Raw genomic sequence first — 288,358 nt, forward strand, 5'->3', positions numbered from 1 at the left:
TTACTTGCTACCTTTGTGGTTGATAAGAAGTGTAGAAATCTAAAAATTACTCAGACACAGCATTCTTAGGAGGGTGGACATATTCGGGTTACAATGGCAAATTCTTATTCTGGGGGCTTCTGCAACAGCTGTGGCAGCACCAGCCAACCCCAGTAAGAAAAAAAGAATTCTATGCCGTATCAGGGAAAAACAGTCCAAATCCTCTCCTTTTCACAGTACAATTCGGGTGATGGCCAAAGCTCAGGGTGTACATGTACATAAGGGTTTTGCACAATAATCCGGGATGCTTCTCTGCTGCTTTTTATTGGAAGACCTCAAAATGCACTTGCTGCTTTATTCTATATAGCTGCCTTTCCCCCCATAGGCTGTCAAAATGGAGGATGTATTGTGATTTTTTTTTTTTTTTAAGAGATTGCATTTCTTCCCTGGCTTTGTTCTGTCTCAGCTGCTTGTCATTCAGGGATATGCTATGCTCTTGATGCAAGGCTATACTACTGTGCTTTCTTCTTCCCTGAGTGACATATACTGAAGGGTCACTGCCTGGAACCGTGGAGCAAAGCCTGGTGTGTGTCGATCCATGAAGATCTCTTGTTGTTTACTCTACTCTGGTTTCCATCTGGCAGCATTAGAACCAATATTTATTTAAAAAAACAAAACAACCAACAGAAAACAATGCAAAAAAAAAAAAAAAAAAAAACCAAGACAAAGTCTTTCTTTAAATTAATAGCTGTTATTGATTGCTTACTGTATGCCAGGTATGCTTTAAACACTTGACCTATATCATATCATTTTATCCTGACATCAACATCATGATGTAGGTTCTATTATTATCCCCACTTTACAGATGAGAAAGCTGAGTAAAGGCAGGGTTAAGTACATTTCTTAATGCCACATAGGTGATAAATAGCTGAGCAAAGCTCTGAGCCCAGGCAGTCTGACATCAGAGATCATGCTCTCTCAACCCTACATTCAGGTTCTAAAGGATAGACTCTCCAATTGGATACTCTAGGAAAGGGTGTCTTCTTTGTTAATGTAGCTATATTTCCTTTGATACATGATTGGACAGATGCTCCAAATTCACTTTTTCCCCATTGTGGAGGACTAAGTGCATTCTGGTATACCCATTTCCCATTGGTGAGGCAATCAAGAGGAGGGAAACCTCCTTCTTAATTGTGATTGGCATTGTGTAGTGTGTCTATACAAACCTAATTAAGTTTAGGAAATGAGCAATTGCGAGGATGATCCTTGTTTGTTTCTTGCTGACTCACTTCTGAATGACCTGAGTGGAGGCAGAAGACAGGGACCAATATACTTAAAACTCTAACAGATGGATTTGGGAGCTCTTCCTCATAAGCCATACACTACCTTCTTTAGGCCAACAGAAGTCTAGAGAAAAGACACATCCACTCAGCCTGGAGGTGTGTGATAGTGTAATTTATGTCAATTTGGGCATGAAGAGAGCAGACGGTAGTATTCTGAATTAGTTACTTCCATGGGTATATAATAGTTTTGTGAATAGAAGGAAGACACTCATATAATCATTAGGGCTTTGAAGTCTTTTCAGTTGACATATGAAGAAAGTGTAGTCACTACAAAGAGAAAAGGAACACAAACCTTGCCATTGAAGAATGATGACCTCAATAGAAGAATCCGTGTCAGCATCGCTGTGCAGACATCCGTGAGAGCTGACGAAGAGAGACTCCGTATTCCAAGGCTTTCATGACTCCATAGGCAAAGCTTGAGGCTTAGAAATAAGCTCACATCACAGTGTGGGTCAAACTTAATGGGATAAGGATAATATGGTGCACGTGTAGAACAACATACTAAGGCTTTTAGAAGTTATTGTCCTCAGCCACACTGGTTGAGGGGCAACACAAATTCTTTAGCGAGGAAGGACTATAGAAAACTCAAAGCTGACTAGTGCTTATGTATACATTGTAGTTTGATAATTCTCAACAAATTTATTTGCATCAGTATAATCCTCTAGTTAAAGAATTGCTCTAGGTTTCATTTTCTGTGAAACCATGAGAAATTGCACCATGAGTTATGCTGTTTCAGATTCACAATCATTTGCCTCCTAACATCTCCTGATGATCTTATTAGGCAGCTCAAATTAAATGTTATCAAAACTGAACTTACCATCTTTCCCCTAAATCTTGTATTCCTCCGTAAATCATATTTGAGAGAATGACAAAACCAGCTGCCTAGTTGCAACCAAACCTGAAGTATGGATCATACCATTTGACACTATTCTCTTTCCACCTCCCATCCAATCAATCTACAAGACCCTTAGTTCCTGTCTCTGAATACTTCTTGAATCTATCTTTCTTTCTCCTTTCAAAGTGTTTGTAAGTTCAAGATCTTGTCACTTCTCATCTCTATAATGGCTTTTTGTCCCCATTTTGACCACACTCCTGTGTGTCCTCTTTGGTTTAGTGATTTTCCTAAAACTAAAGGAAATTTAGTGATTGGTCACTAATAATTGTTAAGGTTCCAAAGACTGAGTGATTTTCTGTTTTACAAATTAGGCTGAATTCACAGTGATTCCTGTGATGTGCTATTAGTGCTATTTACTTTCTGTAGTGGGAGAAATGGTATTGCTACAGACATTTGTTCTGGGTTTTCTTTTAATATATACATATCTGATCATGTTACTTTTCTTATGCTTAAACTCCTTCAGGAGTTCCATAGAGCTTTCAGGATAAAGAAAACTCCGCCTCAGTACATGAGACCCTTGGGGATTTGAACCACGGCTCTCTCTCTACTTTTATACCCCCCTCACCCATGGTGTACAGTTCCTTAGATGGATTGCTAAGTCACATCGTTCTATCTTCATACATGCTGTTTTTTGTAATGACTTCTACTTGTCCCTCAAAACTCAGCTCATGACACCTTCTCCAGAAAGCCTTCCAGTGAAACTCCTTAACTGTATAGTTAAGATTTCAATTTTTCTTTATTTCTCATTTTTGCAATTCCCTTCTTTACCATTTTCTTTTTGGTGTTAGGCTTTTCTTCTTCTATCAGTTGTTTATTAACATGTCAATTTTCTTTCTTCTGTTCTTTTACTCTCTCTCTTCCTTATCTTTAGGCATGTCCATTGACACCACATTTTGGCTTACTCTTTCCTATGCTTCTACTTTATTTCTCTATGTATAATGTTTTATAGAAGAGGAAATATTTCATTAAGGAATTTTTAGTCTCGCTTTGTTAATGACACCAACCTAAGGAAAAACCAGGAACACATGCATTGACTTTTTCTAACTAATTCCTTTAACTTAGCCTTCTTACTGTAATAATACTATTCTCAGCAGTTAAAGGTTCGGCGGTATCAAAGATAAATATAGTTTATTGGCGCATAATCTTCAAAGAGAGTCTTAAGGTCTCTGAACCAGAGAGCCAGCATAGAAATGGGTCAGAAGTCCAGGGTGTGCTCATGTGTATGACTTATGGTAAGGTAAAGGTTTCTATTTGTCAGTGATAAGACAGGTAGGTCAAGAGCAGCCCCATTCATAAATCTGGTCTGGGTCAGATCCAATTCATAGATATTCAACCAATAGAAGTGTGAATTGCAATTGTTAGTGGCCTTGAACTGCCCCACCTTGAATCCTGGGAAATCAATGTGGCTTTGTTCAGCAGTGTCTGCCTGAAGGGACCATAAATCAGGAGCTTCCATACAAACCTTTTATTGTCAAGGCAGTGGCAAAGAAAAATGATAGCAGTTATTCCATTTACACAGTTTAGTCTTTTTTCTTTCTCATTGATGTTTCTTCCAATTTTCTTTCCTTTTTTTTTTTTTTTGGACCTCACTAATAAGAGAATATAACTTTTGAGTTGTTCTTTTTTATAGAGAAATATGTGGTACAAAACAGCATATAGTTCTTAGATAAAAATGTTTTAATAATTTTATTTGCAAAAACTCATTCTGGCTATCCTGTATTTTGAACTGGTCAACCAAATGAGAGTTTTGGATTTTGATCACTGGAAACCACCTTTTATAATTTCATATCATGATTATATCTCAGACCTGCGACATTATACATGCTGCCCATGTTACTGGGCTTGTTCATTTGCCCCTATAAAAAGTGATTAGTGATTGGTAACCTCAGATGTTTATGCTATGACAGTTTAATTGCCATTGATGTGACTCTGTGAACTCAGGATGCCCTGACACTTTGATTTGTTGTGATCTGTTGTGGCTTACAAGTGATTGGTCACTAATAATTGTGAAGGTCCCAAAGACTGAGTGATTTTCTGTTTTACAAATTAGGCTGAATTCACAGTGCTTCCTGTGATGTGCTATTAGTGCTATTTACTTTCTGTAGCGGGAGAAATGGTATTGCTACAGACATTTGTCCTGGGTTTTCTTTTAATATATACATTTTAATTGATTTCAGGGAGGAAGGGAGAGGAATGGAGAGATAGAAACATCAATGATGAGAGAGAATCATTGGTTGGCTGCCTCCTGCACACCCCACACTGGGGATGGAGCCTGCAACCCGGTCATGTGCCCTGACCGGGAATTGAACCATGACCTCCTGGTTCATGGGCCCACGTTCAACCACTGAGCCACCGCAGCCGGGCTGTCCTGGGTTTTTATGCTAAATGTTAATTAATTACCCATTTTTCTTCCTTTTTCTTAGTAAAAGAAACCATAATTTTTAGCTTGGTACATGTGTAGTTAGAATAAAGACACTATTTCTGAGCTGCTCTTATAGATAGGTGTGGCCATTGACTTAAGTTCTGGCCACTGGTATGAAGGAGGAAGTGATACCTATAATTTATAGGAAGTATTTCTAAAGAGAGAGGATGTACTTTTTTACTTCTTTCTCCTCTGTTGATTGGATTGGGATATGATGGTTTAAGCTCCAGCCACTCTCTTGCACTATGAGATACTCTGGCTAAGGAAGCCACATAAAAGGAGGTGGATCCCTTATTCTGTGGAGCCTCCTACCAAACTAACTTCTTGACTTAATGGCTGGGAAAGAGAACCATGTTTGTGTCTTGTTTAAACTTCAGCTATTTTCCCCCCGAATTTAATTCTCTTATTGTAATACCCAAATAAAAAAAGTTGTGAACTGAAAGTAATTATTCCATTATTTCAAAATTCTATACCAAAATTTCTGGTTTCTGAACTTTTCCAGGTGGATGACCCATGGGCGCTTCAACTCTAACTTTTGCCCAATTTAACTCATAGTTTTCCCTACAAATTTTCTCCTATTTCTTTCCTTTCTTACTGTTTATGAGCGAATTCACCAGAGTCAAGATTTTCTCCCTGAAGTGGTCTTCAAAATCAGAATACATTCTTTATTGAGTTTCTTGAGCAGTTTCTGTAGAAAATTCAATGTATTAATCAAGTTGTGTCAAGTTGTTTCTTGTGCTTTATATATCTGTCCCAATTTTTTGCACCATTAATTATTAATTCTGCCTCATCAGGCAGAGTTGCTATTCAATACTTTAATTCAATTTCTGGAAACCTGATTGCATTTTGTCCAAGGTGTGACCACTGCTTTTGAAATTACAGATAAATTATGGGGAAAGCCCTAAAAAATGTAAATGGTACATGAACTAAGTTATTCCTAATATATTTTATATTATGTCATATCTAAATTTAAATCATTGAAGTCTGCAAAATTTTCTTTTGTATAAAGTGATGTTTGAGTAAATGTTAGTAGTTTTGTTTGGGTCTAATTATGAATAATCATTTTAGTGGACATTCATCATTATTTGTAATGGCCCAATATCTTCTAAATGACCTTTCTGTCTACGGAAAAACGAATACATCATAAGTATTTCCTGCTTTTCATGGATTTTGAACTCAAATTTTCAGCCTTGTTTGCAGCTAGATACAGTATATATCTAGATACAAGTTCTTTATCAATAATATTATTTGTAAATATTTTCTTCCAGTTTTTGTTCTATCTTTTCCCTTTTTGTAATCATTACCTGAGAATATACTTATTAATTTTAGAGAGAGGGGAAGGGAAAGATAGATAGATAGATAGAAAAACACTCATGTGAGAAAGGATATTGATCAGTTGCTTTCTGTAAGTGCCCTGACCAGGATCAAACCCAAAACTTGGGTATGTGCCTTGGCTTGGAATAAAACCCACAACCTTTGTGTACCAGACATTGCTCCAATCAACTGAGCCACACCAACCGGGGCTATCTTTTCACTTTCTTAATGGTGCCTCTTCAGTATAAATACTTTTAATTTTTATTAAGTCCAACTTATTTAAAAATTTCATGGATGATGTTTTGGTGTAGCCATGACTGTTATCATTTTAAGAAATTATTTTTTCTACTTAAACTAGCCAGAGTAGATTTGTTGTTTATAAGTAGGAGATTTGATGGCTGTGATAATTAAGGAAGGAGATCAAAAGCATTATATTTCCATTCCAGACATTTTGAATCCAAAATGGAGGCAAGCTACTCTGGAATCACAAAGCTTTATTTTGGACAATTATAATTTTTGTTGCTTGCCTTTGCTGCCGTCAACCAGAGGGTGCTATTGGCTCAGTTAACAAGGGACTTCCTTATCTGATGCTTGAAGCTGTTTTGATCAAAACACTCCAGACATTTTAAGTTGCAAACCCATGATTTTGGTCTCTATGGTTCTTATGAGAAGTTAGTGCTCTGTTTCATTGGACATCATTTGGACTGAGAAAAACAATTCTGAGAGATCGAAGCGAATAATTAAATCCCATGAAAAATTAAGGTATTTAAATCACTATTTCTTATGTAAACAACTTAAAGCCACCATGGAATCTCAACATCTGAGCAAACTATGGTGATATACGAAGAGAACTGAATTAGGAGATGGGGGACCCAGGTTCAAGTCCTTGTCCTAGGAATAACTAGCTCTGAGATATTGAGCAGCTCACTCTTCTTATCTGAGCCTTTGATTGTCATCTGTAAATTAAGCATGGAATAGATATTGCAGAGTTCCTTAGGCCTTCCTTAGATCTGTCAGTATAGATAACCGTCTGGAAATATTTTTTTTTTCCTACCTCAAATCATCCCTCTTTATTTTAGGATAGAATGAGCTGGATTCTCTCCACTTTAAGGACCAGAGGAGAAGAAAGTTTCTAAAAACCTGAGCTGACTGGAGTTCTATTTTTAATTTGACCCAGTGATCCCACGTCTAGGAATATATCCCAAGAAACATCAATAAGAAAGAATATGTGCACCCCTCTGATCATAGCAGCGCTATTGACAATAGTTAAGAGATAGAAACAGCCCAAGTGTCCATCAGTAGATGAGTGGATAAAAAACCAAAACTGTGGTATATTTACACCATGTAATACTATGCAGCTATAATAAAATAAGGATCTCTTACCCTTTGAGACAGCATGGAAGGGCCTGGAGAGCATTATGCTAAGTGAAATAAGCCAGTCTGAGAAAGACAAGCATCACATGATCTCACTTATATGTGAAATCTACTGAATAAACTGAGGAACAAAATAGATCCAGAGACATGAAAGCATGGGACAGACTGACAGCTCTCAGAGGGAAGGGCGGGAAGGGGACTGCGAAGAGATTAACCAAAGAACTTATATGCATATATGCATAACCCATGGACACAGACAACAGTGTGGTGAAGGCCTGGGGAGGGAAGTGGGGTGGAGAGGTGCCATGGGGGTAAAAAAGGGACATCTGAAATACTTTCAACAATAAAGAAATATATATATGCCTGAGCTGACTATTGTGTCTGCACATGTTTAAGGAAAGAATGCTCATGTAGGCACATATGAAGTGCGTGGCATTATTTCCTGCCATGGGTTTGCTTGATTGTGGAGCACAGATGGGCAAAGATTGTTGTTCCTTTGACCACTGATGTTGACCCTTTGCTCTTTATCAGAGCCAAGGGCCTCATTGTGAAAAACAAATGTGTGCTCAGTGGAGGGTACCTCAGGCCAAGAGCAAGCCGTACACACAACTATGAAGTAAATGAAGCTGAATTCTGCAGTAGTCATTACTTTTTGTGAATTCTCTGAAGTTTTGGTACACCGTATTTGGTGAGACATTATAAGCAAAAGTGCCTATCACAGCAACTGTCAGAAAGTAGGCACTTCCCCAGCTACCCTATGCCTTGCCCCCTAATGCACTATGGTATTTACCTTTCATAAGCCTTTGGAACCTCCATTTGGTTCTCTGTTCACCCAGGGTTCTCATTAAAGTTTGCCTAAGGCTTTGATTCTTTTTACACACTTTTGCTTTGACTCAAAATTTACCTACTCTGTGTATTTTTTCTTCTTGGACCCACTAGATAACTAACTAGTAGAACCAAAGGGCAATTTATTTAGAGACAAGGTATTAAATTAATTTAACTCATTTTTTTATTGAATGCTTTCTATCTGATAGGTAATACTCTAGTGATGAGGATACCTTAGGGAAAATACAAACGTTTCTGTCTCCAAGGAGCTTACATGCTAAACAGTGAAAAGTAGGGATATGAATCGGTAATGGATATGTTGTTTTTGCTGTCCCCAAATCCATTTAACTATTTCCTTATTTCCTGGTAACTGTGCCCCAATATTTCTATGGGAAACTTGTTATCCTCCTTTGATTGGAGTCCTGGTGAAACTGTCCCTCAAATATTTCCAATTTTCCTTAGCCAATTGGTGGGCTCATGACCATGCTGGACCAATCAGATGCTTTGTTAGATTGAGTAACAGAAGGAGTGAACATTATTGGAATGTATTCAGTACAAAGATGGCACTCTGGCAAAGGCCATGGATTCCTGTAAACCTCGAGCTTCACTAAGGAGTGAACCTCAGAATTTCACTAATGCTGATTGGTTCCTAAGGCCTTATTCTTTGACTGTTCCCTCTGTGCAAAATCTCCTTCAAAGCTTCTTAAGTTATTGAGTTTTGTGTTACTTGGAACCCAGAAATCCTAACTATATTAAATTGGTTAAGTAGGATGCATCACATTTGTAAAAATCTATATTTGGTAGCTTAAATTCAACTCTAAATCTCATCCACTGGGTTGGCAGAAAATTTAATATAATTTTATTGGGGTTCTCCTTTTCTGAAGTGATAAAACTAAGGAAACACCTGTTGTCATTAGTCACTTGTCCACATGGGTCATTGTTGAAATAGCCACTATCCCTCATTTATACTATACCAGGGACAAGGGAATCTTTGATATGGCCCCTGAGTTAGGTTTCAGTTTCTATAGGTGCACCTGTAAAACTTTGTTCATTTAAGTATATATCATTTCTCTGAAACGTTGTACTCTCCAACTAATTATTCTGATGCAAAACCTCCCTCAGACAGGTAATTTATCTCAGAGTTTTTGCTATCTTCTAAGAACCTAGGGCAAACTATCATGTTCATTCTGCTTTGTTCATTCACCTGTCTTCTCTAAATGGCCCTGATTTGTGTACTGAACTCTAGGGAATAATTCATTTATTTATTCATTCATTTAGAATGTATTTATTAAGTTATGCCCAGTCCGAGGTCCTATGTCCTGTATAAGGCGATGGAATTACAAAGAAGAACTTATTACAGTTTCTATATAACAATGACTCATAGTCAGGGTGAGAAAGGTGGATTAGTGAGGTGGTGGCTAAATAATCAAATAATTATGGCAGTGATAAGTGCCACAGGAGAGGTGTAAAAATAAGCACAATGAGAGCACAGAGGAAGCTCTTGAGTGTTTAAAGATGTCATGTCATGGGTGGTTTGCAGAAGGAAAGGATAACTGAGTTAAGTCTGGAGCAAATAGCCATTTGCTTAATGTACATACTAAACAAAGTAAAATGGAGAGGGGGAGGGAGGGAGATTGAGATGATTGAGAGAGAAACAGAGAGAGAGAGGGAGGTAGGAAACAAAGAAGAAGGAGGTGGTGGAGAAGAAGGAGGAGGAGGAGAAAGAAAAAGTGAATGGCTGAGAGAAAGAGTGACTTGTGCTAAAATATTAAAGTAGTTTGATATGATGGATGTGACTGGAGTGAAGAGTTCATTGGGGCCTGATGGGAAATGAGCAGGGAGAGGTAGGCAGAGGACAAAGCATAGTGGGCAGAGGACGAGTTTTATAATTGGGCTGTTCTATGTGAAAACTCAAGTTCTGCCCGTTTGGTGCTGTCAACTCGAGGAAGTTACTTAACCTAGTGCTTTTATCTGTAAAAGGGAAAGGTAGCCATCCCTTCATTTGAACCTTATTATAAGGGTTTAATGGATTCATGAATGTAACATACAGCAGGTCCTCAAATAATGTTTGTTTCATTCAACGCTGCTGGAGTTTGCACATTCTACCCATGTCTGCATGGGTTGTCTCAGCGTACTTCAGTTTCCTCCCACATCTCAAAGATGTGCACCGAGGTGACTGGCATGTTTAAGTCATCCCGTTGTGAGTGTGGGTAGGTGTGAGTGTCCCCTGCGATAGAAGGGTGTCCTGTCCAGGGTGGGTTCTTTCCTTGTGCCCCGAGCTGCTAGGAGAGGCTCAGGCTACCTGTGACCCTGAACTGGAATAAGCAAGTTGGAAAATAATAATCTTACTTGTTTTTGTTAATTTCCCTAAATATATGTATAGCTCACATTTATTTCAATGTTCAATGTTAAAAAAGATTACAAGTATTTTGAGTATTTATTTAGAAGTTTGGTGATGTTTTTGTGACCAGAAATATGCGATAGGCACTTAACTCTTGTTTTTTATCAAGTAGCCTATGGTGAAATTGGTTTAGTTATACATAGTTTCGCTTAAAGGAACAATTTCCAAGAACCTGTCGGTGACGTTGAGTTAGGACTTACCGTACCTAGCACCGGTGTCTGCCAGACAGCAGAATTCAAGAAATTTCTCTCTCTACCCTTACCCCACACACCCTGACATTTATCACAAAAGCCATAAAGCTGAAGGTTACTGATAAAAAGTGCTTGGTGAATGCACGTGGGAAGGAGTGGGAAATTGATTGAAGGCAGAGGATGAAGCTGGATTAAAGAGAGCCTTTGAAGCTGGGGAGAAGCTTTTGTGAGTTAATATCACAAGCTTACTCAATTGTTACTCAATTACAAGCATAGTATTAAAATGAAAATAGAAACCTATGATACAAATGGCTATAATCCTGTCAGCTAACCAACCAATACTGTGATTTATCTCTGACACTTTTGTTTGGTAAAGAGCAAAATCTCTATCATTTTCAATTTTTACAGATTTGCAGGAGTAGTACAGATGGGATATTTATATTTTAATTTTTACTTAAAATTAAGCCATGGTATTTTCTTTTAGTTATTTGACAGCCCTTTTTAGTTCTTTATTTCTTATCTTCTTTCTTCCTCTTAGGAAATCATTGATAATAACTGGATGTATTTCCCTCCACACCTTTCCTTATGCCCATAAAAGTATATACAAACAAAAACACGTATACTAAGTATTGTCCATTTTCCTAAAAATGAAATAACTTACTTTCTTACATAAAAATGTGTCAGGAAAACCCAGCTAATTGCAGGACTCCCATAAATATGGAACACTATGCACATACTGAAAAATAATCATATCATTGTGAGATCTATGAGGGACTTTTGAGATCACCTACACTAGTGATCCCAAAAGTAGGTTTCCCCAGTGTACTTATATTCCTAGTGGGCAGAGATTTTGAACAAAGGAGAAGTGTTGAAAACTCTTTTAAAGATTAGTCTAGCAGTAGTGGGATAAAAGGTTTCGAGGGAGGTCTCTGGGCCATCTTCCAGGTCTCAATTTTAATGTTAGCTCCTTGGGGAAATGTTCTCTGATAATCCTGACTAGGATGTCACCCTCTTATATGTTCTAATAGAATTTTCTATTTGTTTTTTTCTTACATTCACTGGCATAATGTTTATAAAGTATTATTTATTAATAAACTATTATTCCTATTTTGTGCTCCTTATGTCTTCATTACCTAATGTAGTGCTTGATAGATATAAAAAGACTAAAAAAATGAATGAATGAGCAGGGGATTGTGGGGATTGGAGTGCAGGGCAATTATACAGGTATTGAAATTTGATGCAGTGGAGTGGGAGTGAGGATGCCAGTCAGTGCAAGGAGGTTGCATTGAGGGCTCAGAGACTGATTCTTTCCTTGTGAATTCATGGTAGTTAAGGTCATATTCCTTAACACGTTAGGACCACAAATTGGCCTTCATTGGCCCTTTTGGGAATAATCCAACTCTTGGTAACAGACTCATGGTAACCAAATGTGTAATTTATTAGAAATATGCCAACATAGCTCAGAGAAGAAAAGGATGAGGCAAACAGTAGTGCCTCATGAACTTAAGTGGTGGACCTTCCGAGGCCATTTCAGCTGTGTCTACTACATTCGTCTTCCTTTAGTTCCACGTACATGGGGGTGAGAGAGGCAGATCTCTGTCATCCTATTTACTGCTGACTATAATAGGTCAAGGGAATCTAAAATAAGGGGGTTTGTAGTAGCAATTGAGGGGAAAATGTTATGGGGCAAAATCCATAGAAAAATTGGACAGAATATAGTGACTAAATAAATATGGAAAAGGAGTGCCCTGGCCGGTATGGTTTAGTTGATTGTGTATCATCCCATGCACCAAGAGGCCACTGGTTCAATTCCCAGTCAGAGCACATGCCCAGGTTGTGGGTTTGATCCCCAGTAAGGGGTGTGCAGGAGGCAGCCAACTGGTGTTTTTTTTCTCTTTCTCCCCTGTCTCCCTTCCCCTCTCTCTGAAATCAATAAAAAAATATTTTAAATAAATAAATATGGGACAGGAGAAAAAAGGATTAATGAAAGAAAATATTAACTTTTACAGCCTGGGATGATTGAGAAAATAATAATACTAAGAGAAATTTTGAAATGATAATGATTTTTTTTGTGGGGGGGTGAAAGAGAAGGAATTATTATTTGCTTAGCTTTATGCATATTTGAGTTTATTGTGATGGTGAGAAGTCCAAGTTAATAATTTTAAAGGGAGAGTGAATATAGTAGGGGACATATAAAGTCAGGTGTTGGCAGAATAACTCGCCTTGCTTAATTCTGTGTATCTCTAACCTTTTAATTTCCTTTGAACATTGGAACCATGCCTTAATCATCTCTCATTTTCCCAAATCTTGCTTAGCACTCAGTAGGTGCAAAAGAAGCCACTATGACATTCAATTGAAATCTAGAGAGAAAAGAGCAAAGTACTAAGAAATTTCCACTTTCTCCTAGAAAAAGTTCAAAATTTTACCTTCTTTTTTTTAAGGCTCTGCTAGAATTGACCTATTTTAGAGACTACCTCTTTTCCTAACCAGAGAGTCCATCTGCATCATTTATTTCCTTCAGTCAAATTTATGACTAGGAGATGATTCTTTACTTTCATTCATCCTCTCTTGGATGTTGGGTTTATTGCATTACAGATGTTTATGCCTTAAACATTAGCTTCTTCAGAGAAAACAATGAGACAATTTAGACTTGGTTTTTCTTTGATTCTGACAACAAAGAAAAAAATCTGGAAAAAATAGCATTCCAGAATATTTTTGCTTACTCTTCACTACTCAATCAATACTTCCACCAGTCGCAAGGGACAGAATGTCTTCATTCACTTGGAAGTAGAAACTAGGTTAGACACCCAGATAATAGGTGACAGACGGTATTGTAGAGACAGATGGAGATGGATAAAATACAGATCTTATTTGATTTCATCTTAACTGCATTTATTCTATTCCCATTTTATTGCCCATTCATTGTTCTATGTCAGTTCAATTCTATTCTATTTCAACTTGAGATATACACACAATATAATGCTAGACATGTTCACTCAAAAGCATTTTTAGATCTTGTCACCAGCTAAATCTTCTCTTTTTATGGATTTCAAGTTTCCTATAATGAATTTTAGTGACTTTAAGTTTCTAACTTTTAAAAACTTGTAGACTGTAAACTTTTTATTAAAATAGTAATTCTATTATATTTTGATAAGGGCTACCACTTTATAATAATTTCCATGATAAAAAGGTTGATACTTAAAGCAGGTTAGCGACTTGCATAAAGGCATAAAGTCACTTACCTAAAAATTGGGCAAAATTTTTAAGTTCCTGTACAAAATAGATTGTTATTAAGTAAAATGCAATTTTTGACAGGTGAAGTTATTAACTCTCTAAATGAGTTAGTCTCTTCTGATTTGGAATTATGTCTGTGGCAAATACCAAAAATTTGCTCTTCTAAATTTCATTGATAGTAATTTACATATTGTTTCTATCCTCAACTATAAAGTAAAATTATCCACTCTTCTCCATCAGATCCTCTTTCATATTTTTCAATAATATCAAAATGATTGAGCAATGGCTACAACTCTGCTAACCATTTTGCCTGAGATAGGTACTCATGCTGATTTTACAGAGGAGGAAACCAAGGGGCATAAATGTTAGTTTATTTGCTCTAATAAGTGGTGGAATTAAGATTTAAATTCAAATGATTTAACTTCAGATTCTGCATGTATTGACCACTACTGCCACCCATTTCAGACATAGTTGTCTTTGGTACACACATGAAATATATAAGGATAAATATGACAGTTCCTGAAGCAAATATTTTTTGTTCTGGCCTGCTTTGAGATGTGTTCAACCACAGGGCAGTTTATTTGTGGTAGCTATCTTTTATTGAGTGATTTTGGTAATGTAAACCCAAATTTATAATAACAGTGCTGGGAGGTAGGTACTATATTAGCATTTTCATTCTTCCCATGAGGAAATCGCGGCTGAGGAAGATGATATAGCTTAACCTAAGGTAGTGGTTGTGAATGTTAATGGCAAAGTCAGCAGTTAGATCAAGTTCCAGAATCATCCTGCACTATCACAAATACTGCCTACTTGTTTTTACCCCAATCTCCACTAATAATCTAGTTCTGGTGAGTATGTGGCTTGACAGCTACTTCAGAATCAGCTGAGGTGCTTATTAAAAAAGGTAGCTCCCTCCCTCCCCCCCTCCTCATTCCAAGTGTAATAATTCAGATTCAGTAGAACATGGCCCAAGAATCTGCATTTTAACAATAATTCCTTGCACAATAAGCTTGGAGCACAACTGTTTTGGTTACTAACAAGAAACTGTTTCTGAGCGAGATAATGATTTTCTAATCTTTAGTTTTAAGTCTTACATATGTGTTTTGAAAAATAACTTAATATTGTCCTAAAAACTCTTGCCATGTCACCAGTTGAGTAAAACTACAAGACTTGAAAACTCTTTAGGACATGACTTAAAGTTTCTGGTTTCTAATACAGGAAAAATAATGACAGAAGGAGCAACTTCCATGCAAGTTGGAAGACCATGGCCTTGGGCTGAAAGCCCTAGGCAATTAATTTTAGCCACAGTGGGCAAAGACGGGAAAAAAGTTGGAGCTCTGCAGAAAAGATAATTCTATGTTCGGTTTGTAATTTTGGACAGAATTCTTGGGCCAGCCGTTAGCTCCAGTGGTTTCTATTTAGCATTGTGTAACGGTCTCTCAATTGTCTAGTGATTTACCAGTTATTTTAGGCTTTCTATTTCTTTGCTACTTATCATTCCATGACTACTGAAAAAGTGAACAATAAAAGTAATCAACTGGGAACATTTTAATGAGGCAATCCAATCCGAAGCTTTGCATTTAAATATTTGTTCAAATTTGAGGAGATTATGCTTCCAAAGTCTGTTTTACTTGGTCTAATGCATGAGAAAAGACAAAAAAGATTAGAGAATTTCTGGTAACTTTGAGCTACAGAAAAAAAAAGAAAAAGGTTGTTTATGGGGAAGAGTTTATAGTAGAATGCTCTTTGAACAGATGGTTTGCTTAAATTGTTTACACTCCACTACCAAAAAGATTTGAGAGCAAGATTCTAATTTGGCCTTGATACGAGGTGAAACTCTAGCCATGTTGTACTATGTCCTAAATGTTAAAATTTAAGCACAAATGAATCGTTATAACCCAATTTTTGTTCCTCTTTAAATCAGTGAGGAGAATGAAGATTTCTAACTGGTTCACTTGATGTTCCCTTCCAAAGATACAAGGGTTTGTTAATTTTGAAAATCCACATTTTCTTGGTAATCTTATTTAGTGAGGTCTCTGATTAGCACTATATTTCCACATCACAGTTTTCATTTAGGGTTTCTTAGGTGAAAGTTTAAGCATTTCATTAGTCTCAACTAGATCACAAAGAACTAGGAGGCATTCTGGAGAATGTGTAATTAATTTTGGAGGGTTATAAGACTGCTCCAAACTTTAAAATAAGGCATCAAGGTCTGTATCATTGCCAGATTTAAAGAGAAAAAGGTTAATTAGTGTTTAACCTTAGAGTTATTTGAGAGGGGAATATGTTACTTGGAAAGTGTTAGATGAAAAATTATTCCAAAGAATGTAGAGAGAACCTGGTTAAAAGAACCCCAAATGAATGGCTATCCACTTAGCAGCCCTAAATTCTGAATTACTCTCTTGTTTTGAAATAGTCTAATATAAGACTGAAGTAGATGCAGGTTTTTCTGTCTTTCCACTGTTTCCTATTAGTAATAGGATGTTATTAGAAAGGGTGACTTGTGCAGGATCAATAGCTAATAGTTATGTCTGGCTTTTTAAATTGACATTTGCCAGGTCAAAAAAGATAAACAGATGCTTTAGGTTTTTATGTAGTGGTATATATTCTGATGCTCAGAATTCTGAATTATTCTATTAAATTAAATTAAGTTTAGTTTGAAGTTATTTATTTAGAACTTTTTGTTTAAGAGATAGCTATCTATAATAATAAAAGGGTAATATGCTAATTAGACTGGACGTCCTTCTGGAAATCATTCCAGATGAAGCCAGGCCGGAGCAAAGCTGCCTGGGTCCTGGGTGCTGGAGGGAAACTGGTGCCCATAGCTGGGGGAAGGAAGGCCTACTCTTGCATGAATTTTCGTGCATGGGGCCTCTAGTTTCTTAATAAAAATCTGTGTTTACCAGTGAGCTTAGTACTAATTAACCAGTTCCTATACATGGTGCCTTATACCTGGTAAGCAGTTCTACCAACTTGACTATAGGTCTGACTCACAGTCCAAATGGGATTTTTTTTTTTATAGAATATAGTACTGAGCAATAAAGATCACACTCTTTGGTTGACTGAGTTTTCCAGATTAATAAGGTCTTCAAGAAGATGATCTTGCAAAAACTGACCTGTTATTATCAATGACCAATGAAGTTAAGAAAGGTCGGGAAGAGCAGTGCTGAGGAGGGAAGAAAGGAACTTTCAGGTGTGGGATTTTACTGGAGAGTGGCATGACCCTGAGGGACAGGGAACCGGCAGCATCGCCCTGCACTATCTCAAATCATTGGAGTCTTATGGACTTAGAGAATACCCTAAGGATTAAAAGGATTTCTGGTTTCCAAAGGCTTAAATTTAGGTCGGAGGATTGGAAAACTGAAAACTTCTTATGGTCAGAGTGTCTTGAGACTGCAAAAATAACAACAATGGTAACTAGTGGTTAACACTTCTGTGGCACTTATTATAGGCTAGATATTGTAGACACTGTCTAAAAATCGATCATTTAATTCTCACTACATCCCTGTGAGATAGGCAATACCATTATCCCAGTTATACAGATGGGAAACAAAGGCACAGGGGAAGTAAGTAGGCAATTTTCCCAAATGCACAGATTTAGTAAGTAGTGGAACCAGGTTCTGAACCAGGCAGTCAAGCTCCCGGGTCTGTGTTCTCACTTACAACCTGTACAAAGAATGAGATTCCTAAGGCATATACCCATCAATGGAAGCTGTGCATGCCTAGATTCATGGAAACAGTGGTAACAGCTATATATCTGGCTTTCCAAAACAATGCAAATTAATCTATTTTCTGGAAAGGAATCACTTTGTATACTTCCTAGATTTGCAAATTAGGGGCTCCTTGGATGCTCTCCCTGTTTCTGGAAGGCACCTGACAGTGGCCTAGCAAGGGAGGTCAATCAAATGATCATTGATAACCCCCATGGGAGCAAGTTCATTTCAGAGTAGTCAAAAATGATCTTTTGTTCCTCTTCCTCTTCAAAGGAAAGCCGTTGGGGAGCAAGGAAACCAACTGCCACAACCCCCACTGCCTGGCTGGATCAGATGGTGATCTGTTGAATCAAGCCAGTGTCCTCAGCTGTCCTTTGTTGGCTGCCCTTTGATGAGTCCAAGTGTAGTGTGACCGATAAAGCCATGTTGGATGTTCATGTTCTGATGACTTAGCACTTGGCTGCTGCTATCACACAGCTTCTTAAAAGAAGCCTTAGAACACCCTGTGGGGAAATGAGCAATGTTTCAATGGCAAAAATGCTGCTTGTGGAGGAGCTGCCTGCAGAGGCGCACGCTGCTTAGGTGACCAGCCAGCCCTGCAGTGACTGATGGATACCCCATTCATTTCAGGTGTTTGCTTTCACTTGTGCTATGAAAGGGATGAAGGGCACCTTTGAAGGAGGAGGGACCTTGCATAATCACTCCATCTTTCTTCTGCTTAATGCAAACTCATTCTGGAAGATAAATGACTGTTCACACTTGCATCAGCTACCAAACCCCATTAATATCTGTTGCTCTGGGTTGGATTTGTACATTTCTAGGATTGTTCCACTGTGGCGGTTATTGACCTCTGTACATAGCATTAAGTGCATGCTTTTGTTAACTTGAAAGTATCTTAGAAAAAAATTGGCAATAAGTTTCCAAGAAGTTTTATCAGTGGATCTACTTTAAATGGAAGTATATCATTGATAAGACAATATAATGGGTTTAAAACTTTATAACTCAGGTGTACAGAAATGATTGTTTATTTTTTTATTACTGAACCCAACTCAGCTCAAGCTCCTATTTGCTCAGTTGGCTCAGAAGTGTTACTCTTGCCACTTCAACTTAGTTTAGTTACTTGCTATTTATTCAGTGAAATTATGAGATTATCTTTCTGGCCCCTTCTTTGATTCTCTCTAGAGATGATGTAAGTTCTTGTGTGACTTAGACTTTTCCCTGGCACTGGGAGAGGAACGTCTTGTGTCTTGGGTCTTCTCTGGTTCTTGCTGGCTTCCAGTGAGGTCTAGCAGGGAGGCCTAGTTCTTGGACCTCATGTGCAGCATCTGGGGTTGATATAGTTGAACCTGGCTAAGCCTCTGGTCTAGAGGTTCAGACTCTATACCCCATGTTTTCATTCTGCTGCTCTTCAGGTCACAGCCCTCTAAGCACTTCTTTGGTTTTCCTTAGAAGATGCTCAAGAACATCATGGCTGTTTTCTGTGTAGAAAGTGGACTCTGGGGCACTCTAGGAAGCTTCCCATGGCTCATCTGTCTAGATTCCTTCCCCAGCCATGGTGGTAGCTCATGTGCCATGTTGCTTTGATGCCACACCGAATAAGGAATTTCCTAAGAGTTTGTGGGGCTCCCTGGCTATGCTTTGAGAAACAAAGCATTTGCATTCTGCTCTGGGTGTGTTAATTGCTTTTCTATTCTGGGGTTTTAATCACAGTGTGGTGGGTGGGTAGGTAGAGAGCAGGTTAGGCATCCACCCATGTCAGCATGCTACACAACATGCTCAGCCTCTTAAGACTCTCACCTGGCTCATCTCCTTTTCCCTCCCTTTCATCATCTCCCACCTCCCATTAAAGGCTCTATCAACCTTTTACTGTTGGGAAAACCTTATGTTTTATCTCTGCTCTGAGTTTTATGCTAAACATATAGTGCTGAGTCATTTAAACTCTGGCTCATTGAAACCTACTAGTCAGTTTCCTCACAATCATACCTGAAAGTCTTGCTTTCCAGAATGTTGTCTCTGGAAACACTACTGGCTTTAAAAAAGTCAGATTCAAATATCAAAGCTGAAGGAAGGCATTTTGATTCTCTGCTGTATTTATCCTCTTCTGGAAGTGAGGGATGCAGTTGTTTGATCCAGTGGAAGAATGGGAAATATAGACTCTTGGGGAAGAAAATGCATCAGTTAATAATTCAAAAATATTATCCCAGCCACAACACTTTTCTCTTTTAACTGCATGTCCTTGTAAAAAAGTTCAGGTTCTCCTCCCTTTTTCCTTTTCCATAGCATTGAAAGTTTCTCATTATTGGATAAGGTTCTATGTAACTGAGCTTAACCCTTGCGCCCCTAAATAAAATTGTTGCCCATCTATGGACCATCTAAAGTGGGTGACTATGAGGGAGGAACTATTGTGATCTTCACTTTTGAGATGAGAAGACTGAATTAAGGAGACTATGACTAGGTTCACTCACATAGAAAGTGACAATGCTGGGATTCAAACCCAGTTCTGTAACTTCTTATCTAAAATTTCTGAAGTTGACATTACACTGCCAATTCCAATGTGAGTTTACTTCAGACTTCTCACACACACATGAAGCTAAATAATCCTGAAAACCTTACATAAAAATTAAGTTTCTACAAAAGGATTTTATGTGAATACAATTACAAGTAATTATATATAATTTTTAAATTTGAAAGAAAATCAGTTCACAATTTCTAATAATCTCAAAGTTCTTTTTTTTCTGAGTAGTTTAAAAAAATACATTCTAACTAAATAGTGCTTATATATATAGTAGTAGTTTTTTAAATATAAGCCCAGTGGGTTGGTAATACAAAATGATTCAGTAAGTCTTCACTGGAACCCTAAATACCAACTGCAATATCTATTGTCATAATGCCTTTGTGGGGAATAATTTAGTTTTCCTGATAGATCTCATATCTACTCAGCCATTAGAAAAGATGAAATATTGCAATATTGCAACAACAAGAATGGATCTTGAGAATATCATGCTAAGCGAAATAAGTCAGGCAGAAAAAGTCAAGAGCTATATGATTTCACTCATTTGTGGGATATAAAACTGAAAGTAACAAATGAACAAACAAGACAAACAAACTAAGACTCACAGACACAGACAACAGTATGGTGGTTACCAGAGGGAAACAGGGTGGGAAGTGTAGTAGAGGGTAAAGGGGGCCAAATATATGGTGAGGCAAGAAGATTTGAATTTGGGTGGTGGGCACATAATGCAATATACAGAAGATGTACCATAGAATTATACACTTGAAACTTATATAACTAACCAATGTCCACCCCTATAAATATAATTTTAAAACTGAGAGAGAAATGAAATTAAGGCAGAAAAACATAAGAATGAATAGTTGAATAGAAACCATGAATAATTTTTTTATTACTTCTTAAATTAAAGTTAAATATTACAAGAAAAATAAACATGAAGAGCAAAAAGCTCATGTATTATTAATGGGTGGTTTCAGTGTGTGTTTCAAGTGGTAGAAATGTCAGCAGTTGAAAGTCTGTGATAAATTTATGACATATTCATGAACACACCAGAAACCCAGAAAGATATGAAGCTCACCATTCCCTTCCTTAATGATACTAGATGCATTTTAATAGGAATTTCTTAAACTTGTGTACTTTGAAATGCTGATAAGCTCCGGCGGTTTATCATATGTTATCTGATGATGAATTATCGGTTTTGGATTTCTGTTTCCTCAAAGCACCACCAGGTTCAGTTTCAGTGTATTATTACTAAGGGGTTAATTTTCAAGCCAATGAGTGGTGAGAATGGCCAGTGATAAGGGAAGGGGGAAAAAGCAAATATAGTTGATATAATTTTTTCCATGTGAGTACTTTTTTCTGTTTTCTTTTTTTCTTTCTTTCTTGCATTTGCTGTGTATTGTGGAAGGAATGACAATTGCCTAATTTAGTCTGGTCAGAGAAATAGGCATGGGGTTAGTAAAGACTTTATGTGCAGTATGGGGAGCTCACACTAGCATGGAACTGTCATCCGCCTCCAGTGGTGGGCCTGCCACACATAAATAACATAAACAACACCTGCCAAAACAGCCCTCTGAAGTATTCAGTAGTGACATGCCTGAGTGTTGAGTAGGTGTTCCGCGGTTACATTCAACTGCTGTTCAATTATAGTCTTAATCAAATATGATACCCTGATTCCAAGGTGGATATTTTATACCATCAATTTGTAGCAAACCTCCAAATTTCCCTGAAGAGTGTGTCACTTTATATGAAAATTATAAGACAGCAGTGATTCTTTTAGGATCAGTGGTAATATGATTCATCGGGTACTGTTGACAGGTGATGTGCTGTGCTTAGTCTGACCTCGCACCGAGGCTGACACAGTCTGCTATCTTACAAAACGTGACATTTCCTCTTTCATGCCATCCCCAGTACCACTAATCTTTTCAGGCTGAAATAGCAGTACTGTGTTAGCGCTATAGACAATGATTTTTACACACACACACACACACACACACACACACACACACACACACACACACACGTTCTCTGCTCTACAGACAAGTACAAGATTAAAACTTAAGTGTTTAACTCTTAAGGGTATTTCTCTGGTAATGAGCAGTGAGTTCTCTTCCCATAGACTATGACTTTCTTTAATCCTCCTGCCCTTGGGACAACAGCATTAGTATTATCTTTTCTGCAGTAGCCATTTTTGTTTGTTTGTGGCAGGATTTGAAATAAGAGTAGAGATTGTATAATTATATAATGAAATTATCTTCCAAATTTACAAAGTGCCATTTTCAGAATTCCTATCTTGTCCCAATATGCTATCCAAGTTTTTAAAAAAATGTGTTTTTGTTGATTTTAAAGAGAGGAGGAGGGAGAGGGATAAAGAGATAGAAACATCAATGAAAGAGAAACATCATTCGGCTGCCTCCTTCATGCCCCTTACTAGGGATCAAGCCCATAATCCATGCATGTGCCCTGACCAGGAATTGAACTGGTGACCTCTTGGTTCATGGGTCAACCACTGAGCCACCCTGGCTGGGCAGTGCTATTCAAGTTTTAAAAGTCTTTATAAACTTTATAGGGGGCCTACATTTCCTATTATAATAAAGCCTATATCCTTATTTTTCCATATTTATGTATATACATATATAATGAGGCTATATTTGAAATGTTCTACTTCTGTATATTATAGATTATATAATATAGCCCAGACTCGGGGTTCAAGTTATCTTTGAAAAAAATCAGGAAAAATTAATTTTGTAGTGGCTAAACTTATTCTATATATTGAAATGAGTCATCCTTATACATTTAAGTAAAGCTAGGTATTTTAACTATTTTTGTTTATGTTGATGTTCTTGAGAGAATGCCATTGATCCTTATTTAATTACTATTGCATGAATAAAAATCAGCCCATTGACATCCAGTGCGGTTGGTAGGATGAACAATGTGAATTTATTAACTTTCAACATTGTCATATATATATATATATATATATATATATATATATATATATATATGCTGGCATTTTCTTATAATTTATTGTAATATAATCATATTGCAGATAAAGTAGACAATAAAAAAAAACCAACCCATTACTTATCATCCTCCTCTGAAACTACTCTTTTTAGTATCATACTTATTATCTACGTTTAGCAACATGAGTAGCACATTGCTGTATTGTCCATGTGAAACAAACCATTATGGATAAGGTTAAAATGTTCTTTGACAACACTCCTCCCTATGGAAACCTTCCTGCTATCAGGGGAGAATATTATTACCAATTTGATAATATCCTTTCAGATTTTTTCCAGTCACTCACAGATAAACATTTTATGATGTTGGTTTTGTATATGTGACTTTTATTAATGTTGTACCATATGTATAGTTCTATAAATTGCCTTTCTCAGCAGTATGCCTTAGAGATCTTTCTTAGCTAGGCTTCACCACTATTGAGTAGGGGAATCTTGAGAAGACAACTTAACTTTTGTGCCTCAGTTTCCTCATGTGTAAAATGAGAACACCAATTGAACCTGCTCATAGGGTTGTCGGGAGATTCATTAAGTGAAAATATGTGCAATGCAGAGCCAGTACCAGAGGGAACTCCGTGTCAGTTGCTTGTTACTCTTTGTATGTAGATATGTAGTTTAATCCGCTGCAAAATGTTCCACAGAATTGGCAGACCATGTTCTATTTAGTCATAGCCATTGATTCTTTCGAAGCAAGGTTTGGAATAACCCTCAGAAAGCTCAGATGTGCAAAGAAAATGTAGCTTACTAATTGTTTTAAATAACTGATCTGATCTATTTCACCTGCTAAAAAAAGTAAACTTTAGTTCAATCTGGTAAACTTGGCCTTGAGTCCAATGCTGCAATCCAAATACTCTCTTTAAGACCTCTGTCCTTGCTTGGTTGACTGAGAGAAATGCTCAATTTTTTCAAAACTCCATTTATTCAACCTATTCCTCAGCAAGATGGCATGTGGCTGTTTGGCTTCCTGATTTGGTGGTGGAGAGGGAAAGGGTGCCGGATTGATGTGGTGTCCTCTGGGCCCTCAGTGATGTCTGCAAGGGCCTGAGCTGGTTTGCTCTCTCTCCTGGTCCCTGCTGTGGTGTTATGTTCCATCTGTTCTTTGGGGTGATACTGGGTAAGCTACTTGTTCCTCGTCTGAAATGATCTGCTTGCAATAGTCCTTTTATCTCCATCCCAGGCCTCATAACCCCTCTGGTACTCTCAGAACCTCTGTGTTGCCACCATGAGGACTTGGTCGGTTCTGGGTCTCCAGTTTCTAGACCTGGAATGCCATGATCTCTGTCTCAGGGTCATGTACCTGCTGGCCTGCTAGCTGTCATTTCTGCTCCATGATTTCTTTACTTCCTTGAAGAGTTGTCCTGGATGAGGGCCCAAGGGTGGGAGTGGGAAAAGGAGATCCGTATTGGTCCCCCGGGTTCCTTTCTTCTCCCCTCCCTCGCAGCCTAGACGTGGTGGGCTTCAGGCTATCCACGTCCTCTATGCCATTCCCTCCTGCTGCCTTCTACCTCAGTGCCCAGTGATCATAATAGAAAGGGTTGGCCTCTTTGTAATATGAAATAATGCTATCTAATCTGAGTCCTCTAGGCTAGGATTGATAAATTAATAAGAGCTTACAGGTTTTAAAGTATCTTTTTTTTCCTTCGACAAATCTTATTTTATAGTACTATTGTCTTTGCAAAATACAATTAGAATACCATAAAAGAAATATTAACTTTTTTCTTTTTCTTTGTACTGCTGCTGGAATAATCTTAAACTACCCCAAAGCAAATGGGATGCGTATGTGGTGAAGGTCAGTAAAAAATTTTCTAAAGAGAAAAGAACATTAATACGTTTCAATATTATTCCCACTGGTTCATTTCTGCTGCAATGAATTATCTATCTATGTATCTATTCCATTTTGTGCCTGTTTTAGTATTTCTCTAAGTTACATACAGAGAAATGTAATTGCCATAGGGTGTGCACATTTTACATTCTGTATTTCACTATATAATGACAAATTGTGCTACAAAGTGACGAGACTGATTTGCACTTACACTGTGAGTGACTGAGAGTAACCTTACTCACCAGTGCGAGGCATTTTACATAACTTATCCCACTGAAATTCTCTCAAGGATCCTCCACAACAGGGAATCTCGTTCTCATTTTATATAGGAAGGGATGGAGGTTCAAAGAGTTAAAGCAACTAGCTCAAGGCCGCACAGATAATAAGTGGCTATTTGGGAACCTTTCAAGCGAAGCACAAGACACCTATTATTTTATCCCTTGATTCCCGAAATCTGTCTCTATTTTGGGTTAATCTTTATAATCTGGCTACTGTTGTTTTCCTCCTCTCCTAGTAAGTAATCTAGGAAAAAAAAAAAAGAAAACGACATCACAACTAATGGACAAATGATGTTATTTCATTAGTTAACTCAGTTTAAACACCTATTAACTGGTCAAGGGCAAATAGTTGACCTTCCATCTTTTTGACTCACAGGCATTAGTTACACAGGCAGAGAACAGAACTCAGTTGGATGAAGGGCTGCATCTCCAGGGAGCTTTAGCACTGGGGATCCTGAGGCCCGAGGCACAGCCCCAAGACTCTAATCATCGGGGAGAGCACTGTGTCCAGAGGGACACACACCTTCTGAGTCTGAATCCCCTACTATTAAAAGCATTTTTATTGAGACTGACAGAAGTGAATTCCTCAGGTCAGAAAACAGAACTCTTTCAGCTGAGTCGTGATATTTAAAACTCTCTCTTTTCGAGTCTCTTGCCTGGCCAATCAAACTGTCTTTGCAGAACAAATTGTTGGATAATGAAACGCATATACTTAGCTGGAGAGTGCTGTCCTATTTACAGCACCCGCTTCAGCCCGAGGCACATCTCTGGCTGTTCCACTTCTATCTATAAGTTAAAGCAATGGCCTCGGCAAAGCAGTACACTCTGTACAGCAGCTGCAACTCGTTATCGGCTTTGTCCAGAATTACAAATAGAACAAACACATTTTGCAAGGGCTTTTTCCCCTTTTATGTAGAAAAGGAGGAATTAAGCAATCAGTGAAATGCTGATTGATCAGTTATGCTGACTTAGCGAAGTCCAAGGCCACATTAGTACTATTAACCCCTGGAAAACAACAGCAAAAAGTTCTTGGAACTTTATTTAAAGCAATATTTCTGAGAGGTGAAGTTGTAGATTCTCCCACAGGGAAAAACGGGAAAATATCTTTGTTTCACTTAGTACAATTTACTCATCCAGATTGCTCTGTAATGTAATGATGGTTAATTACTTTTGTAAAGAGAATTCATGTCATTTGGCAGATGTTGGTTGACCCCAGAGTACCGCAGTTATGTTAAACCGAATGATATGACGCAAATCAATTTTAGTGAATCATCCCACTCCTGTGCCTTGACTTTGACTTCACCTACCAATCCTGGAGTGACATTTAGGCCTCTCTTTACCAGGAATTGTGCCACTTCCAAAATTCAAATATCCTTCTTCCCATGTACCCCTTTCCTTATTCTTTGACCTTATATACTCAAGTAGTCCCACTGTTAACAGTTTTTGAGAATCCTCTCCTATCCAGCTTAGAGTCTAGTGTCTACAATGATAACCATTTCTTTGTGGATACCCTCAACTTCCACACCCCTGTTTCTTTCTAACTCGTCGGGCAAAACTTAAATCTTTGGTAAATAATTCTCCATCTCTATGCCTGCAGCCATGTAGTGAAATGGCGGGAGAAAACCACATACAGGAACATTCTGGTGTCGCTCTTCATGATCAGTTTCCAATGGGAATTTGATACTACTGGATCACCTGCTATGGTTCTCTAATGAGAACATGTCTTGCTCTTCACAGAAATTATTTTAAACTTCCCTATCCTCAGTCAAAAACTATATGTCCTACTCCCTTATAGAGTAGATGCCATGCTCTCATCTTCACCATTACCAAATAAACCAACCTTCAGCTCGAGAAGGGATATTTCATGCATCTACACCTACTTCCCTCCTGTTACAATGATGGAAATGTCCCTCCTCCTACCATAAGCCAATCCTTCTCCATGTTCTCTAGACTCCATCTTGACCCTCTTTCTCAAAGTCTTCACTTTTTGGCTATACTCTTTGTATTATGTATTACTCCTCTCTTTCAGATAAAATAGTCTCATTGACTGCAAATACTGCCTTGGTCACCACCTGTTTTAAAACAAACAAACAAACAAACAAACAAACAGCAAATAAAACCCTTCCTTGCTTCACACTCTCATCCAGCTTCTATTATTGTACTTACCTGCTTTTCTTCCCATGTTGCCTCCACTTTTTTATACCCCATTCACTCTTTCTCCACTCCAATCTGACTTGTCCCTCCACCACTTAAATAACATTAAATATGTCATCTTCTGTAAATTCTAGTCTTGGCCTGATCCATAAGAAACGACTTGGGAGCACAAATCATGCGGCAGATTCTTGAAGAAAAGGAGTTTGGTCTTTCATGACCTATGATGGAGCAAGACAGCACGTGTCAACCAGTTTTTGGAAAAGGTGTCAGATGTGATTGATTAGCAGCCAACAGTGGATGGGAGATGGATATGCTGGCCCAGTGAAGGGGATCTGGGCAGGGTACCCCAAAAGGTGTAACAGTTAGCTTTTACATGAATTCACCTCACATGCAATGCATTTTCTCTACAACAATCAGATTGGGTTTTTATAACATAAGTAAACTAATTTCATTTTCTATGTGCTGTAGACTGAATGTTTATGCCACCCACAAGCATGAATTCATCTCTTGAAACTCTAATCTTCAACATGATGGTATTTGGAGAAGGGTTCCTAGGGAGCTAATTAGTTCATGAGGGTGAAACTCTCACGAGAGGATTAGTGCCCTTCTAAGAAGATGCAGGACAGGAGAGAACTTGCTTATTCTCTTTACAATATGAGGAAACTGGGAAGAGGGCTCTCACCGGAACCCAAGCATGCTGGCACTCTGATCTCAGAATTTCCATCCTCCAGAATGTGAGAAATAAACGTTTGTTGTTTAAGCCACCCAGTTCACAGTATTTATTTTAGCAGCCTGAGGAGACTGACATCAGGTTAAAATTCTTTGGTGGCTTCCTATTGTACGATGAATGACAATCTATATATGCCTTAACAACCCCTATAGGTTCTGGAATCTGACTCTCTCACATCTCTCCTGGTCATAATCCTCCCTTGTTCACCATCCTCTTAATGCACCCATCAGTCCCCAGAGAGTATCATTAATTCCCAAATCAAGACCTTCATGAATGGTGTTTTCTCTGGCTAGCATGCTCTTTCTCCACATTACCTATTTAATTAATATGTATTATTCATATTTCACCTTAAATATCACTTCTCAGAGAGACAGTGCTTAGTCATTCAATATAAAGTTTATTCCTTGTTATTTTCTAGTTAAATACCCTGCCTTTTTCTTCAGAGTTGTAATTATTCATGTAATATAATTTGTAATCATAAATGGTATAATCATGTAAGCTATCTTAATACACCAAAAGCCCTGATTCATTTATATTTGTTAAACATCTCCTATGAGGTATCATGAGATTTGGGACATGCCTGTTAGTTTCACCATTGCCTGATGGAATACCTGATGTCTAACAGAAGATATTCAACTTGTTGAATGAATGAATAAATGAATAGATATATGATGAAGAAATTAGAGATACAAATTCAGGTGATCAGGAAACACTTTCCCCCCCAGTTATCCTTTAATTCTACTAAGGTTATCAATATAGGACTATTCGATGTTTAATCAAATCGGTGTTCTTTGGTGCTGTCTTCTGAGATCATAGCACTTGATAGATATTATCTCAACTCTTACACATCCTGTCATTTATGTGGCAATGACTTGCCCAGTGTTTAGAGAGGTTATGATATAGAAAGGGTAATTGGCTTGGCTAAGGGATAGAACATGTTTATGACAGAGCCAGGGATAGAATTTACCTCTACTTCTTGACTATTTTAGTATGCTGCACACTTGTTAATAAATAAAATACATTGGGAATAAATCCACATCAGTAGGTTTGTAAAGCTGGAAACTTCCTTCTGAAATTTATTACTGTAAATATTTATCCCTTGCACATAGCACATTTGATGAGATACACCTTTAGGCCAAGTACTCTTTTTTTCATGATCATTAACCTTTCTCAATTTCCTTATGAGAAAATGATGCAGACAAAGGTGAAACATCTCAGCCACTGTGATAGAATGAATTAATGTCAAAGCTCTGTTTTGGGGTTTTGAGTTGACTTCTATAAACACAGTTATGTTTTTCATCCTCATTTGAAGAATAGCTTATACCTTTAATATTAAAAATCCTAACTCTTCTGATTGTTGAGACTTAAACATACGAAAGGAAGATTAATAGGAACCAGGATGCATTGAGTTCTAGAGAAATGTTTTGTAAAATATGTTACTTAACTCTTTATCATTCATACATATTAATATATAAAATATTTTAAAGCCGTAAATTATTTTCAACTGGCTTCAATTAGAGTTTTTCTCATGCTAGTCTGCGTGTATAAATATTCCTTGAAGTAAAAAATTACACCAGGCTTGAAATATAATTGTAATTCAAATTTGGAGCTTATTTCTGCTGGTTTGTTTGAAGTGTGGTGTGCCACTTTGAAGTGTGATACCTACGTGTGTAAGAGAATGGTTGTCACATTTCACCTTGAAATTTATTAAGATATTTAGGACATGTGTTTAGTGAGAAAATATTTTAACTTAGAGATTTTTTTAATCGAATTGAAGTGTCTAGTATATTTCCCCCCACACACTAAGACAGGTGACCTGACGAGGCCTGTAAGCCTATCAGCATTAGACTGTTACCTGTCTCCTGGACTTTGGAGCCATGCATTTTCTTGGCAAGAGATAAGGAAAAGTGCCTCACCTTAGGTCTGGAGAAACACGGAGCCCAGTATCAAGGTAGTGGAGTAGTTATTTTCCCAGACTTAGCGCAGGGTTTTCAAGCCTGAAGAAAAAGATTAACCTCCTTAAAAAAGGACTTTGCTAACTGGGGCCTGGACATGGCAATCCTGTTTCCAGCCATCCTCCGTATAAGCTTTAAAAATCAAAAGTTTGTTTTCTTTGAGTTTGATGTGGCTCATCTTTCCTTAGCTTCTCGTATTCAAGATTTGGAAAAGAAGGAACAGTGGTGAGCTGAGTAATTCACTGGATTCTGATGAGAAATTCTTAAGAAATTTTATTATTCCTGAGTTTGAAGCCCTCATAACTTTAATATAACTTTGGTATGAGCCTTTACTTTTCTCTCTGTGGCTTAGTAATTGTATTTGGGTATTCCTATTGGGTATGATAGTAGATATAGATTTATAAATTCATGGATGTTTAAGGTTTTATTTATGATAAAGCTTGTTTTTTTTAATATATGCCTATGTGTTTATAGCATTCAATATTAATTTAAATTCATTTAAAAATACATTTTAGCATGAATTTTTTTTCTGATTTGTATGTGTTTTTCAGAAAATATTTGTTTTTTTAAAAATAAATTAATGTGAGATTTCATGGTTTATACATTGTCTTTATGGTAACGCATGCAGTAGATAATTACAATTTTACTCTAGCTAATTTGACCAGTGTTGATCTTGAGACCCACTGGCCAAAATTGGCTGGTGAAAAAGTGTGCTTATTTCTGTAGGCTTGAGAAGTTGTTGGATCTGAAGTGGCTCCTAGGGTGAGGATCAACTTCTTTGGGAGATGAGAGATGACATGAGGGTAATTTACTTTGCATTAACAGGTGGTCACATTTCATCCTGTGAAAGCTGCTGCAAAGGAATATTGACTTGGCCTGTTATGCGTGGATCTTATGAATCTTGAGTTTCTTAGACCTTCAGCTCTTTATGTTATTATTGAATGGTGAGGGTAGAAAATTTATGTCATGTTTCTTTTTAAGACTAACTTTGAAAGGTTTTTCAAAAGTGAAATTTTGGGGGGCAAGTTTGCGTTTGAGTCTTGTTTCTATTATAGAATTTAGCACCATGTTGGCATACAAAAGGCCTTCAATAAATACTGAACGAAGGAATTGGACAATTAATTATCACTTATGGTCTATGGGAGGTCACAGTCGCTACTATTTCCAACCTATTGGTAGAAAATAGAGACAAAGAAGAAACTAATTTAGGATCACACAACATGAATGAGACATAAAAGAGTAGTTGTGCAAAAGTGTATATATTATATTTTTAACTTTGCACTGTAGTCCATATGCAGTATGGAGCTATTTAATGATTTTATTCAGTGTATGAAATAAGAATATGTGATTCAACTTAACTGTATGGTGCAAATAAGATGTTCAAAAAGTTCATAAAGAAAGTATGATTTCACATAGATGGCTGTGAAGAATTAACAGGCTATAGAAATGAGAAATTAACAAAAAGTATGATTTCACATAGATGGCTGTGAAGAATTAACAGGCTATAGAAATGAGAAATTAACAAAATGACATTGAGAAAATTAACAAATGTTCGGCCTCAAGTTTCTTCATAAGGTAAAATAGTGCAGCATTGTACATCAATTATTTCTCATAGTTTATTTTATCAACTCCATTTTATAAAGACAAAGCTTCAGTAGACAGAAGTTGTGTGGCCTTTGACCCTGTTGGCAATGTGTCAAGTCATGTGAGATTCATTTGTATGTTTTAAATGTATTGTTTTATAGTTGCACATTACTCATTTGACTTCTTTCTTTTTTTGTTCTTTGTATCTTACCCTAAGTATTTTCTCTGATGAAATAGTGTGGCAGGGTGAGGAAGAGAAGAGAAAAAAAAGTAGTCAGAATGGAGAGTACTGATATTTGATTTTAGATAGAGAAAGCTGAAGGGTAGTAGAAGAACATCCCAGGAGAGCTAGACTCCAGTCTCTGCTAGGAGTCTGGCTTGACCTTCAGTGTTAATTGTTTTTAGATTTTATAGGTCTGTGCCTTGATTTATTATTGTATCATTGTGAAATAACTGTATGTCTTCCCTTCAGGCTTTATGGACTATCTTGACCTATTACATTCCCTGCCCCATATCCTACATGCTGAACCGAAGATTACTTATAAACCCCTAAAAGTGAAAATAATAGTTAAAAAAAATGATGGTGCTCAATGGGCGGATTTGCTGATTTTTTTTTTCAGTTACATTTTATTTAAATGTAAACATTTTTTTTTAAAAAGCATTCCCTTTTTGAAAGGGTGATGTTCACTGAAATTTATTCTGGACTCTAAACAGAGTTAGCTGGAAAGACAGTTTACAAAAAGTGCATACGATGCAGGGACTTTAATTTGAGGTTATTAAAAATTTTTATTCTCAGAATTGAGTTCTGTTTTCTCAGATATTTCAATTTACTTTTCAGTATTATCAGGATAAGTATTGTGATACCTTTACAATAAGGAAATTCCTTCTTTTTCTTACCCCGTGTATTAAAAATAAAAGTAAAATGAGAGCTATATAGTCTAGTGGCTAGCAGTTCATTTTGTATACTGTTCACAGAATGATCATTAATTACCTCTTATTTGCATGTGAATGGGGAAATTAAACTATATGCCTGAAAGGCCTTCAGTTGAAGGTTTCAGTAACTTTCATTAGGTTTTAAGTCTTCAGAACTTATATAAATAGAAAAATAAGAAAAAAATGTTCTACTAAAAGATCTGTGTTTTATTTAAAGGTTTATCACATAATTTATCTAGAGGACATACAATTCTATTTATGAATATGGAGAAGTGGATATATTTTTAAGAAAAATCCTTGGTTTGGATTGAGAGAAGCAATATTTTATAACTAACCAGTGTCCCTGAAAACCCTGTATCTATCTTTGTATTGTTATAATAGGGAAATGTTGATTAATTAATCAAGTACTAATTCACCTTGTTAATTAATGGTAGAAAAATGACATTTATGGATGACATTTTGAGTCACGGTCTTTAATAACTTGAGGAATGCTGTTACCATTTTTAGTACAACTATTATTCTAACCTGATAAGCTTTCCGTTTTCCAAGTTACACATTGGTGTACCATTCTGAGTAACATCATACTAATAATTCTCCCATTACACAACTTTATTTATTTCATTTGTATTACTTTTTACAATATGTCTGATCATTCTTTTTATAGGAGCTTTATTATTACTGTTTGACTTCAACTACTAATCCCAGTCAATTAACTTTTAAAAGCAAATTTTCAAAACCTTGACACAGTTCTCAACTTTCTAGTACTTAATTCTTTGCTTTTTCAGTCCACAGAGTTTTCAAGAATATTTTCTGAAAATAATCAACTCCCTAATCCAAGTTGAATTAGCAAAGAATATTACATATTTTCCTCTTCTTATGAGCTGAGGATGATCTTGATGAGGTCAAGTATAGGCTAAAAATAGATGTCATGAAATAAACACTACCAGAATAAAACATGGAATTCTTTGACACCAAGGGAGTGTCAGGAGTTGAAATCCAAGTTGGCATTTTTGACTGTTTATTACAAGTTTGTAGAATTCAAGAACCAGGATTTTTTTCCCCCCCCTCTTTTTCTTTCTCCCCACCTTGGTCTCCTTTTTGTTTTTCTTTTTTTCTCTCTAGAACATTACTTTGTTTCAAAAATTTTAACCTCAGTAAAATTTAAAAAGGCACCATGCCTTTCAATAACTCAACTCAGAACTCCCCAAATCTGGACAAAGAAATAGCAGTATGGGTCATTCATAGAAACTTGCAATAATGTTTTAGTAAGGATGAAACTTAACTGTTTGTGAGGGTAGTGGTCTGATTGCTAGGAGGACGGAATACAACTTCCTGGACCATGTTCCTCTGAAAAGAGGCGGCCATGGAAGAAATCAAATGTAATATAACAAATGTAATATAAAAAGGGGTGGAGTAGGAATGTGCGTGGGTGACTTGTTTTTAATTTAAAAAAAAGTCTACGTCATTTGAATGTAACCTGCTGTCCCTTACTTCATGAAGTCGGTAACTTTAAAACACATTGCACAAGTTGCTTCTCTGTGATCATCAAATATGTTTAATTTAATGAGGGTCCAATACTCTTCTACCACATGACCTAGATTATAATAGATAAACCCTCCTCGTGGCCAGAGTTGCTCTTTAGAATCTTGCAAAATCATCTGTGTTATCTCTTTGCAAAAGTTAAAAAAAACAAGCCCTTCAGAGCTGCCTGTTCTGTTGAGCACATTAGAAGATGGTTTTGTTGCAGTGATAATCATTGAGCAAAAAGGCTGATGAGTTAAATTCTTAAAGCTTTTTCTTAGAAGTATTTTACTACTTAGAGTGACAAGGGCCTAATGATTTAGTCATTTCATTTATGAAGCTTATGTTTTGAGTATGGTAAGCCAAAGTTTAAGAAGATTTTTAGGTCAACACTAAGTGTAGAGTTAGATTTATGTAATTGGTAGTTCTTTCACCAATTGTTCCATCATTTAAAATGTATTTTTATTTGAAATGTAATTATTCAGAACTTACATTCCTATAGCTATTTCTACTAAAGGCTTTAGATCTAGTATTAAATTATTCAAGAACAATGAGATGGCTTTGCCTCATTTAGATGTTTCTTATATCTATAAAACAAAGGAATTAGGAAAGATCATTTTAAAGATTCCTTTCAGCTAACTACATTTTTTATATTCTCTGTTTGTCTGATGAGAATTTAAGCAGTAATTAAAAGTTTTCCAATTTTCTATGAAGCATCTTTTCAGCAGAAAACAATTCTGTTTCCTGATTTACAGAGACTGATACACAGAAAGTACTCAAAATTAATACTTCCTTAAATAGTTATTATTATTATTGTTATTTTTAGTAATTATATACTTTATATATGACCAACCATGAACATTCCATGGCACTTAATTATTCAGATTCTGGAATAAGTAACTTTAAGCAATATTATATAAGATAGAAAAATATAAAATATCCTTTGCTATTTTGAATAAATCCAGCTAAATCAGTTAGCCAGCTGGAAGTATGGCTCCCAGGCCAATCAGTTCTACCAGGTAGATTAGTAAAAATAATTTATAGTTTTACTTCTATATTATTCTTCATTTCTTATGTTATCTTAATTTAAACATAATAAATCAGAGAAGTTATCGATTCTTCTCTTATTTGATTTTACTGGTTAAATTTTTCTTTTTGCCAGGCAATATAATATTTTTTAGTTTTACTACCTCTAGAGTCACATATTCTTCCTATCAAATTTGATCTTAACCAGCCTTTGACATGCTGGAAAGAACATAGATGTTGGCTAAGAGTTGAGTTCTGATCTTGGCTTTGTAAATTATTAGTTGTGTGGTCTTGATTTGGAACTCACCATCGTTATTTGTGCGATAGGGATAGTATTAGTTAAATTCAGTTGAGGGATTCCTTTTAAGATTAGCAAATGAATCATGCCAAGTGCCTAAATCAGTAGGTAACACTCTGTGGGTGAGCAACATATGTCAAGTACCCCAACTTTCAGGAGGAATCATATTTATCATCATTGGAGCCATTAAAATTTGTTTATTTAAATACCTATTTGCACTAACTGGCATAATAGCAAGTGGTGTATTTATTTCTCCACATAGATATATGTTAATATATTGTGGTTTATAAATTTAAATACTTTAGCTTCTATTGTAGGGTTTTTCTTAGTTATTACACAAGGATTTCCTCTTTTTTCCAATCCTTTCAGGAAGATTGAAAGATTTGATTAGTAGTCCTAAATGACATGATTTTAAATTTTAGTCATCTCAGGGTCAAAATTCCATTTTTAGTATTTTAAGTTATCTAATATTTAAAATTCTAGTAAACCTTGTGTTTTTCTTAATTTTCACTCTTAATTTTGCTTTTTTATGTATGGCTTTAATGATTATAACTTACTCTGAGTAACTTTGGGCAGCTTGCTACACTGTATGACTACCTATGGGTTTTGGCCTATTTCCACATAATCCTCCACAACTTGCATTTGAAGCTTGTTTTTTTGTCCTTTTTGGGCTAACTTCCACGTGACCTCACTTTGCTTGCACTTTGTGTTTGACTACGACTTCAGTTTGCCAAGGTCACTGAATTCTGAACCAACTCTTTAAGGCATTGTCCACTCTGATCTCATCCTACACAACAAGCTTGTTTTACTCACCGGCTAATATGTCCTCTTGCATTTATATGTTCTTTAGCAAAGATGTATGCACCTAATCATGATCTAGAAAATATATTCAATGCTTTTGAATAAAGGTCAATTGCATCTAACATTTCCACTTAGTCTAGTAATTGCCTCTTTTTTAAGGAAGAAATTAGTACAAGATTTATTCTTTATAAACACATGTCTCTCTTTAAGGTTTTCAAGTGGGGGTCGTATACGTTATAGCTTTTTTTAATTATCCTAGTATATAAATTACATGTGCTTTGGATTTTTATGTTTGAAACCATTTTTACTAGGTCTCTTCAGCTTTATTTTTCAACTACCTTTGTTTCACTTCAACCACTCTGTATGTTATCAAATGTTAGATTGACAAGCACATTCATGAAAATTGGTTCCTCAATTTCTATCCCTCAAAATACCAATTGGATCTTAATGAATATGTCTCACTTGATTGGATTTCCAAAGACTTCAGATTATTTAAAAACCACATCATCTAACAGCTTGACATCTATCTATTATCATTATTGATGAATCTTCTCCTTGGTCAAACTTTATATGAGGAAATCTTCTACCAGATTCTGCTAGTTTTTGTGGTGGGGGAAAATATATGCCATTTATGTGCATACAAATCTACACCCTTTTCCCTTAAAGAGTAGCCCTTTTTTGTCCATATCCTCATTTAAGACAGTGCTCCTTGTTATATTAAGCTAATATAACTCAGAATTAACCACAATAATCACTTCTACCTTTTATATTCCATTTTCATGCATCTATGCTCAAACACAAAAATAGCTTTCTTTTTTTGAAGGGTTGCTTCACCTTCTTTTACTCTGAATTTATTTGCTTTCCAGATATACCTTGCTTCTTGCTTTAAATTTACCTCTTTAATACTTACCTGGCAGGGGAGATAAAGTGATAACGAAGGTAGTTTTTTTCGGGGCGAGGCTTATCCATTGCACTCCGAATGTACTGACCCCTGCGATTTCCCCAAATGTGGGAAACTCGACTGCATAATTTGTGGTAGTGGGGGGGGGGTATTTTTTACCTCTTTAAAATAGCCTTTCATAGAATTATTAATTGACTCTTCTCTTTTCCTATTCCTAAGTATCTTTATTTCATCTTATATTCACCTGGAAGAGTTTTATTTCCTTCACTTAAATAAACATCATTGATCAGGCAGAAACTTCATATAGAGGAATTCATCCATCCCTTCCATCATTTCCTCAGAAGCATCTCTTGAATGTTTTCTGTATTGAAGACTTTTTGATAGATGCATCACTAAGAATTGTCTCTGATTCATTACCTCGCAAGACACACTTCGAGAGGGCAGTTGGCAGTTTCTGTACCTTTCAAGAAGGAATAGCTAACACCATTATTTTCACTTTATTCCAAAACATGAGGCTTTTATTCTCCAGGATGAGCAATTTTCCCCAATTGGTAGCAGGCTTCTCCTTGCTCATGTCAATGGATTGTCCAAATGAAGAGGAGACAAATACAGGCTGTCAATCAGGTTGCTTTATGTTTCCTTTTTAGAGGATTATTAACATAAATAGATTAATAGGAACAAAAATATGGAAAAAAAGAAGAAATAGTGCTAATTAAAAGCATATGAAAGTATGTGACTTCAATAACAATTTAAATGAAAACTAATTATCGTGTTTTTTTGTGTGTTCAAAGAAGCAAATAAAAGATAACTAATGTTGGTGAGAATGTATCAAAAGGGACACTCATATATTATGATTGATATCTACATGGGCACACTTTCTTTGGAAATAAATTTGGTAATATTTATCAAATATTGATATTGATATGCATTGTACAATAGAAACAATGAAAATGGAATATGTTGCAGCCATTTCAATTAAAGTTTTAAAAGAACATGTAATGCCAGGCCAGCATGGCTCAGTGGTTGAGCATTGATCTATGAACCTAGAGGTCACAGTTTGATTCCCAGTCAGGGTATATGCCCAGGTTGCAGGCTCCATCCCAAGTGTGGGGCATGCAGGAGGCAGCCAATCAATGGTTCTGTCTCATCATTGATGTTTCTATCTCTCTCTCCCTCTCCCTTTATCTCTGAAATAAATGAAAATATATTTAAAAAATAAAAGAACATGTAATAACATTGAACATACTTATAATAGTATCTCATGAAAACATAATGAAAGTTAATCACACTTTTCAAAATTATGACCTGTGCATACAAATAAATGCTAAAGAAAAACACACTAACTTATTAGCAAAGGTTATGTTTGAAGGGTGGGCTATTATCTATTTTTCTGTATTTTCCAAATTTCTTTAATATCAAATGAAAACAAACACTACTTTGTACTTGATATAGTACCATTTTGAATACTAGATATCCCAATAATAAAGTAATTAAATTAATTGCTCTTAGGGATTTGGAAGGCTGAATGCTTTCATTCCTCTAAAGAAATGATAAATTATGATGTTAGTTAAGGATACTTCTCTCTCTGCCCCTCCTCTCTTTATATATGCATACATATACATATGTATGTATAATCTATGATATACACATAAATACATATATTCATCTCTTTATATATTCAAGGAATTTTCCAATTTATGAAAGAAATAGAATATTTTTTAGCATTAAATTAAAAACTACCAGAATGTTATTTACCCCATCAAAATCGAGAAAAACAACGTTTAGCTTTAATTTTAGTTTTCTTTAGTTTAGTTTTAGTTTTCTACATAGGATTGTGCAGAGAAAAGTAACCCAATCCTGCAACTATGATAAATGTTAATAGAAAAGAGGGGCTAAATTTATATGTAATATGTTGCTTTTTTGAGTGAGTGACTTATAAGATTAGAGAACCTTTAATGGCCTGGCTCTTACAAAACGCATTTCAAATGCACTGATTTCCTCAGCCCCTGTGTGTGTGTGGGTGTATAGGCATCACCCTGCCTAATTGTGTGCAGCTTATGTGAAGAGAGGACCACGTAAATACAATCAGAGGAAATAAAACCAATTCAAATTAAAAATACTTTTAAAAAATGCTTTGAAAAAGTGTCTTTAATCAAAGTGAAATTTTTTCACTAAATTTTTCATGTCAGACTTAAATGTCACTACTAATTAAGTCCTATCACCTCATCCTTTTGGTCTATCCTAATGTAAACTTCCTCACTAATATAATAATTTGTTTTCCAGTTTGGTTGTAGATTTCAGTCTGTTCCCAACTGTCATATTTAATAAAAGCACAGACAATAAAGGGAGGAAATATACTACAATGTTCATTGCATGAGTACTTCTGGGTTATGGGACCATGATTTAAATTTATTTTGCATTAGAATTTTTTAAAAATAATAAGTAGATGCCATTTTTCTAATTTGGGAAAGGCAAGTCTCAATATATATATGATGAGACCAAGGCTTAACCTAGAATTGCACTGAGCCAGTAAATACTGTTTCTAAGTCTTTAATTGTCTAAATTGGGAGTTTTCTTTCTGACAGTTTTTCCCCTCCAATTCATTTTTTATCATCTTTTATATAAATTTCACCTTTGTTCAAAGCACTTCTGTAAGTACCACAAACATTATTTATGGATTAAGGGCAACCATTTTAAGGCATGCAGTCTTCCATGTTATGATTTCTATTCACTTCCCTACCCTATACCATGCATTTAGGCTTTATTGGACTGTTTCAGAGCTTTTTAAAACATATGCCATAGGATTTCATGTGTTTATGCTGTTGCTCATGCCATCCCTTCTGTTATTCTTCCCTCTGTCTACTTGGTATACTCGTACGCATCCTTCAGGATAGCATGGTTCAACACAACCCCACACTTAAATTTTACTGCACATGAACAAGGGAGTTTATTTATTTTTTTCATTGTATTTGGACACCCTACCATAACATTACCTATTTTATTCATTACTTATATACATTAGAGTAGACTGTTTTTTCAGTTTTCTATCACCAGGAGCTGTGATAGAAAGTGGTTTGGATTTGGAGAGTATTTATACATGAATACAACAAGTAAGACAGATGATTGAACTTCAACTTAGTTCTTTTTTTAAAAACCCATCCTCATCCTCTACCCCCTAGTTCTAGCACTCATCCTATGTCAGTAAAAGTTACAATCTCTATGTCATTTTATGTCAACTTTTCCGTGTTGGGAGGCCCTAGGAGGGAGCCTTTATTTCTTGGCCTCCTTTGCAAAGTATCAAAGGAAAATGCTGCAGTATTTCCTGATCTACATAGACACATGACAAGTGAGAGCTTCCCCCCAGCCAATGAGAACCTTTGCCTGCCGGATCAACCATGGGATTGAAGGGCTAAATTATGAATTTCAACTCAGCTGAAACACGAATGCTCAAGTTTTAAGAAATTTATATGTAACATTTTAATAATTAAAAATCCTTTTTAAAAATTAAAATCAATGTTTGCCATTGTTTCCTACACTTACATATCTGACACTTGAGAGGGATTTAAATAGGCTGCTTTGCTCCAGTTGTGTTTTACTTACTATTACCGATTGCTTTAAAATTTGGAACACAGAACTTTATGAACCCAAAAGATCAAAATGAAAACGAAAACAATATTTTTACTCTCTATTTGTGGAGAAAAGTCTCTTCTGACGTCCTTCTTGGCTTTATGTGATTCCACTGTCTTTTTCCAAGCAGAAAATGGCAAGTCTTCAGGTTTCTTTAGAAGTCCAACATTTTTTTTTGAGGCAAATTAGGCATCACATCGAATACAAGTACAAAGCCTTTGATCCTTGGCGTTATGAGAAAGTTGCTACTCTTTAGGGTGAGATGTCTAAGGTTGTCTAGGTCATTTATTCAGCTGCATAAGCAATTCCTTTGATGGATGACTGGTTTTCTACAACACTAGCATTATTTCAGCAGGAGAAGGTAGTGTTTGATGTTTTGCAATTCGTATTACATGTCCATAGAACATCTCTGGGCATTACCTTGGGAGGAGGGGTTAAGAGAAGGAGGAGCTGTGGCTGAAGACATTTAATAACAGAATGAATGGAAATTCAAAGATCCCTGTGCAGTCAGCCCTCAGCACCTGACTGTACTCCCCTCTCCCCAGCTTTCTTTCGCATTAATTAAAAATATTACAACAAAATTCTCATAACATATATGTAATTTCATTTAATTTTAGTCACAAATCAACATCTTCAAAATGACGAGGATTTTGACAGCTTGCAAAGTAGTGAAGACCCTGAAGACTGGTTTTGGCTTTACCAATGTGACCGCACAACATCAATGGAAATTTTCAAGACCTGGCGTTAGGCTCCTTTCTGTCAAGGTAATATTCTCATATTCATTGCTTCTGATAAAATTGTATGGCATGTAGCTTAGTGTGAAGCAAATATTTGAATGTAGTTCTGAAATGTTAACTTATTAATATTTACTTTACCATAGAACCTACTGATTTACCTGATGCTTATTTTTATCTGCTCTGAGTAAAAATACAGCAATATTCACACACTACAAAAAGGAGGGTCACAATTCCTGTTAACATGTAAACTGTAAGTGTTCTGTTTAGAAGGCAAATAGTTTAAAAGCTTTTAGGGCTCTGTGTGTGCCCAGACACTACTGCTCACAGTTTGGGTTCAAACATGGGGTTGCTTTTATCCATGAGCCACATGATGGTGTGTTAAGCCCCTGTTCTATATTGTCTCACTGTAAACTTTTTATCTTTTCAAATCTCTTCTTTTCTCAGAAAATGTTTGAAAGGAAAATATCTGATACTTGCAGATCTTCTTGTAGACAATGATTTTTCCTTTTTCCTCTTAGTCCTTCTTTAGAAGGCCAAGTTTATGAGTTTTAGTTTGCAGAGTAAGACAGAGACAGTTAGCAGCTGATAATTCTGTTCCTCTGAGTGTATATATAACTGAAGAGCAGGTCCAGGAAGGGGACATTAAGTGCTCTTCCTTGCCCTGACCCCTGAATTATGAGAGTTCACCACGCTTCTGTTCCTTTCTGTACCTTTGTGAAGACATTTATTACCAGAGAAGTCTGAAACTACTCCATGGGAACTTTGACAATGCAAATCACCTGTTGTGAATATAAAGCTGGAGTAATCTCAGTAGTTCCTTAGTAGTAAGAGCTATGAAAAGTGAAGTAGAAAAAAACCCCAGATAATTTCTCTCAGTGGATATAAAATTAGGTTGTAATATTTTTAAGTATTCTTCTTATACTTTATATGTCCACTGGGTTGACTAAAAGTCCTTCAAATGGTTCAACAGATTCTACTGCTTAGGTTGCTCCAGTCAGGGTTCAATATGGTTGTAACTGAGTGACATCTGTAGTGTTTAGCAATGCCCATAGATTCTTATGGCCTCCACTGACAGGAATGGGGAAGGGACAGGAGTAAAAGGAAAGGAAAAGAGAGAGACAGACAGAAAGAGACAGGAGGTAAGGAGTGAGAGGTGGGAGGTGAGGGTGGGAGAGGGCAGAGACACGCGCGCGCACAAACACAGAGAGAAAAGTAAGTCAAGATCTCAGTATAAAGTATTAAAAAATCTACCATTTTAAATTAAGAAACCCAGGAACAACTATTTTTTTTTAAATTCAGGTTAGTTGTAATAAGAGAGCAGAAAGGAGAAATGTTCTAAAACATCACCAAAGACACAGTGAGGAGCTATAAGCTATGAGAGTATCTGGTTTCAGTTCAGTGTGAGTGATATGTCAAAGATACTCATATATAACTTCAAAGAGAATAAATAGTAATGAGAACAATATTGCCTAGAGTTAGATTGTGGAAGGTATGCTGCTCTCAGGTCAATAAACACTGGCCTCTACTGGTTGCCTTTCAATGTCTTTGGAGGTCACTCTCCCCTTGGCGACAGAGAGGGTGGGTTTGATAATAGCAGTGACACATGTGTACTTTTATGTGGCCCTCCCTTGCATAATTGTTTGTGGCTAATATTTATATAGACAGCTATATTTCACTTATCAGAAGAGCAACAAATTTCAAGGTGCCCAAATTTAAAAACAATTTGATATGGCCCTGGCCAATGTTGCTCAATGATTACAGCATTGGCCTGCTCACTGAATGGCTGTGGGTTTGATTCTAGTCAAGGGCATGTACCTGGGTTGCAAATTTGATCCCCGGCCCCAGATAGGGCATGTGCAGGAGGCAACCAATTGAAGTGTCTCTTTCACATCAATGTTTCTCTCTCTCCTCTCCCTCTCTCCCTGCCTTCCACTCTAAAAATCAATGGGAAAAAATATCCTTAGGTGAGATTAACAAAACAAACAAACAAATAAAAAAGAATTTGATATTAAAGATATACATGATCAACCACTGTAAAATATTAAAATATGAAGGTTTTAGAAACCATAATCTCTTTCTGTTAGTAGTGTAAGATGTTCAGTGCTCATTATTACATTCAGCCAATTGTAGTTGATTTGGATTCTAATCCCTTCTCTGCATTTATCAATGCTCTAAACTTGGTTAAGTCATATATTCTCTTCAAACCTAAATTTTATCATCAGTGTGTGGAAATGATTCTTTATTCAAAAGATTGTGTGACCTTCACACATGATCAGTACTTAAAAATCTATAAAATACTTTAAAAGCAAAACTGGATAATTGAAAAAATAAATTCTGTTCTATGCCTTTCAGTAGGATTTAGTAGAGAGTTAAATCAGAGTTTTTTCATGTTATTCGTGGGCTACACATCCACAAATGACAAGATATATGATACAATTTCTCAAATACTTATAGTGGTGATTTTTTTCACCTTTGCTTTATATAAAACCTATCTTTAGGAAGATATCCTCCTATCTAATAAAAGAGTAATATGCAAATTGACCATCACTCCAACACACAAGATGGCTGCCCCCAAGTGGTCAAAGATGGCTGCCCCCATGTGGTCAAAGATGGCTGCCCCCATGTGGACACAAGATAGCCGCCACAAGATGGCCAGCAGGGGAGGGCAGTTGGGAGGGATCAGGCCAGCAGGGGAGGGCAGTTGGGAGGGACCAGGCCTGCAAGGGAGGGCAGTTGGGGGCGATCAAGCCTGCAGGGGAGGGCAGTTAGGAGTGACCAGGCTGGCAGAGGAGGGAAGTTGGGAGTGACCGGGCCTGCAGGGAAGGGCAGTTGGGGGGGACCCAGGCCTGCAGGGGAGAGCAGTTGGGGGGGACCAGGCCTGCAGGGGAAGGCAGTTAGGGGTGACCAGGCCTGCAGGGGAGGGCAGCTAGGGGCAAGCAGGCTGGCAGGGGAGCAGTTAGGCATCAATCAGGCTGGCAGGGGAGTGGTTAGGGGGTGATCAGGCTGGCATGCAGAAGCAGTTAGGGGCAATCAGGAAGGCAGGGAGGCGTGCAGTTGGGAGCCAATAGTCCTGGATTGTGAGTAAATGATGTCTGACTTCGTTTAGGCCTGATCCTACTGGGATCAGGTCGAAATGGGCAGTCGGACATCCCTCGAGGGGTCCCAGATTGGAGAGGGTGCAGGCTGGGCTGAGGGACAACCCCCCCCCCCCCCCCCCACCATGCACAAATTTTGTGCACCGGGCCTCTAGTTGCTTATAATGAATTAGACTCAAAGATTATGAAGCAAATATTTTTTCCACAATGGTGAATTCATTTCCAAAAGGTAGGAGGTACAACCTAATATCCTATTTTATTCACTCATTAATTAATTATTTGACAAGTAAACATGAAACTTTTATCCTGATAGTATACAGATGGAAAAATAAGTGGAAATAAATAGTTAATGTAGATAGTCTCTGATTTCAAGAAACTTACAAATTTAAAACTCTGAGTTCACAAGTCTTGGAAAGTAGCCAAGAATAAACGGTTTTGTTTTTACTTGCAAATGACTTTGGAAATTGAAGTTATTAAATTAGAAAGGTTAAGCTCCCTATGAATAGAAAAGGGTCCAATAAATACTGCTTCTAACATTAATCCACTTATTTTTAAAAATTGTGACTTGTGTTACAATTAAGGCAGGAACCTAACTGTCTAAATATCCTTGTCTCTGGCACTTCAGATACAAATCAGTCACAGAAATCATTATTATCTTTGAAAGGTTTTCATTTTGTAAGATATTATATTCTGATTCTATCATAGAAGTATCTATTTAGCTCAGTCTTGAGGAGCTATTGTGATTTGATTAGAATTGGCAACTACAAAAACTCCTATAATTAGAACCATTTAGTTATATTGTAGTAGCTTCAAAGACATTCACAGAAAATAGATTTTATTGTTATATTGGAGCCTCTGTACATTGTAGGGGTGGGATACGGGTATGATTATCACACACTTTAAAAAATAACTGTATTATACTTTTACTAAAGATAGGTTTTAGGACTGGATTTCATCCATGATAACCCAAATTATTGAAATAATAAATTAATGTTCAAATCCCAAGTGAGCTGTTGCAGAATTAGTTGGAATAGATGAGCAACTTTACATATTTTTGTTGGACAATATTTCTTTAAATTGGAGATGGCCTCTTTTTTGAACATTTTCATTTATGTACTCCACTTTTCATAGCCCTCTTTCTAAAGTATAGACTCATTTGTTTGTCATCAACAGATATTTTGAACTTCTTGCCATGAAATCTTTGAAAAAGCAATAGCTGAACAGAGCTTAGACTAGGGTGGAGGAGTGAGATAGCTAAGTGCAATATGGAAGGAGGCTCTCGCTACCAGGACCAAGGATGCCTTTCTTCCATGTTGCATCTGAGGCACCTCACTTGCCTCACCCTAGTCCCAGCCCTGGGTCAGAAACTAAGGACTCAGGTGAGGGCAATGCCCAAAGAACTGGCACTAGTCTTGGCCTCATGCTTCCCTCTCTTGCTGATGATGCCTGGAGTTTCTATGTAACCATGCTTAGCCAGACTTACTGCTGTTTTAAAGGCTAATTTAGAACCCACTTTTGTGGAAATAGAGAACATTCCTCTGCCCTCACATCCTCTTTAGAAATTCTTAATAGTTCTGATTTGTGCTAAAGGTGGGAGTGTAGTAAAGTGTTTCCAATATCTCTTAAGCAGTGATCATACCAGAGGTCACTTCAAGGTTGCAGGAGTTTTCTATGTAAGACTGAGCATGCTCCATGTGACCAGTATTCCTCAGGGTTTCTACAATGACAGAGGATTGAAGACTGCTACATGGACCAGGGTCACACTTGGTGTTGGACTCTTCAGCCCTGGTGACCGCAAGTTTACACTTGATTTTCTTCATCTGGCCTAAGGAGTTCAACTCATGAAAGTATTTTCAACTCCCCTCTATTCTTTTTCTTTTATTCCCAATTTAATAAATGCTACATAATGGTCTTTAAAATTCCATAGAGAGCTTATTGGTTAATGTGAAGCTCTTACAAATGAATCAGTAGGGTTGCTGTATCACTAAGAATTTTATTGAACAAGTTTTTTCTATGATGTAGAATTAAATAGAAGATCATTTTACTTTATTATTATAAAGTAAAAATTACCAGATAGCATTGGAGATACCTCTCAGATTCAGAACATTGTACCACATAGCAGATATTAATAAATCTACAGTTTTAAAATATATTTTGTAATGAAATTTTTCTAAGTGCCATATTTTATTTATAATGAGAAGCATAATTGGAATAAAAATCACTTATAAATCCGACTCATTTGTTTATAAATGCCCAGAACATAGAAGTATTCAAGGAAATCAACCTCGTGTTTTTTTTCCCCCCCAACACTGGCTGAAGTTTAACCAAAGGCAGATGACTGAATATTAACTTGGGATGTTGTAAGGCTTAATTGATTACTGCTGTTACAGTATTTTGAAATCCTGAAATGTTGACATTATAACTACAGCCAAGTCTCATTAAATATTCTGGAGAGCAAATTGTGCTGTAATTCTGAATTGTGAGGATCCATATTTTGAAAGTGTAACTTAAAGAATAAAAAATAAGCTTTCATGTATCAATCCAGAACATTCCAAGATTTTAGCTTTTTACCATATTACCTATGGAATAAGAAACTGAAATAAATTCTGGCTTTAAGCTTCCTTCTTGCAAATCTTGGCTCAGATTTATTTGATTCTTAAGAGGATGAGTACTGACATGAACTACTAGCTCAGAATCATGAGATAAGCCAGAAATCAAACATGTTATATAGCTTTAGGCCTTGGTGAAAATGAAATAAACACATGGGGCTTCTACTTTTTCTGATATGCAAATAATTTACATATGCAAATAATTTACATGACAATCTTACAGGAATAGAGTCAGATTCCCAGAGTAGATCATTTTTATTTTCACTACTAACTTAAGAGGTTTACTGTAGCTATAATGTTTTATATTCAGATCTTTTATGAAACTTACTGCTAAATTAGCCTGAGGCTTAGTCAGAGAAAGACAAGTGCTGTATGATTTCACTCACATGTGGAATCTAATGAAGAAAATGAACTAACAAGCAAAATAGAGACAGACTCAGATAGAAAGCAGGCCGACAGCTGTGGTTAGGTGGGGTGGGTTGAAAGGAAGGTAGAGGGATTGAGCAAAAAATAAAAAAAAAAGAAAAAGAAAACACCTCATGGACACTGCAGTGTGGTGATTGCAGGGGCGTAGGGGGTGAGAAGGTGAGGAGAGGGGGCAGTAGAGGAGGGTAAAAGGGGTATAAATGGTGACAGACCATAGACTTGACTTGGGTGGTGAACACACAGTATAATGCACAGAAGCTGTGCTGTGGAATTGTGCAACTGAAACCTGTATAATTTTGTTAACCAGTGTCACCCCAATAAATTCAATAAAAACAAAAAAATAAATAAATTAGCTCGAGAGGCTTTACATCCAGAACATTTTACTGGTGAATTCTCACACCCGGGGGAAGAAACAATGCTGTACTTCCCATTTCAGAGATGTGTAAGCACTGCAGTCAGCACAAGGACACAGGAAAGTCTGTTTTGTACAACTATGCATGTAGCAAATCTGGTTAGAATTATAATTGGGCCTCAAGCATCACATGGATCATTTTAATTTGGCATTTTTGTTACTGTGCTTATAAATCTGAAGCCATAGTTGTTTAACCTGGCTTCAGACTGCTCTAAATCATTTCTCCTGTTGTAATTTTACTGCTTACTCAAAAGCCCGTTTATATACTGCACTTTATCTTAATACAAAATAAATTATATTTTTCCTTTCGTTTTATTGGCTGCATTTTGAGAACACATTGTTTAAATCAAAGAATCAGTAAGGATTCTTGTTTTATATGGCCATTAGTAATGCTTTAGGTAGGATATTTTAGGGCAATGCTGTTTAGAGTTGACACATTTCTTCCACTTGAACCAAAATATTGTCATGTGTTTGGAACAGAATATGCTGTTTTTCAATTTGTTTCTTTCTCATATATTCCTGCAAGTTCCACGTATGCAAAAGTCTAACGTGATAGGTGTTCACCATAAGCAATCTTAGACTGCAAGGAAATATATTTTTGATTTGTCTCCAGTGTTTTGAACTAAAAGATCCAAAGAAAACTGATTCAAAGTGAAGAATCAATATTCTTGAAGCTAGCTCAGAATGATGCCGGGATGTGGAATGATAAATGAACAAGTGGATGATTTTTAATAACAATACCGAATGCAAAGGACAAGCCTAAAACAATAATAAACACAGGCTGTTTCAAAAACATTTATAGGTTAAATTATAAATTGTGTTTTAATGTTGACTATTACTTCCTAAGACTAAGCCCTCTAAATCAGCTAAGCACAGCACCATGGGCACATTTTCAAAGCTTTTAGAAAGGGAATTTGGTTGTGTGACTCCCATCAATAGTTGTTGCATTTTCCTTATTCTGGAAAATGCTTTGAAACATCTACACTTGTAAACTTGATCTCAAACAGAGCCTCTATAGAATAAAAGCCTAAGCGACCATTAAGGCTGAACGACCAGAACAACGGGTTGCTATGATGTGCACTGACCACCAGGGGGCAGGTGCTCAACGCAGGAGCTACCCCTTGGTGATCAGTGCGCTCCCACAGGGGGAGCGCTGCTCAACCAGAAGCTGGGCTTTCAGATCCACAATATCTGTATGCTTTGGTCTAAAAGAAATCAAACTACAAGTACAAACTAGTTTTAATGCATTTTCCTTGCTATCCATGTTGGTTATAAATCCCTGGGCTATATTTTGTGGGGTGTGGGTTTGGCAAGGGCTTGTTTGTATGTTTTTCAATTTAATTATATGGATGGGAAAAATTGTAATTCTGAAAAGTTGTAGGTGTTAATTGCAGATACAATTTAAACATTGGTTCAAGGTCAATCAAGAGATTTTTAGAAGGCATAGAGAAATACGTGTGTGTGTGTGTGTGTGTGTGTGTGTGTGTGTGTGTGTGAATTACATTTGAGATACTTGCAAACTGACTTTGTGCTTCTTAGGCTCCCAAAAGTGAATGTCCACTCTTGAACATTGGCCAACTTGGGGGCACCTAAGGACCTTGGGCTTTGACTGATGTTTAGGGGCTGTGTCAAAGTCACCCGAAGTCTGGGATAATTCTTTTCTTTAAATATGTTTTTATTGATTTCAGAGAGGAAGGGAGAGGGAGAGAGAGAGAGAATCATTGATTGGTTGCCTCTTGCACGCTCTTCCCCCCTGCCCCACCCCGCCACACACACACACACTAGGGACCAAACTCACAACCCAGGCATGTGTCCTTGACTGGAATGGAACTTGGGACCTTTCAGTCTGCATGCCAAAGCTCTATCCACGGATCCCAATCAGCTAGGGCTGGGATAATGATCATGTTTTGGGGCTATACGAGGAAAGAAAGCACTCAGGTGAGACTTAAAAGTTGTTATTTCCAAGAGATACGAGGAAAAGTTGAGAGAGAAAGAGAGAGAGAGAGAGAGAGAGAGAGAGAGAGAGAGAGAGAGAGAGAGTCCAATATCTTCATAGTAGACTTAATATCTTTGGACTTGAAAGATTTGTAAGACTCACCATTCCTAGAAAAAATATTGAATAAGAAATCTATGTTTCAGAATATAGTTCAACCAAAAAATAAGACAAGTGAATTAAGAATTTAAAATGTGATTAAAAGTAAACATTTTTATCAAATATAAAATGAAAAATAAATATTTAATAGCATCAGTATTAAAATAAATAATGGGGAAGGTGGGTATGGAAGAGAGTGTGCTTATCTTTCTTTTATAAATTTCCTTTTTCACTGAATTCATTATTTAATCATTTAGAAATATTCTGCTAAATAGTTAGTAGATTATCTGACTAAAGTAATTTTACTAAAGTGCAAATAAAGCTTAATTATGATATAATGGCTTTATAAGAAGAAATTGCTGTATCCACTTACATCTCTACTTGGTGGAATATGGAAGAGAAAATACTGTTGGAACAGGTGTTCTTTATTCCTTTAACTAGTCTCCAGGAAATAGATCATGTGGAATTAAATACAGCTATAAATTGCCCATCACTTCTCATCTTTGTGAGCAGAGCCTAGGAGGGATAGTCTAAATATGACTGAGAGCAAAGCAGGAGTGTTATTTGCAAGCCAGTCTGTATCTCCCAGAGAAACAAAAGTAGAATTATGCACCATCTTTGCCACCTGATAGCCATTCATTCATTCATTCATTTAGTATTATTCATTTAATTAGTATTTGCTAGGTATTTAATACTAGTAGGATTTTAGGGGTGATAATTACACCTTCCCCTCAACCTCTAAGTTTAGAATCTATTGAGAAATAAGACATAACATTCAAACAGACAGGAATCAGATCATCAGATTTATTATTGTTTAAGTTGTTTGGAAAACAGGGCTTTTAAATATGGAATATTGAAAACAACAACAAAGAAAAAACCCAGAGCAGCCAGGTGGAAAGAATGGTTCTATAAGTATTCATATTTTGAAAGGAGGAAAGCTGTTCTCCATATTTAGTGAGAGCAAACCAAAGTAAAATCCTTCTCAATTCTACCAAGATTTAACTCCCCTTAGAATTTGTTGCTTGCTTGTATTGCTCGGTAATGATTGGTTCACAGAAGCAAGCTATACTCAAATTTCTTAATGAGCAAGGTAAATAATACATGTTTATTGAATTAATTTTGGTGATTAAAAAGTTAATAGTTTTTAGTGTTCAAAATAACTTTTGATCCCTTTTGAATTAGATTTAGACTTTTCATGTCAATCTGTTATGGCAAATACATATGAGAATAATATGAGAAATGTAAAATAATTTTTCTGCAAGATTCATTTGTATAAATTATTCTAAAACTAAATTGAATAATAAAAGATTTTCTTCCTTTACTCCTATATTTTAGAATGAAACAGTTGGTTATGTATTTCAGACACCGCCTAACTCTTTCATGTGGAATAACTAGTAAAATGATATAAATAATCCTTTTGTTTTGAATCACCATGATTATTTGTCTTAACTCTGCCCAATATGTATCTGAACACTAATATGTTTGTTTGATTGAACACTATTATGTTTAATATGCATATCCTGGTATAACCATCCACTGACCTTTGCCTTCTCACTCCTTTATCCCTCAATGTCACATCTCTTTTTCACCATTAAATGAGACTACATTGAAGATATTATAGAAAATCACTGTTAGTTAAACATAATGAAAAGACAACTCAAAACAGCTACTTGCTTGTTTTTGAATTCATATCTCAAACAAACTAAAAAAAATGGATGTATAAAAATACATTTTAAAATGTTATTATCTTCAGATTGATACTCAATGATTCTTTATCTAACAAAAATTAAAAGATTGTCTACCCTGTGCCAAGCACTGATGTAGGGATAGGAGGCACACCAGTGGACTTCAAATTCAAAATTTGATGTGAGTTTTTTTCTTAAAAATTTTATTACTTAAATCATGGATGGAAAAGAAAGTGTGATTTTTTTAAAAAAATTAGAGAGTCATCTCCTGGGTGAGTGATGAAACTTTTTGTTTCTTTGTACATCCAGGTGCTTCAGTGTTGTTCTTGAGGTTTCCTCTCTTTTATCACTCATGTGCATATCTAGCCCTTTTACTACATGGGTGGACTGGGGACATTTATCAATGTATTTCCACCATGTAAGCTCTGGAAATGTTGTGACTTGAATGTCTAAACTGTCTTGTTGGAATATTCATTTAATTAAGCACTCATAATAGAGGTTCTTTATTTTGTAGAACTCATATTTATATAACTTTTTGGTTATTTTTCCTGACATTCTACACATGTACATATTTCTCTTTATCAGAGTTTCATTTGCATTTTCAACATTTACAGTACCACAGTGCTTTAGCAGTAGGCACTTAAATTATAACTTAATATTATAGTCTAATTCCTAGGTTCCGGGCCTTTTCTTTACTAGAACTGAGGCTACTAAAATACCTTGAGATAATAACAAGGTGATTTCTTTTGGATTTGTTGGAATGAAATAGCATTTGGGGAACTCTTAGCCAACAGAGGGGATTCTAAATAATAGCTCTTTGTTCAGAGTTCCTCATAGATAAGTCAGTTGGCACTCATCATTTTAAACTCATTGGAGGACAATGGAGTTAAGTGGAATATAAAGGGTACTGTGGGCAATACACAGAAGCCTTGTAACAATATAGTGTGTAGTTGGAAAGGGGATTGGAAGGTCTATAAAAGCTGCCAGAAAGAACAAAAAATATAATTAAAGGAGCAAAAAGACCTATTGAGCACAATCTCAGGGACTATTCCAGGCAACAGTAAATGTCTCCTCAAATATATCTTTAAAAGGTGGAAAGCCAAATGGAAAACTAGTCCCATGGAGAAAGGAAGGAAAATACCAAATTAAATTGTAGGAACAGGTAACAGGAGTTGGATTTGCTTATGTTAATTTTCATCTTTCTTTAAAACAATTAGGTGGTGGCTAACACATAGATCAGATAATTTGAAATTATTAGATGAGAAGAGGATGAAGTAGAAGAAAAATATTAAGAGGTAATATTTTTAGGCAGATATGGCTCAGAATAGGATGGATAAACTGGTATATAGAAAACAGCTGGAATTTACACGTTTTGTGAACTGAGAACAGTTATTTTAGGTTCTATCAAAGTTGTTATTTAAGAAAAGGTTTTTCTTTTCCCTTCCATTTTATAAAAGCATGTAGGATATACATGACTTCCCTGGGAAGAGAAGATAATACTTTCAGTAGGAAATATTTTTTGACAGTGAATTTTCATCACCTGGACCAAAGGGTTTCACCTGGTGAAACTGTTAGAGTTATTTTGGGAATTTTCCCATTAAACATACCCTATTGAGAGCCATCATCATAGACATTTGAAGAGCTTATAATAGTCTTTGGAAATATACTAAGCATTACACTCTTACTTTCTAAAATTATCAACCTCTGTCTTGAATTATAAATAAAAAAATAATAGTTGAAACATTAAAATTCTATATAATAAAAGGCGAATATGCAAATCGGCCGAACTGCAGAACGACGGGTTGCTATGATATGTACTGACCACCAGGGGGCAGACATTCAATGAAGGAGCTGCCTCCTGGTGGTCAGTGCGCTCCCCCTGTGGACGTGCCACTCAGCCAGAAGCCGGGTTCATGGCTGGCGAGCACAGCAGCGGTGGTGGGAGCCTCTCCTGCTTCTGTGGCAGCACTCAGGACCCCTCGGAGTCCCGGACTGCGAGAAGGCGCAGTTCAGGCTGAGGGACCCCCCCTCAGTGCACGAATGTCATGCACCGGGCCTCTGGTATGAAATAAGAATATTAGATTAGTAGAAGTGATGTGCAAAGGTGATTTCTTGGATTTGGGAGCAGAGTTCAGAACTCGTTCATTAAGCTGATCTCTGCCAGCCAAGTCTTATCGTCACTTATATTACATTAATTATCATGGTTTCCTTTGTGCTAATTCCAAAAGCTTTTTTAGTTTAGTGGCTGAGAGGAAAAACCACAACTATTGAAAAATAAAGTGTCAAGCTTGAAATGTCAAACACTGGCTTCCAGGCTATAGATAAAACAAAACTCAACTTCAAAGGTAATTTGATATGCTAAGAAAAGGGGAAAATTTTTTTGAAGAATTCTATCCATGTACATACATCCACACACTCACACACACAAACACGTGTAAAATGTGCAGCATAGCACTTTTTCAATCTCTCTCAGAAATATAAACTTGAAATTCATGCATTGTATTTCAGACTAAATATATAGACTGACATGTTGAAAGAAGTATCTTATACATATCAACTGTAATAAAAACTACTAAAATAGTCTTGTATGTATATAAGTTAACTAGAGGCCTGATGCAGGAAATTCGTGCAAGGGGCTTGGCCCTCGCAGCCGCGGTGGCCTGCCTCAGCCCTTGCAGCTGCGGCTTTGTCCAGAAGGACATTCGGAAGGTCGTTTGGCTATCCGGTCTAATTAGCATATTATGCTTTTATTATTATAGATGTGTATGCACACACACACACATAAACAATATTTAGGCCCTTGATGTATTGGTTTAAAGATGCACGCTACTTTACATTGAGGAGCAATCATTCCAATGTTGAAACTTGTGTACTTTGCACATAAAAAAGGCATTGTATTTCTACAGAGAAAGTCACTATAGAAAAATAATGTTATTTTTCTTTTTAACACTTGAAAAGCTGAGTGCATGTTATAAAGCTAGAAGATCTTAGAAACAGAAATCTAGAAATAATTTATTTATTTCCTGCTGCATACCATGATGTGTGTGTGTGTGTGTGTGTGTGTGTGTGTGTGTGTGTGTGAGTGGAGGTTGGTAGCAGGATACAAAAGGATTTGATACTGTGGGTCCAGTCCTAAGAATGTGAGGGAAGAAAAGCAGAGGATGTTTTTATCTTTAATGATCACATTTAATCGTTGCAGAGAGAACAACAGTACAATAATCTCCCTTACTTCACCTATCTCAACTCATGGCCAGACTTCTTGCATCTACAGCCCTGCTTATTCTCCCAATCCCTTTATATTATTTTGTCCTTAATCATTTCAGTACTTCAATGTGTATCTGTAGAACAACAAGGACTCTTAAAAATAACCATAATATCATCTTCAATCTTAAAAAATATACTAAATATTATTATGTAAATCTTCTCGATTATTAGAGTTTTTTTAAAATAGTTTATTTCTTTAACCATGTTCCAATTATTGTGTGCCAAGGAGGTTTTTACAGAGTCTAGATTTTGCACCCCAACGTGTGGTTAACACATTTGTCTTTCTCCTGAACTTTATGGACATTGAGAGTTAGGTTTAAATTGTTTCAACAATAGAATTTAAAGTATGTATGAGGAGTGGATAAAGCCTGCTTTTTAGATAAGTTCCTCTAATGGTCCCTCTTGTAAGCCAAGAATTTTATAGAAGCTGTTTCAAAGATTAGTATGGTGAAGTAATCAAATTCAGAATGCCTTGTAACTTAAAGAGAGAATCAGACATGGATATAATTAACTCTACTAAAAAGCAAAAGACATATAATTTTAGATGTTCCATAGTGCTTGCTTTTGTATCAGTATTAACAGAGCATAAAGTTTCAGCTTCTTTATGACCATAAAGCTGGTGGAGGAGGCAGCCCTTGGGACAACTCCATCAAATGCAAGAGCTCCTTGGAACACAATTTGGTAGATAACCTTAAAGATTCCTTCCAGCTCTAAACCTCAGAATGATGATGAGCTGTATGGTACAATTTACAATGTTGATGCGAACCCGTGAACTTTCCTTCAAGCAATACTTGAGCAAAGCTAGGGAATATTAAGGGGGAAAGGAAAGACACATAGCATTTCAGCTCCGTGGAAGTATTTCTGGATTGACAAGAACTTCTACAAGTAGACTTAGAACAGACAATGTATTGACACGCTTCAGTTCCTCTTTGAAGCAAAACAAAATAAAACAGCTGCCAGTTGACAAGGGCCATGTCTTTGAAGAAAAGTGACAAGTAACAGTAGAGTGACTCTGAATCTAGGTAGTACGTTTTCATCAAATATACTGTGCATTTATTTAATCAGTTTGTGTATTGTACCTTTGGGATTTTTTTTCAACTAGCTGTGCTTTACCTTGCGTGGTCTGCTAAGAATCATGAATCTGTTTCTGTAGGCACAGACAGCGCACATTGTCCTGGAAGATGGAACTAAGATGAAGGGTTATTCCTTTGGCCATCCGTCCTCTGTTGCTGGTGAAGTGGTCTTTAATACGGGCCTGGGAGGGTGAGTAATGCTTCCACTCCAAGGCTTTATTCTTTCTCTGTATGGAGGAATAACGGGATGATCTTACTCCTGGTGGGAAGTCGAAACCACTGCATCATAGAAAGACTTCATATGGCCCTGATGTTGCGCTGTGCCTGTGCGCAGCCTACTTGCCGCCATCCCTGAAAAGAGGCAGCGGCACACAAACTCCTCTCCGCTGCTGTAAATGAGACAGAACGTGGGCACTGGTGTTTCCCCAGGGTAGAAAACAGAACAAAATTATTTCCAGAAACATAGGGTGCAAGGACACAGTTTATGTGAGATTCCTCATGGCTTCTGCCATGCGAGGTGTGAAAATTGGAGCAGGGCAAAGGATGGGAAGCACACTCTAGTGCCATTCCATTAGCGAAGTTGAGAATCAACCTCGCACATCTCATGTGAACTACCCTAAGGAGCTAAGAGAGTCCTTGGGTTTGTATACAGTTTTGCACTCTCATAAGAAAGGCAACATAACAGATACGTTTATAGTTTTGAAGTATTCAATGGGAGAGCAGAGGCATAGAGCTGATATTTTCAAAATTTATCCACTGAGACCCAACTTAGCTGTTAAGATCTGCTGAGAGATGTACTGTGAGTTGCTACAGAAATCCTAGAGCTGTTCTTACCTAGCCAGCACATGCTTGTTCATCTGAGAGCCACGAGACTGAAGTTCTGGTCTCAGTCCTAATGATAACTGATTATGTGATATTGAGAAAATCACTTAACCTTCCTGAATCCTAGTTTCCATATATAAACAGAGAGGGGGCTGTATTATACATTCATTTACAGCTGGGAATTTAAAAAAGTATGAGTCTTTAAAAATGACTAGATGGTTTCAGGAGGTTTTCCTTAGAGATTCAAAAGACCAATCTATAAAACATTTGATGAATTCTTTAGTAAAATTCAAGTTAGCCTTATAAAGACAAGGAGACACTGGGTTAACTGATACTGAAGATATTGATTGGCCAAACCTCCATGATATTATTAATGTACATTTTCTCTAACCTCTTGGCTCTCTGTTTGAAATGAGGAATATTAGATGGTTTTTTAAATAGTTCCACTGGTGAGAACATTAAATTACAGTGTATAAAACCTGCTCGAAAAGTTTTCCTTCACCAGGCAATTATTTAAGCTTTTCGACAGCACTAATTACTAGCCGTGTTAATATACCTGCCAACAAACAACTGTTTAATATAGATCAGAATGATGGAGGGCACTGGAGTTTTCTTCTGTGTGATAGATTATGGGTAATAAATCTTGTCACATCACAGAAGTCAAACAGGACCTGATGGATTAATTTGCTTCCAACACTGCAGTTCGCTAGGACAAGCTGTATTTAATTCATTTACTGTAAAGTATTGTAAGCACATGCTTAAAGAAAACGGACAGTTCTTTTATGGAAAAAAAAAGAAAGGGAAGTAAAATTTAATTAAGGATTTTTTAAAATGGAGAATAAGGCATTCGTTAATAAGCTTAGTCCACAAACCCTATTTGTCATTGAGAAATGCTACTTTCATTCATTGTGTGGCTCACTTGGTGAGGTGGTTGATGATTAAGGGAGTTATTTTGTTTTTCATCTTCAAGAGATGCATTTATGTTGTGTGTAAGCCTTGGCTAAAAAGTGATCAAGTGAGAGGCATCTGAGAAATTAGCTGATGGAGGTGTGGATAAGGATCGCAGCCAGCACTTCAGTCACGTTAGGGGATGCTGAGGGGGAAGACTAAGCATTCTGTCCACAGAGGTAGTTCTGGGAGGAGTTCGTCTGGATGGGGGTTGAAGAATTCATGTTGACTACTGCCCGAGCTGAACTTTATTGGTTTCAAGGTTGTCGATTCAGTCCCCCTCAGATCCTAAATTCACTTTCAGTAGTAATCTACAAGAAAGACTTGGTTTAACTCTTTCTGCAGAAAGTGAAATGTAAGAGGGGACAAAAAAGTTATTGCAACGCATCCCAATGCGTGGAGTAGCTACTATAGATAGCTGCTGACCTTTGTGGGGGTGAGATTTCTCAAATATTCTTATATTTCCCTTCCCAGAACTAAAAAAAAAAAGCCCTTTTGCATTCCTCCCTAATTCCACAGTAGTATTTTAAAATAGTTATTTGGGTATTTTAATTCAGAAGTCAGAAATGCTTCGGGTCAATTTTTGTGGGATTGATTTTTTATTCTAAGTTAACAATAATTCTCAAACATATACCTTTTTCTTAAACTAAGCTATTTTGAAAATCAACTATGTTAAATCTATATTTCATAGAAATTAACTCTGTGTTTTAAATGTCCAATAAATGTTCATAAACATATGCACCCATGCAACCACCACTGACATACTCAGTGTACTCTTCAGTATCCTACAAAGTATTAAAAAAAATCTTTTACTTTTTCACAGTTAATATTTTGATGCAACTGGTAGCCTTCAATAGCAAATATCATTTTGGGCTCACTATGTCTGGCAGAATAAAGAAATTTTCAGGATATCTGCAAACTTTAAAGCAGTATGTTTTAAAGTTAAAATTAAGACCCTGTAGAACTTTAAAAAATTAAGAAATTGAGGGAATGGAAATTATAAGAGAATATGCCTGAGGACTTAAGAGTCACTTTTTATTTTCCTTTCAGTCATATCATGAAATACATTTCCATATTCTGTCATATCATTTCCTTAGGTTTGCTAAAATCTAGAGATAGGTTTGTAGGATTTTGAGTTCATGTTCTGTAATTTTGAAGGCTTCGGTAATTAAGGCATTGTGATTCTATACATTTTTTTTTGTTGGTAATTTTTTGGCATCTTTACCCAGGTACCCGGAAGCTATTACTGACCCTGCCTACAAGGGACAGATTCTGACCATGGTCAATCCTATTATTGGGAATGGCGGAGCCCCTGACACTACTGCATTGGATGAAATGGGACTTAGCAAATATCTGGAGTCTGATGGAATTAAGGTAATACCAGTGATGACTATTAAAAAAGTCACAACGTTAGGTTACTTTAAGACACTAGGGTAAAGTTTCTTCCTCAATACCGTAGTATAGACTGTTAAATTTATGTTCTCACCCTCATCCTAGATACATGAGAATAATCTTTAACTTATTACTTTGAGTTTTATTTCCCAGGGCACTTCAGATTTGTTCTTTAATGCCTTGCATACAACTTGACTTCATTTGGGAAAATATTGTTATAAGTCCAAATAATAGTAATGCTACAAGAATTGGTGATGAATCACCTTTTAATTGATAAGTCTGTACTAATTATTTGCCTCTTTATCTTATTCTCTTTAGGAGATGAATAAAGGAGAGCTTATATGCTAGTCTGAAAGTAAACACATTAAAATTTTCTATTAATGGTAAATTTTGATCATATCTTACGAATGTGGACTATACAAACAACTCAAAAATTTACTTTCGCTCTATTTCTCACAATTTTATCCAAAATTCTCATTCACCTTTAAATATAGACTTTAAAATATTTTATCTTTCATGTCCATTAAATAAGTAATTACTTATTAGATTATTATAAATGCGATGGAGGAAAAATATAAGGTGCCAAGAAGGGAGATCTAGCTTAGTCTCAGGATTTGGCAAAAACAGGTAAAACTGTTCCCTCAAATGATGGATAATTAAGGTAACAATTATATATTTTAAGAGCAAAGTGTTGATCATCTTTTTTTTCTTCATCTCTAAAAATTTAAGCCTGATATCAATGGATGTAATAAAGCTTAAAAAAATAGCAAACTGACTCTTAAGACATGTCACAAGAGTTGGATAATATTTTTGTGATTATCCAATATTTTTGTGATTATCCAATATTTTGTGATCACCCCTTTTAAATGACCGCTTGTCTTTCTAGGTTTCAGGTTTGCTGGTGCTGAATTACAGCAATGACTACAACCACTGGCTGGCTACCAAGAGTCTAGGGCAATGGCTACAGGAAGAAAAGGTGAGAAATATGATAGGGCATCCAACATCACCTAAGGATGATTGGTGGGGTCTGTGGTAAGTTGGGACAGTGTATCTAATTTAAAAGGCACAAACAGATGAGGCAGATCATGCAGTTTGGAATCTTTTTATTTTTATTTTATTTCAGAAGCAATTTCTTTCACTTACTACACAGGCTGAGCTGTCTGAACTAATTTTCTTCTAAACATGTAGGACCACATATTTTTATCTTATCCACTAGGTGGCAGGCATACATGCTTGGTTGAATTTCTAATCCTGAAAAGGGGTTAGAGAAAATTCTAAAATTTTCTGTTCTCTCAAGCAACCTCTCCCTTCCCTTTTATTCAAGACTCAGATATGCAACTTTTGTCTTGGGTGATAGTACCAGCTCTATCATTAACTAGCTGTGTGGCTTTGTACAGGTTATATTATCACACCATACTATTTTTATTTTTAATTCTTAATGAATATAAACAAATTATCATTGATTCTCTTTGGGCTTACACATTATGTATAATCTCATTTGAAGTTATAAATAAAAATTATATAAACCGTAATTTATATTTTCTTATTTTATTTATTTTCTTCTAATCAACTAAGAGGATTGTCCTGATTTGAATGTCAGACAAAGTTAATGGGCCTGCTATATATTTAGCTTCATAGTCAATGTTGCTGTAGCTGCTTTTTGTTGACTTGCTGCTGGCCCTGTGATTGACAGAATATTATTCTAGTAAGCTCCACCTCTCCAATAAGCATCTGCCTATTGGAGCTAAATGTTGCCTCTGTTCGACAAATACAAAAATCTCCATCCTGGCTTCCTTGTTCTCATTCTTTCTAAATATTAGAAGAGATAAGAAGGTGATATTATCTCCCAGGTCATTACTATATTCTTTTCAACCATCTGAATTCACTTCCAGAGCTCATCTTTGTAATGGTCATTCAGGAGACCCCCACCTCAACCTCCACCCAACCTTTAATGTTTCCTTTGTGCTATTTAAGGCACCTGGTATTATAGCTGCTCTGTGTCAGAACTTCTAATTGAAATATAAGCTTTCATCCATGGCTTGTTAGTTTGTTGTATAAATGTGCTTTGACTCTTTTTCCATGATCACAGACATGTAGAATAACGGAAGTATAAGATAAAAACCAATTTATCTCTTTGAGGTACAGGTGAGAAAATCAAACATCACGAAGATAATTGGTGGGAAAGAACGACATTACAACTGGTTTTCCTGATTCCTGACTCATTGCTCCTTCATTATACCACATCTGTCTCTATCCAGAGTAGTCAAAGAAAATAAAACAAATGGTGGTGTTGCCTGATGTATTAAATAAACGGGCAAATTTTACTTGACAAGAACCTTCAGAAAAATGTGTGGAGTGCCCACTATGTGCCAGGGACATTAGACTCAAAACATGGATTTGCATATTATTTACAAATTACTGCTTATGAAATTCACAAATGCCATTACCTCAATGTGTGTGTGTGTGTGTGTGTGTGTGTGTGTGTAATATTATTTAACATTCTGTGCTAAGAGCAACAAAACTGTAGCAGAAGATTGATGTTCAGAATTTCTCATTTTTTATTCTGAGGACATGCCAGGGTATTAAGAATACTGTGCCCAACTGGAACAGCAATTTACCGTGTTCTGACAACACAGTCACCTGGGTCAGAAAAAAGAAGGAGTAAGGAAATTATTTACTGCTCAAGAAGATAGATGATGCTAAGTTTGTAACTTGAAAACAATATGCTGGATCTAATTCCCTCCAATTCCATTGTCACTACAATTTCTTTTATAGATCCCTGCAATCTATGGAGTGGATACAAGAATGCTGACTAAAATAATTCGGGATAAGGTATGATCATCAACTTTAGCCAAATTTCTGTTATATATATATATATATATATATATATATATATATATATATATATTATTTTTCTCAGTGCCTGAGGAATCCATCAGTATGTAAAAGAACAAATCTGGCCAATTTCTGCCATTTGGGTTTCTGTCCTTTTGTTTCCCTACCTCTGATGTAGTTTTTGAGACTGAATACTTGATTGGGAAATTTGTTACTGAAGAGCTATGAGATTAATTCACTCAACAGCATTTTATTGAGTGCCCACTCTGTGTTTATGACCCCGACAAGTCATGGCCTTTATAATTCATCTCAGGACCAGAAAAACAAGTGGAGAAGGTTACGAGGTGCACAACTGTCTACCTAAATTAAACACCTCCATGCTGCAAATGCAAACCCAAATTTGTATGGCATTGGTGTTATTTGTTTAGTCCTCTTGGAGAAGTTGTCTGTGAAATCAGTGATTTATATTTCATGAGTGTGTCAGATGAGCCCTGCCTGTGTTAACTTGATTCCATAGTCTTTCTAGAGACTGTACCAATGCCTTAGGTGATAACACGTAGGTGTATCTTTTGCTTTTATGTCTCATTGCTGAAACATCTGACCCCTCCTCTTAGAATATCTCCTCACCATCAGCTTGCTTCTTCTTGTTATAAAATGGACACTTCTTTTCTCCCCTGCATGAAACTTTCATATCCCAAATCAGAAAGAAACTTTACCTAAAGTTAACTGCATCCCCCAAATGCCACTAAAGTGGTCCCATTGAATTGTGTTACATAAAAAATAAGAAAAATAAAATTTACAATTTCGAAGTGAAAGATTCTTCAAGAAAATCTGTTGCAGATTTCTTGTTAGGTAATATTGACACAGGATCTCTGTAAACAGAAAGAACAGCTTTAAAAATAAGAACATGGCTACATACCCAGGACCAGACAGACGACAGTGGAATTTAGGTGACCCTTCTACTCCACCTTTGATTTTTTTTACCTCCACCTTGATTTTCCTGAGAATAGATGTTAGTGTGGTTAAATATATCAGTAGATTCTTGTGTGTTTTTTTTTTTTAACCCAGCGATGTTTTGGGAGCAGTAAACAATGATGAGACTACCAGAACGAAAAGGGAAATAAAATTGGGAAATTCAATTTGGGCTATAGAATTTCTATGTTGAATAAAATATAGTGAGCCTTATTAATTTGGAAAACAATTCAAAAGACCATACTGTGTTTAGGATGAACCCTTCTTTTATCAGAGGCAGTTAGGTTTTCAAAATTTGCCTGAAAAGGCTAGCTCAAACAAAACTGTAGTATTGCCTCCTATATTTAATTTTGAGTCGTGCTGGCACATATTAAAAATGTATACTGTAGCTTTTAGTCTATTACTCTTAGGCTGGAAAGTAAGATTGAATTTCATTCAGCATGTTTTAAGAAGGAAGTGAGAACTGAAAACCAAATTTCAAAATTAAAGTTCCATAAATATGGTCAAGAGATTCTGTGATTTGGATTCTAAAAGTAAATAAAGTCCATTATGAAAATTAATAACACAGTGTAGAAGTGAAAGGTTATTTTTAGTTATTTCCCCCCAGAATTTGAGGTAGCACTCTGATTTTAGTAATTACACAAATAACTGTCATGTCTGAATGGTGTGCTGGTACTTTCTACCCTCACTCACTCCCCAGTGACTTCTTCCTTTAAGGAATAAATTTCGAGGGGAAAATAAAGACTTTCCTTTATTTTTTTCAATGCAATAATTTCTTGGAGAAAGGCAAATCAATGAATTGTTTTGACATCCCTCCCAATAAAGTCTTACTAAACATAATATGCCATTTTTCTTAATAGGTCAAATTAGACTTACCAACAAATAAATAAATCTCATGACATAATATTAATGAGAAGAAAACATTTTCCATGTTCAAGCTAGCAAGGCTAATTCATGAAAGCTTCACAGAAGGCTAAACATTTTTTTTAAAAAAGTTCAAGCTCTTTGGAACACCTAGACATTAGCATGTCTAAAGTAGTGACAATTTTTAATGCCACTTCTCAAAGTTTATGACTTATATAGCATTTCACATTTTTGTGAATTAATTTTACCTCACAATGTAAGAAATTCCCAATCGTGTCAATTTTCTAAAAATTTTTAGGTTTCTTACTTTTTTTTGCTCAGTAGATTGTTTTGTCCACGTCTTCCATGAAATATCGTTAAGTTAGATGCACTAAGGAACAGGTGCCCTAAATACTGGAAGCTGGAGACCCAAATTCTGATGCCTTTGACTTTGTTTACCCCGGATCATTGCCTCAGCCTAAAATAACTGATTGTACTTCTCAGAGTGGTTTCCAAATGTACTGTGAAAATTGCTTCCTCTTTCCTTGTTGAGTTGAAGGTCTCCTGCTTTTGGTTGGGCGTAGTTATAAAGGCATCAAACTCTCAGAGCAGCTGTTTAAGTCCCCGTGAATTGATCCTGTCAGCACCTTCATCACTGCTCCCTTCTAACTGTCTAACTTTTTAATTTGATAGGGCACAACGCTTGGGAAGATTGAATTTGAAGGTCAGTCTGTGAATTTTTCGGACCCAAATAAGCAGAATTTGATTGCTGAGGTTTCAACCAAGGTGAGCAATTTTCTTTCAGATTTTGTAGTTTCATTTTATTTCCTTTAGGTCTTCCTTTCTTATAATATCAAAAATCTTCATTTAGGTCAAAGTCATCTTTTAGAAGCACCAGAGTTGAGGGAGAAATGGGTCTTACAGCAACTAAAATATATATATATTCTAAAACAGTGTGTTTAACGTTAGAAATTGTTTACTATTATTTTTAACTTCTTTTTTTTTCTAGTTCCCCAGTTCAAAACTTTAACAATGTCAAATAAAGGAACTGTTGACTTGCCAGAGACAGGCATAGTGCCAATCAGGAGTCAGAGTAATATCCTCACAGAGAGTTGAGAGCACTTTAAAGAAACCAGATGCAATCAACAGAGTCTGGGGTCACTTTGGGTAGGGGAAAGTATTCCTTGAGACACTGAAAATTTATTGTATTATAGCTCAATTCAAAAATTAGTGTTCATAGTAATCACTGTGCCACTCTAAAGTCAGATATGTTTAGTGTATATTTATAAGAGGGTATAGAATACATTTTAGAAAGATGTCTGTTGGATGTGATTGAAGGTATAAGTCTCTTGGGCTATAGTGTCTGTCCTTGGGACAGAGCTAGTGGGACAGGCAAATGAGTAATCACCAGGGACAAAACTCTGTGGTAAATGCTGTCCTTAGAATGTACAGTTTGCCACAGGAGCAAGGGCATGCATGGGGCAACGTTGAACTAGATAGCTGGATCAGGGAAGGTTCTGCAGAGGGATTGGGTTTGTTCTGAGACATAAAGAGCAGGGAGTTAAATGGATGAACTAGGAGAACTGAGTTTCAGGCACAGAAAATGGCATGTATTTGAGAAGAATAGAGGTAAGCAACAACATGGTACTTTTGAAGAGTTATGTGTTTTTTGGTAGGGTTGAACCAAAGGTTCACATATTTGGTTAAAGATGAGTGGAGATGCACTACGACTAGGTCTAGAGGGTTCCTTGTCATTGGTTTAGTCAACAAAACTGGAAACAATTGAGAACTCATTCAGCATCATTTTGGAGAAAAGTAGACTGGATAAAAGAGCAATTAATAAGTTTATTGTAGCTAACCAGGACAAAACCCACAAGAGCCTGGACTGAGCAGAAAAAGAGACATTGAGGTGAATTAGACAAATGGGAGAAGGAGGCACTGGGTGTGACCAGATAAAAGATCAGCCTATTTTATCAGCAATTTCAACTAGTTTGAGTGAGCACAGTGATGCTTTCAGTAGGAGTCTGAGATATCTGTGGGATTTGCTATGGAAAAAAAATTTTTTTAATGTACTTAAAATTTAAAGGGTTGATTGCTACTTTCTGTTTTTATTACATAAAATAGGAGACAAGGCAGAGTTTTCTTTCCTAGGAGTATGAATTTGGTTACTATTGAACTTTAAATGTGGAGAATTCGGGCCAGTTGAAACCCTTTTGAAGTCATTACTATTGGCTGGCTCTACATTGGGAATTATATTCACTATAGGAGAGATGGCTCTAAATGTCTCTTCCTTCATCACTGGGGCAGCAAAGTGTCTCTCTTTTAAATTTTATTTAAAATGGAATTATTCACCACAACATTTTATTCCTCTATACATCAAACATACAGTTTCTTGCATAAGATAGCTCCTGGTTATCGTGGTCCATTTAAAAAGGCATTTTTTTGTCTTAGAAAAAATACAACCAACATTTTTTGAATACTCAGTTAATTCTTATTAAACAACAACAAGAACAAAACACAACTCTGTCCGGCCAGTGTTGCTCAGTGGTTGAGCATTGACCTATGAACCAGGAGGTCATGATTCCATTCTCAGTCAGGTTACATGCCTGGGTTGCTGGTTCCATCCCCATCATTGATGTTTTTCTCTCTCTCTCCTTCTCCATTCCTCTCTGAAATCAATAAAAATATATTAAAAAAACCCGCCCAACTCTATTTCATGGCTGAGGAAACTGAGGCTTATCAAGTAAATCTATTTAAAATCAAATGAAATTTGCCAAGGTCTTTTTAGAGCTGGCCTAACTTGAACTCCAGTGACTCCTCATGCTAACCTCATGCTATTTCTGCTCTCATGTTGGTATGGTTTGACTGAGACGTTTCCAGAAAGTGCCATTTCTAGGATCCTGTTACACGAATTTAAGAAGCTCTCTCAAGGCTCTTGGTGACTTTTGGTTCTTCTTGACCCATATCTGGCAGGGTCAGGATATGTTTGCATATTCTGCTCTTCTGCCTGGGATCTCCCTCTCTCTCTCTCCTCTCTGCTTGCCTTCAAGAAGTCAGTTCCTCTGTGAAGCCTCCCCTGACCTACTCCACCTTTGTATTCCATGTCATTTTATATATAGCTTTATTTAAACACACACACACACACACACACACACACACACACACACACACACACACACAACAAAAAAAAAACCCACATCGTATTTAGACCCTCGCAAGAATTGTCTCTTTCACTTTTCTATGCTTAGCTGTGGGTTTTTAAATTAGATATATACTTGTTTATATATCTGGTATGTGATCATGCCAGATGAGATATTCACTTGTTTTAGTTCTAAAATTTGTCCATTCCAATGGCATGAGGCTATATTCCTTGTATTTGTTTCTATGCATTTCCATGTGAGTTGATTTAGTTTGAGGTACAGCATGAGAAAGGGCTATTTTTCCTTTTAGAATTGAGAACTATGTTGGACATGTAGTCTAGCATTTTTTAAATGCGAGGGATATTGGGCCTGGAGACATTCACCTTAAAGAATTTCTATGGTCAAAGAAGGTTGAAAAACACTGCATAATATATTCCTCCTGGAGCATCCTAATGCAAATCCATATAGTCACATGTGTGTGAGGTCCTGGGTAACTTCTATCATTCTGTAGGGAGAGTATGTAATGTGTTTGTGTAGAGATCAGTTAAAAGGAGCCTATCTGTATCTTCATATTAAATCAAGGGAGAGAGTGCAATGGTGAAAGCTGGCTCTGTTTCTTAATGCCAGAACAATTAAATAATTTCATTTTACCTGTGGTAAATGTATATTTGTATCAAATCATATTTATTCTGTGAATTTTGCTTTGGTGTGGTTGATAACTTAATTCATTGTCTTGTAATTGCAATTTGATGTAGCTACAACTAGACGTTAATGTTGCTTTGCTTTTTAGCAGAAGCCTAAGGTTAAAAATAAATCTATACTTTTCAAATTATCTGATGAGAGAGATTGTCTGAACATTTATGGAGCAGTTCAGCAACAATTCCTCCAGTTCATAGATGGACTGGGGTATTTTCTTCTCTAGAATAGTCAACAAGCCAAAAAATATAAACTTTTTCTCAAATATAGTCTAAGGATTATGATTTCACATTCTATAGACTTCGTGGAGAGAGAGACATTTCAGTGAAAGTAAAATGCTTTTTCAAATATCCAGATTGCGATTTAATCTAAGACCTTTTGCAAACTTTGAATTATCCTAAATTCAGAATGTGCCAGCGAACTCTCAAAGCTGGTATCACTGTGGGCACCCCACCCTCTAGGCTTCTCTCCCTACATTTCTATTATTTTTCCTTTTATGACTTTGGGGCACTACTTCTCGTTTAAAAGCCTGTGAAAATGGATCTGACTCCACGCAGTGCTTAAGACATAGGCAATGATTATGTTATGCTTGGATCCTTTTATGAAGTCTACCATTTACATGCAAACGATTGCACAGTAACCTAGAGGGACCAGTGGTCTACACTAGCCTAGCAATTCTTCAGACTCTCATACTGATTTTATCCATTGGCCCCACTGCGTAAGCCTAGTGTGCTGTACCCTATCCCCACTTTACTGCAAGTTGAGGAGCAAGTCGTATTTAAAGCATGATATACCTATTACCACATCTGTCTAGTGCTGAATTGGGCAATAATACCTGAAAATTCCATTGCTTCTGTTTGTTAGTGAGGTAAAGCATGGGAAAGATGGTTGTTAACTATGGAAGCAACCAATTTCTTAGGGGTCATTGTTATTACTGTAATCAAAATTTTATATAAAATAGCAAAGTACTTTTTTATCATAAAAAGGATACAGACTGTAGCACTTGCTGTGTCTTTCTTACACATTGATTAATTGCCAGTCATTCCCAAATACTTAGCAATCAATCTGCCGCCAATCTAAGTGTGAAGCATCCTCAGATACGCTTACGATATTGATGTGTTGCTCATCTCTGGAACTTCCTCTCACTCTTTGGTTTTTAAAATGGCAGGATGTCAAGGTGTATGGCAAAGGAAACCCCACGAAAGTGGTAGCTGTAGACTGTGGGATAAAGAACAATGTAATCCGCCTACTTGTAAAGGTAAGTAAATCATTTCATCTCAAGGGTAAGGATTTATAATATTGATCCTTTAGTGTTAAGCTGATTTCCTCTATCTGTCTCAGAGAAAGCTTGTACATTCTTCTAGAATGCCAGGGAAACTGCTCTCTTCTTGTTGCCTTTGATCTACAAAATGATACACTTATCCCTGTTAAAATGAGAGAAGTGGAACATGTTTAAAAAAAAAAAAGATCTCGAAGGACACAAAAACAGAGAAGAAAATGATGACTGTTCTTATCGCTTATTAGCTGACATTCCGAGACATACCATGTTCACATTCTTGGGGTTTAGAGATAAAAAAACAACAACAAAAAACTAGACTCAGTTGGAGAACTTCTCTATTGGGCTGTATTTATTATGCACCACATGTTGGCAGAGGTCATGCCCTGATACAGTGCAAACTTTCATGCTGTGTTACATCAACTCTTGGACAACCATTAATATTGAACCTTAAAAATCCCTTAGGAGACTTTAACTCTTATTACAGTGCTTCTTACAGACTTGTTTTTGTTGGGATTTCTCCTTCTCCACCTTCTTTTCCTAATCTCTGTTTCTGCCTCTCTGGGTTAGTCTCCGTCTCTGATGCGCACACACACATACACACAAACACACACACACAGATATATTTGCATAATATCAAATTAGCTTTTGTATAGTAGAATTCTTCAATTCTTTGTTAGAGAATATCAGAAGTGTCCAAATCATGATTTCAAATTCTGGTCAAGTTTAGTAACAAAAATGTGCATGGACTCTTCAGCAGCAGATGCTGTGGATGGTCTGTCCATATCTCCCTCTTCGTTCAACATTTTGCCTGACTTCCAATTGCAAGTGTCTGCATTTCATTGACTGAGGGCTCTCTTTGGTTGGATGGAGACTGCTGGCATGCCGAGTGCCATAGAATTAATGATCTTGCTGCAGCCCCAACCAATGACTAGAGAGGGTCATTGTGTAAATATCCCAGCTCCTTTGCTCCATAGCTGGGCTGTCTTCAAGATGGATATTCTACACTGGCACCCAGAGTTCCTTGGTGGGCTGAAGCTCTGGTTGTCCATATGGTAACTGCTTGAGAATGCATACTTGATTGGAATGCCTCCCGGTGTCATTTTCTGTTGGTATTTCTTGGAAACATTTCAAAATAAACTTCTTCTTCTTTTTTTTTTTTTTCAAATCCTTGTCTCAGGAAATGTGTCTACGAAACCTTCAAAGATATCTTCTTATTTATACTTATGTAGAAAAGTTCTAACTGTTCAATCAGAATATAAATATAGGTAATATGACAAAACCCATGAAAGAAGGCTGATTAAAATTTGATCAGACAAAAAAAGGCAAAATTGAAAAAGGTGGAAGGTGAGCCATCTTAAGTTTTGCAGAAAATCAATTTACCATTTATTGCACCTCTTTCTCCCATAATTCTAGGTAAGATAACCTGTATCCCTGGGTGCCCAAGCATGAAGCTTTTAGGTTCTATTTTTTCAGGATCACATTTTTAATAGTGTTTTTTTTTTCTCCACTTTTTATTGACCATTGGCTCCATTTACATCACACAAAAACAGTGATGTTTTTGTCCGTCTCTATTAAGCTTTATTTATTTGAATCACATGCTATTTTTTTCTTTCCTTGTAAGGAATGGTTAGTCAAGAGAAGGTCTAGTGAAATTACACTTTGGCAAAAAAAAACAAAACAAACACCCACGTTATTAAATTCTGATCATTCTTGTTTTTCCTTTCTAGCGAGGAGCTGAAGTGCATTTAGTTCCCTGGAATCATGATTTCACCAAGATGGAGTATGATGGGCTTTTAATTGCCGGAGGACCTGGGAACCCAGCTCTTGCACAACCACTAATTCAGAATGTGAAAAAGGTGCAGTAAACCTGGGGGTAGTGTGTATCTGTGTGCAAAGTGGAGGGAAGTCTGGTCTATTACGGCTCTCAGCTGCAATATATTTTATTTATTCAGAAATTTTTTATTACTCCTACTTGTGACCTCAGAGGTAATGTCAGCACAGATCTGTATTAGGGCGAACCAATGAGGAAAAAGAGCCTTTTTTAAGATAAAGAAATTGGGATTGTGTCCTTGAGTTCAGAGAACAGGAGCCTAATCTCCAAATGTGTCATTCCTTACAATCATGAAATGACAATTTATGTTCCTCACCATGACCTTGGGACCTATCACACACTCAAGTTTCTAAAGAAATACTAAATTAGATTTATTTTAATCTGTATGTTAAGTACATTTTATTGAGTTCTAATGCTATAAATTTGTCAATCATGTTCTGATTTATAATCTAACTTTTTATTCAATGGTCATTCTCTTTACCTTGTTAATTAAGGGGAAAAAAAGGATGCTTCCTTTTTATTCCTTGAGAGTCACTTTTTTGGGACTGTACTTCTGGGTTAATAAAAATTCTTCCTGATTTAGATTTTGGAGAGTGACCGCAAGGAGCCATTGTTTGGAATCAGTACAGGAAATTTAATCATAGGATTAGCTGCTGGTGCCAAATCCTACAAGATGCCCATGGCTAACAGGTAAGGCAGTTGCACTTTGTTTACAGTTAGACTAGCTGTGAATACTATTAGTAACTAAATCCAAAAGACTTAGAGACCTTCCATGCCACTTTCTTCAGAATAAATAGATAACCATATATGGTTCACAGTTGTCCGACTACCTGATACCACTTTCATTGCATTTGTGAAAGGCAGCCTTCTCTAACAATAACTTTGCTTAGTTTAAAGTTATTTTCCTTCCCTCGGCATAAATTGAGGTCATAATACTCAATCAAATGGCATTCAAAGGGAAACTGTTCTGATTTTAAACTTGATTTCAGAGCACTGATAACGTTGTAAGGCTGGGTGACTTAAGAACCAAGAAATCTTCAAATCCTCTAGGTTTTACTTTCTTACCCCAACGATGTTAACCTATTGAACATGGAGCTTTCCCTCACGGACCACCTTCCACAGGAAATATAATTCAGATTGATTCCAGACGGAGTAGTTTCTCTTTATTATCTCCTGTGAACTCTCATCTGTCTTTACAATTACTGTGGCTCCTTAAAATAAGTTGCTTACATTTGTCAGTCTCTGTTAAACTGGTAGGCAACTCTTAACTTCTTCGTATGAATGCAATTCTCCCTTTCCCCAAACTGATTACAGAAGTTTAATAGATATGATATTTAACACACAACGAAGCTTCCCGAATTTATTTTTGTTGCTAAAATTATTGGGATTAACAATCTGTGATTTTTCTTACTAAGCAATTGAATCTTTTGAATTGTAATAGTCTTTTCTTGTTTGCTACTTTACAATGAATGTGTTTATACTATCTTCCTCACTTTTCCTTCTCCTTCTTCCTTTTTTCTCCAGAGGGCAGAATCAGCCTGTTTTGAACGTGACAAACAGACAGGCTTTCATTACCGCTCAGAATCATGGCTATGCCCTGGAAAACACCCTTCCTGCTGGCTGGAAGCCACTTTTTACAAATGTCAACGATCAAACCAATGAGGTAAGTTGGGGATGAGACATGCAGGGCTTTTAATACTCTGCTATACAGATACCTTTCTCTTGTTTATGTGAGCTATTTGTGGGGTGTGGGGGGGTGTGAGGAAGAACTCTACTTATAGGAATTCATAGCCCTCTGCTTTTCCAAAAGTAATTTCTCTGTCTTATTTTCTCATCAGTTGACTCATTAAGATCCATTCTTTGGGTGGTTAATCAATGACTGTCTTGCACATTCATTGTTAATGGGGCATTGGTAGAGATCTGTTGAAACTACGCTTGTGAGTCTCTGGGACTAAGCACATGAAGTAGCCTTTGAGAAGACCCCTGGAGAAGCATTTAGGAGCTGAAGATGAGAAGAGGATTTGGGAGTATTCTGAACAGAGCTTTCAGGGGTTCCAAAGGCTATAAACCAAATCAGTTGTTTTTATTAAGGGAACCACATTTGGTTGAATCTTTGTTGGATTATTTTTATTAGCACTTTTAGTTTTTCTAATGTTCTTAAGCATTTACCTCAGTTTTTTGATTTGAATAATACATAGCCTTGTTGGCATCCATTGTTTCAGAAGACATTTCTCCCATTTCTCATTCCTTAGGGGATTATGCATGAAAGCAAACCCTTTTTCGGTGTGCAGTTCCACCCCGAGGTCAGCCCAGGGCCAACGGACACTGAGGTATGTTAGAAAGATGAGGCCTGTTGTAGAATTAAGTCTTAAACTTAGAAATGCATTTATGTGAAAAATCAAGAAACCAAAATAATCACCTTAGATGATGTTGTTATAGAACATTCTCAAGAAGGGTGTTGTGATAATACGCTCATTGTATCAAAATTTCCCCATAAATATCATGGAGGAAGTGCCTGTCTTTTTTTTTTTTAAATTTAAAGTGGGGAATCCCTTAAGAAACCTGATGCAATGCTATTTTTATTTAAATTATTATCATTCTGATATATTTAGTTCTAAAATTTACAATTGTTATCCTATGCAAATGAATTTCCCCTTGCTCTCTTATTCTCATAACTGAAATGAAATTTTAATCTCCCATCTGTGACTTCACAAAATCTCTATGGCAACTGGTTGTGTAGCCATATAGGGAGAATAACCAGCAGCAGGAGAAGGAAGGAGGGCAGCAGTGTTAGGGAGGGGAGAGGGCATCTACCAATATGCATATGAGTTGGATGGCTTAAGAAAAGAACCATGAAGAATTCTTAGAGATGTTTTGTTTGTAATTTAAATATCTCTACTTTTATTGTGTGAGCTTTTGGTTCAATGTTCAAGGACATCTTTGCAAAACAAGATCTTGCAGTGATGCTCAGAAAAGTCTGGGAAGTGTGGGGTGACTGCGTCTCTAACACCCCAGGGCCTCCAATAGTAATGCTGACAATTCTTCCCTGTTAGCAGATACTCTCAGAAAAGACATCTAGGCAAAATGAGGGAGAAAATAAAAGTTTTCTGTCTGTAAACTCTGCTACCTTATCTAGTCTACTACTAATTGTGTTTTCAGATTTGTGGGTTTTTTTCCTTGTTTTATTATAGTTAATAAATAATGGCTCTTGATAGCCAAAGTCAATATAGCATTACTTACCCACAATAAAACTCGTAAGTTAAAGTGACATATGCACACATATTGTCTAATGCATGATACTTCTTTAAGCATTTGAAATATAAATATTGCCTATGCTAGTACTTCAAATTAGGAACATTGAAATCAAGATATGTAATATCCAGTGTCACTTAATCCTTATTTTTATCCTGCCAAATAGTTGCAAAATGAATATTTTTGTTGAAATTTCTTATGTCTGTTGCAAAAATAAAAGCCAATTTATTGGTAAAGTTTAAGAATAATCTTTAGAGATATTTTTAGAGCTAATAGAAATTTTAAAAATCCAGTTATTTCCAACTTTAGGGAGCATAAGAAATATAGCATAAGTAATTATAGCCAGAATTTTACTTAGAAGAAGAAAATGATTCATCATTAGGAGGCTGCAAACTTGATATTCTCCGAAGGCATTATCTGAATTGTTCATTGTCTGCTGAAAATTTTTTAAATGGGACGTCACATGAGCAGCTAGAAGTGTTTATTTGACCTAATTTCTATAATAAATATATAGTTTTGCCAGAATTGGCAAACAAACAAACAAAAACAAATATTGCATAGAAATACTTATCCTAAAAATTGTTTATCTAAAGTTCAAATTTAAGTAAGAATACTGTTTTTTATCTGGCAACCCTGCGAGTTTTGAAGCTTCTAACTGGTTGGTTACATTTTTTTTCTAGTATCTGTTTGATTCATTTTTCTCACTGATAAAGAAGGGGAAAGGAACCACTGTTACATCGGTTCTACCAAAGCCAGCCCTAGTTGCATCTCGGATTGAGGTCAGTATGTGTGGGCTTATTTTTGGTTTATGTATTTTGGATTTTCTCTACCATGTAATGATATATTTAGGTTAATATGTAAACTTTTCCAATGTTTATGAAAGATGATTGGTATTATTGTAATCTCCCATCATTTTAGCATCTAACTATTTGGTCTGTTCTTGATTATGTTCTTGGGCATTTTCATGTTTAGAATTAAAGTCACATCTTTTAAAGTTTAATTCTTCTAGGATGTTTGTAATAAAATAACGTAGTAAACAAAAGGGGTTAATTTAGCTTAGAATTGGATACATTTTTCATTACTCAATAAACCATAGCTTTACATATGCTTGTGATACATAGTTCAGACTACAGAATTGTTATAGGTGATATACTTTTTTTTTGTTTTTAAAAGGTTTATTACTCAATATCATGACTTGAATATTATTTACCTTTAGAAAGCAAATAGATAAGAATTAATATATTATAAGACTTGAACTCTTATCTGTTTGAAAATGTACATTAATATAAGATCTCTACCCATTTCTTTCATAGTTAAACCACATACCCACACATTATTATGCAAAATTTAGAGATATATATATGTATTTAGATTACAAACAAAAATAATTGATTTATATGTTTACATGAAATAATTTAAGTTAGATAGTTTAATGATTTCCATGACAACCCTTTATTTTTTTTTTTTTGAGATGAAAGGATTGGCCGTAATCTAGCCTCTCAATATGGAGTCAAAGTGTGGGTTCTTGGTAGTGAAAGAAGCCACATAATGTATAGCATTTTCTCAGACTATCAACTTATGGTCTTCAGATGCTTTTCTTTTCTTTTTTTAAATGGTGAAGGAAATGTATAATTTGGTATTTCAGTGACTTGCATATAGTAGGTGCCCAATAAATATTTTGTTGAAGCAAATCAAGTTTCCAGCCATTGCCTCTTGCAGTGACCAAGAACATCTTTCTCCTCTGAAGGGCTTGGCAGTTTAGGAAGACCCAGAGGCTTGTTTGTTTTTGTGCCAATCCTTTGTTCAGAACAAACCTATGAAATATTGAATGTAATACACAATTAAATTTTGGGAGATTTTTATCTAAAAATATACATATATGTACACACATGAGTGCCTATTTCCTCATCTTAATAATAAAATCAATGTTTTTTTAAAAATTGCTTGCAGGTTTCCAAAGTCCTTATCCTGGGATCGGGAGGTCTGTCCATTGGTCAGGCAGGTGAATTTGATTACTCAGGATCGCAAGCTGTAAAAGCCATGAAGGTGAGAGAATATGATCTTTGCTAGAATTTATATACACCCTTTAATGAGTCTAATTAGTATTGCATAATTTAGATTTATGACACTACCTCTTTTCAAAGTCACTATAATTAATTTCCTTACCTAACCCTTACACATCTTTTATTAAAGGAAGTTTGATCACAGACAAGATATTTACTTTCTCCAATGTGCACACCTATACATTAATTTAGATTGATCTTCAAAATTATCTACATTATCTCCTATTTATAATGAAAACATAGAAAGCCACACTTATAGATGTTTCTCATTTCTTTTGAGGTAGTGAGCTTTTTGTCTTTTGTGTGAATTTAGGCATCCTTGGTGCTCTAAAAGTACTTTGGATGTTCTTTGGATGCTTCAGGCATTTCTGTGGTTGAAATGGGAAGATCCAGTTGGAGAAGCAGTGCCTTTTGTTCAAGCTCTAGAAGTTATTATCTGTCATTAGAGAACCCAGTTGTCCCACCTGTGACTTGGAATGGATGACCTACCAGGATGGTGTGGTTGCATTTTCAAGTGGAAAAGAGGATTTGATACCCAAGTTGGGAAGAACATTCTCCCTATTTCCTCAAAGTCTCTTGAGATCTTCCCAATTCTTACCTAGTAAATAAAACTAGAAAAATTACACTGTACATGAAAGGTATTTCTATTAAAGAGCTAACTAAGCTTCTTTTTGGTGTCCTTATTTCCCTGGATAGTCCCCATTTGGGTGCTCATCAGGCCATCCGGAGGCACTGTGAGCTCTCTGTGACCTTGCCTTAGGCTTTGCAGTGTGAAGCCATTTACCAGAGTCCTGGCTAGGAGAGAAGGACATAGGGAAGGCAGCAGGAGACTCAGACAACAAACATGGGGAATAGTTGGCTTTTTAAAAATTTACTTTTTATTTTATTTAATATTCTGTATACAGAGATTTTCACTTGACAGATGCCTGATAAAAATGTAGAACATAGCCCCCAATTACCTTAATCTTCTTCCCATTTGTTTTCAATACTCTCCTCCATACACATATGGATGTTCATACATATGCACACATGTTTTCCATGTATATTTTAAAAGGATACTTTATTGTATTATGATTCAATTAATCTTTAGATAGATAGTGGATGTCCAATGGTTTAGATTGATTAGAACACAATCCAAGTGTGTTCTGGATTTAGAACACATTTTACTAGAAAACTTTTTTTAAGCCTATTTGGTAGTTTTATGAATAACTAATATTTTCATGGCTTGTATTTTTTATGTGCTTTAACATCCATAATGTGAAGTTATTTAAATAATAAAAATTATTATATATTGTATTATGATTAATTAGGAAGTTAATAGAGATAAATTTATGAACCAAATATTTTAAAAGAATTAATTTGTGCATGTATTATAGCCAGAACTATATTAGAAAATGATGTAAAATTTATTAAAATTGTTTGAAATTATTCTTAAGTTTTAAAATGAATGCCCATCACATGCACATATGGGACTTTTACTATATAATTTTATTTATAAAAATACCTATATTCATCATATAGTCCATTCAGGAAAATACAAATATATTTAGGCCTGTTGGTATTTTTCTAAAGTAGCAAGACCTTGTACAACTTCTGTCAATGATCTAATCTCAGTTTAGATCCAATTACTTATACTCTAACCCATATTTTTAAATGAAATTGCTTATCTGTATGTATCTATTTAATATTTTGCTAATACACCTGATAATCTTTTTAAAATAATTCCTTAAAATCTTGAGAGATGACTGGTATTGCGGAAGAGCATAGGACTTGAATCATGAGTTGAATCAAGTTTTAATTCTGGATCTTTCCAGCTATATGATCTTTGGCAAGTTATTTAACTATTGAATCTCATTGTTTTTATCTGTAAGGTGGAAATTTCTCTTGTAGTCTTGGTATAAAAATCAAGTAAATTAGTAAAAAGTACAACTTTTAAGGCACTATTTGAATTTAAAATAGCATGAGGTATATTTAATTTTTTATTGAGATTCCCCCCCTAGGATGTGTAGGTCTTTCAAAGATGATTTCTATACTTTTCAGCTGAATATTTTGTTGACTTTTTAGAAGAGTTCAAAATTGATATGCTAATAGGTAAAATAATAAGAACCATCTGGCCATATTTTATAATCGTTATTTTTGCTAAGTTTCACGCTCATCCTGGTTTGTAAAGTTATTATTCTTAGTAGCCTACATGAACAATTATTTTGGTGGTCTCTCCAGATGTCAAGAATGAGATAGGCTATGAATACCTTCAGACACACACATACATTTTTATTTTATTTTGCCATATGGTCATTTTCTTTTTATATAATATGTATAAACAGTTGTATAATGCTCTTTGTTAAAGCACTACAGCAAGCATGAAAATATAAGGAAAATAGAAGCCAGCAGAAGGCTCTCAGTGCTTCTAGCAAGAAGGAAACACATTACCGTGCATTTTAAATGTGCACCAATGTTCTCCGACAAACATTAGAAAGGGAAGCAGCTTTGATGTTGCCTCCAGTTCCATTTTATAGTTTACTCATTAAAATTTTTTGGAATATTGTGTTCTTTTAAGGTCGATTGAACTGTAAAGTTCAGTAGTACTCAATGTCGATGATAGGGTCTTGGAAGCTGTGGCTTTAAGCAAAACAATGTATAACGAAACCAATTTTACCATAAGCTAAATGATATAAACAAGAGTTAAGTTCCTATGGAATTTTTCTGGCCACCAAAATTATCACCAAACTTATAAATAAAGATCCTGAATACTTCTAATATTAAACATTGAAATAAATGTGAGTTATACAGACATTTAAGAAAGATGAATGAAAACAAGTAAGAGGATTATTTTCCAATCCTCTGTCCACTTCAGAGTCTTGGGTGGCTAGAGCCTCTCTCAGCAGCTCAGGGTACAGACAGGACCCACCCTGGATAGGAGGACCTTCCATTGAAGGGTGAAATCACATCCACACACACTCAAACTGGAATCATTTAGACCCGCCAGTTCATCTCACTGTACATCTTTGGGATGTAGAAGGAATCTGGAGCACCTGGAGAAAACCCATGCAGACATGGAAAAACCTGCAAAATCCACACAGACAGTGGCCCCATCCAGGAATTGACCCCCCCATTAATGTTATAACAAAATGACTTGAACAAAACCACATTATTTGGGGACCTGCTGTATTTGTGGATGTCTGGTCAAACTCTATAGAAATAATTTTCAGCTTTGCTTGTAGCTTCAGTGGCAAGAAATTCAGAATGATCTTTATGAGGAGGCAATTCTTTTTGGATAGTTTTATTTTCACTCAATTTCTTCCTTCCTTTCACCAAATGTTTGTTTCTCTCTAACTTCCATTCACTCACTCATTCATTCATTCATTCATTCATTACCTAACCCACTACCTAATCTATTCATTACCTAATAATGCCCTTAATTGAAATATGGCCATTCTCTTCTTTAGACCATGTATTCAGATTCTGGATCCTTTTGTTTCAGGAAGAAAATGTCAGAACTGTCCTGATGAACCCAAACATTGCATCCGTACAGACCAACGAAGTGGGCTTAAAACAAGCAGATAGTGTCTACTTTCTCCCCATCACCCCCCAGTTTGTCACAGAGGTCATCAAGGCGGAACGGCCAGATGGGTTAATTCTGGGCATGGGTGGCCAGACAGCTCTGAACTGTGGTGAGTTCTTTTAAGTTTAATTGTAGAATTTGGGTACACGCACTTATGTGTAATATTTTTTTGCTTGATTTGACTTAACAATTTATAAAGATTTCCTCTAATGTGTGACGAAGCAGCAAATAGCCACCTGAAAATGTCATATAATGAATAGGACATCAGAGGAACAAAAAGAAACCTTTTGCTTTAATGCTCCAGAGTGTCCAAGTAGGTTTCTTGGGTCTCCATCCTCTATCCCAGGATATTGCTGCTCTCTGATACCAGTGATATCCCGAGAACTATTATGAATGAAAAATGAGAATTAACATTGATAAGTGCCTTGCACCCTATGTCTCAGCTATTTCACGTATATCTTCATGATAATCTAGATCCGTCTCTCCACCATCCCTTCATTTATCTGCTGAGTCCAATGCTCTGTCCTCTTTAAAATGCTCCAAACCATTGGAACTAGATTGTGAATGAGGATATCATTAGCTAGTTGGGGTAAGGAGTTGGTGATGTAATTTGTATGACAAATATAAAACACTTAGCTAAAGTTAGCTAGTGAGTTAGTGAAAACAAACAATTTTGATAATTTTTAATCCATATCTCTGGGCTTATTTAAATCTCATAAGAATGGACCTTAGACTGGAAGGAACTATACTAAAATCTCAAGGCTCACTATAATTCTATGATTTTTATTAGTGACAATAATAAAAATCATTTGAAGAAAGTGGTAATATAAGGAACAGTTACATCAGCAGAATATTTTGTTAGAATGTCTTCAGAATTATTAATTCAAATTATTTTTTACCTTAAGTACAATTCTATTTTGTATTGTGGTGGCTTCTTGAAGTTAATTTCAAGATTTAAAAAATGATATTAAAGAAGACATAAGAGTTTAAGATGAAAAAAATAACCGATTGTATTTTATTCTACAGGAGTGGAACTATTTAAGAGAGGTGTGCTCAAGGAGTATGGTGTGAAAGTCCTGGGGACCTCAGTTGAATCCATTATGGCCACAGAAGACAGGCAGCTGTTCTCAGATAAACTAAATGAGATTAATGAAAAGATTGCTCCGAGCTTTGCCGTGGAATCGGTAAGAAACCTTTGTTCTGGAGGGACAAGGCCATTATCTGTTTTGGTTGTAGGGAGAATGTTTATTATGCCTAGAAAGAAAAGTTACAATTATTATACTTGCATATATGTTCTTCCAGAAATGTGTTGGTACCTCAGAAATATTGTTTAGTTAAAAATATATTTTTTAATTGATTTTAGAAAGACAAAGAGAGGGAGAGAGAGATAGAAACATCAATGATGAAAGAGAATCATTGATTGGCTGCCTCCTGCATGCCCACCACTGGGGATCGAGCCTGCGACTCAGGCATGTGCCCTGATGGGAATCGAACCGAGAACTTCTGGGTCACAGGTCAATGCTCAACCACTGAGCCATGCAGGTCCAGCAAGATATTGTGTATTAATTGCAGTATTCAGAGCTCAAATTTTACAGTTAGGTATTACTATTTTATTTTATGAAAAGAGAAGCATGAATCAAGAAAAGTGATTTTATCAATGCCGCTAAATCTCAAATCTCCTGAATTAAAACTAAGCACCATACTAACTTGCAATGCCAAAGTAATTTTTACCTTCTTCCCACAATCAGTGACACATCTTGTATGTGCAGATGACCTGCAAATGGAAAATCATTAAATTTAAATTTTCTTATTAAAATGGAATAAACATTTTAAAATGAGATTATTAAGATAAAAGAGCCATTGGATCTAATTAGTAAGATTTATGACTGAGAAATCCATGGCTTAGATGTTGAAAGAGGACAGATTATATTGCATTTCTATTAACCATTTTCCATCATATCCTGTGTGTATTTTTGGGCCCGGAGAAAAAGTCAGCTTTCTATACATCTGTTTTTGCCCCTGACTTTAGCCTTGATTTCCACATATAGTCAGTGGAGTGGTGGTGCTGAATGTAGTTTTTGATGCAACTTCCCCATTGAAGAAATAGGCAAAGCCTTAGGGATAAGGGGAGTACAGCTGGACTGACTAAATATGGGTCATGCATGTTTCAGAAAAGAATGCTGTCAAGTACGTGCTATGTTACAAAGCTGTCAATCAGGAATAATCCCAGGACAGCTCTGCTGAACATTTGGAAAGCTCCTGCCATCCATTCATTCTTTCATTGCCAGATTTAATTATGTCCTTGCTTCCTCAGGATGAGAAACAGGCATATGGGAAAGGTGTAATTACATTCCCATTGGTAGTGTAATAATATTCCATGACAGAAAAATATAGCCATCATGTGTTGTATTTTGTAAGTTATAAAAAAGAATTCCAAGCTTTTGGGACTGCTCTCTGACTGAACTTGAAAAATGAAAAATTTCTCTATATAATATTCCTAATGGCATATTGCAGTAATACCAAGTTAGTTTCAGCAACAGAAAACCTTGTTTCATTAAAAGATGAAGACTTTTAAGCTGAATCAAAAATTCAATATGGTTTTCATTCTCAAATTAATGCTGGATATTTTAGTTTGGGCCATTGCTTTATGTTTTTTTTTTCTTTTTACTTAACATGCAAAAATAAAATTCACCACAAAGAAATTAAAAAGGGTCTTCACTGTATACTGAAATAATCCTAGAATTTTACCTAAAAATTGTAAAACAACACTTGCTTTTCAGAAGGAGATGAGAGAATAATAGAACATTTCCATGGTCATTCCCTTCAAATAAACTGATCTACTTGAATCGCCAGACTCTCTTGGAATGATTGTTTCTGCTAGTCTGGTCAGTTTTTAAACTCTGAGTTCTTGTTCTTGTTGACAGATTGAGGATGCGTTGAAGGCAGCAGACTCCATTGGCTACCCAGTGATGATCCGCTCTGCCTATGCCCTGGGTGGGTTAGGCTCAGGCATCTGTCCTAATAAGGAGACCTTAGTGGACCTCAGCACAAAGGTATGTATCTTCAAAGACCATCTTAACAATCAAGACACTGATGTGACATGCCCTTTCCATTAGAGAAAGTTATGTAGACAAAAATAACCTTTTTTCTATTTATTAAATCACTGTCGTGTCCTCTAAAAGTGTTGTCCAAAATACAACTCCCTTGAAAAGGAAATGCAGTATAATTATTTATATTGGAACACAGTGTTAAGCCAGATAGTCTTAGGTAAACTGGTGGTGACTCTACATAAAGGTCAATCTTTATTTTCCTGTCTATTGATTTCAGTGTTATTAAGTCAATCCAATTCTACCTTCCTCTGCCTCATAGTCTGTTCCAAAACATCCATAATGCTAAAATATATTTTAGTAGTTAAAAAAACTAGAATATAATGTTCTATTATTTTTTTGAAATATCACATGAATGACATCCACTAAGGGAAACAACACACATTGACTAGTTTAACTTTACCTCAAACTCAGCTGTTTAATGTATATATAGTATAAACACCTCTTAATAACATAATCAAGTTAGCTCTCTGCCAACTAACATACACATACGGGTATAAGCAAAAGTGAAATTTATAACTATCAAAATGACTTTAACATCTTATTGAATACTTATTTTCTTAAGTATTAGAAGGCAAATCTGGAGAAAATTAAGATGTGTCCAAAAGTAAAGTAGAGATGAACACAGAAAACATGCTTTATGAAAGCAGAGTTTTGCCCATACTCAATCCCTCAGAGTACAGCAGAGCCTGGCAGTCCCGGGAGCTTGTTGAATGCATGCATGTGCAGCCAAAGGGCCATGTAACTTACATGACAGTCATGCAAGAGAGTCTTTGTGAAGGCAGTTTTGGGGAGAGCTGAGTAAAGAGCCCAAGCACAGCTTTTAGCTTTATCGTTACTTACTTTTAGAGTGAAACAAAATAAGGCCCTTCAATTGTTGATGATGGGCTTTGAGAAAAAAATAAGTAAAATTAAATATACTCAAATAACTATAATGACAAACTTACATGTCAACAACTTGGATTTATATTTTCTAAAGTTGCCAAATGAACCAAAAGAAGGGAAACATATCTAATATAAATATTTCTTGTTTCCATTCTGGACTTCTGAATCATGTATTTAAAGAAAAAACATGCTTATGGACATATACCATATTTTCCCCTCTAGCATATTAGATATTCTCAATGTTCTTAATGTTAGAAATCTTATTATTAATGCCAATAGTGACAATATTTATTTATGCTCTATTAAAAATATATACTTTTTACAGTATAGAAACCTCTTGAATACTAAATTGTCTAATAATGTTTACTAATGAAGACAATTTTGGACTGGGATACTTTTTATTCATATTCATATTACTCCAAAATAATTAGTAGGCCATTGAATGATTTTCTTTGATGAAAAACCTTGCTTTTCTCTTGAGAATAACTACTGTTATCATTATATCTTAAAGTACCCCTATTCTCTTGAGGTTATAATTAGCACCATAAGAAACTGCATTAACTCATCTGAGTCCCTAAGTCAATGTTTTGTATAAAATCTGAGATTTGAAAGGAAAAAAAAAGAAGTCAAGCCAACAGGTGAATATGATGTAAATTGTCCCTGTGCCCAAATATTTAGTCTACTTCATTAGCATGCAAAAAGCTTTCCCAATTTCACATGCTTTCCTTCCCAGATTTCTTCTTTTAGCAGGCAATTCTAACAACAAATTAATCATTATTAAATTGTTAACGCTGGCTACAGAATTTCCTAACCACTTTGAAAACCTCATCATGGGCAGCTGTGGGGACAGGGTGTTCCAGTTTCAATTGCACATTCTGGAGCCAATGGTGTTGGCTGAGGTCAAAATAATAGTGTTGAGACCCATTATGGACAAACTTACATTGAGTTATTTCATTTTACTGCCTGCTAATAACTTGAAAACAATTTACTTTCCCCAGTTGCTTTCTCTTCTTTTCATTGCCATCACAAATCAACTGTATTAAGAGACAAAGGACATTTCTGTCTTGGATTTCAGCCACTAAATGTCCTGAGGTCAGAGACTGCCTCTTTTATATTTTGAGTTCAGTTCTACCTACCGCTGGGTACTCAGTAAATATGAAATGATGATTATACTAATTCATATCTGTTTAATCAGGCATACATGATATATGACTCAGAGTACTTAAGCACTTAGGCAGTGATTAACCATAATAAGAGTTGCATATGATTCTTCTAATTCCCAAGTTTCATATGCCATCTTGGCTCACTGTTTACAACCATCATCATCGCCTTTCTTCTCCTCATCAACATCAACTAACTTTTATTGTGTATGTCGCTGTACGCAGCACCCTGAGCTATTTTGGAGAAAGCCAGAGTCTTTAGATTTATGTTTCTATATTTATTCACACTTATCACATTTTCTGGTTTCACAGAAGCCTAGCTGCCGAAATAATTTCATTTCCCTCTGCCTGATTGCTCAATTATTTTCCCAAATTAGTTTGATTTAATGTCATATCAGCACTTTGAATGGCAAGCCTCAATAATGTAAATCAAGCATATTCACTGCAGGATGCTATTCCTAGTACCTCACTGATTTTTTGACACATTGTGCCTTCTGGAGAGCAGAGGAGGATGGAGGCTGGGCTTGAGACTTCAGTGCTGACCAGCATTTAGTCCAGGACGTTGAAAATATTCAATATTCATGTTTAAACCAGTGCCTTTTCTTACTCTTTGATACCTTTTGTTACCCATTTTTAGGCCTTTGCTATGACCAACCAGATCCTGGTGGAGAGGTCAGTGACGGGGTGGAAAGAAATTGAATATGAAGTAGTCCGAGATGCTGATGACAATTGTGTCACTGTGTGTAACATGGAAAATGTTGATGCCATGGGCGTTCATACAGGTAGGCAAAGAATCTTTAAGAATTATAGTAATGCCTTCAGCTCATGTGTTCGATAGCCCATAGCAGTCTTTATTAACTTTTTTCCTTTAAGTTACCATTCTTAGCTGACAGTCTAGTGATAAACATTTTTATACATATAGTAAAATTGAAAATACTCTCACATTTTATTTGATCATCACAAAAATCCTATGAAGTAAGGCAGGAATTATTATCCTGATTTCAATCGATGAAGGCATCAAATCTAAGCAATATAATGTGAAGGTGGAATCTATAAGACTTGATGTTGAGAAGTGAATTATTATCCTGATTTCAATTGATGAAGGCATCAAATCTAAGCAATATAATGTGAAGGTGGAATCTATAAGACTTGATGTTGAGAAGTAAGTAGTGATGTTAAGAAGACTTAAAACAGACTGAGGTGTTTGTCCCTAGTGAATGAGAAAATAGCCACAAGTAATAGAAATAGGTTTCTCAGGAAGTAAACTAGTTAGACTAGGGGGCACAGATATTGACTTAGGATTTAGAAATGCTAAATTTAATGTATGGGTGAAACTCACAAGAAGAGGGTTAAGAGTATAGGATTAGCATTCAAGAATGTGATAGAAATAGAGAATTTGATATCAAGTCATTGAAAGTCATTGGTATAAAGGTAATAATTGAAGCTGGAAGCATTTACTAAGCATTCAAGGGTAGAGGTATAGAAAAGAGAATAGGGTCAAGGATGTAACATTTAGATATTATAGGGCAGAAGAAAGAAGAAGGGTTAGTGTGGAACAAAAAGAATAGAGTGATAGGAAGAAAAGCAGGGGAGTACAGTATCAAGTAAGCCAACCTAAGAAAATATTTCATAAATGAGCTTTGGTTTGGGCTGTATAAAATGTTATGAAATGTTAAAAATGAGTTTTTAATATGGCTTTGGATGTTCAAGAGGATAGTTTCAATACAAAATTGGTTATGTGAGCCATATTGAATGGAGTTCTATTGCAATGAATGATAAGCAGAATTGGTAAACTTTCAAGAAGTTTAGTTATGTAAAGAATGAGAGATGGTTCTTGTGGTTATCTAGCAATGTTGAGGGAGGGGCTTCTTGAGCTCCTGGAGATCTGACATGTTTGCAGGCAGAAGGGATGGTGACTACAGATTAAGAGATTAAAGATACAAAGGACTCTGATTGAAGAGGAGTGAGAAAATGGAAAGGAATGAGATATACAAACAGGTGGAGAGCCAGTCTGAGTGAAGGGGAGATGGTATTTTATGGAAGGAAGAACTTGAGAGAGAGATAATTTGAATTAAGTAGATGACTGTAAGACTTGACAGCTAGGTGAGTTTGGGAAAAGTTAGGAGGGTTTCTATAAATGTCAGAATAAACAAGAATCAGAGAAAATAATACCTGATGTGCCTTATATATAAGATAACTCTTTTCCCAACAAACCCTTAGACTGTTCTGTGTCTTGTATCACACACACAAATTAATGAGTGCTGCTTGGATGTGCAGGTGATTCAGTTGTTGTGGCCCCTGCCCAGACACTCTCGAATGCGGAGTTTCAGATGTTGAGACGCACTTCAGTCAACGTCGTTCGCCACTTGGGCATTGTGGGTGAATGCAACATTCAATTTGCCCTTCATCCTACCTCAATGGAGTACTGCATCATTGAAGTGAATGCCAGACTGTCCCGAAGCTCTGCCCTGGCCTCCAAGGCCACTGGGTAAGACCAGAATGCTCGGCCATGGGTTTGCGGATGTTTCACAGAGAGAACTGGAAAACTGGCAGCTACTGAAGACTGTGCTATGTTTACAAACTATAGTCCCTATTTCTGTATGCTGGCTCCAAATCATTTAGGACCCTCAGGACATAGTTATTAATGAGCTTGCTGCCAGATTGAGGCAAATGGTATTGCTAGCTGGCTTTGTTTGCTGGCTAATCACAAACTAATCAAAATCTGGGTGGTCAAAGCAGGCTGGGGAAAAACCTGCTTCTTAATTACACTTTGCAGATGTTGTTAAAAAGTGCAAATTAATCCTTAATTTTAGTTCTCAATTGGCTTTTTCGCGTGTAGCAAATGGTGGACAAATAATATATAGTTCACTTGACTCAAGCGTTCAATATACATTATTTTATTTTAGCAAAAATTCCACAGACCAAACAATATAGGATTTTTCTATAGATAAATGTTGCCACCAAATAAATTTTCCATCCACATAACAACTGCTGACAAGCATTATTGGGGGGGGGGATTAATTAATACCCTTTATTACTATTTTTTATGCATCTGGCACTTAAATTATATGGCATGTAATGAATAAAATATTTACCTCTAAATAGAAGGCATGTTGCCCTTAGCAAGAGACAGGACACCCGAGTTCTCATTCTGATTCTTCTATTGACTGTGAGACTTGGAACACATTACTTATTATCTTTCTCAGTCTCCTCAGATGGTGGAATTGTACTAAAGAATTCATAAGTAATTCTATAGTTCTATGAATTATTTTCTGAAGTATAGTTATCACACTGACACTCCAGACAAAGCTAGTCCAGTTTTCAGAGTGATAGTTCTGTTGGAAGCCCAAAGTTCAAAGATAATTTGGAGATAGAGCAAGGACCTAAATTTGCAATGCCTACCTTTTCTGACTATTACATAACCCATAGTATCAGCTAACTCTACTGTGTTCTCAGGTGCAGACATGTATATATTTTGAAGATTTTACACAAGTGAGCACTTTATCAAGGCAACTATTTATTTTGGGTTGAAAAGATGAAGGTTGGGAGCTGTAGTACTGCATGTCAGACATAGGGAATGAATTCTTTTGGGACTTCTGCCTCTATACTTTATTGTGACTCACATCCTATATAATAAAAGGCTAATATGCAAATTGACCAAACGGTGGAACAACCAGTTGCTATGATTGCACTGACTGCCAGGGGGCAGACGGTCAATGCAGGCGCTTCCCCCTGGTGGTCAGTGCACACCCACAGAGGGTGCACTGCTCAGCCATAAGCCAGGCTCACGGCTGGTAAGTGCAGTAGCCATGGTGGGAGCCTCTCCCGCCTTCGCTGCAGCACTAAGGATGTCCGACTGCAGGCTTAGGCCCACTCCCTGAGGGCTCCCAGACTGCAAGAGAGTGCAGGCCCGGCTGAGGGACCGCCCCCCCCCCCCCAAGTGCACAAATTTCGTGCACCAGGCCTCTAGTTATTTTGTAAGTGGCTATTCAATGTTCATCCCAAATGGAGAATCATGTGTGTTTTAGATCCTGATGTGGAATAATACCAGAATTTCTAAGAAAGACCAATTTTTGTTTTAGGCTCTTTTTAATACTTATTGCTGAAAGAAAAAAATTGTCTCTTCCTTTACAGATACCCATTGGCATTTATTGCTGCAAAGATTGCCTTAGGAATCCCACTTCCAGAAATCAAGAATGTCGTGTCAGGGAAGACATCAGCCTGCTTTGAACCCAGCCTGGATTACATGGTTACTAAGATTCCTCGCTGGGATCTCGATCGTTTCCATGGAACATCTAGCCGAATTGGTAGCTCCATGAAGAGTGTAGGAGAGGTGAGTCCTTGGTTTATTTCTTTATTTCATTCTTGTTCCCAGTTATTTTGTCTAATTTTTAATATCATTGAAAGTTCTAAGATTGCCTGGATACTGGGTTCATAAGTGAAGGATATAGACTGGAATTTTATTTCCTCCCTAGTGTTTCACTATCTCTCTATTAAAGAGTTAACATTAGGCATTTATTACATGACCATTTAATGGATTCTAAGAACATCTAAGCATTCTAGTATTCTAAGAGTATTCAGAAGGAGAGGCCATATGTGTAGGTATATAATAAATACACATGCATTAAAACACATATTTATATTTATATAACTGAATTGTAATTAATTTATAACTAAGTCAAGACAATAATAATATATAAAATATAACATGGTATACAAAAAGACCAATGAATTGTGCTTAAGAGTTCAACCTTAGTCCCTGAAAATTGTGGCTATCATCTCTGGATCTTACTTTCCATCTAGAAAAGAAGGAAGCGAGAGTGGAAGATCTCTCATGATCCTTCTAGCTCTAAAATTCTAAATTGAGATGAGCACAGTAGAGTATTAAGCCCCTTTTATTAAACCGAAATGTTCCAAGCTTTTAGCACCCTTCAATTTTACATAATGTTCTGTTTTAAATTCTAACTTAAAGTTAGCTTTTGATTCTTCTTCTTTAGAGAAGCAGTGCTCCTTGTGCAGGAAGAAACAAAGGAATTCAGATCCCCACCTCTGAGATTCACTCTCTTGCCACTCCCACCAAGGGTTTATTTCTTTTTGCATCCAGGAGGGTTGGGATAGTAGAGAGAACATGAGCATTGGAACCAGATGAACCTGAGTTTTACTCTTGGCGTTGCCACTTACTAGCTAGTGACACTCATGAGAAACACCGAGCCTCAGGTCCTCCATCTGAAAAATGGGAGATGATAATACTTTGTGAGGCTCTTATAAGGTTTTGGCTTAATACATGTTAAGTGTTTAGTAATAATGTTTAAGGTAGATTCACATCACATTTCTAATAAATGTACTGCATCAGTATTATTATTGTTGTTTATGAGTAGAATTTTTTTTTAAATAAAAGCTGTATGTACAAATCTCAAAATCTATCTCTATCTGCCTGTCTGTTTTACTTTAACTCATCGCTGTCTCTGTATGGTCAATGTAGGAGCTCTTAGTTGTATGTCTAGATATCTAAGCCAGTTAGATTACACAGCAAAAAACTACTTGTGAACTAATGTTCTATTTGGCCTTCATTTTCCCATGATACGGGTTATAGCATAAACTCAGACGAGTCATTTTAGAAACTCAGACTAGTCATGCCACTAATCACAGGAAATATAGCTTAAACCTATCACTAATGCAGGGGAAAAGAAAAAATGACATTTTACTGATCAATCATATTCACATGTGGAAGGCAGACCTATTACTGTTTTGGTTTCCTTAGTTTCCAAGATATTAATGGAAGGTTTTAAAGTAATGACAGATAAGGAACAACTTGACCTTTTAAATGAAAATGTCTTAGTAGTTGTAAAAGACAAGTAGTAGTTTTTCTTCCTTATTGTTGTTTTAAATCTTATTTTTTCTATAATGCTTCAAGCTACACAATAGAATTAGAACTCAAATGCCATGAAAAGTTTTGGTGGTAGTTTGTTCTGCCAAAAAACGCTGTTTTTTAGTTTACATTTTGTGTGAAGTGTCCCTTTTCATAATGTTTAGAGTAAAATTTGTAGGGCAAAGAATATGAGATAATATTATAATGTTTTCATTTAGGGCTTATTATCTGACTTATTGTCAGTTAATTTTAACCTTTGGTTCATGTAGTTCAACTCAAATTAGTGTATACTTCCTGAGGTCTTACTATATGCAGACACTGGGAGGATAAAGCAGTGAGTAAGATAATTATTGTGACACATTAGAACTAGGTTCTTTATCGGGCCAACACTTAAATTTGTAATACTTACAAATGTTATTTAATATTTCAAACATATTTTCTTGATTTGATAGTACCATGAAACATCTTATATCTGGCAGCCTCTCCCAGGTCTAGCTGAGCAAATCTGTGAACATATTGTCTAACTCTTCAAATACCACTATGCCTTGCAAATTGCATATCTGAATCGCACTAAGATTTTATCTATTCCCACTCCTGAGAATCTTCCCTTATTTTTAATTAAATTTGAAGCAGTGTGGAAAGGTTATCTGATATGCTTTAGTGATCTTTGAATATGTATGTTGTCACACAATTGACAAGAAGATTTACCAAACTGATATTCATTGGAATTCAGGTCCATTTGAGGAATGATGGGAGTTTACTGATGGCAGCATTAATATTATTATTATCTTAAATTGGCGACCAAAAATGCAATAGCAATCTATTATTCTATGGAATGATTCAAAGACAGTGTTTATCCACTGAAAATTACTAGGTAGGCTTCAAAGTCAATTTAAGTTTAGTTCTGACTTGTAACTTGTTCAAACTAAATCACCACATTGTTTTTCTAATTGATTAGTGTACAATCAGCTGTAAAGATTGTGGGAAGGCACATTGAATTTGTCATGGAGAATTTAATTTCCACCTACTCTTAAAATCTGAATCTGTCAGTATTTGTTATGACTCTCAAGGTTCTATTAATATTAATGCTTAGCTGTAAGAAAGCCAACCTGTCTTGGATACTGATTGATATCTGTTTAGAATAGTTCTATTTATGTGTTAATGTATGTCTAAGGAAGGGTCTATATGTTCTGGCCACAGATTCCTTATTTTAATACTATGGTACGGAGCAGGTACAGGTGATGTCCTCCTCAATCTCAGCAAATACAGTGAAATTCTCTAAGTGGTAAAAGACTGACCTAACGTTGAAGACTTTATATCAAAATCATGAAGACAAGGAGAGAAGAAAAATAAAACCTAAATTTGAGCAGTAGTATTCTGATGTTTGTTTTATTCTTAAGTCTTTTCTGAAAAACATTCCTTTTCTAGTTCAGTTACAAATTAGAAACAAATAAACTCTTTCTTTAAATAAGAGTTCTTAAATGTGTATTACAGGTCATGGCTATTGGGCGCACCTTTGAGGAGAGTTTCCAGAAGGCTTTACGGATGTGCCACCCGTCCATAGATGGTTTCACTTCCAGGCTCCCAATGAACAAAGACTGGCCATCGAACCTAGATCTCAAAAGAGAACTGTCGGACCCATCCAGTACCCGCATCTATGCCATTGCCAAGGTAATATATGACAAATGGTCCAGAGACACTATTTTTTCAGAATATAGGCAGCCTGAATATTAAAGTAAAATCTTAAATTCAGGGACTCAGGGAAAGATTTTAATTCCCTTTAATGGTATTAAACTGGAGAATTCATTGGATTTTATCAGATTATTCTATGTTAATTAAAAAATTGCCCTTTTTTTATTGGACTTTAAGCCTAGAGTTAAGGACACATTATAGTTTTAAGGGATGATCAGACAGATGAAATGTTTCTCCTTTTTAGTGTATATAATATCAATACTTTTAAGTAGTTTTGATACTATTGGCTTGTCATTTCCTATCACTCTCATAACTTGTTCCTTGAAAATATGTAAAATTATATTATTTTAGAACATAAGATGTATAAATAGTATCACTTAGTAGGGGTTACTTAAGACTCTAGGATACTATTTATTTGCTTCTTTTTCTGTGTTTAAAAAACAATAACAGACTATAAAGAACTTCCATGATTATAAGCTTTTCTCTATGTAATTATTTTATTGGTTTTACTTTTAGAATAAAAAAGACCCACATTTCTCACTTCCACTCCGTAGTTCCCTTTTATGCAAATTAAATGCCACATTAATCTCCTTTCATGTTTACTATGCTTAGAGTTTTGAAGTTTGAGCTTATCTGATTTTATAAAAGGTGACTTGGCCAGCTGGGATCTGTCTGGTCAGAAATCCCTACACGGCTTTTTGACATTTAAGGAAGCTTAGGCATTAATCCTCCAATAGTATCAAACCACACTGGAGTTACAAAGCCCTGCTGACCATTTTATGCCTGCGTGTGTGCTTGTGGGATGAGTTGATGAAAAATATGAATTTTGTTTTTAAAAAGAAATGTGTTTTTGTAATTTGTCTCCTTGTAACAGCAAAACGCTGTTAGGTGATTCTGAACTCACTGCAACTTTCATGTCCAGATATTGAAAGTCCTTGCATATTATGTATACTCTTCTCACCTTTATGGTTTCTAAATGCAGAATATTTCATTCCCATTCAAATTCTGGGAGATACTAGTATCTTTTGATGAACATTTCTCAATGTTGAATTTCAAGGTAATAGAGAATTAACATTTTTCTGTGGTGGAGCGGTGATAGTAATGATGAGAGGTTAACTCTAGAAAGCCATCTCACCTTCTTTATTGGTTTTATTTCAGTCTTTTGTTTAACAATCAATGTGCCATATTCATATGTATATGTGTATGTCTATATACACGGATTTCCCCCCTTAAGTCTAGTTATCACGCTTCTGCCATTTTGAGGCAAATGATAAAAAGGAAGTATTTCCAAGTTCCCAGCGAGGCTGTAAAACTCAAGCAAACCTTTTATTCTTTTCTAACAGATTTATAAAGGATGAGAATTCAGGGGGAAATGTGCAGAGATTCTTTCTTGCACAGACTGCCCTATGTTTGAGCAAGAAGTGCAGGGTCTGGGGTATAAATTATTGTCTACCAGAGTGCTGGGAGAAGGAATTGATTTCTATTTGTTAGAGGTCATCATTACTGTTCATTTCCACAGCAACCAAGCACTTGGTGATTTTGACAAAGAGTGTAAGAACTGCGGAGGGCTGAAGGGGAAAAAGAATGAAGGGAGTGTGTAAATCTTCGCTCGGTTTCATGATTCTTAGAAAAGGGCAACTTGCTCTGAGGTCTGATTTTTGCAGCAGTCTTATTTCAGGATGACTGGATCATCACCTATTTTGATTTGGGGGGAACACAGGGCATTATTTTTAGTTTGAGGAACATTAGTGTCACCTCAAACTTGTTTGGGGTCATTATGAACTTCATTATAGCCATGCTACACAGCAAAGCCTTGAAGATGAAGTCCCAAGACAGGTGGGATCTTACCCTCTGTTCAAAACTGCAGGTGTGACTGTATTTGTCCTTCCTCATGGTGACAGGATTACAGTATTCTAGGTCCTCTATCACATGCAGGGCGATTACTGTTATGTGATTGTATGCAAACTTCCTCTGGTCTGTCAAAAGTGCTCCAACTTCAGGCTCTATCCTCCTTACAGTGTTGATAGCCAGCAGCTAATTGTGCTTTAATCGCTTGGAAAATAAGACAGAATAGTAACTTCTTGGGAATCTGGCTGTAATTACAGGGAGAATTATACTTATGAAATGAACATGCCTTTGAGTACTCCCATTAGATGTCATTTTATTCCAATCAACAGAATTATGAACTGTGCTATCTCTCCACACTTATAATTATGGTTTCTCTGATACTAGAAATAAGTAAAAGTTTTAAGAAATTTAAGTTCCCTGGGTTGAAATATTTAACACCAGAGTGCTAGTTACATATATTTCTTAATGGGGTTTAAAAATATAGTGTGCCATTCTAAAGTATTTTGTTTTGAAATAGTATCAGATTATTTTTTAGTTGGTATAAGTATATATCTAAAAATAGTGAAAAATAAGAGTAGACATCTTTTGAATATGTAAGTTTTGGTTTTGAGAATTTATCTCTTCATTTAGTTGCCTTTGCTACTTAGCCTAATGACCCATAATTGTAATTTTACTTTTGAGAAATTGCTAAAATAAACTTCAGAGAAAGGCTGAGCTGCCTATCAGAACCAAAGCTATTACTGCACTGTTTTGGAATATATTAAGATTTTGCAAAATGCCTGTCTTGGTGCAAAGTCAAAGTAACCGATTCAAAATAATTTCTTGTTTGAAGTCCTCTGTGAGGGTATAGTCTAGAGAAAAAAGACTAAGCCAGATTTGACCCATATATTCTCACTGACTAGTTTGTGTGCATATAGAATGAGGTGATAAAAGGATGCTATTTGCTAAAGGGTAAGCATCCAAAATACAAGTCAAATGATCATTATAACAATTCAAGATTTTTCTTACCAATTTGGCTTAACTGTAGTTTCAAGAGATTTCCTTTAATTCCAAAATGATGTCCCAAATTTAGGATATAATTGGTAATGTAGTCGTATTAAGAGCAGGAGGCAGAACCTGTTAGGGGGGTTTTTCTGAGCACATACCACTCTGATGAACTCAGCACACTCCTTTGATGTCATTGTAAAAATAGTTGGCAGTATCTGTAGGTATATTGAGAGCAACATCAGTGATATGGTACCAGTTTCATGTTTTATGTCTCAGACTGTAGCCTCAGGCTCTGAATAACAAGGAGAGGGATGCTGCTCAATGTTTTCAACCAAATAAGACATTTATAAACTGTTTGCCAAAAAATGTATCTCTTCTCCTTTCGGCAGGCTTTGGAAGACAATATGTCCCTTGATGAGGTTGTGAAGCTCACATCCATTGACAGGTGGTTTTTGTTTAAGATGCGTGACATTTTAAACATGGAAAAGACACTTAAAGGGTTCAACAGGTAAGGCAGTATGGCTCTGGTCACTCCAGATATCTCCTGGGTAATTTTCAGATAGTCTTCCTCTTACCCTTAAGCATTTGGCCAAAATTATGGTTCAACAAGGTTAATAGTGCCAAGATTGAAAACCAGTGGCCATAGCCAAAAGAAATGGCAGTTTTAAGATGTTTACTTATTAGAAGGTACCTATTAATATTTGAACTTTCTCCTACCCCCATCCATGCCATCAAACATAATGATGTTTTTATTAGGTCTTTTGAATTTATGAAAAGCAATGTACACTTATGGTATCATGTTCTATTTAACTACTAAACATTACCTAGTTTAAATTTGAATAATCAATCGAGTAATATTCTTGTTTTCTATACATTTTCTGAATTCTAAGTTTTTCTTTTTTTTTAAAAAAATATGTTTTAATTGATATTTTTTAGAGAGAGAGGAAGGGAGATAGAGAGATAGAAAAACAGATGAGAGAAACATCATCAATTGGCTGCCTCCTGCATGCTCCCTTCTGGGGATCAAGCCCACAACATGGGCATGAACCCTAACCAGGAATCGAACTGCAATCTCTTGGTTCCTGGGTCGTTGCTCAATCTCTGAGCCACACCAGCCAAGCCTATTTCTCTCTTTTAACATCAACCTACACATTGCTGTACATTGATGAGCAAATATATTCTGCTTGCATTTTACTGATATTTTTAACAGTAGGACTTCCAGTTCAGCCTGCAAATAAGCCACATTCCGATTACTGTTAACAGACTCTTTACCTCTCACTAATTTACAATTTTTACCTCCTTCATGGCCAGTTACTTTTAAAATTTCATGTTCACAATATTCGGATAATGTGAGTGCTTTAAAATGTTTTTATTTTATGAGGTTAGGCCATTTGTTGAGGCACCTCAGGTTTATGAAATCATGGATAGGTCTTAAAAATGTATTTTTAATGCCTTATTTATTTATTTATTGTTGCTGATTGATTATTTTTTAAAATTTACCTTTATTGTTGCAAGTATTACAGATGTGCCTTTTTGATTAGAGAAGTACTTATTATCAATTTAAGGGACATAGGATAATCCTCTTCAGCACGCCCCTTTAAGAGAGCTCTGAAATACACTACTATTGGAAAGAGGCCTCACCTACAAGCATATGTTTAGAGAGGGAAAACATTTTTCCTGTACAAATTATTCTCCAATGACTTGAGAAAATGTAGGAAAATTCATTGGTAAAAATATGGTTGAGGACCATGGAGGATCTCAGAGCCTTGATTTTTCAACTATTTAGCAACCACAACATATACTGGGGTTGCTGTGTTTACTTAAACAAGATGCATACAAACTGAGCACTGAAAACACTTGCTTTTCTTTTTGAGCAAAATGAGGTTCTTTTTCATCTATTCAACAGTTGCCCACAACAAATGCTTGATTTTGGGAACTGGCAATTCTGATCTTGCTTAGAAGTCATTCTTCCCAGTGATCACATAAAATGAACAGTAGAGAGCAAAGAAGTTAAGAATCGAGCCTATACATTCATTTTAGAACTTTGCTGACTTGAAGTTTCCTTCCTGGGTTTATGACGCCAGCAGAACTTCCATGTTGAGTTATAGTCAGTTCCACTGTTTTCAGTTTTAAACAACTGATTTCAAATGCCTACGAAACTGCCCCAGTGAAACCACAAGAGGGTGCTAGAAACTTACAGTATGCCAGTTGTAGCAGTGGAAGAGACTTGGGTGAAAAATAGCAGATGTTATTGTGATTTAAATTTCCACTTGATAAACATTCTGATTTTTAGACAAATTCAATGTTTTGATTGAATAGTTTTTGTTACAACCAGAAGGCAGCTTGAGATTCTAGCTAAGCAGAAGTAAGTGTATATTGAGAGTGATTGAGTTCCTTGGAGGATTAGAACAAGTCATGGTTACAGGTCACTTATAACAGCTTTCTTCTACATCCTGTTGCATTTATTTGCTGATAATTTGACATTTTCAGTCATCATTTTCTTGCATAGGTCTATTTGTAAATAAGGGTATTTTCTATTAGTCATAACTACTTACATTAAGCACTTTTATATAAAGCTTTTAATAATTTAAAAGATTCTAAAAAGTTACACTTACAATGATCTCAACAGATGATTCATGGTGTTAGTAAACTTAAACCCTGAATTCATTATTATCTGAGTAATACTTCACTGTTTAATTCATTTCTTTCTGGTGTGTCATAGATGCACAAATAGCTTTTTGATAATGGTAGCTATTTAGAGGTGTTAGATAAGTGAAATAAAAATAGATGGCCGCTGAAGCCATCTGTCTCAGTCTTTCTGTGGGGGTCTGAAGGTGAAAGCATATTGCAGCTGATGGCATGTGTGTAGAACTCCAGCTTTCTTGCCCTGTTTTTTTTTTTTTTTTTCCTTGCCCTGTTTTGATGAGCTTCGCCATCAGTATCTTCTGCTTGTATGGATTATGACATCTGCTTTTTCTCAGCCTCTAAATATCCAGGGAGCCTTAGTCATTAGGCATATATAGCTCCATCAGTAATAGTATCTCTCTAGTAAGAGTTGGTGCTCTATGGCTGAATTACGTATTGCCAGCTCGGAGAAAGGGTAAGAAGATCACTTGTTCTTTTTCACTTGCATTTATTTGAGGTTCACTTATTTTTTTATTAAAAATATTTTTTTTTTATTGATCTCAAACAGGAAGAGAGAGGGAGAGAGGGATGGAAACATCAATGATGAGAGAGAATCATAGATCAGCAGCCCACTGGGGATCGAGCCCACAACCTGGGCATGTGCCCTGACCTGGAATCAAACTGTGATCTCTTGGTTCATAGGTTGGTGCTCAACCACTGAGCAACACCAGCCGGGCTGTGGTTCACTTATTTTCAAGATCTCAACTTCTTCAGTGTTGGAAAGTCTGGCTTTAGGCATAGGCCTAAAGGAGGTAGCTATTCATATGGTGTGATTTGAGAGATCCCCCAAATTCACTTGCTTCACCTTTCACTGGTACCAATGTGCCAGGTCTCTTTGCACTTTTCTTATAGGTTCCTGGAAAAATAGGCATTGGGGATCTCAGCTGGGGGAAAAGGAGAAACTTAAAGAGAGGACACAGTATAGATGCTAGACGTGGGAGAAGGTCCACCTGGTTCCTTCCCTGTGGAACCAGTCAGCTAGACTGCTGTGCAGTCTCTCCCACCGTGGAATCACCGGCACGTTACCTCCCTCACTTCTTCAGCCTCACATTCTTCCTGTTCCACTTTATAGTCTATGGAGCTTAAATGTTATACGTGTAAAGGAAACCTGGCACATAATGAATATCCAAAGAGGTTTTCCCTCTTTCCCCTTGAAAAGGAAAATACTACTTATTCTAGTGAAGACTATTTTGTGATTTTAGATATATGCATTTAAAGACTTTTTCAGAGTCACAATTTGCATTTGCTTATCTATATTGCAATATATCATTCCTTAATTTTCTTTATGATGCACTGTCACTTATTTTAATACCAGATTATACTTTTTTTTAAAAGGAAACAATGATATCTAGTGATACAAATGTTATCCTTATCAAAATATCAATAACACTTCATATGCTAATAAACAAAAATTCCCACTCTATAGCAGTTAATCATGCTATAATTCTTCTAATGTTTAATAAACAGAGGATGAGAATATCATTCAAATTGATGGCCAGTCATTACTTATATTTACAGATAGTCATCTGAAATGAGGTCTAGAACTTGACTCCAAAATTGAATATACCCACATATTTAGTATATTTATTAATGTCCACTGACTAGAATGGGGAAAACAAAACTGATCATAGCAAGGTCAGCATTAAGGACATAGATGAGTTTTCCATGTATTTGAGACAGTGGAAAATTACGATAAGAAATCCCTTGCCTTGAAGGGTGGAGATAAACATGAAATACAGTGAGGATGAGGAATGAAATCCCAGCCTTCTGGGTGATGAGAATTATTAGATGGGTGTTAGGATAATCCACTCAGCATCCCGGCTCTGAGTGTTTGCTTTCATCAGAACTCAATTTGTCGTCTCCAATCCATGAGCATAGCAATGGCGACCTCACGAGACTTCCAGAGCAACATCCATTCTTACCGAACTAGGAAATAATCATTATTCAGACAGCTTCAGCAAAACACTTTCTCTTCCCACCTGAGTTCACTGACTTTCTCCTTTTCCTCTTAAATTGTTTATGGCTGCCCAGGGGCATGCTAGGAAAGTTGACTGTTCCAGGCTATTCCCCAAATTTATAAGCTGGTGTAGTAGCATCAATCGACCTAGAGTGATAATATATTTTATAGTGGATTTCTTTAGGCTTTGAAAAGTTTCTCTTTACTCAGTGCGATGTGAATTGTATCATGTAGGATTCCAAGGCCTATTACATATATACATTGGGATTTTGATGTTTCATCTACTAACTTCACATTACCAGATCACTTTGCCAGGAGTTTAAGAAAAGTTAAGTCTGCCAGAATTTTTAATGGAGTGGCATTTGTATAAACCTTATCCATTGGCCTTCACTACTGAGATAGCCAACCTTTAGTATGCCTACTTTCACCATACTTACCCTATCAACACCAAGTCAAACATAAATGTTCCTCCCATAGAGCATTTTCATCGATATCCACTAGAAGGAAAATATGCTTATTTTCATCTATGAAAAACTACAAAAACTCACCTATAGTCCTTTATTCCATTAGGACATTGACAGATTCCACTTTGGTTATGCAAATAAATTTGGTGTGGAGGGCAGAATTGCAAGTACCATAAATCAGATACGTATGTCAAGTGTCTTCATTTACGAGGTTCTCCTGATATAGCTGATTCCCTAACGTAACAAAATAATGTAATTAGAACTCTGTTAACATAGAGACTTGAATTTTGATTCACTCAAACAATTCTGAGTGCCTTCCAAGTGTAAAATAATAATCACCAAATTTATTGACTACATATTAGGCACTATTCTAAGCTCATTATTTTATTTAATGCTTACTACTACCTAAGGAATGTAGTAATTATCCTGATTTCATATACAGTAAACTGAGACACTGAGATATTTAGTGACTTCTTTGATATCACATGCAAATAAATGACTGACATGAGATCAACCCTGAACAGGACTACAGAGCCTAGGATATGGGATATTTAATCCCTATGTAATCTATGCGTATGCATGTGTATGTACACTGAGTGGCCAGATTATTATGATCTCTGAACACATAATAATCTGGCCACTCAGTGTACTTCTCTTGAGTACCTCATTTATTTGATATCAAAGATGCTATAAATCGTGCACCTGATCAGTTTTCCCCTTTGCACTGGCTGGTAGAAAGCTCAGGGCAAATAGGTGGTTGATCTCCAGCAAAAGTCTAGAATACTTTTGGTACCCATTTGAGATACAAATACACTGAGTGGCCAGATTATTATGCGTTCAGAGATCATAATAATCTGTCCACTCAGTGTATAGACACACATACCTATGTATGTTTAGTTGTATGGAAAGGCAAATTATAGATACCATCTGGAGGAAATAAGACTACATATAATAAAAACATTCAGTAGAGTAACAGTAGTTAATAAAGGGATGATAGTCCTATCACCATAGAACCAGCACATATGATAAGGTTTCAACTATATTAATACACAAGCACAGGGACAAGGATCGCACAGCTGCACCCCTTTTGTTATAAGGAAGAAAATAAACTATAGTAAGGCTTATTTGTGAGCAGGAACTATTTCAGGACATTATATCCCAAACACTTTTATTTATAGCAAGTTGGATTAGCAATTTTTGATGGAAAGGCAATCACGATACATTAAAAAAACAAAACATGAACAGGCGAGAAAAAAGTGTGAGTGTTCCAGTTGCCAGCTTTGAGCATCCGTTGATCTTCTGCCTGCAACTCTTTTTCAGTTTTAAAAAAAAAATTAATTTTGATTTTTGGGGTTATTTAGCTATTTTTGACTGCCATATCTAACTCAAGGATTTTATTATACTTGCTTAAATTATATAATTTTTTCTCTTACTGGATCAGACTACGTTGAATTAAGTTTCAAATTCTTCCTAAGTTTAAGTGATTGCTTAAAGAAGATGGCCAGCCTCTGCTCGTGAGGTACCGTGCTAAATTACCCGAGGAAGGTTTCTGTCATTTATCATGATTGCCTCTTCCTTTGCATGTACTTCAATTTGGGCAATTTTCTTGGAATGGTCCATTTGCTTTCTGTATTTTTTGTACAATGCTGCTGTTTCTGTTAGCAACATTGGGGTTACTCTATTTTATTTTTAAATTTGTTTCATGCATTTTAGATATTTGAAATTAGGGGATTTGATCATTGTGACACAGTTCATCCCATACAAGTATAGGGGGCTGAGCTTTGGATCTATTTCTCTATTTTTGATATTAACTTAATTTACTATGGATACTTGTGCAAATTATCCAAAAATTGTTTTTACCCCACCGTTCTATAGGTTTCATGCGTTTTTTAAACTACTTTAATTCTGATCATTAACATCCCTTCCCCCTTCATGGCCACTTACTGCTATCTTCACTATAACAGAAAAGAGAAAGTGTCCTTTTGAAGGGCCCGATTTTCATACGACGATAACTATGTTCAATGTGATAAACTACGTGCATTGGTTAAGTGCTGAAACATCATAGGTGTGCCTATGGCTCAGAACAGCCTAGGGCAAGCCTGGTAAGTTCCACTTGGGCATTCAAGTGCTAAATTGAGCTCAGTAAAGCTGGCCATTTCCCGGCAGCCACAGACTTTGGGCAGATGTAATAATGCAAGTGTCACCTTAGCTGGAACACTCCCTTGGAATGTCCTCTCCTACACATGTTAGTTTCTATTGACTTTTTATTTAACTTGCTCACGAAGCATGAACAAACCAGACAAGAACGTTTTGTACTTACACTTGATTGAAGTTTCGAGAGAAAAAAATGTCACCTAAAAGATGTTAAAACTTAGATATGAGGCAGAAAGAAGCTGGCACTTCTTTCTAATGATAATTTATATTTTCTTGTAGGAAAAAAATGAAAAATAAACAATAGCTTTGAAGTGTACTAAATATAGAAGAAATGAAGGAAAGAAATATGTATGTCTTATATATAACATATAATTGCATGTTATAATTTTTAATGATACTTTGCTATGACATGTCACTGTTTTCCCCAATCCAGTTTGTGGACATTCAAATATATACTACATTTGTGGGTATAAGGCATACATATTTCTTTCCTTAATTTCTTCGATATTTAGTACACTTTAAAGCTAAAGTTGTTTATTTTTCAGAGGTAGTGCATGTTTGAACCAGGATTTGCGTTTTCAGGACTTTTGGAATCCAAGGCCAGTGTTTTTCCCTCAATATATCCCAATGTCATGGGAGCCAAGGGGAGAGAGACTTTAAAACAAAACAAGTAAAACAGGAAGACACTTTCAACAATATTGCATTGTTTAGGGAGAGCAGAAAGGGAGTTGAGCAAGTCCTCCAAATTTGATGATAGGGGGGTAGGAGTAGTAGCTGGACTGATAAGGACCAAATGTGCAACAAGAAAGAGATAAGTAAATGAAAAAATTCTACTTAGAAAGTGACAAATTGTGTTTGCTCTTCTTTTGTTATATTTCTATGTTTCATAAAAGTGAAAATCTTTCTATAAAGAAATGAAGTCTATAAACAGAATTGGGTGGATATTATCTGCTTACTAGAGGCCTGATGCACAAAATTCATGCAAGAGTAGGCCTTCCTTCCCCCGGCTGCCAGCACACTGGCTTCCCTCTGGCAGCCCTGGGCTTCGTCCAGAAGGTCATCTGGAAAGACGTCCAGTCTAATTAGCATATTACTTTTATTATTATAGATTTGCTCCATATATATAGCTGGAGCCATACTGTTTCACTTCATTATTCTGTAATTATTATATGCATGCTATTGACAGTCTCCAATTAAATTGTAAATTCCATTATGACAAATTCCAATATACTATTATAAGCTTTCCTTAAGAGCTTTTGCTGATATGTGTGTATGCAGAATAGAATTCACCATCCTAAAGTATAGTGTGAGTTCTGAAACAGAGAGGACCGGCTTCCAATTCTTTATTTACCATATATGTTCTTGGAAATTGGCCTTGCATAGAGTAAACACTCAGTAATAGTAGTATGATAGCATGCCCATTAAATAAATGAAGAACTATTCCTGGTAGAAATTGCAAATCAGAATTTCTTTGTCATGCCAAAGAAGAAAAATTGAAGTGGAAGAAAATGCATTAAAATTTCTGGTTGATCAAAGGGACCCACAAATTTATTGATTGAAAAATATATAATCCAATATATAAACTCACTCTGTGTTAGAAAACATTGAAAATTAGCATCTCTAGTTTTTCATTTTTCTAAGTGACTATATACCTACTAATTAGTTGGGAAGGTTCTGAGTAACCTGTTTTCTAATGAAAATGGACTCATTTAATTTTTTATATTGACAAATAGAGATTATATACACTGTAAGCATTATCATACTTATATGGACATAAAATCTCTATTGCCCTTTGAGAAAAACCATTTGTATTATTTTGATAAAAAATTAAGTTTTCAAAATTGTAACTTTTAGAAAAGTGATTCTGAGAGATATTCATCAATATTTATAGTTGTAGTGAAGGCTCTGAATTAACCGGCAACGGCAAAATCTTAATATACATATAGTATTTATAACACAGTGACTTTAAGGTACATTTCTGTTATAACACAGGTAGAAAATGATCACTATTCTATTTTTGTGGATGGTGAAACTGAGTCACACTGAGATGTGTGTCATGCCTCATGTCACACCAGTCAGAGGAAAGCAAGAAATGTAGCCCAGGGCTCCTGCTTTTGGTTCTAGTCACTAATTTTCCAAAGCTGCTTTTCAGAGAGATGACTTTTAAATCAGACAGCTGGAGATCACTTCCTCCTTAGCTGTCAAGTCGTGAGCTGTGTGCTTTCCTGCTTGAGTTGCTGACCCCATTTAGAGCAGAAACGTTGTAAGAGATGTGCCCTTCTCTAGAACTCTTGTGGGGAAAACACGGGGGCCTGGCAGAGAGAAAGCCCCCACGGGTCACCTTTGAAAGTCTTAAACAGAATTTCCAAGGGTACGGGGAGCTGGGATAAGGATTTCTATTTTTAAAATTACTATGCTTATAGTAAAAGACTGTATGTACACATGCGTGTATGCACATACATCTATTTTTTTCCTTTTAAATAAAATGCAAATGCCTAACCTCCCATGTTAATGCAGGTGTGAGTGAAAAACTTCTGAAGCATATAATAGAAATTAAATTTAGGCAAAAGAGACTCCATGAGCTATAATGACAGAAGCTAGATCATCACCGACTGAACCCCAGAATTTGTTCACTTGCTCATTCATACCTGAGATGCCTTTATGGAGCATAGAGCCTTCTCATCTGCCCTTGGCAATGAAGTGCGTGGTGTCTGTCCTGAGGAGCATAAGGCAGGGGTTGTGCCTCCCAGCAGAGTAAATGCCTGATGCACATTCTCTCCAGATCGCCTGTGATTGGCGGGGAGTCCAAAGAGGTAGCCCTCACCACCGCAAGGTGTGGAGACAGGAATGGTTCAGAGGAGAGGGAGGGGACTGAGAGGAGCTGGGGTGCAGGGGCCAAATTTAGGTGACTTGCTAGTTCTGTTCTGCTTAACTCCTGCTATTTCTTTTCTTCTTCCTCCTTCTCCTCTCCTGTGAGGACTGCTCCCCTTCTTCCTCCTCTTCTGGCAGGAAGTACTTATTACCTGCTTGGCATTGTGCTAAATCAACTCTTTAAACTTTTACTGTTTCGTCTGATTGATATTTTTTTCTCAGCATAGTTGGAGCCTGACTCTAGATTTGGCCAGTGGTATTTGCCTAGCGAAGGTTGGAACAGGCAGTTAAGCATTGTTTGCTGATGTGAATATAATGATGATGTAGTGGCCATCACATCAGTATCAAATTGGCCATGTTGACATTGCACATACTGCCTCATCTCCTACCCTACCACTTACTCTTTAGCTGATGGACTGATTTAATTGACCATCCTTTGCTCTAGGCAGCTTGGAAAGTGAGCTACTCAATTTGGTCTTGAATATATATATATATATATATATATATATATATATATATATATAGTCATTAGTGTGAAGTACATGAGAATTGTCGCTACCATGGCTATTCATGTGCATTTATATGTCTTCTTCTACAAAAAAACTCTCAGGGATAAAGAGTCTTGATTTCCATGTAGGTAGTAACCCTCATACTAACATAGACCTAATGTGACATGTGCCAGGAATTTAAGTCTGGGATTTTTCCACATTCTCTTAGAAATGCCTTCTCATTTCCCCCTCCCCCATTTTAGAAAAGGTGTGATATTTCTCATTCAAGGACTAAAAAAAATTGGTCAAAAATTATTTTTATATATGTTATATTTAGTCATACATATAATTATCTTGTCATCAATAATATGTAAATGGCCTTACCAGGTTGAAAGCAACATCACAATATTTCTGAATTATTGGGATCACTAAAATTTTTTTAAAAAAATTAAAATTATCTACTTAAAAATATCTACAGTATCTATTTCTCATAAGGTTTTCTTCTTTGTTTTGATTTTGTTGTTGTTAATAGACTTTAAAGTGAAATATAGTTTTAAGTGTGCTGTCCTTGAAAATCAATGCTTATAGCATCATTGTGATAGTGCTAAGTGGACCCAGATCCTAACAGGTAATTTTCCTGATGGCAGCCTTCCATATGGACATTGGATATAGATGTTGTTTGTCCTGCACGTGAGAAAAAGATAGAGGTTTTCTTAATTTCCCCAAAGGCCTTATTGCTTTATAGAATCAGGGCATGGTGCTCTCAAAATTTGAGAGAAAGGGGTAGTATTTATCCAATTGTCTGGGCTTTCTAAATGCTGTGCTGCTTTTGAAAAAAAATATATATTTTTTTGCATTTTTCTTAAGGAAAGAGGTAAAAGCTGTTTCCTTGAAAGAAAAGATGAGAGACATAACTTCTCCAGTGATTGCATGATTGTGACTGTGGCATGGTCTTGAACTGTGAAACACCACAAGATAATCAGTGAAGCCGTGTGAAACTCAGGGGAGAGGCTGGTGAGGGGTCTCGGGGCAGAAAACGTGTGTCTTACTCAGTTCTCTTTCCTTAATATAGCAGGTGCCATTCCTGAGCATCAGGCCCAGTGTTTTGGTCAGCTTCTGCCTTTGGGGGGATTTTTAAAAAGAAGATAAATAATAAAATCGCAAGTCCATCCCATAATTGTAGGCCAAGTGAAGTGCTCATTTTCACACCAGAGCTTGTGCAATCTGGAAGGATATTTGTTTAGTGTTACTTGTGAGTTGGTGGATCAGATAAAAGCCGGTCAAGTGTAAGAGAGGTCTGCGTGAAGTGCGCCGGCTCCCTGGGTCATTGCCATGCTGCCGGCGTCCTCCAGTCTGCTAATAGATTTCCCCAGCTCCTCCATGCCAGGTGACAATTTCCTCATTAAGCGGAATTTATTCCATTTCCTTTTATCATTTATTATTGAAGACTAAGTGTGAGTGGAGGAAGTTTCAGAGATGACGGGGTAGAATTTTAAACAACAACAACAACAAAATCTACATTGGAACTCAAAGAGAGAGAGCAGAAAGGCTTGTATTGTTTATAAAACCAGAGAACACACTAGAGACTTACCCCTGTAGAAGCTGAGCTGAGCTGTCTAACTGTTCCAAGATTATGGCCAAATGTGTAAAAGTCTTGATTGTCTGTTTTTAAGATGGTTTTTTTTCCCCTCTCAAATTTCAGACTGTCATTTTGTGCTGCTGTGTAGAGAGAAACTGAAGATTATGAAAAGGCTAGCATCACAGTTATTTGGTGTTTCTTTGTTTTATTGTTTAGCATGACAAAAGAGTAACCTTTGAGGAGTTTGCCCTTGAACTCTGAAAGCAAGGAAAGCTGGTAGGGGAAAGAAAATTTGGATATATAGAGGACACAGCTCTGAAATATGGATTTAATGTGTTCATATTCCAAGAAGTAAAGATAAACAAACACATTTAGTACACACAAATCTCTATTAAATAACGGAAGGATAATTTATTTATTACATATATTTTAAAACTGTGCTTTAGTACAATATACTCCATTCAGCTGATCACATTTCTCACTTGGTATAATGCTCCTTTGATTTACAATGCAATATAAAGGGAGCATTCCCTACTGAGGTTTCAAAGAGTGAGTAACAAATTTAGTGTTTATATTTCTTTTAGTAATTATTCTGTTTCGAGTTTGTTCCAAATTAAGGTTTTCATTTTCCTTTGGAAAAATAGAAATATTATAGTCCTATCCGTAAGTATGCTTCTTCTTAGCTTGATTTAAACAAATCTTACTCTGATGAAAGTTCTTTTTAGCAGACAAAATAGAAGGCAGCCCAATCTGGGCAGATAAAGATGAGGATCATGTATCTGAATCTCCACATTGTTAAATGAGCTTTTATGTTCACTTAAGATTATTCATCTTGTATTTGACTCTGAAGAGGTTTAACCTTATCTGAATCACTGGCCCACAGCTAATGAATTGTGTCTTCAAACTGTCTCTTCTTTTATTTTATTATAATGGGGCTCAAAATAAAATTTTGTATCCGAACAAGTAGGGAATAAAGCCAATTTTCTTCTGGGTGTAATGATATGCCAGCCAGCCTTGTGTTATGCAGAAACAGCAGAGAGAGAGAGCAAATGAGGGACATAGAGAGAGAGGGGCAACCTGCTCTCTGTCTTGGAGTCAGGGGTGCCCTGCAGAATTAGGTGGGTGGGATCTAACTTGTCTCTGTCCTTGTAATTGCCAGAGTAGGTCATAATCAACATCTCTTTTCTCAGTGAGGCATTGTAAAGTGCTTTTTGCTATTTCATGGACATGTCTAAATCATAGACATGAATAACCAGTGAGACCATGAATGAAATACTATAGAACATACGTCACTTTGAACTGCATATGAACATACCTACCCGATATTTGCATTCAGGTTGAGATAGATGAACATGAATATATTCACATGCCATTCCAATGAATACATGCTAATTTTCAAGATGTTTAAAAAATATATCATGCTATTGATCTAATTATTTGAATGTTTTGGCTCACCAAGAAAATATTCTGAGATTCAGTTTGTGAGCTTAAAACATGCACTCTGCAGGCCTAGCTTTATGCATCTGTTTCAGAACTCTCACCTGGTATGATTTGAGGGGGCACCAATGGAGAAGTAGTTTTCACTCCCATTCTGAAATTCTATCATTCACGATTCATTATTTTGTGTTGCTGTTGCTCTTCTCAGGCATCCTGCTAAATAATGAAAACTCTCTGGGGTGGATATGCAACATATGGGGAACAGTAACAATTGAGTTACTCCTAGTGACAGATATTTTTTTTGCCACCAGAGCTGAGCACAAAATTAATTCACTTTATTTTTTTTATGCATAAGGCCAGTTCTATCAATCAGCCTTCCTTTTTCTTTAAAAATTTTGTTTTGTTAGTAAGAGTTCAATATTATTTGTGGGTGGAGAAACACTTTGTATATTTGCTGGAAATATCTTTACATACTCTATTGGACTTATTTTTAGTGGAAAAGAATAAGAGGAATTGTGCATATTTCATCAAAAGAAAACATTTCATAGCTGAATGTGGACAGAACAAATGCAAATGTATTGAACCCCTAATAGAAACGTGAGGAATTTGAATGGTTTCTTGTTTGCTTGATTGTTTAACATCATTATTTATAACTTTCATTTAAAGCAATATAGGAACCTTTGAGGAATTATTTTATTATAATTATTTTCTTATATGATATTCCATATAAGAAAACAAAAATCACTCAAGGCAAAAAACAAAATAATAACAAAAAACCCCAAAACATGACCCAAAGATTAAAGATTAATATATTACTTCTGGTCATCTTTAGACTTGAAGAAGTTGCATTTAAGCTTGTCCACAGTCAAAATTATAGGCATTATGGTTCTTTTTATGTCATGTTTCTTATGTGTGTGGTACACTGTTGTTCTGGGTTAGGCTTAGTTATTTAGGTTAGTGTGGTGGTCAGTATAGTAATACAGTATGGGTTTTGCCTCAGATAGTGTTTGTAATTAAAAAAAATGTCTTACTAAAGATCTACTTATTCTTTGCTCATCTTTTCTTTTACTGCTATCCCACAATGATGGGAAAATGCTCTAGTAAATAGCTAGAAAAATCTATGGGTAAGAATCAACGCAATGTTATATGTACTGTGTTTCTCCACTTAACTCAACCTTCATACCTATGCTTTTAATATAATTGCAGATCACAGAGAAAATGTGTAGCTTTTCCTCATGCAGGCAAACATTAACATGATTTGAGATCTTCCACAAAAGTCATCATTGAAGATATTTATTTGAAAAGAACATCATCCAAATTTCTAATTTAGAAAAGGAGCTTATTTTTCAAGCACTTCCACTTTGAGGCTGAATGCTCACTTGCACATAAACAAATGAGCAATTGGTTTAGGAACATAGTCTTGGCACGGAAAGTGGAAATATACCTTTCCAAAGCAAATATCAACAACAACAAATCCCTTCCTCTGCTTTTGTCTCAACAACATTTTTGGGGGCAGCACTAAAGCTAACCTCCATAAAGTTGTCTGTTTCAAAGACCCTCTCAGACGCTCAGAAGCCTTTCCAGACTTCCCCAGCAGAAGCTGGACACACTTTCTCTGAGCGAGCGCCTCCTGTTGTATGCGTTTCTCTCATAGCACCTCACACAGTTCAGATACATCAGTAGGTATTTGTTTGCCTCCTAATATACTCTGACTTCCTTGAATGTAGAGATTCTATACTTTATCTCTCTGCCATTAAAATAGGTAGCACAGAGCCCGATACACAGTACATGTTTACTAAGTGTTAAAGAATGACAGTGAATGTAACCCTACCTCCATCATCCACAATTTCTTACTTTCTCCAACTACAAATCCTCCATTTGTTTCCTATACCTATGATATCGATTGCTGCCTCAAATGATTGCAATGAAGTTGCCCTTGCTTATAGCACATCTGTCAACTTCTTCATCTATAAAACACTACATTTTCTTTATGGTTCTGTTCTCATCCTTCTACTGCCACAGTATTTCTCAGCTACAACCACTCACATTGTTATCTCTTTTTTCTGACCTCACATTTCACCACACAGCTTATCTCCCCCATAAAATGTGTTGAATCAGTCTCTATCATTCCATTGTTTCAAATATTATTTTGTATCTTCTTGAGAAGCACTATCTAGTAGAAATTCCTGAGATGATAAAATATTCTGAAATCTGTACTGTCCTGTGCAGTCGTCACTAGCCATATGTGGCTATTGGGCACCTTGAAATGTGGCTAGGGTGACTATGGATCTAAATTTTTAGTTAAAAATAATTTAATTAATTGACACTTAATTAAATTTAAATTTTTATGTGGCTAGTGGCTACCATATTGGACAGCACAGTCCTACAGCATATAGCACAGTGCTTGGCACACATAGTAAGTGACTAATAATACTTAAAAATCAGATTGTGTTCAAGAATTTGGCAGGAAAATATGTTGCTCTGAGAGAATGCTTGTCAGATACCTGGGAAGATTAAAAATCTAAATGAGAATAGAAAAAGAAGAAATGAAATTCATTGGGAGAAATAAATTGATTTTAAAGACAGAAGGGAATTTAGATGCTATAGAAAAAGTGAATTGAATAGGAAGAGCTGTAGCTGCAAAAATGTAAATTAATATTGATATAAAAAACCCAGAGAAATAGCTATTAAATATACCAGCTCGATTCTCTTTTCTCTAAACTTAGAATGTGAATTAATTAAAGAAGATTGAAGAATAGAATTAACAAAATACAATGGATTTCATTCAACTACATTCTAATAGCAGAATTTCAGTGAAAATCTTTTATTTATTATTAGATCATCTGATAACACACTATTACATTTTAATTTTATTTAATTGACTATCAAACTATCATAACAGAATTTTATTGTACTGACTATTGCTGGTAACAGCTACTTGGTTAAAGATGCTTTTACAATAGTATTCTATATTTCTGAACATTGGGTCTATGTAAATTATTTTTGTGTACATTTTGAATGCTAATTACAAGCTGATTTCAATAGTTTATTAGTCTTTTCTATAAAGTAAAAAGCCATAGAATTATAGTTATCTTCATTTATTTAATAAGTACTTATTAAATGTTTGTGGGCCAGACAGTGTGCTAGGCTTTGGGAATAATTTGGTAAGTAAGTCAAATGTATTTTTTGCCCTTGTGGAACTTGAATCTAGCAGGGGAAAAGTCTGGTTGCTAAAAATAAAATAAATAAAGGTAAGAAACATTTAAAATACCAGGTGGTGATGACATGTTAAGCAGTGGGCTTCCAAATTCCAACTTGGTTCAAAACGTAAGCATCAGTTAGGAGCCCAGGAAGGTCATTGTAGATAAGAACAGACTGAGAAGTCTTTGTGTTTGAAGCCTGCCTTTTGTTGACCTAAGAATGGTGCTTGGGAGGTGGAGAGAAGTTGGGTAGGTAAGAGGAATATCCAAGGCTTTGCAGATGAGAGAAACAGCATGGATCCAGTCCACCTCATGGGAATGAGGGTGGGGAAAGTGAGGAGATAAATCTGGCTCGAGTGGAAAATAATCATAAGGCCAAAAAAATAACTTTTGAACAGAAGAAGATAGGTGATATTAGTAAATAAAGGCAGTTTATGGAGAGAATTCCTAGTCTGATACAATGTTGGGACGCCCAGGTAAAGGTGATTCTCAAAGTTCGTGTACATAAAGACCTGGACCACAGGTCGGACACTGGAGGAGGGGCTGCAGATTTGGGTGTCATTGACCACTTGTGCTACGTGGGGCAATGACAGTGGCTACATTTAGAGAGGGAGAAAAAGGAGCCAGACTAATGCTTGAGGATAGAGCCTTGGGAATAAATAGTAAATGGTTGTTGGAAATAATAAAGTAGGGTGAGAAGCAACTTACCAGAAGCCAGAGGAAGATACTTTGAGTGGCACATCAAACATGCTGACAGGATAGGAGGTGAAAATTGAGGAAGAGCTCCTCAATTTAGTAAGGAGGGGGGGTCGTCCCTGATTATTTTTAAAGAGGAAATTCATTAGGACAGTAAGTGCAGAAGCCATTTGTTCAGGAAATAAGAAGAGGGTGCATACGGTGTGAAAGTAGGAATCCACGTATTGAGAAGACCAGCATTGCAAATAGTAGGCTTCATAAAGGCCATACGTTTTAGTGGGTTTTTTGTGTATTTTTAAAAGATAGATCTAAACAAGTTGAATCTAGAAAATAAAGACCCTTAGTGCTTTTGAAATGGAATAGTTCACTGCTTCTTATTGTGGTTGTTTTAAACGTGAGTCTCTTTCTCATTAAATCCTAGTGAGTCCCTCCCAGCAGAAACCCTGAAAAAGGCAAAGGAGATTGGGTTCTCAGACAAGCAGATTTCCAAGTGCCTCAAGCTGACTGAGGCCCAGACAAGGGAGCTGAGGTTAAAGAAAAACATCCACCCTTGGGTTAAACAGGTAACGTAGTTTCCCTTTCTTCTCAAGATTCCTCAAGTGAAATGTGGGTACCAACTCATAGGGACATGGTCAATAAAAAGCGGGGTGGAATTTGAATGTGACTCTGCTTGTTCAATGGAAGCCCAATTTTATTCAGCACAGGATTTATTTATACTTAAAAAGGAAAGGATTAAGGGGTGACTGGGATGTAAAGGTAAGAGTGAGTACATTATTTTCTTGGCCTAAATGAAAAAAAAAAAATCGAAATGACCTCTCCTCTGCTTTTTGACCGAGTGCAAATATATCTGTAGAAAGAGAAATCCTTAATGTAACAGAAGGACTTGTAATACCCTAGCGTGTTGGCTGAGGCTCTTGAAAAGAATACTTATCTCTTTTGGCACTAACTTTTTACAAGGTAATACTTTATTTTAAGTGCTCCATCATTATGGATCATTTAGTATTCATTGTGATAGGGCTGGGCATAATGAGCTCATCTAGTATTCATGACAATCACATAAGAACTTTCATAGGTATACCATTGTGATTTTTTTTTTTCTTTTTGGCCTTTACTAGTACTCTAAGCCATCTCTGACTTAAAGTACCACCAGCTGGTTTTTGTCCTTTAAAATCACTGACCTTTCCTGTGTGCTCAGGGGGCACATGCATACTCTTAGGTCTCAGGCTTGATGCTGAATATTTTCTACTCAGCAATTATTATCTTTTTTCCTTATCACCTGCTTGACACTAGCTTGCCCTCTAAGCTGAGCTTCTGGCCTTTGAGAGCTGAATTACCTCTATTGATTTACTTTTTTTGTTCAATGAAAACTTGTCTCCTTTCCCCCTCCCTCAGGCTTTATGAAATTTGTGTCATCCAGTTGCTCATTGCCATAGGTAACTTGAATCAGATGCATTAATTTGCGAACCAAAGACATCCTTACATATAGGTCATTTTGCTCTGATTTTAGATTTTATTTGCAGCTGCTATAGACCACTTGGCCGAGTAAGCCTTGGTAACCTGTTGATTATATGAGCACATTGTTGTGTTCATGAGAGGTACTACCATAATGACTCAGTGATACTCTGGGCTGTGTATTTTCATTATTGCTCAAGTGATAACTAAATTCTTTCATTGTTTCCCCCCCCCCCCTCTCTTACTTTCAGAATTAGAAAGCAATTGGATTGTACAACATTTTTCTTGTCTTTATTTTTGGTAGTAATAGGCATTAAAGGAATATGAGTGCAGCACCAAGAAAACCCCCCAAATCATTCTTTTTAAAAAATTTAAATATTCAATTTTTATTGATTTCAGAGAGGAAGGGAGGAAGAGAGAGATAGAAACATGAATGATGAGAGGGAATCATTGATCAGCTGATTGAGGCCCCTACTGGGGATTGAGCCCACAACACTGGCATGTGCCCTTGACTGGAATCAAACCTGGGACCCTTCAGCCCTCAGGCTGACACTCTATCCATTGAACCAAACTGGAGAGGGCCCACAATCATTTTTAAAGAAGAAATTATAACAAAGGAAGAGGAAAACTCTTTATTTATTTATTTATTTATTTATTTATTTATTTATTTATTATCTATTTATTTTCTTTTTCAGATTGATACACTGGCTGCAGAATACCCATCAGTAACAAACTACCTCTATGTTACCTACAATGGTCAGGTATAAACTGCCATACTGCAATATCAGAAAGCTCTAGATTTAGTAAATGGTACACATGGGGGAATATATGTCTTTTGTCTTTGGTTATCTAGTGATAATAAAGACATCCTGGGGATCAGATGTGATGATGTCTTTCTGTACTGATCTTTGAAGAACTGTCTTAAGATGATGAAATCAAACAACTTAAAAGATAAGGACAATCGTTACATGAACCATACAGTTATGCCATGTTCTAATGATTATTTAATTTAAAAATATCAAACTTTTTTTTTTTTTTTTACAAACAAGTAGAGCTTTTATAGCTTTATACTTAGAAGTTCTCAGACTCATAGAGGATGCATGTCAGCAAGAGGAAGAATGAGAAAGACACATTCAAAGGCAGGACACATAGTTTAATTAGAGGGAAGAATAACATAATGATTTTCACATCTTCTTTTTTGTCCTCTCAGGAGCATGATATCAGTTTTGATGAACATGGACTGATGGTGCTGGGCTGTGGTCCATATCACATTGGTAAAGTGATAACTTATATTTACATAGGGCTTTACAGGTTATGTAGTACTTTTCACATGTTTTTATTCTAAAAACTATGTAAAATAGATGCTATCATAATAAATATTTTGCAAATTAGGAAATTGAGGTTCAGAGAGATGAAGCCCAAACATATGCAGCTATTAAGTGATACCAGTGGAACTCAAATGTGGCCTCCACACAAACTCCATCTCCTTTCATTTCATCATCATCCCTTTATCATTTTCATCCTCATGAACTACATTGAGTCACTGGAGTTGAGGAATGAATTTCACTTTGACTTTTTCTCTCCTAGCACAATATTTCACAAAGATCTATGTACATCAGCCAGAATTATGTTTGTAGATGCAATTTCTGACATAACATAATTTCTGTTGACATCAAATGCAAAGAGCTTTTCTTATTGGTGCATAGAGCATTATATTATTTGATTAAGACATTCTAACCAGAAATTGTTATATATTCCTCCCAGACACTTATAAGTAGATATTTAATAATGAATCAAGATCTATTACAGTTGCAAAGTATGTATTTAAATAGACAATGATATTTCCTAATAAGTATATTTAACATTTAGTTTCTGTAAGACATTCTAAAATGGAAATGATAAAATAGATTACTTAAATGTATATAGTCTTACTTTGTTACTTTCAGCATAGTCTATTTTAGCTTTTACAATTAACTAAGTGCTTTAGGTATGCTAGTTTACCAATTTTGGCTAAATCATGGAGGACAAGTGTTTATACTTTTACAACTGTAGTTTCTTATGGCCCAAACTCTGTCACCAGGACCTACCCTTTTCTTTTCTAGACCTATTTTCCTTCCTCTTCAAATTTTACCTGATTTATGCAAAAATTCTGCATTACCCTATGGCCCAAGGAAGACTAGCTGAGATGACAATCAAATCTATATTTAATGGATAGTGAGAATTAACTTGCTACTATATTTGCATAACTTATTCTGACAACAATTTTTAGGAGACAAAGTCCAAATGCCAAGAATTAGTACAAATCCTAGAACTTTCAGTTCTATGGCATCCCAGTAGAGGTGATATTTTGAGCCATTTAAAGACATTATTATACTTCAAATTACTTCTTAGAAGGTCACTCACTCTGCATGGGGTGACCTTGCCAACCTTAAAAGGATATGCTTGGAAAGGACAGGATTTCTAATCGATTAAGATATGTCAGAGCTACAAGGCACCTCAGGGGATCATTAGGTTTTAGCCTTCAGACAGCAGGGTAAGTGGAAGGACTGAAACAAAAACTCAAGTATTCTGATCACTAACTGAACTACTTTTGTGTCCTGAGGTCAATATGTTTTCTTTGAATTTCTTTTCAGTAAATGAGGGCTGTTTTTTGTTATCATTACAATGATCTCCCATTAACTTTGAGGTTCTGTATGCTTCAAATATGGATATGACCTATTGCAGAACTTAGCCTATAAAACAAGCCGACATGTCATTGTTGTTTAACTAGTCGCTGTTTTTCCTGCTATTAAGATAGTACACGTAATGGATCTGAAATTTATATTTTGGAGTTTTAAAAATTGAATTGAAAAAGAGGAAAGGAAGGGGCAAATAAATCAAATGTAGCCAGAAAAATAAAATGGAAAGGGCATTAGCTTCCTTAGCTTGAACTGACTGGCGATATAGTATTTCTGCTACTCTTTGTGTTCTAACTTCAAGCTTCTCCTACCTATTTTCCCAATCTCATTGTCTCTGCAGGCAGCAGTGTGGAATTTGATTGGTGTGCCGTCTCCAGTATCCGCACGCTGCGTCAACTTGGCAAGAAGACTGTGGTGGTGAATTGCAACCCTGAGACCGTGAGCACAGACTTTGATGAGTGTGACAAACTGTACTTTGAAGAGTTGTCTTTGGAGAGAATCCTAGACATCTACCATCAGGAGGTAAAAAAAGGAAAGAAAATATATGCAGTGCACACTTTATATATGGGTTCATGTATATAGATTTATATTGTAATTCCCCTCAGGATAAAAAGCTGTCAGTGTCTTCTATTGTCTAATTTTGTAGTGAAACTTTAAAAAGAATCACCCCAGCCTTAGATTCTTGAGGCCCTGGCTCAGAGTGATTATTTTTCATACAAAATTCACTCTTTCTTTCTAAGCATTCCAGCTATATTAAAAACTCCTCTTGGTAACAAGTGCCAGGCACATATTAACTAGTACAAAGCAACCCAATAGATATTTTGCAGAATGATTGAATGGGTCATCCAGACATACAACAAGCAGCCTCACTCTAGTTCATGAACTTAATAAGGAATCACAGTTTCCAGAGGAGAGAAGTTGCTTGTTCACAAAGGACCAGTTAATTCTTTGTGCTGTCAGATGAAGCCATTATTCTTCCATTTAGATCGACGAGACCATTCCGAGTGATTTTGTAGGAGCATTTTCCTACAGTTGCTCCTCCACTCCCACTCTAATATTATTGAGTGTATCTTCCCTGTGGATTCAGATGATCAGTACTCACATTCTTCTTTTGTTAATGAATTATATGAATGTAAAAATGTGCTACATGCAAGTACTGTGAAGGTAACACGAGGCTTGTGGTTGAAATCCCATTGTAAAGTATAAAGTATAGTGCTGGAACAATTTGATGATTTTATTAATGTAAAGAAAAATGGACAGAAAAAAAGAAAAATGAACACATTTAGGATGGATGTACCATCATAGTTGTCTATTTAGGTCCGGTTTACTAACCTTTTAATATAACAAATTTGAACCATTAGGTAGAATATGCACAATTTTTACTTTTCTCTCTGCCATGGTTTTTCTAATGATTCTGTAATATTCATTTCAGATGCATAGGTGGGGATCAAAATAAATGCAGTCTACAAATGTTTCTTGAGCACCTTTTAAAAGCCAGGTTTAGCAAGATAGAGAGCGATACGGCCAGGTCCTTCCCTTCAAGGCATTAAAATAAAACTGGGATTCATGACATAAATATGTGAAAAATTACATAATTATTTAAAAATATTAAGCATTGCAGGCAGTAGCAGCAGGCATTTTACACACATAATTAATCATTTCCCCAGGAATTCTTTAAGGAAAGATTAGAAACGTCTGTGACTGCCTTTGGATATAGTTACATATGGATATTAATGAGTTCCTTTCACTATAACTGTATTCAGTGTGATAGAAATAAATAAATTGCCCTTTTTGAAGCTAATTGGCAATTAAAGTGCTACTATATATTATAATGTTATTTTAAATGCTATGTTGGAGAACATAAGAACAATATTCCATTAATGTATTCTTTAGACTATCCTAGGAAATGATATAAATCACACATACATGTACATATATGTGTATGTATTTTTCTTTTTATGAGGTGGTTGTGTCTCTCCTCATAACAGGCTGCACAGTCTCTCATAACAGGTGTTTCTCAACCTTCAGGAGACTGTCCTTATCTGACCTTGGATGCCCCTAGTGAGTCTGAAGGCACTGAGGCATTCCGTAGTAAATTTGCTGAAAATTGGAAGCACATCTCAACTTATTCAAAAGCACACATTTGAGTCACTTAGAAGGGCAATGGGCTTTCCCAAGGATGTATAGCTACCCGAGATGAGAGAAAGTATGATGGGTCTCTTGATCCAGGTCTGTTGGTCTAGTTCAGGATCAAAACAGTTTCCATGGCATCAAGGGAGTGCCTCTAAAGAAACATGAAGGAGAAGTAAAACAGGTGACATGCCCTGTGAGTAAAGCTGGTTGCTTTGAAGGGAGGCTTGATCAGAGGCTGAGTGAGAGGGGATGCTAGGAATGCTGAAATCTCCTTCCTACTTGCTCTTATTTTTTTAAAATAGAAAATGTTATAATGATATATTCCTTTGGCTACAGACATTAGCTTAGTGATAACGGGTTTTAAAAAATAGGAAGTAATTGGAGCTGGGGCTATTTTCAAATTGAATTCTTCCAGAAAACTGTCCTATATTAACTTTGTCTACAAACGTGTTCTTTTCTACTGAATTCCTTTTGCTATGTGAACAAAACTTGCACTACATTATCTCACCATTACTCTCACCCATTCCTGTGGGGATGATTTGTCTTCCCAGTGATGATCTGTATTTCTGGAGGTCAATAATGAGAATAGGGCTTTTCCAGTGAAAGTTTTTCTATCTACCACTTTCCAAAATGAATGTTTTAGAATAGCTCTTCTTGTATTCTGTAATATTAACCATCTCTGAAACCAGCTAGAAAAATCATTAGCTTAAGATTCAAAGATTAAACACAGCTGCTTTACAAAATGTAGAATTGAGTTCAACAAAGAAAGATGGGCAAGTCATTTACCTTTACCAAGCCTCAGTTTCTTTAGCTGTAAAATGGGGAGAGTAATGACTGCCTCATAGAGACACTGTGAAGGTCATACAGATAGTTTAGGGTATGTAGTAACAAGTAGCAGTTTATATTATTATTGTTTTGCAAGTTGTTAATTTCTTAAAAAATAAAAATCAATTTCATACAGCTATTTTGGAAAAATGTTGATATATTTATTAAATAAAAGCTTTTAATTCAACTTTAAGCTCCTATTTAGTTCAGTTAACTCCAAATTTTGCTCCCTTAATTTTAGAGATTATTTTGAAGTCATTCACATAAGACACTTTTGTATACATTTATTTGAGAGGAATTCATTTTTTAAGCTTTTAAAATATTAACACCATTCATAAGCTAAAAATGAGCAAATACAAATATTATTATAAAAAGAATTCTTAACATTTTTGAAAAGCTACATATTGAATATAAAAATGATGATAAAAGTAGCTAAAGTACATTTGTAAATATGCAGAACTGTGGATTATTATTTTCAATACAATTTACAATGCTTTTAAGCATGCAATTGTTTGTGTAGGCAGAACTATAATTTCTGAGAGAAATTAGCTTCTTTTTTAAAAATAGTATTTCATAATGATTTCAAATAATGATGAAATGCGTTTAGTACCTATCTATTACTTCAGCAATTCTAATATTTTATTAGTAGGTCATTGAAGTTAACACAAATTATGTCAAAATCAATGGCCTAAATATTAGTATTATATTTTCTAATATCAATAATAATGTCATTTATACCTTGTATAAAAACTTTAATGTTTATTTCTATTTAATCTTCATAGTGACCTTGTGAGGTAGGTAGGTACTATTGTGCTAATTTTACAGATAAGAATTCTGAACCTTCAGGTGAGTTTCACAGAGGAGGGAACCAAGAAGGGAAGTGTTTTCCAACTTCAAATTCAGTTCCCAACAGCCCACATGAGCTCACCCTCACCACTAGAACACCAGTCTTGAGACACTTTGAGATTTTGTGTGTGTTTTCTTCTTTTTCAATCTTGAAGTTTTGACTCATAATAGAAGATTAAGGTTAAAGATTCGGGACTGATTGTAAGGCAAATAGTAAAGAAATAGGATCTAAAAAAATCAGTTAGTGAGTCCTGCAGACAGGCTCCAAGGTAGCAGGAAAGCAGAGAAGATGTTAAAATAGGAGGTAGGATTTAGACTGGACTTTGGCTTAAGGAGAGTTAGAGTTTAGATAAGAAGAGGAGAAAAAGAGGAAGGAAACAATAGCAGGGGAAAGTGAAGAAGTGCAGGAAGCTGTGGCTGGGGACAGTGAGCCCAGGCTTCTGCCTGGGGCCAGGTGAAGTGATGATGGATAGTTTGGAAAGTTTTAATTGCTCTGTTGGTAATGAGTTTATACTTTATCCTTCAGGCGATGAGCACCCTTAGAGAACTCTGAATATAGGAGTAACTTGTAGGATAATTAATCTCAATGTGAATGGGTGGGCTGGAAGAGAACAGAATTGGCCAATGTTAGAAGGATGGATCTGAATCCACTTAGGAAGTTACAACAGTAGTCCAAGAATAAATTGATTTCAGTGTAGAGTATGTGATAAAAATATTTATGCGTTTGATTTTCTTTTTCTAACTGACACACATGCATGTGTAATTGTAAGGAAATCATATATGGTAGTAATGTGGAGTTGTATAGGACCTTACATGTAAGTGCCTGGCAAGTCAGAATTAAGTCCATCTATCTCCTTGTGGCACAACCTAATATTATCCATTGACAGGAGAAATGAAACCATCACCATCATGTTAATCATTTTCCATAAGGAAATGGAGGCAGTTGCTTTTGATGAAGGTACCCCAGTGGCTGATGTTGCACATGTCTTTTCCAGGCCTGCAGTGGCTGCATCATATCAGTTGGAGGCCAGATCCCAAACAACCTGGCAGTGCCTCTGTACAAGAATGGCGTGAAGATCATGGGCACCAGCCCTCTGCAGATCGACAGGGCTGAGGACCGCTCCATCTTCTCTGCGGTCCTGGATGAGCTGAAGGTGGCTCAGGCACCCTGGAAAGCTGTGAACACTTTGGTAAGGAGAGAAACACCTGTCTGTTTTCTATGTTCTCTTTTGAAGAGTCACAACCTGAATATTAACTACTGCAGGTGTTAACTTCAGGGCACTCTGCTTAGTGAATTTAAAGTTGTTGTATTTCCATGATTGCAGTGAAATGCTAGTTATAAATTGATAGGAGTCTTCTCATAAAGATTCAGACAATGAAAAAAAAGTTCAAACTCGTTTTGAATTAGGTTTGATATTTAGAATTAGGAACTAGAAATTTTATGTTATTCCGATGTCCAATTTACATTTTAATGGTGTCTTTTGAGAATAAAGAGAGTTGGGCTGCTACTTATAAGGAATCTGTTCTGCATTTTCATGGAATATTTTAAACTATTTATACATTTTTGTTGTTGTTGTTTCCATTCATTAGAATGAGGCACTGGACTTCGCAAAGTCTGTGGGCTACCCCTGCTTGTTGAGACCTTCCTATGTTTTGAGGTAATATATTGTTTTCCAAACGATTATTTAAAAATGGAGGGATAGAGAACTGCATGCTGTGTGCTAATAGCAATAGGCTCTGATGTCTAGTAATTTGTAAATCCATCAACAATCCCAAAACCAACACAGCCACATTGAGGACTATGCTACAGGCCTTCAGTTTAATGCTCTTCCTTCAGGGAGTGGCCATTGGAAGACACTACAGTTCTATATCTTAGAAGCATGGTTTCCAGCATCTTCTTGCCAAACTGTGGGAGGATAATTTTACATTAGAGAAGAGGACAATTAAAGAAAAAACAAACCAAAACAAATGTGAGATATCTCTCCTCAGCATCTGTGTTCTATTACCTGGAAATGACAGCTTATTTTTGATTGTTGTCAGCACCTTCTGATGGTGCCTCTGGTTTGAATTTTTGAGTTTTTGAGATCACAATTTTTAAATAGATGAATTATAATGGTGAGGGAATGGGCAGCGAGGATCTTTTATATTAAACCTTGAAACTAAGACCTATCATCAAAGGAGAAGTTGTGAATTATCACTTCCTCTCTGCAGATGTTACCACATGTAAGGAGCCACTTCACTGAACAGGGGATAATAAGAGAAACACAATTTGCTGTGCACAATTTGAAAGTGTAAATGGAATTTGAGATGGGATCCTTTAAAATAATGAAAAATTTCAAATGAGGTGGAAAACTTTCCTTTTTATTCAAATGACATTTTGTATAAACCACAGTCCAGTAATACTACTTGTTTGAGATATTACTGTTAGTTTAGTTTAAACACACAAATATTTAAGGGAGGATTGCAGAAAGCAGCTTTGACTATGGCATTTTCTTTCTCATCTTTATATATTTGTTTTAGTTTCCTATACTGTGAATTATCAGTGTTATAGCCTTAGCTTTCCTGTCTTAAATAGATAAAGAAATGGAAAGCTCTTTATGCAAAATTTTGTAATAGAGTAAAAAGGTAAAAAAAAAATACTACTTTTAAACATGGAAGTAGAAAGTAATATTTTTTCCTTATTTCCCCCTTCCTTTTAGTCTTCCTTCTTTCCTCACCTTCCATTCCACTTTGAAAATGTCAATATTCAGAGGAAATAGATTTCAGATAGCATTCTTTCTGAAGTATTTAAAAAGAAAGACACGGTTGAATACCTTTCAGTCACATACTGTACATTATATTTGCAAATGTTACTAAAAAAAGTAGATTCTTGTGTAACCTGGTTGAGATGGTAGTCTGACCTGTTTTGGCTGGGTAATGAACTCTGAAGAAACAGAGTTAGAGAAACGAGATCCTGAGAGCAATCTGTTAAGGTTCAAGAATTACCTGGAACCAATAGAGTGAAAACAAGTAAATCAGAAAGGACAAACGTGGGGGATGTGCCATCCCTAGAGCTACCATGGTTTTCTTTGGGCAGTATCATAGGTCTAACCCTCCCCTCCTCCCCTGCTTCAGTGACTTTTTACTTTGGTCACTTGTTCTGTTGATTAAATGGAGTAGAGTCTCAATTTAGAAAAAGGTATCTTTTTATTTACTCCGGACTAAAACTAGAGGTTTCCTGGACCCTTTCTGAGAAGCAATCAAGGCTAGGATGCTCTACTTCCAAAGTGGTAAAGAAACTGACCTGTTTTTCCCCACCTCTTTTCCCAGTGGGTCTGCCATGAATGTGGTCTTCACTGAGGATGAGATGAAAAAATTCCTAGAGGAAGCCACTAGAGTCTCTCAGGTAGGGTGCAATTTCCTCCTGTTGATATTTACCTCTTCTGTTAATTGCTACTTTACGTCATGTGTTGTTTTTCTTTGCACACGATGTTGTTAGGATGGTTTTCCTTTTTCTTTTACCCACTAGTCTCCTACAGGTGGAGGATGAAAAAAAATCAAGTGAATTTACTTTTAGATTCTTAGGGCGAGTTGAAGAAAAGGATAACCAGTGCATATTTGATCACAATAGAGATTTATATGACTTTAGACTCCAGGAGCTGGTTGGATAAACATCCTGTCTGATCATGAGTGAGATGCTGGTTAAGTTCTCCATGGACTCCCCAGCTTCAAGGGCTGCCCAACCATGCTCAGGAACCCTGATTTTTAACTCTCATCTCTGGAGAGACTTTGCCTTAGTCAACCTTGCAACTTTAATGGTAAATGCCTTCCCTCACCTGTTGATTTTTTTTCACTTTGGTATATTCCATTTTAGTTAATAAAAATGTTTGTAGTTTTGTAGTGATTCTACCACCTTCCTACACTAACGCAGCTTTTACTTTCTCCTTTGGTGTTACCTCAGTGCAATCCATTTAAGATTTGCCGAGAGGGGATATTGATCTACAGATCTTGTAATGTAGTGGATGAAAGTGATGTTTTTCTTTTAAAAGTTAGTTGTGGATATATATATATATATATATATATATATATATATATATATATAGAGAGAGAGAGAGAGAGAGAGAGAGAGAGAGAGAAAGCACAATTTATAGAAAGGAGTTTGATGCTAGGTGAGTGGAATTTGGAGGGAGCTGAAATCAGAGGCATTTCAAAGGGGAATAAAGAGCATGTGTTCCTGCACACATGAAGCTTGACCTCCCTTCTGTGTGATGGTTCCCCCCCACCCCCACCAAGGACATTTGGGCAGTGAAGAGAGTGGATAAACATAAAGAGTGATAAGATACAAGAAGCGTAAATAAAGAAAACCAAGTGGGTTTAGAATTCACTTTTGTGTGAAAGTCAGATAACGAAGGACGGACTCTCTCCAATGGGCCAGTTTTCACTAATGGGCTCAGGAGTGAGACACTACCCTCTGTTGGATTCTCTGCCAACAGTCCCGCTGTACTCCCCTTTGGAGAAACCAGCAGCTAGATCAGCTGGTCTCATGTGAGTGATGAGGCAGGGATCCCCTCTTTTTTTTTTGCCTGAACACTGGATCTCATAGGGCTTCTACTTGTTAGAATATTTTTAAAAATATATATTTTTCCTGCTAGCATATAAATAGAATGCTTACAGGACCAATGTGTTAAATAGAGATAACCTGACTGAGTACTTTCTGGTGCAAGTCTCCCCATCAAACTATAGCAGAATCTTGTATACTCAATGCAGGGACTCTAGAGTAAACCACCCCCCATCCCCAATCAGTCACTCATCTATTTATGAATTTATTCATATTTAGCACCTGCTATGTAATGGTATTGTTCTCAGTAACAGGGGTTATACTCATCAAAAGATAGATCAGCCTCTGATCACATGGAGGTCTCTCTTTGCTAAAGATATCAGAAAATTACAATTAAATACAATTAAATATGATGAGCATTACAATAGAAAAAGATACATGATGTTGAGTTATAGTGTATAGGTATTGGGTTCCAGTCCCCAAAGAAGAGATTTTTAAATGGATTTAAATGGTTGATTCATAATTAAAAGATTTACATTGTGGGTGTGAGAAGGAAGAAAGAACAGCATTGTAAAGACCTGAAAGCTGAGGAAAAGCATGAAGTTTCTAGAAACTGATCCAACATTTCCTATATGGCTAAGGCACCGAGCATGGTGAAAAAGATAAGTGTAGGAAGACAGAAGGAACCTGAAACAACAACAACATATAATTACTAATAAAATACATATTTTATTCCATAAGTTACCTGTAACTCTGGAAACAGAAAAGGAACCCCATGATGCCCTCTCCTTAGTCCCCTCTTTTTCCTAACTCACCTAGAAGTCTATATTTGAAATTTCAAAACTCGTGTTCGGTTCACTGAGTCCTTAAACTTGGAGAAGCAGCCTCTGTCTCGCTGTAAACAGAGAACGGCCTGTTCTTACAAAACAGGTTGGCTCATGTGTTTGTGTAGTGTGACAGCATTAAGTTTTTTTGCAAGTATTGCCCTGGTATTTGCTGAAGGTACACGGCTTACCTGACAATACACAGATAATTTCAGCTAAAGGCTCTGTCCTCCTCTTTTCCCTGGTGACAGGAACACCCAGTGGTGCTGACAAAATTTATTGAGGGGGCCCGGGAAGTCGAAATGGATGCTGTCGGCAAAGAAGGAAGGGTAAGTACTTTATCTCCGTCTCCCCCATCCCTGTCTTCCCATCAAATATTATTTTTCTTGGCAGTTTTGAAACGTAACACAGATCAGAATTTATGATTTATACAAAACAGGTCTTTAATAATAATGGACAAGCTGCTCAGTCGCAATAATTTTCAAATTCACTGACAACTCTGTTGGCGTGTCATGGGTATCACATTTCCTACGTCTCATACTGTTAGAATTTCTCTTTGATGATGTTCAAAATTAATTATCATCCGGTACTCAACATTCTTTGTGAATAGATTTTGCTCTCCCATTTTCTTTTGTTTGAGTTTCCTTTTATGTTCCAGTGGATATTATAAAAACATCCGATACTTTTCTTTCAGAAGTTCCTAATTGAATCCTTCATTTTTCTTCTCTCTGGATTTTCCATCTACCCCCTTTTTAATAAGTTGATAAAGGCAAAACCAAACAGTAGTGTGGATAATGATAATAACATAAAATTGGCTTACATATCACGTCTCATATTGCTAATGCAATGAAAGCATCCAACTTCAGGGAGAAACAAAAATGTGAAGAATGTGTTCCTTCAGTTTGCTAGTTGTGTAGTCAGGAATTCATGATTTATCTGGCAATATAGAAAGTTATGTTTTAAGAAGTCCATGTCATTTTATTTGCTTTAAAATATATAAAAGGTGGGCCTTTGTCTTCTACTGTGCAGATGCCACAAAACACTTCTGAAGATGTCAAAATTTTCTTTGTCTTCTAAGTTAACAGTTCAAAATGAGGTGTTTTTTTTTGGAAAAAAATCTATATAATAATGATGACTTCTTACCACAGAATCATATAATCTTAAATGGAAGCATCCTTAGGAATATTTATTTTAACTCCACACCCTCCAAAGATGAACATTTTTTTTTTTTTTTTTACCGCATTCGGGAAGGTGGTGATTTATTTTTTTGTTTAACTCTTTTGGTGAGACAGAGCACAAAAAGTCTTAAGATTTTATATATAATGTTTTGTTTTGAGGTGTTTTTTTATATCTCACATATTCCTTCTTTGAACTAAGGTGTGCTTTCCTATAATTTTTCTCCCTGACTTCCTGACCTCCAGAATTGTAGAGCATATGTAAAAAAAAAAAAAAGTCTTTCTACTTTTCTAATAGTTTAAATATTTGAGAATGAGTTATAAAATAAGAGGAATGTAGTCATACCAGTGTGGAAGTGGGGAATATAAGACTGGCTTAGAAAAATTCATATTTTTATTCAATTTTGTGCTGGTAAAGTTGTTCTGTTGTTCTGATTTGGCTTCAAGTTGCAAGATAAGCTCTTGCCCTAAGCTTTTCTCAGACATAGACCACTACTTATCATCCTGGCCTACCTCTTTTGGAAGTTTTCCAAGTTATTCACATTATTTTAACGAGTCACATTCAGAAATGGACACAGTGCTTAGGATATATAATATTTGCAAAGCTCAGTTGGACTATTGCCTCCTCATTTCTGGACACTGTAAAAAATTAAGTGCTTACTATGCACTAAATATCATGCCAGACACTGTATACGTTTTCTCTTTTATCCTCACAAACATTCTATGAGACAGACACTACTGTTATTCCCATCTTATCAGATCTTGCCCAGGTTACAGAACTGTAAATGACAGCAGGACTGAGACTCAGATGTCACTGTGCTTTAAGTCATCTATAAATATGATAAGCAAATTGTAGCTATAGTTTAAGTCTTTTACAGTCACCCAATTATTCTCTGCGACTCTAAGTTTTATCGTTTGCCAAAGACACATATTATTAACATTCCGGTTATAGTGATTGAGGCCATAAATATTAGACTCTGACAGATAAAAGTTCAAAGTCCTGACTTGGCCCCATAGTAGTCACATGTACTTGAATTATTTTATTCTTATATTACCTTAGTTTACTCACCTATAAAGGGGACAAGAATATCGTCCTTTAACTTCCTTCCTCTCTCAAATTTCAATTGAAAGATCTCTTGATCTCTATACCTGAAGTGTTCTTTCTGTTATGACATTTACCTAGCTGGATATTGATCTCTCCCATCTTCTTTTCCTTTTCAGTGTCTAAAACCTAACCTGGAAGGAAGAGATAAAGATATCTCCAGTGCCTCCCAAATGCTTTCGTTTTCTATCTGTTCTTAAACATCAATATGAGTTGGTTTAGTTGTCCTCTTTTCCTATTATTTATACCTGTTCCAATCAATGGGAGAGGGAGGTAAGCTCTCCACCACGCTCAGGCTTTCCAGAGGCTATCTGTCACTGCACAGGGAGGCTTGACAAGTCTACGTGCGCAGCTCCTTCTCCTCTGCTCACCAGGGACTTGGCAAAGAAACCGGTCAATGCTCGAGGCATCTTTCCGAATCAAAGGGGTGGGCAAGGCAGTAGCTTCATTGAAGTAGGTGCCTGACAGCTCTTTCCAAAATCTTCTCTTGGCCAGGTCATCTCCCATGCCATGTCTGAACATGTGGAGGATGCAGGCGTCCACTCGGGAGACGCGACTCTGATGCTGCCCACACAAACCATCAGCCAAGGAGCCATCGAAAAGGTCATCATTTATAAATAAAAGCCAAAGGGGAAAAAGCAAAGATAAAAAAAAACATTTTTTAAAGCCAGATAGCAATAGAGGACGTGCTCCAGGCAGAAGTTAATAATGAGGGGAACTTCCTTGCTCTGAGGCTGCTCAGTATTTTGGAGACAACAGTTCCCTTCACTGCCTTTGGAGCCCGTTTGGTTGTGTGCTAGCCCAGTGGTTCTCTAACTTCAGTGTGCGCTCTGACCACCTGTGGAACTTATTAAAGTGCAGGTCCCTGGACTCCACCCCAGTTTCTGGTTTTGTAGTTCCTGGCAGAGCCCCCAAATTCACATTCTTAACAAGTGTCCAAATGATGCTGTTGCTACTGGTCTGGTGACCACCTTTGGAAAACTATGCTGCAGATGATGCTAATTAATGTTTGAGAGCTACTTACTGGTGAGTAGCATATAAAGCAATGTCTCACGGTTAGAAGCAGGCATGCAGTGGTCCTGCAGGAGTCTTCTGGAAGATTTCACTATTCACCCCTAACTCCACCTGAAACCGGAACTCTCTGAAATATCATTTTTTACCCCTCTTTTAGAACCACCGCTTTAAAGACCTTCCCAAGAATGAAGGCTGACTCAGCTCTCAGTGTGCACTGTTAGGTGTATTCTTAGAGACGCTCATATTAGTTCTTGCAGATGTTCCCTTAGTCTTCAGGTATTTTAGGTCTAGCTTGGCTTTTTTAGTGAGTCTTTCTAATAACCCTGCCATCAGAATCTAGGCAGGCCTGGCTGTCTGGCTGTACATTGGGTGTGAGTCTGAAGGTCTTACCTTATTCTAAAATGAGAAGGTAACAGGATGCTTTGTAATACCAGAGGCATCAAAGAACAACATTCCAGGGACATTGAAGTATGCAATTGACTGACCTATTTAAGGGGTGGGGAGGGGCAGGACAAGATTAACCAAGGAACTTCATATACAGACAATAGTGTGGGGAAGGCCTGGGGAGGGAATGAACAGGAGCAGGGTGAAGAGGGTCAGTGGGTCGGGGGAGACGGGGGACATCTGTAATACTGTAATACTTTCAATGATGAAAAAAAAGAACAACATCCCTGGATTTCAAATGTGCTTCAGTTTCTTTTATCAGAATAAATGGCTTCAAGAGCTCTGATCTTTCCAAGTCTCTCAGAGCTCAATATGCCATGACCTCTACCTCCTTTAATAACCAGTTAAGTTGCCAAACCACTGTTGTAAGTGTAATGAATGAGGAGTTCTTGCTTCTACAGTCGGGGCCACCTCTTATCTTGGGTACCTTCTGGCCCTGGCTATAGAAATTCCTATATGTGACATGCAAGCCCTCCCTGCAAGGAAGCACCATTTCCTTCTGCCCCATGATATCTACCCTTACAAACTCCAGGGCAACAGAGAAGCACATAAAATAAATCTCTCTGGTGTCTTTGCAATACCATGTAATTTTAGGCCTGCACCTCACAGAAAGTGGGTCTTTAGATTAATATAGAGTTTGGTCTCAGTTTTTGGTCCTGAAGCAACTAAACTGAAAGGATTCCATTTAGCCCTTGAAGTGAAACCAGAATATATTATTGTAGGACCATTTGGCAGAGAAATAATTCTGTAAATTATTTGCTTTTTCCCCCATGGTATTCTGGTGTGAATATTAAGCACATATTATTATTTTGTTAAAAAAGCCTAATAGTGGCTACTACTGTGTTGTTGTTGTTGTTGTTGTTGTTGTTGTTGTTATTATTATTGGAAATGTAGCTGTCTATAAAGAGAAATTAAAGAAATACAAATTTAAGGATCTGTAACTTTTGGGGGGAATTTATCTAAGATATGCTCTTAACACTATATTATTGTCCTTTTGATTTAGGTGAAGGATGCTACCCGAAAGATCGCAAAGGCTTTTGCCATCTCTGGCCCATTCAATGTCCAGTTTCTTGTCAAAGGAAATGATGTCTTGGTAAGAAATGCCAAAGCGTTTGAGAGGAGAGCACTGCTGTGTTAGATGTCCTCGGTTTGTGTCCTTCTAGTAATCTTCCCTGTGGACACAACCACAGAGCAAGTGAGACCACCTGCCGCTGTTAGTAACTGGATGTAGGATGTTCACAGTGTATAATGCCTACCTAGTTTGAAAGCACAGGCTCTTGGTGGCACTGACGTGTCAGTCACAGCTTTGGAAAGCACTCTGATCCATTGGAAAGGTCACTGTCGGCCACCTGCAGTATAGTATAGATGGATACAGTGACTGCCAGAAAGTAATCTGGACACGTATAACAGTCACAAATTACATGCCCTGAAGTGTTGCTTTACTCTTTTCCCAAAAAAGAAAGCTGTTTTTTTATACCATTTACCAAAATATCAAAAATGTTAAATCAACTAGGTTAGTCTTAATTAATTTAGTCTATTTCATTTTACCAATCAGTAACCAATACTGATTCAGCATCTGCTATGCAAAGTCATATGGTGGTTACAAAAATTTATAAAACACCGTCTCTGCTCCCAAATGTCTTTAATTTAATGAGGGCTAGGAAGAAGATGAATTTGTAGAAAACCAGCCTGGCTGGCATGGCTCAGTGTTTGAGCTGGGAGCTCACGATTTGATTCCCAGTCAGGGCACATGCCCAGGTGTGGGCTTGATCCTTGGTATAGGGTGGGTAGAAGGCAGCCGGTCAATGATTCTCTCTCATTGTTGATATTTCTATCTAGCTCTTCCTTCCTCTCTGATATCAATATATATATTTTAAAAAAGGAAACCATAATATAAGTTAGAGTACAATAGCTGCTAGGAGGGATGTACAAATGAAATGGTATTGGCATCATAGAATAGAGAGAACATATCTATTAGTGTGCATGTGTTTGCATGTGCACAAGCGTGCATACCTGTATGTGCATGAACATGTACTTGAGTGTCATTTGTCTGGTTGTTTGGTTTGAAGTGGATTATAAAATATTTCAAGGAAGATTTTGTATTTTGAGCTCTATCTTAAAGAATGGCTAGAAGGAAGTTAGAGAGGACATTACCCATAGAACATCTAGGAGAAAATTGGGCACATCTTAGGAGATAGTGACTAGTTCAGTTCAGCAAGACCATTTTTTTCTAGGGAAATAGTGCAAGGTAAACTGGAAAGTAAGATTGAGGCCATGAAAGTGGTACAAGATAACCCAGAGGGGCATACTGAGACAGGAGGGTAGAAGGCCTTCAAGGACTCCACCTTAATCTGATGGCCGGTGAGAGTCCAATGACAGCTTTCCGTAGGGATGTGGGATTATCTGAGCTGGCATTGACATCAATCTGTCAGCAGTGCAGGGCAATGGAACTTTGGAAAAGGGAAAGAAAGTCAGAGTTAAAGTGACTAATTGAAAGAAAACCAGTTAGAAAAGTGCAAGCAGCAGGAGTAAAGGGAGAAGCTGGCAAAACAAGGGCTGGTCCCCAGTCAGGAAGAGCTGGAACCCAATTGGTGGGGAGAATATTAATATTGTTGCTATTAGCTCTCACCATCCTTTTTCTTCTTTTGAATTTTGTTATCTTTGCAGGTGATTGAGTGCAACCTGAGAGCTTCTCGATCCTTCCCCTTTGTTTCCAAGACACTTGGGGTAGACTTCATTGATGTGGCCACCAAAGTGATGATTGGAGAGAGCATCGATGAAACACCTCTTCCAACATTAGAGCATCCCATCATTCCTTCTGACTATGTTGGAATTAAGGTAACATTTGAAAAAATGTATTAGTCATTTTTGTAAGTTCCAAGGAAATGAAAGGAACAAGTTTTCATCCAAAGAACCTTGATATTTTATGAACCTTCTCTCTGAAGTGCTGGACTGGAAAGTTAATGATATTTCCTTTGAATATGTAACGAAGATGCACTACAGTCAACTTTATGTAAACCACTGTGCATTTCAAAATAATTTAAAAACCATTTAGAATTGAGTCAAAACTGACCAGCTGAGTGATTTATAGACTACGTTTATGAAGCTGATGCATGATGGTGCCAGTTTAGTTGGTAAACAGAAATCATGGATATATAGTGTTAGGATGAGGCTTGAACTGAGCCACATTTGAATTGTGCCAAGACTTCAAGAAGGCAGGAATCTTGTAACAGTCTTTCTCCTATGGTGTTGGTTAAATTCTTCCCACCTTAGTCACTGTTGCTTAGTCTCTACTTTCTTTAGTGGTACAGTTTTCCCACTTGAAAAGTTGAGATAGCAGTTACTGTTAACAGTGGCGCTGTGAGAGTGATGAAATTGCCAGCACCTTTATGAAGAGTGACCAAGAAAATTTAAGGGTTGTTCACTAATTTCATATATATGTATATCTCATGTTTTAAAAATATTTTTTATTGATTTCAGTGGGGGAGAGAGAGAATCATTGATTGGCTACCTCCTGCATTATAGGTCACTCCTGGTCCATAGGTCACTGAGCCACACCAGCTGGGCTATATGTATATTTCTAATGATAACTTGAAATGAAGCCATTGTGCTTCTTTAGCTGCCTCCGGGTATCCATGCCCAGAGGATTTATAATTGTGACTTTAACTACTTTAATGAACAGGCATGAGGATTAGTGAGATATTATATAAACATATGAATTTTTTAGTGAAGCACACATTAAATTAATTTATATTGAGTGACATATTTATGTGACATATGTTTTAGATGCCTTCCAAAAACTTCTATTTCTACATGTACTAATTAACTCAATCACTGTGTTACAGTGGAGACTCTGACTTCTGACTTTCACAGTGGAAGCCTTACATTGAAGCTATAAATAAAAAATATTTATTAATCTTACTTAAATTAATAATTTAGGATGCCTTGGATTTTATAGTGCACTGAAATAGAATGTCACTTTTTATGTTGGGAATGGTAGCATTTTAAACCTGGAGACTATGACAAAACATAAATCATTAAATCATTAAAGCTTTCAAGGCAATACACACACACACACACACACACACACACACACGTGTGTGTGTGTGTGTTTAAATTATGTTGAGACCAACAAGGTCCTGAAAAATATTTTCCACTGAAGATTCTATATCAATTTTAAATTCATGTTTCTTTATTCATAAACACAGGAATATGTATACACATGAACACATGTATATGAAACAATTTCCCATTAAAATAATACTGATGGGTAGATAAGCATTTTCAAAATGCACTGTATCTTTTAGTTTACTTCTTTCCTAGTTATTATTGTATATGAATCTACTTTTTTCAAATTATTTATTTATAGTCAATCTTAATATAGCCCTGGATAGGTAGGTAGACATCAATAGATGAGGGTATTGAGAAGCTGGAGGGCAGGAATGTATGATAAATTGACTAAGATGACTCAGTAAAATGACTCCAAGCTAGAATTCCCATGACAACTCAAAGGGTGCCTGAATCTAAGGAGAAATAGTCTAGACTAGATAAATGAATATATGCAAGAAAGAAGAATTCAGTTCTTAGTGAGTTGCACTGATAAAAATGAATGAAAAGTAAGCACTCCTGTCTATGTTCTAGTTCATATGAAAGTTCTGAGTGAAAGTGTTTCCAAGCAGAATGTTTTTCAAAGCTTTTTAAGAGGTGTCAACAACAGTTTAATATCTCAGAAGTCAGCTTACAGACAGACATTTCTGGCAAGGTGGCTTGTTGCAAGTTCAAATGATCAAAACAAGAAGAAGAATGTTTCAAAAGCCAACCAAGAAAAAAATGTGTTTGAACTCTGTGTTTGGGTAGACCAATGCCCAAAAGACTTCGTTTGAAATCACTCCAGTAAGACTCTGTGTAGGCCAGATTAGAAACACTGGCTTAGACTGGTCACAGGGGCCCTATTTACAGAAATAATTTGTGATTATTTAACCCAAGCTTTTGGCTAAGAGCTCAGGAAATTCTTGGAACAGAGTTTTAAAGCCATTTTTCAAGTTAGATGCTTGGACCAAAGAGATTCTTTTTACATGTCTTCCATAGCCTAAGTGAATTGTGTGAGAGATGATTCACTAAATATATTTTTTTTCTCTTCGTCCTTTTAAACATTTCTCACATGCTTTTTCCTCCCCCTTATTTCTGACAGGCTCCAATGTTTTCCTGGCCCCGGCTGAGGGATGCTGACCCCATTCTGAGATGCGAGATGGCTTCCACTGGAGAGGTAACTAGTAATGATTAATAAACACTTTCATTAAGTCTACTTTGAAATATATGGTTTTCTGATCTGAATATAGTAAAGTAAGTTAATAAATAGTAATGTGGACACAAACTTCTGCTATTAGAATAAGTCTGAAAAGGGCTTAAGAATTTTGAGCTAAAGAAAAATCTTTTACTTTTGGGGACCAGATTCTAAAATCAACATGTGAATATAATACATGTATTTCTAATTGGTTTCCACATCACACATTGAGAATAGCTTCCAAATATCTTCTACGTCTTTCTTTTCATTTTAAGATTTTCAGGTCTCTCTGAACCCCCCCCCCCCCCCCGGCCCCGCATTAGATCAGTGGATTTTTACTAACAAAATGTAAAATAGATGTGCATCATCAGAAAGATCATGGTCCTAAATATTGTGCAACATGCAAATATATGCAAAACTTTAGAATGACTTTCAAAGCAACTTTAACCTCTTGGGGATTATTTAAAAACTATAATGGGAGTGGCCACTGGATGTCCCTCTTCACTTGTGTTGGGACTCTGTCAGCTGAAGGTTTCTTCCAGAATGTGAAATGTGTTTCTTGTAGAGAGCTGTCAGATTCTAGAAAGTTCCCTACATGTCAGTGTCAGGACATTTTATGAATCACCTAGCCCTGACAGACTCACCAGATACAACCTTCACTTTCTCATCCATGCACGTAGGACTGTCAACACCAGACTGTGAGGCATCATTGTTTCCTCTTGGTATTGAGGAAAACCTGAAAGGGGAAACGTTTAATTGCAACAAATACGGTATGTTTTGTATGGTTGCCTGGTTTCGAGCAAGGTCTGCAATGAGGAGCCACGTGAGAATGGAAGGCAGGCAGTGAGGAATAAATGGCTATCTTGTTTGTATGTGGATTGATGACTGCATTCTCTTAGCTCCTTTGCTGCTTCTTTTAATTTAATAGGTGAGATAACCTAACATTAAAGCAAGGGGCCTCCATTCCATTTCCGGTCATTGAAGGAGGCTCTCTTTGGGTTTATCTTGATCCCATGGTCACTCAGTTGAGGGGCTATTTTCAGCTGGTCCAGGGTTCATATCAGGGAGAGAATGTTTTCCTTCATGCCATTTGCTCTAGTGTGGCAAATCCATTTTCAGTGCCGAAGTCCGTTCTGCCTCCAGACATACATTATTGGTGTTCCTGAATTATGGAAATATGAAAAAATTAGAAATTAGGCTCTCCCTTTGTAATATCTGTTTCAAAAATATAAAAAGATAATTCTTCTTCCATTATTAGAGTCATATTTCCAAGTGTCACTAAGTCTGATGTTACAAGGTCTATTGTATAAGCAAAATCAGAATAATAATTCTAGCTTAGTGCAATGTCAATTATGTTTCAAAAAGACATTTTCAGTGTTCAAATGGCTTATGGAGGGGTGGAATGAACATTTAGCTCCTGATCTAGGTAAGGGTGTTTTATTTTCCTTGTGGTGAGGTAAGGCTATCAGTCCTAATCTTTACTTGAATATCTGACTACTTCATATGTTTTTCTGTAGAAAACTGCTGAAACCTCTTGTGTGCTGTTGTACTTACATGCACTTATGATGGGATGGCCCAGGTTCTTTCATTAGAATTTGGGTACCATTAACTTAGATCCCATTAAGTTAGTTGGCCAGAACTTGACCAAAGAAAATGTTCACTGTGGAGTATACAGGGTGGGGAAAAAGTAGGCTTACAGTTGTTTGTATGGAAAATAATACAATGATTAATAAATAATAATGCAAGAATAAACTCTGTGTTTCATGTACCTGCAACTGTAAATCTACTTACAGTTATTTGTATGGAAAATAATACAATGATTAATAAATAATAATGCAAGAATAAACTCTGTGTTTCATGTACCTGCAACTGTAAATCTACTTCTGTCCCACCCTGTATATTGGTGGTCAACTGAAGGTCAACGTGATTTGAGAACTTTCCTTTCATAGTAAAGGAGTCATTTGCTTAAAGAATGAAGTTAGCCATCAGTGTTATTTACTATAATGGTGTTTCTGTACCTGTGCCAAATGATGATGTGCATGGCAGAATCTACACCCATCCTACTCACATATACTACTTGTTCTATAGTTATGCTGGCCGTGTGACTTATAGTTATATTGTAGCACAATTATGGTAGATGAAGCCTCTATGTATCGTAACATTATCTGTTAGTTTGGAATTGTTTTTTACTTATGGCTGCAGGATTCAGGGCGAGCAGTATGGTATGTATGTTGATTTTATGGAAATTATAAAAAACAAACTCCTTTGAGATTTTCATGGATTTATTGAATTGCTCAGAAGGCTTTCTCATACACTGTGTGAAAGGACTCCTGAAGGAATGATCAGCAGTTAGGCATTTGTGCTACTGACCTGTGAATTCATGCACTGTTGCATAGCATACACAACATACACTGTTATTTAAACATTATGTCAACTTAACATTTGGTAACTCACCGCATTATGGACCAGAAGCTGTGATTTGTATCCAAATAATTCACAGTAGAATCCAGTTATGTTGTTCCATGGAGTGCTGTTGGATAGAGAAAGAATTGCTTATTCATTCATTATGCTTAATTAAAAACATAAGATACATCTGCCCTGGCCAGCCTTTTCATCCCTGAATTCAGATTGCATGGGCAATTTAATAAAACCTGGCAAAGGTATCGATGAGTAAAGTGCTTTCCATTTGTAGTTGTTTTTCGGTAAAGGTGGTTGACTATTTGCTTCCTTTTATTTTATCTTTTTCATTTATTCTAAACAGGTTGCTTGCTTTGGTGAAGGTATTCACACAGCTTTCCTAAAGGCAATGCTTTCCACAGGATTTAAGATACCCCAGAAAGGCATCTTGATTGGAATCCAGGTACGTGGTATGTGGTTGTATGCATGCCAGTGGGCACATGCTGGGAATAGCTGGGGGAAGGGACCTTAATTATTGTATCAAAGAGGGAGATTAGTTTGAACTCCTTCTAAAGAAAATAGCAACTTATAGAGAGAATGGTCATTTTTTCTCTATATGTTCCCTGATTTTTGCCCTTTTTTCATTGCAGTGGCCAATATAAATAAGTGGGTAAATAAAAAGAGACAGAGAGAAAATGTCTCTAGTGAAAGGGTAATTGTTCTGAAAGGAATTTAGGGTGTCTTTGAAAGGTATCTCCTTTATTCTTTGATTACATCTTCTCTGTATGTTTTACTCTTAGTTTTCCTCCTTACCCTTAAACATGGGCTTTCCAAAAGGTTGGGTCTTACCTCTTCTTTCTCTTTCTATGTCTGTGTCTATCTCTATCTCTTAACTTTCTCCTTTTCCAGCTCATCTATGTCTACAATATCCATTCTATCTAAAACAATCACCTTTAAATCATAATCCTCAGCCACCTCATATTTCCAACAGTCTGGTAGATACTTCTCTCTGGTGTCTGAGCCTCATCTTGACCTCTGTTCCCTTCCTTTCTTACACTCATTCATTCACATTTCAATTTCTGCTAACTGTCAAAAATTCAAAGTTGAAGAAGATGGGGATTTTTTGAGAAAATTTCTCAGCCCAGCTCTCCATGACTGATTGTAAGTTTTTAAAGGGCAGTGACTTAATGGGCTTAAGAACATCAGCATTTCCCACAGAATACCATGGCAGTTCTTCAAATATTATTATTTGGTAAGCCTTCTAAGTCAAAGCAGGGTGCAATAATTATAAGTGAATGGCTTCATATAATGAAAAGGGCCTTATTGGTTTATTATTCTAGGCCAAATATCAATCTTAGTGCAAAATGGTAGTCAGGAAACTTCTATTACCACTCCTTGGAATAATTATTGCAAGAATGTAGAACCTGTTCTGTTTATAAATTTCCTGAAAAATACTAGATGCTTCCAAAGGGTCATTCACTTTCTTTTGAGAGTAGTAATTCTTGTATCCTTTGCAAACAATAGCTGGTCTTATATATCACCCCTGCTGTACTTTTAATAATCTCAAACCCTGCATGGTTACATAAAAATCATTAAAATATAATTAGAACAGTACCAGGTATCCTCAAGCCAGTGGGTGATTATTGTACATGCCATCTCATTAGGGTGTCTTAATATCTGCAAATTAGACCCTGGAGACTGGATGGGTAGTGGCCTTGGAGAAGTTTCTGCAAAGAGTAACTTGGGATTTTGCTTTATAAAGGTGCCACAAGGGTGAAGGTGAACAGTTAGAGTAGAGACTAACAAGATGACTTGCTATTGCAAATCTTAATGGCAGTTTAGAGACACATCACACCATATGAGAGAATCATTACATTATAAAGGGGTATTAAGTATTATTAAGTTGCAAGTGTGAGAGTTTTTGCCCAACTTCCAGTTATGGCTTAAAGTTTAATGTGAGACCTGGGGGCATTCAGAGGAAGACCATGCCCTTAATCCCCATCTTCTCAACTAATCATACAGTGCTAACATTTTAAAATACCAGTTTAAAAAGGCAGTGATGTATAAAATTGTGCCTTGTTTGGTTCCAGTGCTGCAGGGAAATGTGAAGCAAAAATTAATTTGATCCCTATGAAGTATTTGTGCAATGTTGGCATCAGTGAATAGAACTTCTGCTTTTCAGGAGAAAAAGGGGGCGGGGGTTGGAGAAAAAGAGTTTTCTTAAGCAAGGGATTCTGTCCATTGAGCTTCTACCTTTCCACGTACTCTTTTTTTATTTTTTAAATGAAATAAATGTTTCAGTAGCTACATGAGTTATTGCAAAGAACTTTCTCCCTGTGAATGAGTATATACTGTTAGAGATTTAAATATATATGTATTTTAATTACAAAGATACAAAGGAAATATTTAAAGAAATATATAATAAAATATTCACAGCTGTGCTAAATTTTGATCAGCATGACTCTAAGCCTTCAGAGATATATAAGAATCACTTCCTGACCTACTTTATATGGGAGGCAAGAAAAACTGCCATCACCAACAATTAATATATATGCATTAATTGTAGAGTAGAGACTAACCATTATTATGTGAGAGACTTTCACAGCGATTTAAAAAATCTGTAGTCATAAATTTAACACAACAATATGACAGAATATATTAACTAGAGAGTTACTATCCATAAAAGTCACTGGGCATTTCTTGGCTAGAATGGAACCAAATCTAATCAAACTTTTTACCCAAACTTCATAGCAACTGTGGACAAAGTAATTAAGGTTCCATATCTCAGGATACACTGTACTTTTAAAAATCATTTTATTTAACATGATTCCACTAGGTCAGAAGAATTCATATAAACTCATTTGAATATATGGTCAAAACTTCAAAGGATCTAAAATATAGAAATGAGGGGTAGGGCCAGTAAAAACAAGGGAAGGAATTTAGGTGAGTTATATAATGAAGCTCTAAGAAAGAGAGTCCACAACTGCATTTGGATTTCTTAAGACAACCATTGATTTAGCATGGGTGTGGACATCACTCACAGTTAATTTGCCCCATCATTCCTTCATGTATAAATGGGGAGGATGGTCAATATCTACCCCATTTATTTGAGGCAAAGGTCTTCTTTTCATCTCCCCACCCGGACCCACCTGCCTGTTATGAGTAGAACAATTTAATTGAAGATACCTTACTGTATCATCAACATTTTATAATAGGTTATAAGATAAAATTAGGGGGAAAGAGAACTATGGAGAAGAGGTAAAAGGGATTGTGAGCCAGGAAGCATTTTTCTTATTGTTGGTGGTTTAATATAGATTTTAAATAGTAGTTATTACTAGTGAATATCAGCCACTTCAAAACATTTAGTAAATAGTTTGGGGGGGGACATGCATACACTCATTGGAGTTATTGCAGTCTTCTTAACATTTTCTTTTCATTTTCCTTCTCTTTTACCTGCAATCCTTTACACACACACACACACACACACACACACACACACACACACAGACTGTCTGTGTCTGCGGGTGTCAAGGTTAAATCCTATGAGTCAAATTACCTAGGAAATTTGAAATATTTATAACATCAACCTGGTGTAATAAGGGCTTTGGAAAAAATCAGGATTTAGATTTTGTCAAGGGATCCTTGTCAACTTAACTACTACACGCACACTGTCTCTACCAAGAGGCTTTCTATAGGCATGGATGCTAATATAAGAAACACATAATACAGGTTTATATGGGAACAGAATCATCTTGGATTCCCTTGTAGGGTTTCCAGCTTCCTTTCATCCCATCAGGGTTTATTTCTAGTTGCTGTGAGCAGGCAATCTGCCTCGTTTTGAAGTTTTCTGGAACACCCGTTAACGAAAAACGATTTACTCTAGAGTAGATCAAGAGCCCTTGTTGTTTGTTCCCCTCTGATTGGGCTATTCAGTGATGCTTGTGGAGAGGCGAGTGCCATCCAGACAGCTGCGCTTTGGCATCGCGCAGAAACACAAAGCAAGCATTTTATTTGAAAAAGACGACTCAGAGTGACTTGAATAACCTTTTATCTTCAATACAGAATCATTAGGAGCAACCGTAGAGTTGTCAATCCAGACGCCCCTGTAGAGTCCACAGGCATCACACAGTATTAGCTTGGCTTTTCTGTTCCATGGGCAGAAGTTGGAGTAATATGAAAATGATAATTAGAGGAAATATATGTATATATATGACTTTCTTATAAACATGTTCCAGGCAATAAATCAGCTTGTACTTCTCACCTCTAGTTACAAATGGTTTCTTACCCAGGTATTTCCAATCAGCTATTAACTCTGGGGCCGCTCAGATGCAAGCTGACAGCTGTAATTTCTTTCTGTAGAGAGGCTGTTTTATGTGTCACAAGTGTTCAATACATGTTGGATAGAAGTTTATAATGTGGCTATGAAAGCCAACACCCCGGACCGGGAGGCAGAGTGGTTGCCTGGCTGGGAACTGCCAATACTGTCATGTAGGATATTTATCTTTTCCAGCACCAGAACAGCTACATAATGGGGTTCTGACTGGTGTCTGCAGGCCTTAGAGGACTGGCTGACTTATTTGACTTTAAAATGGTGAAGAAAAATATTACATCCTAGCTCTCCTCCCTCAACATTTTTCACTGTGTCTTTGGCCAAGGTTAGTGCATCTTCACCTCAAATTATAAAATGAGAGGAAGATGGCCCTCCTGTCTCCTATTCCCTCCCATTCCTAGGCTCCAGTGTGTCTCGGAATCACCAGGAGGGTTCGCTGAAATGCAGATTACGAGGATCCATCTGTAGATCTGGGGTGGGGCGTAAAGTTTCAGGTTTTAAACAAATTTTCAGGTCTTGCTGATTTCCCAGGGGACCATATTTTGAGAATCTGTACTTAAGAAATTGTATTTTAGGAAACTGTTTCAACATTATATTATCACATGACCACATATTATCAGTGACTTTTTGCTAGAGGAAAATTGAAGAGATTGAGAATAGTTTCTTCAGTTCATGGTTAATCTATTAATTAGCAATAGGTGTTTGTTGGATACCTTTATGTTGTGCCTTCCAATGTACTTTGGTGCTTACATAAGTCTGTTCTGTGTTACACACAATGTAATGTTCCAAAATTCAGAATATTTAGAATATTTCATGTATATTTGCTGTATTTCAAGGAACTTTAAACATGAAGAAAACCTAAAATACCATCTAATTTAGTCCCTTGCTTTCCAAGCAGAATCAAATGTGAACAAATGAGTCCTATTCTTCTGCTAACCTGTTCTTAAAGTGACTGCCACATAGCTTATTAAATTGCCCTAACACCACTGAGTTACTCTCTGATTTTATACTTTTTTATTTTATTATTTTATGTCTAGCCATGAGCTTCTTATAGCTAAGCCCATTTCTTGTTCTTTGGTCCTAAGCAGAAGTGGAAAGCTACTTTCCTGGGCATGGTTACAATTCGTGTTCTAGGCTGTCATGAATAACCCTGCGCCTGCCTTAGCTGAGATCCATCCAGTTGCATTTATCTTTTCTATTTGCTGATAGTTTCCTGTCATAAAACTGCCTTTCTGGGATTGAGAGGGCCGGAATCTGAAAGAATTCTATATTTGAACACAGTCTTTGGGTCTTTTCTTAGGATTTAGATCTGTTCTCAGAAAGCCTCTGCAAGTAAATATTAGGAGGTTTTTTGGGCTGGACATAATCCAAGTTGCGCAAGGATTTTGCTGTTTTGTTATTATAATTTGTAGTTTCTCTAAAATTCTGAAATAAAATTATATCCATGATTTTTTCAACCATTACTAATGTAATATAACAATTACTAATATAATAAATAGATTATAAACATTTACCAAAGTAACCAAATTATGCCATCTGTGTATAAACTTTTTACAAAGGAAAACAGCCAAAATGCTCTCATTTAAAGCAGAATAGGAGTTTTAAACTTTGTATACTGTTTCACACTTGTTACTGTATACTCATGTTAATGAGCTCAAGGTCATGGGCTGATCTTTGGGTAGGCCACTTAGCTTTGCTTTCTTTCACCCTGACCACTGTCTTGTAAACACTGGCTTTTGGCCACAGGAAGGAGGTATGTTGTGACTGGGCAACTCTGATGCATGAGCAGGAATCCAGGGAAGGCAGGACCTGGAAACTAGATGGGTCCAGCTGGGGCTCTAAGGTCACAGCAAAGGACTGACTGTAAGAAAACTAGTGTCCCAGTGCACGGATCCATGCACATTGAAAGGAAATTAACTAGAAGAAATACTTTAATATCGCTATTTGCATTTTGCTAATGAAAATAAAATAGGATTCTACGGAATATCCTACCTACCTATTCCAGGACTTCTGTGAGGATCAAATGAGATAAGGCATGGGAAAACACTTCACAAACATTTGGTTAAACTGTAAAATGTTTGCACCTGGCTATAAAGCAAGTAGGGTTCCTGGGCTGAAGAAACTCCAAGGAGGCTAGTCGCTAGGGAGAGGAAGCGTTGCTATGTGACATCATTACACATAGCCACAGCTACCGGTTTCTGGGTTGGGCTGGTCTGTGGGCCACATTTTGTGCCATGGGGTCTTGGCAGCATTGGCTGCGATTTGGTGGGGTGTCACTCCGGGGTTGTGGCGGGACCTGTGTCCCACTTGGGGGAAGCCAAGTGTTGGTTTGTCGGCACCAGGTCTGTGGTGCTGTTTATTTTTAAATGGCCAGTGTGCATCATGGCAGCTCCTGCGTTGAGCGTCTGCCTCCTGATGGTCAGTGCACATCATAGCTACCGGTTGGATGGACACTTAGCCTTTTATATATATAGATACCTGAACAGTGAGATGCAGTGTTAGGGAAGCCTGTCCAGAACTAAAATCTATGTGAGGAGGAAGTTGGTTCTTGTTATAAGTGTGACAGCCAGTAGAGGAACCCAGGCTTGAAAACTAAGGTGCAGGGGCAGGAATCTAGTCTCTGGGAGGGAAAAACACACAATTATTTGAAGAAGAAGAATACTATTTAATGAGAACTATAAATTAATGGGCCACTAATTATCCTAAGTCACTCTTCTAACAATTAAGTAGTTTTTATTTTAAATTCATTCATTGAGTTGTGAGGGCTAAAAGAAAATAATTTTTTTCCTCTCATCTTTAAAGTTCTTCGAGCTGGGCTAATCAAATGAGCAGAAACAGATTAAAAGGAGAAAATGTACGAAGTTTATTATAGAAGTACATGCTGGGGTGTCATGAGATATGAGACCTGAAACGCAATGGGCAGTTGAGGCTCATGTGCCATTATGGGAAGGGAGAAATAAGCAATTTACAGGTAGCTGAGGAACAGCCTCACACAGATGGCAGCTAGGCACCTAGAAACATGTGACAATGGGATGGGACGGGGGAAGCTAGCTACCAGCCCCCTGCCTGAGGCCTTCCTATCTAATATTAAGGTGAATATGTTAAAGGGAATATAAGATTCCCTTTCCAAAGCAGGCCTTTCTATCTGAATCTCTTAGGCAGGAAAGGGGGAAGGTCAAGATTCTATCTGAGTCTTGTTTCTTATTTTTAAAAAATATATTTTTACTGATTTTAGAGAGGAAGGGAAAGGGATAGATAGAAACATCAATGATGAGAGTGAATCATTGATCAGCTGCCTCCTGCATACCTCCTATTGGGGATCAAGCCTGCAACCCAGGCATATGCCCTTGGCTGGAATCAAACCTGGGACCCTTCAGTCTGCAGGCCAACACTCTATCCACTGAGCCAAACCAGCTAGGGCGAGTCTTGTTTCTTATTAACTGGATTAAAATCAATAGCCAAAAGGCAAAGCTTTTTGGGGGGATTAAACTTTGGTCCCCTTTAGAGTACTTACAAGGACCCCACGATGTGGGTGGTGTTGCTATATCTATTTAATAGGTGGGGAAAGAGCATCCTGGGGCGGTTAAGTAAGTTGCTCAAGGTCACAGAGTTTGTCATGGAGCTCCAAGAAGTAGGTACAGTACTATTCTCATTGCTATCTTAAAAGTGAAGAAATGAAAGCTCAAAGACACGAGCTTTCCTAAGCAACGATGAATGGTAAAGCCAGGATTTCAAATGTAGCTTGTGAGTCCAGAGCCCATTCTTTTACTCTTTGCCTTGCAGTGGTCGGCAAACTCATTAGTCAACAGAGCCAAATATCAACAGTACAACGATTGAAATTTCTTTTGAGAAGCCAAATTTTTTAAACTTAAACTTCTTCTAATGCCACTTCTTCAAAATAGACTCGCCCAGGCCGTGGTATTTTGTGGAAGAGCCACACTCAAGGGGCCAAAGAGCCGCATGTGGCTCGCGAGCCTCTGTTTGCCGACCACAGCCTTAGAGTAAATGCAAAAGTGAGTTCCAAATGATTGACTTATTTCAGGGTGCTGTGCATGATTCTAGGACAGGGCTTCAATACTGAAGGGCAGTACAAAGTTCGAATTCAAATTCAGCAATTAGAACGGCTTGAACAGGCAAAACATCCAGCAAAGCGGACTCGGCATTGAGCTCCTAACCCAGGCGTCTTTAAATCCTCCCTGATCAGAAAAAGGATCCATGCAGAACTGGGGTCTATCTGCATCTAAAGACAGATATTAAGTGGATTAAATAGGGAATAGAGGAATTTGAAGGCAAGGTAAAAAGCAAGAAAGCAGAGAGTAAGACAATGTGGATGGAATTTTATCTATATTGGAAAAGAGGTAAGTACTGGCACTCGCCATAGGAGGATAAAGGATAAAACTTGTTATCTTTAAATAGAAAACACCTGGCAATGTATGGCATTACCTCTCATGGTGGCATGAGAGAATACTATATTACATATGACTAAATAAAGGACATGTATTTTTAGAAAGTGAATTGTATTAAATTCCTTTAATTTCAGCAATCATTCCGTCCAAGATTCCTTGGTGTGGCTGAACAATTACACAATGAAGGTTTCAAGGTATGTAAATTTTTTACAAGTTGTTTTCTGTCAGCATTGAACTCTCTCCACAAAAGAAATATTGAAACATCTTAGAGAATTAAATAGGTCAAAATATATCCTAACTTAATAGTTTCATATCTTCAATGGAATCAAATAATTAGAAAGACTAGTTTTAACTTTTAAAAAAAAATGTATTTTTATTGATTTCAGAGAGGGAGAGAGAGAAACATCAATGCTGAGAATAAATCATTGATTGGCTGCCTCCTGTATGCCCCCCACTGGGGATCGAGCCCACAACCCAGGCATATGCCCTGATGGGGAATCAAATCATGACCTCCTGGTTCATAGGTTGACTGGGCTAGTTTTAAGGCTTAGTACATTTATCACAAATTTAGAAAGTTTAGCTTACACAGAATTGGGACACAGTTCCAATACATTTCCATGTATTTTCTCTTTTTCATTTATCTGTTCCCATATGTAGTCAGAATTTCCAGCTGCTACGGTTATAGGCAAAACTTCTTGCTGTAGTAGTGTCAACAATAAAAATAAAGGAAAAATCCTTCTTTGCTATGAATACATTGACACAAAGCCTGGCTTAGTTATTAAATGTTTTATCATGGCAAATAATGCAGAAATATTTAAAGTGCCTATGACTCGGGATAGTGAGTCTAAATCTGTATTCATGGTATTGCATTGCTTCTCATATTCATCAGTTTCTTCTCCTTTATGTCTTAAGTGTCACATGTATCCCAGCAGGCTTCTTTGCTTCCTGAAAGCCTTCCTTGTGATCCAGTAACTAACTTTTCCATTTCAACCACAGCTCTTTGCCACAGAAGCCACGTCAGACTGGCTCAATGCCAACAATGTCCCTGCCACCCCAGTGGCCTGGCCGTCTCAGGAAGGACAGAATCCCAGCCTCTCTTCCATCAGAAAGTAAGAACTGGGCAGATAGAGGATCAACTTTGGGAACCAGTGTGATAGGAATACTTCATCTTACCCCCTTGCAAGTCTTCTCTAAGTCCTCTTGGGCAACCAATTTCAGATGAGTGAATTTGTGGGTGATGGTAAAGTTTCATTCTCGTGAACTCTGCTATCACTATGAACACATAATGCCATATGTGCACATAGTAATATGTAGCATCTTCGAAATAGTTCCTAGTAAGGGTGCTTTCCTTGACAAACACTGATGTCTCAGTGATGAGAATCACGGGCATGAAGAATGCAATACAGAACTTTATCTTTGATGTCAAACTTATATTATGTATATATGTGTATGTCAAGTACAAGTTTGACCAGCTGTCTTTCACTGAGGTTGTGCTTCAATGACTCAGTCAACTTCTTGAGCACTTGCCACATGTAGAAGACTCTGATGAGAGCTATGATAATGTCAGTCATTGGATTACTTAGTTTGCTATTCTTTGATCAGGTGGGTTACTATGCCTTAGGCTAGATTTCTAAGACATACTATTTCAGCACGCTGTGTGAGCCTTCCAGAACACCATTACATAAACACAGAACTATGTGGCATAGGTACATAGGAGATAATTCTCAGAGATATTACACCTCATTGAATGGCTAAATCACACCAAATCTATGCACTATACCCGTGGTTAGCAAACTGTGGCTCGTGAGCCACATGGGGCTCTTTGGCCCCTTGAGAGTGGCTCTTCCACAAAATACCACGGCCTGGGCGAGTCTATTTTGAAGAAGTGGCGTTAGAAGAAGTTTAAGTTTAAAAAATTTGGCTCTCAAAAGAAATTTCAATCGTTGTACTGTTGATATTTGGCTCTGTTGACTAATGAGTTTGCCGACCACTGCACTATACTATTTGTTAGAGCTCCTAAGAAGGTAGCTATAAATCATTATCAAATTAATAAAAGGGCAAAATTTTCAGACCTTAGTAGACTTCCAGGGATGTTATAAGCCCTCGCTTAGAGCTTTGTAAAACAATAATTAGCATTACTCCATGCCTTTGACATTTAAATGTCTTCTTTGTGTGTAGCAGCCCAGCAAGAGAATGTGAAATGGTTTAACTCAGAATCAGGTGACCTGCATTCTCATACCATCACCTGAGAGGCAGGGGGATGCAGGCAGGGAAGTAAAGTTAATCTGGGCGTGGAAATGTGGGGTGGGCTGGACTTCAACGCTGGGGAATCATCTTCTTGTAAAATAATTAAATATCTATCAAATTACCAATTCTTCCTATGGATAGATAGCATTTTAAAGAGAAAACCAAGCTTTCCATTCATTTTGTTAGACTTTAACCAGAATTCTTTCAAGAGTACAGTAATAAAATTGTAACTCCCCAAATAGTGTAATGTGAACATTTACTTTGAGGAGGACAAATGGCAGTCAGCTCAGTATGGCATTGATTCAAATGGCTGAGTAATTTATGTTAGTATTTTAGAATTAATTATAAAATATACATGGTCACCTGCAAGCTTTTGTTTGTTTTGTTTATCCTTCCAGACTGATTAAAGACGGCAGCATTGACCTGGTGATTAACCTCCCCAACAACAACACTAAGTTTATCCATGATAATTATGTGATTCGGAGGACAGCTGTTGACAGTGGGATTGCTCTCCTCACTAATTTCCAGGTATATGCTTTTGCTCAAATACAGGCTGCATGAGGATTTTTATTTTTGTGCCTCCCTTAAGAGTGTTTATCGATCTATGCACATCTCTCTCTCCTACCAGTCTTATAACAATCAAAATGGAGAAGAATTTCTAAATAGAATCTAAAATAATGATGCAATTATGGTAGGTCGTGGCCTAACTGAGACAGCTGGTGATCAAGCAATTGAGATAATCAAAAGCCGTGGATAGCCATGGCTCTCTCATTACCCATACAATTATCCTTTAAATAAGAAGTGTGGTGTGGCCTGGAATCAAGATACAAACTTTTATTCCATTGTGTCTAAGTGAAAGCCACCCCATCAAAGCAACAGGTTAATGATTGAAGATCCAAGATATATGCAAGCACTTGTTCAATTCACAGAAAATGATCGCATGAGGCATGCTCAGCTCTCTGTGGATGTGACTCCTCAAGTTCTTTATCACAGGGAAAGACTATTCTTCGAGACTCATTATCTTTCTGCCCATCATATTTTTTCCCCGGGTCAGGGTCAATTCCTATTCAGGGAGTGAGGAGTGGGGAGGGTGCTGGGATAAACTTACTCATGGTGATGTCTGAAATATAGCAGAAAGTCCCCATTACATAAAAGAAAACATTTTCTTTATTTCATCTCATGCCCCTTTGAAAATTGGGAGCAGAAACTGACTTTTCACTCCTGGTTCATTAAACATTCACTTTCATATCATCTGGGTTGCTAAGACTCCTACGCTTATATTTTCAGGTGACCAAACTTTTCGCTGAAGCCATACAGAAATCTCGCACTGTGGACTCCAAGAGTCTTTTCCACTACAGGCAGTCCAGTGCTGGGAAAGGGGCATAGAGAAGTGGACACCGGCTCCATTCCCAAGCCAACCGCAGCCACATTTTATCCCGAGGAACTGATTCCAACTTCCTTCCCAGAGATGAATGTTGATACCAAACCTTATTTCAGTTTACTCACTTATGCCTTAATGTTCTTTCCTGTCACCATTAAATTGTCGTCAGTCACTTTTCAAACGCCTTGCATAGAGAGTCCTTCCTTAGTAACTTGTTCTTCGCGAGAATGCATCTCTCTGCTGGTGCCTTATTTTCGATGGCCAAGCTTTCCCCGTGTGCTTACTTGCAGCTAACATTTTATGGTGCTGATTAATGATAATCAAGGTAGAAGAAGTTGCTGCTCTGTCTTCTGAACTCTTTCTATGTAAACTTCACAGACACTATTGTCGTTTATAAATAGCAGCTGCCACCTCAGGATCCTTTCACAAGGCACAATACTCTAAAGCTTTGTGAAAATAAAGCCTGGATTTAATTTATGAAGCCCTTCATCGTGATGTTTGTTTATTGCTCCTTTTTAATAATCATTCTATCTGGTTCATCCAGGAATATCATCCTCCCTCCCCACGGTACTGAATTTGAGAAGTGTGACAGAGGTCTTTAAGCAATAAATTTCTTTAAAAGACACTAGTTTGCAGTTTTGGGTTTTGGAGGATGTCAGCAAAGGGTAGATACCGCTGAGGTGGTTTTATTCCTGTTGTTCTTTGGAATTTTAACCTGAGCCAACTGAAATCTTCAGATTTATACCATTTCCCTTCCCTCCCCACTTCCTGCCAATTTTGGATACACTTGGGTGTTACATTCATTCCCTTCAGATTATGGATTCTAATGATCTACTGAGGCCCTCACTGCACTGTGAGTCCCACACATTTTAGGCACAAGGTCCCTTTCCCATCTGCATATAAGAAAAGTCCTTCCTTAAGGCAGACTTTGTATCTTTAACCTTTTTGTGTTATTACAAGTGCTTTAATTGTGAACTTTTAAATAAAATACGGTTAAGAAGCAATGACGTTGTACTCTTTGCATTTATTTATTTTATGTTGATATATCTGATGAATCAGGGTTTGAGGCCAAATAATATAACTTTTTCTTTTTTCTGTACAAAGAAATATAGGGTATGAGCAAATTAATATCTATACTAATAAAAGGGTAATATGCTAATTAGACCAGATAGACCGGACATCTACTGGACAAAGCCACAGTGGTGGGGGCCGAGGCAGAGGGGGTAAGGATGATCAGGCAGGCAGGCAGAGAAGTTAGGGACAATCAGGACAGCAGGGGAGAGCAGTTAGGGGTGATCAGGCCAGCAGGGGAGAGTGGTTAGAGACAACCAGGCAGGCAGGCAGAGTGGTTAGGGGTGATCAGGCAGGCAGGCAGGTGAGCGGTTAGGAGCCAGCAGTCCCGGATTGTGAGACAGATGTCTGACTGCTGGTTTAGGCCTGATAAACCAGCAGTGGGACATCCCCCGAGGGGTCTCGGATTGGAAAGGGTGCAGGCTGGGCTGAGGGACCCCCCCCCACTTCCCCGTGCATACATTTTGTGTACCAGGCTTCTAGTTAAAAATAATGAAGCCTAGGCTGTTGCATTGTTTTTCTTGTCTCCCCCTGGTTTCATTAAAAAATTTAAAAGGAAATCTTTTGAGAGAGCATGGATAGACCAGGAGAGCATTATGCTAAAAGAAGTAAGCCAGTCAGAGCAAGACAAGTAGCAAATGATCTCACTTATATGTGGAACCTAATGAGCAAAACAAACGGACAAACAAAATAGAAACAGAGGCATGGGTGCATGGAACAGACTGACAGATGTCAGAGTGAGGGGGCTGGGGGACTAGATGAAAGAAGGTGAAGGGATCAGCCAAAGAACATGTATGTATAACCCACAGACTCAGACAACAGTGTGGTGATGACTAGAGGGAAGGAGGACCAGGGGCTGAGTAGAGGCGGGCAAAGAGGATGGCAAATGGGGACATCTATAATAGTGTCAACAATAAAAACAAAGAAAAAAATTTTATTATGTGGTTATGTGGTTATATACCACCTTTGATCCAGATCCTTTCAAATATGTAGTTACAACCACATGCTGACTAGAGATTGCTACACACATATAATAAACTGTTAAACAAATAACTAGCTTGTTATGGAGAAAAGTACTTGGATCCAAACAGAGGATGATCCATATTGCCTGGTGGAGACAATACCAATTACCACAGTGATACCATATCCTAGAAATACCACCTACAATGTGACTTTATGCAGGTCCTAAGATAACGATGACATAATAGCTTATATCCCTTCTGTCTCAGTCGGAAATAAAGGTTTTACTACTTAATATAGACCTACATGAAGGCTTTTCAAATTCAATTTCTCCTTCTCTCCCCCTTGTTATCACTGTGAGATCTTCATTACTTCTTCCCTGCAATACCAGAATAATGTATTCCCTGATGATCCATTCCTTTACCTGAAAATATTTAATACATTTCTGCAATATTTATTGTGGGCTATACCACGATCCCTCCCACTCCTATTATTCTTGGGCTTTTCTGATAGTATATTACTTGTCACCGTCACAGCACGGCACTACCATAACATGAGGAACACCTGCTATTCATCAGGCATGTCTAACTTAGCATGAAGGTACCCATTTAATCCTCAAAACATCCCTCTGAGTAGGTGCTGTCCTATTCCATATTATAAATTAAGAAACTGAGGCATACATGACCAAGTCACACAAAATGCAGTCTCATTTTTTATGTTTTATATGCTAATGAAGATAAACATGTAAAAAAATCACTTCTCACAGTGAAGAAAATACTTAACCGGCCTGAAAAGATCCGAGGAAGGGTTTTCAGGTGAAATGGACTCCTGTGTTGTCTTGAACAGTGTGTCATAGTTCCCTGGGCAGACTAGAGGGTAAGGGCATTCAGTTGAGGAAATGAGTAGTTTGGCATGGCTGGATCTCAAGGTATGTGTGAAGAGAAAGTGCTTGGGGCAGGCATTGAGATGGATCCTTAATTGTGCATGTTTAAACCACATGGAAGTTTTAAGACATTTTATTTGAAAATAATTTTGGACTTAAAAATGCAAAAATAGCCCTGACCGGTTTGGCTCAGTGGATAGAGCATCGAACCTTTGGACTGAAGGGTCCTGGGTTCGATTCCAGTCAAGGGCATGTACCTTGGTTGTGGGCACATCCCCAGTAGGGGGTGTGCAGGAGGCAACTGATCGATGTTTCTCTCTCATTGATGTTTCTAAGTCTCTATCCCTTTCCCTTCCTCTCTGTAAAAAAAAAATCAATAAAATATATTTTAAAAATAGTAAAAATAAAAAAAAATATAGTACAGCCTTTACCTAGACTTACCTATTGGTAACATTTTACTCTATTTGATTTATTATTGCTTGTTCTATCTATCATCTATCTCTGCATCTAAACACGCAGAGGAGGAGGAAAAGTAAACTTTGACAAAAAGTAAACAGGCTGCAGGTGAGCAATGTAGAAATGCCTCTCATACTGTGAAACCAACAATTGCTTCCTGAAAGTCCCGAAAGTTTGAAGCAATACTTAATTTTTGCATTGTGGGGATTTAACAAAAGTTTTGACTTTTTATGTTAATTTGAACAGGCTATTTGCAAAATATAGGAAATAAAATAAGCAGAGTAACAATAATTAATCAAGCAGCATTTTTTCCCCCCCTAAACGAACCCTCTATTTTTTTGCTGGAAAAATAAAGGGTCTTTGGAAAACCAAAGACAAGATTTACTGTCTCCATGGTTCTGAAAATGGAATTATATTAATGTTTGCTTTTGTTATCTTCCTGTTTTCTAATGTTCAAAACCTTAAAAAGACTCAAAGAACAAGTAGCTAAAGCACCGATGAGCTTTGCTTGGATGAGGGAAACGCAGGAAAGTGGAGGCAGACTTGTATTCCGACTTGGCACGGCTTTGTCCTCTCGGAACATTTTTATTCTTCCATATAAACAGGTTAACACGTTTTTAAATGTCTGGATCTGTTATATATCACAAGTGCAGACAACCTCAGGTCTATGTCTGTAGAGCCGAGGAGAAAATCGAAGTCGCTTTTTCCACACTGAGAATTTAATAGCAGGCCAGGGGGACCGGCTCTGCTGGGGGGGGGGAACAGGAGCTCGGCCAGCTTGTGAACTGAAGAGGAATAAAGAATGATCCATATATAGATTTAGGATTTTACGGCTTTGGGAAGGTAAGTAGACTGTTTTAACTGCACTTTTGTCAAACTTTCCTCTTAAATAGTATTCCCACTGGAAACTTTTGCAAACAGTACAAACTGGAAACTTTAAAAACAGCTACAATATTCATTTATCTCAGCAGCTGCAGGTCTTTGAACCTCAGCTTCTACAGTGTCCACAGCTTCTTGAACAATGAAAATGAAAATGATCAGAGAAACAAAGCGGGCTGACTTCGGTTAAGTGCTCTGTAATTGCACCCCAGTATTACCATTTGGCTGCCGGGGCGGCCCCCTGCAGGCGCAGGTGCCATAAATGCTCACACACACCCAATCAAACCCACAAAGGCCTTTCATTACATATCACTGGAGGCACCCATAGCTTGGCAAGGACTAGCTGAACTTTATTTCTCCCCTTCTTTCTCTCATGGATCCTTTCACCGTTGTTATATAAAAAAAATTCTATTTTTCTTAATGATGTTATCATGCTATTTTCTAAGAAGATGCTGCAATTGGTGAGTGGAAAGGTCTTGTGGCAGAAGGAAGAACCTCTATCCTCCTGCAGAGTGGCTCCCCGGGCTCTGTGAAAAATTGGTAGTAATTGTCCCTACTTCTCTTGTGCATAATGTAGGGTGCGAGGGTTCCAGAAAGAGAGTTTAAGTACCTACAGCTGCTGAGATCAATGTAGTAATGAGAGGAAAAAAAAACCCACAAAAACCCTCAGCAAGTTAAAATCAGCACCATTTGTGCATGCTTCTTGATGCTCAAAGATCATTTTTGTGTCTTTACAACTTTCACTTTTATAAAGGACTTGTATCCACAAGGATACTATTGATTGTTGACCAAAACCAAAATGGGCTTTTCTGGTAGCCAAGGTCCACTTTTCCTCTCCTGAAACTGCGAGCCTCGCTAATTATTTCTTTAAGGTGTGACCTAAAAGGAACACACACACCACAGAGAAGTGCTTTGTTCATCAAAGGAAAAAACACCGACAGTCTCACCAAACAGTCTAAGATGGTTTGTGTCCCCAAATAACAGTTTCCCACACAAAGCTCAGTGATGTTTGCAGCCATAATGAAGACAAGCAAAACAACAACATGGAGAAAGAGAAAAGAAGTAAAAAAACTTAACATGGCTTATTAAAGGAGAGAAATAACTTGAAACATGAATGTATTTTATTGATAAAGATACATTCGAATATCCAGTGTCTAAATGACTATATGTATATTTTTTTCTAAATTTTAAGGGCATTGTGGAATATTTTTTATGGCATCTCTACCACCTGCTGCTGGGAGACCTAGAAGGGTAAAATATGGCAGAATTTTGGGGATGTTAGCATAAGAGAAATATTCTACTAAGTGTTTTCTATCATCTTTACAAATTTTCACAAAGAATGTGCAAATGAAATTTATATAGAATAACTTAATTTGACTGTAACATTTATTTTAATCTCTCCATTCAAGAGGATTTACATATAAATTCTTTTTAAAAATGTTTTCTAATTAAATTGAACACGTAGTGTCATATCCTTTGCCAGGTTTGATATACTTTCTTTCCCTCTCATAATTAAAATATATAGGGAGCTTCAGGGAAAAAAATAGGGTGGTTGCAGTTAAAATGTGAGTAGCAGTTTTTAGAGATTTTTAAAACCATGAGGCATAAGTATTTAATGTAAATGAGGCTCATACTTTATTCATTGTATCAGAATAAGATGAAGCATAACTGACTTGACTTTCCCAACATTGGGGCCTCCAGAGCAAAAAATCACCTTGTGCTAAATCTATCATTACGTGCCTTGTGGTACTGTGTGGAGTCCTGTTTGCCTCAGAAGTAATTCACTAACTCTAGTGCCTGGTTCTGTTGAAATCTGTGGGTATGTGGGGCCTTGGGGACTTCTGAATGCAAACAGATGGTACTTTGTAGACTGAATCATCAGGGAATGGTCCCTGCCTTACCTTGCATGAGTTTTGCTATGCTAACCTCTGCAGAAGACTGGTTTCTAACAGATATTCTCAGAAATACATGAAACAACAGGTTCTTGGGTTACTGTACTCATACTAATAATGTCCATATGATGAAGTTCGTTTTAATTGATGATGCTTTTTTTGTTGACCCATGGAGGTTACCCCACTATATATACTTTAAGATTATTCAGCATCTCTTTTTCTCAAACCTAGTGCTAAGAGCCAGTCATGAGTTCTGGTGCTCATACTGGCATATGAAAGGTTCAGCCATATTTGTTATTGATTTTTGCATTCCTGGAATGTCATTATAGTAGACTAGAGGACTGGTGCACGAAATTCATGCACTGGAGGGGGTTGTCCCTCAGCCCAGCCTGCAGCCTCTCCAATCTGGGATCCCTCTCACAATCAGGGACTGCTGGCTCCTAACCACTTGCCTACCTGCCTGCCTGATTGCCCCTAACCACTTCTGCCTGCCAGCCTGATCACCCCCTAACCACTCCCCTGCCGGCCTGATTGATACTTAACTGATCCCCTGCCAACTTGATCACCCCCAACTGCCCTCCCCTGCTGGCCTGATTTCGCCCCCAACTGCCCTCCCTGCTGGCCTGATCACCTACAACTGCCCTCCCCTGCCAGCCATCTTGTGACAACGTGGGGACAGCCATCTTGTAACAACATGTGGGTGGCCATCTTGTGATGACATGAGGGCATGAGGGTGCAAGGGCCACCTAGGCTTTTATTAGTATAGATGTTCAAAACCAATGAATCCACACAGTTTTGATTCTAAAAACTGATTGTGGTGAGAATGGTTTGATCAGAATGACTGTTTCTGTCCTCTCTTTTTTACTTACAGGTTTCTATTTCCTCTCTTCATTACTGGGATCTTGATACGGTTTACACTGGGCCTCCAGTTTTAACTTTGCTCTTCATGTATTCAGGAGGCTGGGACAATTTGTAAAGGAAACATTGATAAACACTAATTTTCCAAAATCTTAAATCTACTTTCTCTCTGAAACTATCATAGGTCAGTAGAACTATATCTTGGTTATTGTTTCAGTAATCTTATGAATGGTCTTGTATATCTCCTTGTCCATGATATCAAATAAGCATGTATTTACCAACCTCTGCAAGTTATATTTTATCTATTCCTTCATTTATTCTTTCTCCATTATCCATTATAGTTTCATCATGGCCACCTACCATTCCTTTTGCTTCTTTTTAATTTCTTATTATAGAATATTTCGCACTAAATATGGGAATACATTTTTGACAGAAAATAGGCAATTTGGAAGTATGTAGTTTTATGAATACAGTATCTCTGCATCACTTTTCTTTAACCCTTTGTGCTTTAAATTTATTCACTAATTTCACAAACACTTATTGGGTAACTACTTTAAGTAAAATAAGTCAGTTTTGTACTCATGAAACTGACATTTTAGTGGGGGATGCAGATAGTTCTTTAAAATTATGATAATAGAGCTTGATTGATGCTGCAGTAAAGGAAGTTTAGGAGTTACATGAAGACATGCCAGGGAGATTAGGGCAGGCTTCCACCGGAAGCGACATCTAAGCTGAAACCTGAGGGATGAGTAGAATTTTTCCAGCTGAAGAAGTTGTGGTGTGTTCTGCACACACAGTAGAACCAGGATGCATGAAGACCCCGAGGCAAGGAAAACAAACTATTTGAAGAGTTGAAGGAAGCTGAGTGTGACTGGAGCATCAAGCCTGTGGGGTGGATGGTGAGGTTAGGGAGATAGCACACTAAATCATAAGAGCCGTAAGCCATGCTAAGGTGTGTGAACACTTTTTTAAGGATACAAGGAAGCTGTTGAAGTGTTTTAAGGTAGGAGGTGACATAACTAGATTTTCATTTGGGGAAAATTTACTTTGACTGCAGAATGGAGAATGGATTGAATAAACCGGGATTGGAGGCAAAAATAAACTAGTTAGGAGATATTGCAATATTACAATGATTCAGGGGAGGTGGGGAGCGAAGGGGAAGGGAATTAGATCATTAAAGAGAGAATTAAAGAGAGAATTGCATGATGTTTCTTGGTGCTAGATAACCAAGAAATTAGAGAAGATTTATGATTGAAAATGATAAGTTTTGTTTTAGGCACATGAGTTGCAGGTGTCCATGAGAGGCAGAACGGAAATGGTATATAGTTAGTGGAGCCAGTCTTCTTGGGTTTGAATCCAGGCTCTGACACTCAGTAGCTGTGAGCTTCTGAGTAGGTTATTTAAATTTTTCATGCTTCTGTTTTCTCTGTAAAATGAGAACAATAATGCCTACTTTTGGGTTGTGAAGGTTAGACAGAGAAAATGTAAATTAGGCTCCTGGAATAGTGCTGGGTACAGAGTGTTAAGCGTTAGCCGTTATTGTTGTATTGTTATGATGCACCAAATACAGATGTCCAGAAGGCAGCTGTATATCCATTTTTAAAGATTGTAAAGAGATCAGTTATCATTAAGTACATGTCTTACTGAATATCTATTATATTCGGGGAGGAGGGATGAGCCCTAAAAAAGGACATTCTAATAGTTATCATTGATCTAGTCACAATGTTAAAGTGAAATTGATACAATGTTAAAATGTTTAAAGATTCCTTAATAACATATATTCTAGGAAGACAAAATTACAAATAGTTATTTCTCTTAGTTGATATGTAAAAAATATATTTTACCCACTTTATACTATTTGGACTAAGATAGCATGTTTTATGTTCTGTAACATTGGGTTAACCCAATTTAAAATAACTGGTATGTCTATCAGAAATGAAATAATTAATTGAAAAAAAACTATAAAATTATAATGAGTAGTTCAGTTGCACGAATTTGAATTTCTGGAGTGGACTCAGGGACAGTTTGGCAGACAGTTCTCTGTATGATGGGACTGAACATTAGATTTCTTCACACCATGACATGCTATGATTTTCTGGGCAGTGTAGTTACTTTGATTTGAAGGGTTAGATTATGGTAGAGGTGGTTCCGAATGAGTCCAAATGTAATTTAGATTGTTATAGAAAGGAGTGATGGCACATTGTAGTTGGTAGTCAGACAGATATTTATTGGCATGGGTTAACTGGCAGGGCCACTTTTGTTTTAGGCTGACAAATAATAGTAATGTTACCAATAACAGCGAAGCTATTTTGAGCAGTTACTCTGTATCCTGTGCTATGCTAGCAGTTAAATTAGGTGATCTCATGTTAATGCTCACACCATTCCTAACTCACAGACGTGGAGAGAGGTCAAGTGACTGCAGGGTCATACAGAGGTAAAAGGAGGAAGTATAAGAGAAGCAGGAGATCTCAGAGATGGTGGAGCTTCAGAGGAGACCATAAATAAGAGCAAGGTGGAGATCAAAGGAGTTGAGGGAGGAGGGCAGGAGGAATGAACAAACAGATAAAGGAAGAGTTGGATGTGGTCTGAATACCTATTTGGTTACAAGAACTGATTTTGGATCCTTGATGAAAACCTGAGTTATAGTCCTAAGCTGGGGGAGCTGGTGGCTTTCAGTGGACCCAGACAATGCAGAAGTCTGCCAGGATGGACTCATTTCTGAGTATGCTGGAGACTCACTCTGAGGAGCCAGTTATAGGGGAGAGTCAGTGCTTATTTAGCTGGATCCCTATAAGTAAGGCAAATCTGCTTATAATTGTGAAATGGCCTTTTTAGGGCCTGGGGACTTTAGGATTCTGTGATGATAGAATCAGAATGACAGCTTTGATTCCCTTGTGACAGAGCCAGATATCATACCCTGTGTGGTTATCCACTGCTGCATAAAAAACCACCCCAAAGCTTATAACAACGATTGTATTATATCCCATAATTATGTTAAACATTTGAACCAGACTTTGCTGTATAATTCTTCTGCCTTTGTGACACTGGTTGAAGTCCTTTTTTTGTACTTAGCTGGTAGTTGGGATGTTTTGAAGGTCCAAGATGACATCACTCCCATGTGCAGTGCCTTGGGAAGGATGAGTGGAAGAATGAACCCAGTTGAGACTGTTGACCAGAGTGCCTACATTTGGCCTCTCCAACATGGTGGTGTCAGGGCAGTTAAACATCGTAAATGGTAGTTGGCTTTCTCCAGAGTAGCATTTTGAAAGACCTAAGTGGAAGTTGCAAATATTCTTATGACCTATTCTTGGGATTCCCAGAATGTCACTTCCATTTGCATTAAAATTGGTCAAAAACATCACTAAAGCCAGCTCAGATATGAGAGAGGAACTAAACTCCACCTAGCAAAGAATTGGTAGCCCTATTTAAGTAATAATGCTCCCTAACTTTAACTAGATAACTTGCAAATCATTTCAATCAATCTAGAAGTCCGAGGACCTCTGTGCACAGTCACCATCACAGCCGAAAACACCATTCACAGTGCAAATCTCATGAGCCGTGTATGAACAACATTTTATTATTTGAAATAGATCTCCCACAGCACAAAATAATATTTACTGTTGAATGCTAGGTGGTACTTTAAAGTCAACTGGGGTTAAGATCTGCAATAATAGTAATTTTAACTGATTCAAGAGCAAATAAAAATCTTTGCTGGAAACCTATTTGGATGAGGTTTAGGAAAGAGATAGGAAGTTCTAAAGCAGTTGCATAGCTAGAACTAGGAGCAGACTGCATATGTTTGGCAGTAACTATTACTTTGGACATGATCTACCAAAGAGGCCCCTACATACGATATATATACACATATAAAATCTTATGATATTGACCACGGTGCTTTACAAAAGTGAGCACATGACAAACTTTAAGGAAACAAGAGCACATGTATGTGTACATCCTTTTCTACCCTCTAGTCAAGTGAGAATACTGGACTAAAGGATTAAAACTGGGGTTCTTGAGTTTAAAGTCTGACTCTATCGCTGACTTGCTGCATGACTTTGGACAAGTTGTCTAAACTCCTTCAGCTTCCTAATTGGTAAAGAGGGGGCAGTAATAGTACCTAGTTTATGAACAGTAGTATAGGTAAATAAGCTAACCCATGTAGACTGCTATAGAAAAATACCTGGCACATAACAAAAATTCAATAAATGTTAGTTCCTATAATTTATTTTTAAGAATAAACTGCTGGTTTCTGGGGACAGCTTAATCCTTTGTGGGTAGAAGGGTCATCAAGTTAATAATGTCCTTGTTAATACACTTTCAAGGGATGAAGTTTTCATTCACAAACAACAGTTGACCTACTGTTGAATCTGACAAAATCAGAATGAATTTTGAAATCTTTTGCCCTGGTTGCACTCTCAAGCTCAGAGATGCAAAAAACAACCAAAAATAACAACAACAACAACAAAAAGATCAATGTAAAGACAAATATTTAGCTGTTCAGAGATAGAGGGAAATATTTTTAACAGATAATAAAGATAGAAGGTCTCTAAGGTACAGAGAATGCCAATTACATAAAAGACATCCAAGAGTTTACTTCTCAACTAACAGTTTTCCAAAATACAGGGAATAAAGTGAAGTCAATGAATGTATTTGATATACCACCACAAAGCAATGTTATACCAAGTCTAGTTAGCTAAAAATAAAATGATATTTAAAAAAAATCAACTGTTGGAAAAATAGCCTCAACAAATTTAACTCACTAGCTACAATCAAGAAAAAGCCTATTAAGCATAATTGGTGGGTTCTTCACTTTTAAGAATCCATAATTAAGTTTTATTGTCTTGTAAGTGATTTGGATTAATTACGTCCATAATAGACTGATGCTCATTCCCCACTTTAAGGGACGAGATGGCAGCTTCATGGAACCGAGTCATTTATTGCCATCCTCAAGCATTTTGTTTCCTGCCAAGGCAAATCTGCTGTAAAGCTCCAGTTCCTCTTAGGATTTACTGAAAAGTGACAGGTGTTGATACACTGGTATCTTTCTCAACAGATCCGAATGAGCTAAACAAAATGACTTCTCTACCCATTTAGGCAGAAAAATAAATGGGGACACCAACTAATGAGGGAATGTAGAGTTAGCTGGACTCAAAGCTTTCCAAGCTGTTGGCAGCTGGAATCAAAAAAGGAATCATGCAGACAGTTGCTCATGTTTATTGCTGAACATGAAATTAGAAAGATGCTTCATCTTCCCCACAGGTGCAAGAAAATATAGTTATTAATTACAGAAAAACACATTTATTGACAACCCCAAGCCTGCAAAATCTCACACTCAGCAAATGGCTTTCAAAGTTCATCCAAAAAGCACTTTAGAATCAATACAAAAGCATTGCAAAGTTGATGAATTGGTGTCTAGTAAAATTCTGTATCCTGAAAGCATGGCATAGACTGTCTCTTAATATTTATGGAGTTGAACATCATCAATACTTTCTTTGTTCTTGTAGTAAACCTATTAGACAACAAATTTCCTAAATTCCTATTGCTTTTATAGGTATGATTCTAGAATATTAGGAACTGGTTTATTTTTTAGAGGTTTTAGAAACAATATTACCCCTTCATTGAGCAGTTTGTTCATTCATTCATTTACTAAAGGTCTATGGAATACCTATTATGTGCCAGGTACTATTCTAGGTGCTTTGGAGAACATATATACATATATAGGGACTTAAAGAAATTTATGATATCTATACTATGAAACAACTAGAGCATACTATAAGACAGCATTTGATTGAATGCTGAATTGTAACCAGTGGACATTAAGAGCTACTTTAGTTAAAGGATTTGCAGGGGAGAGGAGCCTGAGGTAGGCTTTCTACAGACATTGAATGGACATACATATTTTATATATTTGTTCTTTTTTATCTGACTTGTCTCATTCTAAAAAGGATTTGAGAAAACTTACAGAAATGCACACAGTGCAATTTGTTAAGATAAAAATAAAATAAAGAGATGGGTAAAAATGATACTAGGCAATAATTCTAAGACTGTGTTCAGGACTCCAGATGTGCACCTTAAATTTCTGTTTCATTTTTGCAGGTGGATCTTAGATTTGGTCCTGTGTTTGTCAGCCAGGGATAGAAGTAAGATAGGATACAAGTGATATATGATCCCAAGTCAAAGCACACAAGTTATTAATTGATCTTGTATATAAGTATGCAAGATAAATATCCCCTATAAATCCTTTAGAGGAATACTGAGGGATATAGTGAATTAAATCCTCCAAATTTTATTATAATATAAAAGCTAGTTTTTGTGGCTGCTTGTCCCTCAATGTAGGTCACTACTCTGATTATCTATTTATTTAAGAAATATTTAAAATATTTATGGAGCACTTAGTCCATACGGGACACTGTTCTAGACACTGAGATAGACTGGTGAACAAGGTGGATAAGGTCTCACAGATGACATACACCACTTGGAATATAGGTGGCAAACAGACAAATCACAAAACTAATTTTAATAGTGATAAATATTATGAAAATGATACATGTTTAAATGATGGAGAGTAACTAAGAGACTGAAAAAGGCCTCTTTGAAAAATGATAATTGAGGCACACTTAAATGATGAGAAGGCCCCGTCATGACACATTTAGGAGAAAGCTGTTACAGGCATAGACAACAACAGTTGCAGGGTCTCAGAGGAAAAAACAGTCTTGGTGAGTTGGAGAGATAACAATAAATGTGGTCTGGGTGAACCATAGTGAATGAGAGAAGGAGGCATACTAATTTACAGAAAAACATGCGGATTTTATCCTAAGGACAGTGGGAAACAGGTTATATGATTTGGAATATCTAGAAAAATATGTAGTTGAAATCATCTTTGAGTTTTATTTATCATCCAACAACTGTAAAGAATTGAACATCAAATGATTTGAAAATATCTTCTCTGGCAAACCTTGTAAGTCAGAAATTCAGTTAAGGTCAGGGCTGTTCCTCACTTCTAATGGCTAACTAAATTTAGGTAGAATATTTGACAAGCCATATGATTTGAAAGCAATTTAGTGTCAGGCCCATTCCAACAAATGAATAAAGGGGCACTCGAGTTTCCAAAATTGCATGTCAGAGAACTCTATAACATGGTTATAATAACTTGAGTCTGAAAAAAAGTCAAAGCAGATGTTCCCAATTGTTCTTGGTAGTCATAAACATACCAATAAGGCAACAACAGAATGCCTAATATTAATCAAAGACAACTCCTGGTACACCTCCAAGATAAACTGGTTACAAAAATATACCCCTAGGTAACTAAATGAATTGACCTATGATATAAAGTTGTTAACTATAAGCCAATTAAGCTTTGGAAGTCTGCCAAATGATTATTAAAGCTTTTGAGTAGGTGTTATTAAGCCACACTTTTTGACAGTAATTAGGTGACAGGTTCAGTTATCCACTGAGGCCACTCTTAGTTGATGACAATAAAACCCATGATCAGCATATACAGACATTCTTCCCTCCACCCCCCTACCCCCCCACCCCACCTTTTTGGTCTTAGGCTAGAGAGAAAACTGAGTTTTCTCACCGATCAAGTCAACCAATAAACAAAAACTGCTTCCCATAACCTGGGTTGTCTGGCCTTCTTGATAGAAAGAACTGCCTTGGGAATAAGAGTTAGATAATTATTCCAGGCTAGCTAAAGGTTTTCAGCAAATAAGGAGATTCAAGCGATCAGCAGCCTCACCAAGCTAGCAGGGAGGAAGTTCAGGACAGGCAACAATAAAACTTTATATTATATCCCAAGAACAATGGGAAGATAACATGATTTAAAAAAAATGATTGCTTTACTTTTAGGGTCAGTAATTTATGCACCTGGTGCAAAATTCAAAATGTGAACAGCATATGATGAAAAAGTATGTCATCCTCCAAAATCTGTCCCCCAGGATAGTCATTTTAATTCTCCAGATCCGATATTCTTATGAAAATATTCAGAGATGCACAAATATACCACAACACACTTTTTAAACACCAGCTCAAGCATACTGTTCTACTCCTTGCTTTTTTCATTTAAGAATATATGTTATTTTTGCCGCATCTACTGCGAGGATGAAGAGCATTCTCAGCCATCAGACTGCTGATATCCCCAAAAATGTCGCCCTCACTCTCAGGGGACACACAGTTATTGTGAAGGGCACCAGAGGCACCCTGCAGGGGAACTTCAATCACATCCATGTAGAACTCAGTCTCCTTGGAAAGACAAAGAAGAGACTCCAGGTGACAAAGAGTGAGGAAACAGAAAAGAACTGGCCACCGTTCCCACTGTCTGCAGTCAAGTACAGAACGTGATCAAGGGTATTACACTGGGCTTCTGTTACAAGATGAGGTATCTGTGTACGCTCATCTTCCCTTCACCATCATTACTCAGGAGAATGGTTCTCTTTTTGAAATCAGAAATTTTTTGGTCGAAAAATATATCCTCAGGATTCAAATGAGTTCAGGTGTTGCTTGTTCAGTACCTCAAGCCCAGAAAGATGAGTTGATTCTTAAAGTAAATAACATTGAAATTGTGTCAAATTTAGCTGCTTTGATTCAGCAAGACATAACAACAACAACAAAAAAAAGGAGAGTCAGAGAATTTTTGGATTTATCTATGTCTCTGAAAAAAGGAACAGTTCAGCAGGCTGATGAATAAGATCTAAGTTGTCCAGCTATAGAAACATCAAGATGTTGAATGATTCCTCAGACTTATTTGAGATATTTTAAAGATGCAATAAAAGCCATGCATTAAAAATGAGAATATATTTTAGATAGTGTTTCCATATTGATGCATCAAGAGTTACCCCAGTCTTTGTAATGATTTCATAAAATACCACTGAATAAACAAGCCACATTATGTTTAATTATACCTTACTAGCGTTCCCGTTGCAGGAAAAATCCTGCAATAGGGTTTCCTGCTGCACTCTACCCCGCCCTGCCTGCTCTCCTCCCTTGTCCCCCGCCCCACCTTCTCCGCCAGCCCCCCTGCTTTTCTCCCTTCTCCGCCAGCCCGCTCTCCTTCCTTCTCCCCCAGCCCCGCCTCCGCTCCTCCCTTCTCCTCCCCCTGACTTGCTAGCTCCCTTCTGCAGCTCTTGGCTTCTTTCTACCCTGTCTTGATATGCAAATTAGCCGCCATCTTTGTTGGGGTAATTTGCATATTCATCCTGATTGGTTGGTGGGCTTGGCTTGGCTGGTGGGCGTGGCTTGGGCGTAGCGAAGGTGCGGTCAATTTGCATATTTGTCTATTATTAGATAAGATTAATGAATTTATAGGTTATTTTCTATATTTTACTATTACAAACATTATGGTAATGATATCCTTGTACATGTGTGGGTATTGGGTGTGTCTGTAGAATAATTTTCAATGAACAGTATTGCTGGATCAAAGTGAATGTGAATTTTTATTTTTGAAATATCGACAAATTTCTCATTGTAACAGTTTTCATTTGCATCAGTTAGCCTTTGCTGTGTAATAAGCCATCCACCTAATCAACAGGTAAAACAGTGGTCATTTATCAATTCAAGATTTGTAGGTTGACAATAGGGATAGGCTCACCTGGGCAGTTCTGCCGGGTTTGCCTGGTTTCTCAATAAGGTTGTAGTCAGCTAATGGCTGTTTGGTACTGGATGGCCTCACTCACATGTTTGGAAGTTGGTGGGTCAATGGAAGTGATGGAGCCATGAGTCTCTATCAACTACCAGGCTAGCATGTGTTTTTTCACATGATGACTGGGCTCCAAAAGCCCCCCAAAAGCAGAAGCCCCAATGTTTAATGGGAGTTTAAGCCTCTGCATGTATCATGTTTGCCAGCACCCCATTGGACATGCCGTACTAAGTGATTTCCAAGAGGATAAAGGGGAAGAGATGATTAACTTTATCATTCTGGCTGCAGTATGACAATGGTTTGTAAGAATACAAGACTGGACATGATAATGCCTTTTGGGAGGCCACTGCAGTATTCCAGGTGATAGGTAATGTACTCAGTAATGGACTACAGGGAAGCTAGTTCAGTTACTGTACAACAAGCTTCATGAATTGCTTAACTGAGGAAATTTTTGTGGTAGTTACACTATCTAATCTAATTCTATTCTCTTACTTAACCCTTTGCACTCGCTTGCTTTTTTCTCAATTCCTTTATTCTAATGCTAACCGTGCCGAGTCACACTCGACATCTGAGTGCAAAAGGTTAAAAATCTCCCCTTTTTAGGCCAACAGGTGGATTTTTATTTTGACAAATAAAAACTTCAACTAGGACCACTGTAAATTTTTGAAGTAAAAATGTTAAATCTGCCTTTCATTGATTATGCTGTCATTTGCCTCAGTTTTCCACTTCAAATTCAATTTCAGTGCTTTTTATATACTAACATGTGCCTAGCTGTGTAGCAAGCACAAGAGATAAAGCCATATAAAACTTAGACCTTCCTTCGAGGAATTCGTGATGTTCTAAGCATAGTTTTAAGAGGCTATTTTCTTAATATTCACATAAAAAACTTAAAAATGTGTTAATGCCTCAAATATTAAAATTTACATCTATAAATCCATAATTAGACTAGAACAAGTCATATATAGGTCAATAAGTTTTATAAAACACTGTTTCTATAACAAATTAAACTTAGAAATGTCTGGTTTTGCTGGTATCCTGGTAACATTTCTCCTTAAAAGGGGCAACAAACTACCTTTGTAGAGCATACCTAAAGGGTTTAGGGATAATTTAAAAAATAAATTAAAAGGAAAGCTCCAATTTTCCAAAATTCTCCTTTTTATTATCTGTATCAGAATTTGCACTAATTTCTCTTTCTCCATCTCTCAAACAATGCTGAGGAATGTCATAAGGGTTAAAAAATTTAGGGTAATATTTTCATGAGGTGGTAGTCTGTGAGCCACATTTGAGCAAGGAAGCATAGGCAGTAATATTAGCAGACAATGTTTTCCAGGAAGTAAGAAAGTTAATTTCCTTATTTCAGCATAAGTACTGGTAGGCATGAAAAATTTTACTGTGTATACCCAACCTCCCCCCCGGCCCCACACACACAGAGTGAAATGAAACCTGTGATTTTCAGCTGCATTAGGTGACTTATGCAGAATTACTAAGAAGGAGAGATATAGTAAATCTTTTTGTGCAAGAACTGTTTTTGTAAAAGGCATGTGCGGGTAGCTCTCACTTAAGAGTAAAATATTTTGACAAATAAAAACTTCAACTAGGACCACTCTGACTAAATTTAAGTCTATATGTTGAGATATAATATGGCACTAATCACATATCTCAGCTGTCAGAATCCTTGGCAGAGCAGATTAGTGAAAAAAGAAGTCATAAAAGAACAAGGAAAAAAATTTGACAGGGAAAAAGATGGTTATAAATGCAACAAATTTTTTCTGTAGATTCTAATGTTTTCACTAAACAAGTCAAGAAAAGTTAATTTAAAATCTCTGTGAGAGAATTTAGAAAGTAAAAAAAACAAAACATGAAAAAGACTGACTATACAAATGACAGTTAAGAGAGAGGAGAAATCCCTAATAATTCGTATCTAAGGTCTTTTAATTTCATTGAATTTGAATGCATTCCTAACTTGGAGACGTTAGGAAATCTAAGATCAGATTTGTTTTTCCTATTGATATTCAGCTGGAAGGGTAAGTCATACATTATTTAAATAAAGAATAATAAATGAATTTGAAGGGACTAGATCAAACTCATAGAGATATGTATTATTCTCCCAGAATTTCAGACTCCAAAGGCAAGAAGAAGACCTCAGAGGTCCTGTAGTTCATTTTTCTGTACTCAGAGCATTCCAGAAACATAGCTTTGTTTCTTCTTATTAATCTTGCAGACAGGTAGTCACTATACTGCTGGTCCAATTTCACACATCACATTTGGGTTTAATTATTTCTTCTTTACTGTCTTCAACATCCTATGTATTCATTAGCAAATACCAAGTATATGTCAGAAACTGTATTGATCACTGAAGAAACCAAGGTAAATAAGAAGTCTTCTCTTCTCAGGAAAATACAGAGTGCTAAGTGAATTAAGTGGGTGCCCTGGAAGTTTGGGCAAGGGCATCTAAACCAGATGTAGAGGGGCTAAGAAGGTACACTTGTCTCGAAGATGAGGTATAAATTAGCTAGGAGAAGGAATAAAAACTGAACATTTCTGAAAGAGGAAGAATCACATGCAACGATGAGAGGATGTCAAGAGTATGATGGGTTTTAGGAGTTCCATATGCATTGGATAAAGACTATTGCAGGTAGGGGGATATAGGAGTTAAAGCTAGAGCAACACTCCTTAAAATATCTGTTGAGAAGTATTAGTCCTGCTAGAAGTACTGCAAAAATGTTTCCATGCTCAGTTCCATTTAAAATAATGAAAAGATCATCATCCATCATTACACAAATTATTAATAAAAACGGTCTTACATAGAAGATAAATAAGAAAGCAGAGGACTTGGAAAACACCATGGGCCAAATCTATCTAACAGACATTTACAGAACATTCCACTCTACAGCAGCTGAATACACATTCTTCTCAAGCACACATGGACTTTCAAGATAGATAATATGCCAGGTCACAAAATAAGACTTAACCAATTTACAAAGATTGAAGTCAGACCAGGTATCTTTTCTGACCAATATGAAATAAAATTAAAAATCAACAGCCTGGCTGGCATTGCTCAGTGGTTGAGCGTGGACCTATGAACTAGGAGGTCATGGTTCTTTTCCTGGTCAGGGCATATGCCAGGATTGCAGGCTCGATCCCCAGTCAGGGGCTTGGGGAGGCAGCCAATCAATGGTTCTCTCTCATCAATGATGTTTCTCTCTCTCTCTCTCTCTCTCTCTCTCTCTCTCTCTCTCTCTCTCTCTCCCTTTCTCTCTGAAATCAATACAAATATTGAAGAAGAAGAAGGAGGAGGAGGAGGAGGAGGAGGAGGAGGAGGAGGAGGAGGAGGAGGAGAAATCAACAGCAGAAGCAAAACTGGAAAATTCACAAATATGTAGAATTTAAACAACATGCTCTTGAAGGACTATTGGGTCCAAGAAGAAATCAATCCCTACTCAGTTTTGCTCAGTGAATAGAGTGTTGGCCTGTGGACTGATGGGTCCCGGTTTATTTCCAGTGAAAGGCACGTGCCCTGGTTGCAGGCTCAATCCCCAGTAGGGGGTTTGCTGGAGGCAGCCAATCAGTGATTCTCAACACTGATATTTGTCTGTCTCTCTCCCTTCCTCTCTGAAATCAATAAAAATATGAATTTTTGAAAAAAAGAAGAAATCAAAAGGGAAATTAGGAAACACTTTTTTTTTTTTAAACCAAGGAACAGACATGACCAGATTTTTATTTTGGAACTTTCTCTGGCAATTCTGGATGCTGCCAGCTTTGTCAGCTTTGGAGACACATTAGAAAAGAGTGAAATGGAGGCAGAGAGACTAGAGGCTACCATGGGATTTACAGACAGCCAGGCAAGCATGAACTAAAACAGCAGCAAAGGAATGGAGAGGAGAGGCTAAACAACAAACACGAGCAATTTTGATGTAGTTGGAATCTGATGGGAGTTCCCAATAAAAATAGTGGGTTCTGGAGGCTATAGGAAGGTTTGGGTGGGAAGGCAGGCATGGGAGGAAACACCAGATGAAGAAAGCTTGGAGGAATATTGAGATAACAGTCCAGGAAGAAAAAACAGAGGAGCTTAACATTTAAAACACTGCCTCAGGACCATGAGGCCAAGGGTAATATCTGGAGCTTTAGTTCCTCTCACTACTAGATGTAGGTACTATGGAGAGATCAAGACTATATGATGCTTCAAACATGTGGTCTAGTCAAGCTTTGTCCACAGAAAATGTTTTAAGCTTTGGCTCTCCCCCAAGTGATATAATTGCCTACACACTTGTTTGGCTTCCTACATACCTTCTGCCTCCATTGGATGTCTACAGGAAAGTCACTAACACTCTGTAAAGGGTTCCTCAAGGACAGTTTACAGTTCCAAGGAATCTAGAATGACTCTGACAGCTGTTTCCTCAGCTGATTGCCCTAACACAGTGGTTGGCAAACTGCGGCTCGCGAGCCACATGCGGCTCTTTGGCCCCTTGAGTGTGGCTCTTCCACAAAATACCACGGCCTGGGCAAGTCTATTTTGAAGAAGTGGCGTTAGAAGAAGTTTAAGTTTAAAAAATTTGGCTCTCAAAAGAAATTTCAATCGTTGTGCTGTTAATATTTGGCTCTGTTGACTAATGAGTTTGCTGACCACTGCCCTAACATGTCCTGTTTTTAATCCAGTTCTTGATTCCCTCGCCAACCCCTTTAGAATCCTGTCATTCTCACCCTCACTTTGATTCAGTATGAGTGATGATAATTTTGCTCTCCCTTTTGACCACTCTGTGAAACTACAGTTTCACAATGTGGTCAAGTCCTTGCTGGCATCTAGATATATTTAGCCTGTTTATTAGGTTGATGCTCTGGTAGGTGCCCAGTAGTCCTGGTTTGCTTGTGGCTTAGGAGTTTCTGAAATGCAGGACTTTCTTTGCTGAAACAAGGAAAGTTCTGGACAAACTATGACAGTTGGTTGCCCTAAGTAGCTGGGTCTGGCTTATTCACCGCTGTCTTCTGGCACAATGTCTGCCACATGGTAGGCCTTAAATAGTTCAAATAAATACTACCTGTAATTAATTGAAGGTCTGTGAATACCAGATATCTATATGCATTATATCACTTTATTTTTATTTGAACCCACCTCTGATTTTAAATTTGTGTTATTTCCAGAATGCCACAATGCCTGTATAACGTCCCATCATCTACCTGCTTAAGCTTTTGCGTCAGTGTTGAGCTTTGGGAGCTGTCAGAGAAGGCATCCAGGGAATGAGAAATGTTAATAGAGAACATCACTTTGTAAACTCCCAGTAACAGATACTACCCCTTTCTCTCCAGGGCTCCTTTCCCCAGGGTAGCTTGTTATCTCTAAGAAACATGAATTCATGAGAAAGAGAAAATTCCTAGTTATCAGCATGAGTTAGAAGTCAGACATGTGTAGTTACTTTAATCTCTGTGCACATATCGTAAAACATATTGCTTAAAAAAATCTGTCTTTATATACTTTTAAAATAACAGTTTTTATAACTGAAATTAAGAGGCCGTAAGGATAAAAGAAAAGATTTCTTTGTTTACTTTACAGTTATTGTCACAATAGAATTGATGCCTTATGTATTTTTTATTGACCATTTCGTGACAATAGTTGACATGATACTTTCAATTTTGGAACAAAAGAACTCTCCAATCACTCTGAATTCTCTTTGTAGTTAATATTTATAATGCACTGTTGAATTATCTTAATAGAATATTAATATCAGATTAGTTACTCATATGGCAGCTATTATTTTAGTAATAAACAAATGTAGCTCATAATGGTAAACTGTATTGTGATTAATGAATATGTCACCCTGGCATAGCAGAAACATATTTGCTCTTTTTAAAATCAAATTTGGAAGATGAAAGAAGAAATTATGACAACCATTAGAGATGAAACTGATAATGTAGCTGCTTCTCTTTCCTGTTATGAACAGTTTCCTTGATATAAATTATATTTGTAGCCAGAGTTCACAGTGCACTAAAATATTCACAGGGTCACACATGCATCATTAATTAAATAAGCCAGTGTGAAAAGTTCTCTCTCTTTAAAAAAAAAGGGGAGGGAGGAGGGACAATAAAATGAAACTAACCAATGCTTTGCCTGATTAAAAAAAAAAACCAACCACACATTCTTCCAAATTGTCACTCTTTGTCTTCCCTGGTGTATGAAGTATGGGTAACTCTAAAATTCTAGATTAGTTGCGTTAGCAGGTAAAACTTCAAAAAATGTGTCTAATACCATAGTCATTATACTGTTCACTAATAAAAAATTAGCCCAATGCAGAAAGTAATAATTGGTTACCAAAATGCTTTAAGAAATAGTTTCATGATTAATTTTAAAAGAGAATATTTTATAATACCATGTCAAAACAAAAATGGCTTTGTCACTAGAAATTGAGGTCTTTCGTAGCTTTTGTTTTTGAAGGAAATGAGAAAATCCTTATTTCTATAACTAAGCGTAAGGAAGGATTTAGGCAGCCAATGTGAGCACCATGAGTAATAAACCCAGTGAGTGATAATCGCAAGAGCAATATGATGGTTATTGTCCAAAGGATTTTCAAACCACTCATTTGGCATTCTTATTATCTCTTTCTCTCTCTGCTTTGAAAAAAGAAATCTTTCATTTATTTAGTTTCTAATTATCTGTGACCAAAGAGATTTTATCTTTCCTTGTATGCCCCATAAAGTCCAGCATAATAACTCACACCTTTTGTCACTTATAAATATATATTGATTGCTGGATCTATCATTTTGAAATAACTGTATTAAGAACATGAAAGGATTACTATTGAGACAAGCAAAAGAAATTGATGTGACATATCTCAAAGTAAAAGATTAATCAATTATGCCTCAAATTTGATAGAAGGAATAATATCCCACTAATTACCAGGATTTAATGATCCATCCTTACCATCAATTTATTGTTGCTGCTTTGAGCAAGGAGCGGGTCTGATTCCCGAGTTGGATGTGGTTGGCTAAACAAAGGCTATTTACTAATGCCCAATACGGTTCGGCCTGTTACCTTACTCTACAAGCATTATTTCTATGTGAAAGTCTTTAAGTTGGTCTCACAATATTATGATCATTTAGAAATTGTTGGTAATAGTTTATATGAATTTTTTGATGGGGGCTACCATCAAAATGTAAACATATACTTAAGTTACTTAAGTTCCACCTGGCTCCAGTTTTAGAGTCAAATCATTGCTCAGAGGAAGAGTTAGACGCTAACTCTTAGACTCAACCCACAGGTTGAGAACCGCTGCTGTAGAGCCTAAGACCATCGGAAAACACAGATATTTACATTACGATTCATTAACAGTAGCAAAATTACAGTTATGAAGTAGCAACGAAAATAATTTTATGGTTGGGGGTCACCACGACATGAGGAACTGTATTAAAGGGTCGCGGCATTAGAAAGGTTGAGAACCACTGAGTTAGAGTAAAGAAGTGCAGGCTTCAGGAGCACGATACAGAGAAGATTAGTATGGCCCCTGGGCAAGGATGACAAGCAAATTCCTGTGAAGTGGTCCATATTAAAAAAGAAAAAAAGAAAAGCAAAAGAAAGAGTAAAGAAAAGAACACAACAGCCCTGGTGCCCGAGAGAGTGGGCTCTGAGGGACCATCACCTGGTGGGAGATGGAGGGGAAGGTGTAGAGGTTTCTCTTTTCTACTTCATACAGGGAAGGATATACAATTTCTAGATGCAAGTTGGTTACAAAGGTAAATCATTTTTCCTTAATTAACATGGACACTGATTAATAATCTATGGCTGTGAGAGAGAAGTTAATGTTCTTTTTAAAAAAATATGTTCTTTTTTATTTCAGAGAGGAAGGGAGAGGGAGAGAGAATCATTGATCGGCTGCTTCCTGCACACCCTCTACTGGGATGGAGCCTGCAACCCAGGCATGTGCCCTTGACTGGATTGAACTTGGGACCCTTCAGTCCACTGAAGCCAAACCGGCAAGGGCAGTTAATACTCTTTTACTCCCTAATCCTGAGGACAGTTGAGCATATACTGCTAGGGAGGTTTTTAACCACTAGCTGAGATGTGTAACGTGTGTTAAAAGAGAGATGTCTAAGATCTTTTATTTAAAAGTAATTATTAAGAAATACATTCTAAGTCTTTATTTCTAAAAGACATTTTATCTAGAAAAATTATGCTTCATTGGCTAATCTATATATACTAGAGGCCCATTGCATGAAAAGATTCTTGCAATAGGCCTTCCTTCCCTTGGCTTCCAGCACTGGTTTTTCTCCAGCACCCGGATCCAGGCCTTTGCTCTGGGTCTGCCATCTTTGTCTTCGCTGCAGACACCAGCTGGAGTCTGCCGTCTTAGTCTTCGCTGCAGACTCTGGAGTCTGCAGACTTTGTCTTTGCTGTGCCGGAGTGCCGCTCCTGTAGATGCCTTTGCCCCCCCCCCCCCGCCCCGCCCTCCCTCTCATAGCAGGCATCCTGCCCCGCCTGACCACTCTGCACCTGGAGCAGCTGGGCGGCCGCCATCTTTGTACTTCTAATTTGCATATTCCCTCCTGATTGGCTGGTGGGTATAGCGGAGTGATGGTCAATTTGCATGATTCTCTTTTATTAGTGTAGATAAAAGCCTAAGTGACCATTCGACCAGTAGCTATGATGCACACTGATCACCAGGGGGCAGATGCTCAACACACAGGCATAGAAACATGGAACAGACTGATGAATCTCAGAGGGAAGGGGGAAGGGCAGGAAGAGACTAACCAAAGATCTTATATGCATAGTAGAGGCCCTGTGGGGCCCTGGTGGGGTCCTTCGGCCTGGACTGTGGGGATCAGGGCAAAACCAGCCTGGTGTAGAGATTCGTGCACTTGTGGGGTCCCTCAGCTTGGCCTGTGGGGATTGGGCCAAAACTGGCTCTCTGACATCCCCCGAGGGGTCCCGGATTGCGAGAGGGTGCAGGCCAGGCCAAGGGACTCCACCAGTGCACGAATCTGTGCACCGGGCCTCTAGTGTTACTTATATGTACTTGCTTTAACAAATAGTTATGTTTTGGTATCAAAGGATACATTTGAATCTTTTTCCTTAAATATAAATGTCTAAACTCTGACTTCTTAAAAAGCACAGATGTGGTGCGGTGAGCTCAAATTACAGGCCCAGTGTTTGCCAGTGGTGAATAAGCCTAATTTTACAGATTGGCTCTCTTAAACTCAAAACACAGCATAGAAGCACATGGTATACCTGAATAGAATCACTAATAATGAATTAAGCAACACACTGATTTGAGAGCAGAAGGGACACTATGGATTCTATTTACTAAGCCTCAGAATCTTTTGAGGCAAACCCATATCGCTGAGCAATATTGAACCTCTCCATTCCTGCCTGTGTGCTCCTTTATAGAATCATATACTTTATTATTGAAAAAATATACCTGCAAAGAGACCAAGTAATTGAAGTTCTCTTTCTCCTTCACACAACTAAAAGGAATGCTCTAGAAATTTTGGGCAAACAAAATTTTAGATAAAACCCTAATAGCATTAATATATTAATTCAGTTAGAAAGGTAACTGGTTGCATTGCCAGTTTTTAATGAAGTTTTATTGAGATATAATTTACCTACCACACACTCCACTCATTTAAGTGGTATACAATTTAATTGCTTTTAGAATAGTCACAGATTTTTTTTTGCAATCATTGCCACAAAAAATTTTAGAATAGTTTAAAAGCACCAGAGAGAAACCCTGTAACTATTAGCAGTCACTTCCCATTTCTTCCCAACCGCCCCAGGTTTAGGCATCTGCCTCATTTGCCATTTCTATGGACAAAATGTGCTCTTTTGTGACTAGTTTATTCATTAGCATCTTGTCAAGGTTCATTTATGTGATAGCATGTATCAGTATTTCACTCTTTTCTTATTGCGTAGTAATATTTCATTATATGAATATACCACATCTCACTCATTTTCTGGTTTATGGACATTTTGGTTGTTTCCACATTTCTGGTTATTATGAATAATGAGCATTTGGGTATATATTTCTGTGGAAATATGTTTGCTTGCGGGGGAGGGGTATATACTTAGGAGGAGGGTTGTTAGGTCATACAGTAGCTGTATGCTGAACCCTTTGAGGAATCTCCAGACTGCTTTCCAAAGTAGCTACAACAATTTGCATTGCCACAGACTCTCTATGTGGGTTCCAATGGATACTTATACTGATAGGCTCCTCCAGGCTCACTGTGGTTGTTGATAATTTTGTTTATATTTTTAGTTGCTTGGCGGGACTATTTCAGTGAAATCTGTTTCCCCCGCAGTGTGCTGCCTCCAAGGATGCAGCCTTCAGCATCACACACACCCTGGGGTAACAGTGGCTTAGCAGGGCTGTCTTCATCTTTTCCCAGTCTCTGATGGTATCACACCCAGCTGCCAGCCTCCCCTAATTGCTGGCTGATTGTTCTATGGTTTCAACAATGTCCCACAGCCTAAATCAATTAAACTCCAGTCTCTTCTGGGATAGTTTTTGAAGCCAGCCTTTGAGAGATCTTCTTAGCTCTCCTTTTCCCTGGTTCTTTCTGTTAAACGTTTACCTAGTCTGTGGCTTAGTTTGTTGCACTCATGGAGCTCCCAGCCTCTTTTTAACTGCTCACTACCAAAACTTCTGCAACCCACTTCTCTGGAAGTGAGATTCCCTCTTTACAAGTGGGATATTGTATAAGGCAATTCGCTTTTGGTCTTCTGGGCTTGCCTCTTCAGACATAGAAACTGCCCAACCTGCAAGCAAGCAGAGACAAGGCAGTTGGGAACCAGTTTTCTTGGTCTGATGCACCAATTGGAGTGAGGGCCAGGTGGAGGAAGGGAGCACCCGAGGCCCCGCAGCCACTCTTGCCTGGAATAGAGCTTCTGCAACAGGGAGCAGGCCTAAGCAGTCAGTAGGACATCCCCTGAGGATCCCGGACTGTGCAAATTTGCAGGGAGCTGGAAGGTGAGAAGTACTGTGGTCCTGCCCTACCAGGGGGCATAGTTAACGCCAGACTGGGAGCTGGGGGAAGAGACCCCTGTGTTCTGAGCTGCACCTGCCTGGAGTAGAGCTACGGTCATCTGGAGCTGGAGAAAGGCCAGGTAAAGAGGCTCAAAACGCCACAGACTCTCCCTGTTCTTACCGAGATTGCATGCATTTTCTTAAATAAGGGTTTCTTCATTTGGTGTATGCTCTTATGACAATATCCAATTTTTTCATAAATTTTCACCAGTTATGGTTGTTTTACCAGTGGTAGGGTCAACAGAACTCTTCATGTTGCCTTTCTAAAAGCATTGCTAGCCATGCCATCCAGAAAAATGTGTAATCTGTTTAAATGTCTATTTGGTTAAGTCAAAAAGAAAATCCCAACAGCTACAAAAGAATAAGAGCAGATAACCTAGGAAGGATAAAACAAATCAATTGTATGTCACACTTTTGGCAACAGAAACCTGATTGCGAGAAGATAATGGGGTATTATAAAAGTATTAAAAGAAAATAAGCCAGCTTTTTATTGTCTCACAATATTGGGGGCAGGAGTGCGGATGCCTCTTGGCTGGGGTTTCTGCTCAGGCTCTCACTATCTGCAATCAGGTACTAGCCAAAGTTGCATTTTCGTCAGAGCCTTAACTGAGGACAGTTCTGCTTCTTAGCTCCCTCTGGTTGTTAACAGAATTCTTCTTCATGCAGCTGTGGAACCGAGGCCCCTATTTTATTGCTCCCTGTGGTCTGTGGGCTGCTCTCAGCTACTAGAGGCTGCCACCTACCTTTCCTTGCTGTGTGAGCTACCTCATAGGCTCACAACATGGCAGTTGACTTCAAGGCCAGCAGGAGAATTTCTTCCTCCAGTCTTCTAAGTCAGAGTCTCATATAAGGTGACATAATCACCAGAGTGGTATTGTATCACCTTTGCTATCCATGCCAAGTAACCTAATCAAAGGCACAGAATCCTATCTGCTTTGCCACAATCTCTTTTAGAAGCACTTGTGGGTGCCACCCACACTCAAGGGAAGGGCATGACTCATTGGGGTCACCTTAGGGTGTGTCCACCAAAAAGAAAATTTTAAAGGAATATTTAATGAATACCAGTATACAAACTTTTTGTTTAGTTTCAGAATAGCCAAAGGAGGTTTACTAGTTGAACAATCAGTTCAGATTGAAGAACCAGCCAAACATCCTCCTTCTAAACCTCCCTGGTGCAGAATCTCTTCTCTCGGGGCAGTACCCCGACCTTTATGTATTTGCTCGGAAGACGCTGATGGGAATCACAACATCAAATTACAATATGCATTATTTATTTTTTGTTTCTACTTTACATTCTGTGACTTCAGCTTCCAAGGAGTAGGTAGGATATATTCTTGCAATCTTGTTGCTCTAAATTGATCTTTAAAGAGTAAAGGAGGAACTTTGGGAGAGGGATGGTGTAAAAAGGCAGGCCTGGGCTAGCCAAGAGAAAGAATTGAGGAGGCAGATGCATACAGGAGATAAAAAGAGGAATAACAAGGGACCAAAAGGCAAACTTTGTAATCTTGTTTATAGCTCAGTAGCAAATCAGAAGAGAAATAAAATCAGCTCAATTGTTTACTCACACACCTTTTAAAAAAAATTTCCAGCTAATCTATCTAATAGGGTAATATGCAAATTGGTCAGGACACCATCACAGTAAGGACTGATCAGCAGGCTGTGTGTGCAGCAGACGTGGGTGGGCAGGGACTTGCAGTGTCGGGGATGGGGTTGGGGACTTGCAGCATTGGGGGCATGATGGCAGCTGCCGCTTGCCCAGGGCTGGCCCTGGGCTCAGGCAAGCCGCCTATGGCCACTGCTGCTGCGAGGGCCTGAGGCTCAGGCAAGCTGCAGTGACTGTGAAGGCTGAGGCTCAGGCAGCCTCACAGCTGGCAGTGGCAGCAGCAGAGGTGTGATGTGGGCGTCACCTTCCCCTGATCAGCTGGTCACCTCCGGGAGCAGGCTTAAGCTGTCAGTAGGACATCCCCTGAGGGCTCCCAGACTGTGAAAAGGGGCAGGCTGGGCTGAGGGACCCCCCCCCTCCAGTGCCCAAATTTTGTGCACTGGGCCTCTAGTCTGTTAATGATATGCTAAAAAGAAAGTTTAAAAGTTTAGATGTGAGAACAGGCAAGGTTTAGGCATTCCTCAAGATTAACACAAAGACTTTCATTCAGCAGTGATTCCAGCTAAAACTATCCAGGCAGCCAGTGACTTATCAATGCAACACAAAAAAAGACTATTTCTCTGAACAGATTTGTGTGTGTGTGTGTGTGTGTGTGTGTGTGTGTGTGTGTGTGTGTGTAATTGTTCTTGTCTTTCCATATGGTTTTAATACTTGGTGGACTACAAGACTATGTAAGCAAGGAGGCTGTAGTTGGCTTTGATTTTCAGAAGCTGATTAATGATGTCTTCCTAAGTAAGCAGAAGTTACCAATAAAATTGACTCTAATGGGTGCTTGGGGTGTTGTTAGTACACAGATGCCGACAATAAGCCAAGAGAGAAACAGCTGATGTACATCTTGAGATCAAGATAAGAGGTGGTGCTTGGAGCTATAGTTTAATAGAAATTACAGAGTATTTATACTACTTACTGTATTTGTGGTGCATTAGTGGAACTGGCAAGAGTGTAGTATGAAGAGAGCCATACATCTAATGCTCAAAAGCATGCTGAATACAGGGTGACAACTGCTAAATCTAGCCAGTCTTCTAATGTGTCTATGCAGTCACTGATGTGGGCGAGCCTTACAAATCCAAAAATCTGCTCATACCTTTCATCAGCTTAATGTCTTTGTTTATTTTATTTTTTTCTTTTAGGATGAATTCCCAAAACTTTACATGACTTATAAAACTTCCCATTATTTCATTCTCAGCCCATTTCTAAGCCTTTGCTTCAGGTGCCCCAGCCTTCCCCAGGATATTGTCCTTTTCTTTCAAAGTATCTGACACGTTCTGGCTTCAGGTTTTTCATACATGCTGCTCCTTCCATTCCACTATGCTCCCTTTCATTTTCCCTTATCGACCCCACTCATTCATCTCTCAGGTTAAACGTTTCTTACTTGAGGATGCTTTCCTTTATCTCCACAGTAAAATCAGCCACCCTGCTATTTACTTAGAACTCTTTATACCTCCTATGGTCCATAACACTTATAAACTGTTTGGGATGCATTCATTTTCCACCACCTCTGCTGGATTGAAAGCTCCATGAGGCCATGCAACTGCTGTGTCGTTAACCGCTATTCAGTGTTGAGCACCCAGCAGGCTCCTTTGTATCTATTACTCAGGTGAAGTGATGAAGAGCAGGCTTTGGAGCCAGAAACAACCAGCGACCAGTTGAAGGTGGAGTATCACCATGGGCAAGTTAGCTAATCTCACTAACCTATTTTTCTCCCACGTGAAAAGGAATAATATCTTCCTTGCACAGTTTTCTGAGAATTAAATTAAATGAGATCACGCGTCTCTGTCTGTAGGAACAGTATAAAAACTATGGCAGATGAAAGACATCATTTGGATGGGGCCTTCACATGATATGAAACTCATTATCTCCCTTTGTTTTTATTTCTTTTCTTGCTGAAAAAATTTACAAATACCAGAGCAATGAGAAACATAACATATTTCACAATATGCATGCCTAATTTAATTCATTTTTGACAGTTGTGGCTGATGTCTGGGAGTTTCTTTTTTCCCCTCTCTGGGTCCTCAGCCTTTATGTTGGGTAATTGAGGGTCATAAGATCTAAACTATTTTCTTCTACAGTCATTTGTGGACATTCCTGCCACACATAGTTAGGTCTCTTGTGTTGTTCTTATGTTTTTGTGCCATAGAAACATTTCTCTTCTGTTTGTTTATTCTCTGCCTCTCTTTTAGGAGATTGACAGTGTTAGAAGTACAAAGCAAAAAGAAGGTTAAAGAAATTGTAAAAAATTATTCTTCAATGAGGAATGCCTAGCATGTTGCAGGTACTGCAAAAATGCAGTAGTAGAAAAGGGTTGCCACATGGATTTCATTGAGACTCCACGTTTTTTGCTGACTTAAAATTTTTATGTAAATAATGTTATAGTTAACAAGAGCCAGGATTTATTTAGCCAGGGACTTTTAACATTTTTATGTGTAATATTTGCAACAATATTTGGGGGTAGGAACTCTTAATATCTTCATTTTAGGAACAAGATACAAAGGAAATAAAATGACTTGCCATACTATCATATGGCATGATGGAGCGGGCACACAAATTCTTAACTACTATGCCACTAAGCAAGACACTAAAAGTAAATTTCACATTTTTTATATAATTAAGAGCAACCTGATAAACATTTAAAAAAATACAATTTTCCTAAACCCACTACCAAAGACTGATTTTGTAACCTGGATTGGGGCTTAGAAATCTGTATTTTTAACCCATGGTTCTAATGAATTAAATACAAGTGTTCCACAGGTCACTATGAGAAACAGGTCTATATATTCTTAAAGAAAATGTAATTGCATTAGCTGGTTTCGTTTATGGTCAAGGGCACATGCCAAGGCTGCAGGCTCAATCCCCTGTGGGGGGGCGTGCAGAAGACAGCCAGCCGATCAATGACTATCTCTCATCATTGATGTTTCTATCTCTCTCTCCCTCTCCCTTTTTCTCTGAAATCAATAAAAATATATTTTAAAAAAGAAAATGTAATTAATCTTTTGAGTTTTATAAGGTAAAATAGAGGATTAAAATGTCACCAAAACCCAGGTTTGGCTGCCTGCTACAACAAAAGCCAAACTTGTGAGACAAGTGCTGGTAAGAAGAAAAGACGTCTATTCAAGCATCGTCTCCTGAGAAGATGGGGACTCTGGTCCCAAAGTTCATCTTAACATCTCAGTGCAGGCAGGGGTTTTTATAGGGAGGGAGAGGGAAAGCAGAACAAAACATCAAGGGGAGAGGGTTGCAAAGTTCTCTCATGCAGACTGGCACAGTCCATTCTGACGAGGACCTCAAAAAACTGGTCTAGCCATAGTCTGGTGTGCATCATCCTAGTTTTCATCGTCCTGGTTTTGTAGTTGAAGGTCAGCAAATCTCCCACTGCTGGGATGACTGAAGGTCAGAGTCTGTATCTTCTGAAGTTAGTTCCTAGAATTCTTATATAAACGTGCTGTTTATCTACAAGGTACGTATTATTCAGAGTCAGCATTTACAGAAACAATGTCTGAAGAATGGTGGGGTGGGTTATAACTTCCCACTGTTACAAAAACTCTATAAAGTTTCTTTTTTATAGGTGCAAAAATCATTTCAATGTGTAAAACCATTTTTATCTTTATACAATGGAAACCAATATTAACCAGATTAACTGTTACTGCTTTCAAAACCCAGGTTTCCAGAATAAATAATATCATATGTGTGTATGCTCGATGGAAAAGACTGTCTTCAAATTCTAGGAATCAGCACTCTATCTGTAGTATATTGTGATTTGGGTCCCTAAGGCAAACTTGACCTCATCCATGTGCCCAGTTCATTCCACATAGCTCTCTTTTAGTTTTTCTTCTGTGTTGCAAGCAAGAAAGAACTTGCAAAGAAAACCTAATTAAGTATATTTGGTTAATTCAGGTGCAGGAAATCCAGGGTCTCCTATAAAATAAGCCCATTGTCTTGTAATAATTCCCTCTGCTCTGCTTCAGTCTGAGAAAATAGGATGGGTCTCAGATGACTTGATTATAGTTGACTATGCTATACCCAGTACATCGTTTCTTTTTTAACCTTTTTTCATACTTCTCAGTAAAAATTCCATCTCCAGTCAGACAGATATATAGCACCTGCCTTGACTTCAGGCTTTTATTTGCCAGGTTGCCCTTGGTGAATCCATGATCAGATTCTCCGGAGGCCAATCAAACAGGGTAATCAGCCTGCCCAGACTGACCCAATTAAGTTTAATTAGTTGTTTTTTTAATCTCTAAATTTTCTAGCCAGGTAGATTTTATGGTTTTTATTAAACAGTGAATAAGAGTTGAATCTTTGGAATTAGTTGGTCTCTCAGGTGCTTTCTGTTGGAAATAAAACTCCAGGAAATCTTTAAGTCTCCTCAAGGAAGTCAAATGATACTAAAAAACCCCACATACAACAGGTTGACTTTTCTTCTGTTTGACTCTTTCTTTTAAAGGGAAATTATTCCTACCTCAGTTTCAACACATATCAATCATATTATTTTTTTGTTTAAGTCTCAACATGCCCCCCCCCCCGACTCCACCCCGGGAACTTTTACATTTTCTATTAGTTGGAAAGTCAACTGGATAAGTTTGAATATAGACATAAAGTGGGTTTCAAGGAAGTAATGAAGGATCTAGAATTAAAGCAGAGTTAAAGTAAGCCACGAGATGAATTACATGGAGTATAGGACTCCTAGAAGGTATTTGTCTTGGAGAAAATTTTTAAAAAATTTGTTAATAATGGAGGAATATAAGGATTATGAAAGTATATGTTGAGCTACTTTTATATTGGGTATTTTGTGACCCAAATTTTTATACAGATATTACAAATATTAGGTGCCAGGGCACCTGATGTTTTACTTTCATTTTCTCAATTCAGAGTATAATACTGTGGGGCATATATTATCTACTTCTAATTGACAGACAATCATTTATTACCATCAAAGGGTACTTATGATTCTTCCTTTCTTTGCCATTCCTCTTTCTTCTTCTCTGGTCTCTCACTTTTCCTATCTCTTGTCCCCTCCCTGTTTCCCCAACTCCTCTTTCTCTTCTCTCTTTCTCTCCCTTCTCTCCTGTCCTTCTTGTTCCCATCCCTTTCTTCCTCACCTCCTCTGTATTCTTTGTCCTGCCCCCTTCCCAGCCTTCCACTCGGTGTCTTTGCAAGCTTTTTGTGCATTGTAATCACCTGGAGAGTTTGTTCAAACACCAATGGCTGGCCTGTATCATGAGTGTCTGATTCAAGTAGGTCTGGGTGGAGGCCCGATAATTTGCATTTCTAACAGTTTCCCAGGTGATGCTACTGGGAGCATACAGTGAGAACCACTTCTTTAACTGACACTGATCTCCCGGTCTGTTTCCAAAGTTAAACCAGCAAAACTTTAGATCAGACTTAGGATTTGTTTGTAAAATTGCCTGTAGTGTCCTAGGCAATCTTTATTGTCATTCCGTGTAATGAAAATGGATGTTATAAATACCTAAAAATAAATATGTGATAGCTCTTCTGATGCAATATTATAATATTAATACTATCAATCAGAATTACTTTCAAAGTGGGAAGCACTGAAGCTCCCAAATTGGGTAGTCCCTGAGCTGTGTGTAATGCTGCTGTGTGAGTTGTAGAGACAAGAAAATTAGAAAAGCATAAAGGATTGCAAAATTTTTCACCTGACTTAAACAACTTCTAATTTTATGTCCAAGGTAATTGCTTTTGGAGTCTGTTTTTCTTTGCCTCTGCTATCTCTTGCACTATTAAACCATTGCCCCCTGATACATATTAAATGTGATTTAGTTTCCCTATCTTTGGGAAGAGATGCTCAAACTAAAAAGGGCTATTTTTCTGGTTGCTAGGAAAGAACCAGCTGTTGTCAGGTGGCAGGATCACACTGCAGAAGAGGAAGTCAGGGTTAAGGCCAGGGGAACACAGAACAAGGATAGAATGAAATTCCTGAAAACATTTTTCAACCCTAAATTTAAAAATAAAGTGCTCAGCGGCATATGATGATTCCTTCCTCCTAAAAACAAGCTCTCACAAATTCTTTTCGGATATTCCTTAGATCTCTCCGGCAGCTCTTTTCTCCCCATTTCTTCCTCTTCAACCTCTAAATGTTGAAATGACTTTGCATCCCGAGACCTTTTTCTTAAAACTCATTTTATGGTAAGTGACCTTACAGTCTCATATCTTGAAATAATGCTAGTGCATTCCAAATGTATATCTTCAATCCTGACCGATTCTATTAATCCGGAATTTTATATCCAACTGCCTGCATGATATTTGTATTTAAATATTTAATATTTATCTCTAGCATACCACTTTTAAAAACAATGTCTTTTTCCCCCTCAAAAACAGTTTCATTCTCAATCTTTTTAATCCTTATAAATTGTATTTCCAGAGTTGCTCAGCCAAAAATGTAGGTGTCATTCTAGTTTCATCTCCATTATAGCTCTAATCTATTAACCAATCCTGTTGGCTTCAAAATACTTCTCACTATATTCTGCCTTATCCAAGCAACACTGCTTCTCCCTTGGACTCCAGAAATACTGTCCTGATTTCCCAGATTTAGCAAGATAGACGTTCAGGAACATTTCTCCTCCATAGAACTTTTAGAGACTCTCTCATGTTTATTCTCTCTTATAATTATGATGTGGGAAGGCTCCATTTGCAAGAGCTTCATAGTCCAAGGTTGCTGTCCCAGCTCCAACCTTCAAATTCATATTGCATCTGGCAGGAAAGATGTGCCATAGGGAAAAGATGAAACAAGAGTCTTTCAAGAGGATTGCAGAAGGTACCTCATGAAGCTGTATCCCATCTACCAAAACTTAGACACATGACCTTTACAAAGAAGACTAGGAAACAGTCTTATTGTGGTAGGCTATTATTTTGCTGTGTTTTTATGGAAATGAAAAACAAAAACGTACTTTTAAGAGTTCCTGCTAATGTAGCATACTGTGATTGCTAGCTCTGCCACCACGTGTGAAGATAACAGATGCCTACTAAAAAAGTGCCTTCCAGTTAAGGCCTGAAGAAAGCTGGAAACCTTTCCCCAATGATTTATATTGTATTAATAACCTTTGATTTTATATTCCCATAGTGAATCCTGTCATCTTTCTATTAAATATCTATGCACTTACCACCTAACCCACATTGGTCTACTTGTTCTACCTAACATGTTCTCCTAGTTCTTGACTTCCCGTCACTTCCTAAAATTCTTCACTCTGATATAAAATTAATTAAGAATTGTGTGATTATTAGTACTAATAGTGCAGGGTGGGGCAAAAGTAGGATCACAGTTGTGAGTATGCGAAAGTTTATTCTTGTGGTATTATTTATTAATTATTGTATTATTGTCCATACGAACAACTGTAAACCTACTTTTGCCTGACCCTCCTGTTTATACTAAGATGTCTGACTCTGCCTCACTTTTTCTTTTCTCCAACAAACACACACCACCACCTCTCTCTCTCTATCTCTCTCTCTCTTTCTCTCACATACACACAATTTCTATAAAACAAGCACTCTTCTAGGGTTAGCTAACTAAATGGATGGCCACTGCTTTTTCTTTCCTTTAGTACTGTTCTACCTCCTACTGGCCTTATGGGTAGAATATTAAATTGGTGGTTATTAACCCTTTGAGGACCACTTGAGAATTTTATGGAACCTACAAGATTCCCATCAATGCACACAGATTAATTAGTATATTATGTGTGTGACAGGGAGGAGGGACTAGATTATTGGACTTCCTGAATCATGTTTGCGGACCCCAAATTAAATTCTCTTAAAGTGCCAACCCAAGTTTGTTTGGGAGCTATTTTTCACTCTCCTTGAGACAGAAGAACACACACATTGTATGCTGAGGGTTTTTGCACAGTCTTTGTTTTCTTGGCAGAACAACAGCCCTCGATGCCAATCATGGTTAGCAGGACCAATAACTGGTTAATAATGACTGGTGTGATTTAGTCTTCTTCCTTGTCCTAAAAAATGTTACACCTATACGTGTAAAATAGAGATGCCTGTGGGGGTGGTGGGAGGAGGAGAAGCTATGTTCAATAGAGGATCTGATGATCTGATTCTATGACTTTCTTATTAACAACTTTGAATATTTGATAAAGAAAGATGAAGATTTTTTCTCAGGTATTTCCCTTCACTTTATGGTGGTTTATATTCTTTTCATTCTTTTTCAGTTTCTAGGATTCCTCCCACTCCCTCTCCTCTCATCTTTCCCTAAATTCATTTTGTGCAGTCCAAGTTCTGTTTATCTGCACCAATCAAATAGAGTAGAGAGAACACTTTCCCGAGTCACTTCCTCATCCCTTCTAATAGGATCAGCGAGCACATAGGACAGGTGCCTTCATGTGCATCCAGTAGGAAGGCAGACAGATCCTTCCCGGGAGGTCAGGGGAAGCATTTCCATCCTCTTGTATTTGTAGTCACAGTACTTTGTGATCTTCGCTGAGTAAATTCTCCATGAGCATCACAACAAATTGCCTCTTTGCTCTGCCTTTTGACATCTGAACCACTTGACCCTGTGTTGATTTACTCCCTTTCCTGTTGATTCATTAATCATTTGCAATTGGCATTCACAGGACCTGGATGTTGCCTCCTTTCCTTCAGCAGACCCTTGATTTTGTGTGTGAGAAATCTTTTGTAGTTAGTGTCAAACTGGACATTGAATGATTTATTTTGGTTTGGGGAAAAGATAAGCTTTGTTTCTCAGCTTTAACATGATAAAGAAACACTTCCCAGCCTGGTCAGTTACAGTGGAGGTAGTAGGTATGTTCTCTCACCGAGTTTGAAACTTTGCTCTAGGGACCTATTTAAAGGAATGGAACACAGTTTCTAGTAACCACTCTTATCAGACATAGTGGATAAGGTAGGAAGCTTTGAAAACAACTGCTGATTTTTTTTTAAAGCAGTTGAATCCATTTCTTGAGCTTTTAAGACATCAATTAGATAGAGAATGGTCAAGTTTTACATTTACTATGCTAATATTTTTATATCTGGAACATGATAGCAAAAATCCCATAAAGATTGATTGGAGTGCTATGTGACATTTGAAACTGGTAAATTCTTTAATATTTGGAAAATAACAGTTTTCCAAATGTTTATCTTCCTTTATTGATTGTCTTGCTAAAGATGACTTTAGCCAAGTAGAATATGGGATTTGAGATAGTGATGAGATTTTCACTTGAATAGAAATGCTTCTCACTTTTAAAATGCCTATTGGGTTATTTCATTTCATTTCTGCGCTTCTTGGTTCCAAGTATCCATAGCTTCTGAGGTATCAAATATAAAAAAATAAATTGCTGAAAAAGAAATTACAATTAATTATAAATAAGGTTTTGTAAGATCAGAATGTGTTTTTCCTTATTGATTTTAGTAAATGCAAAATTCAGTTACACTGAATTACTGTTGTAATTATTAATAATAATTGTCAGCATAATTATAAAACCTTTCACCCAGACAATAAAAGCATTCTACTCATTTCTCCAATTAATTGAATACAGGGGGAGTTAAATAATTAGTGTAAATCCAGAGAAACAGAGCAGCAACCAAACATGTGGTTATTTATTGACCTTTTGTTTAAAAACATGATTTTCTGAAGACTCTTTAAACCAATAACATCCAGAAAATTATTTGGACGTGTGTTTCTTGGAAAAGATAAAGTTGACACAGTGCTTGGATTATATTAATTGCATTAATAGCAACAAATTAAGACATAGCTTTTTATGAAAGGTTGATTTTACAGGAGTGAACTTTGAATTACAACAGTTCTAGTGAATCTGAGTGGATGACAGCATTTTTCTTCTTTCTCCTCTGCCTCCTCCTCTCTTTCCTCCTTTTAAAAAATAAAATCCTCTTTATGCCTGTTACTTTGCATATTGAGAATCTGGGAAGAACTGAAGCAAAACTACTGAATGGCCTAACAAAACTATTACAGATCTTTTAATGAGGCAACCTTCTGGGTAAGTAGCCCCAATTTATAGTCCAAACAGATCTTTTTTGTCTAGAAAAGTACAAAAGTTCTAGACAACAAAAAAGTTCTAGCAAGAGTTCATAGTTGACTTACTGCACTTAATGTGCGTGATATACACATTTGACTTTTGGAAACAGACAAGAGAGTTTTGATGAAAATTTTCTCAGATCCGGCAATCACTCAGTTAACAATACACAAAGAATTCTCTGCATGCCCAGCTCTGTCAGTAGCTTTCAAATAAATATTCATGCTTTCTTGCCTACAATTCTGAAATCCCGTCTCAGAAAATGAAAATCTTTCTTTTAAGTCATTTGTCTACACAGCCTGACCTCAACTGAGTTTAGGTGAATTATAATCTCTTAAAAGCTATATTCAATTTGACCATTCACACATTTCACTACAGAATATTAATGTGTTTACTGTAATCAGGGTGCTGCCTCAGACCTCACTGGAGGTATGAATTAGAGATAGAAGAACTCTCTACCAGACTTTGGGGTGTATTATCTTTCTAAGATATGAATAATTCTGAATTCTAAAATTTGGCCCAAGAGTTTTAGTTAAGGGACTATAGACCTCTGCTACTACTATTGTAAATCATTTGACAAAATGTTTTCTTTTTTAAAATTTTATTTATTTATTTTTCTTCATTGATTAAGGTATTACATATGTGTCCTTATCCCCCCATTGCCCCTCCCACCCTCTTACTCATGCCCTCACCACCCCCTGGTGTCTGTGTCCATTGGTTATGCTTATATACATGTATACAAGTCCTTTGGTTGATCTTTCCCCTTTACCCCCCCTTCCCCCCCCCCTCCCCTACCTTCCCTCTGAGGTTTGATAGTCTGATCGATGCTTTTCTGTCTCTGGATCTGCTTTTGTTCATCAGTTTATGTTGTTCATTATATTCCATAAATGAGTAAGATCATGTGATATTTATCTTTCTCTGACTGGCTTATATCGCTTAGCATAATGCTCTCTAGTTCCATCTATGCTGTTGCAAATAGTAAGAATTCTTTCTTTTTCACAGCAGTGTAGTATTCCATTGTGTAGATGTACCACAGTTTTTTAATCCACTCATCTGCTGATGGGCACTTAGGCTGTTTCCAAATCTTAGCTATGGTAAATTGTGCTGCTGTGAACATAGGGGTGCATATATCCTTTCTGAATGGTGTTTCTAGTTTCTTGGGATATATTCTTAGAAGTGGGATCACTGGGTCAAATGAGAGTTCCATTTTTAATTTTTTGAGGAAACACCATACATAAAAATAAACTCAAAATGGATAAAAGACTTAAATGTAAGACATGAAACCATAAAAACCATAGGCAGCAAAATCCCAGACATCTCTTATAGCAATATGTTACTGATACATCTCCTAGGTCAGTGGTCGGCAAACTCATTAGTCAACAGAGCCAAATATCAACAGTACAACGATTGAAATTTCTTTGGAGAGCCAAATTTTTAAAACTTAAACATCTTCTAACACTACTTCTTCAAAATAGACTCACCCAGGCTGTGGTATTTTGTGGAAGAGCCACACTCAAGGGGCCAAAGAGCCGCATGTGGCTCGCGAGCCGCAGTTTGCCGACCACTGTCCTAGGTCAATGGAAACTAAGGAGAAATAAATAAATGGGAGTACATCAAAATAAAAAGCTTCTTTACAGCAAAAGAAACCAACAAAAAAATAACAAGAGAGTCCACTGCATGGGAAAACATATTTGCCAATGATACATCCAATAAGATTAAACAATTTCCAAAATTTATAGGGAACTCATACAACTTAACAAAAGGAAGAGAATCCAATTAAAAAATGGGCAAAGGATCTAAATAGACACTTCTCCAAAGTGGACCTACAGAAGGCCAAAAGGCATATGAAAATATGTTCAAAGTCACTGATCATCTGAGAGATGCAAATCAAAACAACAATGAGGTACCACCTCACACCTGTCAGGATGGCTATCATCAACAAATCAACAAACAAGTGCTGGTGAGGACATGGAGAAAAAGGAACCCTCCTTCACTGCTGGTGGGAATACAGACTGGTGCAGTCTTTTTCATTTATATCCTCACCTACTTTCTTTCTTTTCTATATTGTTTTAATGCAAATCCCAGGAACTTTATTATTGGAAAATTAATGACAAAATGTTCTGTCAACCATTAGTTTTATTATCCAATACTGATTCTTATATATCTGACTCATTATTTTGGGTGCTAATGTTAATTTTGTAGCTTTAGCATTGTTTCTACACTTGTTAGTTGGATTCTACTATAAGGAAAAGATTTGCTTCACCTCACTATGTGAGTTTATTTATATCAGCATAGATTTATAGATACATGTATTAAATCAAACGGCGGTACAATTTACATATATAAATGTATCCATTGTATGGGTGCCATTTAATGAGTTTTGAAAAATATAAATACCCCTGCAAACACCACTACCATTAAATTATGAAACAGTGCCATCAATCACTATAAAAAAGTGCCTGGTGCCAGTGCAATAAGTCCTCCCACCCCACCCCAAGCCCAGGCAAACACTGACCTCCTATCTGTAGGTAACGATGAGAGTTCGCTTTTGTTTTGTGTCAGGCATCTTTCAGGCAGCCTAATGTTTTTGATATTGATCCATTTTGTTGGCTCTTTTTTGTTACTTTTTATTGCATTTCATATGAACAGACACTTGAATATTCTATTGAAGAACTGTGCTTGCTACTTTTTACTCATTCATTTGTGCTATTTATTATTTCCTTCCTTGTGGTTTCCCTAGGTTTACTTTATTGTTTCTTAGCTTTTAATTGAGAATTTAATTCATTTAATTAATTTTTCTATTTTAATTATTATGAGTTTTGGTTTATGAATTTTCATCTGATTATTGCTTTCAGTGGAGCTCAGAGGTTATGCTATATAGAATTTCTCAAGAGTAATGATAAGAAAGTGTTTATCATTTTGGTTTGTAATTTACCTTTTATACAAGAGTTGTTCAATATGCTTTCTTAAATTTCTATATAGGAAGGCCTTTACAATTTTTGTTATTCATTTCCAGTTTTATTTTGTTTGGAACAGAGTATTATTTGTAATATTTCTAGTTTATTATTTGTGCACTTAATTTGTTCTTATATTGAAAGTAGTACATTAAAACCTATAATGATTAATGCATATTTCATTGAGGCTTCCATAGTTTTAATTATTAACCATGGCTACTATGTTATTTGACTTACAGTCACAGATGTTTCAACTTTATTGTGAATTGTGATTTTTTTGCATTACAAACTGTCTTTTTTATTCAGGTAATCTGAAGTTGGTTAAGTTCTCTATTGTCTAGTTTTACAGAAAACATGGCATTTGTGTTATTTGTTCATTTTATTAGTTGTATAATTTTGGAGGATGCATGGAAAGATTTAGATTTGGGCAGCCACCATTATCGTGTCTACCTGGAAGTACTTTTACTATATATTGTATTGGGAATGATTATGAGGGTGGTGGTGTCATTTTTATTCAAATTGATTTTTAATTGATTGCTATGTTTACAATCAATATTGAATATATCTTTAATGTCAAGTTCTGTATTGTGCTTAGTGTTGGAAGTGTGAAGAGACTGTAACCTGATTAGTATTCTAAGGAATTTGTATTCTAGTGAAGACATAAAAAGTAACTTTCATATAATTTCACAATTGCTCTTGTATTATCACTTTGCACGCTCTATTTAAAGGGGAATGTATGTATATGACTCATCACCATATTCTTAAGAAATATATTCTGTTGGCAAATGGGAAACTCAAAAGCTCTTCTGTGTACACCATCTTATAAAATTGTTGGGTAGCAGGTGCAGCCTGTTTTTGTTTTCAACCACACACAAAAAAAAGTACCAGGGAAGGAAGGAGTGGTTACTTTTGTACCTATAATGGGTTGATCATCTATAGACAGACAATGAGATAAATAAGATTGAATCACTACTTTTCATGTACAAATCAATGGAGAAAAACACATACACAAGTCATTTAAAAACAAGGCAAGATTTGTGATACGTACTATAATAATGCTATATTTGAGGCATGGGCAAAAAAGATATAGGCAGTGAAATGTTAGGTGTTGGGGGCCATCTGGAGTTTAGAAGCAGGGGAATTTTCAGAAGCCTTGGAAAAGTTGTACTTGGGGAAATGTTCATTTCTTTGCATATTGAAACTTTGATTTAAGTAAAGTTAACAGTCATGTCAGTTTCCCTGTGAGGGTAGATTTTCATTGCCAGAGTGAAATGGTAAATTCGGGGAGAGGTATACACAGGATACAGAAAGGGCCAATAAAGCTGACTTCACTAGCCATCCTCTCAGTATTTCTGAGCTAGAAAGTTGGCAGGACTTTTGACTAGATTGCATCCTGTAATTATTGTACTTGTGAAATAACTAAATGAGCTTTTCTTTGCCTTTGTAAAAGGGATGTGGGTACGTAGAAACCTACAAGCTATAACTTATATGTATGTCAACTCAAGATTTATTTCTAGGTAAAAAAAATAGCTGGTTTGCCAGCAACACTTTTAACTGTTGAATCTGTTATGATTCTGGATTTAATTAGTTGTTTATTGCTTATTTAAAACAGATTGATGATGTTGATTTGAAACAGTTTGTGATCATAACAGAATTGCTTATATAGGCTGTTTCCTGATATTTTTCTTCTTAGACTATGTTCTGCCTGTCAGAGCACTGTGTGTTTGCCTAATTCAAATAAGCCCACCCCAACCCCATTGCATGCGTAAGGTAATCTTGCTCAATTAGTTTGCATAATTTTACAACAGGATTCATATTTATTTTCTGTATTAGTTTTCATCAATTGAATCAGAGCTCACAGTTTTATGTCTAAGCATCTGAGAGGTGTAGCACTCTGTTCCCATTAGTTAAGAAAGGCTGTACAATATGAAATGAATTTTAAGGATTGTTTGATCAAGAAATTGCAAGCTAGTGGCTAGAGTAATTATATCCAGGTTCCCATCACCTACCCATCTCACTATTGCACACAGCTTCGAATGTTAAATAAATTGTTATTCACATTTTAAAATAATACAAAATTTGGATTTCAGGCTTTCTTGAAAATTCAAGGTGTCTGGCCATGCTTGGAGAGGTTACCATATGGCAAAACTCAACTAGAATGCAGAACTCTGTCCCCTTCACATGGGCCACATTCTCTAGCTTAACAGTCTCTATCTTCTGTGTTTTTTATACTTGCCTACCTCACTGCCTGGTCATTGTAGGATTTGAGCTTAAATGAAAGCATATCTGGCCCACATTTCCATCCAGGTCAGGAATAGTTTTAAGAAGTCATACCGGTGTTGCTCAGTGGTTTGAGCATTAGGCTGTATATCAAAGGATTGTGGATTCAATTCCAGATCAAGGGCATGTGTCTGAATTGCTGGTTTGATCCCACATGTGGGAGGCAACAATTGGTGTGTGTGTCTCTCTCACCTTGATGTTCTCTCTCTGTCTCTCTCCCAATCCCTCCCTCTCTTTCTCCCTCCCTCTCACTCTCTCTAAAAATCAATGAAAAAAATATCGTTGGGTGAGGATTAACAAAAAAGAAATAAATTTAAGAGTGGCCATATGTGTTCATATCTGGGAAATACTAGAAAGCAATGAAGAAATGAGACCCCAAAAAGAATGCATCTAACACTAGTCATTGTTCTGAAAATTACTTTTTAATGTATGAGAAAGATTCTTCATTTTATTTCATAAATATTTAGTATGTGTATACAGGTAGGACAAAAGAAGGTTTACAGTTATTCATAAAGAAAAGAATAGCCAAAACCGGTTTGGCTCAGTGGATAGAGCGTCGGCCTGCGGACTGAAAGGTCCCAGGTTCGATTCCGGTCAAGGGCATGTACCTTGGTTGCGGGCACATCCCCAGTAGGGGGTGTGCAGGAGGCAGCTGATCGATGTTTCTCTCTCATTGATGTTTCTAACTTTCTATCCCTCTCCCTTCCTCTCTGTAAAAAATCAATAAAAACAAAGAAAAGAATAGAATAATAATGATACAAGAGTAAACTCATGTACTCACAAGCTGTAAAACTACTTTTGCTCCACCCTGCATATATGTATATATATACACACATATATATACAGTAAACACTAGAGAAATAATAGAATTTCAGAATGGGTGGAAAACAATCATTAATTTCTTTATGTTTATTTTGAATTTAGATATACATTAGCTACATATTCTGATACATTGTAGTTTACAGCTTTATCTCATAAACTGGCAATTATGTGTTTGCCAATATATAATTACTTTTGTAGTCAGGAAGCTATGGATTACATATCTATTAATCTTCACTTGGTAGAGATAAAGGTCTTACTAGTGACTTAACATGCCCAGTTATTTTTCATTGTCATTGTTGTTGGAATTTAATTATGTAATATCTTGATGGAATTCTGGTCAAGAAAAGGTACTGACTACAATGTAGTTTCCCAGAGATTTAAGACAGAGTCAAAGGTCCATGATGGGTTTTCCCCTACAAATTTATAAGTGTAGCAAGGGAAGAAGATTTATGAGCTTAAACTTTCAAGTGAGGACATTTTCTTTTCTATTCTTCTTCAAAGTTTAATGTACAGATCAAAGGTGAGAAAAGCAGGTTGGGAGGAAAACTGTACCACAAGAACCTGATCTTTTTAAAAATTATAACTTTCCTCTACTATTTTTTGCAAGAGCAAAAAGTAATGTAAACCAAGTCCTGCTCTTCAACTGTGCTGCATGGAACATAATCTTAAAATTCTTCTGTGGTCCTTATGCAACTTCCCTCTCACTTCTGCCTCCATCTGCCTATCACATCAGGTATACTAGTAACTTTAAAGACTATGTTTTTGTTAGTTTCTACTTACTAGGATATTATCAGTAAATTTTATTTTTGTAGTTATTGCAATGTTAACAAAAATCCAATATTTTAGACACTATTTTTATATTCTTCTTGGACATTTTTCAACAAACATTTATTGAGTATTTACAGATATTCCACTTGGAGCTAGAGTTAAGTGATTATGAGTCTAGATTTTTTTTTTTCTGGATCATGGTTAAAATCCCAGGGCTACAGAATTCCTTATGATAAGAACTAACTTAAATTGTTTGACTTTGTTGACTTTATCTGTACAATAAGGAGAATAGAAATTATCTCAAAACAAGAAAACCCTACCCTCTAGTATTCAGGTTTCTCTTGAGAATTGACGGAGAATTGACTCAGTTTTTAGGATTCAAGTTACACCTCTGTTGACTTGATCTGAAACTTCCACACATACAGATAAAGTAAGAATTTGCCCATCTACCTTACTTCCAGCATTACCATGGTCGTAGGTATCTGTGAATCAGACTATTCTGATTACTGCTTTGACTCTGTCCCTTATGGTAACTATGCCCACCTTGCCCCTTGACCCCTGCCACCACAGGATCCAAAGATTCCTATTGCACTTAGGTTTCTGATTCGGCGGCGGCAATTCCCACTGTAATTTCTGACCTACAGAAAGTAGCAACCACAGAGCTCTTTGAGGACGCTGGAGCTCCCCCTGGAAAATTTATTGCTTACAATCCTGGTGAAAAATGTGTCCTCTGGACCCTTCCAGGATGGGTGACTAGGACTTAGGTGATAAATGCACTCTAACATTCAAATCTCCCGGAGCTTCTGGATCCCTTCCTCTAGTGTGTTCAAGGCAGTGTTGACATTTTGTCTTATTTATTATAGGCTACCTTTTGGTTCATGCTTCAGCCAATCAATCAAACTGCAACATTAAATTCAGAATATCTGCATAGTAGGGCCCTGTCAATAAATTTCACACTGTTAATATCCATTTTCACCAACCGCCCCACCCCCGATTTCTGTCTGTATAAATTAGAAAAAGTACGTAGTTCTTTTTTAGAGTGTAGCTCACCTCCTCATGAGTCACAATTTGCATATAACCTTTTTAGGCCTGCTGGGACATGAGTCTATTTTAGGTTTAGAAGCAAAGTGGGGGAGGGTCCTGAGGTGAACTTGAGTGTCTTTCAAAGCAGTGTCTCAGGGGAAACCATCTCAGTTCCTCAGGCAAATAAGGGTTCGTGACCTCAGATGGGTGTTGAGTGGCTGCTTCTACTAGCAAAGAAGTCTCAACAGAATCTAGGGTTTCAGTGTCCTCAGGATCTTCCTTTATGTCCCCGTTCTAATGTTCAGGGCCTCATTTCTTCCCACCTATGCTCTCATGTAAACAGCAGACACCCTGTGAGATGGGGACTTGGATTCATGTTGCAATTCTTCCACTCACAGAATGAGATTTGGGTTTAGTCATCAGGATCTCAGTCCTTCAGCTGCAGGAGCTAAGGGTTTCTTTCAGGATGTATAGAGCAATACAGGTCATTCCTAAAGTGCTTCAGCTGAGAATGGGAATACCTGAGTTGAGTCTTCCTCTTCTTTATTTGCCCAGCACAATTAGGCAACTGACTAATCTCATTATGCTCATTAGTTTGGCAAAAATTCTCTAAGGTATCAAATACATGGTCACCAAGAACCTTGTACCTTATAAATATTTGATTAACAGTGGTGATAGCTTCTATATCTCTATTGCCATATCATACTATGAACTATCAGTGCTCTCTTTGCAACTAGAAATTAAGTCAGTAGTGCCTTTAACTCTCTTTGCAACTAGAAATAAAGCCAGTAGTGCCTTAATCTAATTCCAGAAACCCCAGAACCAGTTCAGAAAATTCACCATTCAGATTCTGTTTCTGTAGAATTACTCTCAGTACCAAAATCTGTGTTAGGGTTCTCCAGAGAAACAGAAGAAATAGGATATATATATATATATATATATATATATATATATATATATATACCGTATTTTCCGGCGTATAAGATGACTGGGCATATAGAAGATTTTCCTGGGTTAAAAAGTCGTCTTATACGCCGGAAAATACAGTATCTGTTTATCTATCTATCTAATCTATCTACTAGTATCTATCTATCTATCTATCTATCTATCTATCTATCTAATCTATCTATCATCTATCTCATCTGTCTCTCATCTATCTATTGAGAGATTTTATGGAATTGGTTCACACAGTTGCGGGGGCTAGTAATTCTGAGATTTACTGGCCAGGCCAGCAGGCTGGAAATTTTGACAAGAATTGAGATTGTAGCCTTGTGTCCAAAAATAATACAGGGGCACAATTCTCTTCACTGGACCTCAGTCTTTTAAAGCATCTAACTGACTGGATGAGATTCACCCACATTCTGAAGGGAAAGCTGCTTTATTCAAAATCTATTGATTTAAATGGTAATCGCATCTTAAAAAACACATCTAGATTGGTGTTTAACCAAATAACTTGGCATGATAGCCTAGCCAAATTAACACATAAATCTTGCCATCTCAGCATTATTGTGACAATAATGTGAACATAATATAATCTATCAAAGGCTTGGGTTAGCCCATAGTAAGCATTCATCCAAAGTTACTATTAATAATTACTCTTCATTTAATACATGTGAAGTGCTATGTTCGGTTTTTGCCTGCATTTTCTCACTTAATACCACACACTGTGAAGTATGTACCACTATTCCTATTTTACTGATCAGCTCAGAAACTGGCACAAGGGAGTTACAACCATTGATACAAAACTGCTCAACTTGCCTTGAGGTAGCGAATGCAGTCAATACGTTACATTTTTGCACCCAAATTCTCCATTTTTTCTCCAATAATCAAAGCACTGTCACTTTTATTGTTGGACTGCTGTTAACTGACTTCCAGTTCCAAAGTTGGACATTGTCATCGACTTACCTAGTTATGCACATCCCTGGCTTCAGTGACTGGTTTAGGGTGGGCAGAGGATTCAGTCAGAGTTAGAGTGACAGGGAGAAAATACGTATTCCTTTTGCTGGGCCTGCTGAGAGAGTAAGAGGAGGGCTGAGGGATATTGGCTGAGGCCTTTGCACCTAGAGAGGCCAGGCTGCCTGAGAGTGAGCACTACAAGGGAAGAGACGTAACTGAGAGGTAGAACATGAGGAGGTCCTGACAATATGTCCTAACCTTTCATGACAGCACAGTTCTCAGGGGCCTCAATAATGTCGTAAGCCATTAAATCAATAACCGTTTTTATTTTTTTAACTTGGCTTGTGGTGTTTATGTCTTAAATAATGCTGGCATTCAAGACTCCTTTCCCTTCACTGCCAGGGCACTTGCTCTCTGGCATCACAAACCAAGACAGGGCATTGGGTACAGGAGGAGCAGTGTGCCCTGGGAGTGCTGTCTATAGAGAATGTCAACAATAATGACACAGATGAGAGCTCAGTCTACTTACTTTTCATTATCACCATGAGTCGGCAATTCTTAATAATGTCAGTGATAAAATACTCCTTCCTAAAAAATCTTCTGGTGGTCTACATTTGAAATAATTGCTCTAATTACTTTTGAGTTTTAATAATATGTATGTAACCACAGTTGACTCAAGAAGTGCAGTCTCAGATACACATTTTCATTTTAAGAATAAACGGAAGAGGTTTCCAATAGATTCAGAATCAACTGGGCCTGATTTTTAACTGTTCTCTCCAGTCACTCTACTGTTTTAATGTGAAACACAAATCTCCAGAATGACAGAATGACAGAGTTGAAGTAACTCAAGTTCTTTTTTTTTCAATCACTGTGCTTTCATAATTTATTTCAAATTTCCTATTTAAATGGAGGAATATGTGATATCACGTGGGTTGAAGACAAGAACAGTGCTCAATGCAAATGGAAACATTTCTGACCCATTACAAATATACCAGGAGTTCTCCAAATTAACTTCCATTAAAACATGGCAATTATTAAAGAATTTATTACTACAAAACAGCTAATGTGAATCTTATTACTAGATAGAATTTTGTCATATAGAGAAGGGGCATGCCTTAGGTGTCAATTATTCTAAATATAGCACTTCTGTATGGATCACCAGTTGGGCATTACCACATGCTATTTTATCTTGAAATAGATTTTTCAACCCTAAGGACAGGAAGAAGGCTTGCATTTATCTTTATCCCTTTGGTGGTCTTATACAAGAGGTCTTCGTAAGTAGTTGTTTTGGGTGAGTGTGTGTATGAGACTGATGATGGGGGTGTATGGTGACAGCACTAATATTTAGTGAGTCCCAATGACATCAGGGGTGTTTTATAAGTTAAGGATAAAACTTATCCCTGATTGGTTTGAGCACCAGGTCATAGACTGCTGAGATAGACAGTTGGGTTCGGCTGCCGGCCTGTACTATGTAACCATCTTCAGGTGTGCTTACTTGCCCTTACTGTAGGAGGGGACTAGGTAGACAGGCATATATCAGATGGATTCAGAATTCAAGCTGAGAATAACAGGTTCTCTTTCTCTAAAGAAGTGACATTTTCTTAAGAGAAACAGAGGCTGAATAAGCTTGGAGACTTAAATGTTTAGTGAACTGAGAATTCAACAGTAGCATCATGGCAATGCAAAACCAATCATTACCAAATGTTTGAAGGAGCAAAAAATATTCTCTGTTAGAGATAGTTGGAAGACTAAAGAATGGATCAGGGTTATTGCAGAGTTGAAGAGAAAGAGAGGAGGACAGAATAGGACATTTTGGTTCCTATGCCAGCGGTATTGCTCCTGGCAGGTGGGGTCAGTGCAATTCTCCCGATACCTTAGAAAAAATTCCTTTTTACTTAATTCAGTGTGATTGGGTTTCAGACCTTTGCTCAGGTCACTTCCTTGCCTTTCCCCTGAACTGTGTCATGTAGATTTTATTTGTCTTTTAATAAAGAACATACATTTTAGGAGCCTTAGATCCTTGCCTTTGTGATAACTACAGAACTCTGCATGTAGATGAACCTAAAAAAGACTTCAGAATAAATACTAAATATTTGCTTAAACTCTTACTTGTCCTGTGACTATAATCATTTCTTCATACTGACTATATCATAGTTCTTAAATATTTTATGTAAAGATTCTCTTTGAAACTCTAGTGAAATCTATGACCACTCTTTTCAGAAAAATTCATATTATATACATACACATTCACACACATGTACCAACACACAAAACTCTGCATATAATTTCAGGGGTCTTACAAATTCTAGGAAACCTAATAAACCATAGTAGGCCAGGTTAGAAATCTCAATTTTTAAAGTATAACTACATTTCTGTAAATATGTTGATATTAATATATTAATAATTCATTATGGGAGCTTTCTATTAAATATTTTGTAGATTAAAGAAACCTTCCTTAAACATAAAGATGTTTATAAGTTTTGTTCATTTATAATTCTGAATTTTAAGGCAAATAACTTCTTTAATACCAATATTATAGAACTCTAAGCGTGTGTGAGATTTATATTGCTTATATTAACCTGATTATGAGACTGCCTCACCATATGCCTGGTCCAGAGAATGTTGTTACATCAACCTTTCATATGAGAGAAGAAATCCACTTCTTGAGGAGGGTTTTTAAATTTAATATTAAATAATTAAAATCCATCCTCACATAGACATCTTAAATTAAGATTGTTTACATGCTCTTTAATTAGATGCAATTAAGAAGCTCTCTCAAAGCATTTCTGCCCAGAGGGAGCTTGCGTGCTTTGACAGAATGACTCTTAACATAGGAAGTTGCCTTGGTGTGTAGTTTCCCTTTGGAAGACACGATAGGTGCACTTCTGTTTTTGCCGCAGGAGGAAACAGATGCTGAGAATTTTCATTAGACTAAGACAGATGAAATGGTCTGCCTGACAGTCCTGGACAGTAAGAGGTCTTCTCTGCTCTGCTATTCTTTCAAAACTCCTTTCCCATAGTGGTACCTAAGCCAGATCTTGTCATTCCTTTGCTCGAACCTCTTCAATGTCTTCCCACCTCACCGAGTGTAAACCCATAGTGCCTACCATTATCACTGCACAGGAACTTCATTGCTTTAATATGACTTATTCCTTAATTCAAGCTATCTTTGTCCAGTCCAATTGTTACAAATACCAAGGCATACTGCACATCTTCACTGTTAATCATTAAGTCCTTAATATCAGGTTGACATCAGGTTTTGGTCAGCATCAAACTGTCTTAAGACTAAAGCCTCAGTTTCTTGAAACTAAAGATAACATCTGGACCTCAGCTGTGTTTCATTCACAGGCCTGTGAAAGCAGAGTAATCCACTGAACACACCCACATGAAACTGGACAGAAAGACACCATGGCTGACACCAGGGCCTGACACAATGATCAGCTACTCCCTACCCTGGCCCCAACCAACCAACAGAGCCCACGACCCCAACTCCATTACTCACCATGATTAATAATTTTCCTGTACATAATCTTCCTCTGTCATCGGAGAGTCAGGTTTTAGAGTGCTAGCTCACCTTTTCCTCCAGGCTTAGTGCCACTTCCTTAAATTAGCCTTTACTTTTCTTTGCTGCAAACAAACACATTTTAATGGGCTTTGATGCATGCAGGCAAACCAACCAACCTCCTTCAGTTCGGTAACACCATGCTGGCCAGGCCCTAGTGCTGTGTGGGGTCATGCTCCTCCATCCCCAAATTGCACCACTTTTTGTTGCTCTATCTCCTAATCCTTTTTCTCTGGTTCTGGCTTACTTGGTTCAAGACTCATGTCTGTCTGAAATGGTCCCTGAATATTCATATGGGTTCCTTCACCTCTGTTCAATATTTGCTCACAGGCCAGCATTCAGGGGGTCCCTTCCCTGTTACCTTCCTTGTCCCTTCTAGATCTTCTCCTCCTTAAGCCTGCATTCTGTATGCCACTTCCCTACTTTATTTTTTTGCCATGACAATGATTACCATTTGACATATTCCATATTGTATTTGTCTAGTCAGTTTATCTTGTTTGTTTTTTTTTTTTTTTACTGGTAAGGTGTAAATTCTAAGAAGGCAAAGGTTGTGACTAGTTTGCTTCACTGTCCTCAGCTCCTAAAAGATGATCCAAAGTAGATTTAATGAGTGAATGAATTAGTGCATGGATGCATGAATGGAAAGGGCTTATTGGGATTTTTCTGATGAAATTAATTACAGTTTTTAGTTTGTTAAACTTTTATTTTTTTCAATGATATATTTTATTTTTGGGGGAGCTTGATCTGGTCTGTGACTGTTAACTGCAAAGGAAACCTATTTTGCTCAAATACACTGGTCAGTTTACTGGTAGCATTGCTTTATTTCATTGTGGCTGAACTGCCTTGGGCTAACGTAGGAACTTCAGGATTTTGTTACAATAGTTGCTATAAACAATTATTTACATTTAAACAATAAGATCATTCAATAGGGCCCCACTGTTTACAACAGTGTAAATTAAATTCAGGAGAAAACCAATACATTTGAAGAAGCGATTAGGAATCATAAGACAAAAATATCGAGTTTGAGAATGATCTTGGCAAAGAAAATGGGCCTTAGACCAGTCTTACTCCTTTTTAGATCTGATTAGTAATCATTAAAAGCTCAAACTGAAAGTGGATGAACTAGAAAATACAAGTAAGTAAACTTTTATTCATGTTTAGCAAAATCTCAAGAGAGTTGGTTATGGAAGGGCTGCAATATGTTCTGATTTCTGGATGATGAGTTCTTACATCAGAGCGAAGAGAGGCTCTACTTTGTTGTTAGGAATTGTTCTGTGTTGGAACAATGTAAGAGGCAAAGGATGCACAAGCTTTCAAAACAGATCTTTTTGCTATAAAAATTACTCTTGGGCTAATCCTTTTCTAACTATAGCGTGCAATGAATGCTGGGAGAAACTCCAGAGGGATTCAGAGCTCTAACTTTGAACCATAGTTTGTTGTGTATAAAACATCTATATCTCTTGTTCAGGGTCCAAATACCAGGCACCTAGAATTGGATCATATTCACTGAGATTCTTTGGGTTATAATGATTCTGTTTTTATAACCAAAAACTTAGAACATGAGGTCTGAAAAATACATTGGAAGTACAGCTGTATGTTATTAGACGTATGAGACATAAGCCACACTTCCGGCAGGTACTGTCAGTGGGTCAAATTAGGTCATTCTGCAGTTTTGTTAAGGAACTAAGTTAACCAATAGTCGAATATATGTCTCAAGAGTGGCAATTTCAGCAATGAATTTTCCTTGAAAAGATAGGGAATTGAGTAGTCACTACCTGGGCAACTCTGGCAACTTCAGGGTAAGTTAAATGACCTTGTGGAATTTAATGTAAAATCAAATGAGAAGAGAGATTTGCTTAGTTTGACTTTGTGATATATTTAATTTCTCTGTTCAGTTTTACACTCCAGGGATTTGTGAAGCTATATCACCATCATAATCTGTTGGTGATTATTCACATAAATGAGTTTATAGATCCTGCAAGGACAAGCTTTATATTTGTGTTCTACGAGCAAATATTATCAAAATTACTGGCATATAAAAGAATTGAGATCAGTGGTTAAACTGGCGAAACATTAAAATAAATTCTCTTTCCACACTGTAAAATACAAATGACAGATTATTAGGTCATTTAAATAAAAGGGATGTTCTGATTTGTCAACAAATCTCATGATTCAGAATACTTATGAATAAACACATGATGTTCCAAATTTTAAATGAATGTGAAAGAAAATAATTCTTTCACTAATGTCAGTTTTTTTGTTTGTTTATGTGCTTTTGGTGGGGGTTGTAATATTTAGTCTGTTTGAATCTATTTTTTTCCAAAATAGTGGCATGTTTCATTTGAATATTTAGCTTGTGTTTTTAGCCATTCCTTCAAGCTTATATCAAACTAGCTGCCCTCTTGTCATTGTAGGTAATCGTTACTTATTGTTAAAGCAAGCAACCCCTGTTGATACTCATTTTGGAATATACAGTTGCTCAGATGAGAAGCAATTAGATAGAAAATTAGCACCTGCAATTTCAAACATCTGTGCTGGAAGGTTTAGTCTTGAGGCTTTTTTTTCTGGAGCCACTTCTTTCTTCTTCTGAAATTATAATATACTAGGGGCCCAGTACACAAATTCGTGCACCTTGAAAGGAACTGTGGATCTCAAGGCTGCGGTGGGCACAGGGGCGGGTCTCGGCCCATCCTCCACACCCCCGCCCAGCCCCTCCTGCCATGGCTCTCAGTCCCCTGTCTGCTGGCAGCCCTGCTCCCACTGCCGCCGCTCCCATGCGCAGATGGTGCAGAGCGATTGGAGCCAGCGCCAGCAGCGGGTGCGAGCGTGGGCATTGTCATCAGTGGGTGCGAGTGGGTGCTGCCCTGATCACCCCTCAGGAGTAGGGGGAGGTGGAGAAGCCCTCAGGGGTGATTGGGGCCTGCAGCCACCACTTGCACCTGCTGATGGCACTGAGCTATCGGGGCTGGCGCTGGGCACCAGCAGAGGGTGTGAGTGGCAGCTCCGACGCCGTCAGCAGGTGTGAGTGGGGCCAATGCCAGCAGCAGGTGCAAGCACCTGGCAGGATAGTGGCAAGTGGGAGCAAAGAATTTTCAGTAACCACCAGAGACTCACCCCGATGAAAGCAACCAATGCCCCACCTTCGTCTGGTGCCTCCCGCTCACCTGCTCCACCATCCCCATCCCGCCGTGGCCGACACTGCCATGTTCCGTGCTCTGCTGCCTACTGCTGATGCCCGCCATGTTCCGCGCATGCCCCCTGGTGGTAAGCGCACAGCATAGCGACTGGTTGTTCGGTTGTTCTGCCGTTCAGTCTATTTGCATATTAGCCTTTTATTATATAGGATATGAGGTAATTTGTCTATACAAGTTTCTCCTATAACTCTAGCCTCCCCTTTTCTGGAGAATGCTGGATTTTTTTTATTACTTATTATTTATTATTTTTATTGTCTAAGTGGATTTTATTTTTGAGGCGCTCCCTTCCAGGCCTCACAGAAAAAATTTTGCAAATGCTTTGTAGCCTATACCATATTTTCATCCACACCATTTTCTCTAAACCTGTGCAAATATGTTTGGCCATTTTTTTTTGCAATAATAATAGCCCAACAGAAATTTAGCTTTTTATAAAACTTAGTAAAAAAAAAAAGTGTTACCATGAGCAAAGAATCCTGAAAGAATGTGGACCAATTTGCTTATAGGAGATGCAGAATGACATACAAGTAAATGCTTAGGTGTCATTTTGTTATTGTGAAAATGCGTTGTTTTATGTAAGCAAATAATGAAGATTTAAAGGTAGCTATTCTTATCAAGTATTATTGTACTCAGAATTTACTATATAGCTGAACCTTATGTTATTGCACATGTACACTCAAAGCACTGAAAGTTGCCTTAGCTGGTTTGGCTCAGTGGATAGAGCATTGGCCTGTGGACCAAAGGGTCCCAGGTTCGATTCCAGTCAAGGGCACCTGCCTGGGTTGTGGGCTTGATCCCCATAGGGGGCATGCAGGAGGCAGCTGATCAATAATTCTCTCTCATCATTGATGTTTCTATCTCTCTCTCCCTCTCCTTTCCTCTCTGAAATCAATAAAAATATATTTAAAAAAAAACACTGAAAGTTATCTACACTAATAAAAAAGAAAGATGCAAAATGACCATACCTTTGCGATGCCCACCAGCCAATCAGGAGTGAGTATGCAAATTAACCCAACAAAGATGGCGGGTTAATTTGTATACACAGGCGCCGAGCGGCGGGGGGTGGGATGCTTGCATCGTCATGGCAATGACGCAGGCATTTGGCACTGCCTCAGCTGCTCCAGGCCTCTGGGCAGTGTGGGAAGGCAGAAAGGCAGCTCCAGGCCGGAGCGAAGGCAGAAAGGCGGCACCAGAGCGAAGGCCGAAAGGTGGCTCTGGGCCGGAGCAAAGGCTGAAAGGTGGCACCAGAGCGAAGGCCGAAAAGCGGCTCTGGGCCGGAGCAAAGGCGGTGCCGGCAGCCAGCGGAAGGAAGGCCCATTCTTGCACAAATCTTTGTGCATTGGGCATCTAGTAGTTTTATAAAATTATATGTTAACCAAATTTTTTTCTTAAAATAATTTTATTAGTGAATCCATAAATACTCAATATTCCCATGTGGCCCAGATGAAGTTTAGAACATGAGGATAACCCACATGTGGTTATGTGAGGGATATCCTGAAGAGAAAGGGTTCTTTATGCTAAGTCCTAAATATAAGGTTTATGGGCAATAATAACAAGGATCATTTTGCAGTGAAGAAGGATAAGTTCTACCCTTCAGGAATGACTCACTTTCATAAAGGAATCATCAGGTAGTCTTTTCATTAGGTGGTTAATGTTATAGGTAGATGGTTGCTAAGCTAACTTAAATTATTCTAAGCCCAGCCCATGTGACACAGTGGTTGAGCATCAACCTATGAACCAGAAGGTCACGGTTGGATTCCGGGTCAAGGCATGTGCCCAAGTTTCAGGCGATCCCCAATGAGGCTAGAGTCCCAGTAGGGGCCATGCAGGAGCCAGCTGATCAATGGTTCTCATCATTGATGTTTCTCTCTCCCTCTTCCTTTCTCTTACTGAAATCAATAAAAAATATATATATTTAAAAATATTTTAAGAAAAGACTTACATGAGTCAAACTATGGTATTCAAATACTATGTAACGATTTGGGTACTGAATTTGTTGGCTCTTTTTTTTCTAGCATGTGTCCTTTATAAAATGATGCAAGGACTCAAAAAACAAGCTATTAGGAATGTGTTTTTCAAATGCTAAATATAAACTTTTTCCAGGAGTCCCAACGATTTCAGCCCCATCTGACGAACACCAGTAGCATGTGCAGCCAAAACAAAGGCTGGGAGTCCTGTTGCCCAATCACTGCAGAGTCTTCAAATGATCATCAGTTCCTTTACCCAACACAGTGTGTGCTACCATTGCAGCAATTTCACCCAATTGTGCAGATGACAAAGGGTCCCTCATACAAGAACCCAAATAGGACCAGAACAATTTTCTAAAATGTGTATTTTCTTCAACACTCTTAAAACAAACATATATTACTTTGTATAGATTGTGATAGGAACTGAAGGGAAGCAGAATATGCCATCCCAAAATATGATTGTAGGAGTTCAGGACAGGCCACCCAAAATAGGCTGCTGTGGTACATGGATTATTTTGAGCTGTAGGCACTTGAAAAACAGCAAATGCAGGGAGACACTTTCTCTGAACTCCCCTTATCTGCCTAAAAACAGATCCTTCAAAAGGAACTCAATTGTCATTAATCCCCAGGAGTTCATCAACCAAGAAAGATTGACTCTTGAAAGGAGAGAAAAGACTAGAAGTCAACACTATACCCAGACAAAGCCTCTCAGAAACTCTAATTTCTTTTGTTCTTCTAAGGGCCCATTCATCTTTTCTAAAAATCATTTGTTTTCCCCTTTGAGGCCTACATTTTTTCTATTAAGCCTCTTCCCTTTCCCTAGTAAGATGGTACTTAAGCCTAAATCCTAAAGCCACCTCATTCGGTTACTTATGTTTCCCCCTGAATCTTGACCATGTATTCAGGATGTATGCATGTTAACAAACTTCTGTTTTTCTCTTGTTAATCTGTATTTTACCTCAGAGGGCTCAGCCAAAAACTGAGAAGGGTGGATAAAAATTATTTTTCCTCCCCTGCAGAACGGAGACCAAAGGCCCAGTCAGGAAACATGCAAATAGTAAAGAATAAGGTGTGATCAGAACTCTAATAAAAGGAAACCTATGAGAGGCCTTTGATTCCCACTGTGTATGTGGGGGTTAGGGAAGGGTGGGATCAAGACAGCGCCTCTGAAATTACATAGGAAGGATGAGGTTCACTACCCATGTGATTCAAATAGGGTAAGATTAAGGGCACAGCGGCATTAGAGAAATGGTATAGCAGGGAAACAAAACAGTTTTGATATGATTTATTGTGAAAGGGAAAATACAATCATAATTTAAAAGAAATAATCTTCCAAGAAGACAAATCTGATCATAAGAAAAAGAAACATGAATAGCTTGAAGATAAATGCAGACATTTTTTCATTGCTCCCCTATAGTGTAGAAAGATGAAACTTATTGATGTCTTTATATCAGTAAGCTGGAAACTGAAATGAGTTATTGCCAGAAAAGGGCGGTTCATCCCTTGAAAAGAAGGAGAGGGTAGAGAAGCAATTTGAAAAGAGCATCTTAAAGAAGTAGGAGACAGAAAAGGGGAAAGGATTATCTGGCTCTAATTAGGAAAGTAGATTGGGAAGAAAAAGGCATCCTATTTAAGTACAATAAATCTGAGGCAGCGGAAATTAACATTAGAAAAAGGGGATATATGGTCTTTGCTTCTTACTAATGAATTGATATTAGTAACACTATAGTTTATTAATACTTCTGTTTGTTTTTTAAAAATACCAAAGTATTTCTCAAATGTGCATTTTAAGCATATTTAAAAGATATCACATCTGCTATTGTTTTTTGTGGCAATGAAAGAGCTGGCAGCTGGATCCTTCTAGCTAAGATCCAGCTGCCTTTTCTTCTCAATAAGTGTAGAACCAAATATAGGGATTACTTTTATAAATATGTAATTATGAATTTTTTTCTGATTCTGATTAATAATTCATCCCCAACTTCTGTAACAGTATGTTATGAATGTTAAACAACTGGATGAGTCAAAATTTGATATTTAAGGAGATTAAGGGAAATATTATGCATATATTTTAGTTTCCATGGCTGCCTGGTATAATACTAGCAAAGCATAGTTTGAAATAAATTTGTTTCTCTTAGTTAGCCCACATATTCATATACTTCAGTCAAGAAAGGTCATTGTTCTCTATGGCTTTTAATAATCATTTGGGCTACATGCTATGGTTCTGACCCAAAACGATGATGCTAATTTGTACCAGAAAGGAGTACCAGGTCAAGTGTATTCCTCCCTCTCTCCATTTTTAATATAGACTCCAAAGTCTACTTAAAAAAATTTCTAGAGTATAACATAGCAGTTAAAAGTTAGAGTTTGTTAATTCAAATTTTAGTCCAGTTTCTTGAAATAATTTACTGAAGCTCTCCCTGCCTCTCCTGTAAATAGGAATAATAAAATTCTTTTCTCCACAGCACTGTTATAAAAATTAAATAAACCAATGAGTGGAGTGTGGGGTTCAGTGGATAAATAATTACTAGGAGGAGACACTAAGGGTAGGGGGATTCTTGCTAAAAGGCAGGTCAAGGATTTAGACATCAAAGGTGGGAGATGAAGAACTTGGTCAGTTATCAAAGATGGAGGATTCTCTTTAAACTCACTCAGCAGGATTCTTTGCTGAGACTGGACTGAGGAGCAGGCCAAAGACAGGAGAGGTGAGGGAGTGGAGGCCTCATCACAAAGATGGCTCAGAGGAACTCGACTAGATTTTGGTTAAGGAGAGAGAGAGAGTGCGGAGTGGTGATGAAGCCCAGGGCAAAGGAAAATATGGATCACTTGTTCAAAAATTAAGAATTTGAAGACAGCAACAAAAACATTAAACCAAGATGTGTCCTGCTAAGCCTGTGGCCTCTGTGGTTGTGCAGGTTGCATGTCCATGTTGCTGGCCCAAGGCAGGAGTAGTAGAAAGCATAAGAACTGACATAAAATAAACATCCAGAATGATATACAGTTATTTGAGTGAAGTTATAATAGTAAAGTTCACCTGAAAGTTGTCTTAATTGTGTTTCTGAATCAATAATTGCCTAAGTGATTATCAGAGAAAAACTAAAAGAAATAAATATAGGGGAGACCCATAGTACATAAGGAGGTATCAGATATAGGGAGAGCTATGATCATGTTATGTGAATACAGCCTTTTAAAATGCATTTGTCTATATATTAGGGCCCAGTTTTCAGTAAGAATCTGTTCTTTAACACTTGAATTTTTTAAAGAGTTCTGAGAAAAGTTAGAAAAATGCTTATATTGCTTGTTTTACCTTCCTATGGCTTTCCCTTGATGCATAAAAAATATAATAAACAAAATTCTTATTAGGGTTTATAAGTATATATGAGTTAGGATAGTGCTAGCTTCTATAATAAATACCACCACCACCATCACCCCAACTTCCTCCCCATCCCCTGTGGTTAATGCAATTAAAGTTTTCAGGGATCACAGCTTTTCACAGGGAGTGACACTAAAATACTTGTCATTGACGTATTTTTTACTAAATTTACCAACACTTACTCAAGAAACAAAAGGGGCTTCTTCTAAAAATGTATGGATGTGTCTCAGCCAATCAGAGCTATGGTCATTTATTTTAGTAACTAGAGGCTCGGTGCATGAAATTCGTGCACAAGGGGGGTGTGTCCCTCAGCCCAGCCTTCACTCTCTCCAATCTGGGACCCCTTGAGGGATGTCCAACTGCCCGTTTAGGCCCGCCTAAACGGGCAGTCGGACATCCCTCTCACAATCCAGGACTGCTGGCTCCCAACTTCTCACCTGCCTGCCTTCCTGATTGCCCCTAACTGCTTCTGCCTGCCAGCATGATCACCCCCTAACCACTTCCCTGCCAGCCTGATTGATGCCAAACTGCTCCCCTGCCAGCCTGTTTGCCCCTAACTGCCCTTCCCTGCAGGCCTGGTCACCCCTAACTGCCCTCCCCTTGCAGGCCTGGTTCCCCCCCAACTGCTCTCCCCTGCAGGCCTGGGTCCCCCCAAACTGCCCTTCCCTGCAGGCCCAGTCACCCCCAACTTCCCTCCTCTGCCAGCCTGGTCACCCCATACTGCCCTCCCCTGCAGGCTTGATCGCCCCCAACTGCCCTCCCTTGTAGGTCTGGTCCCTCCCATCTGCCCTCCCCTGCTGGCCATCTTGTGGTGGCCATTTTGTGTCCACATGGGGGCAGCCATCTTTGACCACATGGGGACAGTCATCTTGTAATAGTAATAGCATATTACTATTTTATTAGATAGGATTCTGGCCTCTGTTTTGCCCAGACCATTTTTTTGGCTTAGTGCTTCAGTACAAAAGAAGATGGAATTTATTTGCTCACCTAACTTCAGGTATGGTTTGATCCAGATAATATAGCATCATAGCCTAACTATGCCTGCAGCAATTCCAGACCATAAATCTCTATACCACCTTGTCCTGAAAAAGAGAGAACTTCTTCAGGTAGTTCTCTGAGGTGATCAAGATACTTTCCCCATAAACATCTCCTTGTATTTATTGAGCCACGTGGATCATGCTCCCATCTCTGAAATGATCACTGTGGCCAGCTGTGTGCAGTTTGCCTCAGTCAATCCAGACTTCCCTCTGCCTCTCTGCACTGGGAAGCATCCTCAGGAGCACGTGGGCTACTTGGAGGCAAAGTAGATGCCCAACAAGCTGACAGGATAACAGGAGTGAAAAAAATAAAAGGAGGAGTCAAATAGAACTTCTAGTTGTATTTGCAGAAGCCACTGGGAGATGCTACCAGGGAAGAGTAGATAAAGAAACAAGTTACGGAATTGAAAGGCAAGCATGTTGGACACTGTCTTGTGTAAAAATGTGGAAAGGAAATACCCCTTATGACACAAGTGGTAGCTGTAGGAGTGTCAGTGAATCAGAGTCTTAAAGGTCACAAAACAAAAGGGAACTATGGTCATCCCGCTGCCTTTATGAGTGTGTTACTGTGATGAGGAGGTGTAAGTGGGTGGTACAATCCCATGGAATGAGTTTTCAAGGAAATAGGAGAAGCAAAATGAGCACCTATCTCACCCCCAAAGACAGTAATGCGCAGCGTGCGCCACTACCACTTAGAGGCGGTGTCTTTATTTTTTTATTAAAAAAAATATATATTTTTATTGATTTCAGAGAGGAAGGGAGGGAGAGAGAGAGAGAAACATCAATGATGAGAGGATCATTGATCAGCTGTTAGAGGCAGTGTCTTTCAGGCAAAGCCCGGTTTCAGTTAGAGCAACCAATTAAAGGGAAATTTAGAGAAAAGGCTGTGACTAGAAGGGGTTTGCATATGAAGACCTGGGGTTTCGGAGCCTCTACTGATGCCTTGTTTTTATCCCAGGCTGACTCCAGTCTATGAATTCTCACAGTATGTATAGCCCAGTGCATGCTTGACCCTTAAACACACACATGCACGCACACACACACACACACACACACACGCACGCACCCACACACATGTGTATGAATCCTTCGCTGCTTCTCTGCATATGCATCTGCAGCGTGCCTGGTGCCTGGCTCAGGGGGGCTGCACTGAAGCACTGCTCAGCAACAGCTACTTTATGGAGAGTGAGCCACCGTGCTGTGTTGGGTTCAGTAATGTGCCCAAACCAAGGGTTCCCTGAAACACCCAGTTCCCCGCAATCTGTGTGCAGAGCGTTGGGGCTCTAGGTTCTGTGTTCTTGGATATCCCTGAACCTCCTATGCTGCATCTGCCTCTCATTTATCTCCTCCACCAGCCCTTCACTCTATGCTTTCAGTTTAAAGAAGAGAGTAAAATGAGTTATACTTTACCCCTTCATCTGCCCATTATTTTTCTTTGGGGGATCTACCAACCTTTTCCCCAAAACACTTGTAGCCATTCTCTCCAAACCAAGTGTTTCCCTTAGCTTTTATTCTTTCGAGGTGGGTCATTTTCTATACTACATCTTTCTTCTTCCCTTTTTTAGGGGATACGTCTAATTGGCCCACCCCTAATGACACAGGCTTAAAGAGAAGGGGAAATCTGTATTAAAAAGAGATAAAATGTAGCCAGAGGTTTTTAAAAACATCATCCCCATCACATACCTTTCTAGAAGGCACATCTCAGCAAAGTATGCTTGTTTTAAAAGATAATGTTTTATTTGTTGTATTTTCACATTTACTTAAAAATATATGAAAACCCTTTTCACCCAAAAGGAGCAGTTCTCCCTGCCTGTCTTCCCTGTGTTTTGAGTTTCTCAGATTTTATGGTGCCTGTTTATTGCTTCCCTTTCTCTCTTTGATTGTTCATTTATTGTCTATGAATAGGTATTTTTACTACCATAGAGGCTCCCTGACATTTTTTTTTCTGCATAAATGGGCTGAATAATTTGTAAAGAAAACAGGAACGTTCTAATTCTTTGTCTGCTAGTGACTTCCTGGTTAACTTGAAGCCAGTCAAGTGGTTACTCAGTGCTTACCCTACAGTGTGCTATCCCCCACCACTTCCTTCCCAGAGCTCCTGTGCCCCCTTATCAGCAAAGGAGAAGGTTGATAAGATCATCTCTAGGGTGAATTTCAGCTCCTTAGTCTGTGAACTGGATGTTTGCCTTATATGTTTTTTCCTTGAAATGTTTATAAACCCCGAGTTTATAAAATTAATTTATTGCTGATAGAAAACCATAGACTTCATTAAATATAAAGAGGCAACCAAATACGCTTTTGCTTTCTTGTGGTTTTTTTCCCCTCCTTTTTAATTTTGTGCAGAGGATGACTTCCTAACTCCCTTTTCCCTCTCCTATGGAAAACTTACCTGCGCAGGCATTCAATGAACATTTGTGAATTGCACCACATCCACTCCCTGTGCCTCTTTGAGGTGAGGAAAAAGGCAAAAGGGGAAGCTTTTCCCGTGGGGGGCCTGCTGAGAGGTGCGCTGGGGGGAGCCGGGGAGGTTGCCCTTCTCAGCCAGGCCAGACGCCTTCCCACGCTGCTCTCCACGCTGCGCCCCGGGGATAGCCTGCCTCCTTTTCTTACGAGATGCATCCACCCGCCAGACTGGAAAACGCCAATATGCTAAGGTTAATAGACTGGCGTGACTTCTGAAAACCGCCCTCACCCCTCACCAAGTCTGGGGGGGAGGGGGGGTGCCGACCAGAGCGCCGCGCTGCACTCCCCGGGTCTCCAAAGGGGCCCCAGACCAGGTGGTGCCGAGAGACAAGGAAGACTGACAAGGCTGGGATCTGCCAGGGGACATTAATGACTGTCACCTTGCAGGCGACGACGGGGATAGCATCTTGCCTTTGCCATGGGGTTTTCTGTAATGACATGTAAATGACAGCAACACTCTCATTCCCTCCAGGTTCCTGGGAGTCCGTATTCAGGACTCCCATTCCGGTGGCAGTTACATGTGGCAGAAAAACGACTCGGCAGGCAGCTGCCTTCTCCTCGGAGAAGTCCCAGAAGACAGTTCGGATCATTCAGGGAAGTCCAGAGTCAGGATTCCCCGAGCGTGAGAGTGCGGGGGATTCCTGGATGTGCTAGAGCAGCTTTGGGGGCTCCAGGCTGAACCCCTCTGGCTGCTCCTGACAGGAGCTCTGAGCCACCTTGATGGAAACGAGCTGGTGACAGTTCCACAGGCTGTCAGTGACCCCTGGGCCCGAGTGGCCCTGCTCAGGGGTAATGGGGCCTAATTGCTCTATGTGGGGGAGGGTGTGGGAATGCTTGGGGGTGGAGAGTGGGAGGGTGTTTTATGAAGAGGTATCAGGTAGGCAGGGAGGGATCCTATATTCATCTCCTGCGTGGGATGGTACTGCTTAAAATAGCAGCCCGGAGTTCCCAGAAGCATTCAAAAACTAAGCTTAAAAGAGTTGTCACGAGTTTCCTTTCTTTTCCTTTGCATTTGGTGGTGGTTGTTGAGGATTTCTCCCCAGTAAGAGCTGGGAAAGATGCCTGCTTCAGCCATGTCCCCATCACTGAGCCAAAAGGAATGCTGAGTGGTCGCGCATCTAGTTCTTTGTCCAACCCCCTCTCCCCGCAACCGTGGGCATTTCAGTCTGTTTGAGCACAGACGGGGAATGAGTGTGACAGTGGCATTTGTGTCCCTCGCGAATGTCTGTCTCTGTCAGGAGGACAAATCATGCCCGCCAAGCACACGTTTAGCATGTGGTCCTGTCAGCAGTCTCTATGCAGCCCCGCATTAGAGAGGCATAGAGTGAGCTGAGGGTTGTTGCCGTGGAAATGCGTGAGTGCTGGATGCCTGGCATGAGTGTGTGTCTCCCCTCGTTACTAGAACTGTAAGATCAATCTCCATGTTGGGTAAATGGAGGCACAGGGGTTTTTCCTCACCCGGTGCTTTCCCCTGGCCCTGGAATGTAGAAGGCCACAGTTCTTTGTTCTCCTCCTCTGCTTCTCTGATTGCTGATGCAAGCTCTGGCAGGTCCAATTTGTTTATGCATTTTTCATCCTTAACGGTGTGTTTGAAACCTTTCCTTGAATGATGGGAAATGAGCCGTACTTTCTGAGCACAGTCCCTTCAGGACCAAGCTCCAGTCTGAGGTCCTGAGAGGCGTGAAATGTAGATGGAAACCCAGGCTGCGCTTCTCAATGGCTAAAGTCACTCGAACCACATAGCATTGGAAATGGCCTAAAAATCAACTAACATCACGACTTGGTTAAACATTTAGAAATATCAATTTAACACATTTGAGAAATGTGTCTACTGTTTGTTTCATTTCTGCTGGCAGTTGCACATACACCTTAGAAAGCTAACTTCACGAAATATATACTGAGCTAAAATAGAAATTTGGTGGTTATCTAATCATCTATTTTACACCCATTCTCTGAATCTTTATTTAAACTCCAGCAAATATCGTTAAGTTTTTGAACTAATTTTAATATAATAATTTTGTCACTTGTCAAAAGCCTTCATAACTTAAATAATAAAAAAAAGTCTTGCAGGGAAGCAATGACAATGATATGAGTAATTAAGCTGCTGCTTTAAGACATAAAATGCTACACACAGCATCTCTGAGGCATTTCCCATGACACCGTGACTGTACACACCTGCCAGGTGATGGAGAGATTAAGTTGGGATGTGCTGATATGGTATAAAAGAATATCTAGAGACTGCTATCAGATCACTATAAACATTTCTTTAAATTTAGAGTTCAAGTTTATCAGGAAAGAGAAATTATGTCTGAGATTCCATCTTAGACCCATCTGAATGCAATGCGCATGTTCTGCCCCATGAAACTGGTTATCTTCATTCTCTTCATCATTTTCATTTGGGAATCAATGAATTTTGAGTCAACTTCCTGCTGTAAATCTATTTTCAAATGATTTGCTATAATATTAGTAACATTAAAGGCGTATATGTTATATTTCTTTTTGCAAGTCCATTTTAAACCTTCTTGGGTGGCAAAGATTCAGAGTTTTAAAAGCTGAAAACCAAGAGCCTTTGACCGATTTAATTCTAGCCATTTGTTAAACTCCATGGGTTCCTATGAGAAACATGTATGTGTGTTTGTATATATGTATAGGTACATATACAATCTTAGGCTTGTGATGAATACCATCTATCCTAGGATTCTAGGAAAAACATTGTATATACAGCTTCTTTTTATTTAGTAGCATGTGTAACTTGATATTGAATATATGCTACATAGATGTCACTTATGAAGCATAATAAAATAAAAGTTGATATTTGAGAATGAAAGATTGAGGATGTTCAAGATATGGAATATTGGAAGGGGAAGGCAGTCAAAGAAATGGGAGGCAATAAAGTCATGGATACTTCCCTCTCGATTTTCCATCCAGTCTAAAGCAGATTCAAGCAAAACTCCTCATTGGCCCACTGGCTTTTGGGAAATTCCACCCATTCTCTGCTATATGATATGAATATCCTACCAGAGGGATAGTTTTAAAAAAATAACAGCATATGTTTATTACTTTATATTGTTTTCCATGGTTATGTCTTCCTTAAAAAATTGCAAATGAAAAGAAAAGAAACTTAGGTAAAAATAAGCCACATGTGTACTTTTACATTAAGGATTTTCTTATCCTATCTAATAATAGAGTAAAATGTAAATTACCATCATTCCGCTACGCCCACGATTGGGCGGTGGGAGGCTGGGGGGCGGGACTCGGGGTGGCCTATCCGGCCATTGAGAGGCACGGATCCGCTGCCACTGAGGGGGGCGGGACTCCCGCCCCCTGCGACTCTCAACGGCCAGATCGAGGCCAGATCCGCGGCCCCTGAGGGGGCCTGCGTGGACACCCAGCTGCGCCTCTCAATGGCAGGGTAGCCAGGTGTCCGCGGCAGCCCCCCCTCAGCAGCCATTGAGAGGCGCAGGGGGTGGGAGTCCCGCCCCCTGCGCCTCTCAACAGCAGGGTAGCCCCCCTCAGCGGCGGACTATCAAAAGCGTGGGAGCTGGGTGCCTGTCCGCTCAGGCACCCAGCTCCCCGCGATCAAAAGCAAAAGTGTGGCAGCTGGATGCCTTTCTGCTCAAGCACCAGGCCTTTCAGAAGCCTCCGCCACGCTGGAGGCTTCTGAAAGGCCTGGTGCACCAGCAGACAGGCACCCAACTCCCCGCGATCAAAAGCAAAAGCGTGGCAGCTGGATGCCTTTCTGCTCAGACACCAGGCCTTTCAGAAGCCTCCACCGCGCTGGAGGCTTCTGAAAGGCCTGGTGCACTAGCGGACAGGCACCCAGCTCCCCGTGATCAAAAGCAAAAGCGTGTAGGGGACCCTACATGTGCATGATTCAATCATGCACTGGGCCTCTAGTTTTAAAATATTTTAAGTGCAAATGATCTGCTTTGCTTTGTTTATAGAGCATACTACCAATATGCAAACAACAGGGCAACTTCTATAAGGTGATCCTTTAGTATGAATTGTCTGTGCTTTCACTTTGAATTCTAGATCAACCATTTTATTCTGGTCCAGCAGGGCTGGCACCCATTAAATTTACTTGGTGCATAGAGGAAGTCATTTAACATCGTTGGCCTCCTTCGCAGCCATTTAAGTGCTTTGAATCAAGGTTTCAACTAGTTAAGTTGCTGTGGTTTCTTCTTGTTAAAACTTTAAAAATGAAAAATCTGTTTTGCCTTCAGTCTTCATTGGTTAGACCTGAGCTATAGCCCTTGAAATCAGCATTTCCTACTTCAAGACTGACTATTCAGAGTCTCACTTTAAGCAACAAGTGGACTGAACAGAAATGCTATGAATGTATGTGGATTTGTAGGCAAAACCAAGTACAGTCTCCTCTACACAGACTGAGAGCCCTTTAAATAAAGAGACCCATGGGTTTTTTTCCAATTAGAATGAAAAACATATACAGGTAGGCCTGCTTCTATTGTCGTTAAATTCTATTCTTGCTAACAAAAGCCATGTCTATTAGTTTTTTTGAATAAGTTCTGGTATTTTACAAAGAAATGCATCCTTTGGCTTGGGTTATAAAAGACTTTCTTGCTGTGTAAGGAAAGATACAGTTACCAAGGTGTTTTATTACCCCATGGTTGGAATTAAGGAAGCTTTGTGCTTCCTTAGCACATTGTAAGTGTCCGTACTACCGCACTTATCACCATCTGCCTCCATTCATAGTTGTTAATGCGTATTTTTAGATTATGAGTTCCTGAAGGGCAGGGACCATGCCTTTTTCATGTGTATGTCCCCTAATGCTATATGCAGTGACTTACATTTAGTTGGTGCTAAATAAATATTTATGAAATTGACTGAGTAGGTGGCATATTCTTAGAAATAGACTGCTATTCTTTGAAAGAAATCCCTTATTTAAAAATCTTGGTTGCCAGGAACATTAGAAAACAACAAATAGGCTGAAGTGTTACGGGGGACTTTTGTAGAGCAAATGCACTTTCTTGGACAGTTTTCTTTGCTGTCACATATGCTATTTAACATATGCTATTTACATGGTATATTAGTCAGGATTGTCCAGAGAAACACAACCAATAGAATATATAGAGATTTTTTTTATGAGGAATTGGTTCATGTAAATATGGAGGTGAAGTTTCCCCAACCCGCCATCTACAAGCTGGAGGCCCAGGAAAGCTAGTGGTGCAGTTCCAGTTCAGATCTCAAGGCTTTAGAACTAGGGGAGCCAACAGTAGAAGTTCCAGTCTGCAGTTCAAGGGCAGGAGAAGATGAAATGCTCAGCATAAGCAAGAGCAAATTTCCTTTACCTTTTTGTTGTATTCAGACCCTCCGGGGATTAGACTATGCCCACTCACCTTGGTGAAGACAATCTATTTTACTAGTCTACTGATTCAAATGCTGGTATTTTCTGGAGACACTTTCACAGACACACCCAGCACTAATATTTTACCAGCTATCAAGGCATCCCTTAGCCCAGTCAAGTTGACACATAAAATTAACCATCACATATGTATTACTGCATTAAGACAGACTTTGGAGTCAGCCAACCCTGAAATCCAATCCTTTTTACTCTCTTCCCAGGTTTCTGATCCCATATGATTTGCCTAACCTCTGAGAGCCACAATTTCCTAATTGTGAAATGGGAATAATAGTATTAGTGTCAAAGAGTTCTTGTGAGGCTCAAATAGATTATGTATGGATATCCACTAACACATTTTCAGAGTAAAATAAAGTGTCACCTATTATTTCTTTTTCTCCTCTCCCTTTTCTAATTTTTTCATAAATTATGATATTTATATGTGGGAGAGTTTTTTTTTTCAATAATGATTTATAGAACCCTATGTTGGTGGCCATGCAAAGCACTGGAAGCACAAAGCTAACTCAGACATGTCTAGCAACACTCCTAGTTGAATGTGCAATAGTAATGGAGAAGATAATGTCAATGTAATGCTGTGTTACAATAGAGATGTATTTGCGATACTACAAGAGAGGAGGGTATGACCCTCTCCTCCCCTCCTCCTCCACCCTACCCTGTGGTCTCATAAAAGGCCCCTGGAGATGGTGATCCCTGAGCTTATTTTAGACACATACTAGAAAGTGAAGTTATTTAGGCAAGAAGAAGTGAGAGGAACATTCCAGGCAAAGGAAATAACAGTGTGAACCAAGGCAAAATCAGCATAAACTGCGCTCTAGGTTATAAACTACTAGCATGTACCAGTAAAGCTAGAGAGGAGATGGCAGAAGAAGACATAGGTAAGGGATAGTTCATGGGGATCCTGACTAGCTCTACTGTAGGCCAGTGCTTTTTGATTTATCTTAAACAATTTTACCTGAATGTTAAAAACATGGAAATGAGCAAGAAACCAAATGCTTTTCCACTTAGGTCTTATAGGACATGACTTGTTTACCACTAAATAGTTACAGAATGAAATCTGCTGTCTATGTTGATAATGTTCCACCCGCTGGCAGGTCCGCAGTCTCTAAATCGGAATAGCAGTCTATTGTGCTGATGGTTCCACAAGCACACGTAAGAAAGAGCTCTTTAATGAAGCATGGCTTTTATTCCCACGAAGCCTGGCAGTGTTTGGTCTGATCTCTACAGAAAGCACATCCCATTAGAGGTTTATTTTCTATATTGTTTTGTACAGTTCCCATGTAAAGAACCACTCATAACCATCATAAAACCAGATTCTTCCCTCGTACATATTATCTTATGGAAGAGCCACTCATATCCCATGACAGCCTATTCAGGGGATGCTTCTTTTGTCATATTAAAAACAGATTAATATTTTTTCTTGAAATAGATGCACTCTTGGCTATATTGAGACATGCATAGATTTTAGCCGACTTGGTATTTGCTGGGATAGCATTTGACTTGGTATTTTGCAAACAGATTTGGGCTCATATAATTATACTGGAGGTTAATCCAGAAACCCAGGGATGGAGAAAATCTCAAAGAATATGTCTGCAAAGCCACTTCTAATAAATTAGCTTTATTCTTAAGGACCTGAATAGGACTTCTTAACCTTCTTCAGACTGTTCAGTAAACAATCTTTCTCTGTAGCCATGTGCTCTCCTTTACCTGAATCTTAAATGTAATGTTGATGTTTGGCCAGACGTTAGTTAATTGAAACTAATTACGTTTCCAGAGTAATCCTAGCATCTGGAGTCAGTCAGTCTGTAAAGTAAAGCTGAACTGAAACTCGGCGTTGCCCCTGCCCTTCTGCAGCTGCTGCTGAAGAGGGAGATTAGCCATATAAGCACTTTTAAGGCAAAGAATCCAATTCAGCTTATTTATTTTATTTCAATCCTCTTGTAGCAAGTAACATCCTGCCTGCTATTGTTAAGCAGGGTTACCATTTTAGGCTAAAGAGAAAAATCTTAAAGACATATGAATGAAAAGCCACATAGAGATCCTGTGTTACTTTCTTACCAAGTTGGATATTGTGCTTACACATTATTACCTGGGATGTCGTCTCATGTGTCTGTAGATCTAAGCTATAGCCACCAGTTTGCATTCCAAAAAGGAGGTTTAGGATTTTTTAGTCATTACTTTGCTTATCAATCCTATCTAATAAAAGAGTAATATACAGATTGATCATCACTGCAACACACAATATAGCTGCCCCCATGTGGTCAAAGATCCTGCCCCCATGTGGACACAAGATGGCCACCACAAGATGGCCAGCAGGAGAGGGCAGTTGGGAGGCACCCGGCCTGCAAGGGAGGGCAGTTGAGGAGGACCAGGCCTGCAAGGGAGGGCAGTTGGAGGTGATCAACCCTGCAGGAGAGGGCAGTTAGGGGTGACCAGGCTGGCAGAGGAGGGAAGTTGGGGGCAAACAGGCTGGCAGCAGAGTGGTTAGGGGGTGATCAGGCTGGCAGGCAGAAGTGGTTAGGGGCAATCAGGAAGGCAGGCAGGCAAGCAGTTGGGAGCCAGCAGTCCGGGATTGTGAGAGGGATGTCCGACTGCCCGTTTAGGCCCGATCCCGGTGGGATCGGGCCTAAACGGGCAGTCAGACATCCCTTGAGGGGTCCCATATTGGAGAGGGTACAGGCTGGGTTGACGGACAACACCCCTCCATGCACGAATTTCATGCACTGGGCCTCTAGTATCTTAATAAAGAGACACAGAAAAGTTTTCTTTTAATTAACTGATTTTTAGGTCGCAGGTTGTTTTCATTAACTTCCAAAAGGCTGAGGAGAATTTTCAGTGCTCTTAATTATTAATAATTTTCTTGAGTTCATTGTGTAGCAATAGAGCCTTTCAGAGATACAGAATGGGTTTTGCTACCTTGGCCACAGAATGACAAGTGGTAGAAAATAGTTGCCCTCATGGTGGGACTGTGTTCATTCTGAGACTAGCTGATATGGTGTATTGGACTTCAAACCACTCTGAACACCTCATGTACAAGATAACTACGTTCCAATACTAAGTAAGCAAATGAATGAGTGAAGTGATTATTAGGTCACCCTATGATATATCTGAATATGTGAATGCTGAGAAACTTTTGAGAAATATAATGACTCCTGGTAAGTTTTCTCCATCCACTCATCCCTATCATTGGAGCCTTGAGTAACTTCCAGAGAGAAATAGAGCCCCAATGAGAAGGAAGTCAGGAGCTGGCAAGAAAAGCTGAATCTGAGAAAGGAAATGTGTTTTAAGTTTTGTCTCAATAGAGGCACAACTTAGATACAGGAAAAAGCTAAGAGGAGATGTTATCTGGAATATAGGTTTATTTATAATGCTAGAGGGGTGTGTAAGATGACCATATCATTAAGAGAGAAATTAGTAGGTGTTGGTGTGAGCAGGTGACTTGGGAAATGAGAATTTTGGAGGGGAGTTGTCCTAATAAGCATTTTAGCCGTTAGAGAGCAATTTGAATTGATGACTGTATATATGGAGAGATCAAATTCTTTACTAACACTTATTCTGTTACCCAATTATAGAATACTAGTGGCCCAGTGCCCGAATTCATGCACATTGAAAGGAAATTAATTAGAAGAAAGATTCTTGCGGTAATTACGTTACTGCAAAAAATTACATGTCAAAATAGTATATATAATATAGTATTTTAAAATAAAAAATATTTTAATATGTATGGCACATGCACGAATCAATGTTCATTTTTAAATTGCCAGTGTGGATCATATGTACCAGCCAGCTGGCCAGCTGGTTAGACGGATGGACAGACAGTCACTTATCCTTTTATATATATAGATGTGCTCCGTGTATGAATATTGTCATTTTGTATCTTAGAGAGGAAGTTCAAACTATACTTAAGAAGTTTGATCGTGACCTGTGTGAATTAGAAAGGGAGAAAGAAAAATTGTGTATCTGTATTTCTAGAAAGCTCTTCTTGTGTGGGGATGAGCTCCAGGAGCAACTCGGAGTGGAGGACTTGTAAGATAGTAGGAATAATTTGGGGGTATCTGAAAATTTTTTTCTTGAGAACTGGGACTCTCCAAGCTTCACGTTGGTTTACTCTACCGGTTAGATTTTTGGAGGAGATAAATTTTACTACAGATTTCAAGTTTCCTGACAGATATTTCTCTGCAACCTTGGTGTGGCTATTGACAATCTGGGTCTTCATGGGGAATAGCAATCCTGCCCACACAGAGAAGTTTGTCCATTCATTCATTCATTGAACAGTATTTAATGAATATATTAGATACTACCTAGTAGGTGCTGCTGGATCCAAAGACCATGCTCAGGAGTGGACAGAAACAGCTGGGACCACATGTTCTGAGTCTCTGCCTTCCTCCATCAGCTTTAAAGCCTAACTCTGGTCAAACCATTTCTGCACTTCTCTTCAGGGTTGTAGGAAGTTGTCTTCTGCTGGAATGAAACAAGAGCCTTGCATACTCCTAGCTTTTTCATCTTTTCAATCCTTAGAGCTGGGACACTTTTCTTCCATCTGCAAATTCGGGCCTACTTTAGGTTTGGGCTCCCTCATCTGAAGGGAATTTTGAAAAGCCCCAGCCCAGTGACAGAGAAGGCATATATGTGACAAATCAGCTTTGTTGTTGATTATCATTTCCCAAGTCACCTCTGACCTGCTTCCCACTTCAACTTATGCCTATTTTTTGCTCTTTCTTCTAACCAGTCTTTCTGGCTCCATTGCTCTGGGTATTTGTCAATTCTTGGTATTCTTAGAATTTTAAATCTTTGACAATCTAGTGGTTTCAAAAGGTATCTCACTCTGGCTTTCCTTTGAATTTCTATGATTACATAGCGTTTGACTTTTCTTAAGTAATCAGCTTTTGTGTTTGCTCATCTGTGACACTCCTGTTCAGGAATTTGCTTTTGTTCTTTTTCCTTATAGGTTTTGTCATTTTATTGTTGGTATTTTGAATTTAGTTAAATTTTGGATACAAATTCTTTGTCAGTTATATGCTTTGTTTCCTGGTTTGTGACTTCTTATAACACATTCATTATGATATATTTTAATAACCAAAGCCCTCAATTTGAATGAAATTTGCTATTAGTTATGAATGCTTGAATACTGTATATCTTAACAAAGTGACATCCTAACCAGTGCAACAGAATGAATAGTCTTTTGAGAAGCTTTTCAAGGATAATGGCATTGTGGTTCTAGTACAAGTTATTATGGGTATTAATCTATTACTTTGGGAGGGAGAACAAGAGTCTGGAAAAATATGTGTGTGTATATACATTTACACATACACACATGTACACACACATATGTATGGCAGTCTCCACAATTTTGAGAAAAATCATGATGTGATTACTAATATTGAAATGCTGCATTGTCTGGGTGCTAATATGTGAAACCCATTATCTGGGGTAATGCAATATCCAGATTAATTTAGCCATTTATTATCTAAAGCCATATAATTTTTTGGCTGCAAGCATATCTAACATGGCTTAGCTGTTTTTGGTAATTAGCGGCAGTGATTAGAAGTTAGCAGAGAACCTTAACTTTGTTAGCTATGGCATATGAACCTACTTTAGTTTTATTCCTAGTAAAATTTAAAATTATTGATTTTTAAAAGATTCTACATTGAGCTTTCTGAGGCTAAACCTGAAGGGTTTCTGAGGTGGAATTTTGAGTTTCATTCATTTGCTTCTCTACCTACAGTTTTCTCTGAAATAGCAAACTTCTCAAAACACCTTTCTATTGGTATACTTACTTAAAACAACAAAACAAAACAAAATGCCTCTACTCTCCTTCCAGAGGCAAGTGAGGGTTATGAAACATAATTTAAATTTAAATGTATTCATCCATATGCTAGACATGAATTGAATTCCTCCCTTGTGGGAGGTACTCTGCTAGGGACCCCTTTTATTCTGCTGGAGGCTCCCATGGACCAGTGGAGACTCCCAGCTGAAGACCTGTATGCATCAGCATCTCCCTCAGCTTTGCTCAGTGCTCATGGTCCTCAGCCCTGTTGGACTCAACATTCTTGTTTTTTTGTTTTGTTTTATTTTGTTTTTGTGAGGGTTTTTACACCACCTCTGTATTCTTCTGATATAAAAGTCGTAGATAATGAAACTCATCTATTTACCTAACTCCTAAGAACTCAATATAATATCCTTAGAGCACTATAAAAGAGAGTAAAGTAATTTAAAGTGAAATAGTATGTATGTCAATATTTAAAAACTCTAATGAAGCCTGTGGTATAGACCTTACCAAAGGGACATAACATTCATGAATGCCTACATCTAAAACTCTCAAGGCTTTCTAGAGAACCATAAATAACTGAAATGGTCTTTTCTCATATCCTAGTTGTCCTATTCAAAGTCAGAATGCTTCCTTCAGTGTTAGTTTCCAGCCAATAGGCTTAACCAAAAGTTTGTTCACAGGAGTCACTATTTTCAGGCTACAGCCTCCCTCCTTCTCATATAACTTCCATTTGCCTTTATTACTTGCCTCAACCTGCCAGCTTACTCTCCTGCGTTGGAGAAGTCAATTTTCTGTGGACAAAATAACTATGTGGACATCTCCCAGCTGTTCTTCGACAATAGGAGCATGTTCAGAAGCCACTAAATAGAATAAATAATGACTGAGTGAGGTGCTTGCACATATTCAGAGTGGATGGGTTTTAAGACTTTAAATAACCTTTTTCTTATAAAGACAATTTGAAGTCAGTGAAAGGTAAGTGCAGTTTTGTGTATGTGTACAGTTGTTATAAATACAATAACTGCAAATACAGGATGGTTTAGGTATAGAGATGGAAATGACACACGCTGCCTTGCCAAGAGGGCCATGATATTTGGAAGAGATGAGCAAGCCTTGGGGAAGTTACAAATATGGTGTAAAATTCCATTTATGTTAAAAACCATACAATTTTTCTTTGTGTTTATATTAAGAAGCTCAAATAACTATAAATAGGGTGATCACCCATTCTGCATCAACATTTTGATAGGGGCAGAAATAGAATGTTGGGGACCAGCTATAATTGTAAGAAATATTAATCATGTTCTGTTAACCATGATTGTTTTATTTTGATAAAAGATGGCACATTCTAACCTGGTTGGGAATTGCACGTGGGACCTGGGAGCTCACCTGGAAATGCAGCCCATCCCCCCATCTGGGAGTTGCCTATTATCATGCAAAGATTAACAAACTTGTTGCAGAAACCAGAGCCGCCAGCCCTTTGAAGACCCCCAGCCCTTTGCATACCTGCAGGCCTTTGCAAAATTTAACAGCACATAGTAACTGTAAACTGTCCATTTGCATACCCTTTTGCTTACTTCCTTCTACCCAATATAAGCAGCTGACTTATGGTGAGGGGGGAGCAGATTTTTGTGGATGATCTGCTACTCTCCCAGTACTGCCAGCATTATTGGAATAAACGGTCATATGTGATTAAATCCTGTCTCTGCTTAATTGGCTCAAGTAGTGACAGGCAGTGTGGACCCATTGATTGTCCGGTTACAATTTGAAACTAGTGCTGAGTGTAGAATGGTCCTCTCTTAGGCTTGCCTGGTCTGTACATTGAAGACCATCTAGGAACCTGCCCCTGCTCAATAGAGCCAGCAGTGTTCCACAATCATTGCAACAACCCAAAATATCTCTGCAAATTTCCAGAACATCCCCTCTGTATGTCATGGCTCCCACTGAGGACTGCTGCTCTGTGCACTGGTTCTCACTCTGCCCTTAGCATCCTGTGGGTCAGTAGCTCCAATGGAATGCTTGGCCCCTATGTCATCATTGACTTGCCAAAGCGGGCTTCAGATATCCCACTTTCAGCAGTTCTTCTTGCTAACTCGCTGAGACACCCCCTAGGCACTTACCCCAACCTTTCTAGAGAATCAACACCACTGAAATGCAAGTCCATTGAGAGCAGCTTTCCTAAGAATTCTCTTTGTATATTGTGCGATTGCCTAAGAAACAAATTCAAAAACATCACAGTGTCACATTCCTGACTCCCCAGGACTTTCTTTGCTGAGTCCTGAAATAAGAGGTACATATATAGGGTTGAGGAAAAGCAAGTTTACAGTTGTTCATATGGAAAATAATACACTAATTAATAAATGGTAATACGAGTGTTAGGTCCGCAGTGAAAGATGTTGTGAGAGTTTAAGAAATAGTATTATATTCTATCACAGAGGGCTGAGACCAGTGTGTTGGGTGTTAGCCCTGAGGGGATGGTTAGGTTCTCTTATATAGGGTAGAAGTATGCAATATAGGGTCAGAGGGGATGCATGAGTCAGTCAAGTGGAGGGGAGGGCAGGAGTTGGTAAGAGAGGAGAGTGAGGAAGGCGGTCAAGTGAAGGGGGATTAATTTTATCTTGCTTCTGCAGGCACCAGCTGTCTACTCCAAGCTATGGGAAAAGCTTATAACAATATATATTTCAGAAAACATGTCCAAGCAGGAGAGATTTAGGGTAGTTCATTCTAACAATGAGAATAAACTATTTTGTGTATTCACAACTGCAAACCTACTTTTGCCCCACCCTGTATATTCCTTTAGCTCCAAGTGAGTTTCATCTTCTGTAGATGCCATGGTCTTGACATACCTTGTGCTTTCTTCTAAAGCCTCCCGACCCCCCCCCCCCCCCGGCCCCGCCCCGCTTCCAACAAAACCAAATCAGGTCTCGTGGAGCCTGCAAGCTTATAAATCTGAGGGTCTTCTTTAAGAAAAAATATAAAAATTCCAAAATAAAATAAATATGTACGTAGAAAGAAAAAAGAAATCACGATAAAGTACCAATGCTGAAAAGGTGACAAAAACTAAAAACTCACAAAACCTGGGAAAATAGCACACCATTTTAAATTAATTAAATGTTTGACACACTAATACATTATACCAACCTTTGGCTGCATGATTTTTGACAACAATTTTGCAATATCATTTTCTACAGAGAAAAGAGAAAGTGATTAAGTCTTTTCTTTACCAGTATTGATTAAAAATATTATATTTGATTATTAGCAACTTATAAAAGTATTTTTGTTTCTACAGCTATTGGTGTTGTCATGTAAATTGTTAGAATTTTTAAATTTAGGAAAAATATGTCTTCCTTGAGCAGTAAGATTTCACAGCATAATTTATATATATATATACCATGAGTGTTCTTAAATACTGTTTGATTTAACAACTCTTTTTAGGTAATTGTCATTGGCATCCTCATACTGTTAGCGTCTTACGAATATCGATTTTTTTCAGTGTTAATACTTCATGTTAAATCAACAAGAACTTAAGAATTTGTAGAAATATTAGATCAGACCATTTCCGGCCAAGAAAAGACAGTGTGCAAAAGGACCTATATGGAAAGCATAGAGGGAACTGTAACATACTTACGGTGTGTACAAAGAGGAAGCAATCAGCAATTAAACTAGATGAGAGTGTCTGGCCAGGGAAAGAAATGTGATCTGGTGACAAATGTTGGTGAGTGACTAAGACTCTCTTCTCCTGCCCTTAGGAGAACAGATGCCTTTTGATGGATCACTAAGCTTATAAAGGGCCACAGAGTGTAGTGTTAAGTTCATTAGCATTGGAGTCAGACAGAGGTCAACCAGAGTACCACCTCTTAAACTTAGTAGCTAGGTAATTATTTTAGCATAACATAACTGTACGGAGAAGTGACTGTAAGCTACACAAATATATCCTATAAACCTCATATATGTATCTAAGATTTAATCTACTCTTAGCCAGTCCCCCAAAGTGCCAGTAACTACTAGTATCTCAATGCCACCAGACACCAGGGAAAATATAGTGGAGGGGTTGTTAGGATAGAAATATATATATAGCAGGTTTATAAATTTTACAAAATATATGACCATGTGCAGATATTATTAGGACCCTTCCCCAGGGTCTTGGAAGATGCTTGTGATAGCGAGGGGCCGTGCAGTTTAAGCTTTTAAAGTTCAGGTTGAATCTGTCTCCCTTAAAGGACACTGAAACATATCTGCAAACTGAATTCTCAGGCCAGCCCAGGTATCCCAGAGCTCCCCCAAACAATGCAAAGTAGCTCTAATTACTACCCTAGGCTACTTATAAATACTGCCACTCTCCTTGCACAGTGCCAGGCCGACCTAGAAAGCCACAAATAGACTGTCTCTGATGGGTGTGCCAACCGGATGTCAAGGATGATTAGTGAGAACGGAAAGAAGCCCTCCTTCCCCTACCGACTCAGGGGCATGCAGAGCAGAGTGCGACAGAGGTCTAGAAAGCAGCTGCCACATGGTCCGGAGGGTGCGCATCCCTGCAGAATTGCAATTATCTCCTTCGCTTTGAAAGGTTGTCCACTTGTGCCTTTACATACTTCTCTGTCTTCTGCAGAGTTTTCCAATTTTTACTTCACATAGATTTGTTCATAGTGGGGGGCTCGTTTCTAAGAGATGAAGGCTTGTTCTTGACTCTGTCATTTTACTCCTCAGTTAAAGGTTTTGAACAGCAATTTGGGATTGCAAATAATGAGACATATATCCTTCTTTGTTGGTTTGTTTGTAACTTGCTACGTATATAACGCTGTGGAATGCATTTGGACCTAAAGTGCTAGATGGAAAGCAGATTTCCAAAGGGAAGGGTTGGGACAGGGTCACACTTGTGTTACCTGTGTGTTCCTTAAGCAAGTTGTCTTCTCTTGGCTTCAGTTTCTCTTTCTGAATGTTAAGGAAATAAGATCTTCCTGACTCTACAAAGCAGTTCATGGAGATTAAATAAGATGGTGTATATAAAAGTGATTTCCAAAGTGTAATTGCAGAAGTGGGTAGGTATTTCACCCTCTTGCTTTGTCACCTTTCTGTTTTCTCAGTGCGAGAGTTGAAATATACATAGCAGTTTTATAAATTTTACAAAATATATGACTATGTGCAGATATTATTAGGACCCTTCCCCAGGGTCTTGGAAGATGCCCATGATGCCCATTGCAGTGTGTCACTGTTGAGTACCCAGAGGCATACTGCCTTAGTAGGAGTACAGTTAATGACAAATGTCACCACTGTATTGCTTATAGTGTTCTCTTGTTCAAATGGATTTTGAATAAGGGAAACGTAATTTGGAAAATAAGGTATTAAATCAGGAATATATGTAAGCAGAGAATCACATGGAAGAATGAAGGATCAAAGGCTATGTGTTTGAAAGAGGTAAATGGAGCATGAAAAAAATGAGACAAATAGTTAGTGTCTATTATATAGTGGACACTGTTCTTGGAGCTTGGAATTAACCATTGAACCAAATGGCCAAAGATCCCTGTCCTTGTGAAGCTTTTATTCTAATGATTTAGAGCAAGCATGTCAAACTCAAAGGATAATGCAGGCCAAATAAACAAGGTTTAAGTTTATATGGGCCATTAAAAAAACTAAAAGCTTCAATTTTCATAGAAACGCAGGTTTATTTCAATAGAGACATGCTGAATACAAAGGGCTGAAATAAATGAGTCATCGTTAACATAAAATAATAGAACATTTTAATAAAAATAAATATTATTTTCTTGAACATTAACTTACCAGACACTGAATAACTGCATAAATTAATACGTGTAATGCAAATAAACCTATTTTTATTGTTCTCCAAAAGTGAAATATTTCCTGTTGTGCACACCAAACAAGTCAGTCCAAGACTAATGATGTGGCAATCAGTTGCTAAAGTATTCACTGCTAATATTAGTGGAGAGAAATGGTGCGCATGCGCATAAGGTGCGTAAGGGAAATGAATGCAACGCGATTATAGAAATCAGTCATTAGTGAAAGTTGTAGTTTATTATTAATAACTAGAGGCCCAGTGCATGAAAATTTGTGTCCCTCAGCCCGGCCTGCGCCCTCTCGCAGTCCAGGTCCCCTCAGGGGATTGGGCCTAAGCTGGCAGTCAGACATCCTTAGCACTGCCGAGGAAGTGGGAGAGGCTCCTGCCACCACTGCTGCACTTGTAGCCATCAGCCTGGCTTGTGGCTGAGCGCAAGCTCCCCCCTGTGGGAGCGCACTGACCACCAGGGGGCAACTCCTGCACTGAGCATCTGCCCCCTGGTGGTCAGTGCGCATCATAGCGACCGGTTGGTCCTGGTCATTCCACCATTAGGGTCAATTTGCATATTACCCTTTTATTATATAGGATTATGTATAACAGGATATTGTAAAAGTTAAGTTATGAAAATTTTATTAAAACGTTTCTTACATACTATTATATTGGCTGGGCCGCAAAAATATGCATGCGGCCTGTGGGCCGTGAGTTTGACATGCTTGATTTAGAGGAATCAAAAAAGGCTATGCTATGGCAGACTTGTACACAATTTTTGAAATATTAACAAAATACTTGGGAGGAAAGTGAGAATAGGTAAATTATGGTTTTGTCTTTGTTGCTTACTTAATTGCAATACTACAATTTCATTGTGAAACAAGCTTGAATTGGGGTAGTCTTCTTGGAAGGATGTGTCAATGGACTGTACTTGAACTAAAGGTTGCGGGGAAAGATAGCAGACTATTTAACCTAGATTTCATATTTGTTTGAAATAACTTTGATAAAGAGGTGATTGGAGATATGGATTCTAAAGTCTCATCTCCCTTATCTCACTATTGAGCTAATTATTTCAGACTAAAGTGGGTTTGTTGAATCAGTAAATTGCTCATATAATTTGCTAATTTATTCATTCATTATTTCATTCATTCATAAACTAACAAACAGCTACAATATACTGGTTATTATGCCATACCGTGAAGATTAATAAAACAGCGAGCAATGAGAAAATTCACTGAGAAAATCCAAGGCCTAAGAGTGACGCCGGAGAGGCAGTGGTGTTGTCTGCACATGTAAGTGTTTTCTAATCCTCCAAATGCTAAGCTGCAGACTCCACGCAAGGACAACTCACTCTAAAACAGACTCTGGGTGTGCTCTGCCCTTGCCATAGGTCATTTAATTAGAGGGATTTTGCTTAGTTACTCTACTGTTCGGAATCCTTTCTGTCTTGGCTGGTCAAGACATTGCTGGGATGAACTAAAAGGCAAAGTGACAATAATTGGAAACAAAATGTCTTTGTTCCCTTTCCCTCTGAGCAACAGACTTCACCTTATAAGCACCATATTGGTGGAGGCGGCCTCTTTATTGAGCCTGCTGTCAGGCACGCGGCATATTTATAACAGCTGAGGATAGCATGCCCTGACGAGTGAACTTAATTCCTAGACTGCCACGGAGTCTCCTGTGACTGACAGTGATTTGTCCCCTGTGATTCTTTCTCTTTCTTCCTGACTATTCATAAAGCAGCATTTGACAGCCTAATTTTATATTGCTAATAATACTAAAGAACAGTGTGATTTTCAAATGCCTCAGACTTTTCCATGTTAAACTATTTTCAATAAACACTTCTTCCCTAGTCCCATCTTCTATGGCTTACCAAGGTCTGATGACAGTGTTTATGCTTCTTGCTAAATAATTTCTCAGAGATGTAAGCTAAGAATCATGTACACTCTGTGATTCTGTTTGGCATTAAGTCAAACATAGATTTAAGGGTATTAGAGGAAAATTGTTATGTAATTCAGAGGCTGGATTAAAGGAATAATTTATTTAATATTTATTCAACAAAAAAAGAGAGGAATTAAAAAATAATTTATTGTTTATCTGAAGTTCAAAATTTAACTAGATGTCTTTTATTTTATCTGGGAACCCTTCTAACAGAATTAAATGTATTAGAGGTGGAACTTCAGCCATCCAAAAGATAATTATAAAATTAGAGTAAAACACCTGGTAATAAGCATTAAATTTATTTAATAAAATGATAAGATAAAAAATATTTATTCAACAAATCTCTCTCTCTCTCTCTCTCTCTCTCTCTCTCTATATATATATATATATATATATATTGATTTCAGAGAGAGGAAGGGAAAGGGAGAGAGAAATAATGATGAGAGAGAATCATTGATCAGCTGCCCCTCACAATCTAGACAAGTGTCCTGACTGGGAATTGAACCATGACCTTCTGGTTTATGGGTTTAACACTGAGGCACACCAGCCAGGCATAGTCAATAAATATTTTAATGCCTATTATGCATTAAACACCTTATTAGGACTTGGGTATGTAAAGATGAATACATATAACATAACTGTGAGCCCTAGAAGAACTCACAGCTAAGAAAGGGAAAAAACATTTTTCTTCATCATATGACCGTGACATAGGTACCAATGTTATCTCTATTTTACAGTTAAGAAAGGCCTGGCTGAGAGAAGTTAAATGACTTGCCAAAAGCCACACTGTTAACACATGATGAAGCTAGGATTCAGTCCTAGATGGTTTGATACTAGTACCTAGGCTCTTAAGCACAATGACATATTTTCTTTTTTAGTGTCTAAGAGCACATTGAATTTATATCCATCTTTATTCTTATTTTGTACATAACTATCCATGTTCTCCCAGTTATGCCTCTCTGTTGGATTTCCTTTCACTGATATCGGTGATATTTACACTCAGAGTCAGTGAGAACAGAAATGCGGGAGAGAAAGTCATTCGCTGCTCTTTCTCTCCCAAGCTAGTAATAGTGTGTTTCCTTAGACTGAAGCTATGCCCAGGGACCACAGGTCATCATTTCTGTCCCTCAGCTGTAATGTACTTTCATGTGCTGTTGGACTCCCATAGGCGCCCTTGAAGGAATTTGTTTCCATTACAGGACAAACTTTGCCACTCAAAGGTCAAGCTTCCGTGCTCCATAAATAAGTTTACATCGTCATCCCGATTTCCTCCAGAATCTCATTTTTGGTTTCACGTGGCTTTGTTTTTAGAGTCATATCCTCCCTTCCATTCATTTTAGGCAGTGCTGTTACTGCCGAGTGAAAAGCATCATCTTCACTGTGGAACCCCCCTTGCAGGCCTGGACTCCTCCAGCCATCGGCTGAATCAGGAGGCTGTGCATCATGTTCAGGATAGAGTCTTCAGTGGTTAACCCTACAGTGGCAGGTAGGAATGCATCCTCCAGAGCATCCAGAGAAAGAGAATTGCCTTCTTTTCCTTGGTGACTTCAGGTTGGAAGAGAAACGTTTTTCAGATGTGTGGGCTAGGTCATCTCACAGCAGGGCTGACCTGTGAGAAGCAGCATTGCCCTGTCGTGTATGAGCAGCATGGCTATGTGTCCTGTATTGTGAATATCCACCATTCCAGGTCAAGTTACCTCGTCATTCAGCTACAGAGCTCAAGGGTGTTTTCAATGAACAATCTCTATAACGTAAATATGGAATTATTTTTTGTTCTTTCATGAGTTTCAAGCATAGATCTTGAAGAAATCTGGCTTGACTCGCATACCCTCTGGCAGCCAACATATATTTTTCACCTGTGAGACCTCTGGCATTGTTCCAGTGGAACATACTCTTGAGATAAATTTTTGTAGCATCACCTTTTGTATTTTATAATCATACAATCTCCAAATACTTTTAAGAAAGAATACCTGTGCCGAAACTGGTTTGGCTCAGTGGATAGAGCGTCGGCCTGCGGACTCAAGGGTCCCAGGTTCGATTCCAGTCAAGGGCATGTACCTTGGTTGCGGGCACATCCCCAGTGGGGGGTGTGCAGAAGGCAGCTGATCGATGTTTCTCTCTTATCGATGTTTCTAACTCTCTATCCCTTTCTTCCTCTCTGTAAAAAATCAATAAAATATATTTATTAAAAAAAAGAAAGAATACCTGTTACAATTTTCCTTTTTTATGTCACTCTAGTAGAAGATAATAGTAATGATACCAGTGATAACGATATCTGTCACCAATTAAGTATTTACTATGTGGCAGGAACTATGCCAAGATTTTGCATACTTTATATCATGCATCAGGGAGGAAGATTCTAATTCTTTTTTGTCAGATGAGGACACTGGGGCATAAAGAGGATAAATAGCTTGCTTAAGGTCATAGAACACAGACAATCTGATTCCAAACCCTACAGTCCCATCCTGTATATACTTCAGTGTTTGAAGAATTTCCTGCTTCCCATGCTGTTTTTCTAAACATGTTCTGTTGCCACTCCATTTCTCCAGTCAGAATGGTTTTTAAATTGTACTCACAGATCTATTTTCTTCTTTTATACAGTATTTATAGAAGCTGATTTTGACAGCTGAGAATAGTACCATATAAATAATGATGTAAGACCTCAGGCAAATCACTTAACCCCTTTGAACTTCAGTTTCCTCATTTGTAAGATGATGAAATAATAATACTTGCCTCACAGGCTTGTTCGAAGATCAAATGTAATAACACAAGCAAAGTACTCTCAATGAATAAATGTTCACTCAATTCCCTTCCTTTCCCACCCCTTTCCTTGTAAGTCCCAGGATAAGGAAATGTGGCAAGGCTCATGACAAATTTGAATAATATAAGGATTGCTGAGTGATTAAACAGTTTCTCATCTGATTCCCAAAAGGACTGAAGTAGCTTAATGAGTATAAAAGTAATATAATTATTATAAACATGTTATGCTTCCCTCCTTTCATCCTACCTGTTACACTATTCTCCCCATTAATTTCATTAGTTTATTCTGATAGTCATTCAGTCATGTAGATCTTCAATATTGATGGCATACCACTGTTTGGCAGATACTGTTTTGCATGCTAGCCTACTTTTGTCTATGGCCCAATTGTTCTTTCTTCTTCCTTCATTCCTAGTAGTAGTAGAAAGGAAGTTTAACCTTCCATTCACTTGTCACTGTACTATAATTTGACTTTTGACTTTTTTGTTATGGTTCCCAAATGTCTTCCTAAATATTAAACCCAAAGATGTAATTTGCTTCTTTGCTTTTTTACCTTTGTTGATAAGTATGTTGCATTCTCTTCTTCTTTCTTAAAACTTTCTGGTGGTTTCTCTCTCTCTCTCTCTCTCTCTCTCTTTCTCTCTCTCTCTCTCTCTTTCTCTCTCTTTTCTTTCTTTCTTCTTTTTTGATAGTACAGTTTCCTTTTTTTTTCTTTTCTCCTACTTTAAAACTTTTCTGACTCTGTTAAACATCTTTGCATTATCTACTCCTTAAATGCTGTTGGCATGTAAATTTTAAGTCTAAATACATTTTTCTGTCTATTGCTTTGTTATGATTTTACTTACTATTTATATGTTAGTGACACTAGATATGAATGTTCAAACTAAAAATGTCTTTAAAGAGACTTAGACTCATGTATATTCAAGCATCCCAACCTAAAAATAATTAAAACAATTGATATCCCCTGACAAATATATACTTGTTCCACTTATATTTTCCATACATCTACATAGTCATAGTGCTTGGAACCAACCATATATATCAAATGCATTTGGAAGGTTCTCAATTTTAAAAAAATTTTTTATTGATTTTTAGAGAGAGAGGAAGGGAGAGCAAGAGAGGAAGAGAAACAGAGGGCAGAACATCAATAGACTGCTTCCTGTACACCCCCCCACCTGGGCATGTGCCCTGACCTGGAATTGAATTGGCAATCTTTTGGTACATTGGTCAATGTTCAACCAACTGAGTCACACCAGCCAGTGCTTAGGATATGTTCTTCAACTCTCCTTATCCCTGAATTTTCCTTGTCCAATCAATCACCAGGTCTTCTCATATCACTTTCCATATATCACCCCTTCATTCTGATGATCTCTGTCCTAGTTAGGGCTGTTAGCCTTTTTTTTATCTACTCCATACTTCAGTCTCTCAACTCATTCCTACCCTCAAGCTCACAAGCTCAAATCTATCCTCTTTACCCATCTCAGAATGATGCTCAGCATAGAAATCACAATCTGGACATGCTCATCTTTTGCTTGAAGTTTTTAGGTACCCTTTATTGTACACATCAGTAGTTTTCACAGATGGTTCTTTGAAACCTTAAGGTTCACTAGAAAAAACTCAGGGTCTATGTAGTGATGGACCCTGAGTAGGGAAATTTGAGTGGGCAGGGCTAGTACAATTCCTGCCTTCTAGCTGCATTCTTACTCTGTCTTCCATTCTTTTTTTTAAATATATTTTATTGATTTTTTTACAGAGAGGAGGGAGAGGGATAGAGAGTTAGAAACATCGAAGAGAGAAAAACATTGATCAGCTGCCTCCTGCATACCCCCTGCTGGGGATGTGTCCCCAACCAAGGTACATGCCCTTGACCGGAATCAAACCTGGGACCCTTCAGTCCGCAGGCCTATGCTCTATCCACTGAGCCAAACTGGTCAGGGCTGTCTTCCCTTCTTAACTAGAGTAGTTCTACTTTTATCTTTTCATAGATTGTAGTTCTGCATGGCATTTCATTTGGGGCAACATGATGGAGGAGGTGGGAGGAAAGGAATTGACAGTCTTTATGAATTTTGAAAGCCACCAGCCTACATGCTATTCAAGATCAACAACCCTCTGCATAACCTAGCCTCTGACCTCACCAGCTTCATCTCTTAAAACTCTCTTGCCTTTTAATTTATGCTCCGTCACATTCACGTAGCCACTTACTTAATAAAGGAAAGATGGGGTTTTACTGTGCTATTGCCCCCAGAAGAATATTCAGATTGAATTAGGCCAGTTCTAATTCTGTTTCTTCTTCGATGCATGAATGTGCTTTACGTTGCACAGTTGTTTTATAGAATCGAGATCCTGAATACTAATCTTTTCTGTTTTCCATGCTTATATCTAGGAGGTTGGCTTTTTTTCCCTTGCAATTCAGAGTGACCCCATCCTTTTCATCAGCATGACAGGTGGCCCTATAAAACTGAGCATCTGTGAGTCTTTCTAAGAGACCCTCTGGGGATGAGTTGAGAGCCACATTTGACCTGTTTATGTTTTGGGGAATTGTTTTATTGTATCTTTTAATTCTCTTTCTAGATTACTTTAAAAATGAACCATACAACACTATCCATTACATAGGCAAGTATTTCCTAGTCAGGAAACTCAGCTGAGTGGGAAGCTGAATCTAAAATCAAGGTGGCTTCCATTTGCCTAAGTGCCATTCTCGATGTAATATACTTTTTTCACTAACATTCATTAATATGCATTTTGAGACTTAATTTAGAAGCAGAGCCTGTCATTGATCACCTCTCTGTTTACATCTTAGCAGCCTGCTGAGAGTGTACTGTTAGACTCTCTCATAAGCTTTTTCCTTCACCTTTCCCCTTTATTAGCCCCCAGTCCATCCTCTGTGATCTTTATTAAAAAGATCAAGAGATGTTTTAGATTTCATAAATATTGCAGTAGCTCCATGCTCTTTGGAGAGTGGCTTCTTTAGGTCGAAATGGCTTCCTATGGGGGTAGAGAGGTTTGAAAGCCAACAAACCAGAAAGAGTAAAACAGAAAGCTGTCTTCAATAAACGCAGAAACACCTCGTACATGGGCCAAATAAGTATGTACCATCATGTAAAAGATACTTAGTTCTTTTTAAAACCTAGGGATGGTCTGCAAAATTATGATGCTGGCATGCAGGAGTCTCTGAGATCAGTTCCTTAAAAAGCTAAAGGGAGTTCTGTTAACCTTTCAAAGAATTGATTACCACCGATGTAAAAGTCTCTGGTGAGAAAATATGCCGTTCTGCCGAGGGCTGTGTATTTTGGAAAAGCTGATTGGTGTTCACTTTTGCTTTTGAGCTCACACAGACTCAAATTCCAGGATAGGGAATGAGTAGTTCATGAATAAGTGGTTATGCTTATGATTAGTTGGGGAATCTTCAATACCTGGGTCTCAAGTTTTGCCAGTGAGTATCAGAGGTTTTAGGTACAGGGAAGGCAAGGGTGAAGTGTAAAGAGCAGAGGATGAGAGAGTTAACAAAAAGGCACAAAAAGCTCACATGAACACTTGTGTGTAGAGATCCTACATAATGCTGTGGCAGCTTTTATAAGGTCTTGAAATGTAATTGATATCCCATGAGACCTTAGTGTTAGTTTGCGACAAAATACTGTAAAGCAAACAAAGGAAGTGTTCTCCAGGTCTGAGAAACTCCAGCAGCTACGCTGTTGCCCAGAGGCTGGATCCTCCGAAGCTCCTCAGAACATACCTGGTGGTTGGTTATGGAGGTTCTGCTTCTAATACTGCCATTCACCTGAAAGTTCAACATGCAGAGCAAATAGAGTCAAACAGGCACTGATTTGGTGGTCTGTAGCCTTACCCATACTCAGGATGTGACTGGGGCAAAGGGGTGTGAGGGGTTTCTGGTTTCTTCCCCACATCCCCAAATTCAATCTCATGGTGGCTACCATGGAGGCAAATGACTATCAAATTGATTATCTGGAGCAATGCCCTGGCTCTCAGCGGCCAGCAACCATAACTAAGCGAGGCAGCTTACTATAATGGGAAGAACACGGGTCTTAAAACACCCAGACAGACTGGGCTTGAATCCAGGCTTTTCTATAGTTTAGCTGTGTGAGTTTGTAGTATTTAGCTAACCTCTTTGAATCACATTATTATTATTTTTCATGAAATCAGATAACAATATCTATTTTATAACAATTATTAGAGGACTAGAGAAAATAAATGTAAAGCACCTAGCTTAGTTCTTGGTTTATACGAAAAATTAGTAAATAATGTGGCTTAACACATAGTGTGGTTTTAGAATGGGTGCAAAAGGGCAAGCAATGGGTGAGAGGTTTAACCCAATTTAACATCCTTCCTATGTGACACATTTACATCCCCCCTCCCTTTGAATCAATAGTTTCAGGCTTTAAAATAATTTCCCTCCTTCACTTGCCAAGTAGCAATCATTAAATCTGGGTTGAGATTAATAGTACAAGGAACCACTAGTAAATATAACGTGATATATCAAGGCTAACATGAAATTTTCAGCAAATTGTTTGGGGTTACAAGTCTCTATAAAACCTATATCAGCATTATCTTTTGATCCTCAAAACCTATTTTGTGTGTTTCTATATGTATGTATGTCTTTCTATTTTTTTAAAAAAAATATTCTTTTATTGATTTTTAGAGAGATAGAAGCTTTGATGAGAGACATTGATAGGCTGCCTCCTGCATGCACCCCACTGGGGATTAAGCCCACAACTTGGGCCTGTGCCCTGACCAGGAATTGAACCATGACCTCTTGGTTTATAGGCTGATGCTTAACCACTGAGCCACGCCAGTTGGGTGGCATGTTCTTTATATATATTTTATTGATTTCATAGAAAGTAAGGGAGGGAAGAATAGAAACATCAATGATGAGAGAGAATTATTGATTGGCTGCCTCCTGCGTGCCTGCTACTGGGGATTGAACCTACAACATAGGCATGTGCCCTGACTAGGAATCAAACCACTGTGACCTCCTGGTTCATGGGTCCATGCTCAGCCACTGAACCACACCGGTTGGGTAGTATTTGCATATTCTTGAACACAATGGCCACTATGACTGAAGGGGATATAGCAGGCATTGGAAAGTAGTAGGTGATTATAAAAGTAAGCTGGACAAGATGATAGCAAATGATGTAGTGCTCAGTGTGATTTTGCAAGCTATTTACCCCATCTATTTATAGAAAAAAGCAGGTGGATCACAAATAAATACGATGTGAAAATGTGATAACAATGAAACCCATGGAGAATAGCACATCTCAAAAAGTGAAATATTAAAGTAAGTCAGACTGCAGTAGTTTAGTCTTATAGGGAAATTTTTAACATGAGAGGGTAAATCCTCCTTGGTAAGGACTCTACTAGCCATCAAGTGTTTAAACATTAGGCTTGATCTCTATTCTAAACTATGACACATCTCTTGAGAATGGAAACTTCACAGCTCTTATAATTATACTTTTAAATGTTAATAATTGCTCTTCACTTTCAAAAGGATTTCCTAAAACATTGTTGCTGCTATTTTTTAAAATTCTGCTGCGTTTTAAAATATATTTTCTCATAGTCAGTTCTCAGTGGAAATGAGGAACAGCTGGTCAACATCTTGCATATCATAATCTATCATGTATATAATAATTATTATTAATGTGCCTGGAGAATGGCCTCTTTTCCCAGATAACATATACTCTTCCTTTAATCTACCCTCATAAATCCTCTTTCATATCATTTTAATTCTTTGGAATTATAATTACTATCTAAATTTAATATTTTCTACCCGATTAGTACTTAATTTTTTCCTAATTTACACCAAATCAGATTAAAAATTATTCTCATAAAGAATGATCTGATAAATTATCTGTATAACTCATGCTAAAATTACCTGGCTACTGGGGAAAGACAATTTTTAATGTGTTTTTAATATTGCCAAAGTGTTTCACTAAATAGGTTAATTCCTACGCTTTATCTCATTGTATTAAGATAGTCAAAGACACCTGGAATGTGTTGGTTATTCTTTGCTGTGCAATTAGCCAACAGCTTGCAAAAATCACAAATGTAACATAAACTAAAATAGGCTTATTCCCAAGGCAAACTATACATTCACTGGTCTCTCATCCAATTTCTGGGGCAAAGAAGGTGTTATAAATTTATAGAGAAGAAATGTGATTCCTTAGGTCTCTGCTTAGGGTACAAGAAGTTGGGGAAGAGCCACAAGGGCATCTTTCTCAAATCTTTACTGTGAGAACTTTGTGAGGCCCTGAAGGTAAGAACCCATGAAAGTGTGGAACTCCTTCTAAGACTGTGCGTCCCCAGGAGTTTCTCACTTTTAAGTAGTCCACACTCAGCCTTCATCAATTTGTCAAAGTTACCACCTATGTTTTCTACAGTCTATGGCTCCAGTCGCTTCTCCTTCAGGTAGGCAGATATTTTCTGTCTCCAGATATCAGGTTTTCTGAGACTTCAGCTCTTACACAGGACCAAGGAAAATCACTCATTTTCAGTTTGTTCTTTCTTTTCTTCTCCTCCTCCCCTTCCTCCTCCTCCCCTCCTGCTCCTCCTCTTCCTCCTCCTCCTCCTCCTCCTTCTTCTCCTCCTTTTTTTTTTTGTAAGAAGGAGAATGACAACTTCTAACCTTTTTATGTGAGGGATCTGAAACTGGAAGTTCTGACTGCGATTTAAGTTTTGGAAATTTAGATTTTTCTCTTATGTAGTACTTATTTAAAATAAAAGTAAATCCATTGTTAATGACTTGTTTTTTTCCAATTAATTTTTAAAATGGCATTTCCTCATATTTCCAGTATTTTTCTTTTTGTTCATCCATAGTTCCATGAAATGGGGACTTAGGTGTAACTAAACTGAAATGGACAAATAGTGACTGATCTTAGCATCAGGAACAAGGTTCTTTTACTGGCAAACCTGAGCATTCTAGAATTTATTTTGCTTTGGTTTCAAGTTGCATTAATAAACACTTCAGACAGGCTAGCGGTCATGTGCTTACAGGTAAAGGTGAATGGTATAAACAAAGAAAAAAAAATGAGGTAGAATAGGGCTGGCCATTTAAATGGGTAATAAAAGGAAGATACAATTTGACTATATCATTCCCTGGAGAGCTCCTTGGTGTGGGTTCATGAACACTGGGGGAAAGGCCAAGTTATAGGTAGTTTAACACTGCAATTTAAATGCCTAATCATTTTTAAACTTTTTTTCTTCCTTTCTCTTTCTATTATTATTATATTTTTAAATTTTGAATTGAGCTCAGCTTTATACTTTGACCTTTCTACTATGTTTGCTAAATGCTTTAATTAGCCATAACTTCCCTATTTTTTCCTGAAAAATTAAGAGATGAGAATCTATTTACCTATAGGCATTGAAAGATAAATATATTCATAATAAAAACATGTTGCAACAAATACAAGCCCACCATTACTCCGGCTTATTTGCTGCCTTGGTGTTTTAGGTGATTGGTTTCTCTTTAAATACAATCCAGAAAAAAATTGCGAAGAATATAATTTGGGCTCTGGACCTTATTGAGGGAAAGGTTCTTTTTTTTCTATAACTACTTAGAGTATTTATCCTCTTTTTCTTTCTCCGCCCCCTCCCCCCCCCAAAAAAAAAAAAAGAATGCTTGTTTTTCCATGTTATTTCTTAAGATGGTGAGAAGCTCTTTGCTTTTCATTGTGGATTTTGAAGTGGCACACACATGCTTTCTTGGTATAATACTATAGTTTAGGAGTTCTTAAATTTTTTGGGAGGGTCACAGGTTCCTCTGAAAAATTATGAAAGCTGAAGAATCTTTTTACAGAGTGACAATGTTCTTTTTCTAGGGACTTTAGAAGGAAGACAAGAGGATGTGTTGGGAATGACTGGACTCGCTGTGCACAAGAACAATACTGTATTTACTGAGTGTAATTATTTCTATAATAAATTGTAAATGATACTCAAGTAGTCTTCTGTTCCCCTTTTCAGGGGAACTAAGCATAATGTTGACCAATGTGACTAAGGGAATGGCCTTGCTGTGACTGGGTTCCTTTGCTCCCCTTTGATGTAATCTTATTTCACTGGGAGGCCGGCTTTTTGCTTCCCAGACTTATTAGCAGCTTTAGATTTTGCTTATGAATTTGAACAAAATACAGATCTTGACAACTGAGATTGATCTCTGCTTTGCTCTAACATGCTCTACAGTATTTTGACTTTAGCAGGGCGAAGCTTCTATATCTTTTCAACTTGAGCTCACAGAGTCGCTGTCTGTGCCCTTTAAATAATCCTTTAGGTACGGAAGAAGGCATTCAGCAAAGCATTACTGTCAGGAGCGGTGGGGAGAAAGAGGCCTCTATCTGCCTGTGTAAAAATGGTTAAGAAAAAAGCAGTTCCATCACAATAGACAAACACCAACAGAATGCTACAGGTCCTAGCAGGCTTAGATTGACCTTGCTAAATTTCCATGGTTTGTATTCTCAAAATATGTGTATGAGCATGTGTAATTTTCTAGTATATTATGGATATGCATATACATTTATAGTTTGTACGTATGAATGTAATCACCGTTCCAGTCAGTTCTCTCAAATCTATGCAAAATGTGCTGTGATTTTTAAAAAATGACTTGATACTATTTGTAAAGGGAATGATAACATTCACGTAACTGACATGAACTAATTAAACTGAAATGTCCCAGGCTATTGTTTGCGAGGCAGTGATTAAATGGTGGAAGGGAAATGTCATGATGCTGCTTTCATATGGGATAGGCTTTCGTGAACAAAAATAAGGTGTTAAAGGTGTGTTTGTATCATCACTCTTGTTGCATAATTCCTCTGTATTGAGATCTGATAGTGATTACATAGTGCTAAGAATACAGGATTTGGAATTTAATAAATAAATACTGAAAAACTAGAAAATATAAGTCCCAGGTTTACCACTCACTTGCTGTGAGACCTTTATTACCCCCAGGATAGAAACTTGTGAGGAAGGATAACAATGGGACTTTACTCACTGGGTTGCTGGGGACTACCTGACATAATTCATGTGAAGAGCTTTGTGGCGTGCCTGGCATATAACACACGCTCAATAAAGAATAGCCGTTATCACTGCTACTGCATTGCCTCCTCAGGGGAAATTCTCACCCAGGACTATTACAGGGATTGGAGCTCTTGGGTGTGAGGGACAGTTAACCCACATGGGCTAATCCTACCTCTGTATAAGGTTCAGAGTAAACCTTGTCATTTTCTTGTCTATTTCTATGAACAGACTAAAAACTGCTACTTCTGTTTTCTTTGAAGTCTTATTTGCTGGAGCACTCTCATCAACTCTAGAATAGTGTCTACAATTTTAGTAACTGCCTTCTCTGCTCAGCTTGTTAATTAAAGCAGTTTATTGCTTAGCAAGGCATAGTTTACCTTTGAGCTTTAATCCCTTCTGCTGTTCTCTCTGAAATGGATCCAATTCACAGAGATGTTTGTCAGACTAGGTTGCTGATGCACCATAAGATAACCTGATGACTCCATGGTTGTGTTCCTGATATTCTTACAACCATGAGTTAGAGCTGGCATATATTTTTTCTCCTCCTTTTTAGTTAACTGTTCTCTATTACCCAATATATTGACACCTTTATCAAAACCCTCCAAAGAGATACCTCTAGGAAGGAATGATGTAATTTTCAATTACATTCAAGTTACCTGGCTAATTTTTCTAAGTATTTTTTTTCAAAGATGGTACCAAGGTTAAGCCTACTTTTGAAGCACAAGTATTAATATCCTCCATAGGATGTGCCTATGTAAGCTTAGTGAAGTGTCCAATAAAGACCAGAACATTTCTGGTTCAGGTACAGTTTATTTTTAATGTCAGAACATCCTCTTAACTGTTCTACTAGGGCAGTGGTCGGCAAACTCATTAGTCAACAGAGCCAAATATCAACAGTACAACGATTGAAATTTCTTTTGAGAGCCAAATTTTTTAAACTTAAACTTCTTCTAACACCACTTCTTCAAAATAGACTCACCCAGGCCGTGGTATTTTGTGGAAGAGCCACACTCAAGGGGCCAAAGAGCTGCATGTGGCTCGCGAGCTGCGGTTTGCCGACCACGGTACTAGGGCATGAGCTTCTGCGTTTATTTCTTAGGATGTCTACCCTTTGCTCTGTTATTTCCCCATACACAATTCAGTGACTTTCCAAATTCAAGAGACCAAGTATTATTTGTTTCTCCTTTTCTTTGTATGATGGAATATAAACCTCTTTTTCCTTATTATATGATTGGGGTATATTTTTCAATGACAATTTTATTTTAATTTCTCTCTAAAGGAAATTTTAATATTGTTTTAAGAAATACAATAGTTCATACTTCTCTAGAAATGACACCATCCTGGGATTTTAAGCAACGCTCTACTCAATATCTGCATCTCTCATGGGTCAGGCTTTGTTGAATATTGCCCAGTTAATTCTCTTAAACTTTAAAGGGAATACTCTCCCTCCTTATTTCATATATGAAGAAATCGAGGAACAGAGAATTATAGTAATTTCCCATGGTCTTAGATTGAGTAAGTATTTAGAACTGAGATTCACACTCAGGACTATACATTTGAAAGCCTTTGCTCATTTCTCTAGATAACACCAAATTCATAAAAGTGACATTTATGTTACTGGAACTAAAGTCTACAGAGTCTCAAAGGAAATGCTCGACTTTGAACATGCACCTCCATTATCATCTGCCTTTCCTATCACTGACATTGAGTCCTGGGAGAATGCCTTTTATGTGCCCAAACACATAACAATATGGGTTTCTAAATGATAGTGATGTTAAAAATACTTTCCGCAGTGTCATTTCAGGAACTAATCTATGGTATAATAACAATCTCTTCAGTGTGATGCTTTCTCTGCTGTGAAGAAAAAGCACAGGCTTTAATATATCGTGATGTCTCTTTTATTTGTGTCTTTCAAGTTTTGGTTTAGTGCTTATAAATTACTTATAACAGATTTGCGAGTGATACCTTATTTAGTCATCAAATTTGTAGCATGATCTAGACACTTGCCAAATGACTTTATGCAAGTTTTATATGCTGAAGCGTCCTGGTTTTGAATGTCTTTATGTATACAAAAACCTTATAACCTGGCACCCTGAGGGCATTGAGTTTCAGAGTTAGGGCTAATTTATACTTTGTGGGCTATCTGTGTTACCAAGGTTCTATTTTACATAGCTACCAATTTTGGCTGCCATAATTTTAACTACTTTTGAAGACATCTGATAACAGATTTAAAATAACTGACATCCTAGTCAAAGATCTCTAGAGAAACAGAACCCATTTATGCACCTGTGTGGACACACACTTACAAACATACAGTATTTATATATAGAACCAAATATCTATCCATCTATCTATCTATTAATCATCATCTATTAATTGATCTATCCATTTACCTATGATATTTTAAGGACTTGGCTAATCAACTATCATCTATCTAACCTATCTATTCAGCTATGAGATTTAAAAAAACACAAAACTGGCTGTAGTGATTGGCTGGCAGGTCCAAAATCTGTAGGGCAAGACTACAGGTTAAAGACCCAGGAAATAGTTGATGTTGCTCTCTGCAGTTGAAGGGCAGGGAGGCAGAATATCTCCTTATTCTCATTCTTTACCTCCTCAGGCCCTCCTCAGGCCCCCAACCACATTACAGAGGATCATTTGTTTTACTCAGTTTACAGGTTGAAATGTTAATCACATAAAAACATTTTTCACATCAACATCTAGACTAAAGTTTGACCAAACATCAGGGCTTTCTAGCCTTGAAAGTAGACATAAGTAACCATCACAGCAACTCAGTTCCAATTTCTTATGTTGATTTTCTCTTAAAAAAATGGTATCATTTAATTCTAAAGATATTGGGTTATAAAACTTTCAAAGGCTTCGGTAATACAGGCAAAGTTAATGCAATTTAATATAAATTAGCCTGTCATTTTACAGTGGTAAAAATCTATAGCTAAATTCTTTGGGGGTAGTGATCACTATGACATAATTAAGATGTGTTATGTAACTTTGCTAGCACTATCACTAATTAAATCAAGGGTCAAGACTTGATTAGCATCTTTTCACATTGACAAGAAAGAAAAAGAGTATTTATTAAGAATGAATATTTTATGACATTCCCCAAACATTAACCTGAATTTTTATTTAAAATGTTATTGCTTAGAGGTATATTTTAATAAAAGTACCATCATTATTTTGTGTTTGGAACAATATTCATGTCCTTGAATCTTCAATTTATATGTTATTATTTTCTTTCAGACAGACATTCAATAAATATTGCCTTCCTACTTTCCTTAGAGTGAGAATTGAAATGCTACCGTGCACAAGAATATTCTGTTGAATAATTTTTAAAACTGTTCTTATTGGTTCTATTTTTCTTCTATTCCTGGAGTCATGGATTTTTGTCCTTAGGTTAGTCACCTTGTGGTTTCCATGTTCCTAATATTTAACATGTTTTAATAAATGAGTGCAGCTAATCCTGAGAAAGGAAGCCTGTGCCATCACCTCATGACCACTGATTCTGTAACATCACGGTGAGCAAAGAGAGAGAGAGGCTAAGTTATACACACATAAAACAACTACAAAATCTCAGTGGCTTTTTAAACCAAGGGTTTGTTTCTTGCTTATCTTAATTTCCAGCAATGGTCGTTATAGAAGCTCTGTGCATCATATTTATTCAGTAACGGAGGCTAATTAAGACTCAGTTTATACACATCAGGCAAAGGACACTTAAAGTGAGCTGTATATGCTGTTCCTTAAAGCTTTCACCCCGAGGCGACCACACCACTTCTGCTCACATTTTGTTAGCCAAGGCAAGTACATGGCCATGTGCCCTTCTGCAAAGCAGGTGAGAAAGTGGGATTCTTCTGGGAACCTGGAAGGAGGGGAACTGGAATATTTGTGAACAGTCGGATGCTGTTGCAGGTGTGATTCTGTATCGAGAATGATTTCAGCTTAAATGCATGGCTAAGAGTGGCTCATGGAGACATTCAGTTATTTTACATAATAGGAGTCAGTAGGTAGACAGTCTCTGAGTTGGTGTGGGAGCTAAAATACTTTATGCAGGATCAGGCCCTTTTGTATTTTTCTTCTATTCCTAGAATCATGGATCTTTGTCCTTAGATCGGTCACCTTGTGGTGTTAGGAAGGTATTTCCAGCTATAACAATCACATTCTCATATCTGCTCCCAAATCAGAAAGGAGGGAACAGATTTTCATCCGTGATCTCTCTCTCTTTTTAGCTAGTAGGAAAATACTTCCTAGAAGAAACTTGTCTGCTTTCTTGAAAGACTTTTCCTTATTTTTCATTAGTCAGAACCATGTTACCTGGCAACTCTGTTCCTGGGAAAGTGAGCACCTGAGAAGGGCCAAAGGATAACTGGTTTAGAAGGTTATCATGCTTTACCATCTTTCTTCCTCTGAAGCTGGTCATATTGACCATTGAACAAATTTGTAGTCTGATATCTATATATATGAAAAGACAGTGTCCGTGATGACCAGGATGACCAAATGACTGGTCACCATGAGGTGCATTGAGCACCGCTTGGTCCCTTCCCACAGTCTCCAATCGCAGCATGGTGAATGGGGAACCACGGCAAATGGAACAGCAGGGTGGGACTGACAAGTGGACGGAAAGGCGACCCCTTGGCCCCTCCCCCTGGCCGCAGGCTCTGGGGAACTAGAGCCATGCTGCGATCAGGGAACCATGGAGAACCGAGGTGAGTGGCAGTGGGGTGGGGTGGGACTGTCGAGTGGGCAGAACTGCAACCTCGTGGTTCACCCCCCGCACTGGCCCACAGGCTCTGGGGAACTGGAGCCATGCTGCCATCGGGGAACTATGGCGAGCCAGGGGGTGGCCTAGGGCCCCTAACTGTGAATGATTTAGTGCACGTTGGGCCTCTAGTCCTACCTAATAATAGAGTAATATGAAAATTGACCATACCTTTGCTATGCCCACGATTGGCCAGGAGGCGCGAGGGGGTGGGACTTGGGGTGGCCGGGGTGGCCAATTGGGCCTGCGGGACGCTGAGCTCATGTCACCAGTGGTGGCGCAAGCTCAGCGTCTGCGCCATGGCTGTGCTGCGGCACAGAAGGGGTCTCTGGGGCAGCGAGCCCACATCCCGCCGCCGACCATCAAAAGCAGGGAGCTGGGTGTCCACTCCAGCACCAGCAGACAGGCACCCAGCTCCCCCGCGATCGAAAGCGGGGAGCTGTGTGTCCGCTCTGGCACCAGCGGACCCCCTGCCATCAAAAGTGGGGAGCAGGCTGCCAGCAGTGTCCGCGGAGCGTGCTAGGCTTTGTGGGGCAGTGGATATGGCCTGGATGGCAGGTTAGGCCTAGGGGACCCTACACGTGCATGATTTAATCATGCACTGAGCCTCTAGTTAAAAATAAAGGGAAATGGCTGTGGAGAGAACATAAGTTACCTTTCACACAAAAAGAAAAAGAACAAAAACTTTATTATTGAATAGGGAGATGATGATAGTTGGAGGTAAACTATAAGCAAGACAAATTATCATGTAGTCTAAGAAAGCTGAAAAGCAGGGTAGGACATGATGGGATTCTTGCAGACAAGGGGTCTGATCAATCATTGAGGCAGTAGCAGGTGAGCAGATCCTTGAGCAGCTGATAGTATTTTAAGGACAGAAAGGGCATTCCAGGTGGAAAACACTGAAGGCGAAGAGCCAGAAAAGTGCTAATGCTGGGGAGGGAGACTGTGATTAGAGCTTTGACTCTTTTGGGGTACTTGTAACATTGGGGCATTGTGATGTAGTGGTTGAAAACATTTGTTCTCCACATAGACGGTTTCAACTCAATCTCAGTTATATCACTTACTAGCTTTGAAAAGTTGAGCCAATTCTCCAACCTGTCTCATTTTCCTTTCTGTAATAAAGGAGTTAGGATATGCTTAAATTGCTATAATGATTAGATGCAAAAAATGAAATGGTTGAAATAAAATAGTCTGTTTCTTATTGATATACCAAGGTAATGGGTAGGCTCTACTCTATGCAATCATTTGGGGACTCAGGTTGAAAGCAGCTTTGCCATCTTCAACAAATGCATTTCAAATCTCTCTGCGATAGTTCTCCAGAAAACCTCACTGGGTTCTAGGGAGCATTGAATGGCATAATGCATATTAAGCACTCAGCATAGTGCCTGACAGGGAGTAAGCAATCAATAATGTTAATGGTTATTAATGTTAGCCCTAATTTTGGCTTAGAAACCAAAGGGCTTAAAGGAGAATTGAAAGAAACATAAGTCTTATTAAACCACAAAAGAATATTTTATGTGTTAATTTATTTTGAGCAGAAAAATGAGGCAATTAGAACTGAAATAAAAATTATTCTGGCAAATGTGTAAGATGATTCTATGAGGGACGTGATGATGGTAGGCAGACAAATCAATTAGAAGATAGTTGTAATGAATGGTGTTGGCAAGAAGTAATGAGATCAGAGGGAGGACAGGAATGAAGAAGAGGGGACAGAGCCAATACATTTTATTATCTGAAGGCTTTGAGAGTCTCAGATACATAATTCTAGATGTTCCAAACTCAAACACGCATTTGGCATCTACATTCATAACTGGCAAAATCAAACTATTTCTTTTATAATACAAAATTATTTTTATAGTAACATTGGGATTTGATGGCAGAAACATAGAATGGGAAGTTATTATAAGAGATCCCTTAGACATTTGAAGTTGTGCATGTTTTCACCCATTGACACTGTGTGCTGGTGAGTTTATGTCTCATGGTGGTGCTCCACCTCAGTGAATCAGACCTTGTCTTGGGCTATTTCTGTGGAAAGATGGTTTTCCAATGCACTTGTAGAAGGGGCTGAATTGAGCATCTCAAACTAAATTGAAACCTGGGATAGTTAGGGTGTGTGGTATCTAAAGCATACACTCCTTTATGTAGGGTAAGCTCATGTCATCATTTTGACAAGTGCTTCTCAGACTTTAATGTGTGTTGGAGTAGGGGTGCCAAGGAGTAGTAGGGCTGATATTCTGTATGATGATATAACTGGTCCATGGATTACAGTAAGAGTAGCATGTAGCCCTACTGTGTTGTCCTCTGGGCTACAAAATTGACTTATGTTTTTCTATGAAAGTTGTATTGGGGACTCTGAAACTCTAAGTGTCTTAACCAGAACTTTTTTTTTTTTTTTAATGACATGTTATTTTAGAAGCTATTTCTCAAAATGAAATAAGCCAGACACTTATTTCACCAGAGATTATTGTGCATCTAGGACTTACTTATATAAGAAATGATAAGAATACAGACAAAGATAAGCTGCCATTTATTAGGTCTTTCATTTTCTCAGTAATTATTTGTAGTTATGTATGTATTTTATATAATTTGTTAGAGCTATTATTTAGTACTAGAGGCCTGGTGCATGAAATTCATTCATGGGTAGGGTCCCTAGGCCTGGCTGGTGATCAGGACCCATCAGGGCCTTCCCTGGCTGCCGGCCGCCAGCCAGGGCCTTCCTTTATTCTGTGCCACTACCTGGTGGTCAGCGCATGTCATAGCAAGCGATCAGTTTGCCAGTCGAACTCCCGTGGGGACAATTTGCGTATTAGGCTTTTATATATATACTAGAGGCCCTTTGCACGAAGAATCGTGCAATAGACCTTCCTTCACCTGGCTACTGGCACCAATTTTTCTTCCGCCTTCTTTCAGGGTGAGGGCTTGGACCCCAGCGCCGGCGGCGGCAGTGTGGGGCAGGAGCTGCCGGGCCCCATGCCGCCATCCGTGATTGGGGTGCCACCACCGTCCAAGTCCCTCAGTGATAGGAGGGACCCGGGCGCCGCCACCGCTCTGACCCGCGAACGCTGAGGGCCGGGACCGGGCGCTGCCGCTGCTCCCACCGCGCCTCCCGCCGGCCCCATCGGTCCCCTCTCAGTGGCGCCTCTCAACGGCTGGATAGGCCACCCTGAGTCCCGCCCCCCAGCCTCCCGCCAGCCCAATCGTGGGTGTAGTGGAGTGATGGTTATTTGCATATTACCCTTTTATTAGGTAGGATATATATATAGATAGATTTGATGTTTTCTGATGCTATTATATATTGTATCATTTATCCAACTTTATTTTTTTCTGGTGTATATAAATAAAATTGATATTAATGTTTTATATTGGACTCATATGCAACAATTGAGCAAATTGACTCAATTGTAACAGTTTTCTGTACAGGGATGATTGTATGATTTCACTCTGTTATTTAGTGTTATGACATTCATTGATTGATTTTATACTGATCAACCAACCTTGAAATTGGGAAAAAAAATTGTGACATTATCTCTTTTTTAAAAAATTTCTTTATTGATTAAGGTATTACATTTGTGTCCTTATCTCCCCATTGCCCCCCCCCCCCCACCCTCCACTCATGCCCTTACCCCCCTGTTGTCTGTGTCCATTGGTTAGGCTTATATGCATGCAAACAAGTCCTTTGGTTGATATCTCCCCCTTCCCCCACCCTCCCCTACCTTTCCTCTAAAGTTTGACAGTCTGATCAATGCTTCTCTGTCTCTGGATCTGTTTTTATTCATCAGTTTATGTTCATTATATTCAACAAATGAGTGAGGTCATGTGATATTTATCTTTCTCTGACTGGCTTATTTCACTTAGCATAATGCTCTACAGTTCCATCTATGCTGTTGCAAATGGTAAGAATTCCTTCTTTTTTTACTGCAGTGTAGTATTCCATTGTGTAGATGTACCACAGTTTTTTAATCCACTCATCTGCTGATGGGCACTTAGGCTGTTTCCAAATCTTAGCTATGGTGAATTGTGCTGTTGTGAACATAGGGGTGCATATATCCTTTCTGATTGGTGTTTCTAGTTTCTTCAGATATATTTCTAGAAGTGAGATCACTAGGTCAAATGGGAGTTCCATTTTTAGTTTTTTGAGGAAACTCCATACTGTTCTCCATAGTGGCTGCACCAGTCTGCATTCCCACCAGCAGTGAAGAAGGGTTCCTTTTTCTCCGCATCCTCACCAGCACTTGCTGTTTATTGATTTGTTGATGATATCCATTCTGACAGGTGTGAGATGGTACCGCATTGTCGTTTTGATTTGCATCTCTCAGATAATTAGTGACTTTGAGCATGTTTTCATATGTCTCTTGGCCTTCCTTCTGTCTTCTTTCGAAAAGTATCTATTTAGGTCCGTTGCCCATTTTTTGATTGGGTTGTTTACCTTTCTTTTGTTAAGTTGTATGAGTTCCCTGTAAATGTTGGAGATTAAACCCTGATCGGTGGTAACATTGGCAAATATGTTCTCCCATGCAGTGGGCTTTCTTGTTGTTTTGTTGATGGTTTCTTTTGCTGTGCAAAAGCTTTTTATTTTGATGTAGTCCCATTTGTTTATTTTCTCTTTAGTTTCCATTGCTCTAGGAGTGGTATCAGTGAAGAAATTGCTTCGGCATATGTCTGAGATTTTGCGCCTGTGGATTCTTCTAGTATTTTTATGGTTTTCTGTCTTATGTTTAAGTCTTTTATCCATTTTGAGTTTATTTTTGTGTATGGTATAAGTTGGTGGTCTAGTTTCATATTTTTGCATGTATCTGTCTAATTTTCCCAACACCATTTATTGAAGAGACTGTCTTGACTCCATTGTATGTTCATGCCTCCTTTGTCGAATATTAATTGAGCATGGTGGTTTGGGTTGATTTCTGGGTTCTCTATTGTATTCCATTGATCTGTATTTCTGTTCTTATGCCAGTACCAGGCTGTTTTGAGAACAGTGGCTTTGTAATACAGCTTTATATCTGGTATTGAGATCCCACCTACTTTGTTCTTTTTTCTCAGGATTGCTGCAGTCTTTTATTTTTCCAGATGAATTTTTGGAAAGTTTGTTCTAGGTCTGTGAAATATGCCATTGGTATTTTAATGGGGAGTGCATTGAATCTATAGATTGCTTTGGGTAGTATGGGACATTTTAATGATATTGGTTCTACCAATCCATGAACACGTTATGTTTTTCCATCTGTCTATGTCTTCCTCTATCTCTTTTTTCAGTGTCCTGTAGTTTTCCGCGTATAGGTCATTTACCTCCTTAGTTAAGTTTATTCCTAGGTATCTTAATTTTTTTTGGGCAATGGTAAATGGGATTGCTTTTTTAGTCTCTCTTTTTGTGAGTTCACTATTGGTGTATAGAAATGCCATAGATTTCTTATCATTAATTTTGTATCCTGCTACATTGCCGAATTCATTTATTAAGTCTAATAATTTTTTGATGGAGTCTTTAGGGTATTCTATGGACAGTATCATGTCATCTGCGAATAAGGACAGTTTTACTTCTTCTTTTCCAAAATGGATGCCTTTTATTTCTTCTTCTTGTCTGATGAATACTAGCAATGGCTAGTATTTCCAGTACTATGTTGAACAGGAGTGGTGAGAGAGGGCATCCCTGTCTTGTTCCTGTTTTTAGGGGAAATGGCTTTAGTTTTTGTCCATTGAGTGTGATGCTGGCTGTGGGTTTGTCATATATGGCTTTTATGATGTTGAGGTATGATCCTTCTATTCCCACCTTGCTGAGAGTTTTTATCAAGAAAGGGTGTTGGATTTTGTCAAATGCTTTTTCTGCATCAATTGATATGACTATGTGATTTTTCTCCCTCAATTTGTTTATGTGATATATCACGTTTATTGATTTGCGGATATTGTACCATCCTTGCATTCCTGGGATAAATCCTGCTTGGTCATGGTGTATGATCTTTCTGATGTACTGTTGGATCCAATTTGCTAGAATTTTGTTGAGGATTTTGGCATCTATGTTCATGAGGGTTATTGGCCTGTAATTCTCTTTCATTGTGTTGTCTTTATCTGTTTTTGGTATTAGGGTGATGCTGGCTTCATAGAAGGAGTTTGGAAGTGTTCCTTCCTCTTGAATTTTTTGGAATAGTCTGAGGAGGATAGGTTTTAGTTCTTCCTTGAATATTTGGTTTAACTCTCCTCTGAAGCCGTCTGGCCCTGGGATTTTGTTTGCTGGAAGCTTTTTGATGACTGCTTCAATTTCTTCCATAGTTATTGGCCTATTGAGATTTTTAGAAACTTCCTGATTGAGTTTGGAAAGTTGTATTTTTCTAGGAATATGTCCATTTCCTCCAGGCTGTCTAGTTTGTTGGAATAGAGTTGTTCATAATATTTCTTAACAATCCTTTGTATTTCTGTGGGGTCTGTTGTTATTTCACCTCTATCATTTCTGATTTTGTTTATTTGAGTCCTCTCTTTTTGCTTCTTGGTGAGCCTGGCTAGAGGTTCAGCAATCTTGTTTATCCTTTCAAAGAACCAGCTCTTGGTTTCATTGATCTTTTTTTTGTTTGTTTGTTTGTTTTGGTCTCTATGTCATTTATTACTGCTCTAATCTTTATTATCTCCTTCCTTCTGCTCACTCTGGGCTTTTCTTGTTTCTCTCTTTCTAATTCTTTGAGTTGTAGCATTAGATGATTTACTACCATTTTTTCTTGTTTTGTTTTTTTTTTTTTTTTGAGGTAGGCTTGTAGAGCTATAAACTTCCCTCTCAGGACTGCTTTCATTGTGTCCCATAGGTTTTGGATTGTTGTGTTTTTATTTTTGTTAGTTTCTAGAATGTTTTTAATTTCTTCTTTGATCTCATTGGTAACCCAATCAATATTTAATAACATGATATTCAGCTTTCAAGTGTTTGAGTGCTTTGGCTTGTTTTTATTTTAGTTTATTTCTAATATTATGCCATTGTGGTCTGAAAAGATGCTTGGTATGATTTCAATCTTCTTGAATTTGGGGAAACTTTGCTTGTGACCCAATATGTGGTCTATTTTTGAGAATCTCCTATGTGCACTTGAGAAGAACATATATTCCACAGCTTTGGGGTGAAATGTTCTGAAGATGTCAATTAAGTCCATCTGATCTAGTTGTTCATTTAGGATTGTTGTTTCTTTGCTGATTTTTTGTCTAGAGTATTTATCCAGTGATGTCAGTGGTGTATTAAAGTCCCCTACTATGATTGTATTGTTGTTGATCTTCTCTTAATATCTTCCAGGAGATTTTTTATGTATTTGTGTGCTCCTGCATTGGGTGCATATATGTTTATCAGGGTTATATCCTCTTGTTGTATAGATCCCTTTAGTATTATGAAGTGGCCTTCCTTATCTCTTGTTATGGCCTTCACTTTGAGGTCTATTATGTCAGATATAAATATTGCTACCCCAGCTTTTTTTCATTTCCATTTGCCTGAAAGATATTTTTCCATCCCCTCACTTTCAGTCTGTGTGAGTCCCTTATTCTGAGGTGGGTCTCTTGTAGACATTTTATATATATATATATATATATATATATATATATATATATATATCATGTTTTTTTTTTTTTTTATCCATTCAGCCACTTGATGTCTTTTGATTGGAGCATTTAGTCCATTTACATTTAAAGTTATTATTGATAGGTACTTGTTAGTAGCCATTTTTATGCATGTGTTTCTTCTTACCTTTTTATTTCTTCTTTTTATGCCAGTCCCTTTAGCATTTCTTGCATTGCTGGCATGGTAGTGATAAACTACCTTAGCCTTTTTTTGTCTGTGAAGCTCCTTATTTTCCTTTCAATTTTGATTGATAGCCTTGCTGGATAGAGTATTCTTGGATTCAGTCCCTTGCTTTGCATCACTTTGTAAATTTCCTTCCATTCTTTTCAATGAATTTTGTTTGCTAAAATTTTGTTTAGGAATATTATATCTATATTCATGAAAGAAATTGTGCTATGGTTTTCTTATCTTGTAATATTTTCTTTTTGGTTTTAAGGATAAGTGTTATACTGACTTCATTAAATGAACTGCAAAATAGTCCCTCTTTTTATACCTCTGGAAGAGTTTGTGTAAGCCTTGTGTTGTCTTGACCTATAATTTTATTTTTGAAAATATTTCTAATTATGGATTGCATTTCCTTAGCAGTTATAAGACTTTAAATTTTCCATTCCTTGATTGATTTTAGGTAATTTTTTTATTTTTAGTGCACACTTGATTTATTAATTTATGCAATTTATTGTTTTCTTTTTTCAACTTTCTTTGAGCTTAACTTGCCCTTCTTTCAAACATTTTGGGATGGTTAATAAGTTTATTGCTTCTCAAGCTTTTATTTCCAATATACTTATTTAGGGAAATTCGTTTCCCACTAAGCATTCCTTTAGTTCAATCCTATAAGTTTGATATGTTGTATATTAAAACACTTTATTATTACCAATGTAATTTCTTGTTTTATTTATGGTTATGTAGAAGTTTATTGCTTACTTCCCAAAGAATTGAAGATTTTCCCTTTGTATTTTTGCTATATATTTTTATCTTAGTTTCACAACTGTCAGAGAACATATACTATTTTAATCTATATTAAGGCCCAACATGTGGTGCTTTTTTTTTTATGTCCAAAGTCCTTTGAAAAAAATATGTATTCTGGAGCTGATGCAGTCAACTTTATTGCTGTTAGATTCATCTACTGAATTCTTACTTTCTGTTATATATATTTTCAGCTGTCAAATTTGTATTTTGTACCTTTCATGAATTCCTATTTTCTGGTAAAATTCTTTTTATTTTATTGAAACTATTAATCACAGTTATTTCAAAATCTACCTCTGACAATTCCAATATCTAAATCACCAATTCTGTTTTTATAGGCAATGCAAGGTCCCGATTTATGTTCTCTTCCTCTCAGGATTTGAACTCAAAGTCTACAGTGTGTTTCAGGATGCTCTTCCTTTATGAGACCTGGACTTCATTTTGTGCATCCCATGCTCTGTGAAATCTTGGAAAGCCATTCCTGTCTTCCCAGTTCTTAGCTATCACTGCTCAGTTCTTAGCTCCTCATTATGTGCTGTTTGTAAATTGTCAAATGCCACCAGGGAAAAATAGCTGCCGAATGTAGGGCTTACCTTATTGCACTTTCCTTCTGCCCAGTGGGTTGGCTTCTAATCTGGACTGTTTTGAGTGTTCCAAACTCAATGTTTGTCTCTCTATCCCTTTACGACTGCAGACAACTTGGCTCAGGTTTTCCGGCTTTCAGCCACTAATCTCTGCTCTACTTTTTAGCCTCTTGGTCCTATGCCACCTACCAATTAGCAAATGATATGGAGTAAACACACCACCAAGTACTGGACTCATTTCAATGTCCTTCCCTTTTCTCAGAGACCCTCAAGTCCTGGCTGTCTTAGTAGCTTTTTGATGCCTTCAAACATTTTTTTTTTCTTTTTAAATTAAATTTGGACCAATTCTCAACTGATTTGCATGGAAATATTGCCAGAAAGAGAAGACACTCAATACATTTAAATTTCTTTCTCTTATTTGTCTTTTGTAAAATAATAATACCTGTTCATCTTAGCTCAAATAATCCTATATAATAAAAGGCTAATATGCAAACAGTGAACAACCTGTCGCTATGATGCACACTGACCACCAGGGGGCAGATGCTCAACGCAAAAGCTGCCCCCAGTGGTCAGTGCACTCCCACAGCGGGAGCGCCACTCAGCCAGAAGCCAGGCTCATGGCTGGCAAGCTCAGCGGCTGTGGTGGGAGCCTCTCCTGCCTCCGGGCAGCGCTAAGGATGTCCGACTGATGGCTTAGGCCCGCTCTCTGTGGGGAGCGGGCCTAAGCCGTCAGTTGGACTTCCCCCGAAGGCTCCCAGACTGTTGAGAGGGCACAGGCTGGGCTGAGGGACCCCCACGAGTGCACGAATTTCATGCACCGGGCCTCTAGTGTGATATATTTTATATATCATGAAACATGAAAATTCAAAGTCACTATCTCCTTGAATTAATATTCTTTTTTATTTTAAAACTTTTTTTTCTTATGTCCAAACTCTTGTTAGAGCCCATTTTTCTGAACTTAGTGTAGGATTTTAAAATAACATTTTCTACATTTATTTCTTTTTTTAAATATATTTTTATTGATTTCAGAGATGAAGAGAGAGATAGAAACATCAATGATGAGAGAGAATCATTGATCAGCTGCCTCCTGAACCCCCCACTCTGGGGATGGAGCCTACGACCCGGGCAGGTTGCCCTAACCTGGAATCAAACCGTGACCTCTTGGTTTAAAGGCTGACACTCATCCACCAAGCCACACCTGCTGGGCCCTACATTTACTTCTTAAGTGATATGTTATGATTTTTATCTTGAAAAGAAAGATATGGGAGATTTCTAGTATTCCTCATGTCTGCATTATATTTTATTGAATAAATACAACTATGTCATGGGAAATAAGGATTTCTTCCTTTCTTTCCTCTTCATTACTTTCTTTCTTTTTTTGAATATGAAAAACTGACTCTGACTCTCTTGTCATTTGCTTTCTGTATAATGTAATAGATTTTTCCCATGAAGCCCACTGAACTCACACCATTTTCTAAGACCTGAGAATATACTCTCTGAACCCTAAAAATAACAATTTCCTCACTATTTTCCAGACCTGACATGTTTGAATAAAAATGCTTGCTCAGAAGCTGGCACGTTATCTTGTTTCATGCCTTTCATGACATTGATGCTTTTCTGCTCTATTTCCCAGGTCACCCGATCTGATAACAGACTTCTCTAACGGGTCTCGTGTGTGCTACCTTTTCTGTAAATTATTGTAAACATTCACTTAATCACGTTTTGATAAGCAGTGATCTACATTTATAAGCATATTGTGTATAAATAACCGATCAGAGATTTCATTATCAGCAAGAGCTAGCATTGAGTGTCTTTCAGCTGTGTGACACATTGTGTGTCAGGTACTTTGGGAAACATCCAACCCCCACCCAGATGAAGGTGATAGCACTGGATTTTGTGATTCGAATTGTGAAAATAAGGACCATATGTTTCAATGGGTAAGCCAGAGAGAGAGAGAGAGTCCAGGGCTTGAGAACTGTATCCACTTAATTGTGTTCCTGTTATTTAATTTTTTGTGCTTTCTTTTTATGCTATGCCCCTCTTTTCATGCCTCATTCTGGTTAATTCTTTCATAGAACTCTATTATTAATCATTATTATTATTATTATTATTATTGTAATTGTAGTGAATTGTTACAGGGTCCAACTCCCATCTTCAAATGTGAGTGCGCTTGAGAATCAGAATAGTGTTTGCTCATTTTATTTATTCTCTACACACTTAATGTACATTTGCTAAATTGAATTAAATAGATTGAAAGAAGGAAGTAAATAGGGATGCTTATTAATCTAACCATGGGGCCCTTTGGTAAAGTGCTTTAGAAAATAAGCATAATACTAGGTGGGGATTATTTGTCCCTTTCCTCTTGATTCATTTTCAGGACTCATCTTAGATGGATGCATCAGGAATTTAGCAGATCCTTTAAATTCTGAGTATTTATTGAGACTGTGCTCAACTTTGCAGGATGTTGAAAACCTACATTTTGGGCTAATATTACCAAAGTCATTTTACCTTTCTGTATAAACATTCACAAATGAAATGAAAGGTAATGGGTAAACTTGATGCACATACCTTGCATGTTCTTGTATAGTTTTATTTCAAATTACTTTTTTTCTTTATTGTTGAAAGCATTACAGATGTCCTCCCCCCGCCCCCCTTATTTACCCTCTCTCCCCACTACCGCACTATTATTGTTTGTTGATTTATTGATGGTAGCCATTCTTTAATTGAATCTTCTTGGCCCATTTTCAGAGTTTCTTTGTTCTTCATCTAGACTGTAGTGAGAAAAGATATTTGGCCTTCTTTCTCTTTTAATAACAGGATTTTTTTCAGTTGTGTGATAGCAATGATATTTTTGATTCATTAGAACCTTTCTGGCCTTAATGTGACCCTGAACCAATCTGGTTCTCATGGATGTTTGATCACTTCTCCAGAGACATTCATAAGTGTTCATGTTCCAAGGTCATCCCATTGTTTGTTTGCTTGCTTTTTTTTTTTTTTTTTTTTTTGTGTGTGTGTGTGTGTGTGTTTTGTTTTTTTTTCTGGAGAGCAGATGGACCTCACATTATGGGATATTTTATGTTTATCAATTTTCTAGGTCTAAGCTTATGTTATAATTCTTATTGCTATTTTTCCTTTTATTTAATCTCTGACTCAAGATGAAATCTAAAATATGCATATGTAGATAATAATTGTTGTATTAAGTAGTAAAGTTTTATATTGGTTAATCTATAAGGTAAGAGGATTTAAACACAATTAAATACATGATAAAAAAATCATGGTGCTCACAAATGATATTTGAATAATAGTATGATTTCAAAATATATAACTGGGAATGATATACATTTTAGTTTTGGATATTATACTTCGGTTATTTTTCATATCAATGGAAACAATAGGATTATTGAGACTAAGAGCCAATAATCACAAATGGGAAAAAACACATATATAAATTTAAAAAATCACTACTTTAAGTCTTAACCTTGGCATTTATTAAATAAATGGCCTTGGGAAAATAATTTGTTTGAGCTTCTCAATCCTAAACTGTTCAACAGAACTAAATATTCAAGGATTTGTTCTGTTGATTTGTTAAACTAAAATTAAGAACCAATACTTATATCTTCATAAATAATGGAGTAACTCTCATATAATCTCATTTTCTTTTATTTTGTTCCTTCTCACTTTTCTATTAACATGCAAATTTATCATTTCTGTTAAAATGAGCTAGTTAGGATGGGAATATTAACAATAACAGCTCCACTAATTGGGTATTATATATAATGCAATAAAATGCAGTTGACCCTTGAACAACAGGAGTTTGAACTGTGTGGGTCCACTTACATGAGGATTAAAAAAAAAAATACATACGGCACTATAAGTGTATTTTTCTTCCTTATAATTTTCTTAACATTTTCTTTTTTTGCTAATTTACTTTGTTGTAAAAGTACAGTGTATAATACACATAACATATGAAATATGTGTTAATCAAATGTTGATGTTATCTGTAAGGCTTCTGATCAATAGTAGGCTATTAGTAGTTAAGTTTTGGGGGAGTCAAAGTTAAACATGGGTCTGCACTCCTAACCACCACGTTGTTCAAGTATCACCTGTATAACTTTAGCTCTCATACAAGCTCTTCAAATAGTAGTTAGGTTTTTATTGAGAAAAGATAACTGCCCTTGTCGGTGTGACTCAGTTGTTTGGGCATCATACAATGCACTCAGAGGTTGCCAGTTCATTTCCCAGTCAGGATACTTGCCCTGGTTGTGGGATTTGTGCAACAGGCAGCTAATCAATATTCTGCTCTCACATTGATGTTTCTCTTTCTTTCCCTCTCCTTTCTATTCTCTCTGAAAATCAATAAATTTTTTTTAAAAAAAGGGTTATTAATTACACCCTACCATTTTGCTAAGCACTAAACCAATTGAGAAACAGACACACGTGTTTGAAGGGGTTAAAATACCAGCTTTTCAGTGGAAAGTAGGACTGGATAATGCTACTATGAATAGGCCTCTGGGTACAACACTGTTCCCCTGAACTGAGACCATCACCCATCTTCAGGTAGATAAAGCATTCAGAAAGGACACATTGCCAGCTGCATGAGAGAATCTTGGTATCTTCTACAACTTTGAACTGAGAACCCCCAGATTCTAAATTTTGACTGATTTTGGCCTCCAGACTTATTTCTAGAAGAAAATCTTCAGATCTAATCAGGAGTCTTAATGCATGAATGCAGGAGGAGAGTGGTATGGTTCTACACATAAGATATCATTGACAATAGATGGGAATAACTTCACCCTTCCCAATAGTAGGAGGTGACCAATGAGTCAGAATCTATCCCTTCAATTAGATAACAATCTCAACCTCCTGCAAGGTGGTGTGTAGAGCAAAAGGGGATAGAGACAGATAATTCCAAGGTGTGGCTTCAAAACTGTTTCTTCCTAGGAAGTAGAGTGGATATCACCTTTTTGGAAACCTGAGGAGAGAGAAATGTGTTTCCCTCTAATAGAAGTTATTATTTCTTGTAATTTACAGATAAGATCTTGTGGCCTCAGAGTAGTTAATTCAGACCTGCACAAGATCTGACAGGAAGTGAATGATAGAGCAAGGATTCAAATCCATATTGTCAGATTCCCATAGTCTATATTCTTTAAAAGTAGCCAAGGAGACAGATACAATAAAACTGATGTGAAAAAAATGTTTGGGACCCTGCAGCTGCATTTGACCAATCACCATGTGCAAGTGCTTATCTGGATCATTATGCAAATCAAATTAGTTAATGCCTATTAAAGTAATTTATAAACTTAAAGCTATGAACATATTACTGATTATTATCACAGTTAATGTGTCTCTACATCAACTTCCTTTTTCTATAATATAAGGTTAATGATTCTTACCTCAGCAACATCTTGGATTGCCATGAGGATTAAATGCAATAATGTACTTGCAAGTTCCTTGTAAGCTGTAAAGCACTATACAAATGAAGGTTATCAGTATTGATTTGGACATTAATTGTTAGTCCTCAAACATGAGTTAGTTAATGCTTTACTGAGGAAAATTTGAACTACAAAATCTGTTGGAGAATGCTTTTATAGAGTAAATAGAGGTTGAGACCATAATTCCAGGGGGACAAAATGTGGCCAAGGAATTGATTAGACTAATTGAACATTGCATCTTATTGATTTTGTGGTTTCTCTCTACTTTCCAGCTCAGAATGCGGAGAAACTAAAAGGTGTGGACATTGGAAAACATCCATGTAAAACCAATTCATCAACTTGATGGCTCACTTGCTACTCAAAATGTGGTCCCTGGACCAGCAGCTTAGGAATCACCTGTCAGCTTGTTAAAATGACAGGATCTCAAATCCATCCCAAAGCTACTGAATCAGAATCTTCAGAAACAATGCTCTGTTGGAAGTAATAAAAAAGTGAGTCATTATACCACTAAAATTATACATGATTATTGGATTTCTGTAACACAGCCAGGAACGTTTTTCCTCCGTGGTGTTTATTACATACTTAATTAATATCCTTAGTACTATAATTTTCATGTTCTATAATAATTATTTAGAAAAACAAAAATGCTAGAAATTTAATTTTTTAAAATTTTATTTCATGTTTGCACTTTCTCTTAATCAATAGTTTCCAATTCATATTTAAGTCCTCTCTGGATTCATACATTCATTCCTTTATTCTATAATTAGAAGCCCAGTGCATGGATTTGTGCACCGGTTGGGGTCCCTCAGCCTGGACTGTGCCCTCTGGAAATCCAGGACCCCTTGGGGGATGGAGCAGTGTGCGAAGCAGTAGGCGGTGGGGAGGAGCCCAAACCAGGCTTTGGGCTTGGCTCCTTACTGCTTGCCACTCCCTCCTTAGCTCCTTAGCACTGCTGCTGAGGCTGGAGAGGCTCCCGCCACCGCCTTTGTGCTTACCAGCCAAGAGCTCAGCTTCTGGCTGAGCGGGGCTCCCTCTGTGGGAGTGCACTGACCACCAGGAGGCAGCTCCTGCATTGAGCGGCTGCCCCGTGGTGGGTAGTGCGCATCATAGCAACTGGTCATTCTGGTCATTCCAGTCATTCTCACTTAAAGGTCTCTTAGGCTTTTATATATATAGAGAGATCATTTTTAATGCAACAAATACTCTGCTATATTCTGAATATATATTGGAAATAGAATTAGTATGAATCCTTTATCTCATGGGGCCTATAGTTTAATGGTGGAAGACAGGTACAAATGAAGAAATACAGAAATATAAACTGAGAAAAAGCCAGAAAAGTAACAGGATAGCAGGATAGGTGCTATTTGAATGCAGGTGTCTGAGCAGGCCAAGGTGGTGATGTTGTATCTGCTTTAGAAGTTGAGAAGAAGGCAGCCACTTGATAACTGAATAGTGGCAATACTTCTAGGACTCTACGTTTGGTGTGTTCCAGAAGCTAAAAAGGAGGCTAGTATCTCTGGAATGGATTAGGTGAAGTGGATAATACTTAGAGATGAGTTTGGAGAGATTAGCAGGGCCTAAATTAAGTAGTCTTATAGCCTTATAGTTAAGTGTTGTAACTTGAGTGTAATAGGATGCCATTGATGTGCTTTAAGTAAATGGGGAAAGAGTGATGGTAGACAATTAAATTTGAAATAGGTCCAATTTATACTTGAAAAAAGGAATTACCAGTTGGATAGAAACATGTGAGAAGCCTGCAGGTGTAATACTGGTGACTTGGATGAAGGTGGTAGATAGATTTTAGGAAAACTTGTATTGTTGGTTGTGTCCTCAGATCCATTGCTCATCCTCACCCTTTTGATTTCTGCATTTCAGACTGCTGTATGTGGCTTCACTGACACAAGGCACCAGTTGGAGATTGGAAGAAAAGTCATTTCTGCAGGTATACCATTTTACCTATGGCTTCATCTCATGCCAGATTGACTAGCTTTGGTTCCAGTTTCTGCCAGATGCTCCTAGCCTCTATTCCCTAGTAACAACATATCCTCCCATGGTCCTGCTGTTAATCTTTCCATCATCAATTTCTGTTTAGCTTTTCAGCTCTCTCACCCATCTAAACAATTCTTTCATTAGATGTACTTTGCTATAAATACACACGTGGGTTTTCCTTTACTGTTTAGACTCTAAAGGATATAGTGTAATGAAGGAAAAGAATCAAGAATGTCACAGGTATTTTAACTTTGATGGAGTGGGCATGGAGATTGGGGTAAGTACACTTTTGGAAGAAAGAGGTCAGCATTCACTTTTGGACATGCTGGTCTTGATACATTCAGTTGCAAACATCTAACAGGTCTAGAATTCATACCAGATTCCAAGTTATAAATTTCTAGATCATTGGATAGTGATGATGCATGTAGTCATGGGAATGGATACCTTATCCAGGGAAAAATGTAGAAACATAAGATAAAATACATTTGGACTGAATCCTGAAGGATTTGATGTTGGCTGGTGGAGAAAGAACCTAAAAAAGATATCATGCATGTTAATAAAACAACTAGAATATAGAATATCTCTAACATGTGTATCACATACAAATGATACTGCAAATGAAATACCAACAAAAAGCCAGTAAAACTAGCTGTAGTCTGGGGGAAAAAAGAAGACAAGAATCTTAGCAAATGATTCCATCTTAACTGTAAAATAATTTGGCACTCCTGGTTCTTATGTGAATTTTCATTTTGATTTATGTGTGCTGGGATAGTGACAAGACTGTAGCCTGCAGTTGGGTAGCCTCTGTTGTAAAGCCAACCAAATCCAAAGGGTTAATGCAGCTGAAATTCAGTTTGTTGTCCCATAGCCAAACCATTCATCTTGGTTCAGAGATATGCCCTGCTAGAGGAAAGGAGCCTTTTGTAAACTCCTGTCCAAACACACACAAAGGTATTTGTGCAATGGGACAGGGAAGGACCAAGTTTGCTGTGGTACCAATCACAATTTTAAGCTAAACCACCTGTGGTGTCAAGTCTTAGATAAAGTCCAGGTCATGCTGCTGAGGGGAAGAGATTTTGAGAATAGATTTTCTCAAAGTATGATCCTTAGACTATCTGCATCAGAATTACCCAAGAAGGCAAATTTGAGGATCCCACACTGAAATTCAAGAATTCAAATATTTAGGAGTAGGATTCAGGACTTGAAACTTTTACAGGCTTATCAGGACATTCTTAGGAATATTTCAAATATAAAACAACTGTTCAAGGGCCATCAGGATGTCCCAATGACATACACCTGATTTTTGATAATATCTAATTGATCTTGGTTTTAAAGAACTGGTAATCTTCGTTTTGAAGGAAGACACATATCACATTGGTTCTGGACCTATTTTTCTGGAGATGGATTCAAATCTTGAAAGTCTCTAAATTATCCTTCATGTGCCTATTATCCTGTAAGATCTCTCCTGTGGACCACTAAGGCCTTCCCCCTTACAGCAGCCTTGACTGACCAGCAGTGTGCCTCTTGCTTTTTCTCCATCCAAGCCATGACATCCTGTTCATGCCCTCCAGGGCCACAACTTCAGTCTGCACTTTTCTTTGTCATTTGTTTCCTTTTGTTTATTTATCCTATTGGAATGTATTCAACACTAGGATATAAACCTCCTCTCCCTTGTTAACCGTGGGAGGGAGATCCAGTGCCTAGAGTAGTCAATCAGTGTATATTTCTTGTGTGAATAAACACAGAGAAATGGGCCTCTATTTAGTCTGGGAGATTTACCTGTCCACTTTCACCTTTGTTTTTGAAATGATGCTTCTTAGTTAGAGAGATGTTATAAGTTAAGCTTGCTTCAGTATTAGAGGAACGTCTTAGGTATTTTCAGAAGTCACTCTTAGGTAAGTAGTCTTCAAGAATCTACCCAAAGTGATTTCAGTTAAAGAATTTAGAGCACAGATCACTCGGATGAGAGCCTTTTCCAGTACTTTAATTTCTAATTTATAATGAGGACCCATGAAAGCAACCCTGATGTTTGCTCAGTTTCTCTGTACTCCTTAGTGAACATACAGCTCCGACCTTCCTAGAAAAGTTGCACATCTGGAGGGAGGTGAAACAGCCATTTATCCTGGAAGGTATTTGTCCTCCTTTCTTTTGACATTTTATTGCCCTTTAACTCATTTGTGAAAGATATCAAAGCAGAATCAGACTAGGAAATGAAAGGCCTTTTCATTAAATGGCTGCTCTGTGTAGCTCTCTTCATTCTTCCCTGTAGAAGGTCTTTGATCAATACATGAGAGGAAAATTTATAAAGAAAGAAAGTGAGAAAATTTTACATCAACAGATAAAGTACCAGAGCAAAAACACACATGTTTCATTCAGGAAGATAAAGTTAGTTTCCAGCCGACATTATAAGATTATTCTTAGCCAAAAGGATTAGCAAAGTTAGAAAAGCAATGTGTCCATCAGTGGTGTGGTTATTTTGAAACCAGAGAAAAACAAAGGCATATATTTTCAATAGCCATCTGATTGCTGTCTGGGAGGAAATGCAGCATTTGTAGGGGCTTAAACCCCAGCTAGGACACCTTTAACCATTGTTTGTTTTTAACTTCCATTCAGCAGGGAAATTCTAGTAATAGATGCTCTTTCCCCCTATCAGTGTTTAAATCCCTGCCTTTTACAGTGCTGCTTTCCCATATGGGACTTGGTAGTCATACACAAAGAAGACCTATGTTTATGAAACATGGATCAGGGTTTGAGATATGGAGCGATTTTAAACATACAATATTTGTGATTATAATCTGCTATATATTAAGTATTTTTATTTAATTCATATCACTAGGACATATTTCTATAGATTTTGAATTATATATTTTTGGACAGCATTGTTTGGTTAATTCTAATTAGGTAAGAAATTTACAAAGATAGAAATATATGAAAGAGGAAAAAGTCATGACTTGTAATAACTTGAATCAGGTATAAACACAGTTGATATTTTTTGCAAATTTCCTTGTAATATCGTTTTAGAGATGTGTGTAGTGTGTGTACAGGCAGTCCTTGGGCTATGTTGGACTTGACGTATGTTGTTTCGTGGTTACGTCGCCATCTCCCATTTATTTATAAAAAAAAAAAGTTCCATCATTTCGACGTATGTACATATGTGCTTTATGTTTTTTATTATTTATTTACCACAAGTAAAGGTCAGAAATTGTTATCTTTCTTTTAATTTCTTTTTACTGTTTCACTTCATTACTGCTGTGTATGTGCTCCATGTGAGTGACATAGGTGCTTATGTAGGTGGGTTCTGACTTACGGCAAAAATTGTGTTATATCTTGCTGTAGGAATGGATCTCCAACAAACCCGAGGACCTACTGTATATGTGGGTATGTAAGTATGTATATAAGGGTGGGGCAAAAGTAGGTTTACAGCTGTTTGTATGGCAAACTATTACAGTAATCTTATCTAATAAAGAGGGAATATGCTAATTGACCCTCATGCTGTTGCAAAGATGGCAGTGCCCACAGCCAATAAGGAGGGAATATGCTAATTGACTGTCACGCCCTCAAAGATGTTGGCACCCACAGCCACAAGATGGCGGCACCCAGTCCCTTCAGCCCCGCTGGGGTGGCAGGTGCACGGCAAGGCTGGGCCCGCCCCCGGGCAGGCCCAGCCGCTCCGTGCACCTGCCTCCAGAGTACCCCATTCTCCTCAGCCCCCCAGCTGCCCAGGGCTGACCTAAGGTGCAGGCAAGCCTTGGATGGTGACTGCCCAGCCAATGCCCAAGGCGCAGGCAAGCCTCAGATGTCGGCTTCCCAGCCTCCCATTGCCGACCTGAGGCACAGGCAAGCCTCGGATGGTGGCTGCCCAGCCGCCCAGGGCCGCCTGAGACTCAGGTAACCAGCGCCGGCTGAGGCTTGTGCTGCTGACAGTGGCAGCAGCAGAGGTGTGATGGGGCATCGCCGTCTCCTGATCACTAGGTCACCTCCTGTCCCTGAGGGCTCCCAGACTGTGAGAGGGGGCAGGCTGGGCTGAGGGACGCCACCCTCCAGTGCATGAATTTTCATGCACCGGGCCTCTAGTTTATATAATAAAAACCCAGTGGTCATAACGCTGTAACAACCAAAGACCGGTCACCAGGAGGCTGTGAGCGCAGCAAGGCACATGCGGGTGGGTGGGGCTGCAAGCAGGTGGGCAGGACCGCGTGATTTCGCGCACTGGGCTTATAGTTAATAAATAATAATACAAGAGTAATCTTTGTATTTTGTGCACTCACCGGTGTAAACCTACTTTTGCCCCACCCTGTATTCACTTATATATTAAGTCCTAATGTCTAAATTTCTTGCACATGAGTAAACTGAAGTCACTTTCACAGATTCTATAAATAATAATCTGTAGTATGTAAAAAGTACTGTTTTAGTCACTAGGGGTCTAACAATGTACAGAAACTAAAAATCTCTGCCTCTGGGGGTTGATCTGGGAAGAAAGATGGTAACCCTCAATGCGAGTAATTACAGTGGTTTAGGTCCTAATTCTAATTTTTCTTCAAAGACCCCACAACCTTTCCCAAAAGTCTGTCCTGTGCTCAGGAGCATGACTGTTATACTTGCTCAGCTTCAGCCTCCTCTTCATCCCACCACAGCCCTGCGAGTTCAGCCTTTGGCCTTTGGGGATGGTCTCTGTGCTGGGCCCACCATCCTTAGGGCTCCCAGGGCTCCCCATAGTCAGACTCAGTACGTGACTGGGAATACTCCTAGGCTGGGACACAGCTCTGGGAAGGCTTGTGGTTTGGTGCCAAGTGCTCATTTCTAAATGTCTTTTATTCTGTAGAAAAGAGGCTGAGCACTGTGGCGGCGGGGGGAGGGGCGGAGGGGGTTACATGTTGTTCCAAATGATTCCGCAGAATTGCATTCCTTCCTCTGCACTTCAAAGTCTTGAAATTAACTGGAGCATCTCTTTAAATGGTAGTTTAGCATCCCACTGTTGCACATGTGTGTTTCGTGCGTGTTTTAAACTCAACACTAGTGACTTGTCAAAATATTCCTTTCAAGCATTGATAGTACTCAGAAAGTGTTCTTGGAAAGTAATTACATCTTCTCTATCTCATTACATTTTCTGTGATATTTTTGGTGCTCTGTGAGATTGGAACTCTGAACAACTGCCTAAAAGTTCCATTCCCAAGACTGGTCTTCTGCTGTCATTACTGATCTTTGAGATGGGGGATAATATTTATTCTTTGCCTCTCCAGCCCAAGGGTGGGGCAGACCCTATTTTAGTTCCCTGTGGCACTGTACAGATTTGACACATAACTGAACACTATTAGGTTCAGGAATACATGCCAGGAGAGTAATTTGTTCTGTTGGGTTTGGGTACTCTTGAGGTCTATAGACTTAAGACCAAGAAAATGCAGGTCAGATGCCTGTCTGCTGAGTTCCTGCTTGCCACTCTAGGCAAAAGTGCAATTCTTCTTTTAGTAATAGTGGATTGTCCCCATGTGTGTCTGTCCAAAGTCTGGAAAACCTCTCAAAAAGCAAAGGAAATCCCTTTCTCATTGCCTAAGGTTTACCTTCACAACTCTTTCCTAAGCCAGGATTTGCCATATCCTAAGATGATATATAATGTAAATAAGAACTCTCTTTAAGAGAAACTTCTCTTGTAGACATATTGGGTCCCAATTCTCTGACCAGACAGTACAATTAAGGCATTCCATCAATACCAGTATATATTGAGATATCTAGTCTTAGATAAAAACTTAATATTTACAGAATCCAGCATGCTAGTGTGATTCCTTCAGTCTCATCTCCTCCATGAGGTGACCATCCCTGCATCTCTTTATGTCCTTTCTCTGGTTTTCAAAATCTCAGTTTTGGATTTTCTGTGAGCAACTATTTAAACAAAGATACTATTATGCACACATATATGTGCTCATGTGAGTTTTCAAACATTTATCTTCAGGAGAATAAATAGAATAACCAGGCATTAAACATTCCAAGTCTTTAAACAGCAAAGAACACTTTTACCAAGGAAGCAGAAAAGCACTTACAGTCAAAACTGCTAAAAAATGTGCATAATTTGCATTGCATTCTCAGCCTAAATATTGCTATTCACAGTCAGGTAAATATTGTCTTCACACATTTCTCCTAGGTAATGACTGGGGCCTTGTTTTACATTCATGAAACTAAAGAGCTCACTCAAGTGGATTTCCTAGAAAAAAAAACATCACCTTCTCAAAAAGTATTAAGGTTTTTATTACATATACATTACATTTTATTACATATTTATATCATTACAAAATTAATGTTATATCTTTTAATGAGTTTTATTTAATGAATTTTTCACTTACTCTTATAAGTGAGTATTTTTCCATATCATTAACTAGTTTAGAAAACCTCATTTTAGTGGCTGCATTCATAATATGGATGTGCAATAACTTATTTTATCACATTGATTTTGTTTAGCAGAAATCTATTTTATTTCATTTTTTTGTACTATAAACAACATTGGAATGGTCATCATATATACTCACTTGCTTCATTATTTCCTTAAGATATATTCTTATGTGTGAAATTGTTGTGTCACAGGATCTATGGTTAAACCTCAGGAAAATGAGACCCTATTTCCCTGATACATAATAATGTGTCCTTTTCGTCAAAACCAATGAGTCTAATAACTCACAATGGTTGTTATTAAGCAATGTTTGTCAAGGCTACTATATCTTCTTCATAGTTCCACTAAGGGCAACTCAGTAATATTCTCAATTATTTGTATGAAGGAGTTATCTATTTTAAACAAGTGGTATTTACTCATAACATTAATTAACTTAAACACACATATACATTTACTCAATGTAATCACAATGAAAATTCTCATTTTTTAGGTATAATGAAAAGCGAGGCTAACCATCAAACTTAAAAAGGGTAGCATATAATAGTGACAAAATACAGGTCTCAGAAAGTATAAGCAGATTGTGCTAGATGTCTTGCCCACTACTTATGGGTAGTTATTGGAAGAACAGGCCTCCGAACACCATCTTCTTTTGACTCTGAAAGGGGTGTTAGCATCAGATGAACTGAGGTCTGTGGTCTGTGACAGGAGACTTCAGCCCCACTGTGTTGGCAGTCCTAACACATTTCCTGTGCAATGTCAGTCCATGCTGATTACGGTGTGTTGATTACTCACATCTGGGACTCAGATTTGATTAGGCTCACTGAGTTTTTCTCTTTTTCCTGTTTCCAATCATTCTCTTTCCTCAATCTTCTCTGTCTCTGTTGTCACTGAATTTCATTTTTGTCTGTAGTTAAGTTGATGGCTTCTCTAAAGTTTCATTAAAATTTTGATTTGAGTTCTTTTCCCAAGGTTCTGCTATCTTTGCCCTTTCCAACATGTTTGGACCTTTGATTGAGTGAATACAAATTCAGAAATGCATATAATTCTATAGTCACTCAATGGCACCAGTTTATTGTTTATAGGTCAATAAGTATGATTTTCATTTCATTTCAATGCTTCCTTCTTCATTAGATTAGCTAAAGTCATCAAAGGAAAACTCATTAGAGCTTTGGAAAACACTTTAGTGTAGTCTCTGTCTGTGTCTCTGTCAGTCTCTCTATATTTTATATGTATATGTGTATGCACACACATATGTAAATAGGTATCTTAGTTATAGTGTGCCATATACATGGTAAACACTAAGTATATATACATGAGTTCCTTTTGGATTCCAAAATTTTTATATTTTAATTTAGTAATATAAATTATTGCTTAGCTAAGTTATGTAAATTAAAGGGACTAAAACTGCATTATATCTGAAATGGTTAAGTGAACATTTTTATAGGTTACAAAACCCCATGTATCTTCATTTTACGTATCTAAGCACTAACAATCTAGGTCAAATTTCATAGTACATTAACACATTTTCTGTGTTTGCCTTTGGCGAAGTGATTATATATACACAATTTGAAATATGCCCTCCCTTTACAAGGAGCCCCGACGGATGCTAACAATGAAGAATTCTTACCAATATGCTAAACTAAGCAGCTATAGTTTATGCTAAACAGGAGGTCTGAGAGGGCACTGCTTTCTTGTATAGCAATTGATAATACAGTTTCACTCTCACAACATAAATATGATACATTTTCATAGTGTTAGGCACACATAGGCTATGCTGTTATGTTAGTGTTTAATAGATGGAATTTTAGAAAGATTTAATGTATTTTTTAAAAAATTATTTTTGAAAGCATTACATATGCACCCGTAATGTAATTTTGAGATACCATTTAAACACGTTTGCTAGTATAGCCTTTAAGAGATGCTTGTGAATTTGAGAGGAATAAGAACTTAGTACCAGTGACTAGTCCAACTGTCTCCCATTCATCCAATAGTTATCTTTTGAGCATCTACTACTTGCCAGTCATTATTTTAAGTTTTTAGAACACATTAGTAAATAAAACAAACAAAAATTCTTAAGCTTATGGAACTATAATATTAAAAACCAATTTTACTAAATGCTAACTAATTAAAGGAATAGTTTATCTATTACTCCCATTTGTATGCATGATGCTGCGATCTGCAGTAAAGTGAATGACTTACAGGGAAAGAAAAAGTTAGGAATAAAAAAGGACAGCATATAACATAATCTACCATATTACATACATCCAATGAAAAATGAAAATTGCAAAATATTACTACTGTTATAATTTCATGCAATGTTAAGAAATTATTAATATCTTGTGAATACAGAAGGTCATTTGACTTGTGCAAGAATGTGCATAATGTCAGCTTTTTCTCAGAAATATTCCATTCTAGTTTTTCAGAGTCAACACAATTACTTCTGCTGCAAGGGAGTTGTCAGGTGATCTTCCTGATATCATATTATTTATTCTGCTACTAAGCTAAAGATCATTACTATTAATGTGATAGGTATTAATCTGCTTTGTTTAGATAATACAATGTGAACTTTCTGGTCAATGGAAATAATTAAAATGTTCAAACACATACACAGACACATACACACCCCTAATATATGGTTAATTAAAATGTAAGGTAATGATGAAATTTATGAACTTGATTGCTATTTTTTATTTCAAAGAATAATTTTTTTTCAGTGTAGGAAAAGAGTTATGTACACTATGAGAACTTGTATTATTACAAAAAACAACAACTATTATTGATTTAATTCTAGCCTATCAGATGAATAGTGTCTGTGTTAAATTATAAAAGGATACCACTAAAGTAAGACATTGCATTTGTTTATGAAAATGCAGAATTTAAATGAGAACTGGAAGTTTTAATTCAAATAATTGATTGGTTTAAATGGTTTATGCAAGATTCTAATTTAGAAATTTACTTTTTTTTCTCTGCTATCACCATTCTTTGATAAGCTGACATCTAATTAGATTGCACTGTAGTAAGTTCTGAGAAGTAATTATTTGGTTATCATTCCTTTCAAAAAGAACACAAATCTTTTCTTCAAAAATTTTGAGTATACAATCACACACACATATACTTTTTATATTTCCTAATTCTTTACAAATTTTTTTCTAGCAAACAAATTAAGAATATAATTATTTTTATTAAGGACAAGTATAATGTTAGCTTTCAACTTCCTTAAACTACTTCAAAATCTTGTGGAAGTGATTTGGGTTTAAAAAGTAAGATAAGAAAATAAGACAAAATATTTTGTTGCTTTTTCAGTTATCACGAACCTCAAGACTCAAGCAGAAATTACAATAAGTCCTCTGAGTTTGCATCAAACTTTAGTTTAAAGAGTTAAGTAATATTGACTATGTTAACTTTTTTATTCATAACTAGAGACCTCTCAGGGGATGTCGGAGAGCTGGTTTTGGCCCGATTCCCACAGGCCAGGCTGAGGGACCCCACTGGTGCACAGGCCTCTAGTATGCATATAGATCTTTGGTTAATCTCTTCCTTTCCTCCCCCCTCTCCCCTTTCCTCTGAGATTCATCAGTCTGTTCCATGTTTCCATGCCTGTGGTTTCTGCTCCTGCTTTTAGTGTCTGCCCCCTCATGGTCAGTGTGCGTCATAGCTACCAGTCGGTCAGCCAGTCAGCCGGTCGCTTAGGCTTTTATATATATAGATGCCTAGAATTGCATTTCACATCACATAACTTTCCTTTTCATCTCTGCAACAATATTCCTCCTTTTGGTTTTAAATTTCTTTTGAAACTTCTTCATGTTACATTTCTGTATCTTATCTGCTTTCCCATCTTTAAACCTTCCTTCATGCGTGAATTGCCTTCATTATTCTTGCTTACCTCCCAGTCTCTTCAAAGAGTCTGTTAGATTCCAGTTCCACGTCTATCTGAAACATTTTGTCATCAATGTTCTTCCTATCCAGTCCAAATCCAAAGATCACTATTAGTTCAACTATTTTCATGCCAATGGTCTCTATTCCTATGTCTGTTTGTCTACATTTCTGATTAATCTTATCTGCTTCTAACTAAAGTCACTTACATGACTGCTGGTAGCCTCAGAAGATCCTTTCAAGCTTACTCACCTGGGCCTCTTCACACAACTGTCTCACGACATGGCAGCCGGCTAACCCAAAATGAGGGCTCCAAAAAAGAATGAGAGAATATTCCCAAGACAGAAGCCACAGTCTTTACATGTAACCTGTTCTTGAAAGTGACATACATTACTTCTGCTGTGTGCCTTTTCTTAGAAAAGAATCATGGGGCATAATTACCTAAAGTCATGAATACAGATGGTAGTATCAACTTATTGGGGTATGGTGGGGTCATTAAATATTTTAAAATAGAAATTCCTGATAATTAAAGAGAAACCAAAATATTTCTCAGATTATTATTTAATATTAACAAAGTAAACATAATCTGGATGTCTGATACTTTCAAATTAAGCACCCCTACATAGCACATTCTCTAATACTTTAATCATTTGCCCTGTTTTCGTCTGCAATTAGAAGTGGGCATAGTCCTATATAGTGTTTGGAAACTCTAACACATTCCCACTCTCAAAATAAAAGGGAGAGGAAAAAAAAAGACAATCTGCATTTCACACCCTGCCATGTTCTGGCTGCTCTAGGTGATTAATGATAATGGCCATTTGCCCAAAATATAAAGTCTGCTCACAAATGGGATTGGAAAACAACTTTATGATAAATGTGGAAAATACATTATTCTTCTCCCCTGGTATATACCTTTCTTTATACATAAAATGGAAGATATTCTTAAATTCTATTTGCACATAATAATGCATGAAATTACAGCATTTATAATGCTGTGTATTGAGAGGAACTGGTTTGATTTGGTCAACCAAGGGGCACAGTCTATTTCTTCAGATCTGTGAGAATTATGTATATTGTTACCCTACAACCGGCAAAGTTCTTCTACAGGAAATACATACTACACATCTATGGAGACTCTGTACTTTATATGGAAGGGAGAAGTTTGGCGTTTTCATCCTGATCCCTACCTTATGGGTACCTATTTACTTACATAAAGTTTGTGATGGTGAGCTTTAGAACAGAAAGGTTAACTGGATTGGAGGAAACATCATCAATGCAGTACTGAGTCCCTCTGGAAATGACTCGCTTCTCTGAACGCCTCTTGGTGAAAAGAAGTGGAGGAATGGCTCCCCATGACCCACTTTGTAAATGATGGAATGTCCCAGGCCTTCCCCGAGGCAACGGGGAAAGTCTGTTCACAGTATTTGTTATCCATCTGATTGTTCCTCTAGCAAACTAAATGTAATTAAAAATAGAGCAGGGCCATTGCATTTTAATAGCTTGGATCCTTCCCTGTGGAAGAGTCAGCAAACAGTGAAAGAATATGAAGATGCAGCTCGCTAGCACCTGCCAGGCAGCCTTTGTCAAGATGAACAGCATCACACCAGGTTATTAGAGGAAACATAAATACTTTTGAGACTCTGTGGGTAGTTATGATATCACGTTTTATTATCTCCTCCGAAAATGGAATCACTCACTGTAATTGCTTGCCAGTCACAGGCCAACTGACATGACAGAAGAGATCCTTTAGACTGGGGGAGGGGTTCCATTGCTAAGGCAGCTGACCCAGGGAATGTGTTTAAGGACATCCTAATTACATTTTTGTGGCACTTTGCAGCTTCTAGGATAGGCACATATTTATTTGTGCCTGGCAATTAGAAGTGGGCATAGCAGTTATTTGAATTCCTATTTGAATAAGGAAATGGGGGTGTGAACATGTTGAATGATGTGCTCAGGAATCCTGCTGCCTGTGGGTGTGGCCGTGAGAACGGGCTTGCCTCTTAATTTCAGTCTGTGGTCTTTCTGCCCATCAGCATGTTCAACAGCAAACGTGTAATGCATGCAGTGTCCTTCTGGACCACGGCCTTCTTTATAAAAAGGTGTGTCTTTGGAGCATCGAAAATTTCCTGAAAGAAATGATAGAGGGTAACCTAAAATGGAAAGAAACTGCAGTTTAGTAAGTGGCCTTCCAGAAGAAGGGAGATTTGATGTTAATTGTGGGACTTTGGAGAAAATATAGGAAGGCACTTTAGTTTTAAGCAAACTAAAAGAACAATGAGATACCGCTACACACTTACTGCCACTTTGGAACACACTGTGACAGTTTCTTATAAAACGAAACTGCTCTTACCATGTGATCGAGCAATTGTGCCCCCTAATATTTACCCAGAGGAGTTAAAAACTAAAGCTTATACAAAAACCTGCACATCGATATTGATAGCAACTGTTTTCTTAAGAGGAGAAAAGTGATGCATTAGGAGACACTTTTTATTTTTTATTATTTGTGTTTTCATGGACTTTATTTCTTAAACTTGATTAAAGTGAGATGAGTCAAGAGAATAAGAAGACATATACAGACTGGGACAAAATATTTGTAAAACTCATTATTGGGTAATAGACTGTTATTCAAACTATATGAAAGTACTCTTAAAACTCAACAATAAGGAAAGGAACAACCAATTACAAATGGATAAAAGGTTTAAACAGATACATCGACAAGGACGATATACAGATGACAAATAAGCACAAGAAAAGGTGCTCATCCTCATATGTCATCAAGGGATTGCAAACTAAAACAACAATGAGATACAACTGCACACTTACTATAATCACTAGAATATAAAACACTAACAACACCAAGTACTGATAATGATGCAGAGCAACAGGAACTCTCATTTCTTGCTTGTGGGAATGTACAATCACACAGCCACTTTGGAATACATTGTGTCAGTTTCTCACAAAACTAAAGTGCTCTTACCATGTGATCTAGCAATTGTGCTCTCTAATATTTACCCAAAGGAGTTGAAAAGTTAAGATTATACAAAAACCTGCACATAGAGACTGATAGCAACTTTTTTCATAACCGCCAAAAATTTGAAGCAACCAAACAAAATGTCCTTCAGTAGGTGAACGAATAAATTGTGTTACATACAGACAAGGAAATGTTGTTTAGTGTTTGAAATAAATGAGCTACCAAGCCATGAAAAGACATAAAGGAAACTCAAATGCATATTACTAAGTAAAAAAAGCCAACCTAAAAAGGCTACAGACTACATGATTTTAACTATATGGCATTCTGGAAAAGTAAAAAAAAATATATGGAAATAGTAAAAAGATTAGTGGTTGTCAGAGATTGAGAGGAACGGGGCGGGGGGGGGGGGGGGCAGGCGGGTGAAAGGGCAAAGCACAAACAAAATTTAGGGCAGTGAAACTATTGTGTGTGGCACTAAATGTCATTATAAATTTGTCAAAACTCATAGAATGTACAATGCCAAGAGTGAACTGTAATGTAAACTATGGACTTTGGGTGAAATGATGTGTCAATGTAGGATCATCAATAGCAAGAAAGGTACCACTCTGGAGCAAGATGCTGATAGTGGGGGAGGCTGTGCCTATGTGGGGACCAAGGGGGGTTGTCTATGAGAACTCTCTGTACCTTCAATTTCGTTTTTTACCTTCAATGTTGCTGTGAACTTGAAACTGCTCTACAAAAGCTTTGCCTTATTTTAATGCTGTATTTTTAAAATGCGGTATGGGGAATATCATATTGATGAGGGGCAACGAGTGCTGTTTCACTCAACAGCATCATGTGTGGCCAGGAGGGAGTGAATTAATGAAACCACGTTTTAAAATCTGTTTGAGGTTTGGAGGAAATACAGAGACGTTTAAGTCCAGACTCCTGAATCCCATACTTTAGCTAACGTATATCATGGCAGAAATTCTGACCGGACATGTCACAGTACATGAAGACTCATTTCTTTTATTACTGTACAAACTATCACTGTCTGTTACACCTGAAGCCGAGACTATCTAGAGAGGAATGATTCATTAGCGTCCAGTTTAGTCCAACAGAACGGGACAAGCGAATATGCTCAGAATACAGAATTTCTGGCAGAGACAGCAGTCCCTGCTATAGGTCAAAGAAAATCAAACACTTTGTGCGCTCAAGTTCTTTATTCCAAACATGATATTCTAGGACCACTGATGAAGTCCCACAGCTATAATCCCTATACCTTGATGTAAATATCTGAATATTAAGAATGTTTTCTTCTTATTTTTTTAATATTTTTTAAATGTTAAGTTTTCTCATAATATTTGAATCAGATTAAGTTGTTGAATTTTGAGTATTTTAGTGCTTTAAGTTTTCTGATCTTTTTTTCCCTAGACTGTAGCCATCTGTCAACATCCAAGTTTGTCTTGTTCCTCTCGCTATTTTCTTTCTCAAGCCACAATCTGGAAAGTTCTTTATCAAAGACCATTTGCCCACATATTTAGTATTAACCAGTGTGCCACCACTTCTTACTTCAATCTTCCGATCTTTGATGGAAAGAACTCCTTAGTCTCTTATCTCTGTTATGACTGGGAGTCCTCGCACATACCTTTTTTGGGATTCGTGAAGGCGTTTTCTGTTGTCACAGAACCCACCATGCCCCTGCATGCTTGTTCCAACTCCTGGCTATGGCTGACAGAGTCACTTGAGGTCTGATTACTGCCTCTGCAGCTAGTGTTCTCCTAGAGGTCACTGAAATTTTTGGCAAGGGTGTTGCTTCCTGACACATCCTCTAGGCACCGAAGCCATGTAGTTCATCAATCCTCAGAACACGTTCTTCCTTGGGCAGCCAAACAGTGTATTCCAGGGTGAAGAGAGACCTCAGTTTGCAACCCCATGGAATTCAGATGGGAATCTTTGGACCTGAGCCAACATTTAAGCTCCCAGTTAAACATTTTATCTTCCTTATTGTCTTCTCCTGTCATCATCATTAGCCTCTGCCTGTTGTAAATGTCACTGCTGGATTCTAATAGTGAACAAAGCATAGCTAGTGTCCTCAATATACCTGTCACTCTTCGTCTGGCTATATTTTATATGAAAAGATTTCCTTTCGGAACATACTTCATGCCTAAAGATTTCCTTTCTTTAACAAAATCAATTTTGTTCTTTGACTTACCAAGCATGTATGAACTGAAGACTGACACTGGACCAGGGCTATTGTAGGAGAAGGGAGGAAAAATAAGGCAAAAACTACAGTTCTGTGGGTGATGTCTTCGGGTATTCCTTTAAAGGAAAAAAAACACACATATTCTAGAATGGTGACATAAGAATATGCAAATTCTGCTTTCCAATGCTGTTCATATTCTAACTGTTCTAATTCTTACCATCTTCATTTCAACCACATATATGATGAAGTAGCAGAACATAAATTGGGTTCAGAACCCTGAAGACATCGCTAAAATAAATTAGTAAGGAACATGAATAAATATGTCACTCTTTAATCTGCTACTCTGTGATTTATTCATTGTCATAGTGAGCACCATTGGTTTAACTCTATGGTTCCTAGTTAAGGTCACTAGTTTAGCATACATTAATGGAGAACTACTGATATGCATATGTGAGGTAATGTGCAGGAAGCAGAAAATTCAAGATGTTACTGGGATCATATTTTCTTTGTTTTATCATCCAAGAATTTGTCTTTGTTAATTATAATGAGAGCATGCATATTGTTGGAAATTTACTTTAAACAATGATTTTGTCACATAACTCATCATTTTGAATGAAACACTGAGCTAACCTACTAAATTTGATAGTTTTAAGCCCAAATTTAATTGCCATCTAATTGGCTATCTGCTTGTTCAGAGCTTTAGTTGTAAATTCAGTAGCTTATAAGCTAAGATTCATATATGCTCCTGATTTGCTTTCTAACCTAAATGTGAAATGAGAAAACAAGCACTCAATGTCTTTCCCACAAACTTAGGACTTGTTGGTTATTTTGACTGATAGTTGATATCTTAGCTTTGGTAAGCTGGTTTTTTATTTTTATTTTAAATGTCTTATTTTCCTTGTTTATATCCTGTCCTTGAATTCTTCTAATATACATTATAAGTAGATACCCTTACACATAATGTGTGTATATGTCAGGTGAGTTTTCTCTCTGTGGAGTAGTAGAGAATAAGCCATACAAGCAGCCCCCAACCAAAGCGAGTGAGCTAACAGATGGAGAGCACAGTATGAAATTAGAGATAACTGGCAGGATTTATTTTTTTTAATGATCCATCTGGAATTCAAGGGTCAAGATCATCAATTTTGACACTTATAGAGGAACACAACCTCCCTGTACATTTAATTTCTAAGGTTACTTTCTTTAAAAAATAGTCCTCAGTATTAAAAATTTTTTATTTAGCAAATAAATAGAGTAAGTGGCAAATTACCATAGAGTGAATACTACATTACTATAGAATAATGAAATATACTCTAACATAAAATATTATATTATAAAATATAATATAAGTAATATTATAATATAGGTCATATTTTACCTAACATTATGAATTGCTGCAGTTAATCACATGAACAATTCTAAACATTCTATGCTAAAGTAGATAGAACTACAAAATGGAAGCATTAGAGTAGGTTAGAATGATGGTGACTTACGGTGGCCACGGCCAACCACCATGACCAAAGTCAGTGGTTATACAACAAAGAAATTTGGCTTTTAGCCACAGTACGTGATGCGTGTTGTTAGACTGGTGGGTGTCCCTGCTCCATCATGGCATTTAGGCATTTTGGTTCATGGTTGCTGTGGTAGGGCAAGTAATGCCCCCATCTAACATGTCCACATTCTAAGCCCTGAAACCTGCGAATACGTTACCTTCTATGGAAAAAGAAAACCAAAAAAAACTTTGCATATGTGATTAAGAATCTTCAGATGAGATTATCCTGATTTTTCCAGGTGGGCCTAATATAATTCTAGGGTCTTTATAAGAGAGACATAGGAAGGTCAAAGTCAGAATAGGCAATGTGACAGCAGGGGCAGAGAGAAATGAATAATGGAAGCAGAGGTGAAAGATGTAGAGACATCTGATAATGATGCACTGCTGGCTTAAAAAAGATGAAGCCAGAGACCACAAGCCAGGGAAAGCAGGTTGCCTCTGGAATCTAGAAAATACAAAGAAACAGATACTCCTCTAGAGCATCATCGAGACACGCTTTGTACAGAAGCAGCCAGCCCTGTGAACCTTGACGTTAGCGCACTGAGACTGATTTTAGACTTCTGACTCAAGAACTGGAAGATACTGAATTTGTGCTGTTTTAAGCCACTAAATTGTGGTAATCTGTCACAACAGCAGTAGAAAACTTGTACTTGGCATTAATTTGGGATTTCCAAGGTTGCTGCTGTCATTTCCATGACAGAAAGTGCTAGTACAAGGAAAAAAATTATTGTAGGCACAGCACTAACTTTAAAATGGATAAGAAATCATAACTACAAAGATACAGATGAACATATTGTTGTCAGCTTCTGTTAATTTGAAGGGAATTTAATCCACATGCACAGGAGCAATGGGGAAGAGAGAGAGAGAGAGAGAGAGAGAGAGAGAGAGAGAGAGAGAGAGAACTCAAACTTTTAGAAAACAGATTGATAAGTTATGGTCAATAAGAAGAAATCTGTCCTTAACGGGTTTGGCTCAGTGGATAGAGCATCGGCCAGCAGACTGAAAGGTCCCAGGTTCGATTCTGGTCAAGGGCATGTACCTGGGTTGTGGGCACATCCCCAGTGGGAGGTGTGCAGGAGGCAGCTGATTTATGTTTCTCTCTTATCGATGTTTCTAACTATCCCTCTTCCTTCCTCTCTGTAAAAAATCAATTATATATATATATATATATATATATATATATGAAGAAGAAATCTGGAGTTCAACAAAATCATGATGACTATAGGAGGTGTTTATACACCAATCAATGAGGAATAAAAAATTAGGAAAAATTTAGAAACTTAGTTTGTAATCATTAAACATGTGAGGACATCATGAATCTTACTTGCCAAGCTCAAGTGCTTGAGTAATGGCACAGACCTTTATTAGTCAGGGGCGGGGGCTGAAGCACTCTCATGCCTTTGGATTGCTCAAGAATCAGGAGGGTGGTATGATTACCAATAAGCAAGAGCTCTTTCACATACAGCACATCCTACTGATAACATCTTTACTCTCTCACCCTCCTGGTCCCACACAATCTAGCGACTCTGCTTCTATTATGCCGCATAGATTCATGGCCATCTTCCTCTTTGGCACAGAGACTTTCTCAGGCCTGTCCCTGATGGGCTACAAGTACCTATGTTCCTGACCACTTAATTTTGTTCTTCCTCAGACTTGGGAATCTTATTGTTCTCACATTCTTTCTTTCTTTTCTTCTTTCTACTTTCGGCACGCCCTACCTACCCCTGATACACCAACCAAGCATAATCTCTTCAATTAACTACTGCACACAAACTTTTCCAACAGGGGCGTGGCTGTCTTATTGGAGGGAGAAAAGAAAAGACACCACATTGGAAACATAAGACAAATCATCAGCTCAATAAATTATTCCTCTATGACTATATAATCAAACTAGTATGGGAAAGCTTACTCTGTTTCCCTAAATCATTCCCAACAATTCTTCATTTCCTCTGAACCAAACCTGTGGAATTTGTAAAACTCTACTTAAGTTATCAGTAAAATAAGGAAATGATTTTCTAGTGATTTTCATCAAGGATGGAGCTCATACACACCTGTTCACTGGTTCTCAGTATGCAGCATTGTGTTAATTTGTTTCTAGTGCTTTTCTAAAACATATTCAGAGGCAGAAATACAATTTAGGTGGTATAAAAAGGCCCTGTTACATTAACATTGTCTTTGGTGCCTATTTTATAAGCACCCAGGTAAATTTTCTTAACCCAAATTATATATATATTTAAAGCATATTTTACATTATTTTGTTGTAAATGAGCCTCTCTAAAAAAAAAAGTAGAAGAAGAGAGCAAAGACATTTCAATAGACAATTAGCAATAGAAAACTTCAAAGGTTTTCTTTGGTAGGATTATTAGTGATTACTTTTATTATATTATAATATATGCTTCCCCTTATTCTTTAGCTTTCTTGTTTGAATATCAGCATGTTTGCCTAGCTTCATTTTATGGTTTATTTTAAGATTCTTCCACTGGCATGTGGCTAATAGTAAGTATTCTGTCTGAGCCTCATAAACTGGGTCTCAAGGAAAAGTTTCCTTATAATACAATATGAGAGATTTTGCCAAGTTGAGAAAACCAATTAGAGTAATAAAATATGTAGAAAATTATAAAGATACATTTCTACAATGAGGGAGGATACGATTAGATCAAAGAGAGGAAGCATCGGAACAGGACAGTTTATGGCAATAGAAATACTTTTTTTTTTTTCCCCCTCAAGGAAGGCTTTGACCTGTCTGAGTAGTTTAACAGAATGTGACTGGATCCAAGATTCCATAAGGCAATAGGTTGCCCCACAAAATTAAGGTCAATATTTAAGTGAATAAATATGAAATATATCTATTTTTTAACCTACAGATATATTGTTACATATCTTCCTCAATCTAATAAATGAGGGAATTTGAACGATATAGGATTTGAAGCTCTATAGCCAGAGGTGCCACGTGACAGTATGGTACCCTATGCAACCGCTGCTTATGTTTTACATACTAGTATGTACACATGGTGTTAGAGATGTACTGGAGAATTAATCTTATTTAATTTCTGCATCTCCCTCCCACCTCCTAATCAACCGTTCTCAACACACACATACACACACACACACACACACACACACACACACACACACACGAGCTTCAGAGAGGTTATCTCATTTAAGTGTTTTTGCAAACAGGAAGTGCATACAAAATTCTTACTTAACTATTAGAACACTCTAATACCTAATTCCACCAATGGGGGCCTGATAAAAACAGGTGACCTAAAACTTCAACCCCTCAGAAACAAAGTTCTCTTCATGCCATTGAGCAAGTTAATCTACTGGGCAGTGAGGGGAGTTTAGATTGGGCCCAGTTATCTGCACAGAATGAGCTGGTGCAGTAAAAGATTAACAGGTTTCATTAACGCTGTGCTTTAAGTTTAATTTTGTCAAGAGATTCTTTTAAAACATTTATATTTTTATTGATTTCAGAGAGGAAGGGAGAGGGAGAGAGAGATAGAAACATCAATGACGAGAGACTCATTGATAGGATGCCTCCTGCACGTCCCTCACTGAGGATCGAGCCCACAACTGGGGCATGTGCCCAGACCAGGAATCGAACCATGACCTCATGATTCATAGGTCAATGCTCAACCACTGAGCCATGCCAGCTGGGCTTGCCAAGAGATTTTTGACTGGTCACAATGTTGAGCAAATGGAATGAGGGGATTTTATGTGAGGCATGAGAAAACAGAGAACTACAGGGGTATTTTGAAGCAGATGCCACTCCACATTCTCTTGCCCCACCCAAGTTTACCTGCGGCTCTGGTACCATCAAGCTGACAGCTTCCTGCTATAAGTACTTGACTCTCATTTCTCTGTTGAGGGCTTTCTCAAATTTGTCAGTAGCTCATTTCTCTGCATTTAAGTAATCCAGAAGTGTGTGTGTGTGTGTGTGTGTGTGTGTGTGTGTGTGTGTGTGTGTGGCGGAGGGGGGGAGGGATGAGGTGAGTTAATCTCCCTGGGGGTAATCCTCAATAATGGGAAATAAGAGTCCTGGATAAAAGACCCAATCTCCCATCACTCAATGAAAATCTTGATACCTGTTACAGTATTCAACATTGGTAGCCTACAGTAGTAAGCTGCTCATTAACATGTTTTTATTTCCTCTCTCCCTTTCCCATCACATTTTCTCCCTTGTTTATTTGTGCTTCCCAAATTCTTGCCTCAGTGCTTGATTTTGGGAGGGATCCAAATTAAGGCTGTGAGGTTCTCACTATTTCTTAAACACATCAATTTTATATTGAAAATGCTTGTTGGGAAGGGGTTAAGTGTGACTATGAGACTAAAAATTTTGGGGCTTTCTCTTAAGGGAGCTCACAGGGAGATAGTTGTGGTAAAATTCTCTATCTAGCCTTTTAAGCATAGAATCCTAATTTTGTGTAACAAGAAGCACCGTACCTGTCAAATTTCCCTTCTTTGCTTCTCCTTTGTCCTGCACTTTCAGAGAAGTCCAAAACCTTTCTTCCTTCTTTATGTATACTAATAATTTCAGGAAAAATACCAGCACTTTTCCATGAGAAACATTCAGTTTTTTCTTGAATACTTTGCCTTTATATAGCTCTTTAAGTTTTGATATTATACTTTGACTCTTAAAGGGCACATTTATTACTGCTCTTTCTAAATTCCTGCAGGGCATCACTATTGCAGCCTCTGAGTATTTAGGCCTTGATCATATTCTCTTAAGCCTCCATGCTTTTGCTCATGATCTTTCATACTAGAAGGTTCTTTATTATCCTTCCATCTCATGACTTAAAACC

General features: G+C 37.6%; 1 protein-coding gene across 2 annotated transcripts; it reads left to right on the forward strand.

Moving 5' to 3' along the window:
* The first annotated feature begins 30,102 nt into the window (after positions 1-30,102).
* On the forward strand, positions 30,103-150,976 carry CPS1 (carbamoyl-phosphate synthase 1). Of its 2 annotated transcripts, none has more exons than XM_079782943.1 (39): positions 30,103-30,152; positions 41,465-41,611; positions 56,321-56,430; positions 59,240-59,384; positions 60,289-60,378; positions 62,178-62,234; positions 64,746-64,838; positions 69,057-69,146; positions 70,895-71,023; positions 71,582-71,688; positions 72,523-72,661; positions 73,251-73,328; positions 74,931-75,029; positions 76,201-76,296; positions 79,795-79,984; positions 80,902-81,059; positions 82,800-82,928; positions 85,665-85,809; positions 87,305-87,515; positions 89,162-89,360; positions 92,391-92,567; positions 95,813-95,931; positions 113,376-113,517; positions 115,102-115,167; positions 115,617-115,680; positions 117,425-117,606; positions 121,884-122,078; positions 122,479-122,546; positions 124,198-124,273; positions 126,501-126,578; positions 129,022-129,129; positions 130,988-131,077; positions 132,652-132,822; positions 135,176-135,250; positions 138,030-138,128; positions 146,536-146,595; positions 147,398-147,510; positions 149,047-149,176; positions 149,936-150,976. In XM_079782943.1, exons 2-39 carry the CDS (start codon positions 41,486-41,488, stop codon positions 150,032-150,034), a joined length of 4,503 nt encoding a protein of 1,500 aa, XP_079639069.1. In that variant the 5' UTR covers positions 30,103-30,152; positions 41,465-41,485; the 3' UTR covers positions 150,035-150,976. The 2 variants fall into 2 exon arrangements, with proteins under 2 accessions (XP_079639069.1, XP_079639068.1); XM_079782942.1 differs by lacking the exon at positions 30,103-30,152 and adding an exon at positions 30,325-30,475.
* Positions 150,977-288,358: the final 137,382 nt, after the last annotated feature.

This window comes from Cnephaeus nilssonii (genome assembly GCF_951640355.1).
Source record: "Cnephaeus nilssonii genome assembly, chromosome: 10".
Taxonomy (NCBI): Eukaryota; Metazoa; Chordata; class Mammalia; order Chiroptera; family Vespertilionidae; genus Cnephaeus; species Cnephaeus nilssonii.

Coding starts and splice junctions, on each gene's coding strand:
- CPS1 (XM_079782943.1), top strand. CDS start 41,486: ATGACGAGGATTTTGACAGCTTGCAAAGTAGTGAAGACCCTGAAGACT. Junction 115,681..117,424: donor CTGTGGTCCATATCACATTG/GTAAAGTGATAA, acceptor TTGTCTCTGCAG/GCAGCAGTGTGGAATTTGAT. Junction 129,130..130,987: donor GCCAAGGAGCCATCGAAAAG/GTCATCATTTAT, acceptor CTTTTGATTTAG/GTGAAGGATGCTACCCGAAA.